The sequence below is a fragment of the Lissotriton vulgaris genome, chromosome 8 (genome assembly GCF_964263255.1).
Source record: "Lissotriton vulgaris chromosome 8, aLisVul1.2, whole genome shotgun sequence".
Classification (NCBI taxonomy): Eukaryota; Metazoa; Chordata; class Amphibia; order Caudata; family Salamandridae; genus Lissotriton; species Lissotriton vulgaris.
Window position 1 is genome coordinate 904,151,858 of NC_141696.1, and position 288,358 is coordinate 904,440,215.

The window sequence follows — 288,358 nt, forward strand, 5'->3', positions numbered from 1 at the left end:
TTTTTTACATAGGCACGTTAAATATTGTCTTTCCCTCCAGGTAATTAAAGCCTACGTTGCATATAATTTGATTTTAACCCGTTAAATGGCAAACAGTTGATAGCTTATAAATCAAACATTTAAATCCTAACTCTGCAGCTACGCCTGCAGGCTATCCATTTGTTGTAAGGGGTTTCCAAATGTTGGCATACCCATCAATACAGTGGTAGGTCAATATTTAAAAGTGTATTCATGGGGCATATTTAGTCCGCTCAAAATGTTAATAACTTTCCATTTATCAAAAACGAATACACTTTTAACGGCTTTTTACACAACCGATATGGCTAATACTAGTGGAATCGTACTTCACCCCCACCGGAACCCCCCTTCTAACACAAAGACATGTGGATTTATAATTTTACTTGTAATTCATCTGCTTAGATTTTAAGGACCTGCCACTGCCATGTGGAAAAAAAGAAATAAATAATTTACATCTCTTTTAATGCCTTTAGCAACATTATTGTGCATGCTCGTATTTTTATATAGCATGACTGATCTATGAACACGTTAGATCTACCTAATAAACTAATGGTTTCAAATATATGAAACAAAAATAATTTTTAATTTAACACATACAAAATTATTACAAACAAAGGCAATCTAGTGTATGGCGATATGTTCCTTCATTAATGGTCACTAACACTAAGAAAAGTCTAAAGGCAGTGAGTAGAAAAAATGTAGAATTGACAACTTGGTATAAAAAAAAGAATAGTATGTCTTTTTTTTAAATCAAATTTTGAAAAATTCCTTATATATACACGTGAAGAGATTTCCCATGCACCACACTATTGTTATAATATGCTGCCCACTTGGTGGCAGAATTGAGTTGCGAGTACGAGGAAAACAGAGATATGCATGAATAGAAAGATGAATTCCCCCCACTGCACAGGCTGCAAGTGCAAGCATAGAGAGATGAATATCTGCAATTACAAAGGCTGCAAGTGAGAAAAAAATGTTAAGGGCTTAATTACAAGAGGGTTGTGTCTCTAGGGTGTCAATTTTTTGGACTCTCCAGTGGTGCAGGCTTCTCAATCATATCTATGAGGCAATGTAAAGCCACCTTGCGTGACTTTCCAAGGCCTCACAGATATGGAGTAAGGCAAGTCAGCTAAAAATGCTGGGTTGCCTTACTCTGTGTCATGGAGGCGTTCCATGGGCGTTGCAGTGGGTGTTCCCATGCAACACCCATAAATGTTGATTCTTCCCCAGATTTACAAAATTACGTAAACCTGGGGAAGTGCCAAAGCCTTACACCTCCCCAGAGCAGGCGTAACTAGGTCATTTTGGCAGAATCCAGCATCCGTAGAATAAGGAAAAATGCCTCACAGGATTGTTTTTTTGCAGGAAGGTACCCTTTGCTGTAAAAAAATAATCCTGCCGACAAAGCAGACTCCCGTTCACTATGGCGCAAAGATGCCTGAGTTGACGCTAGGAAATTGTGCACCAGGGCTGGATGAAATGACAGGAATGCACCATATCTCATAAATGCTTACTTTTTTAATTCATACTTATACATTTTTGTTAATTATGTCCTTAGTTATTTAGTGAAACTTGCACATGGAATGTGTATTTACCACGGAATTTTTAATAGGTTAGAATATAAAAATGTACGTACCCTAGGAGTTTCAATGATGTATCATACATTTGTAATATCACGATGGCTCATATTGATACTGTCTAAAAATTGTGGAGGTTAGCAAAAATAGATTTGGTCCTGGAAAATCTCATATATATAAATGTAGCCAGACCCAACACGAGTTTGGCATTATTACCATTTGTAGTGAAGAAATGAGTATCACAAGTCCCAGAGTATTATCCCCCACAGTGAAAACATGCAAACTACCACACTGATTTCCATTCCCATAGCCTCCAAATCTGGAGTACTTTCTACCCAGAACAAAACTAACAATTATCCACACACTCATGTTAACATCAGGGAAGTAGTACACATGTTCACATTATTTCCTGTTTCTTAAGGAACATGATAGAAACCCAAGGCACCGGTGCATATCCTTATTATGGTTACTGGTGCATTTAACGGGCAGGTACTGTCCGGTACAGAGTGTCTGCACTTCTGAAATCTGAAGGGACAGTACCACATCTTCTCAGCTGGGGCATTTTAAAGGTTTGAGGGGCCTCGGCCACTCGTATTTTGGAGGCTCCTGTTCAAAATATCTTTGAATTTATGATGCAATTTCCACTTTTTATATCCTCTTTGGCTAGGTCACTGGCACTGCATAGGCACACAGGTCCACATTTTAAATGCGTTTTCAAACCAGCATTCAGGGATAGTGCTGTGTGTTTTCAATATTGTAATATAGCAGCAGCTCACTCATAGTATTGCAAATAATCTGTGTGAACCCCTGCCATTTCTCATATGTGAGGTTCTGTTTCAATCTAAAATGAACTAATGTTTATTATGGATGTTGCACGGTATTGTAAAACATAAGCACAGCATTTCTCTGCATAATGTCTGCAAAAGACTCCCACAGATCACAGAGAATAGAAACGGATCTGTCAGGGTGCTCCTTTAAAAGGCTAGGGCTCTTTCCCAGAGACCACTTTTCCCATGCCTTAAAACATCTATACTTTTCAGCACTGGTACAATACTTTTGATGAAAGAGTACTGGTACATTTTAAAAGGAAACAGGTACTCTAGACAGCGCGTACCTTCGCTTTTATATTCACATTTAGGTACTGACTGATTCTGACTGGAATGTAATACTTCCAGGTGTTTATTGTTTATTGAGGACAATACTACAATAACCACATGTTTGAATTATACCTGTAACAGAGATTACTGTGGCAAAGACAGAGACGTTGCCTACATAATGCAAAACTGTGAACTGAAAAATACAGGAAAACAGTCTTCACTTGATATAAGTCACAAAACCCATGACGAGAATTAAACTTGAAAGCAAAAAAGCATATCCCACACCATAGACTCTCCCTTCCTAGCATAGAATTGTGTTTTTGCACACTACTAGAGTCCTCCTACCGACTTCAGGATATATCCAAATCAACCTCAGAGGAACAGGAAATTCACTTGGGAGGAGACAGAAATTGTGGTTACCTTTAATGCAGAAGAAAACTGGGAACTACATGGTCTTTCTCCTTACAACAGAAGTAGACTGGTTAAAGCTACCATGTGGATGGAAGTGACAGACTCTAGGGTGAAAAACTGTGACTGTAAAAAGATGTGGTAGGACATGAGGAGGTGGGTGAAGGAGACGTTTGCAAGGATACATGTGTCTGAAGCTCTTTCATGAGACCGACCTGAATCAAAATCCTGCCCCATCCTCCTCAATTAATGTATCCTCTCACCATTAACGTTGACCTTCTACATGGTCTATCAGTTTTTGAAATTTCTAAAATCAGGCTAGGAAAGAACCTAATCCTTTTATCTTTACAGTACAATTCTTCATTAATGGCACACTTTCTTCACTCCTCACAAATAGGCACATATTTCACAGATCCCACTTGCAATCAGCTTTAACGCCCTATTTAGAGTGTAGATGCTTATACTAAACTTGAATCACTGTAACTTTTTTTTACAGTGTTTCCATGTCAAGTTTATTGTTAGGAAAAACTGGACCAAGATTTACCTCTACTACAGAAGGGCAACAACGAGAACCCATGTCTGAATATTTGACTACCACCCTCACAATATGGTACAATGATATCACTGTCACTAATACACTGTATGTTTCTATATCTTTTTTTGTAATGCCACACACTGACATTAAGATATCTTTATAAAATATGTTCAGAGAAAATGTACTCAACACATACTTAGTAAATAAATGAGACTCTAACATGCTCCACTCATATCATAACTTTTTTCTTTAATGTTGGAATTCCTGTGTAGGCTACTTATCTGCTGCAGGTCCAACACCGCCTCTTCTACTCCATTCAGTCAACTTATGTGGACCAGCCACAGACTCCAGGCGGATGGAAGGATGGATGTCACTTACATGTTACTCCCCAACATGATATAAGCCTCAGATTAAGCATGTGTAAAAAAGTACTGTGGATGTACTCATGTGTCTAACATAGCTTTTATGTTTTATAAACAATCAGTCATACACAACAACACACCAATTACCCATGGCTTTGTGACTTTACAAAGCAGAAAAAATATCCCCAGTTAAACAGACGGTATACATTGTGTAACCATTTTATGTCACGTTGTTCACACAGGAGAAAACGTGGAGGAACATACCTAACAGGCCTATGCAGATCAGGTGAAAGAAAGGTGGTTTCCACATTGCAGTCCACAACATGTAAGTCAATAGGCCTTTGATCCTACGACTGGGTCCCTCGAGACCTGGACTGGCAGTTCGGGCTGGACTGTTCCCATGGGGCGCAGCAGGGGCGGCTCTAGGCTCATGTTGGCCCTGGGCAGGGAGCGTAGGTAGAGGCCCGGCCGGGGCCCCGCACCATTTCTTAAGAGCCTCAGGGGCCCCGGCCGGGGCCCGCACCATTTCATAAGAGCCTCAGGGGCCCTGGTAGGGGACCTGCACCATTTTTAAGAGCCTCAGGGGCCCCAGCCAGGGCCCGTGCACCATTTATAAGTGCCTCAGGCCTGGCGTGGTGGCCCCTGGGGGTGCGGTGGCCCTGTGCAGGTGCACAGCTTGCACATGCCTAAGGCCTGCCCTGGGTGCAGGGTCAAGGCTGATTTGTATTTGGCTGGGTTCAAACTGGAATAGGATGGGGATCAAAAAAAAAGATTGATTTAGGCCCAGATCGATGTACTGGGGTGAATGTATGACATTGTTCTGCATTCTGTCCATCAATTGTTCTTTTTTCTGTCTGAAGAAGACAGGAGCAATACGATCCGCATATATATTGGGGATGAGATGTGGATGGTTTCAATAATGTGTAATTTTCAATCCCATCATAAGAAATCGCCATGTTTTCATCCATTGAGCAACACTAGGTATTCCAGCATGTCCCCAAGTCAAGGCCACCCTGCATTTGGCCAATAGGAGGGCCTTCACCGTCAGGTGCCAAACTCAGGATGGACTCTCTTTGACACATTCCATCAGGGCCATCAGTGGATATGCCTGTAGCGTGTCTTGCAATATGTCTAATATCATCCCCAGAACGTCGCTCCAGTATGTTAGAATCGGAGGGCATTACCAGGCCAGATTACAAAACTGGCATTGTCCTTTCTGTAGCACTGGCACCTGTGTGGAAATGTAGGATCAATTCTATGCAGTTTGTAGGGGGTGATAGATGCCCTTTGAAGGAATTTATATTGCAACAGCTTGTACCTGTAGTTCATAGATACTGTACCAGTCTGTTTACAGCATTACTTCCAGCACTCAGTATATATTGGCTTGCCTATCTCCCACTCCCTGGCCTCAGTCTTGGCAGGCTGGATTTGTGATACCAATCTGTTCAGCATTGTGATCTATCAGGAAGTGTCCATGGACATAAGAAACTAAGTGAAGGGTGAAACGTCAACATGTTCTTGAGGGAATTACTGGGTGCTGTAAGCTTTCATCTATGGAAATGTCTGGGGTGGTTGCATTCCCTCGGTAGCAGAATTGGCTTAGAGAGAGGAAATTGCCTTTAATGTTCAAGTGGTCAAGCTCCAACACAACCAAGTGTATGTTGCACTGTACGTTCAAGAGTAAGGGGGAGAAAAGAATTCAGAAACAGTTTTATGTCTGGGGAATACAGCTCAATCATACAGGCCTTGTAGCATAGTGCCTTTCATGCCCAGCAAGTGGTAGCCACTGTCTGTATTTCCCTATGATGCCAGCTGGATTCCGTCAGCCTGGGCTCCGTTTGGAGCCAAGTATGAGATATGCACGTGAGAGCTGTACCAGTATTTTGCAAACTGATATATACCAAATAGTGGACCCAGTGTCTGGAATCTTAAAGCTCCATGATCAAACGGTAAGACCAGTACATTCCAATATACTCTCAGTGGCTTATTCACCCAAAGAAGTCTGATCAATAGAACATGAACTGTAAGATAAAACTGTTTATTCAGTGATATAGGTATGTTTGTGAATTTGAAGCATAGTTTAGGGATGACCAGCATCTTAATTAGGGCTGCTCTGCCAGCCAGCGAGAGAGAAAGCTGGACCCACCAATCCACTTAGACCGCCAACCCATCCAGCACATTTCCACAATTAAGCCTGACTTCCGATTCCAGTAAGCAATGTAAATATATACCAAATATTTAACCCAGGTGGTGACCCAGATGACAGGGTAGATAAAAGTCACCTGGTCTGTCCCAACAGTAAGTGGGAAGAGGCCAGATTTTTGCCAATTGATGGAAATAAATTGGTAGGTGCTGAATCAGATAATCTCACAAATCAGTAGGTCCAAGTTAACCTCAATATTTTTCAAAAAACGCAGCACATTGTCAGCATAAATGAATAATAGCAAAACTCCGCCGATGAAAGGAAAGGCCTCTATATCTATGGTTATCCAGAAAATGTCTGGCTAAGGGGATCCTAGATAGTATTAATAATAATAATGGGGAAAGAGGACAACCCTCCCAGCTCCTGCACTCCGTCGGAAAGGGAAAGGACGTTCAGCTGTTAATCATAGGATGAGCCTCTGGGAATGCATATAACAGAAGGATCAGGCCAGGAATATTGTTGGGAATGCCATATCTTCAAAGGATTTCAAGAAGAAAAGGCCACTCAACAGATACGAATGCCTTTTCATCATCAAGTAATGGAGTCACTTCTTTAACCCTGGATCAAGCTGGCCGAGCCCCGCAAAGATTGTGAGTAGGTTCAATGCCGTGCATCAGTGAGGCACAAATCCAGATTCCACGGGAGCAAACATATATTCAAGAAGTTGTGAGAGTCTGGTGGCCACACTTTAGCTCAAATTGTATTATAACAGTTGATCAATGAGTGAGGCAATGCTTTGCATTGTGTGGGTCTTTTGCAGTATTAGGAAGTAGAGGAATCAGCGTCTCTCACATTGAAAGGGGCAGCTTACCATCGTGTAAAACCTCTGCATAAACCTCCACAAGTTGTGGGGCCAGCATTTACTAAAATGCTTGTAAATTTCAGCTGCAAGCCCAATGCATCCTGGATATATAAGTGCAGTGACGCATGTTTTAAGTCTCTCTCAGGGGAGGAGACAGGCCAGTATTCTGCCTGGGTGCTCTCCCTCCCCATAATGTCTGGTCCGTGCTTATTTCCCAAGGTGGCATACCTCTCTATCAGCCATCTCTAGAAACTACTGGGAGAGCTAACTTTGATCTTGCAGCTGGGCATCTTCGGCTTGAGTAATCTGCCTGCGGATTTCTTTCAACACCCAGCATACTTGAATATAACCTGTCCTCGTATGTATACCTGGAATGCCTCTCATAAGGTAGCATACTTTTGAATTGACTCAGTGTTAAGTTGAAAGTATTCTAGTATTGCAGTCCGGGTCTCATCCTTGAATATTGGATCCTGTAATGTGTGGGGCGGGAATGGCCTATGTGGCCAGCAGTATTATGAGGTCTGCATGGTTAGTTTAGAGATCACTGGTGAATGACCAGAGAGAGTGGGGTGCAGATGCATCACCTCTATCCCCAAGGGAGTGAGATTAGGGGTCAACAGCCAATAATATTGCATGGAAAAAGAATTATGCAGTGTAGAATAAAAAGTTAACTCCTTAACATGTGGAAAGGAATAGTGCTAGAAGCTGCACCTCATAATTTAGCTGTGATATCCAAGAATTCGGGATTGTCTACTTTTGAGGTGTAGGTGTTAATCAGTACTACAGAATTGTATTAACTTTGCCTTCTAGGATGAGGAATCGACCAGTAGGATTGGTATCCTGATGGTGAAGCAGGAAGGGGACATGTGGAAGCATAATTATGCATAATCCCCTTGAATATGTACTATAGGATGAGAAATAGTGATGCACGGCCCACTTAGAAGCAAGGGAGTTTGTGTGTGTGAGGAAAAAATTGTCTCCTGCAAAAAGGCTATGTCTACCCCATGGCGATCTGAATAGGCTAGCACCCTGCTGATCATTGAGACCATGCACATTCCAACTTTTCCATGTCAGGATTTTTATATGGTCACATGAATAAACAAAAACCTTACAATCAGGGACTAAGGTGGTTTCAAAATAAACCGGAGTAACAAACAGCCAACAATCTCTGGAAAGCATGACCAAGCAACAACAATAACACAGAATATTATTGAACTTACCTTAAAGCGAGGAAGCATATTGTTTTTAGCACTATGATTCGCTATTAGGCTAATCTATTCAGTTTAGAAATTGCATATCCCGTGATCTACAGGCTACATCTTTGTTGTTTGGATCTTATCTTATTCTTATAAATATTTCTTATTTTTCCAAACCTGTGTGGAGGTTTTTTGTGGTGTTTTTAGTGTTTTTATTGTGTTACTGTGTGTGCCTGGCTGTTCTGTGCCAAGCTACCAGAGTGTGAGCACAAGCTAGCCTAGGTGTGCATATAGCTTACCCTGACTAGATTGGTAGATTATGCTTGGTTTAGGTGCATAGCCTAACCAACCAGAAGCCCCATTTCAAACATTGGTGATCTGCGGTGAGGATAGTACATGTGTTTGTGCAATACTATATAGTAATTCAGTGATCACTGCAACTCTATATCTAGACCAATTCGAACCCAGTCCTCCTGATTGGCAACATGTTTGTCTGTCAGCCTTAATCAGCATTTTTCAGTTTAACATTTTTCCCTGATTTGTTTTTTGATTTATCTGTCAAAACATGTCTCAATCTGGAGAGCCTGGAGAGCCTGCACCTGCACCTAAAGTTGTGGAATTTGTTCTGGCCCACTTGGAGTCCTATACTGTGGCTCAGATGACATTCTTTTGCAAGCAATTTCATGGTTAAGGTTCACCAGTAAGGTGTACCTGCAGAAAGCCATAAGGGCCTAAGAAGAGACCCAGGTTCATGAGTGTATGAGCTGGAGCAGGGAATTCCTTAGGAGGATGAGTAACTAGACTGGATGTGACTGTGGATTTAGGACTGCCTTTGGAAGGAGCTAATGCCTTGCCAGCGGTAGTAGTTGTTTCCAGAGGAGAAGAAAGCAGTGTCTCATCCAGGAACTTGCCCCCAGCGGAACTGAAGAACAGAAAATTAGAGAGTAAATTGAAATTAAAACTTGCCAAAATAGAGAGGGAGCAAGCTCTAGAGCTAAAGAAGCTGAAGCAGGCCCTTGAGAACAAAAGGGGATAGGTCCGTGCACACGTAGTGGGGGCTAGACCCTATATTAAATTGCAAAAACACACAGTGCCCACACCACAATTACTCCATCAATGTTTTAAAAGGGTAAGAAACCAATTTATTGTAACCAACCTTAGACTGAATTATTCTGTGCCTATTATTTTATACTTTTTGTATTTTCAAAAAATTGTAACAGAACAAAGGACATTAAGTTCAAATATTTACAAGACTAAATACACTTTGTACATACATCAAAGACAAACATTATTTACACAATAAAGAAAATTTCTGCATCAAGCATTACAAAAAATTATATTTACATCACAAACAACAATTATTACAATCAAAACATGAGAAAAACTAAGTGTAAGGGGGAATATAAGCAACTTAATGACTTATAAGCACTTGAATACTGGGCCAGCCGGTCCTAGTATCTTAAAGATGGCAATTTATTCCACCCAAACAAAACTGCTGGCTCTTGAGCAGAAAAGGCTGGCCATGGAGGAGAGCAGGATGGCCCATAAGCTCATCCTGGGAGAGCTGGACATAAGAACCCTACAAGTGGGGCCTAGCAACAGCAGTAATGGTGGCAGCATACCTTCAGTGTTTTCACACAAGCCCAGAGTTCATATTCCAAAGGATGTGGTGCCCAATTTCATTGTGAGGGATGACATAGATAAGTGTTTGGCAGCCTATGAAGTGGCTTTAGGAGTGCATATGGTCCCAGGAGAGCTCTGGTAGTCTGGGGAGGAAGTCTGTCTTTGGTGGTACATGCTGCCTGTGTGGAGGGTACACTCCTTTTGCTAGAGGTGAGGGACCAGGAAAACTACCCTTCCATGAAGGCCATTTTACTCAGACAAGTACAGGCAACAGTTCAGGTTGTCTCAAACTCACAACACAAACGTGGGTAGATATTCTGTATTTTGGTAGTAAGGCACTGAAGGGCTCGGTGAGGGGCAGCACAGTTCATGATTTTGAAGGGTTGTACGATTTGTTCTTGAGGGAGCACATTCTTAATAATTGTTTTGCAAAGCTGTGCCAGCACCTGGTGGATATCAAGCTGACTGACTCCAGGAAGCCTGCTGAGGAGGCAGACATCTGAGTCAGCACTAGGGTGTCCAAAAAGGTATCTAGGGGGGCTCCATAAAGGGGATGATCATGGTCCCCAACAGAAGAAAGAGGGTGGAGATAAAAAAGACGGAGTTATTTAAAGGCCCTCTAAACTATTCCCAAGTAAAAGGGCCTGGGTTCTAGTCTCAATCTATCCACCAGAAGTCAACTTGCCCTAAAAAAAGTCAGCAGACTAAAATTCCCAAATTCTATGAGTGCAGTGTGCATGAACACTACAAAGGGAATCCCAAGTGTCCAAAAAGAACACACCCTCCCACTGGAGGTAAGAATTCATGGGTGGATAGCATGGGGGAGGAGTATGTCGCAGTTAATAAGGGGTCACACAGCTTACCTTGTGTGACAGATTACACTGGGTTTTTACTGTATGCTTATTTTTAAAATGATTATAACGAACACATTTTTTTGACTTTATGATTTATTTTGCAAAACGTTTTTGCTCTGGTTTTAATTAACTATGCATAATAAACTTTACCTTACCTTACCATGTGTGATAATGAGATGGATCCATGTGCCATCAAAAACTAAAAAATATAGGCAATGGGTCACCATCAACAGCCAAGGGGTGGAGGCAGTGAGTGACACCAGTGCCAGCATGACTATGGTAAACAATCAGCTGGTGTCTCCGGAGCAGGTAATTTCCATTGCAATCCACCAAGGTGTGGTATTGTAGTAACTGACAACAAGTAGGGCCACTACCCAATGGCTTATGGCCCATTTGAGTGGATGTGTTTCAAGTCTTCTAAATGATGTTGTGAGTCATGCCTGTGGACTTTCTCTTCAGTAATGACCTGGAGCACACTATCTGGAAAGAAGTAGAGATTAATGTGGAGATGCTGGGAATACCTGGGTGAGAATACAAGAATGCTAGGATTGGATAAACCATTCCCGGCAGATAGGCGCCCTCAGCTTTAAAACTGCAAAGATTTTCTTTTGAATCTCAAATTCCATGGCGGGAACGTGTTTAACTTACACCATTCACGTAAGCTTGCTTCCATGGTGGTTTAATCTTAAGTACTTCGGTTTGAGATCACAACATGTATTTATCTGTGACACAATATTGAAACTCGGCAGAGCTTGTTCCACTTTTACAGAGTGGGCTTGTTATTACCTGCCTGCAGTTCAAGGAGGACGCTTCCGTTTGAAGAGCACATCAAATGCAGGTTTTCTTTGATTCGCGTTTTTTGGGAATCTCTTAGGTTTATCTGCGTTAGTGTTATTAGAGCATGTTTTGAGCACATAGAGTACATCTCTTATAGGTTTCACCGTACACGTGCTGGTTTAGAATTTTTTGGACTCGTGTGCTTTTGGAGAGTTATGCACCTTCCATGTATGAAGGGGCATGTCTTTTTTGGTCGTAATACCTTTATCATTCCAAATATCACAGTACAAAAACATGCATGGATGGTATTTCACTATGACATTCGGTGTCTTTATAAATTGTCATTGATCTATACATCATTTTATGACTACCGAGGTCTGAATCGACCTATCTCTGTTTCATTTACAGACTGTCTTTAGAGACCCCTGATGGAGGGTTTCGGAGGACCCGAAAGGCATTGGGTTTTGAGATAATCGCAGTGCATATTGTGATATATACAATGAAGGATTTTGAATAAGTATGGGCGAATTTAGCGAATTTGCAATCCGCGAATTTGCGGATTTGCGAATTCGCAATCTGCAAATTTTGCGAGTTTGTGCGAATTTGCAGATTTTTTATTTTTGCGTGTTCGTGTTTTTTTTTTGCCTGATTCATCACTGCCACCCTCTCATTTTTTATGCCCTTCTGCCCTCTGTACCACTTGTTTTTGTGCCTTTCTGCCCTCTGCCCCACTCTTGTTTGTGCCATTTTGCCCTCTGCCCCACTGGTTTCTGTGCCCTTCAACCCTCTGCCTAACTCATGCCCTCTGCCCCACTTTGTGCCCTTCTGCCCTCAGCCATAAGTCAGCTTCAACAGGAAGCACTAATAGATAAAGTAAAGCAGGTGCTCGAGTTGAAGGTCAAATTAAGTTACACAGTCATTAATCACCCCAAGTTTGGGGTGATTACTGATTGTGTAACTGAATTTGAGCTTCAACTCTAGCACCTGCTTTACTTTATCTATTAGTGCTTCCTGTTGAAGCTGACTTTTGTAACTATTTTAGAGGCTCTGGCAGCTTGCCGGCGCCATTCTAAAATAGATACAAAAAGTCAGCTTGAACTTTTGACCCAATCCGTTCCTCTCATGGATTTTGCGGGAAATTCGTGAATCTCGCAGATTGCGAATTTACCGAAAATCCGCAAAATCTGCAAGCGGAAGGATTTTCCGCCCATGCTTAATTTTGAATGATAAAAATCATTCTTGTGAGTGAATTCAAAGCAAACATAAATGAAATATCACTTCTAATGTTTGGAGAAGATTTTATTGGCGAAGATCACCATAATCAATTTGAGATTCGGTAGAAAAACTTTGCAGTTTTAAAGCTAAGTGTGCCCTCCTGCTGGGAACGGTTTATCGAATTCTTGTATTGTCTATTATTGTAGCCCTTGCAGACATGCACTAACAACAGGTTTGCACATTGATAAAAATTGATTTAAAAGAGGACTACAGTGAAAAATAGAGTGCACTTAGGTACTATTTTGTGCGAATACTTGAGTGAGGTCTACTCCTTCAATTGGCTAGCATTTTGGATTCTTTAAAATACCTTGTTAGCTATAATTCCTGATTCGAAAGGAGTAGCTACTTCATGTATATTATCTTTGCAATGGTGATGATAAATCCTCTTGAGTGGTAAAGTTGGATTTGACATTACAATTCTATAAAAGCTACTTTTAGGAAGTGGACATTTTTGTGCTCCTAACTTATGTCTGTGTGCCTGTAGTCTGCCTCCAATGCATGTCTGGCCTGGCTGACAGCTTCACTTTGTGCATACTCTCTAGACAGCCACAACAGACTGAAGGCTGGGTGTGGCAGGGCTACATATGCATTCATCTGCATACTGATAATCTTCCTGAACAGGGAGAGGTAGTTTACAATTACATCTGAATAGGTTGTGTCTTGTGATTACACAAAGGGCTGGTTTATCCTCTTCTGGAAGTCTGGAGCCAGGATGGGCTCAAAGGGTCTTTATGTGCTTCTGAAGGCTCTTTTGATGTCAGCCCCCTACATCAAAGACACGTCGGTATATAAGTATTAGGGCTGTGGCCCTAGCAAAACAGTGCACAGCTGGACCTGGAAGAAACTCTTCTGGAGTAAAGGCGGCTGTGCTGGAGGATTGCCATTCTGCTGTTCCTGACTGCTCCAAGAAGCTGCTTCCCTGATTTGTTGAGCTGCCCTGCTGTCTGCTGAAATCTGCCCTGCTAGAAGACCATGGACTCAGCCCCAGAGTGACTCCAATTACTTGCTGTCTTGCTTCTATTTTCCTTGAGGTCTCAGCAACTTCAGAGATCTCACTATCTGCTTTTCACGTACTAAATTACTGCAAGAAACTGTCTGACAAGGAGCAGCGCTCCTGCACCTCTATGACACCAGCACATGTTGGGCGTTTTACCGCTTTTCTACCCCAGCGCGTGCAGAGAGAACATTTACCTCTAAGACACCAGGGCAAGTGGGGTGCCTAATTGCTTTTCTACCCCAGTGCATGTGTAGTGCTTCATAGGCTTCCGACCAGAGCACACGTGCAGAGCTTCATTACTATTCTGCCCCAGACCATGTGTAGTGCTTTATCTCGTTTCTAACCCAGCAAGTGTGGAGTTGTTTTGGAGTCTCTCCCTGACAAAGCTGCAGTGCTGAGGGTAGCTGGTCTGGGGAAGATGAAGGATTGCCTGGTAACTGGGAACCCTGGCAGAGCCAATTAAATCCAGACACTGTTTTCATGGTAGTGGTATCAATGCACCAGCCCTGGCTCGCCTTGTGTGTGCTGAACCACTGGGTACGGTGGTCTTTGCCGAGGCCTATGAACCCAAGTGCCCTTTCCTCAATCGCCAGTAAGAGCATTACCATACTTCTCTTAAATGGAGGACCAGCATTTTTTTAGCACTCTGTTTCTCTATGGGACTAACCTATTAACATAAACATTGCATCACTCTTGATCTGTTGATTAGATCTTTGTCGTTTTATCTTATTTCACACAATAATTTTAAATTATTTGTGTAAACCTGTGTGTAGTTTTTTTGTGGGGCTTTTATTGTGTTACTGTGTCTGTGTATTTTTGTGTTACACTAATACTTTATACATTGCCTCTTATAATAAGCCTGTTGGCTCTGTGTAAAGCTATTAGAGGGTGAGCAAATGTTATCCTAGGTGTGTATCTTGCTTACCCTGACTAGATTGGTGGGTACTCTCTGGCTTAGGTGCATACTCTAGTCCACCAGAAACCCCAGTTCTAACACCATCCAATACCATATAAAATCCCGGCAAACCTTCTAAACACCAAAGAACTTTGGTTAAAAAAATCCCAACCATTTTTTAAATGAAGAAATATTTCAACATTCACAATTCAAAAATAGAAATTTGTTTTCAATAAAAAAGGCTGTAAAAGAAAACCCATTAAAACACGTCTGCTAGACCAGGCACAATTGACGTGGGTCTCCCTTCCATTTTTTGCTATTGCCTCATGTTTTTGCTGGTTTTAGATGCCTTTGGGAGCTGTGCCACTGCTGTTCAATGCCACAGTGCAAGTGCTCCCTATGGTAAATTGATGTATGGATTAGTGACTCCATGATTGACTTGTTTAGTGTACTTGTCAGACCCTAGTACAGTTAACTGCGTGTGCCCAGGGCTTGTAAATCAAATGCTGCTGGTGGGCTTGCAGCACTGATTGTGCCACCCACCGGAGCAGCTTGTAAAGTGTGTCTCTGAACCTTCCCTTTTATACATATTAGTCACCCCTAAGGTAGTCCCAAGGGCAGGGTGCATTGTAGGTAAACGGTATGACATGCCCTGATGTGTGTGGCATGTCCTAATAGTGAATTACAGCCATTTTCGGTATTCACTATTGCAAGGCTACCTTCCCCATAGGCCAGAATGGGCAGTTTAATTATAACCTCCTATAACACCATCGCTGCTTGACATATTTTTCTTCTGCGCTGAGGACCAATATAAATGGGTGTGGTCATGACAAGCTCAGCTCGTCATGAGCACACAAAACGTGCCTCATGACGGGCTGAGCTCGTCATGAGCAAGGAAGGGGTTAATACTAACTGACTCAGGGAACTAGGTAGAAATTAGAGTTTAGTATGCCTGAACTCAGAATGATAAAATACCTCTTTTAGTGAAGTTGGTTTAAACATTCTGTGTTTGAAAATACCACTTTTAGAAAGTAGTTATTTTCTTGCCTAATTATCCAAGCCTGCCTCTGCTAGGTTGTGTATCCCTTGTCTCGAGTTTGAGTGACAGGGGCTTGGGGATTCCAGGAGACAGGGTGAGTCAGCACAGGGCTGAAAAGACCCATCTCCATGTAGAGTGAGTGGAGGCGAGCATCTGGGACCTGGATAGGGCTATGCCTGTTTCCACAATGCTGGCTTCACCACCTGTGGTTTGTCTGATGTCCCTGGCCTACACTGTCAAAGGAAGAGAAGGAGTCCTGTAAACAAAGTTCTCCAGGAATGACCAGTACTGGTTTGGGTTAGGTACAGACACTCTCTTCTTTCAGAGACAAAGGATTTGGGAGTATGAAAGAACTTTAGATCACTTCTGTGAATCAAGTTCAAGTTTAGTTCAAGTTTATTTTATTTGCATAGTTAATTAAAACCAAGGCAACACAGATATCAAAAATTCTTAAAACATCATTATAAAAACACTTAAAATAGGTCATGAATTAAGAAGAAACTCAGCAAAGCTGGATAGGGCACGTTTTTACACTATCTGCAGGAGAGTGCTGGTCTCTGTATTAAAAAGCTCTCGTCCTGTTCAGCCATATACTGTGTTTTCCCCATGGGCTCTGCTTGCTCCACGATGTCGCCCTGGTGCCAGACAGACATCTTCAGTAAGATGTAATTTGGTACTATTGTCCATCTGCTGATCGGCCTGCATCTGTAGTGTTTTCCACCAGTTTTGGCATTCCCTGTTCGGCCACTCTCAAGAATTTCACAAATCTGCAATTTAGTTGCGTATTTGATGGATTCAGGCAGCTTGCCTTCTGGTGCCAATCCCTCTTTGCCTAAATTGGTCTTTAAGAAGCAATTGGCGTGCTTGTTGCAGGTCTTTACATAGACAGGTTACATGAAGGATATCACCATTGTTGGAGTTACATAGCTTGCAGGTCTCATTGCCGTCTTTCCTCGGCCATGGTGGTAAGTGCCCTGTGCATGGCAAAATCCCCAGACTGTAATTTAAGAAGTTAATTTTTATGGCTTTGGGATACCCCAGGTGGAAGTATGTTTGTGGCATTAGTGATTTGTAGGAGTTTAAAGTCACCCATGCATGCAATCTTTTTGAGGATAAAGCCTTATCCTCCAATAAGGAGAGTGACTTGACATTTTTCCAGACTATTTTTTGAAGTTGCTAAGCCAAAGTTGTTTGTCCCAGAGCTCTGAGAGTTTGGTTACCTCCAAGGCTGACTGAAGGTAATTTCTTACCTCTGAAGCGTCCCTGCTTTGTATGCCACTCCATAGCAGAGAGTTTAGAGTGTTTGTGTTAGCACTTCTTGGTTTATGGCAGCAAATGATGTATGCTCCGTGCCTGTCTAGATCTTGTTTTTGTATGCCGAACTCAAATCTTATTTGAGCTGGAGATGTGTAAGTCGGGAGCGAGAACATTGTTCTGTAGGCCTTGACCTGTATACTGTCCAGGTCCTTGGAGTCCCTTCCCCGCATTGCCTCGCTGCCATAGGTGATCGAGGGAGCAGTTTTGCGTGGATTACCTTCAGAAACGGGGTCATGGTCGGACCCATCAGTTGGGTTGCCAGATTTTTCATCGTTAAGGCAATCAGTGAGCCTCTCCTTCTTATTTCCTGCTTCTGGTGCATGAATGAGCCTTCTTTATCAAATATGACTCCCAGGTATTTATATTTGCATGCTGGGTCAATTTTTATGCTACCGAGAAACCAGCTCGTCTGTGGTTTTTTGTTGGTGTTATTTGACATTGTGCGTGTCTTGCTGAGATTTATTTTTAAGTTGTTTTCCTTGGCATAATTTTGCATTTTATTGAGGAGTCGTTGAAGGCCAATGTAAGTGTGACTGAGTAGCACTACATTGTCTGCATACAAAAGTTTGCTCAAGGTTTTTCCACCTATCCTTGGGGAATGATAATTGCAGGCATCAAGCGCTTTTGATAGGTCCGCCATAAAAAGATTGAACAAGGTTGACGCTAGCACACACCCTTCTTTCAAGCCTTTAGTAGTTGGTACTTTTGAGGACAGGTGGGTGCCGTTTCCTAATTTCACCTGCACCTACGTGTCTGTGTGGAGGAGCATCAACATATTTAGGGTCGACTGTGGTAGGCCCCATTGCGCTAGTTTTCCCCAAAGTTTGCCTCTCTCGATGTTATCAAATGCGGCGTTAAGTCGATATAGCACAGATGTAAGGGAGTCTTAGAGGATTTTGCTGCATCGATAATTAATTACATGGCAAGAATGTTTGTTGATGTTCCAGTCTTTTTTCTAAAGCTTGTCTGATGAAGGGGTATTATCAGATTTGACTCAGCCCAAAGTGTAAGCTTCCCTAATATAGTGCCAGCAAAATATTTCGCCTCGTTGTCAATTAGGGCTACTAAGCGATAGTTGTTTGGTTCAGCCTTGTCTCCCTTTTTGTGAATTGGGACAATCGTCGAACCCTCTGGGTAAGTAGTGCGCTATATAAATGCAATGATTGATTGATTGATTGATTGTTTAGTAATCTGATTTCCAAAATTAGAGGTTGCATATTTTCAGACCAGTCTTTGTGCTTTGCTTTGTAGAGTGCAGGTGGTATGCCATTTGGGCCCGGGGCACCTTCTTTCCTGCCTTTTGCTATCTGTTTTTTGATTAAGTCTGACTGCTGGCCCCTCAATGTCTCTGACCAGATAATGTTTATGCCTGGGAAGGCCTGTCTCCGTGTCTCTAGCATACACGTTTTCCAATTTCTCTCTGGGATCTTACTAATCCCCATTTGAGCTCCTGGGTGCTCTGTGTCATCGTTGAAGTGGCTGGAGAGATATTTTATCCAGGTCTCTTCAGTGATATGAGATCCTATTCCTTTGTGCTGCAGTGGTTGCGTCATTGCCAAAGAAAGGAGAAAAGGAATGAGTATGCTTTTTATCAACTTGAAGAAGAATCTCCAAGGGCTTAAACTAGAGCTTCCCTTCTGCCTGAAGTCTCAGGGATACAAGACTTCACCAACAAGCCCCCCTGAATTCCCTTGCTGGTAATTGAAGTGCCTGCTGTAGTGCTGGGCCTTCTGAGAGACTGTGTGTTGCTGGGAGCGAGACGCAAAAACAAGAAGCGTGACGCCGCCGCAGCAGCTGTCATCGCATCGCCGAAGAAGCGAGCTACCGCTGCCACTGTCATCCTCGTAATGCCAAAGCACGGCGCATCACTGGAGAATTGTGCAGCCGCCGCAGAAGTCGCTGTCGCATCACCGGAGAAACGCGTCTCAGGGCCTTTCCGGATCCAAATAGCATTGATTCGCTGCACGCCCTTTGGGGGTGCATGCATTGCATCAACGCTGTCACAATGTAACCAAGACGCCATTTTGACGTATCGCACCGGATAAGAGTATCACATCGTTGTGCCATCTTGTCGCATCATACCCGAGAGCAGTAAGAAACCGATGCATCACCTCCCACACAGTAAAGAAGCGAGCATCAACTCCCCTGCACAGCAGTAAGGAACCAACACATTCATTCCCCTGAGTGTAAGGGACCGACACATCACCTTCCCTGCGACCCTTTTGTTTTCTTTGCTTTACGCATTCAAAGTACATTGAGAGTAAAGTGTTGCATTTACAACTGAGCTATTTTTTAACATTTTAGAGTCTGTTTTTGAGAACAATATTGTGGATTTTTGTTGTTTGGTCTTGTGTTAAGTCTATATAAAAATACTTATTTTTATAATACAACCTGTATGGTGTCCATCTGTAGTGTTTTCACTGTATTACTGTATGTGTTCCCAAATGCTTTACACATTGCCTCTGAGATAGTCCTGCCTGCTCATGCCAAGCTACCAAGGGAGTTAGCAGGTGTTATTTTAGGAGTGTAGCCCCTTACTCTGGTAAGACACAAGGTCCGTATTTGGTCAAAGGTACCTATCTCTGCCAACTAGAGACCCCCAAATCTAATAACACCATCTAAACAAACATACCCCAAGTAGAAAATAACACACAAGTCAGAATGCCAAACTAAGGGGCCCATTATGATCGCGGACGGACTTGAGTCCGTCCGCGATCACTGAGTAGGAGGGAACCTCCGCATGGTCTGCGGAGTTCCCTCTTGTGCAATTAGGATGTGACCGCCACCCTGACGGTCACATCCTCTATTTTTAACATTGCGGCAGGTGCGGCTTCAAGCTGCACCCGCCGCAATGTTAAAAATGCATACTTTGCATTTGTATGCAGAAAGCGGCAAGCACCACGCGGTGCCTGCCGATTTCTGCATACAAATGCAGGGGGGTACCATAGGTACCCCCCATGTGCACCCCTCACCCCCCCTTCACCCAGGGGGCCCGCTACGGGCCCCTGAAGTGAAAATCCATATGCTTTTCCATGGCAGAGAACCCGCCGTGGAACAGCATGCTTTGGCAGCCATCCTAATATGTCTGGCGGTGTCTGAGAGACACCGCCACCATATTAGGGCTTTTCCGCCGCAGTTGTAAGCCAACCGCGGCGGAAAAGCGGCGGACTGAAACCAAGACCCACCAGCCATCCTAATGTGGGGGTGGGTCTTTGGTGGGTCCACAGAGGATTTTCTGCATCCTCCGGGCCGGCGGTGGCTTCCGCCGGCCCGGAGGATGCGGAAAATCCTCCATCATAATCGGGCCCATAGTTACAAATACAAATTATTTTCCTAGAACAAAAAATACATAGAAACCACAATATTTCTTGGCTGTTATTTACCCCTCACTGCAGTCCTAACACTTTTTTTCCTTACTCCCAACTTAGATAGTAGGTTATACTGGCAGGACTGGCCTTGAAAGACATAATGGAGCAATTTGAGCACTATTATGAAAATCAGGGCGGGCAGCATGCTTACCCCCAGATTCCGGGCCAGTCTCTTCCTCTTCTGTGCTGATCCACAAAATCACACTCAATCGACAAACAGGAGCACACTATTCAAATGGCAGGTCTAGGATCATTAAATTATTGAAGCAACACCATGAACTTCACTTCCGAGATATTAGTGCCACAGCCACAGGTCATAAAAGAAGATGCAGCTGACAGGAACTCAGCTGCTTTCCTTTGAACAAAAAGACTGCCAAAGGAGAACTGCACTGCTACCGGAACCCCAATAGAAGTGGGCCTTCTTTTATAGCAGAGCCTCTTCCAAGATGGCCGCTGCTCGGACTAATGGGATTTGAAGTACCCAAATACAAACACAGGTTTGCACAACTAAAAGTGAGATTTACTATTCTCATACTCAAAATGTAACCACATTGGGAAAGTATAAGACTATGGGGGGTTAGATTTACTATTCACAATCCAAACTCAGCTATATTGGAGAAAGTGTTTGCTGTGTAGGAGTTAGTGTTTTAAGTCAACTGCAAACATGACTATATTGAGGAAAGTGTTGGACTTTGGGGAGGTTACATTTACTATCCTCACTCCAAATATAATCAAATTCAGCAAATTGTTTGCCTTGAGGGAGATTGATTTACTTCTATCTATCTAATTTTATTCACATTTGGCAAAATGTTGTAATTTGGGGAGGTTACATTTAATATTCCCACTCCAACCATAATCGCTTTGAAGAACATATTGGATTTTGGTGTGTAGGGGTGTTTAGATTTACTACTCCCACTCCAAACGTAGCCACTTGGAAACATTTCTGGGCTTTTGGAAGGTTACATTCAATATTCCCACTCCTGATTTAACCACATTGGGAAAGGTGTTGGCCTTGAGGGGGTGTGATATATTATTCTAAATCCAAACTTTGCCTCTTCAAATGTAACCACATTAGAGTAAGTGCTAGATTTTGGAAAAGTTACATTTACTATGCACACCCCAAATTAAGCACATTGGGAAGGTGTTACACTTTGGGGGGATTACATTTAATATTCCCACTCAAAATTTAACCACATTTTGGAAAGTGTTGGACTTAAGGTTGGGAGGTGAAATTTCTACTGCTACTCCATAACAAATCCACACTGGAGAAATTATTGGACTTTGGGAAGGTTACATTTACTATGTCCAGTCCAAACCTAACCACACTAAGGAAAGTGTTTAACTTTGGGTAAGTTACTGTAAGAAAATGGGCCATTAGTTGTGGAGGTCATGAGTCCTTCCAAAGTAATAAGTACATTAATATTGTAAGGTCAAACACACAGGGCCTGATTCACAAAGGTAAACTGAGATGAAAATCTAAATTCACGACTTTGAGTTGTTTAAATTTATGAGTCGTATTGTTATACTTTTGTCTATGTTTTCGTCTCAGTTAGACTTAAGACCAAAACCTAAGTTTAACTGAGACAAAAGTCTAACTTTACAACTCGTAAATGGCTTTTGTGAATACCGAAAGTCGTAAAGTTAGACTTTCGTCTCAATTTATTTTTGTGAATCAGACCCACAGCTTTACTACTTTAAACCTGGGCACAACCTCTGGTAGGCAATTATAGGGTTTAGAGAACCTCAAGGTTAGCACTTATGGCAGGATACAAATCAGTAGAGGCTACCAGAAAAGTGCAGTCCAATTGTAACTGGTTTCTATGAAAAAAACATTTTCAGTTTTTGATGTCCCTGAAGCCACACAAGATGGCAGCAAACTAACAGTTGGATTCCTTTTTTTAGACCTGTTACAAGGGAAGCAGATGTCTACACAGGTTACAGACAGCAGGTTCAGTCACCTTCTGCTCTGGCACAATTCGAGAAAGTGTTCTGAGGAGATGGAAAATAGGTGCTGCATTTCTTACATTCAGTCTTATTCAGGGATTAACTCCTTTTGATCGATTTTGGTGTACTGCCCTCCTAGACCGTCTTCTGTTTTTTGGAATCATGGGTCTAAGTACTGAGTACTACAGCCCTTAAATACTCCAACTTGTACTTAGTGATTTTAATCAGCATGTGGATGTGTTCATGGATAATGCAGGAAGGGCCTTGTTAGAAGCTTGTCAGGCTCTTAATCTATCCCAGTTTTCTAAGCTTTGTCCCCTTCAAAGCTGCCACATGCTTGACAATATATATTGTTATCTTTCTTTATGGCTTGAATCACCTCTCCACTTGTTATGGTCAGATCATTTCTTGATCCCCTTTCATTGGGAGATAGTGAGGAGGAAATCCAAATCTACCACCCAGGGCCTAACTGAAGTGAAGCTCTGCAGCAAAGTGAAGAAAGCCGATATGCGCTCAATTTGTGCATCTTTCCAACCGGTCTTTTCAAGGAACTTGGATGACAGAGAACACCATTTACTGCTCTTTCAGAGACCTGCCGAAATAGACATTGGAGAGTTTGGCTTAGCTTTGGCTTAAGTCTTCCTTGATTGGAGAACACAAGATTTCTGGCTCACACCCCACTCTTCATCGCAGAACAGGCTTGCTTTAGGAGTGGCACACGGTTCTTCCTTTTACCCCACCTGGTTTCACGTTAACATGGCCCTATGTGCCTCTCTAATTAAATCTCCTGGGGTGGAAACATATCATGTGCAGACGACACACAATTGCTTCTCACCTTTAATTATTTTGCCTTTGATAAAATCTCTCCTGTCTGATGGATGATTTGCAAAAGATAGAAAATAGTGTTCTCCAATGCAATGCAGAGAAAACTGGGATTATCTTGTTTGGTAAAGCAAGAGACCTCTGGTCCAATTATGACTGGCCTCAGGAAATCCATTCTCTACCCTCCCACAGCACCAACAGCTATGAATTTAGTAGTAAGAATTGATGAAAAGGTATCTGTGGACACCCAGATTAGCTCAGTAGCTGGTAGCTGTCTTGGTCTGCTACATTCTATTTGGAAATTCCTAGAATCTTTACTAGTTGAGTCCCACAGGACAGTAGTCCAAGTTATGATTACATCGAAGCTTGACTACTCTAATTGCCTGTACATTGGGGTGTATAAGAAAGTGTCCACTTTTTGCTTGGTTGCCCCCATTTTTTGCCAAACAGGCACCCAGGGCCTATGTTCTTTACCTAAAACTGAATTGAGACAAAACCCAATTGGCACTATTTCACCACAGGTCAGTCCCTTTTAAATGGTACCACAGGTACCAAGGGCACTGTTGCCAGGGAAGGCCTCTACGCACTGCAGTCTTATTGTGCCACCCTTGGAAGCCCTGGGCCTTTACACCCAGACATTGCCCTTGCAGGCTGAATGTTATGGTGCAGAGTCGGCATGGCACATCCCTGTGTGCCATGCCTACAACCCACTGCCCTGTCATAGGTCAGCCACCCCTCTAGCTAGGTGCACTATACCAGTGGTGAGGATACAGGTGCATGAGCCCTGAACCCCCACAGAGTCTAAACCAATTCTTAGACATTATAAGTGCAGTTGGGCCATTAAGAGTATATGTAGCTGGAAGTTTGTCATTTCAAACTCCACAACCCCATAATGAATTTACTGAAAACTAGGAAGTTTGGTATCAAACTTCTCAGCACATTAAACCCACACTGATGCCAGTGTAGGGTTTAATGAAAAATGTGCTCAGAGTGCATCTTAGAGATGCCCCCTGAAAAATGACCTTACACTAGTGTCCAGGCTGAGTGGCTGCTCGCCAGCTGCCACCACCAGACATGTTTCTGGACCCCTGGGCTGAGAGACTGCTGCTTTCGGGGTCTGAAACAATGCACATCCTGGGACGAGGTGCCATGCCTCTTTCCCCAGGATGGGCAGGGTCTATGAAGGGGAAGCTTCAAAGGCTTGCTGCCTTTGTGAGCTACCCCATGCCTTTGCGGCTTCCAGCATCTGACCCCCACTGGTTCTGACCCCCACTTTGGGCAGGAGAATCAGCTGGAAAACCAAGTGAGGAAGGGAGGTGTCCCCACCTTTGCCAAACCCACCCCTCAGGTGTGGGAGGTGAGGTAAAGCACAACTCTAAGTCCGTAACATCTCACAGATGGGGGACCCAGCCAACCAGAGTGAGTCATATGCCCCAATATCCCTGGAGGGTGGCATAATAGGGAGTGTACCCACCTCAAAGAACTGACCCATTGGTCTCAAACTTTAACTACCTGTAATGTGCCTGAATCTAGTATTTAGAGGCAACCCTGAACATTGCCTCTTCAGACAAGAATCAACAAGAACAAGAGAAGAAGGACTGAAGAAGCAATGCTGAAACTAAGAAGAGGAGGACGCCCAATGACTTGGCCCCATCCCTACCGACCTGTACCCACCTCGAACCTCCAGTGTATCCTGCAGCCAGCAACCTCAAGAACCCAGAGGACCTGAACTGCCTTGCAAGTCAAATACTTTGTCTTCTGTGAGCACTGGTTTTGCTCACCCACAGACTTTGGTTCTGGCCAAAACTGCTAGTCTGCACCACTCTGCACCCGACGCCCATGTCCCGATTACAAGCGGCCAACACCATGAAGAGGTCTCCCCAGTGATCCTGACCTGAGATCTGGTGTCGACTTGCCTCGAATCTCCAAACGATGCCTGCAGTCTCTTTCTGGAGTTTCCCCCCACAGCAAACGGTTCTGGAAAGAATAACCCGATGCCTAAAGACACCCCTGCACCCAACATCCCACCGCCTTGGTGGTCCAACTGATGGTGTCCTAGCATCCCCAGGCATTCTAACTTACATCTCTAACTGAGCCACCTCTGCACCGCTGTGGCTGTACTTTAGTTGCTAACTCAGATCCCCCTTTGCCCTGAGCCTAACACCAAGAGCTTTGATCCCACAATCCTGTGGTCTGCTCATGAGCAGACACCAAACATAGGCCCCCTATCCCATATTGGATAACATTGGGCCTCAGCACTCTGCACCTGGCCTCCCTAGTGCGCTGAGGGTGTTTCAGGACTGCATCTTTGACCCTGGGAGAAACTTAGTTCTAACCCCAGAATACCAACTAGAACAAACAAGCACTTACCTGAAACCATTAACTTAATTCTTCTCCCTAGGAATACATCAACTGTTTTTCCTTGAAAATTGTTCAAAGTGTGGAGTTGGTTTGTTTGAACACTGAAAATCTGCAAATGTACAAAAAACTGATGTACTTACCTTTTCTCTAGGAAATGTCTCAATGTGATATCTAGGAATATCACACCGAGTAGAAAAAGTAACTTAAAAAGTAATCTAAAAAAAAAATCTGAAAAGTAATTTTGAACCGTTGACTTACCTGTAATTCAACTGACTGCATTAGAACCTGCATTCAACTGTAAAACATTGCTTAAGATTTTGCAAAGCATTTATTTCACTTACCTGCACCAGGCTTGGCTTGGTTCTAGAAATAAAAAAACTAAATAATATTTATTATAAAAACAAATTGGTCTTTGAGTATCTGACATCATTTGCTGCCTGAGTGTGTACAACAAATGCTTAAACTACCCTCTAATAAAGCCTTACTGCTGGCCCACACTACCACAAATATAGAGTAAGGTGCTATCTACTTTTACCTCTGCCTGACTTTGGGGGTTCCCATGGACTCTGTGCACACTATACCTTATTTTGGTTTAGTATACACAGAGCCAGCTTCCTACAGGGTACCCGACCATAAGATCAGGAAACTTCAGGCAGTCTAAAATGCAGCAGCTTGGCTTATTGTGGGCCTAACGGGGAGTGTTTCAGTCTCTTCTTATTTGCAAGAACGGCACTGGTTACCCGTTAAGAAAAGGGGCTTTTTTTTAACACTTATAAAGCGCGCTAATACCAATCGTTGTCCTGGCGCTGAAGTGGTAATTCCCTGAGAATGAGCTTTCGGAAACTAGAGGGAGAAGAGCCATGTTTTCAGGTGTTTCCTGAATGCCAGCAGATTCTCGTTTTGTTTCAGGGTAAGGAGAAGGGAGTTCCACGCCATTGCTGCTCCCCTAACAAAACTCCTACCGCCCCACCGCGCATTCCTGATGCGGGCTGTTTTAACCAGCCCCAGACTGGCCGACCTAAGTTGTCTCCCTTGTCTGTACCATTGAAACTGATCCTGAAGGACCACAGGGCCAAGACCATGTAGCGCCTTAAAGACAATACAGAGGGCCTTGAACAGAATCCACTTCCGTACCGGGAGCCAATGCAACTTCTCCAGTTCTTTGGTAACTGAAGAGAACTTGGGCAATCCCCCTATAAGGTGGGCAGCCGCATTTTGGAGGACCTGAAGTTTGTTGAGCACCCCCTGTTGTGCCTCCAGAAAAAGACAATTACAATAGTCGAGGCGTGAAAGTACCAGGGCTGTCACCACCGTCTTTCTACTTCCCTCCGGTAGGAAGGGGAGAACCTTCCTAATAATTTTCAGGGTCCAGTGTATGGAGGAGGACAGCACCTTAACTTGGGGTTTAAAGGAGAGTTGGTTGTCAATAATGACACCGAGATTCTTCACCTTCAAAACCGGAGAGGGCAGGGGTCCCATGTCAGTGGGCCACCAGTTTGGGCTCCAAAGGTTGGTGTTTGACCCAAAAATAAGCACCTCAGTCTTGGAGGAATTCAATTTTAAACAGCTATTTGCCATCCAGGAACTAACTGCTAACATGCAGTCCTGGAACCTAGCTGCCACACCCACCTCTGTCCCTGGAAGCACCGAGACCAAAATCTGGGTGTCATCTGCGTAAGATGTTAATTCGAACCCAAAGGATCTGATCACCGGGGCAAGAGAGGATACATAGATATTAAATAAAGTGGGGCTTAAGGAGGATCCTGCGGGACTCCCCCTGGGAGTTCGAAAGATCTTGATTTGAACTCCCCCATAGCCCCCACTTGTACCCGGTCTGTTAAGAAGGCTTTCAAGATGTTAAGTGCTTGACCCTGGACCCCGCAGCCCTCCAACCGATCAACCAGCATAGCATGGTGGACCGTATTGAAGGCCGCCGAAAGGTCCAAAAGGATCAGCACTGCCTGGCCCCCTTCATCAAGCACCTTCCGGACCTCCTCTGTAGATTTAATAAGAGCGGTCTCGGTGCTGTGACCTTCCCTAAACCCATGTTGGGCTGGGTCTAGGCCCTTTGAGTTACTCAGAAAAGAACAGAGCTGGGAGTTCATGATTTTCTCCATTAGCTTAGCCAGCAACGGCAGCCTGGATATTGGCCTATAGCTGTTGGGGTCCGTGATATCCAGCGAGGGTTTTTTAAGAAGTGGGCAGATCGAAGCCCGCTTCCAGAGTTTGGAAAAGTCACCCTTCTCAAACATCAGATTAAATATGCGGGCCAAGGAATCTGCAATGGGAGTGGCTGCCAGCTTTGCAATTGATGCAGGGCAGGGATCTTGGGGTGAGCCTGATTTGGTTGCCATCAGAAGTTTTAACACATCCCCTGTATTGAAAGGCTCAAAGGTCAGGAATTTAGCCCCCGGGGGTCCAACCGGAGGATTCCCATGGGACTTCTCTGAGAGACTCTGGACAACCAGGGGTTCCAGTGAGGTAAAAATTAATTGAACTTAGTTCAAGAAAAAATTTGCTAGTGATTCACAAAGTTCAATATTAGGTGGCACAATCACAGATTTAGGGGAAGCCAGGCTGGCCACTGTCTCGAAAAGTTCCTTTGCTGAGTTATTGGCCTTCTCAATGCGATTCGTATAGTAGACACTCTTCGCTTTCCTAATACTGTCTTTACAAGCCCTCTGACTGACTTTCAATCTCACTTTATTAAGCTCGATGTAATTAGCTCGCCAGCTCCGTTCTAATTTTTTGCATGCTACTTTACCTTCTCTGAGCGCATCAGAGTACCATGGAGCTGATGGAGCCGACCTGGTGGGCCGACACCTCTTAAGAGGAGCCAGCTTATAGCAGGCCCTATCAATCCACTCCGTGTAATTGGGGGTAGCTGTGTTTACGTCTGCAGACAGGGCCGACCCTGAGGCCGTTAGCAACTCCTCCAAGGCTGTACCATCAATGTTTTTCCAAGCCCTACACATCCTAGTTGTTTGCCCCTCACACAGCGTTGTCTTAACCCGAGGGCTGAAGATGGAAAACATCACCACCCGGTGGTCTGTCCAGGGCAAGGGTTCGGCTTTAGAGAATACCAGATCAGGATTGCTGGAAAATATCCCATCTAAGGTGTGGCCAGCCTAGTGCATAAGCCCGCTGCAGACATCATATCAGCTAAGGCTATGGTGTCAGCATCAGATGTGTCTTCTAAATAAAAATTGAAATCCCCCCAGGATGGTGAAAGAGTTGGCACAAAGGGCTTCCTCCAAAATATTACCAACTGTATCAAGAAAAACGGACTTCGTCGAGAAGGTCTGTAAATGAGGCAACCCTTAAAGGATTGATGATTGGAAAGTACCAGTTTGAACCCCAAGGCCTCACATGCCACGGAGGTAACTGGAAAGAAAAGTCCTTGAATGGACGCCTGATAGATAATAGCCAGACCTCCGTCCTTCTTCCTTGGTCTGTCCAGGACATAGTTAAGATAATTCGATGGAGTGGCTTTTACCAGGTCGGGACCAGATGCAGCATCCGTCCAGGTCTCGGTGATAAAGGCTATTTGGGCGTTCATGTCAAGAATCAGCTCAGCACACTCCACGCTAGGCTCTACCAGAGATCTGGCATTAATCAAAATACAGTTGATAATTTGGTTTCCTCGTCTTTCCTTAATAGTAGGAGTACGAGTGAAGGGCTTAGTTTTACCCCCAATAATAGGGGGGAAGTTCATTTTACATGAGGGACAGCATTGCAGTCCTACCTGTAGTTCTTTCTCGGGAGCCATCCTTGGGCACCTAGTCCTCTCACATCCCCCCCCCCCCCCAGGTTCCACAGCTGAGCTCTGTTGTAAGTGCGCCTCCTAGGGAGCATTGGAGGAAACCGTCCAGGGATTGTGGCGCTGAGCGCGGGCCTGGCGCGGACGGGCACAGACGGGCTTGCCTTTGACGCGCCGCCGGCGCGCCCGCCCGCTGCGCGGACGAGGTCCTATAGCCATTTTATGGGATGGGAGGAGGGCGGGAGACTGCGACAACTAGTCCGCAGACCTTTCCCTATCTCCAAGATGGCTTGTTTAAAGCCTTAAATTTCTTCCATTGTTTGTGAAAATTGCTAAGGTTTATTTGCCTAGATCTGGTGTACAGCTTCTATTCAGTGTAGGCAGGCAAGTCATAGAACAAGCTTCCGCTCTCTTTACAAGCTATTCAGTGTGAAACTCACTTCTGGAAGGAACTAAAGACATTTCTCTTTTCAGGTAACCTTCTGTGAGTTGCTGTTAAGATTCGTGCAATCATTCATCCATTCACTAGCCAGGGAATGGGGTGACTTCTAGTTACTCCCTGATCTATTGGCAAAAGGTTACCTAGGAATAATTTTCACAATTTTCCACCACATTCAGCAAACTATCTCCCAGGTCACTATTTTTAACAGTATCCAACATGACATCTTTCTGCCCCTTAAGGGAGTTTGAGGCTATCCTAGGGGAATGTTTAAGGCGATGAGTAGTCCCATTCAAATCAACCACTCCAAACTGGTTCTGTCTCCATCTCAAGGATCAAAAGACCCTTCTTTTCCAGAATTCCTTAAAACTATACTCTAAAAATATGGGTTTCATCCAGTTCCTTTTACGTTTTTGAAGTTCCTAGGCACCCCTGAACTGCCCTGCTTGGATTAAGCTGGATCACAGTGCTCCCGCAAGTTATCCTGCCAAACCCAATCAATTGTCTTAATATCTTTCCTTTTTTCACATTTTCCCAAAGGAGCACTGGCCGGCCAGCTGCAGGCAAGCCAATTACAAGTAGATTGCAGGAACTTTAGTTAAGAAATATATACATTGTTACATTTTGTCGGTGATATATTTATCGAAGATCCCACTACAGCATTGCATTGGAATTTTAATAAATATTAGAAACAGTGGTTGGGCCATTTCTGTATCTTATTGTAAACTAAAGATACAGAATTAACACATTATTGGTACTTTTCTTCATGGAACTAGCAACAGCCTTAAAAGTGAGAATAGCTTTTGAAGCCTAGTCCCTGTAAATGCTTACTTGTTCTACTTTTAAATACACAGGCACCCTTCCTCTCGGGCTACTTAGGTTGCATTACTTAATATTAGGGTTTCTCTCCTGTCAAAAAGTTAGTTTTAAAAAGGTATGCATGCTGGTTTAAAAGCCATAGGAGTCAGGCTTTACATATAGGGAAAATGCAGTGTTTTTAGTATGGCCCAGGGGGTGCAGCAGTCCACAGGTGACACTGAACGTTCTTTGCCATTAGGCTATGTCCTTATACAATATACTACAGTCTTACTGAAAATGTAAACATTCCAACTGAGATTACCCAATTTTAATGAGTTTTAGGGGCTGGAAAACAAATACTAGGGCCTGCACATCAGGGCCCTAATATGCAGAGTTAAAAACAGAAGCATCAGTCCACAAAAAAGGAGGATGACCATGCACAAACGGGCCCTTTCTCACAACAATCATTTTACAATTGTATAAATAGCAAAACGGGGTGAAATCAGTGTGTCCATGTTATGCTCTGGTGCATATACCTTTATTTAGATTCTATTTTACACAACCTGCAATATCTGTGATATAACCAGTTTTCAATGAAAATCGTACTGCAAACAAGACTGTCCATATTTTTCTTAAACTATATAAGAAAAATAAATGCATTCGTCACAATCCCACCCATAAAATCAGGACATTCTCTTTGTAATAGCTAGCACTGCACTGCACTTTTTCTATCAACTTTAAAAACAACATTTTTTCTCGGTTAATACCAGCCGATCACATACAACTTTGATGTGTGAAATGGCTTTCTGAGTACGTGCCACCCTCCTAATGTTGATGATTAACAGTTGTCAACCATGCATAAATGTACCACGAGCTAATAGTTCATAAGGAGTTCTCATAATGAATACAAATAATATCAGAGCAGTGGTTACTTAGCTCATAAATTATGGAACGGTGCGTATTAGTGGCTACTTAAAACAGATCATTACGTGCACCATATGTTAATAATCAATCATTCCCAATGTTTCTAATTTTATGGAAATATCCATTAGTGAGTCAGTGAGCAGGGGAAATTACTCTGGTTCCTACATATTTGGTTATATTTTAAGCAAAGGTGCACATTAACTTTGTAAAAAGCTACAGTTAGGGGTAATTGAACGAATTCTTAGGTTTTACAGGAACTAATTTAGTTCAACCCCAGGACAGACTGACAGAGCCAGATAATTCTTACAAATTCCTGTCATCGGTAAGGGGAAAAAGTGCATTGGGGTCTGTGAAGAAAAAATAAGCTTGCAAAGTGCATGTTAAAACTTCGGTAACTATTAAGGTAAAGTCTCCAGAAGCTGTGAAAATAACAGCTCTGGCCTTGAGTGTATCTTAATGTCAGAATGCTGTTTTTGTACACCTCGTGATGGAAAGGCGCCTTCAACATACTTGCCTCCATGACCCCTGCTGCTTTCTTTGACTTTGCCTCTAATCACCCACTGGAGTTAATCTGTAGCTACCACTTATGCCCAAAAAGATACATCATTTTTTGATGAAAAGTGCACTCAGATGCTAAGGCGTACCAGTTAGGCTGATTACTCTCTTAAAGGTATACATGAGGATAGTCAGCTGTTCAGATATGTTTCAAGCTATTCACGTCAGTGATTTCTCATAACAAAGTCGATAGGCTTACATGTCCTCTGGCGACATTCAGGTCTGAATATTATATTGTGTAAATACAAGTATGTTTTTGGAAATGCTAAATTGCTACTGTTATCGACATATTTTGAAGGAGAAAGGTATGTTTTCCGAATCCTGATTCACACAGTGAACCCATTAAGGAAAGGTGTTCCCAGAAGTCCATATCATTATAACCCTACTCCGACAGAACGGTGTCGTTTTCTGTTTTTTTGTCATTCACCCACTGTCAATGTTTTCTTGTTGTTTTTCATGCTGCGGTCATTCTTGTTTTTTAAACCTTCCTCTTTAAGTAAGAAACATCTATTGACTTGCTAGCTTGGGCGGAGATGGCCTCATTTGTATGCCAATGAAGAAGAACTTCTTCATAAAAGTCAATTTCACTCATGTAAGAAGGACCCATTATTATGCCAAAGAATATATATTTTGGCACAGATAATCCTCTAATCAACTATTTAAGATTACATGCCTTTGTTCTTAGCCCCCTGTGGAAAAAATAAAGAAATTGCTTCACAAGAACTTTGTGAAGATTAGCATCTTTGTTCATATCCAAATTCTAGAGCATTTGCTAAGATGTTATATGGTCTGAAGTAGCCGACCTCTTCGATACTCTCATCTATTTGTATCTAACAATGTTTGTTGTTCCTCTGTCTCTCTACATCTATTGGAAAATCTTGAAAATACATGTTTTCAAATCTTTTTATTAAGATTTTGCAAACAATATGAGTATATCACAATTGCATCAAACATATTTGAGATAAGATATTAAAATATCTGGAGAATGAGTTATTTTGGAAATTCCTCGCTTCTTCCCAACATCCGTAAAAATAAAGAAAGAACTAAGGGGCATATTATCAAGAATGGCGTTAAAAATTATCGCCAGTTTAGCGGCAGAAAACTGCCGCTAAAGCATCGCTAATGGGCTTGATAATATGCCCTTGAGAATTCCAATAGAAGTCCATGTTCTGGTGTGAACCTGGGCTTCTATTGGAATTCTCCAGGGCATATTATCAAGCCCATAATCGCCGCTTTAGCTGCAGTTTTTCTGCCGCTAAACAGGTGAAAATTTTAACGCCGTTCTTGATAATATGCCCCCACGATTAAAAGAAAATTAGGTGAAAAAGAGAGAAGGGTGGGGTGCAGTTGTGTTGCTTGGATACTACTGTGCGAGTTTCTCTATTGTAAGGGCAATGAGTTTCCCAACTGAAGATTTAATATTAGAGATGTTATTTGATCGAGAAGACTGGGCCAGTATTATCGGAATTTGCCCTACTTGAGAGGCCAGAGTAGGAGAGGTCTCTCATAAGGATTGCAATGTAGACTAAGGATGGACAAAGGTAGGGTCTAATTAAAAGGGGCAATACCTGTATCCCGGTATTCACAGTTCAGTTGAATAGCTGCAGTGCTTGACGTCTCTGGGGTAGAAACAAAGTATTCTAGGTGGGACATAAAGTCTATCAGGGCTTGACATTTGCTAATATATTTCCTTTTAGAATGATTTAAATTATGTGTTATCTATACCATATGCTTTGCTTCTCTTAACCTATAGAACCAAATTAAGCTAGCTGGGAGTATTTTTGCCAGAAAAGGTAAACGGGTTGTTTACCCGTTCCCGTCATGTGTTGTATTAGATCCAATCAGTGCCAGCCATACCCATCATACCCAGTGGTCTTAATCTCAGAATCAGAATACCCGGGTTAGCAGGGATTGGGTAGTCCAGTGTCACCTTCATGTGGCCCAAAATTCCTTACAGAATATTTGGATAATTGTGCAGGACCACCACATGCACAGGAAGATGCCTGATTCTCCCTTGCATCTTACATCTTCAATATTGAGCCAAAAATCTCATAAATATTTTTTGTAGATGAGTTGTGTTCAGAATCTATATTGAAGTAGTTTGCAATGATCATTATCTACTGGCACTCAGAGATTCATAATTTCTATCTCTGGCAGAAGAAATGGTCCTGGTACATTAAAAAACTTGATTTGTTTCGCCTTTGATTAAGAAGGTAAACTTATTAGCATGATCCCCGACAATTATCTTCAGTTCTCCACAATTCTTTCCTGTAGCAGGAACCTGGAAAGAACAGTGGTCAGGCAGTTGTCCACCTCTCTGGATGGGTATAATATTCTTGAAAATTGTCTGCTAGTGTACTGTCCAAATATAGGTACTGCAATAATTCTAATTTTGTGTGATCCTGTCACATTTTTACCCCTATGGACCACTGCACACGTAAGTACGGCGAGGTGTAAATGGCAGGCACTGTATTTGCATGTTTCTTGTTCTTTTGAGTAAATCTCTCAGTTTCTAGCTCTTGCTCACTCTTTCAAAACGTTACAACTTCAAAGTCCAGTGTGGATTCACACAGTTCTCCTCGTACTCCCCTTTGTTTATTAATCCTTAAGTTAGGAGGCAAATACAATTTATTACTGGAAACAAGACCTTGAGATACATAAGAGAGAGGAAGGAGAAAGAGAGAAAGACGGAGAACAACAAGCTCCAAATTCAGCCTCACCATCAGACCACCAAGCTGTTTAAAAGTAAAACTCCAACAATCTCTAGACTTCTTTGACACCATGCGTTTTTGAGAAAGGCTTTCTTCTCTCCACAAGCATACAGGATGGACCTTATTGTACACTGGTAACTAACAAGGAGATTTTCCCCTCGCTCCCTCTTAGTTCTGCCTTCTTTCTAAGTGCCACTTTGCCTACCCTATTCATAAATGACTTTTTTTCTTTAAATCGGAGGATTTCTCATTCCTATAATATTTGTATTTGAATATTTTTGTTAAGGAAGCTTTTCAGACATCATACACATCCCATGCTTTTTAGTCGATGTTTACATGTTTGTTTGCTTTGCTATGTTTGCTCATTTTTATCCAGAGAACACAACAACAACATTCACAACCCAGGATGTTACAAGGGTCCTGTGTGAAAAGGAGTGTGATAGATTAAAAGTGTGATTGAGTGAAAAAAGACAATTGGTCAGTGAATGAATAGATAAGTCAATAGAGTTTCTGTGAATGTTCATGGATCTTCCACAAAGCTAAATGTGGCTCATTTGGTAGGCATTGCATTGTTTGATTTCCTATCAATGTGGGTTAATGGCTTGTTTGTTTTTTAAACTGCAATCACTTAATTGTTCATTGGTTTATTGCATACTGGCTTTCCCCAAATTGGAGGCGGAACATCATCATTTACTGCTCCATACATTTATACATAAATCATACTCAAACCATTTCTTTATAAAAATGCATTGCAAGTTTCAGGTACTTCTTTCCTCTGCAAGTGCGATATCGAGAAGTTCTTGTTAGTTAGAATGAAGCTTTTGTTGAGAATGATCAGATTAGTTAGTCTAATTGAAACATGGCCATTGACATGCAGTGCTTGGGGATGGGAAGGAGCCTCCTGTGCCAGGCAGAACAGACTGTTGGTAACTTCAAGGCCGCACAGCCGTACATTCCTTTGTTCGAGGTTGGGAACCTAGGGAATCCACCTGTTCCCAGAGAACATTGTCTTCTTGTTGAATTGTCCAGAGGCAGTTGGTGAGACAAAGCTTCCAGAACCTTCGATAGAGTTTTAATTGTGTGTTCTGTAGAATAGTTAAGCAGATCCTGTCCTGACTACCCTGAGAGTAGTCCTTTTCTGAGCTTTTCTGATTCTCCTTGCCCAGGGAGTCGAGCTTCATGCTTCACCACTCATGCCTTTCCCCTAAACCTTAATTTAGTTCCTCTAATGCTGACTCCTTGAACTTTTCTGGTCACTTTCAATGCTTTAATTATAAAAGGGAAACTGTTTTATGGAACCTGTTTATTTCTTATTCTGTGCCCTCTACATTGTCATATTTTGCATATTTTTCTTTATAACATACACATTTAGATTGCATAATTATATTGCTATAAATGCTTTTCTGGATAAATTGACTTATCAACTGAATGCTTTGTAACTTTTTTAAACCAAAGGGCCATGAGACTAACAAAGGATATTGTATGATGACTATACTTAAATAGTTAGGTACAGAGAGATCCGCTGGATCAGTTGGTATCATTAGGGGATGGTTTGTCACAGAGAGATCTGCTTAATCAACTTATTTTCAAACAGAAGTCCTCTTCAGTCAAATGTCTCTGGATATTCTTCTGCTGTAATTCAGTTCAAACCTAGGGGGATCCTTAATGCTTACAATATAATTTGTCCAGAATTGCAAGAGCATGATTATTGGGTAATAGTCCGATCCTATGGGTAATCTTTATACTCTAAGTCTTACTCCTTCTCAACACAGTTTATAAGGTGAACCACACCCCTATGATTAAAACAAAATCAAATGTTACCTTTCAGGAGTGTTAAGCATATGACAATGCTATGAATTAATACTTGACTGATCCTAATAGAAAAAAACGAAAAGTTAAATACTTAATTATTTCAAGGATGTTATGGAGGCATGGAACAGAAAATTGCACAACATTTGACACTTAGTGAGGAATAATAGATACGTAGAAAACAATGCATTTATTCCTTGCATGCTTTTGCCACATACATGGTTAGGGTATAATGCAATTGATGGGTCAATGCAAACTGTCTTGATAAAGCTGTATTGTCAATAGAGTGTTTGAAAGTTGAAATAATTTTAGATCAACGATGGTGCTACACTCCTCGTGGAAGGGGATATGTCTTTCCTAGTTTTTCAAGCCATCAGAAATAACTTAGAATCCTTAGGTGTCCCCATTATCGTAATGGATTGTTACGACTCGCATGAAGTTCAATAGGAATAGGGATCATGAAAAATGCTCGTAATTAAATAAGTACCAAATATGTTAATGTTCCTCATCTTACCCAAACTAATCTTGCTTTTGGCATAGAACTACCTCACAAGAAAAATAACCCAGAAAAAAAGTGCTCTAGACACCATGGGGCAGATTTACTATAACTGGCGCATCCCTGCATATTAGTAGGGATGGGCCAGTTAAGATGCAACACGCAAAAATACCATTGCATCACCACGGACGCCTCGCATTTACAATGCGGCGCACCCTGGCGCAAGGATAGGCAGATGCATGTCACATCTTGCGTCTTAAGTGCAGTGCATTGCTGGAGACGTGTCGCAAGCGAGATGCAACTCCAGCAATGCTCAGGGGCAGCCTATACTCATTATGCTGCATCACTCCTCATGCCTGCTTCACGCAGGTGTAGCAGGGATTCTGCTCCTACACAGAACTGTGCATAGAGACTTGGCATCTCAGTGAATTAGGGTGTGCCAAAACTCACCTGAGTAGCCAATATCCCCTACCAGACTAGCAATCAGTGTCTCATTGGTTCTTACATAACACCTATGATTAGACAACCCAGAACATGGAACGTAGAATACCTCAGGCAATGTGGAACACATGAACACTCTTTCGGTATACTCTCATACCAGTCCAAAACAGGGAGTAACTGGAGGCACATGCAAGTTTGAAATATTTATTTCCAATGCTGTGTGCTCATGCACAGTATTTTAGCTAATACAAGCAGACATATTATAAGCAACAAGATTATCAACATAGTTACTATTCCATAAAATACAAAGAGAGAAAGCATGTTACAATGCTAAATGGAAACAGGTTAGAATACACCGATATTTCACACTCCCTTGCTAGTACGTTATTTTATATCTACAGAAGGTCTCTGGTACTAGCAGAAATGGATCACATCAGATTCTGCACCAGCTCTCTGCATGCAAATGTTCTCCAAGTGTGTGTGATCATGCCTACGCAGTGCATTATTAAACGTGCCAAAATCAGAGGTGGCACAGCTGCATATAATGTATTGTCTAGAACGTGCGCTGATCAGTCCGAACAACAACCACTGTGTTGAAATAACCTTGCAGGCCTCAGCACTCACTGTTCAGACAAAGCTTACCAAGCACGGCTGCTAATATAGAAAAACATATTATTCTTGTGTGAAGCAAAACACCCTGCTAAATCTAAACATTTATAATAATGTGTGCCGTGTGCAAAGGCAGCAGAAAGGAAAAATGGCCATTAAACTTCTAATAAGCTCATGCCAACTTAACACAGTATAAATGCAAGGCTCATCCCCATGACACCCTCCCTGGATCTGACCACGGATAAGAAAGGGGAAAATTTGGAAAGCAGAGTTCAAGAACAACAGTCAGAACCAAGTTCAAATTGCTGCAGTGAAAAAAAGGGAGCAAAAACTCCATAAATTGAATGTACTTCAAATCAAGAATTTCACGCCACGAACATAGGGAAGTCAATGGGCCTGGGTAGAAAAAAATTAGGAAGAATAAAATAAAAAAATATCTGATGTCCAACATGTGACCTCGGTCATGGAAAAGAGATAAGCGATGGCACATCTCAATCCAACAATGTATATGCAAAATATGTAGCAATAGCCTCCAATAGGAAGTCACTGTTCTCATCTGAAAACATTTCCGCCATCCAATTCAGCACAGGAACACACATGTTCTTCAATTACCAGAGCCTCTAGCACCATCAGAGGGCAACTCGGTGTGTCTTCAATTAAGCTGCGTGCCAAGAAATCTTGCTGCGCTGCGAAAACATTCCAACGTCCCAGGACTCCATGCATCGCTGCAAAGGCCATAATCCCTCCGCCAGAACAAAACAATTCATTTTAAATTAATATTCATAGGGATTTCCCTGATTAAAATCAGTAAAATAAGTTAACCTCTTTAAAAGAGAAGTGGAACTGCCTTGTACAGGAGCGGGACAATGTTCCCTTTGTGTATAATTAACAGTATTCCTCCTGGTATTTGCTTTATGGAGGTAGTGATTGCCAAAGTGTTGATAACAAAACAAAGCACCATAATTTGCGGAATCTAGATACAAAGCTTCAGCATCAAAGGCAGCATAATATTTCAAATCAGAAAACAAAGCTTCTATGGCCTGAACATCCCAATCATCAGAAGGTATATTTTGTTTAATTACATCCCCCATAGAAACCCTTAGTACATTTGGGATATTTATAACCTCTGTGGGCCCGTGGATTTGAAATCTAATAGCATCCCACACAATCCCATCTAATACGGGCCAAGCAGTGATGTTAACAAAAGCCAGGTCCCTCTTCAATCTGTGTGATGAGGAATGGGGAGCCAATGTTACATTAATATGTCGAATGCATGTTATCCATTCAACATAGTGTTGGTTGACAAGGTGGAAAAAATACACCACAAATCCAATAGACATGAACATGAAAATCAAAAAAAGCACCAACCAAATATAGGCCTGAGGAGGAATCAAAAAATGTTTTTTAAACCATGTTGCAAAAACTGAAACTTTTGAAGGGGTCTTCGATGTGTGAGAGTCAGTGTCAAATGAAAATCTGGATTCTGTAGACAAACAGGTTTGCAAATCAGGCATCAAGAAGTCAGTGGGGTAAGTATATTTAGTCTCATCAAGGTGAGCATCAGGTGGAGAACTTAATAAAGGACTGGAAACTGCAGGCATCTCGAAGGCAACATCAGGCCTGGGGTTATGAGCCGGGGCCAAAACAGAATTTCTCAAAATCGATGGACATGAGACCGCAGGAGTCATACTAAGAAGAATCGGCCACTCTGTGTAGTTTGACATTGTCAATGGAGATGTACCTTTGTTCTTTACGACCTGGAAGTGGTGGTAAAATGACTGTTCTTGTGCCCTTCATGTCAAGCACTGGAACTGGAGCTCATTTCTTGTTTTCGATCTTCTCTCGAACCAGTTCTCCAACTTGAGGTAGCCAGCCAACTACCAGAATCTGCAGCACAGCTTCAGATGTGGAGGGCCAGTGTTCCTTTGCAAGACTGTCTCTCGTCTCTTGTAGATTCTGTAAAACATGACAATATTCATTTACGTCAAAGGGGGCAGCAACCGCCGCCTGTTCTAGACCGTCAAGGTCCGGGACGAACATTTTGATACCGAAGAGCATTTCGTATGGGGTCCGCCCATCCAGAGACCTTCTAGGGAGATTATTAAGGGCACACTGTACACTATTGAGATGGGCCAGCCAGTTCCTGCCAGTGCCTATAACTCGAGCTGTCAAAGACTGCTTTAAATCTCGGTTCATTTGTACCACAACACTATTACCTTCAGGTCTGTATGAAGACAAAAACTTGACTTGGACCCCCAACAAAGTCATGCCATCCTTGTACGCCTTAGAGGCGAAAGCAGGACCCTGATCCGAATGGAAGGTGCCACAGGCAAAAATCCCTACAAAGATACGCAAGTCTCTTATGACAGTTCGGAAATCAGCGCTCCTGTGTGGCCACACACATACAAAGCGCATGCAAGAATCAACTGCAACTAAGATCTACTTATACGCAGTATCAGAGGAAAGAGGACCGCAGTGATCTAAATAAACACAACCAAGTGGTCTATTAGAAATGCACAACTGTGTCTGGGGCGGACGCGTAGCAGTTGAAGGCTTAATCTGCTGGCAAATGTCACATTGAAGGACTGCGTTGGGAATCAATCTTTCACCAACGTCTGGTATTTTCACATAAGGAACTTTATCAGGACTTAAGTGATATGAATACTTTTGAGGGAACCCATTAGGATATTTACTTCCCTTCTCAGTAGCGGCAACTGCCGCCAGGTTGTCATCATCAACTTTACTTTTGGAGCGTGTAACTGCTGCAATCAAATATGGCAATACCGATGATTTTGCGGCCTCATCAGCCAAACTATTGCCAACAGCATGAACTCCCACGCGCTGATGACCGAGAGTGTGAATTACATACACGAGTGGCAACTGCTCTTTAAGCTCAGCCACTCGAACGCTGATCATTTTATGTTTTATCGTGCTACCCTTGGAATCACAAAAATCATTCTGAACTCAAAAGAACAGGTTTTCATTGTAAGACTGGACACAGTAGTAAGAATCACTAACAATAAGAGTCGTCACACTAGGATCAGCGTACTCCAATGCAAGTATCAGAGCACAGAACTCTGCCAATTGTGCGGTACAGTTCCCTTATGTCTGCGTATGCAGGACATCAGACTTGAACTCATCATTCACCATGGTACCTACCACAATGGTGCAAGCTGAGACGTATGCTTGCTTAGACCCATGCACAACTTGCGCTGAACCATCAGTGTAAATGATAGAATGGAAATCCTCCAAAGGTCACATAGTCAATGGCGCAGAATGAACAAACTCATGCTGCAAAAACTCAAAAATAATCGTGACATCCGGAGACGTCAATGATACTGCCCATTGTATCCACCGTGGGTGCAAAACCTTAACATTCGGTACACTGGCTTTCGTCTCTGCCTCCAGAGCAGGATACTGGGTAATTACCAACATGCGTTTTCCCTGCGACACTGCGCGTTCCTTAAGAATCGCCATTTGCACTGCTGTCAAAACTTTCTCCACAGTGGAAAACCACATTTCAGCCTAAGTGTACAAGAGTGACTTGTAAGCGATAGGCACTGTATCACCTTCGTTAAAAGTAAGGTAAGTGAAACCCACAGCCCCAGGGATGATTCTTATCACCAGGTTGGTGTGGTTATCACGAGTTAGTAGGAATTTAGATTCTAGAAGATCAGCCTGCAAAGATTGCAAAATGACTGAATGTTCAGGCAGCCAACATGATTTGGTAAAAGTAGGTTGTATCAAAGCATACAATGGCTTGATACGCTGGGCATATTCGGGAATGTAAGTACGCCCGAAATGAGAAAATAATTTTTTCAGTGTTGTAGGAGCGCAAAGTTGTGCGCATTTCCCCAAGAAGTGAGGAGCCAATCCATCGACCTTCATTATTGAGCTCATAGGCCAGGATCTTCACTGTGTACTCTGCAATGTGAGACTTTGCAAAGTTGAATTTGTAACCGTAGTTTGCAAAGTTACAAATAATGCGGTCAACGTGACACAGATGCGCCTAAATTTCGTCGTCTGTGAGATAGATGTCATCCACATACGAACATGCATCTGGGTCCTCTCTCTCCAAAAGAGAGACAATGCGGGCAGCAAACACACCTGGACTATTCGTATAACCCATAGCAAGGCATTTAAATTGGTGTTGTTTGCCACCACTGGTAAAACTGGTCCACTGGGAGCTCAGTCCTGACAAATTGTGAGCAAAAAAACTGTTGGATATTTCAAGTTTGGTTTTAAACCTTTTACACACAATACTATCTACTAAAGCGGAGCCGTGGGTATTCGGTACTTCACAGGTACGGCAATGCGAGTTTAAACGCCGGTAATCCAATACCAAACGGTACGAACCATCAGGCTTGGTCACAGTAAAAAGTGGGTTATTCATCGGTGACACACAAGTTTCAATCACTCCTTGATATTCTAATTGTACAAGGATTTCTGCCACGGAAGCCTTGGCTTCACGCCGTATAGGATATTGAGGTTGAAGCTGTGTAATAGACCGTAAGGGAACCTTGTGGTGCGGGGAAAATTTATCCCAACCACAGTGAGTACGGTACAGAGCCGGCGCAAGGGCTTTAGCCCACTCTTCTGCAAAATTCAGCGCATGCTCCTTTGAGACCGTGTGCGCGAAACTAGGGAGGAATACCTCCTCCCCTCTCGGAGCTGTGTAACAAAAGGTGGGGGCCAGTCAGCCTCTGCCAATAAAATGTCATAGGCAGTTGTAAGATTTTCCAAAAATACCCCTTTTATAGCACGTTGTATGTCACCTTCAATTAAAAGGACAATTTCAAAAAGCCTATCAGGGGGTGTTACTCTAATATCAGCTGTCTCTACAACAACATATTGGTCAGTCGCTGTCACCTTCAGTAGTGGACGCAGGGCCTCTCGCACTATGGTAATTTCCGCCACACTGTCCAACAATGTCAGCGCCCATATCTGATTCCGAAGCTGCATTCTCACTATCTGTGGCATATCTTGCTGTTAAAGCGGCAACTTTCTTTTTCTGAAACTGGGGTCTTTTCTGTGAAGAATCGTCCTGCTTGCCTTTTCTGTCTTTCAGGTGGGGCTGGTCGCGACTCTCCTTGCCACCCCTACCTCTTCCGCCGCTTCCACCACCGAACAAAGAGGTCAATGTGTCCTGTAAAGAACGAGGAGAGCGTTGATCAGGAACCTGAAACCTATCAGGCGACTTAATCGTGGTGCGGTCGCGCAAATCATAAACGCGCTCAGTAGACTCAGGCACTGGTGATGGGGATGGGACTCCTGTTTCTGTTGCTGTTTCCCCTGTTTTTTATTTCTGTTCCAATTTTTCTTTGGAGACGAGGCCTGAACGTCTTTTTCAGACTTCGCACCCTGAGTTTGTTTTTTATGTTTTGCAGAAAAGGGCTTGACACCTAAACTATTGCGGCCAATGGTTTTATAAGCAGCGGTAATAATTCTCGGTAACTGTCGGGGTTTGTCGCAACGGGGAAATCGCGTAAGGCATTAGCCACTTGAAAGTTCCCTGCATCTCCCTTTTTATTAGAAAAGATGAGATCGGAAACCACATCAAATGTGCCAACGAGTCTCATTCCCAATTCAACCGCAGCCTCAGGCCCGTGTTCATCTTGAACAAGTTTAATGACCGTTGGGAGGACAGCCATTGATGGAGTGCCGAAGCACCTCGTGTACACTGCTGCAAAAATCCTACCCCGTGACTCGCAGTAACTGGCTTCTGGTACCAAGTTCTTGGGTAAACTAATTGTAAGAATCCTGTGTTTTCCTACGGGAGTCGAATTAGAAAATTCCGCTTCCAGCTAGTCAAATTTCTCGGCAAGTTAAAAAGGCATATCATCCTTATCCTGGGGACGCTTGCCCATTCCTGCTTTGACCATGTTAGAAACGGAACCCATGGCTGGCCAGGGCTCGCGCCAAGTCAGTCAGAGATCACCATTCCTAAGTCAGGACAAGGGAGTTACACACCAAGATAACCCCTGCTCACCCTCTAGGTAACGTGATGCGAGCCGCAAGGCTAATCTTGGAGGCGATGTGTAAAGCGTTTGTGCACGCAACCAGCAACAATACCCAAGGCCCACCACAAAGGAAACTCCACTCAAGGCTATATAAAAAATAGCATTTGTATTATAGCAAAACACATTAGATAAAAACACACACTTTACAATGTGCTAACAGGCACGGGCATGATTTACAGGGGATTATGTACAGGACAGGACCACATGGACCACTGTCAGGGGTATGCACTTTTTAGAATTAGCACTTGTTGTAATTAGCACTTTGTAGGAATAATTATACTGGTAGGTACAATACTTAGCACATAGAATCTATCATAACTGTAGCTTCAAAATAGTACATGTAGCACACAAACAGTAATTACTGGTAAAGGTAAGTACCTCCGACGCAACCCTAACCACCTTAGGAAAATCACGCAGGGAACTAGGACCTTACTAGCAGGACCTATAGAAGGAAAAACAATCACCTAAGAATCATAGCAAACACATAGCAAACGGAAAGAAGCAAAACACATGAAGCATAAAAAACATTCAGAGGTGTAGGTAATAACAATTGCGCAGAAATCACATTAGCAAGTAAATCACAAATTGTGCACGGTGCACATAGGCACAACACTAGAACTGTCCCTCAGGCCAACTGGCCTCGCAAGGGCTGAAATGCCCTTAGTCCAAAATGTCAGGGCAGGCTGCGCAGGCAGCCAAGAACACAAACCTAAACGTGGCAACTGCCCACTAAGTTCTGGGCAGCTGAAAATACTGATGGGGCCAACGTTGGAGCCTTGTTGGCTCAAGAACAACAATGAGGCCAAACACAGCGTGGGAGCCTCGGGGCTCTAACCAACTGACTGTGTCCCCCAAGAGCCTCATGGCTCTAAATAAACAGAATGGCCCCCTGAGCCTCTCAGGGCTCAAACACGGTATGCCTGGAGCCTCTATGAGCTCCTCAACAACAGCTGTGATGCCTGAGCCTCTCGGGGCTCTAAATGACAAAATGCGGGCGTGGAGCCTCGTGGGCTTTGAGAACAAGAATGCGGCGCCTTGAGGGGAGTCCCTCCCTGGCGACTCGGGATGCACCAAATGACCCTGGGGGGGGCCTCGATAGGCTCTGACTGGCCAAATGCGCCCTGAGCCCTCATGGCTCGAAAGATAATTGGTGCCGTCGTTGGAGTCCCTCCTGGACTCAAAACAGTAACACAAATGCCCCCGGAGCCCTCTCAGGGCTCTAAAACAATATTGTCCTGCTGGAGTCTCTCAGTGCTCGGCAGAACTGTCCCGCATGTTGGAGCCTCAGGGCTTGAGAAAAATGCCCTGCACCGGTGGAGCCTCGACAGCCTCAGAATGAACAAACAACCCCTGCACTGTGAGATGGAGCCCCACTCACCATGGACAACTCCGGGGGACTCCGACGCCTCTCTTTACTGCCACGGTCACTCACCGTGTCTCGCAGCGGCTGCTCTGGCTTCTCTGGAGGTGTCAGGCGGGACTGGGCAGCAGGCGGGGCTCTACCGGGCACGGGAGCCCCGCGGACCTTACCTGCTCAGTCCCGGCCGCCTCTCTTCCTCTCGTGCTGCGGGGGCGGGACCTCCAGGTGGCACCTTCGGCTTCCGGATCGTGGCAGGCAGTGTGGCAGCCTGGACAGCAGCTGGAGGCACAATCCGGGGTAAATGCTGGGTGGGGTGGCACCGGCTCTTTTTAAATAAATATTAAATCAAGGTGGGCACTCGATCGGAGTAAAACCGGCAATTAAAAACGGATCAAATGCCGGGTAGGCACCAGCGAAGAGCAAGTGAAGTGCTCTCAAGCGCTAGGGACAAAGAAAAGTCCTCTCAGCGCTATAAGTAAAATAAAACGCTCCCAAGCACTAGGGGTAAGAATAAAGCGCTCCCAGCGCTACAAGCAAGATAGAGCTCCAGCCAAGGTCTGGAGGCAGACAAGGGGGGCAAGGCTGGGCCCAGAGCCAGCTCACTGGGCCTCCAGGCAGGGAGGCAGTCCAGGTGGCGGTCCTCCTGGTGCCCAGCAGCAGCAACAGCCCCCCTCAGACAGGATCCTGGAAGAGAACAAATTGTAAGGGGACACCGCCCCTTCTTATACTGTGAAATCCTTTGTCTGGCTTCAGGGTGAGGGGAAAAACCAGTCGCAGCTGGTTTGTGAGCCCTCTTGATGTGCTCAGCCCCTCACTCTATTCACTGGCAGGGCTAGGGTCATTAGACGCACCACAGGGGGCGGAGCAAGCATTGTGTGGGGAAAGGCCAGCCTATTCAGGACCCAGGTGCACCCCTCCCTCACATCACTCATGCTAATCTCTCTACTCACCACCGGGCAGACCCATCCAGACTCCTGGAGCCAGGCTCACCAGCCAGCTCCAGCCAATCACACGCCAGCACACTTACTGCGCACACATACCAATGTATAGAAGTGGCACTTCCACACTAGACACATACACTCTGCATACATCATTGCGCAGCATTCAATCTCACAAGTTCGCCCATACCAAACTCGAGCCTGCACTCCCCACACATCAGGAATTAACATGGACACACACATTCCCCAAGCATTCCTATGGGAGGGCAGGCCAGCCTCACTACACGCACGCACTTTACCCTGGGACACAGGAAAAAAGTGCGCAGAGACCAAAAATCACTAACACAGATCACATACTAAAAGCAAAAAGATTAGGGGTGAACCTGCCGGAGGGCCAAGTCCAACACAACCCCCTTCCAGCCAAAACACAGGGCAGACCAATCATCACCGTGATGGGCTTCCCTGCTTGGGGTGATAAAACACTGACGCGGGCCCGCAACTGCAGGGACACCCTCCTGTTCTACGCCACGGTGAACCCCTGGGGTTCCTTCTAAAACTACTGTAGGGACTAACTGGGCTACCCCACTGGTACTCCCCAGCGGTCCTCGGCCAGGACCAGGCCTAGGACACCCAGGTGCCACTGGTTCCTGCCTACTCACAGAGTGGGGGGTAGTAACCCCTGGCACATAGTAGCCACTCTCCACTCTTCCTGTCAGCAAGACAGGGCTAGACTGCCACTGGTTCTCCAGCCTAGGGTCTACAACCTCAGGCGGACCAGGAGTCTCAGGGAAGGCTCTCCTCCCCCTACCTCTTCTTCTAGGGTTCCTCCTCCTCCTGCGAAGGGTACCCTCAGAACGCCATTCTCCGAACCTAGGGTTTAACCCCTCAGGTCAGGCTGAACCTGAACCTGGCCTCCCAACCTCCGGTCTAAATCCTTTAGTGGAAAAGTTGCCTGGCACTCCAGGACTTCTGGGAACTCACATACTATTCCCCAATCACTCCATGCACTGGACTCCTGTACCCTCCCTACCGGAGCGGTACTACCAGACTCTAGAACCATAGAAGTTCCGCTTACAGATGCTTCAGGTCCTTTACACACCAGGAGATCTCCCTCAAGTGGACTAACAGGAAAGCCTAGGTCTCCAACCTGGTGTTCCCTAAAGAAACCATCCAGGCTCTGAGGCAAGGCTTCGGGCGTCTAGGGACTCTCGGTCACACACTCACTCCTGCTCCACTGAGACAGGTAGTAAGCCCCTACACCCTCCTCACTATACTGGGACCTAGCTGGGCTACTCTGACCCTCCACCACCATGCTGGGCTGGAGGACACCTGACCCACTATTGTTGGAATCACTCACTAATGACTCTAAAGAACCTCTCGCACTTTCCCAGCGGTCTGCTTCACCTGCAAGCTCACAAGGCTCATACAATCCACACCCTAACAGGTGTTGGTGCAATCCTGGTGAACAACAACTGAGCAGGTGCTCTTTGACAATCATATCGAACAACATGCCCCAATCAGATTTCGTGGGAACCCGTACCCAATCACACAGTGCCCCACAACAGTCATCCTCAAAATCTTCCCAAGACTGGTGAGACGGTTTCCTAAGGTTCCTGAACTTCAACCTGAACTCCTCTTCTGGGGAAACAGGTACCATACTTGGGGAACTGGGGGTAGGGCTTCTTACACTGAAATCTAGATAGCGGCCACCACTGGACTCATCCCTCCCTGGGGAATCCAGAAAATTAGAACTGTTTTCAGTAGATACCTACCCTCTAGGGTTATCTTCACCCTGAGCAAGGCTCTTTCAGCCTCTAGCTTGGCATGCTCTAACCTGAGCTGTTCCATCGCTAGCTGGTGCTTCTGCTCTTCCCTCCTATCTAACCACTCCTCTGGGGACAGGACAAGGGATGGGATGCTGCACCTGACACTGGACCCAGCAAGGGACACCCTATCTATGGGGTCCTCACTATCTGCTGGTGCCCATTCACTGTCATCTTCATCAACTTCATATTCTCCAGGGCTCCCCTCAGACTCACCACCCTCATGGCGTGTGGCCCGGGCCCTATCGTCCTCACTGCGCTTAAGATCCCATTGACCCTTTTGCCATTGGATCAGGCTGTCCCTAAGCTGGGAGTGAGTATCTGACTCACTCACCTCCATGCCTCCCTTTTCACAGAATCTGACCAGCTCTAACCTACTGTATCTAAAAAGACCACAGTGATCAAAAGCAGGCTCCATTTTGGCGGACGTCCTCGAGAAAAGTTTGACACAGGGAACCTAGGGGCCTGAACTAGAACAGGAGTACACAATTCACAAAAATTCAGCAAGCTCCCTAACTCAGGGAACTCACACTCACTTGTCCAGGGCAACACACCATTCATCCACACACACCCTCCCCTTGGACTGGTAAGGCAGTTTCTACCACCCCTGACTTCTCAACCTGACCATAAGCGACACAGGTACCAAACTCTGGGAGCAGGGCGGGGAACAAATGTACTAGACACAATCACAAAATGACACTCTTCAGGAGAAGAAATAATGGAACTTCACCAAAAAAAACAATAATCCCTAAAAATGTGGTTATCTAAAAATGCAGAGTTTTGTAGTGTGGCCTGTTGCCACTGCAGTACAGCGCAAACGCAAGTCTAAATCCTCACCGCTTGCCACCAATGTTAGAAACGGGACCCCTGGCTGGCCAGGGCTCACGCCAAAGTCAGTCAGAGATCACCTTACCGAAGACAGGGCAAGGGAGTTACAAACCAAGATAACCCCTGCTCACCCTCTAGGTAACTTGACGCGAGTAGCAAGGCTAATCTCGAAGGCGATGTGTAAAGCGTTTGATTGCGCACCCAGCAACAACACCCAACTCGAAACAGTAAACACAATGTTTTAGAGCCCTCTCAGGGCTCTAAAACAATAATATCCCACGGGCGCCTCTCAGGGTGCCTCTCAGGGCTCGGCAGAACTGTCCCACATGTTGGAGCCTCGGGGCTCGAGAAAAATGCCCTGCACCGGTGGAGCCTCGACAAGCTCAGAATGAACAAACACCCCCTGCACTGTGAGACGGAGCCCCACTCACCATGGACAACTCCTGGTGACTCCGACGCCTCTCTCTCCCGCCGCGTTCACTCACCGGGTCTCGCGGCGGCTGCTCTGGCTTCTCTGGCGGTGTCAAGCGGGACTGGGCAGTAGGTGGGGCTCTACCGGGTACGGTAGCCCCGCGGACCTCACCTGCTCAGTCCCGGCCGGCTCTCTTCTTCTCGTGCTGTGGGTGCGGGACTTCCGGGTGGCACCTTCGGCTTCCGGGTCGTCGCAGGCAGCACGGTGGCCCGGACAGCAGCTGGAGGCACAATCCAGGGCAAATGCCGGGTGGGGTGGGCACCGGCTCTTTTTAAATAAATAATAAATCAAGGTGGGCACTCGATCGGAGTAAAACCGGCAAAAAAAAATGGGTCAAATGCCGGGTGGGCACCAGCGAAGAGCAAGTGAAGCGCTCTCAAGCGCTAGGGACAAAGAAAAGTGCTCTCAGCGCTATAAGTAAAATAAAACGCTCCCAAGCGCTAGGGGTAAGAATAAAGCGCTCCCAGCACTTCAAGTAAGGTAGAGCTCCAGCCGGAGGCAGGCAGGGGGGGCAAGGCTGGGCCCAGAGCCAGCTCACTGGTCCTCCAGGCAGGGAGGCAGTCCAAGTGGCGGTCCTCCTGGTGCCCAGCAGCAGCAACAGCCCCCCTCAGACAGGATCCTGGAAGAGAACAAATTGTAAGAGGACACAGCACCCCCTTCTTATACTGTGAAATCCTTTGTCTCGCTTCAGGGTGAGGGGAAAAACCAGTTGCAGCTGCTTTGTGAGCACTCTTGATGTGCTCAGCCCCTCACTCTATTCATTGGCAGGGCTAGGGTCATTAGACGCACCACAGGTGGCAGAGCCAATATTGTGTGGGGAAAGCCCAGCCCTATTGAGGACCCAGGTGCACCCCTCCCTCACATCACTCATGCTAATCTCTCCACTCACCACCGGGCAGACCCATCCAGACTCCTGGAGCCAGGCTCACCAGCCAGCTCCAGCCAATCACACGCCAGCACACTTACTGTACACACATACCAATGTCTAGAAGTGGCAATTCCACACTAGACACATACACGCTGCATACATCATTGCGCAGCATTCAATCTCACGAGTTTGCACATACCAAACTCGAGCCGGCACTTCTCACACATCAGGAATTAACATGGATACACACATTCCCCATGCATTCCCATGGGAGGGCAGTCCAACCTCACTACACGCACGCACTTTACCCTGGGACACAGGAAAAAAGTGCGCAGAGACCAAAAATCACTAACACAGATCACATACTAAAAGCAAAAAGTTTAGGGGTGAACCTGCCAGAAGGGTTAAGTCCAACAGACCACCACGGGACTAAGCTTCATTCCGCTCGGTCTAGCTGGAAGAGCCACAACACCAGGGGCCCGCCCTGGAAATTGCAGGTAATATATTAAACTAGGGCCCGAATAACACTGATAGAAGAGTCATACAAGGTCCGTAATTCAGCATCGGGGACTTGCCCTGCACGAGGATGCGGGGTGAATCCAGCCAAAACTGGCCAAGAAGCACCTGGAATGGACAAAGGACCCAATCTAATCACTGTTACACTGTGGGGAAGGGGGCCATCAAACCAAAAACGGTGCTGTCATGCAGAAATCGGAATCTCCTGTGTCCTATATGGAACATATGCCACGGGCACGGCTGAGTGAGTGTAAGTGTGAAAAACCTGCGTAGCCGCATCCACTGCAGGAAATGTCACCCAAGAGTAGAAAATCTCAAACGGTTAAGGTACCTCAGCACTCACTACCAAAATCACTGCTATGCCCTCCAAACCAACATTATAAGTTGCAAATGATTGTGAACCGCAATGCGACTATGTTGCGGTATATCAATGTTAGCCATAGCGACACTTAGAAGAAAAAGTACAATGTAAAACGAAGTAGCACAACTGGGTAGTAATTCAAAAGGAAACCGTTTTGAAAGATTCAAGCTTGAAAAAACCTATGTAATTATAGGTAGATTTGTGCAACACCACTGATTATCAGCATAGAGTGGAGAAGTGTGGCTCAATGGTTAGAGCTGCAGGCCCCTGATGCAGAGATCTAGCCCGGGACCAGGGTTCAATTCCCCGCCTCGGCGGGTCTTGGGCTCAAAATTCCACAGACCTGATAATTCTCGCCTCGGTGCCTATTCCAATCATGGAGTCCCACTCTGCAAATCTGGGCAATAGCTTGCTTAATCTCCACAACGGCCCCCACAACGCTAAGGATGCCTGGCCTCCACCTTGGGGGTGCCCAGGAGTGGACGCCTCACAGGGAAAGACAGGATGGGTTCCACAGCGGTATTCGTACAAGCGCCTTGAGACCCTTGCGGGTGAGTAGTGCGCTATACAAGTATCAATTTACATTTACATAGTTACTATTCCATAAAATACAAAGGGAGAAAGCATGTTACAATGCTAAATAGAAACAAGTTAGAATACACCTATATCTCACCCTCCCTTGCTAGTAGGTTATTTTATATCTACAGAAGCTCTCTTGGGATTACAAGGGCGGCCCCATACCTCTGGTACTTGCAGAAATGGATCACATCAGATTCTGCACCAGCTCTCTGCATGCAAATGTTCTCCAAGTGTGTGTGATCATGCCTACGCAGTGCATTATTAAATGCGCCAAAATCAGAGGTGGCCACAGCTGCATATATGTTATGTCTAGAACGTGCACTGATCAGTCCGAACAACAACCACTGTGTTGAAATAACCTTGAGGACCTCGGCACTCACTGTTCAGACAAAGCTTACCAAGCAAGGCTGCTCATATAGAAAAACAGATTATTCTCATGTAAAGCAAAACACTCTGCTAACTCTAAACATTTATAATAATGTGTGCCGTGTGCAAAGGCAGCAGAAAGGAAAAATGGCGTTTAAACTTCTAATAAGCTCATGCCAACTTAACTCAGTATAAATGCAAGGCTCATCCCCATTACACAGGCGTAAGCTTTTGACGCAGCGGGGATGTAAAAGTCACCCCGTGAAATATTGTAGATTTCACTGCGTCACTTTTATGGAACTTCCTTGTGACGGAACGCCCACCCTGCATGTATATGTAGCGCAGGGCTATACAATAAGATGCATCTCACTAGATGCATTACGTTATCAATATGTCGCATAGTGGTTCATTGTTTACGATGCAGCTGAGTCACAGAAGTGACGCAACAGTGTTGTAAAGATGTCGCAAGGTGCTTGTAAATAGGCCGCCATTTACATTGTAATAACAAAATAACATTCAATTATGCTCTTGTGTCAACAGATTAACACCAAAATGAGCATTTCACAACCTACCTTCTGTATCCGCTAATTCCAGACAATGTTTGATATGTAGTTCATTCAGCTCCCATACAAAGATCTTCCAAATAATCCCCTCTCCGGAATTGTTGGTTTTTTTGCACAGTGGTATAAAAATTCATACACAGTGCTCCATGAAATATGGAAACTGTTTCTTGGATTTTCATGAATACAGATTTTATCATCAGAATAATAGCATCTTTAGCACTCTATTGAGGTTTTACATTGTCAGTGCTACTGTAATTTTCATCATGGGGGACCAAATTAGGCAGCAAGGGTATCTAAATTATGCAGCAAAAATGCAAATAATGCAACACATGTTCTCTCCGTTTTATTTTTATCCATTTGAAATGGAAGCAACTTATGGGGAAAATACAGTAAATCTATAATTATGCAGTAAACACTACAGGTACAGAATCACTGAAAATCCACTGAGCATCATCGATGACCCTTGTTTTATTAACAATTGATTTAAGAAAGGTGAGCAAACTTGAATGTCATAGAAGCTAGAAAAAGATTTTTAAAACCAATTAGAACTTAAGTGTAAAATAAGGGTAAAAATATAATACTTCCCATTTTAATTCCCATGGAAAGGTTTGAATTGTGCTACAGAAAATACAGCAGAACGGAATTACACGAAGCTTGGCATAAAAGCACAATTTTACTCAAGGAAGTGCCTTTTGGTTGGTTTGTGTAAATATGTTCAACCCTTTTTTGAAGATTTTAGCATTAGAAAAATGTGTTTTGTGGACCTCAAATTGAGTTGACCTGTCAATCAAGATATTGTATTGCAATTACATTATATAGAGCTTTTTACCCTTGATCACATTTTGAAGTCTCTTATGACAGGTAGCATGCTACTCCAGAACCAAATGCTAGTGGGCATTCCAATGGGTATTAGTTGTTGATGGTTGTTAGGATTAGTCCTCTGCTCTCAGGAAACTGTTTATGCTTTTCCATCAGTCTCATTCTGGTAATTAAGAAGGTGGAATTAATATATAGGCTACATGGAGGCAAATGTTGTTACGTTGCCAACAGATTTTTATATATATGGATTGTTTCTAATTTGTGAGGAGAAGAACAGCCTGTTTGGAGAAGTTATTAGAGATTGAGGGAGATGGGCATGCTGCAGAGTAGGCTACAGTCATATATAATAAGGAATGCTGGGGGAGAAAGTCAAGGAGAATATCATTTGATAGAAAGAAAAGAGAGTGAACAACCAATAGATATAGCTTAAAGTGAAATTTCATGCAAAGTTTTAGGACTAAGGGCCTGATTCACAGAACTAATTTAAGACAAAATCCTAAACTTACTACCATGTTCGTATTCACAGAAGGCACTTACACATTTTGGTATTCACCAAAAGTCTTAAAATTAGGATTTTTCTAAATTTAGTAGTAGTAAAGTTAGAACTCCTAACTTTAAGACTCCTAAATGCCTTCAGTGAATACTGAAAGTCTTATAATTAGGATTTCTCCCAGTTTCGGAGTCCTAACTTTACTACTACTACTAAATTTAGAAAACTCCTAATTTTAAGACTTTCGGTATTCACAGAAGGCATGTAGGAGTCCTAAAATTAGGACTCCTAACTTCTGTGAATACTGAAATGAGTAAGTGCGTTCTGTGAATACCAAAATCAGTAAGTGCCTTCTGTGAATACCAAAATGGTAGTAAGTTTAGGATTTTGTCTTAAATTAGTTCTGTGAATCGGGCCCTTTCATTTTAGACAGCATGCAATCTGAGGGTGTTTAAAGTGTAGAAAAAGTGGAGGATGGTTGTCTCCTGTGTGCATGGCTGTTGTTGGTATTGACCATTCTGTCTTTCAATAAGTTACAATAATAGTGAAGATTATTCCGATTCTTTTCAACTATGTAATTGCCTCCTTTTAATATGAGTCACTTCATTGTGTGGTACTTCCAGATAGCTGGTTCATTTGGTGGAATAAAAAGCATGGACTGTCTCTGCAATTTACAGGGACTGAGCTGCTTTGGTTCTGCCTTGATCTTAGAAAGTCCTGCAATGGCATCTGATGGTAGGCAAAAAGGCCAAATTGTGTAAGGGGACTCATTCTTGTGAATTAATTCTTATAGATTCTCTGATGTATCAATTTGGCAATACCCAGGTATTAATCACTCTGCGGAACATTAGGTCATTCGCTCTTTCTCAAGTCATCGGAATAGTGCCACCAGTGGTTTTCTTCAGTAAGCATGAATTATTAAATCTGGTGCCAGCCTTGAATGTGAATTCCTTGGCGCCAGTCATATCCCGATTCTAGTTGAGGAAATGTTGGTCCTTTACCAATTATCCCTCAGTGATACTCACACATTAATTCGAAGATATTCCAAATTATATGCATTATTTTTAGACAGCTCAAATGCAAAATATAGGTACTCAGCTCTGTGCTAAGCCAGCACAGCTCATTATGAGAGGGCCTCAGTAAAACAGCAAACTTCAGGCCCAGCTCCACCCTACCTTTCCACATTAGCAAAACAGTGGTTCTGCATAATAGAGAACTACTTAGCATCTGATACAAATGTCACAGTACTTCTTTGATACTTCTAGACACATCGGCTTCCTTTTGCACCATAGAAAATGCACTGAAGCATACCACCCAGGATCAACGTTATGACTCTAGGTTTATATACTGAAACACACTCGCTGATTGTTCATCAACAGAAAACAGTGTTTCAAGCTTGGACAATTACTATCCACAGAGAATCTTACCATCTCTGTTGTTCCCGCGGGATAGTCCCTTCCTACACTCCTCATAAACATCCATGGGCCATATTATCAAGAACGGCGAGAACAGTATCGCCGCTTTAGAGGCTGGAAACTGCAGCGACAGTGGCGATAAGGGGCTTGATATTATGCCCTTGTGAATTCCAATAGAAGCCCAGGTTTGATGTCCTGCACACCAGAACCTGGGCTTCTATGGGAATTCACAAGGGCATAAGATCAAGCCCCTTATTGCTGATTTTGATAATATGGCCCCATGTTCACTCTTTAGCTGGTTTTATGGCATCATAAAGCCTCAGATTGAAGAGGTTTGCCAACTAACAATCATATTGTATGAAGTCACACCATCCAACCAACCAACACAGCCATTGTGCCATGTTTTACAATCATCAAGTCCTATATGGTCAAAAATGTTTCATGTCTAAGTCAAATAAGGTCCTGATATTTGAATCATCCAACCTTTTGGAGATCCATTTCAACTGGCTACCCAATCTGGTACCTTGTACAACGCCCATTAAAGCAGCACACAATTGGCGAGCCTTATTTATTTTGGACAGCTACCTAAATGAAGTTTAGGTATTCGATGTGTCCTTTCAATTAACCCTGCACACACTAATATCAACACTTTTAAAGATACTTGAAAAACGTAATGCAGAAAGGGCCATGTATATATAGCAATTCTAACAAAAGTATGGCATCAAGCTTTTTATTAAAAGCACTGCTTGCGACCACATTCAACGCAAATATGCTGCAAATGCTAAATAATTCAGTCCTGACAGAAACAGAAAAAATATATTCAGAAGTTTATGTTTAAACTACTATGGAACGCTGCATACCTTATGCATAGATATATTTTATCGGTATGTCTTCATCACACCTTTGGAGCAGACAAGGTCCAATTTTAATGAGTTACTGTGGAAATGAAACATCAGTGTAATTACAGGTGTCAGAGATGTTAGCTCTCGATTATCCTGTGAATGAGTAATCTTGAATACAGTCAAATGCAAATAAACTGCACCCAGCTGCTTAACACAGAATGACTCACAACCACATCTCAAATTAATTTAATGGAAAATAAGCAATTTGAAATCTTTTGCTAAAGAAAAGCCTTCCTTCTTGTTTTTATTCTAATGGCCTCATTCTAAGTATCCCAGTTACTACTTCAGGAATCCTGCCCCCCAGAAGGGTGGTTCATGTGAGCCAGTGGTTTCCGGTGCTCAGCACAAGCACTTAATTGCTAACACCGGCACTTATGACAGTCTGCCACAAGGTGGCGCTGTTTGTCTACATTAAAGATGGGCACAACAACAGTTCTTTATTAATTCAATATACATTAAACATTTCTAATACCCACCACCCATGCCATTCTTATAGCTTTGAGGGCCTGGAATAGTCTGAATTTTCACACTTGTAGGAATTTGATAGTAGTTGTATTGGTACTGTCATTGGCAATGCGTGTAGGGGCAATGGGTGGTGCAAGGTGCAGTGGCCTGCTGACAAGGTCTCTGGCACTTATTTGTTTACTAATTAAGCAATACCCCAGAGTAACTAATACAGGGATATGGTAACTCTGGGGATGGTATTACTGGGGATTAGAAATTGAATCCTCCATTTCGTTGGGAACACTAATAATAACCAAACGTGTCAGCTCCAGTTCCGCTCCTATTTCCTCAATCTCCCTGAGAGTTTCAATTGAAGATGTTTCTATCAGTTTGCCAGTTCATGCTGCTGATCAACACTGAAAAACTGAGAAATCCATTGGTGCTAGTAACTCCATTTTACCGGCTGCCAAGGAAACTTGTAATGGAGTCCAAATGAATGCTTTAAAACCATAGGCATGATGTAGCTGCCATGTAACTCACTGCAATCACAATTCTTTGTGTCAGTTCTGTGGAGATGGACACTATCATAACAATTTAGGAGAGGACTTCATTTTACTGTTTGTTCATAATTTTACTGACTGCATGCAAAGCCCACTTCATTCCAGCTAATCTGTGATATTTGTTAACTTTTGTGGTGCTAAACTTGCTTTTCGGCTATTTTAGGTGCCAATAAAACAGCACTCCAGCTCCTATTACAGTCCGTGTAGAGATTACAGAACCTTGTAGTGGAGCATGAGTCCGCCTGCATTGGTGAGTTGGCTGATGGAGAAAATATTTTCGGTGACATTAATGACCAGCCCTGCAGTGAATAGGTCAGATCTGTTACAAGTGGAAGGTTTTCTAAACGACTGGCCTCTAGCAACCTGATAAGGTGCATTAAGTGCCATTGACTTAATGTCTTTGTAAGTGGTTCAGTCTACTTTTCTCTAAATTGGGGTACACATATGTTTGTTCCTGATTTTTGTGTATTCCAGACCCCTGTTTCTATCAACAGCAAGAGTTGTCTTTATTGTTATTGACCCCTAGGAGTAAGTACATTTTTATTATGGATGGATACTTCTATAAATGAAATCATAAAACTGATAGTGATTGTAGACAACTATACTGGATTGTTCTGAGTGGCACAATTTCAAAAGAGGTATGAATGTTCAAGCGTTCCTAAAATGGAAAATGCACACGTATGAGTTAGCAAGAGAAATACTGTTCACTCTACACTGATCTTCTAGATATAAATTCCATTCAGTTAGGCGTACACACAGAAATATGATAGACTGAATGAAGAGAGGAAGCAAATGCAAGTATCTCAAAGACAGATGAATTTTTTTTTTCTTGGATGGATAACTTAGTTGTCAGTAAGAAAAGCAATGCCTAGCGTTCCAGGAAATTAGAGTACAACCAGTTTGTAGAAGGCAGTCATTAAATTATTATAATTAAAATGAATGTCTGAAAACTTCCATTTTATCACCCGGAATAAGGGTTGGATGGCTTGTGGTCCACAACAGTCACACATTTTTATTCATCAAGAATCAGGAAAGTTATTTTGAGCACATTTTGAGTTATCATGTTAGGGGTAACATTTCTCACAAATATTGTGCCATAAATATTGTTTACAAAATATTGCACCAACAGTTACTGATACAAAATCTACCTAAATGGCATGATATTGTTATTAACAATATTTTGCTAAACAAACATTGCATATATCACACTTCGGATAACCATTTACCCTTAAATATTGTCTTACAGTTCATACTTTCTCAATAAAACTGTGCTTTTGTTGGACAACATAAATGATAAAACTGTGCGAGACTGAGTCCATGCGCACCTTTAGGATACGTTAGTTTCAGTCCTGGATAGCTCACAGTGGACCATCTGTACCCCTAACCTAGCAAGGTAACAGGGGATATATGAAACCTCAGAACATAACAATCCTGAATCCCCAAGAAAATGATTGAAACAGACCTAAAGCCCTTTTGTTTGGTAACTCCTGCATCCCTAAAGGGAAACTCAAGAAATACTCGAAGTTGCATTTCAATTTTTTTTTAAGCAATAAGACTACTGTGTTAAATATATGTGCTGTAATTATCAATAGAAGGAAACAAAACAGAGTAATCAGCATCACAAAAATGGTTAAGAAAATGAACAAATCAACCATTGTGCTGTTACAGAGAATGTATGCTATCATATGAGTATAGTTATTGTTATGCTCCTATGTAGCTCTACCTATACAAGTGTTTTAGGGTGGGAAAATCTGCCAGAATCCCTGAAGTGATCAAACTCCCCAGTTACCTATGGGTATGCTTTATCTTGGAGCCTTCTTAAGAGGCAAACAGGATTCAGCTAGGTTGGAATTCCTGCATGGGATGACCTCAACAGTGTCAGGGAAATGCTCCTCTAACTAAATAAAGAAGTGATGTTATTTAAATATTAAACTTGTTGCCATGCCGAAGTCCAAGTCAGGCTGCCAATATTGACTCTATCCTGATGGAGCTGTCACAAAGCGTACGATAAAAAACAACATTTTGCGCAGTGAACTTTAGCTTTCATACAGAATGCTCAAGGCTCTGATAATATACCTAAAAAGAAGAAGTGTTAATGTAGGCAAAGTTATTTCATGGAGCATTATCCCATACAAGCATGCATGCAAATGTGTCTCAAATGTCAACGTTCAAGAAAATGTGTCAACTTTAAACATGAGCATGTAAAATGCTGGTCTTCTTGCCAGGGCCTAATGTGACCAAATAGTATAAACTTGGCAATAATCTTTGTAGAGCCTTTGTACAGTGTTTTACTGGATTGGACTGTAAATCCCACACACAGATACATAAGAACATTCTGAGTGACAGGCACCTAATTGGGCCATGCCTTGTTGGCATACTAAAGACTCCAAAAATCAAAAATAGCAAGCAATAATTAGTTCCTCTTTGGGGGTTTTCCTTTCTTATAATGAGGGAGCAATGATTTATTTGGCACACTGCAATCCTGGAGTACATGAGCACATTAAGGGTCAATAAATATGAAACTTCAATGTCCAATCATGTCTAATAAGGGCATTGTTGTCAGAAAAGTTGGCCACAAATTTCCCAGGGAATCGTAGCAGCTGCTAGCTGTGAATCACATGCAGTGGCTGGAAGGCTTACAACAGGTCAAGGATTCGGGGTTCTGCAGGGCATGCAGGTTAAAATGGACAGGTATATCAGATTTAACTTTGCTACTGAGTGGGTTGTGCATAATCATCATATTAGAGTGACACATCTTTTTTGTACTGGTGGCATAGGCACCGGTATTTTCACTTCGGGGACTTTTATCCTACAAGCTTAAGAAATGTATAGGTCACATACTCTCTTTTTTAGCCATTGGTAAAAAAAAATGCAGTGGCAATTTTATTTCAAAAAATGTTTTATTACAAATCTTGGATAATCATTGAGATTTAGATGTTGAAGTTAAAAATGGTACTACTACATTGCAATTGAATAATATTTATTGCCCAACAGCTGATGACCTGACGTTTTTGGAATCACATTACTTCGGAAATTATTCATCTTGATAACGGTTGCCTTATTGTTGGTGGTGATTTAAATTTGATATGTGACCCCCATTAAGATAGGCTTTCCTCTACTGAATGTAAACCTCCAAAAGATTTTTATTCACTTACAACTATGTTTAAAAATACAAAACCTTTTGACATTTAGCAATTACATTTTTCAACTCATAAAGATTTTTTTCTCCAAAACACACAATTCTCAATAAATGTCTCGATTATTATCAATTTAGTAAAATCTATAACCCAACCTTCAATCAGAAATATTGAAATTTCATATCATGCAATGATTCCACTATGTATACAAGCAAGTCATTTTTCTGTTGCTCACTCTCAATGGCTTATGAATGTTGATACTGTCCTTCAAGATGGTAATAAGGCAAATTATTATATGGTATTGAATATTATTTTATTTCAACCCCGATTACATAACTTCTAATATCATACTATGGAATGCTTTTAAGCTATATGAGGAGGTAACAATTTCTATGATGGCAATAAAAATAGATCGTTTTGTGCAAAATTATTGGTAGACGGAACTGGCAGAGTTTGACTCCATGCAATTCCGTGGAGTTACCCAAAAACTCAGTGGTATTCCATTGAGTTTCGTGAGGGGCAGAATTCCGGTCCACAAGATCCACCATACACCAGTTAGTATATTTAAATCTATTGTCATTTCTGAGTTTGGAGATTTTATTGTGCCCAGAGTGAAGCTTAGGCCTCTTAATAACTCAAGGACACATGTATCCTGCTTGTGGAGGTTGTCAGACAAGTCCTGATACAGTCTTTGTGGGCCCATTTTTGCATACACATTACATACTGAATCATTTCTTCCAAAGAATTTAATAAAATGCATTTGCTTGCACAAATATAAGCAGAATACTGTGATATGATAAGGAAACCACCTAAAATTATTAGAGTGGTGATTTTGCCATTTTATTAACATCCAATCTCATTTGGCAGCCTGTGAGTGGGTTGACACTAAAACATTCAAACTTGAAACTAATCTAAACTTCATAAAGAAGCAGTGCCATTGTATTTATTTCATTCCTGACTGGAATGATTAACTGAATTCCTCCTACATGTACCTCCATTTTCATGGACAGGTTATGCTGCAAATTTCCCAGGAAAGTTTTTTTTCACACTGAAATCTGTATTACAGTGATACACAATTAATGGATGTTGCTTCATATTGCCAAGTACAGCTAGAGCTAGGGGCACCTTATTCAGTGCATCCAATCATATTGAAGGAAACATATTGAAGCTATGGTGGGGAACAGTGATGACCTTGGGTTGGTTGTGCACTGCAAACTCTTACCTCAGGATTGAATGTAGGATTTCTCAATATTAATTAGCCTGTAATGTGTCAGATGATAAAACGCTATAGTTGCCCTGATAATGAATGTGGTGTGGCTTAGCACAGAATTAATTTGCCCACCGGTCTTCCACATCGTGGTCGGTGGTAGGTTTCTGGAGTGGAATTGATGGTTTTGCCTGTTTTTCTAAACACATACATAGCAGCTTCACAGTGGGCCACAGGCAGTCTGACTTTGGTTTCCTGTTGTTGCATCTTGCAGCGACGCATCCATCACCTGGCGGCATGTCAGTCTCTCAGGCTTGTTTTGTTAATTGACGTAGGTGGCACCAATTAGTATGATGTCTTGCATGCAATGCAGCTAAGCAGCACCTGACTAACTTAAAGCTTGGCTGAAGAAAGCATGCCTTGAACACTTCTTCTGAGGGGCTTTCAATCAGCAATGTAATTTTAGCACGATGTATTGAGCTGCATCTAATTGAAAAACAGGATAAAATGGGAAGCTGGTGAATTAACGGTAAATCATCATATAAAATCATCAAGCTCAAACAGTGCCAATGCATATTTTTGCTTATTTTTTCAGTGTGAAGCTTAGGGAAGATCATTTCTTTATTAGCAATAGCCAGTAAACTCGAGTGGCAAAACTCCCCAAACTCCACAAGCTCAGCGGAGTTTACCGCTCACTCCTACTTTAGATAAACAAATTCCTAAATTTGAAAGTTTATTCATATCTTCTTACAATATGGATTTTAAAACTGCATTGCAAAAATTGAGTTATAAATAGAATCCAATACTAAGTAAAAGAGCTGGAGAACAAATTTCAAATCAAAAAGCTACATGTGTTACATTTTATTTATCGTTATATAGCAAACCAGGTTACATTGACACCCAAATGATAGACTTTTTTTTCAATCCACTAACCTTTCCCAACTCTCCCAATCAAACATGTCTAAGAGAAATGTACCTATAACTAATGAGGAACGTTTAACAGCTATTTTTTTACTCAAACCTTGAATATCACCAGAACCAGATTGCATCCCAGCGGAACCTTATAGAGCATTCTCTACAAACCTTACTCTCCATGTATGCCCCTTATTGACTGATTTTAGTAGCACTGGAATGGTTACTGGTTCTTCTACTGAAGCTTTGATAACAGTACTGATTAAACTAAACAAAGATCAGAATAAAGTCTTTAACTATCACCCTATCTCTCTCATAAATCAAGATTTTAAAATCTTTGCAAAAAATGTGACTATAGGTTATCTAACATTCTAGCATCACCCACATATAATATTAACTCTAGACTTTTGTTTCATGTAATATACACTATTCCAACCTTTACTTCACCCTCTGGACTTCCTGCTGTTGATTCTTAAAAAGCTTTTGATAAAGTTAACTGGTAATTTATATTTCAAGCATTATCTGCTTTGAATTTTGGAGATGTATCTTTTAAAATGATATCCACATTATATTGCTCCCCTTCAGCATAACCTTTTGTCAATAGTCAGTTCTCCAATTATTTTTTTCTTTGGAGAGTAATACAACAAGGATGTCAAGTATCACCCCTTTTGTTTTTTTGGCTAGCCATTGATCCTTTAGTTAGTAGTATCTGAAACTCTTATGAAATCACAGGACTCTAAATTGCAAACATTACACTTAAAATTTCGTCTTATGCCGATGATGTGGTATTACTCATTAGTAATCCACAAATGATATATCCACGGTACTCAATCTCATATGCAAATACTCCTATGTCTCAGGTTATACCTTAAACACTAAAAAACAGATTTTTTTCTGATGAGGATTCCCTGCACCCCTGATATGTTAGAAAATACTGATATCGGTCAAGAGACTCCCATGTTGGGGAGGAACATGGCGGCCGCCAGCTAATTGGCAGAGGCTCCGCTCCCCCTTGGGATGTTCCAATTAACTATGGGCTTGTGCTAAAAGAGTTTGTTTAAACTGTTTTTTCTCTTGTTTTCTGAAGTTATCATCCCCCCAGTACCTGTGGATATGCGTTCTGAGTTAGTTTTCCCTGACTCCGGGTGGCCCGGCGGACTTGCAGACGTTGGTAGTCGAGCGAGTGGAGCAGGCGGCATGGTTTGCAGTTGCAGTTGGCGCTGCGAGGAGGCAGCTCAGATTCGTCAAAGATGCAACTCTGCTTTCTTCCAGCTATGAGTCGCGGGTGGTAGAGTCAGCAACAGCACAGACATGCCCTTAACCCCCCGGGTTTGAATTAACCAGACAGTGGATTCAGGATTTCAGGTAGGGAGTCTACTTCTTTGTAGCTACACTTTGCTAGAGGGCGCTTTCCCTGGGAACTGTGACGAAGGTAAGAAGAGGTACTTCTTACCCTCGGGGGTATTAAAGACGAAGCTCCAACACCCTTTGAGTTCAACTTTTATGACCTGAAAAATACCAAGGAGGAAGAGTCCCAAGTTAAGGTGCAAGCTAAGTGCATGGAGATAAGGGAGGCTGGAAAGACAGGTGGGTTAGCTGCAGCGGATACCCCTTTACAAAAAATAAATAGATACGTCTTACGGGCAAGAGTGGCTCACACTTCAAACATTGACATCATTAAACACATCTTGCCTCCATGTATCTCCCCCACAATCTTAGAAGTAAAAACATGCACAAGACAGCACAAGCAGAGAGGGGGCACCACGGATAACCGTCCCGACGCAAAAGGCAAAGAGGCAGACATCGGCAAGAGAAAGGGAAGGGGCAAGAAGGTGTCTTCTTTAAAGGTCAAAGTCACCCCCTCATTGAAAACTTACTATAAAGTCATGTCTACCTCTACTGCTTTAGCGAGCAATTTTTTAAAGAGTGTGAGTCAAGTCAGTCCCCTGGAAGAAGCACCCAAACCCTCAAGTTCGTTAAAGGTGGGGTCGAGTAATACTTCGAATGCACTAGATGTGGCCTCCGACAGGGACAGAGACAGGGACGCCTGGGTGAACCTCAACCGGACTTTAATTACACATCCAGCAGTGAGCCTCTCAAATAGATTCTCCATGTTGGCTACAAATGAACCCCCGGAATCATCTCCGAAATCTTTTAAGGACTTCAACACCACAGACGATAACGCAACTATAGATTTATCAGCAGGTTTAACAACACACTCCTTGGCTGATACATTACTTGCCATGAAGGACTAAATGTCTTATAGATTCACTAGAACCGAGAAAAATCAAGCCGAAATGTCCAAAAGATTTCTAGTCTCCGAAGCAAACCAGGCAGCCATTCAAGCTTCCTGTGGAGTATTGGCTAAAGGGGAGCACTGACTTAATCATACCTGGTTTGGAGCACCGCCATCATTTTTGCCTGAGGAGGAGGAGGAGAAAAGCCTACGACTCGCCGCACCCGCTGCGCGGGTGCCACATCACACTTGGTTTCCGGGGAGGTGCTGGACACCAGAGAGCTGCCGTCGTTCTCCTTCCTGTCTTGGGGCTAGGGAGGGCTGTGCCTAACGCTGCAGGGACTCCGTTTACCAGGAGCCCCTGCTTCACCTCTTCCACCTGGTCCGCGTTGCCTGGACAGCCCCGCCCCCTGGACAGAGTGTGCACTTAAACCCTGCATATCTGTGCAACTAGTGGGAGCACTGACTTAATTGTACCTGGATTGGAGCACCGCCATCGTTTGTTGCCTGAGGAGGAGGAGGAGGAGAAAAGCCTATGACTCGCCGCACCCACTGCGCGGGTGCCGCATCGCACTTGGTTTCTGGGGAGGTGCTGGACACCAGAGAGCTGCCGTTGTTGTCCTTCCTGTCTTGGGGCCAAGGAGGGCTTCAGGAGGGCTGTGCCGAACGCTACAGGGACTCCGTTTACCAGGAGCCCCTGCTTCACCTCTTCCACTTGGTCTGCGTTGCCTGGACAGCCCCGCCCCCTGGACAGAACATGCAATATATATTAGTTCCGGGTTACCGCTGTGCTGGAGCGCATGGGAGCGTCCCGGGAGAAGCCCAGGACAAGGGCGGGACCGTTTGTGGCCGTTAGTGGCCGGGAGAGGCTGGGCTGGGCCACCCCTCTTGGTCCTATGGTCCTATGCCCCAGATACTGTACAGCTTGCTTTATGATCTTGTTGCCTGCTATTTGTAGGACTGAGAGCTGTTACTAGTTAAGGGCTGAAGCCATATAGAAACATCTGCTAGAAGATTCGTACTCCCGTAGGGTTCTAGCTCTCTGGCGAAGCGGGATACGCCTACTTAAGGCGTCTGCATTGGAGGGTTCTGCCCTGACAAGGTAACATTACCAGCATTATTCCAGCACTGCTGTGCTAGCGTGTATAATTTTAAAATCTCCCGTTTTTTATTTACTTTAGTATTCTTTCTATTTGCCCTGGTTTTTAATTGTGTGCTCGCGCTCCTCCCCGCCCACTTACCTGCATTATAACTTTGGTGAAATCACCGGCGTTTGAGCGGGTCAGGCTCCGGGGATTGTCATTTTCGCTCACCATCTTGGGAGCGAGGGGGTCATTCTTGGGGGCCATTTTTCGAGCATGCTAGAGCTCTGGCGAAGCGGGATACGCCTACTTAAGGCGCACTACTCAGAGCGCAGCGGTGACGCACAGCGGGGCGCCTTCCCTGCGCCTGAGTCGTGCCAGAGTCCTGCTCGTCTGCGCCCGTCAGCGCTAAGGAGGCGCGGGTCATGGCAGGACTCCAAGCTCTAGCCTTCTTGCCATGTCGTCACCTATTATTACCTACTTAAGGGAGGATCTCTTGCGTATCCGAGGTCGGACTACTAATTGCGACCACCCTCCTGTGGGTCCGTTATGTGGTCCTTACCGTTGTATATGTGGAGGATGGTCCTTGGACGCTCCTGCTCTTATTCGATCTCAGGAACTGCCAGTTTCACACAGAAGAACGGTAGGACGGCGTGATCTTAGCGTTTGGAACCTAAATGTTAGATCACTGGTTAAACATCATCCGGAGGTTTATGATCTCATCAAGGACGAGTCCCCTGACTTGTTCTTCCTGACTGAAACTTGGCTGCAGGACACGGATACCTCCATCCTTAACCTGGCCTTCCCCCTTGAATATTCCACCTTCACGCTTAATTGTGCTACTAGGGGGGGAGGCATTGCAATGGCCGTCAAGTCATGTTATCCATGCGAGTGGAAGGTCTTAAACCTCCCAGGATGTGAGAGTGTTCTTTTTAAAATTTCAATCAGCCATCATTTTACCTTCTCTGGCATGCTGATATATCGCCCACCAGGCTGTGACTCTGCGTTCAGGGCAGCTCTCCCAGACGTAATCAGCACTGAGGCACTGGGATGTGCTAATTTTAATATTCTTCGAGACCTCAATCTCCATTTTGACTGTCCGACCTCCCCTTCTATCAGCAGTATTTTGGCTGATTTAGAGGCCTTGCAACTTACCCATCTGGTCACATCTCCTACACATAGGGGTGGACATACTATTGATCCTTTTTTTACCAACTTAGAGGGAGCTAGAGCACTATCCCCTATTCAGATCGCTTGGACAGACCATATGCTGGTGAAAATGTTATGCCCCATACATGAGCCTCCTTTTATACCGAAGGATAGAATGGTACTTAAACGACACTGGAATAAACTGAGACTGGAGGAATTTTACCATCTGTTGGAAGAGGCTCCGTTGGACCTCTTCACTGATGTCGAACGCGGATATGATCTTTTCTGCGAGTGGATCATCCATGCTCCTGATTCTCTGATTCCCCTGGTACGGTCCAAGTGTCGCACGAAAGAGCCTAGTCCTTGGAATGACAGCTCTTTAGCACTTCTTAAAAAAGCCTGTAGACAGGCTGAGAGGGTGTGGCGAAAATCGTTCGATCCCAGAATGAAGGCCTCCTATCTAGCTAAAATCAAAATTTACCATAGGGCGGTCTGTGGAACACGAGCAGCATTTTATGCCCAAGAATTTCAGAACAGCGCGAACCCATCAAAACTTATTTTTAAAGTGCTAAAGGACCTGACGGCTAAGAGGGCAACCATGGTGGATATCTGCTCGGACTCCCATTGCGAGGAGTTGGCCTCTTTCTTTCTTACGAAAGTTCAAGCCATCTATCGCACATTTCCGATGGGCTCCTCTAGCCCGGAGCAGGTCAGCTGTGGCCTGGGAGGATGTGAGCCTCTGACTACTCTGCCTCCTCTGTCCACAGAGGCCTTTGATACCCTGAGCCTCAAAATTAAATCAGGATCTCCTGCAGACCCGATAAAAACGACTCAGCTCAGGATTTTGTCACCGCTATGCCGTACTCCGGTGCTTTCCTTGATTAACCTGTCTCTATCTTTAGCTGTAGTTCCTATTAGGTGGAAACAGGCTGTAGTTACACCTATCTTGAAGAAGGCTACCCTTGATCCCCTTAAAACCGAGAACTACCGCCCTGTCTCGTTGCTTCCTTGGGCAGCGAAAGTTGCCGAGGCCCATGTGAACGGAATCCTCTCTAACCATCTCACTAGGGCTAATATCCTTGACCCCACTCAGAACGGTTTCCATGCGGGCCATAGCACGGAGACGGCCCTACTTTCTATGGTCGAACATCCGCGTTCTGTGCTTGATATGGGTCGGACGGCGGCACTGTTGCTATTAGATCTTAGTGCCGACTTCGACACTATCTCGCACAGGATTCTGCTCCAGCGCCTAGAAGAAGTGGGTGTCACGGATTCAGCCCTCTGCTGGTTCCGTTCTTTTCTTGCCGAACGGTCTTTTAAGGTGGAGATCCCCCCGGTCAGTCTAATGCCTATCCATTGGATCTGGGGGTCCCACAAGACTCCTCGTTAAGTCCCACTCTATTCAACCTGTACGTGAGGCTGCTGGCTGCGGTCGTCAAGCAATGGGGCTTGACGATGGTATCATACGCAGACGATACGCAGTTGGCGGTCACGCTGAGTGGGGACTCTGATGTGGAGGCCCCCAGGTTCCGAGACGGGCTACGGGCAGTGGCTAACTGGATGAATTCCAACTGTCTCCAGTTAAACGCCAAAAAGACCGAGGTTATGGTGGTCGGCAAGCAGGCAGAGTTATGGGGTGACCGGTGGTGGCCTCCTGAATTGGGTGTGACCCCTTCTCCAGCAGCGTAGATAAAAAACCTAGGGATTTGGCTTGATCCGAACCTTAGTTTCATCTGCCATACCAAGAAGGTGGCGGCCACCTGTTACGGCATTATCAGAGGTTTAAGACCTATCCTCAAATTCTTCGACGCACCCACCAGGCAACTAGTGGATCAAGCGTCAGTGTTGTCCCGGCTGGATTATGCTAGCTTGCTTTTGGCGGGGATTAATCAGTCGGAACTCACCCGGCTGCAGCGAGTTCAAAATGCTGCAGCCAGAGTGGTGATAGGTCTGCCAAGGCAGTGCTCGGTTTCTAGCACACTGCGTTCTCTTCACTGGCTCCCTGTGAGCCAGAGGATCAAATTCAAGGTCCCATGCCTTGCCTTTAACATTCTCAAGGGCTTAGCCTCCCAAATATTGGAGAACTTGTTGGTACCATATGTACCCTCGCGAACCCTTAGATCTTTGGGCCAAAACCTGGCAGCTGTTCCGCGCTTCAGGTTGAGTAGAGCCGGTGGCCGCTCCTTTCGGGTGTTAGTGGCAAAATGGTGGAATTCTCTTCCCCCTCACTTACGGGCTCTGGAAGATCCCTTGCAGTTTAGACGTGCTATTAAGACAATTCTATTTGTCTAGCTTCGATCTTTGTATCCTGCTGCTCCCTTTCTCTGATTTTAATTAAGTTGTGTTTTTTGTGTACCTTGTTAAGCGCCAGGACGCCCCTTTGCTGGGGCAGCTGTGCGCGATGTAAGTGTGAATAACATAACATAACATAACATAACATTTAGGGAGGTTGTGGCAAGTGCTATTCGTACATCCAGCACCCAAATGTGTACTTTGTATCCAGCTTGCTTAAGAATGGGAAGACATAACACCTCAAGATCTGTCCCTGCACCCAAGCAAAATGCAGCCGCTAATCCTCATCTTCCTAGCTTGACGGCGATAGATCGCATGCTGCAAAAAACAATTGGCGTGGTGGCAAACGCAACAGAAAGTACAGAACGCCGTCTGTCACTGCCTGTGGGCTTTCTCCCTACCTTGCCCCCTCTAATGTATCAATGTTTACTACTAACTCCCAAGATTCAATCTTGGCACCTTCTTTTGTCTCTCTCCCAGGTATTCGTCAGGCCACGCCGGCCCAAGTTCTATCTCCTGTGAATAGCAATGTGCCCTATGTGATACTACCTTTATCCCCACAAGATAGGTTGTCCCAGACTCCGAACACCCCCTTTTCCCAGCCATATGACTCCAAAAATAGCGCGAACTGCGAAAGATCCATAAGTCCGACCTCAATTTCTGAGGGAGACCAAAGCGTAAATAGTCTGCGTGTAACTACCAGAGGACAGCTGGCTAGGCTTAGGTCTGAACTTTCTTCCAGGGAAAACTTTTCTTCGCAAAAGACTAAGGGGAGCGCAGGAGACATGGAAAAGGACACAAAAAGGGGCTGAAAAGCATAAAGCTCCACAGGAAAAGAATAATAGTAGCTATGTATCTGACCCTGTAATCACTATAGCTGAAACTGGAAGGCCAATAACTGGCGATCTCTTATTGCAAAGACTGGAGACCCTGTTGGGGAAACCTTCTGCCCAAACCAGCAGTGGAAATTCTAATATCAATACCATTCCCCTTTCTGGCAAAAGTCTAAACTTAGAAAGCTCACCAAGTCCTTCTAAAGATATCCCTCTCATTGCCCATATTGAACATATTATGAAGTCCCTTATACTGCCGGTACTTGAGAGGGTAAAGGCTCTCTCAAAAAGGCTTGATAGCTTTGAGCAAGGGACCCTTGATAACTTCTTCTCGCTAAAGGCACTAATCAAGCTACACTCAAAAAATAGCTTTGCTTTAGACGAGTAGAAGTTGCAAGATTCGCCGCAGCCATCCATTATTGCTTCTCCAAATCAAAAAGGTCTCCCTGGGACTATGGGTAGCAATGATCCCCCAGTACCAACTACAAAAAAGGGGAGTAAATTAAACAAACATCCGACAGCAAAAAGGGATAACTGGTGTAGAGGTAGAGAGCCCCCCCAACCCCAAGTAGACAAAAAATGAACCTAGTAATGTACCAACTATAGAATCCAAGGGAGGTAGTATTGCTGTACCAACGCAGACTCTGAAAGATAAAAATATCCCTAGTAACACAGCAAATGAGAGGACAAATCTGGCCCTCAGATCGGGCGAAATAGACAGCGATCGGCCTAGGTCTCTCCATATCGACTTGCCTCCGGCAAGTATGCCCTATGTATTTGTTTTAAGGAGTTCCTCAGCTACCGCCTGGCAAAATAGAATGATATTCTGAACTCAAAAACAAAACTACATATTGGTTAAACAATAACAGGCCTTTGTCGAGGCAAATAGATGGAAAGGTTCTGATCGCTAGAAGAGTTGGCTGGGTGGGCAGTAGAGTAAAGGATGTCCCAGGCGATTGTATCCTAGTTAATTTTAGGGATATGCGCGCCGGAAATTTCATTTTCAACCATCATAATGAGTCTGGTAACAGTTGAATAGGAGCATTTGGCTTGGGCCATTTCTACCCACAACAAGTGCCTCAAACCCAATGGCAGAACCATGGCTACCAATCCTGGGGAAGGTTTCCTAGTAACTACTGTATCCATCCTACTTTAAACCTTGGCAACAGGCAAGAATATTATGCCCCAGTCTTAGGGTACTGCTATACCGATTCCTCCATTTCTAATTTAGTAGACATCCCTATAAGTGACCCTCTGTCCCTAGTAGTGCAACCAAATGATCTGGGAGATGTCCTGGACTTAGGCTTATCTCCTCAGCCTACCCTGGCTATAGAGCCAGTCAGAACTGAATCTAACTCCCCTAGAATACGACTGGACTCCCAAATGAATCAAGCCTTAGATGCTACTGAATTACTTAAGGTTATCAACTGGAATATAGCAGGCATTCATAGGAAATTAGGCTCACCAGATTGGAATACCTTGGTGGAGGTGCACAAGATGTGCATCTTCCAGGAGACGTGGAGCCTGAAACCCATCCATAGAGTTAGTTATGTCACCTATTTTATACCCGCAGTATCCCCAATTACAGGGAAGGGCCGTCCTTCAGGGGGGCTTCTCATCTGGGTAAGCATTTCCCTGGGTTGCTATACTACACAAAAGCAGTGCAACTCCCCAGATATTCTTAGAATTTTGCTGAGTGGTCCCAATAGGGGGCGAACCCTTGAGCTATTTAACATTTACGCTAGGGGCACAAAAATGGCTCTCTGTCCCCAATAGTAACCACCCTTGAAAATAAGCTCAGAGACTGCAATGATGGTATACAAGTTCTGGTCGCAGGAGATTTTAATTGTACACTTGAGCCTCTTGCGACAGAGGACTTTTTGGACCTAGGTGAGGTTGATGTAAGGAGGGGCATACCCATATTAACTATTTAGCCAATAAGAAGATGGTCCCAAAGGGCGATTCAGTTGAACGCATTGACCATGGACTTTGGGCTAAGAGCTACTAATGGTTGAACGATTTCGGACTCCATGGGTGCTGTTACATTTAATAGGGTTAACCACATGACAAGGATTGATTATATCCTCCTTGATTTTACGCTTTGGAAGATTGCTCAGGATATGGTTGTCTTACCCACTGTAGATAGTGACCACAATTCACTTTTGCTAACCCTTAAGAGCTTGTGGCCCAGAATATCAAATGTAGTACCACCAAGTAAACTGGAGCTTGTCCCCAAAGTCTTTCCATCAAACTGTGGGAGGCACCTTACGTGGTGTAAAGAAGCCCTGGATGAAGCAAAGCTAGAGGCCATGGACATAGCATTAACATCCTCGCAAAGGGAGCTGGACACTATCTCTTTAGCCCACCCTGTTCTAGGTAGGGCAACGATCGTCTTCCAGGATACCATCAAGACTATAGTTAAAGTATTTTTGAAGCAAGTACGTGGGGGTAAGATGACAGGGTCCCAGAAGTTAAAGGGTGCGCATGACTGGTTCACTTCTACATGTAGGCACAAAAAGTCTGCCCTGATCAAGGCGCTAGGAAAGAGTATAAGCAGGCAATAAAAAATGCATAAAAGGAGTGGGAAGAGCAGTATTGGCAAATACTAAAAGATGCTAGCTCTAGCAAAGATGCTAGAAGCTTCTGGGATACGATACGAGCTAGACATAGACCAGATAGCGACCTCAACACATGCAATATTACTAGCCAAGCATGGTTTGACCACTTCTCAAAACTGTATACCTGCCAGCATGGGACTAGCGTTTTAGGTACATCTAATTTGTATGTTTTAGAGGATGCTTCTAACGAGTTCCCTTTTACAACTAAGGAAGTGGAGTATGCCATTAGCACTATCGTGCCACAAAAAGCAGCCGGCCCTGATGGCATCCCTGGGGACTTGCTACGATCAGATAAGCAGAAATGGGGGAAGTTCATACACTCTTTGCTTATGGCCATTGACAGAGGCACTGCCATCCCTGAGTCCTGGAAAGGAGCTGAGGTTGAGCCCATTTTTAAAAAGGGGCTGAGGGATGACCCTTCTAATTATCGGCCTATATATTCTTAGATTCAACTCAGAAGGTTGTTGGCAAGGTGCTGCTGGAGAGAATATTACAATGGATGACGAAAATGAGATTCTCTCCGATTTCCAAGCGGGGTTTAGGGCTGGTACGGGCACAATAGAGCAGGCTTTTAGATTAATGCTAATCTACTGGAAGGTGGTGGTCTTAGACAAAGGCAGTCTTTATCTCGCGTTCATCGACTTAAAGACTGCCTTTCACCTTGTACCTAGGGAGACTCTTTGGGGTGTACTCTCTGATATGGGGCTCCCATGTTACATCCTATCTATCTTGGTGAGGCTCCATGAAGGCAACTTTGCCCAAATAAGATGGGGCACAGAAGGCGAGAAAACAAACAGAATCCCGGTAGAGAGAGGGGTTCGCCAGGGATGTGTTCTTGCTCCGACACTTTTCTCACTATACGTGAATGGTGTGGTTGAGCATCTGCTAAAAGATCCTTCAGATGAACCATTCCTGGCGGGCGAGCGAATTCCTACCCTCCTATTTGCGGATGATACGCTCCTAATATCTAAGACCCCAATGAGCCTCCAAAACCTCCTCAATAACTTCCAGGTTTTTTGCATGCAGCCGGGTTTAGTAATCAATACTAATAAAACAAAGTATTTGGTGATCAATCCCCCAACAAAACTTGGCCGCCCCCTACACTGAATCTTGTGCCATTGCAAAGGGTCACTGTGTTTGATTATTTAGGCCTACGTATCTCGCATACCATGCAGTCGACCCCGCACCTCTGTAAAATGCTGCTAACTCATAAAAGGGTAGCCGGGGCACCGCTCAAGGAACAGCGTTCCTGTTCGATAAGGCCAATAGCACATGTGATTGACATCTATAAAGCCAAGGGAGTTAGCTCTGCTCTTTACGGGGCAGAGCTATGGGGCACCACTGGTATAGACGAACTGACAAGGTCCGAAAATAAATTCTATAGGGATCTTATATCACTTCCCCAGAGTACCCCAGTGATACCCTTATTGCTTGACTTAGGCTGTCACCCTATTTGCGATCTGGCAAAGCTCCTGCCGTTGCTCCTATGGGCCCGGTTGTGGCGAGTACTTGAATTGGCCAAATATGCTAAAGGGCTCTCCGAAGTAATGTCATTGCCTGGATGGCATAAAGTAAAGTGGTTAAAAGATGTAAAAGTTTTGCTTGGTGACTTGGGCCTTAGTGAGGCATGGGCTAGTAGGTCCTCTCCCCCGAAGGCCACCCTAAAGAGCCTCTATTGGAACTGGGTTGCGTCTAGAATTAGCACTGATCATGCTCTGGGCAGGCTCACGGATGACTTTTTAAAGTTTAAGGATCTACCGATCCGGGAACCTTATTTGGATATCATCTGGAAACCATTCGATAGGGCCCTCTACTTCAGGTTTAGGGTCTGGGCTCTCCCAGTGCTTGCCTTAACAGTTAGCTGGAAACCCCCGGCTCAAACGAAAGTATTCCACCCTATCTGTCTAACCAGACCAGAAACAATAGCACACTTCATGTTTGAATGCCCGGCGTATACGCACCCAAGAAATAGGTGTCTCAAACCTCTGTGTCGGTTGTTAAACACCAGGTCTCATATTGAGGTGCTGCGCATATTAATGGCAGATTCACGGCCATCCTATGCCTGGGGCCTCTCTAAATTCTTATCATGGGCATGGCATGTTAAAAGCAAAAAGCTTAAATGAAATGTTTAATCTGATTCTTAATTGATTGCTTAAAATGATGCTTTTTAACTTGTAAACATAGTGGTAAAAATGTGGTGCAAATAGATAATTTCTTGTTTTTAATTTCTTATATGTTTTTTAAAATTGTGAAGCTTTTATGATATGTTTTTATCGAAATAAAGACTTTTTGACTTTGAATCTGTATTGGCTAAAAGGTTAGATGAAGTCACATCAAGAACGGACACAATTGAATTGGAAATTCCGAAAATTAAGGACTCCATGCATACCACCTAAGTCCAGTTGGCTAAATTATCGTCCCAGAATAAAGAACTCAAAGACAATCTTGGGCGCTTGGAGAATCACTCCAGGAGGAATAATTTAAGGCTTTTGAATGTACCCGAAGCCCTGGAGGGGTCTATTATAAGGGGATTTGTGATATCCTTATTAAAAGGGACCGCATTAAAGAACTCACCAAAAGCGGACCTAGCATGTGAGATACAAAGGGTACACCGTGATCCCTTCAAAAGGAATCTTGCTAGACAAAAACCCAGGAAGATCTTGGTCAACTTTTTAACACTTTCAGTTAAGGAGTTGTTTTTACCATCTGCCCTTAAGGAAGACACTATAACCTTCAATGGCTCTAGCCCCTTCTCCTTTCAAATAAGATGAGACATAACAGTGGGAGCTGGGAAAAGGCTAGAGGAGTTGAATGCCATCGAGGCCAAGTCACAGTTGAAGTTCCCTGCACACCTTTGCGTAATGTGGGACAACCATATGCATCAGATACGATCTAGCAAGGAGACAGACGCCCTCATCGCAAAAATTAAAGCTGAGCGGAGGGGAGAGAAGGGGGTCATTGAGGTAAATGGATGGTTTCAGATATAATTGATAGCAAGACCCCAGACTTAAACTTAGTTCTTTATCCCAAGGGGGAGAGGGGGGCCGAATAGGCTTGCCTATTGGAATGGAGGGTTCCTCATGGGAAGGGGGGGGGCAGGGGGAGGAGGGAGGGCATGAGGGGCACTTTTGGTGGGGAGCAGTGGGTATAAATGAAAAAAATGAACCTCATCTCACTTTAAGGAAATTCCGTCATGGCGGTATAACAGACCTTCAAGTCATTGACAGGAAACCAAAACAAAAAGGATTGTAAGACCCTCTTTATCTCCTGGCATGTTAATGAGTTAAGGTGTCCCCGCAGGCAAAGGTTGTTTTTTTACAGGAGCCACATTTGAGCTTCTCGGAAAGTTGTTCCATCTTCTCAAGAGTGCTCTGGATAAAATGCTACTGTACATTGCAACAGACGATCCACAGTAGAGGTGCTGCAATTTTGAATAAACATGGTGCCCTTTGTTCTGCCAAAAATTAGCAGACGGACCAGACTGGGAGGTGGTTGGTAGCACAATTGGCCCTGGAGTATTCAGCTTTAGTCTGTGCCTCATTTTATGGCCCAAATGTAGATGACCCAACATATATCTGTAAATTGCAATCAATATTGATGATGGAAACTCCCCCTCTGATTATTGGTGGCGATTTTAATGTTCTTTTTGGACCCATCAAAGGACAGGTCCAATTTGAGTCACTATGTTGGAGCCCCCAGGGTACGTCGGGCTTTGTTAAATATGCTACACGATTTGGATTTGGTAGATGTGTGAAGGATAAAGAAGGGAGACTTACAGGGCTTTACGTTTTATAGCAAAAAGCACTGTCACTCTTCCAGCTTCAATTATATTTTAACAGATAAATCCACCATGGTCGGCCTGGAAGGGATCTCCGTCTTACCAAGTCACCTCTCAGACCATGCCCCAATTCAACTTTTTTTTATCAAAGTAAAAGGCTCTTGCTGCAAACAAGATGGACGCTTAATAGGGCCATGCTTTTGGATTCTGAAATTATCCAGGGTATCAAGCAATCCTCTTTACAAATTTTTCTCTTTGAACATGGGCTCCACAACCATGGATTTTGTATGGGATGCTTATAAGGCAAATTTGAGGGGCAGGCTCCATGGCCTTATATGTTCCAAGAATAGGGATGAGGCTAGGGCCCTAAATACAATCGAGGAGAACATACTCCAGCTAGAGAATGAGAGGAACAGACTAAATCATGGGGACTCAGGGCGGCTGTCATAAGTTTTGAGTGATGTAGACGGTGCAAGACTGGAATACAGGGGGAAGTTAAAGGCACAATGGCATGTGAAGAATATGCAAAACTTTGAATACGGGGAGAAAGCGGGAGGCCTACTGGCCTGGAAAGCAACAGCTGATCTCTCCAAGAAAAATATCAATGAATTGATAATAAACAGCGACGGGGAGAAGTCGAGCAGCATCGAAGAAATGCTTTCCCTTTTTTCAGACCTTTATAAAGAGGATCTGGCTCCGTCCACAAGTACTACACAATCATAGTTGTGGAGTAAATCCTTGCCTTCCCTGTCAGAGGAGGGTCGTAACAACTTAGATGCTCCCATCACCTTAAAGGAGATAACTAATTAAAAAATGGATGAATAAAAAGTCTGCAGGTATGGACTCTCTTCCGAATAAAGTTTACCAACTTGAAGCAGAGGAATTGACCCCTGTACTGGGTACCACCTTTAAATCAGTATACTGCCTCACTGGTAAAGTCCCCATGTCCCGGAAGGAAGCCACAATTGTCTTAATTCTAAAGCCAGGTAAAGACCTGTTAAAAGCAGACTCCTACCGTCGAACCTCTCTGCTGAATGCCGATCACAAGATCTTTATGGGTATTCTTGCATGGAGATTGGCTAAACTGGTCCCCAATCTGGTCCATATTGACCAGAAGGGCTTCGTCGCAGGAAGGTACATCTACGAACAGACACAATTGCTAATAGGCAATATCGATCTGGCCATTGAAAGATCTGATCCATTGGCCACAGTGGCCCTGGACACGCCCAAGGCCTTTGATAGGGTCTGCTGGGTGTACCTGTGGGAAGTACTGGCGGTAATGGGTTTCGGCCCCATTTTTATCCAAACCCTGAGGAATTGCTTTTGTGGAGCCTCTGTTCGGATTCTTCCGAATGGTTTGCTGACTTCCAGTTTTAATATCCATAGAGGAACCCAACAAGGTTGGCGATTTCCCCCCTCATGTTTAACATATATATAGAGCCACTGGCGCAGGCCATCAGATTAGACAACTTAATTTATCCCTTTAAGTCCCAACATTATAGCTGTAAGTTAGCTTTGTATGCTGACGATTTGATATTATACACCAATGATCCTGAGGTGGTTATCCCCCATGGGGAAGAGCTGTTGGAGGGGTTTGGCTCCCTGTCAGGTTGTTTAGCAAATACATCAAAGACCGATGTGAAGTGCTGGAACCTAGACCAATGGGAGGGAACAACCAGTTAAGATATTTAGGTATATGTATCATCAAGGACTTGGAAACAATTCCCCAGATTAACCTAAATAGAACTATCAAAGAAATAGACCGCCTTTTTAGCAGATGGAGGAACCTCCCCTTAACAATCTATTTGAAAGTAAATTTAGTAAAGATGGTTATTCTTCCCAAGCTGTCTTACCTGTTTAGTATAATACCCCTGGCCTTTCTAGGCAAGAGCATTTACAAGGTCCAGGGTAAGATAGGGAGTCTTATTTGGGGAGACAAGGGTGCAAGGCTATCCTGGAAGAAACTGAGACACAGACTCAATAAAGTGGGGCTGGCTCTTTCTGATATTAGTTGGTATGCGGTAGCATTTCATTTTAAAGGAGCTCGGATGCTACTTACAAAACCTGAAGAGTCGGCTTGGGGAAGGCAGTTGGGACAAATGGCAACAACGGAAGGAGGAGGAGGGGAGGCTTTCCTATATAAGTTTGGGGCCCCAAAATACTTCAAGCAAGTACGTTTGAAGGTTCTCAGGGCAGCCTTGGAAACATGGTACAAAGTCAGAATTAGATGGGGGATAGGATACTACTCACACCTAGCACCTATGGGATTCCCCTGGGATGCCTTTATGTCTTAGAGACAGTTTGGCAGGACCCATTAAGAGAGGGGGCATAAATATCTGGTCCGACTTGCTAGATACAGAGGGGATCCACCCTTGGGAACTATTGAGGGCCAGGATTGGCACAGGCTTTTCCAGATTCAGGTATCTGCAACTGGTATCCTGGTTCGATGCAAAAAAGGAGGATGTAAAAGGGAATTGGAACATTGAGTGTTTGTTTCAATCTGTACACCCAATAAAGAAAGAGATATCAATGTGGTATAACAAGCTATTAGAACCTGAAGATCTGGAAATCCCATACCTAACTCTGGTCTGGAATTAAACTCCTGTTGAACCCTCTATAGATGCCCTGTTCGAGCCTTCATTGAAATTACTATATAAATACATCAAACCTGCCAGTCTAAAAAAGAATCACCTTTTTGTCATCAATAGACTTTATTATACCCCAGCTAAGATTGCCAAGTTTACTCCATCACCAATGCCAAAATGCCCCAGGTGTAAGATGTCCATTGCCAATGACCTTCACATCTTTTTTGAGTGTCCCAAATTAAAAATCTTTTGGAAGGGGGTCGGTGACATTCTCCGAGATGTTTTTAAAGCCAACATTGAAGTCAATTTGTCACTAGCCTTTTTTGGGGATGATGGTTTATTCTGTCAGTATGCATCACAGATCCATCGTGGGTTAATATTATATTTAGTGCTACTTGCCCGGAGAGAGGTCTGTAAAAAGTGGAAATATCCCCTCCCCCCTAAGAGCAAGGACTTGCTTAAAGTCACTTTGGCTATGGCTCTTCTGGATCATGAAGGAGAAGGGGTCAGTTCGACAAACATCTGGCTGCCCCTTATGAGATGGGGACGTAACTTGAGATTAATATAGTTAGTCCTATGATTACACCAAGTTCCCCTACCAACGGGACCGGTCGAGTGACCTAAGCAAGTGTGGTTAGCCGGGTGACCGACAGATCGAAATATCGGCTTTATAAGACCTGAGGAAGCCTATTGGTGAGATGAGGACAAAAAAAATAGAAAATACTGATATCATTTTGCAAAAGGAGAAATTTACATTTTTGGTAATCCACTTTTCACACTCTAGTAAGCACTCAATTACATTAAATTGTGACTTTGTTTTCTAGGGTCTCAAATAAAATTCGTAACTGTTGTCATTTCTACCTTTCCTGGTGGGGAGAAATCGATCCATCAAAATGGTACAGGCTCCTCCTATTTTTACACTTTCTGTATGCTTTGCATACAGTTACCTCTCACATTCTATAAAAAACTGACCAGCATTTTTCTAAGTTCCTTTGGAACCATAAACCTCCATACATTAATGTGGGACTTAGCTTACCAGATCTTTTTAATTATCATAAAGCATGTTTTCTGAAACAAGGTTATTTATAGTTTACACTATTCATTCTTCAAAATGGCTCCAAGTGGAACAACATTTGGTTTCACCATTTCCTTTACTGACATTGTGAACTATGTCTAACTATAATAGGCTTACAAAATCATCTACCATTATCATGTCTACTAAAATAATACAAAAGAACTATTGATGGACAGAATGAAGAACAATGCCATACATTCACCCCAGTAGAGAATTCTGGGCCCCATCTCTTAGTGTTTGCTTTGCTTGCCCTAATTTGGCACGTATGCCCAGACATGGGTCCCTTACTCACGTTGCCACTGGATTCAAGATAGCATAGGTGTTACTCCCAAACCGGTCTCAGGATGCTTGTTTCCAGTTCAGGGAAGACCTGCCTTGGTAGTTCGGGCTGGACTGTTCCAATGAGGCACAGGGTCAAGACTGATTTGCATATGGTTGGGTCTGAACTGAGGCGGCGAAGTGAGCTAAAGAACAATGATGGTTTCAACCCAGATCTGTGACTGGGGGTGAGTGTCTGAAAAGTGTTAGCATTTGGTCCACCATCTCATTGTGTTTGCTGTGTCCGCCCTAAGTTGGCAGGGAATGCGCAGATGTGGGTCCCTTGCTCACTTTGCCACTAGATTCAAGTTAGCCTGGCTGATGAGGGCTGTTACCCCGAACGCGGTCCCAGGATGCTTGTTTCAGTTTCAGGGAAGACCTGACTTGGCAGTTCGGGCTGGTCTGTTCCCATGAGGCACAGGATCAAGACTGATTTCCATATGGCTGGGTCTGAACTGAGGTGCTGAAGTGAGCTAAAGAACGTTGATGAGTGTCTGAAATGTTTAAGCGCTCCGTCCATCATCTCTTTGTGTTTGCTTTACTAAAATAATTATGCATGATTTTGATTCTTCATTTCAATCACCTATTTCACAATATCCCAAACTTTCTCTAAGGAGTAGTCCTATGATAACATTTAATCACACCATGACATTTTCGAAATAATGCCTATATACTGGTATTTTTTACTTGGTGGATATCTCTGATAAAGGTGTTTTATGTTCTTTTCAGAACTACAAAGTAAGTTCTCTTTATCAGGGACCCATAAACACTTTATTCTCGATAATGCTACTCTTAACTCTCTTACAAATGCATTACCCCAAATTATAATTCCTGATTCGGAAATATGTGCCAGGCTTTTTCTGCCTCTCCACACACAGTTTCTTCATTTTACAAACTATTAAATAACTCATGTGAAGCTAACATAAAATGTCTCAGTAAATTCTGAAATGAAGACCATTCTTCAAATATCACTCTGAATACTTGGAGGAAAATATAGTTATTAAATATATCTGGATGGCTTTACAAACAGAACAAGGGCATTACAAACAGAACAAGGGTTTGTTAAAAAATGTTTTGCTTGAATGTACTATTGTTAATATAGAAAACGATAGTGTTTATTTGGAAACTAATACATTCATTTATGAAAATGAACTCAAGTAGCTGTTAACAAAATCCCCCATCGTGAACTCCACATCAGCCCCAACTCTCGCAAATACATAGTCAGGAAAGTTATGAGACCAAGGCCCTACGTTACTGATTGATAAGCAACAGGTAGGATGGAGCGTAGCTAGTAGATAACTGCACAAACAGGAAACCCTAGCTCAATCCCACAGATAGGCCCAGCGACATTACAATGGTCAAGAGAAAATGACCCCAATAAAGCACACATGGCCAAGGATGGTATGCCTGCTCAATATGCAGTAATATTCATGATGAATACTGATTGGCTGTCATTTTATTGTTGTTTACAGTGACCCCTGACGAAGGGCATTTTCCTGCCCAAAATGCATTGGGTTTTATCTAATAAACACTGCCACTAGACAAACTTTGCATCTGTCATGTTCTTTTGAAAGGTCCGGATGGGCACAATTGAACAGTAGAAACTCGGAAAATAGGCGAATGTTGTCCTGTGGGACATTAAACTACGAGTACATGAAAGAAGAGGAGTACAAGGATTGAAGAAGCAGTTTCAAGCGGTTTAAATGACATAACGTTTGCTAATGGAGCATACTTCGCAGTGCATTTGGTTTGGGGCGTAGTTACGCCCCTTTCTTTATTTACGTTTATTTTCAGGTGCCAAATGGGCAAGGCACCTTTGCCAATCTGCACGCTAATTAGATGATGTGATGTTAAAGTGGAACAAAATATGGTGAAACAAGGTGTGCATCCCTTTACCTGAACTGTCTGCTCTTGAAAAACACCTCAAAAGTCAGATGCCCCATGAGTTAGGAACACATAGTCAATCAGAACACAGCACAAGCATTGATCACATGTTCCCCATGCCGGACATCTGGACATTACAAAGCGGCCACATTGTGTCTACACAACAGAGACCCATCTGTAGTAACTATTTTACCATTAATTTATATCTCTAAGGCAGCAACCAACATTCCTCACCATATGTGATTCACCGGAGAACTTTACAGCCTGAAAATATTGCATTTCAGAATGATGCCAACTGAATGTAAAGTTAGGCAGTCCTCAGACCCTGTGCCTGTAACTATTCTCCCGGACAGTACGTTTAACCCTGTTTTGCCAACCACCTCTTGTCTCTTGTTTTTGAAGATATTTCATACTCAAGTAACAGTATGATTTTAAATTTTGAGAGAAATGTTTTGGATATTATACTGAAAATACTTCAACTTACTGATACACTTGCTTATGAACTGATTATCTGTAAGTCTACTGCATTATTCTTCGAAATATAGAACAATCTCAATAAGGTTTTTGACCTTCTGCTTTATACGGACACCAGATAATTTATGACTATTTGGAAAACAGCTGACTCATTATCTGTCCATATATAGTGGTCTTAGATTACATTTGCTAGGTGTAGAGCACAACTGTCTTTTACAGGCACTTATAAAAATGCTACTTTTCAAATGTTTTGGAAACCAGTTGATTATATTGGCATGTACATGTAACATGTATGTTGTTCATATAGCTTAATTTTCAAAGATATAGTTGAACACATGTGATGTAAGAAGTAGCTCTTACTTGTTCCTAATTTTAATTTTATTTTCTACTAAATACATGAAGATTAGTCTTGTTAGGTGGATGTATAATTCATTTGCTGTATTTTAGTATACTCTTATCATATATGCCATTACAGCACACTTTTTTGTATTGTGTTCTAATTGTGAAAATAAATAAAATATTTTGAACAGGAAGAGAAGGTTGCTCACTATGCAGGCATGCTGTTTGTCAGATTCACCATTCAATAGAAGTGTTTTTGGGCAATCTTAAAGAGATCAACAATGCGTTGTTTTTGTCTCAGGATCACAGCACCTCAATTGATTTTACTCCTCGATTTGTTACACTTGATGTTTGCTTGGACAACTAGTTTGGAATTGCCTGATCGTAGGCTTTGACAAAGGGAGCACTTTTTTAGTACCTTCGAGTGTCTTTGTCTTCGCTCATAGGGTCTACTAGTTTAGTCATCAACTATTTCACTAAGGTCACATAATTTTTCAATTCATCATAGAATGACTATTTGTTCAGTAACTTGCACAAATATTTAATTATTTAGTTTTTATGATGAGAAGCTACTTGTTAATTGGTTGTCTCCATTGTATGTACTTCTCATGTGTCAGCCCAAACTTACTGGCCGAAATGGACTTCATTTCAGTGTAAATGTAAATGTAAATGTATTTGAGCTTGTAAAGTGCACTGCTACCCGTAGGTTTCCTGGCGCTGTATAACGCTGGGGAACCCGTCCTGGCTTTCCCTGTGAGATGGTCCCTATTGGGCACCCCCAGGGTGAAGCCAGGCATCCCCGGTGTTGATGGGGCCATTTGTGGAGATTGAGCAACCTATTGCCCAGAGTTGCAGAGTGGAACCCATGGTTAGAGTGACACCGAGGCGAGATTTATCGAGCCCGCTGACATTGGCCCAAACACCCTGCCGCGTCGGGAATTGAACCCTGGTCCCGGGCCGTCCTCTGCTTCTGGGTCTGCCGCCTCTAACCAGTGAGCCACACTACTCCACTGTAGCATGCCTGCCCCTCACCTCTGGTGTAAGAATAGTGTCCCTCTCGACTGTGGGCATGTTCCTCCATAAATTACTAGCCCAGAACTCCTCTCGGGAACTTGTGCACTATTAAAATAAAGCCACTTCATAGGCAGGAAACCACTTGTTCACGTCATCCCCTACCACATACTAGGCACCAAATCCTTGGGTATTCTATGCTTCAGTTTCCTTTCTTCTCTCCTGTCTGCCAGCTCCTCTGGGGACAGGTTTCTGGAGGAGACACTGCTCCTTGCTGGTGCCCAGAGACAGGCTGTCAGGCACACAGAGCAGTGAGTGAACAGAAATGTTCACTTTTAAAAAGTGTCATTTCTAAAACAGTAAGGTTAAATTATACTTCACCAGTAGGGAGGAGTTATCGTTTCCAACACAAATATATGAAACAGGAAGAAGCAACTTCTCTATGATCATGAATTATCACTCAAAAAGTATAAGAGAATTCACAAGGCTAACCTAGTAGAGGGGTGGGCCTCACACTAGTGATAAACGAATTGAGCTGTTTGTCACTACTAGGCCAAGCACAACATAATAGTACATGTCCTTTCTTTTACTTACATAGCACTCTGCCCTTAGGGCTACCTAGGGCCTACATTAGGGGTGACTAATATGTAATAGAAAAGAGTGTTTAAAGCTTGTCAAGTAGTTTTAAATGTCAAGTTGAAGTTCCAGGAGAACTGCAAACATAGGCACTGCAGTGGTCGGCTTGAGACTGATTTGAATGGCTACTTCTGTGGGTGGCACAATCAGTGCTGTAGCCCACTAGTAACATTTAACTTACAAGCCTTAGGTATATGGTATATCTGTTTAGTAGAGACTTACAAGTAAATTAAATATGTCAATCATGTATGCACCAATTATACACAAGTTTAGGGAAGAAGCACATGCACTTTAGCCGTGGTAAAGCACTCAGAGTCCTATGGTCAACAAAAAGATACAGCAAAACATGGAGGTAAAAAGATTGGGAGAAGACAACCGTGAGGATGCCAGGTCGAAATGTAACATATAGAAGTACAGGAGGCAAGAACACGGTACTGTTTTTTGGTTTCTTCATGTAGGCAAATTTTGATATCCGAACGCAGCTGTGATAAAAAATAAATCATATGACAGATCATTTATTTTTGTTCACTAGGACCTATTAGTTATATCAATCGGAGGCCAACGTTTATTCGTAAACAGTATAGCTGTGCAGCATGCCTCCGAGAGTTTTTGTTTGCCCAGAAATGGAATAAAAAAGGCTCATGCCTCTTCTGGAACACCAATACCATCTTCATATGCACAGTCTGCGCAAATTATGTCCTCACAAAATCTAATAAAGCATGAGCTTACTCATTGAGAGTAGTGTCACAACCCTGTCTAGGCAGACAGAATTAATCAGCAACATGGTTAAACGAAGACTCAAAAGCAGGGAAATCACGTTTTGGTCTGCAGCACTCACTTAAAGCTCTGACAAAACAAATTAAACAGTCAACATGACAGGAGCTGACAACAGTGGGAACATTTCCCAATAGCAATGGCAAAGCCACTAGGTCTGCCCTTTTTTCAAGGAGTGTGTCTCATAATGCCTGGGTTACTGTGTATTTTACTCCCCTGATGTCGTACAAGAAAAATCCCACATTGGGCTACACCAATTTGGAAACTCTGTACAGCGTCCTCTGCCAAAGAGTTAGAAACGTGAAAATTTGTATCGCAAGTGTTGAACTTGAATGGTATGAACCAGAACATTTTGTAGAGCGGCATCTTTTAACAAAGTACCAGTATTTTTCTTGAATCTATAAAAATGCATATTTGCGAACACAGCTTCATTTTGTGAAAAAAATGGTGCAAATCAAAATGCATATTATTATGATTGTGTAGTACAACAAACGAATGCACAGTGATGATTGGCATAAAGCACTGTGTGTGCTTTAGCCTGTCATAAAGATAAACAGCATCATTTTCCTAAACAAAAGGGCAATGAACCAGTAAATGAAACGTTATATCAGTAAAGTAAAAACACACTTTGAATTAGAAGCTGCACATCATGTTGCATCTTCTGTCTCCCAAGAGGACTCTTTGTGCACCATCACAAAAAGCTAATTGGAACTCAAACGGGACGGTGTAACAAACCACACAATGACATGTTCAAGATGGACATCTCATGCACGCACTGGAAATCATAAAGAAAAATGGAAAACAATGGCTGATTGGGCTGAAGCTAAAAAATTCGAGAGACTGGTCTTCTAGACAGCTAAATGTCTCTGTAGCCACACAGTCTGTTAAAAATATTTATTTCAATTTCTTTATCATGAAGAAGCATTATTCTCTGGGATACCTTCCACGTATAACAAAATACCCGCCTATAATGTGTGACACGTTTAGTCGTTCATGAATTTAGGGCTACGACTTGTGCATTATTGATCTTTCATTACAAATGCTAAAAAATCTGAACAATTTGTGTCTTTTTTAGGTCGGGAGGAGGGGGACAGGTGTCAAACATGAAAAAGGGCCCTTTGGTAGCTATGAAAATAGAGTGAACTAAGAAGATAACCACATGTTACATAGATTAACATATACATGACCACACATAACGTAAGCATGTAAGCCGCTTTTGACATCCATGGGGCCTCATTTATGAGAAATGAAGCATCGCTGCGTGAAAGCCAGTGAGCCAGTGCGCACTGTTTCGCACTGTTTGCATCATGATTGATGCGTCATATTTATAATATGAAGCATCATTTCGCAGGGAGTTACAGATACATCAGTATATCTGACGTATCTGTAGGCGCAAAAGTGACGCATTGCTGAAGTGTGTCACAAAAGTGACGCGACTCCAGCAATGTGTACTTTCACATGGGCAAGTCCCATGTTGTTAGTGCCTGCGTCAGTCTTACGCCTGCCATGAAGCAGGCGTAAGATTTTGACGCATTAGCGGGCAAGAAATTATGCAGTGAAATCTTATAGATTTCACTGTGTCACTTCCATGACCCTTTCTTGCGTCAAAACGCCCCCCTTGCATATATTATACCTGGCGCAGGTATAGTGTGGCGCAGGGGTTTACAAAATGACGCATCTACCCAGATGCGTCACTTTGTAAATATGGCGCAACAAGGCACATTTTTTACGCCACTGGTGCGTCACAAAAAGTGACGCACCCGCGGCGTTAAAGTGAAGCACAGCCTCATAAATGAGGCCCATGGGCTTTAGAAGTATTTTTCCTGTAGCCTGCACCTTCTTCATGTGGTTACAAAACAGTTTGCTGACTTGCAATATCGTTTTAATGCATTGTTTAGTTCCTTATTCCAGGAGTAATGGCGGTGAGGGTAACATTCGGCTTGCCACATGAAACGTAGATGCTGACGAATAATAGTTTATTGGCACTCAATTATAATTTAATATATCAACTTCACCAGCACAGAGACTGCACATTCTCTCTCACTGACAGATAGAACGACCACTTGAGTAGGTCTATATAGGTAAATTTAGCAGGCCAGTTTGAGATTCTTACCAGACCAGCTATTGCAAAAGACACATAAGTCAAGGCTTTCTTCGTGTTTTGCCTACATTGTCAACGCACAATAAATGCAGAGTGTTTACAAGGTATATAGCACAAACCACCACAGTAAAGATGAGTGCTAAAGAGCATAAGTTGGAGGTTAATGGAAAAACATGCGTTCTTACAGTCTTCTGAAAGGTATGTTCGTAGACTGCTGTTGCTTTTTTTCAGCAGCAGCAAATTGTGGTCATATTGATTTTTGTAACTACAATTTTTTGATTGCGTTTTTTCTTCCTTTAAAAGTGTTTACCTTATTTTATCGAACTGTTTTGTTGCCAGCATGGTAATACGGTGCCTGGCAGGTGTCTGGCTGTGCTTTATATTACATTCACTGACTCAACAACCACTGGCTAAGCTAAGCTATCCAGATGTTTTTGTACAGACGGGTGTGCGATGATTGGAGATGAGATCAGAATGTGATTTTCTGTAAGAGCTATAACAAATGTGGTCCGTTTTTCCCCATCCATCAACTTGAAAAAAAAATCCACTCTCCAATTTAAAGATTACATTTGTATGTTTTTTCAGATATACTAAAATGAATCTAGTATTGGGCCATATTCCAATACTTAGAACTTATAAGCAAATAATTATTAGTTGTATGAAACATTTTATTGTTTCAGAAACAACCCATAATGTGGATTAAATGGCATTGAAAATTACCTTTTGACAGTCATATATTCCTAAGAATAGAGGGGCATATTACCAAGCAATAGCGATAATTATCGCTATTGCTTGGTTAGAGACAAAAATTTACAGCAGAGGTGCGGCGATTTTTACCGCAAATAAACCTTGGTATTACCAAGGTTTATCGCAAATGCGATCAAAATTGCCGCAATGCATGAATATCATGCATATCGCTGAAAAGTCAGCGATATTCATGCATTACCGATCTAATGCTCTTAGCCATGTTATCCACCTCCCATTGGATAACATGGCTAAGAAGTGCTCAGGGCAGGTGTTAGCTTTTGGAGATATTCGCGCTTAGCGCGAATATCTCCAAAAGTTGGTAATAGGAGATAGCGATGTTAGCCACTGTTTTCAGTCGCTAACATCTTGGCACGCCCACTTTGCATGTCATTAGTGATAAATATCACTGACATGCAAAGTGGGGCCCAAGATGGTCACTATCTCCTACTAGCTGTCGCTAACTGGTGTTAGCGACAGCTAGGTAATAGGGAGATAATTTTATCTCCGCTTTCTTGGCTTTTAAAGCCAAAAAAGCGGAGATAAACCCCCTTGATAATATGCCCCAGAGATTCTAAATGAAAGGAAACAAGGTATGAATATAGTGATGGCTAAATATGAATAATAAAAGGTACTAAGCTAGGCCTGCCTCTCCAATGTGCAGAGGTTATTAAGTAGTGCTAGAATATAGTTGCACGTTGCTTATTGTTTGTTTTTTACATGGTTTAAGCTAAAGAACTAGGGCATCATTGGAAATCTTATGGTGTTCCATTTTATTGAAGATTTCGAGCTCTGCTCTGCAGGAATTGTTCCTAGCCGGCCTCTGTTTGGCTGCACTGGTTGAAGTCAAATAGGCGGTTGCCATGAATGAGCCAGAAGCACACACAGCTCCAGCACGTGTTAGAGAGGCCTCTGTGCAGCTTTTCTGCAAACCCACTTCTCACAGGCATATCACTCAGGGACCTTGCCATTGTTAACAATGATCTGCAGATTGCACGGATTTGTCTTCTTTTATATCGGACAGTTATTTGCTATGCTCAGGATTGAGCAGTGCTTAATTTGTAAATGAAAGAGTGTAGGTGCCCAAAGGTCCTTCTCAGAAGTTGTGGCAGGTGCAAATAATGACGGCCTGCTTAGTTCCCTACCAGACACTCGTTTTGACTTCACCAGACTTCTGCACATGCCTCTTTTCATGACCGGTTTTTCATCTTTGTCTTCCTCCATCTTTCTGAATGGTGTGCTTGTCACTCTTTTGCTCTGGCGGGGAAAGGGGGAATATCTAATGCAGGAAAATATGTGCAGGTCCCCTAAAATGAGTGCCAGTGTCCCCACCAGCAACCACCGGCTTAAATTAAACACTTGCGTCCCTATTTGCAAGCTCTAGCACCACGTAAGAGCATGAGCAATGCTTAAGTTTATAAAGCCACACAAGGTCACTCTGAGTGGCTCCATACATCTGGAGTAAAATAACACAGCGCAAATCGCTGCACTGCCTTACTCTGCCCTGGGAAGGCGATCCATGGGCATTTCATGGTGCTTCAATGCAACTCCAATGCATTTTGATTCATTCCCAGATTTACAAGAGCTAGCATAAATGGGAATGCGAAAAAAATGCTTTTTCAGGGTAGGTGTAATGAGGAGAAATTTCTATATTTCTGCTGGAATGTTCCTATTCTGTTTGTGCTGCATTCTGCTGCACACGTATAAAGAGGAACATACCTCTCAGTTATTTAAGGTGGCCCTTCCTGCAGAAAAACAATCTTGCACGCAATAGAGGCACCTTGCACCATGCTGCAAGGGTGCCTGCATTGGTGTTAGGCTGTCAAGAGGATGTCAGCACAGGGGTAAAGGCAGGAATTTGCCGTATTGACTTAAATACGGCGCATTCCTGCCCTTTCCCTGTCACACAGCGCAGGACAGCAAGGTGACTTGCTACACTGCGTGACAAGTTTGTAAATAGGCCCTTTGGGTGGAGACAATGGTTGTCTGGCAGAAGAAGCTAGTGCGAGAGGAGCAGGTGGGATTTCTATTTCTGCATTCTTTTCAAACAGACTGTAAAGCATACAATTGACCAGGCAACTGCACCTCATCCTTATGCCAACCCTCAAATTATGCCCTTAATTTTTATTATCCTTAGGAGGTTAGATCTGCTGCAGTTGTAGTACACATTTCTGTCACTCTCACCGGACAGAGTTCAACCTGCACAGCAACTAAAGCAACAATGCTTTAATAAACAGCCAAGGATAGGATGATAGGGCACAGTTCACATCACAATGTGAGATTTGGCAATCTGTAGAGACAGACAGACTTTACAAAAAAAAAACACATGATGAAGTGCAACAATGGAGTTAAATAGCAAACTAAATTACACCAATCCATTGCAACGATGAATCATATTTTAGATAAAACTGATGAACAATAAAAGGCAGCCATGAAATCCAATCTAACCACACATTCAAGCCTGGCTACCCATCAAGAAACTAAAAATGTTAACCCACCGGGCTGATAATCAATGCAAAATCCATTGGCTTCATCCTCAGAACAGACCCTTTCTTCATAGTGCAATGTCAATAAACAAGACAGCACTTCATTAACACCCTCTCCTGAAAAGTGACACCCTACTTACATTATCACAAGTTCAGTGCAAGCCTTGCAGTAGTATCACTGGAATGGAAGATATTTCCTTCTCAATAGCCTCCCCAATACCACAATTGCACCCATAACAATCATCATAAATACTGTATCAAAACCATCAACATCACAAAGAAGCTTGGCCACAACACCCCAACACCAAAGGAACTACAGTGTTTCTTTGTTCAAACCTGTATCGCTTTCAAGATCAGCTACATCACCTATAAAAACATCAGAAACTGCATCCCTGATTACCTCAGCTGAGAACATTAATACCTTAAATGGATGGAGCAAAGCAAGGATTCAGGCACGGTCATAAATTAGCTAAAGAAATATACGATTAAAAAGTCCAGAAGGCAGACTTTTTTCATCTGCGCTCTCAGGCCCTGTAACAACATCCCCATAAACATCAAAATAGCTTCTACCATCATGCAACTGAGAACGCAACTGAAGGCCAATCTCTTGAGAGGGCACTACTGGCCCAACCAATAGGAATCTACAAATATTATGCCTCTTGTAAATAATCATTAATGGTATCCCAGTGCTCACACCCACTATTCTACACTCCATTGCTCTCCAGCTATGTTGTTACTTAGCAAATACACATTTTGGACAGAATAATGTGCATTTAGGAAGAACTTCCTAAGAAGAAATCCATCAGGACAAGCAGTGACACTGGATTATGAGCATTTCTGAAATCAAAAAATTGTTCGGAAGCACGAGTGATTTAAACAAAGGAGTGCCATATCTAGAGAGAAAAAAACAGGCAGAGTGGAAAAATCTAAAAAAAGATGCAAATTAATGATCTAGGGCCTCATCACGATGTGGGGTGGAAACTTTCTGCCCGACACCATCTCGGCATCCAGACAGACCGACTTGCGCTTGGCAGTTCTGCCTGAACGATTACGAGTCCCATTGTTTCCTATGGGAGCTTGTGTTCCGTCCAACAACATAGGCTCCAATGGTAAAATGGAGTGTGAGTGTACAACCCTGCACCGTGTTAAGAACACCTCACAGTGCCTGACATAGAGTACAGGGTTTTACAGGGGGATCCCTTAGGTAACCCCTCAGCACCCAACTGGAGGCCTCAGGATGAACGTGGCCCAGCTATAGGCCCCCAAAGTAAGCATGGGCGGAAAATCCGTTACGCTCGCGGATTTTGCGGATTTTCGGTAAATTCGCAATCCGCGAACGCTCGCGAATTTACCGAAAATCCGCAAATTCGCACGCAGCGGATTTTTTTTTCTTGGTGATACAATTTTGCGGCGTGCAGTGTAAGTTCGCAATTGCGAACATGTAGGTGCGGCGGGCAGCAACAATCTCGCACTCGCGAAATTACAAAAATTGCAATTCTGCACAAGAAATCCACTAGCAAGCAGCATAGACCTTCTGAAAATGATGATTTTTATCAGAATAACTCCTCAGGTTGACATTTGCCTGCACTTTTTGGGATTTGAGGCCTTTTGACTTTCTTTGGATCACTTTTGGATTAGAAATCGACTTTCACAAGTAAGCTTGTTTGGAGCATTACAGTTGCTGTAATGCTGTTCTGCAGAAAAACGAGTTTTGCAAAAGTGAAAGCATTCAGCAGGTGCAAAAGTTCAAACTCATCATTAGTAACCATTCCCCCTAGTGCTTCCTGACTGGGGCCCCTCCAGAGTTCAGTTGCTAGTTGCAACAATTGTATGACCCTGCTCTGACCCTCACAGCAGGCTCATAGAATAGCTACAAGTAGGCCACAAAGGTCCTGGAAAAAAAATTGCACTGCAACAGAAATCAAATTACAGAAAAGGAAGCAGGTGCCAGACTGGAATTTTAAAACAGTGACACATTAATAAATCAACCCCAAATTAATTCATGTCGGTTGAAGCAGGGCAGGTGTGCTTGCTTTTTCCCCCCATAATCTACAGTGATGATGAACCAGAGGGTGGCATTGATGTACCAGAGAGTGGCATGGGTGAAACAGAGGGTGGCAGGGGTGAAACAGAGGGTGCTGGGAACCTGTGATGATGAACCAGACGTAGAAACAACATAATCGCGACCGTTGCGAGCCGACATGTAAGTTCGCAATTGCGAACTGGTACAAAACCCTCGCGAACTGGCAGAAATCCTTGCGAACACAAAAAAAAATCCGCAAATTCCCAGTTCAGTTGCTAGTTGCAACAATTGTATGACCCTGCTCTGACCCTCACAGCAGGCTCATAGAATAGCTACAAGTAGGCCACAAAGGTCCTGGAAAAAAAAATTGCACTGCAACAGAAAGCAAATTACAGATAAGGAAGCAGGTGCCAGACTGGAATTTTAAAACAGTGACACATTAATAAATCAACCCCAAATTAATTCATGTCAGTTGAAGCAGGGCAGGTGTGCTTGCTTTTCCCCCCCCATAATCTACAGTGATGATGAACCAGAGGGTGGCATTGATGTACCAAAGGGTGGCATGGGTGAAACAGAGGGTGGCAGGGGTGAAACAGAGGGTGCTGGGAACCTGTGATGATGAACCAGACGTAGAAACAACATAATCGCGACCGTTGCGAGCCGACATGTAAGTTCGCAGTCGCGAACTGGCAAAAATCCTTGCAAACACAAAAAAAATCCGCAAATTCGCGAGAATTCACGGATTTTGCGGATTGCGAGTTCGCAAATTCGCAAAATTCACGAACGCCAGATTTGCAAAATTCGCCCATGCTTACCCCAAAGTCACCTTCAGACAGCCCTTCCATGTTGGACAGACCAACTGGAAAGGCTATTTGAAATTTGGTATCATAATCGGTCAGTCAAAAATGTTGTCCCTAGAGGTGTACGTTGAGGCTCCAACCGACATGAATTCTCTGAGATCGAGTCGGAACCGATTCGGAATTACCACACGGTTTACAATTCGACCGCAAACATTGTAATCGGTCAGGTGAATTGTAAACCGACCAAGTTGGTCCAACGGTTCTGACACGGTCAAAGAGATTTAGACTGTCGGGGGGAGGTTTTTATCCAAACTTCGTAATCGGCCCCTAAATTGGTACTTTATTGTAAATCTAACTGCAACTTCAAACTAAGGAGCCAATTACGATGCGGTCGGAAAAGGCTTTGACTGTTGGTTGGAGCGTTTCTGACCGCATCGTAATATGCCTGTCGGATTCCTTTCCCACCGTCTCATTACGATGGAGGTGGTCAGAAAGGAACCTGAATGGTCATTCCGACTGCCTTTTGATGGGCTCGGAGAGCCTGCCTGCCAGTGGTATTCGGCCAGTAATCCCAAGGTAGACTCTTTCTGCCCTTGGGATTATGATGTTGGGTTTCTGCAGCCTTTCCGTGCCAGCTAATACGAAACAGAAAGGTTGTCGGAACTCAAGTTTAGGGGTCCCATGCAGGGCCCCCTTGGATGCACGGCGTCTGGTTGGAGGCCGAGGGAGCACCGATGGTGCCCTGCTGTTGATCTCTGCATTACATGACAAGCACCTTGAGGTGCCTGTCACGGGGTGCAGGGATGAACTGCACTTCCTATTTTACAATGGGAGCATGCCTTCCAGCCTGTTTATTGCCAGAGTATATGCTTCAATTGTACAGCATAGGAATGCTACTGAATAGTGTTCGGTGGCATCCCAATTAGTCGTCAGGACCGCCATCTGGGTGTTGGTCGGTCACATGACCGAGACGATGTAGGGTTGAGGAAACTCCACCCCACATCATAATGAGCCCCTAAATAGTATGTATGAATAGATAACCCAGTACTTCATATTCATTATGTAAATATGCCTATTGTGAATCTGAAGAATTTTCATGCTCGTTCTAAAGGTATAATTATATTTTGTCATGACTATTTTAAGAAATGTGCTTAACCAAATGTGCTTTAAAATGCACTTCTGTGTTCCTTTTAACAACTTGTTTTGGATTTATTGTTTGGTCTGGTTAAATAAAAGTAGAACAGTGCTTGAAATGTATACTGCTACTGGGTTAATTGAAAATAATCTTCAATCTCTCACTTAATTGTGTTTAAATTCCAATATATTTAAAAAAATGACTTCAAGTGCTAAAAAAATAAGCGGTTTTGCTTCTAAAAAATTGCTATTAGGAGAACCTAAATACAGTTTATCTCAAATAAAATCTGCTTTAGCTAGTATATCAGCCAAAATAACATTACTTTTGTGCATTTCTTATTGTTCCACAGGGAAATATTTTAAAAAGAAGTTGTGCAATTCCAATTGGGAGCAGAGCAGGCAGGGAACTTTTTTGTGCTTGGCTGCATGTTACTAAACCTGCAGAACTCAAACTATACTAGTGAGATAAAAGCATATTGCCTCTCTTTTGTTTACTGTGACCTTGAGTCTCTTGGTTCTTGTGAAATGCTCATAATTTCATCCAACACATAAATTGGTCATAACTGATTTATTTGTGTTTTATGCAGTAAAGATAATATAGAGGTAGTCTAATGACTTTGCATAATACCATACATTAATCAAGCGCATGTTCGCTTTATATGTTCTCAATTGCCCATGATTTAGCTTGCAAATGCATCAATTTTCCAATTGTTTCTCACCTACAACAATGCTATTATTGCTTCACTTCTGAAAACAGCAACAGTGTAAGCAAATGATATGTCAATGCAGGGAGGTTCGAAACTTTCACTGTCAAATAGAACTCCAAGATCATGTGGAGACCTACAATATACGCTACGAATGGTAATCAAGGTTTCAGACTCCGAAAGTAACAGAAATATCAACGGCAAATAATACAAACAAATTCTTGTCATCCATGTTGATGGTGAGGTTAACTACTACTGTTCCGCCGAAACTTCCGGCAACTTCTAATATGGTACATCATTCAACCTAGCTGCATAATATGTGGCTATAGACAGAGTGGATAGATGCATCCTTGCCGTGGTTCCAATCCTGTCTGCCTAACAACATTCAAGTTTGGATGTGCTTCCAATAAGGTAACCTGCACAGTACGCCAGTACTGGTGCTGTCATTTCTACTTTTCAGATTATACCTATGTTGTTTCACTGATTTGTTTAGCTGTTCTGATGGTAGAACTAAATTTACCGAGATAATACAAGAAAGTGGAGGACTACGTCGAGTGCAAATGAAAATATATAATTTGGCAAGACAATTCTCATATATCACAAAAGCACACACTGAGTGGGAACCTCCACCTCCCACCTGGCTTAAAATCATGAAATAATTATTGTTAGCCCAAGGTATATCAGATGTAATTTATAGGGAGCCAATGTGAATGACCCCATCACATATTCCACAACATGTTCATGGCTCGATGCTCACAGACGCATAAAAATTGACCCCTATATGCATTCAAAATTCTTCAATTTGAGGCAATGCAGGGACATGGATTGGCAAGAATATGTTCCATAGTAAAGAGTGGGAAGAAGCTTGTATCCATGCCTTTGATCATTTAATGATTATCAATAGAAAGAAATTATTTTTCAAATTTAGAACTGATTTAAATGTAAGAGTGACTCATACCTGAAGATATAATCATGTACAGCTCTGTCATCATAAAACACGTGCAACAGACCCTCCATTTGAAGTGCATGCCTGTCTGTGAAATACATAACAGCATGGGGACAGTACAGGGGGAATATATCGGGATTGTGAAAAACCTTCATTGATCTCACCTTTTCTGAACCAACTGACATGTTAACACACCATGATAAGGGAATGAGAGTTGGGGAGTGAACTTTAACTATGATAAAATGACACCAGTCACCTAACAGACTGTATAAAGCACAAACTCATATTGTTGGATATGTGGGGACCTATTCACAAACTGCATTTTGTAGTAAGTTTCGTATTGCTGCTAAAGTACTATAAAATGTTAATCACAAACCTGCAAATGTAAATCTCCACCTCTTTCATCTTTTCTATTGGAAGAGCCTCACACCTGAAAGTTTACTGCCTATCATGCCACCTAGAACTGCTAATCAGGGTGCACCTAAGGTGTCTGCAAAGGTGTTCCCGCCTTTTGCTACTCACAAACCCACACATCCATTGACAAACTCACTCAAACACATACACAGCTACTCACACACCCACTCACAAACCCACACAGCAACTAACACTCCTGCTCACCGACTCTCAAATCCACACACGCACATCCACACAGCCACTCAAAAACTCACTAACAATATCTCAAAACTATTTACACACCCACTCGTATGCCAATATAGCCACTCACACCCACTCACACCTACTTACAGACCAATACAGCCAATCACACACCCACAAAACCACATACACACCCGCTCACTGACTCACAAATACACTTAAACACATAGTCACATTCTCTCAAAACTATTGGCACACCAAGTCATACACCCTTACAGACACCCACATACCCACTCACAAAGATTACAGATTACAGTTAGGAACTAAAAAGTAAAAAACCTTTGAAATTCACAAAAAAAAGAAATTGTTTCGGGACCTTACAGTTATGAAATACAATTAAAAAACCTTAGAAATTCAGTTAAAACACCAAAGGTTACAAGGACATTATAGTTAGGAAATAACAATACAGAACTGTGGAAATTCACAGAAAAAAACAAAAGGTACAGTAACTTTATAGTTAGGAAATAGAATTTACAAACTCTTAGCTATTTACAGAAAAACCAAGGTTACAGGGAAGTTATATTTAGGCTCAGATTTCACTTGCACAAAATCATAGAAACTCAGTTATAGTTATCTGAGCAAACTGTATTGTATGCCCCCATTAATACAAAGATCATGACCTCACATATTACATCACTCATGATGTGCTACTCGCTACTTTATATTTCACTATACTAATTCACCAGTAATCCGTTTATGGGTTCCGGAGTAGCGTGCTGCTCGACAAAAAAGTGCTTCAACACCCCATCAGGGGTAACAAGCGCTATATAAATACAAACCTTTTTTGCCTCTTCTATCCCTCCTGTAGCCTTCTTTTTTATTTTTTTTTATTTTTGGAGGACCTTTATTTAAAAAGGGGTGCACACACCTATTCAGCCAAACATCCCGGAGGCATGGCAGCAAAAAATAGAAAATCGGACTGTTTCGGCACACCCAGGAGAGCATCTCAGGATCAGAGAGGTCTATTTTTAAAAATAAAACAGGATATACACGGTAAATACGTAATACAGTTCCATTTGTTAACGAGATGGAAAGAGAGAAAAGAGAACAGGAGGGGGCCGGCTACGGGATCTAAAGTAGATACAATCACCGGGTGGGCAGGGAAGCATGTCCAACTGCAGGGACAACAACATTTTGAAGCGAACAATATAAGCAAGCATACATTTCGGAAAACTCCCGACCAATGCCCCACCCGATGAATCAAATGACAGGAGAGACTGAGCGGCCACAGTCCCAGCACCACCCAAAAAGTCCAAACAGTAACCCGATAAACTGACCCCCAACCCAGGGAGAGAGAAAAAAGGAAGTCCAGTCAAACTAAAAGAAGAGAAAAGGCCATAGAAACAGAGAACGGAAAAACAAAAATACCCCACCCCCTACCCCCCACCCTGCACCCCTGCAGATGGCTACGGGCTAGCCCCCTAGCAGCGTGCCTATCGCCCAGTGACCAAAAACCCGAAATATAGTAGAAAAGAGATTTATAAAGGAAGGAAACACAGAAAAAGAAAGAAAAGAAAAGTTAAAGAAGGAGGAGAACCACGCATCTCCGGTCGCACTACCCCCCTCCTGCGACGTACAGTCCTGGTCATTAAGCAATCAGCAGCAAAGCAAAGTAAATTCGGTAGAACCCAGGAAAGACGTCCTACACCGCCCGCCCCCTGATACAAGAAAACGGCGGATACCGGGTCCCTCACAAACCCCTGGCATCCGAGTCGAACACCAGTCTCACCCTTGACCTCTACGAGTGTTCACCATGAGTTCCGCACACTGCACCCGCATATTCACAGGATAAATCAAAAGTTCAGCCTGTCCACGAATCTGTGCGGCGAGTCCAACGGATATCCACCATCCACCACAATCCTCCGCCGCCATGACACTCGCCACGGTACGACCAGATCCCGACCGTTCCATACTCCACCACACTGCACAGCTCACACGATCGATAGATGTACGCTGTTTCCATCGGGTCACAGTTTCAATAAAGTCATAGGGGGACGAACACGTGAACACGACCACAGGTGGACTCGCCAACGTGGGCGGGCGATACACCATGGCGGTGGGTTCAGCCGCACACAGCGGTACAGACATTGCTATCCAGGCTTCGACACTAGATGGGCCTCGAGTCGTAGATTCCAGGATCATAGTGGGAGAAACGGCTCGCTTAGGGGGACCAGACAGATCAGAGTCCTTATGCGATCGGGCAGTTTCAGTGTCATCCACGATCGACTTATGTGAAAGAGCAACCATGTAGGAGCACAGACCCTTAATGGCGGCTATCACGGTTCACAATGATGGCTCTTCTTCACCCTGCACCGCCGCGAACTGATCGACTCCAGACATCAATGCGCCCTTTGGGTCACCCTGATTACCCCAGGGACCGAAGTGCGATGAGGGCAGGCTGGGGCAGGAGGCACACAGTCCAGCAACGATAGGGCCTCTCGGAAGGGGGCCCCACCCCGGCGGGAAGGGAACGCCGAGAAGGGGACCCCCGACCTCTCAGCCACTCACAGGATCATTACACCTCCACAATGCGGGTAGAACCGCAGGCTCTCCACCACTCCAGGGGCCGGTTGCTCTCCACTTCTATCGACCGGACCGTGTCTGGATCCCCCGGCCGACGTTGTTGCACTGCAACCCGGCAGGGTCAGTACTCGAGGTCCCGGCTCTCGGTCAGCGTTAGGCCTAGAACTTCCACTCGATGTAACTCCGGCAATCCGGGCCGTAAGTTTCCCAGGACCACACCGCCAGTATCAGCGAAAAGGCAGGATTTGTACCAGGATATTCAAGCAGCAGGAGGAGGTCGACGGAGCCGAGAGCTTATGCGGCCATCTTCGTTCGTCGCTAGGCTCCTCCAACTCCTGTAGCCTTCTTAATCCAAATAACTGACTAATATCCACTACTCAAATTGCTTTCATATTTCACTATACTAATTCACCACTAATTCTTTATGGGTTCCGGAGTAGCATGCTACTCGGCGAAAAAAGTGCTTCAACACCCCATCAGGTGTGAAAAGCTTTATATAAATGCAAACCTTTTTCCATCTTCTATCCCTCCGCTATCCTTCTCAATCCAAATAACTGACTACCACTCAACTTACTTTCATATTTCACTATACTATTTCAACACTAATCTTTTATGGATTCCGGAGTAGCATGCTACTCACCAAAAAAGCACTTTGACGCCTCATCAGGGGTAGTAAGTGCTGTAGAGATGCAATACAATACATGCCACTCGTCTGCATGTCTGTTCTGTGACCAGCAACAAGCTCCCTTCAGGGTTTATGTCAGGTGCTTTTTCGCTGGTTGGAAATTAAAGAGAACTTGTAGGTAGGATGCCTTCATGTGAAAATGTGGTCAATTTAGAAATAATTGATAGCCCCTTCTCCTGCACTTGTTGTAAAGGAAATTGCAACTAGCAAATGGGAACTTCCCTGGCACAACTCCGATCTTAAAGCCCCCGACTTTGTATCTCTTTCTGATGGGCTTATAAATGTGCACTCGCTTCCCAAACACTCTCAAGAGGTGTGGGATCTTATTAATGACAACCATCTTAATTTTCTGCTCATTAAAGAGTCTTGTTTTAAAGCTTAGTTCATTTCTGATATTGCTGCCGTGCTTCCTTCAGGCTACTCCTTTCTTCGATGTGCTAGATCTGAGGGACGAGCTATCATTTTCTGAAATACCTTACAGATGTATTCCTTTGAAGTGGTGAATATTAGTGGTGCTAATAGCTTGGGCTTCAGTTTTAAAGTGTGTCACTCTGGCTGTTTTGCAGGCATTTTAGTTCACCACCCGCCAGGCCCTTGCTCTGTTTTTCTGGAATATTTGGGAGACTTTATTGAGTGACAACAATTGTCATTTTGATGACTCAAACACTAAGATTCTGCAAGACGTTTTAAAGGTTTTATATCTTTCTCAAGTAGTGGTGAGCTGACTCATTCAGCTGGCTACACTTTGGGCCTGATTTGGACTAATTTCCCCTTTTTATTTGTGGGGGTGCCTGAAGTACAATCAGAACAGGCTATCCTCACCTGCAAATCTGTTTCACTGCAAGGCCTTTGCCTGCCTACCATCCTTCATAAGATTATTGAAGAGGTGAATCCGATCATTATTCATGCACCTCACTCTCTTCTGCAGAAGTTTCAGCCCCTTTGAAAAACGGCATACCCAAAAGTCTTTTTAGAAAACTTTGGCAAATTTTAGGCCTATCTTGCTTCATCTGTAAAACTACAGGAAACATTTGGTAAATAATCAATTGATGATATATTTAGACAGATCTAAAGTTCTTCACCCTTTTCAATCAGGTTTTAGTCCAAGACTCTCCACGGAATGCGCCTTCTTGGAGGTCTCTGAGACAATAACGTGAAGCTGGAGAGTGGTCATAATGCTGTTTTGATTCTTTTAGATTCTTCTCTGATCAAATCTTAAAATGATTTCTTGACTTTCTTCCATTGGCCACCAGGAAAACATTGGTTTATTGCTTATAACTTCAAGGGTGGACTACTGTATCAGTCTCTACTTAGGTATTTCCAAGCAGCATCTTCGCAGGCTACAGGTTGTTCAGAGTTCGGCAGCTAAGCTTGTGTTTGGACTTCCCAGGAAATGGACAATAAGGGAATTGCATTGGTCGGCAATTCTAATGAGAGTTCTCTTTAAAACGTTTGTCCTGGTTTTTAGGTCTTTTTATACCGCTGCCCTAAATACCTATGCATTTGTTTCTCTTGTTCTTCTCATACGAAAACATTTAGATCATCTCACTTTAATTTGTAAAATTCCTCTATCTTCAGACTAAAGTCAAAAGGAGCAAAATATTTTAATGATTTAGGATCTAAGGCCTGGTAAGAACTTATGGATCCTCTTCGACTTATGATTAATGAAGTTAACTTGGTTGTTCTCTGTTTTGGGTGACCTGTGCCAACACTTAACCTAACCTGCTCCCTTGTTTCACTTTCTTTGCAATTGTCTATGTAAATAATATCAGTGTGTGAGCTAGTACCAGCATGTTTGGATAGAGAGATCATGTGCTCTATAAGTTCCATTTTCATTCATTCATTCATTAAAGTTGGCTCTACTACCTTTTCACATTTCTGAGTAACTTTACACTCAGATTTTTGTGAATAGCCAAAGGTATAAAGGTACTCGAAAGTGCAAGAGAAAATTACACATGCAAATTACTCACAAATGTAAGTTACCTTTGAGAAAAGCCTCTGTGGAAAGATGGACAGAGACATCTCCCATATTTTATGGGCATGCCCCAATCTCCTGCAATATCGGGACTAGACAGGGTAAACTTTGAAAATAGTGAATAAATTAACTTTTGCAACAATAGAATCCCTGGAAATTTTACATGAGACAAACACATAAAAAGTGATGGAAGGTATGCTTCTAAATAGTGTTGGAAACACTCTCCTTCCAACCCTCTCCCAAATCTAATTACAGGGCCTCCTGTGTGTCTGGGGAGGAAGGATTTGAGGGTCAGCCTGTGCAAGACAAGTTTGGTTAACCCTCACCCCTTTATTGCCATCTGCTCTGCAGCTTATGTTTCTCTGCTCACAGGAAATCCATTGTCTTTCTAACAGGAGTTTTCACACTTCATTAGAGCAGCCTGGCCAGCCTGGACAGATGCTGGTCAATCAGGTGAGAGTAGCTGAAAGGCTGGATTTTGGCTCACAGAAAAGAAAGTTGTCTAACTTCTTTTCTGTCATAGTTATTATAAAAATAATAGTGGTCAGCTGTTAGATTTATCTTAACTATTAATTTGGTGGAGATCCGAGCGGACGCAGGTTGAGGAGCATATCAAAAATCCAATAAATTCCCCTACCCTTCCAGCCGCCACGAGCCGGTCCCGACGGCTCAGTCCGGAGGCAGGAATGAGGACCTAATGGAGTACAATTCTGAGACAAGAATTGAAAAGCTTGCCCCTCACCATACATTGGAGAAAAAGACAGAGCCGGGCACAACCTGGTAGCGGCTAGCTCTAATAGGGGGCACGTCATGGACAAGGACGATCCTGCTGGTCCCCCCTCCCGATGACAGGGGGGCCACCACATATCACATATCCCGCAGGCCCCTGCCCTAACGGGCGATGTGATTGGAGTGCAGTGATTAAGGCCCAGAACAGAGGAGTGGCACTAGGGCCTAGCACGACATGGGCCCCTCCTACTGAGGCAGGGGAGGAGAGATGGGAATGCCAAGGTTGACATGCTGCCGAAGTTACACTTACACAGAGCACAGGAGGTGTGCAATCAGCGGCTCTTGCTTTGAGTCATACCTAAATCCCCACACTGGGCCCTAATAGGTATCGGGCAGAAGAGGTCCCTGGACCGTGACATCTCGCTATGCCATCTCCAGACTGCTGATGCAGCCTGGCTGAGTCAACAAATGAGGAAGGTAACCGGGGGCGCCTCTTTGGGGACCGGACCTGCTGGGAGCCCTAGTACAAGATTAATTAAAAACTGTTGGAGACATCAACCCCCTGCCCTCCAACAATTACAGCACACACCACTGGTGCTGGATGGGGAGAGGAAGGCAGCCGGGCAGAGGCATCTGGGTGCAGCCACACCATTGCTGGACTGATGTTGGTGGTGAGATGGGAAAATCCATATGTGGGGGATAACAGGAATACCTTCCCCCTCAAAATATTTTTATAAAAGCGCACATGACCCTTCAGCCCACCCAGTGGACAGCATAACAGGGAAGGAGACCAAACCCACTAAAGATACGCTCTAAGGGGCTGGTGGGACCATCACAAGGCGGCCATAGGGGCAAAGAGCTTTATAAGACCATTGTCGACATGTGCTCCCGTCTAAACATCAGTTGAATTGCTACACATCTGTCCCTATGGGCACCTGGACAGACCCTGTGCCTGTACATAAGAGCCATAACATGGGCACAGATACACGCAAGACTGCCGATATAGAGAGACTGTCACTGGTGTTTGAGTAGTGCACAGTGAGAGGCCATTGCAGTGAACTGCATTGAATCATACTGGCATATACCTGGGGTGCTGCCTTTGGTGCAGGGCCCAACCCCTTGATGCAGGAGACCTCACAGACCGCTTTGCTACATCATGACAAATGATAATCGTCGGTGCCCACCCAGCCACTCAGAAAACATACCCATGGGTAAAGACAGGCCACAGAGAGGGTTGCAGCAAATGAAGTTTCAGCCCCTTTGAAAAATGGCATACCCAAAAGTCTTTTCAGAAAACTTTGGCAAATCTTAGGCCTATCTTGCTTCATCTGTACTTAGAAAACTACTGGAAAAATTTGGTAAATAACCAATTGATGATATATTTAGACAGATCTAAAGTTCTTCACCCTTTTTAATCAGGTTTTAGTTCAAGACTCTCCATGGAATTCACCTTCTTGGAGGTCTCTGAGACAATAACGTGAAGCTGGAGAGTGGTCATAATGCTCTTTTGATTCTTTTAGATTCTTCTCTGATCAAATCTTAAAATGATTTCTTGACTTTCTTCCATTGGCCACCAGGAAGACATTGATTTTTTGCATATAACTACAAGGCTGGACTACTGTAACAGTCTCTACTTAGGTATTTCCAAGCAGCATCTTCGCAGGCTACAGGTTGTTCAGAGTTCGGCAGCTAAGCTTGTGTTTGGACTTCCCAGGAAATGGACAATAAGGGAATTGCATTGGTCGGCAATTCTCAGGAGAGTTCTCTTTAAAACTTTTATCCTGGTTTTTAGGTCTTTCTATACCACTGCCCTAAATATCTATGCATTTGTTTCTCTTGTTCATCATACACGAGAACATTTAGATCATCTCACTTTAATTTGTAAAATTCCCCTATCTTCAGACTAAAGTCAAAAGGAGCAAAATATTTTAATGATTTAGGATCTAAGGCCTGGAAACAACGTATGGATCCTCTTCGACTTATGATTAATGAAGTTAGCTTGGTTGTTCTCTGTTTTGAGTGACCTGTGCCAATGCTTAACCTAACCTGCTCCCTTGTTTCACTTTCTTTGAAATTGTCTATGTAAATAATATCAGAGTGTGAGCTAGTACCAGCATGTTTGGATAGAGAGATCATGTGCTCTATAAGTTCCATTTTTATTCATTCATTCATTCATTAAAGTTGGCTCTACTACCTTTTTACATTTCTGAGTAACTTTACACTCAGATTTTTGTGAATAGCCAAATGTATGAAGGTACTCGAAAGTGCAAGAGCAAATTACACATGCAAATTACTCACAAATGTAAGTTACCTTTGAGAAAAGCCTCTGTGAAAGATGGACAGAGACATCTCCCATATTTTATGGGCATGCCCCAATCTCCTGCAATATTGGGACTAGACAGGGTAAACTTTGAAAATAGTGAGTAAATTAACTTTAGCAAAAATATCATCCCTGGAAATTTTACATGAGACAAACACATATAAAGTGATGGAAGGTATGCTTCTAAATAGTGTTGAAAACACTCTCCTTCCAACCCTCTCCCAAATATATTTACAGGGCCTCCTGTGTGTCTGGGGTGGAAGGATTTGAGGGTCAGTCTGTGCAAGACAAGTTTGGTTAACCCTCACCCCTTTATTGCCATCTGCTCTGCAGCTTATGCTTCTCTGCTCACAGGAAATCCATTGTCTCTCTAACAGGGGTTTTCATACTTCATTAGAGCAGCCTGGCCAGCCTGGACAGACGCTGGTCAATCAGGTGAGAGTAGCTGAAAGGCTGGATTTTGGCTCACAGAAAAGAAAGTTGTCTAACTTCTTTTCTGTCATATTTATTATAAAAATAATAGTGGTCAGCTGTTAGATTTATCTTAACTATTAATTTGATGGAGATCGGAGCGGACCTAGGTTGAGGAGCATATCAAAAATCCAATAAATTCCCCTACCCTTCCAGCCGCCACGTGCCGGTCCCGACGGCTCAGTCCGGAGGCAGGAATGAGGACCTAATGGAGTACAATTCTGAGACAAGAATTGAAAAGCTTGTCCCTCACCATACATTGGAGAAAAAGACAGAGCCGGGCACAACCTGGTAGCGGCTAGCTCTAAATCGGGGCACGTCATGGACAAGGACGATCCTGCTGGTCCCCCCTCCCGATGACAGGGGGGCCACCACATATCACATATCCCGCAGGCCCCTGCCCTAATGGGGGTTGTGATCGGCGTGCAGTGATTGAGGGCCGGCACAGAGGAGTGGCACCAGGGCCTAGCACGACAGGGGCCCCTCCTACAGAGGCAGGGGAGGAGAGGCGGGAATGCCAAGGTTGACATGCTGCCGAAGCTACACTTACACAGAGCACAGGAGGTGTTCAATCAGCGGCCCTTGCTTTGAGTCATACCTAAATCCCCAAACTGGGCCCTAATAGGTATTGGGGCAGAAGAGGTCCGTGGACCGTGTCATCTTGCTATGCCATCTCCAGACTGCTGACGCAGCCTGGCTGAGTCAACAAATGAGGAAGGTAACCGGGGGCGCCTCTTTGGGGACCGGACCTGCTGGGAGCCCTAGTACAAGATTAATTAAAAACTGTTGGAGACATCAACCCCCTGCCCTCCAACAATTACAGCACACACCACTGGTGCTGGATGGGGGGAGGAAGGCACCCGGGCAGAGGCATCTGGGTGCAGCCACACCATTGCTGGACTGATGTTGGTGGTGAGATGGGAAAATCCATATGTGGGGGATAACAGGAATACCTTCCCCCTCAAAATATTTTTATGAAAGCGCACATGACCTTCAGCCCACCCAGTGGACAGCATAACAGGGAAGGAGACCAAACCCACTAAAGATACGCTCTAAGGGGCTGGTGGGACCATCACAGGGTGGCCATAGGGGCAAAGAGCTTTATAAGACCATTGTCGACATGTGCTCCCGTCTAAACATCAAATGAATTGCTACACATCTGTCCCTATGGGCACCTGGACAGACCCTGTGCCTGTACATAAGAGCCATAACATGGGCACAGATAAACGCAAGACTGACGATATAGAGAGACAGTCACTGGTGTTTGAGTAGTGCACAGTGAGAGGCCATTGCAGTGAACTGCATTGAATCATACTGGCATATACCTGGGGTGCTGCCTTTGGTGCAGGGCCCAACCCCTTGATGCAGGAGACCTCACAGACCGCTTTGCTACATCGTGACAAATGATAATCGTCGGTGCCCACCCAGCCACTCATAAAACATACCCATGGGTAAAAACAGACCACAGAGAGGGTTGCAGAAAATGAAATTTCAGCCCCTTTGAAAAATGGCATACCCAAAAGTCTTTTTAGAAAACTTTGGCAAATCTTAGGCCTATCTTGCTTCATCTGTACTTAGAAAACTACTGGAAAAATTTGGTAAATAACCAATTGATGATATATTTAGACAGATCTAAAGTTCTTCACCCTTTTAAATCAGGTTTTAGTCCAAGACTCTCCACGGAATGCACCTTCTTGGAGGTCTCTGAGACAATAACGTGAAGCTGGAGAGTGGTCATAATGCTCTTTTGATTCTTTTAGATTCTTCTCTGATCAAATCTTAAAATGATTTCTTGACTTTCTTCCATTGGCCACCAGGAAGACATTGATTTTTTGCATATAAATACAAGGCTGGACTACTGTAACAGTCTCTACTTAGGTATTTTCAAGCAGCATCTTCGCAGGCTACAGGTTGTTCAGAGTTCGGCAGCTAAGCTTGTGTTTGGACTTCCCAGGAAATGGACAATAAGGGAATTGCATTGGTCGGCAATTCTCAGGAGAGTTCTCTTTAAAACTTTTATCCTGGTTTTTAGGTCTTTCTATACCACTGCCCTAAATACCTATGCATTTATTTCTCTTGTTCATCGCATACGAGAACATTTAGATCATCTCACTTTAATTTGTAAAATTCCCCTATCTTCAGACTAAAGTCAAAAGGAGCAAAATATTTTAATGATTTAGGATCTAAGGCCTGGAAACAACGTATGGATCCTCTTCGACTTATGATTAATGAAGTTAGCTTGGTTGTTCTCTGTTTTGAGTGACCTGTGCCAATGCTTAACCTAACCTGCTCCCTTGTTTCACTTTCTTTGCAATTGTCTATGTAAATAATATCAGAGTGTGAGCTAGTACCAGCATGTTTGGATAGAGAGATCATGTGCTCTATAATTTCCATTTTCATTCATTCATTCATTAAAGTTGGCTCTACTACCTTTTTACATTTCTGAGTAACTTACACTCAGATTTTTGTGAATAGCCAAAGGTATGAAGGTACTCGAAAGTGCAAGAGCAAATTACACATGCAAATTACTCACATATGTAAGTTACCTTTGAGAAAAGCCTCTGTGAAAGATGGACAGAGACATCTCCCATATTTTATGGGCATGCCCCAATCTCCTGCAACATTGGGACTAGACAGGGTAAACTTTGAAAATAGTGAGTAAATTAACCTTAGCAAAAATAGCATCCCTGGAAATTTTACATGAGACAAACACATAAAATGTGATGGAAGGTATGCTTCTAAATAGTGTTGGAAACACTCTCCTTCCAACCCTCTCCCTAATATATTTACAGGGCCTCCTGTGTGTCTGGGGTGGAAGGATTTGAGGGTCAGTCTGTGCAAGACAAGTTTGGTTAACCCTCACCCCTTTATTGCCATCTGCTCTGCAGATTATGCTTCTCTGCTCACAGGAAATCCATTGTCTCTCTAACAGGGGTTTTCATACTTCATTAGAGCAGCCTGGCCAGCCTGGACAGACGCTGGTCAATCAGGTGAGAGTAGCTGAAAGGCTGGATTTTGGCTCACAGTAAAGAACGTTGTCTAACTTCTTTTCTGTCATAGTTATTATAAAAATAATAATGGTCAGCTGTTAGATTTATCTTAACTATTAATTTGATGGAGATCGGAGCGGACCTAGGTTGAGGAGCATATCAAAAATCCAATAAATTCCCCTACCCTTCCAGCCGCCACGTGCCGGTCCCGACGGCTCAGTCCGGAGGCAGGAATGAGGACCTAATGGAGTACAATTCTGAGACAAGAATTGAAAAGCTTGTCCCTCACCATACATTGGAGAAAAAGACAGAGCCGGGCACAACCTGGTAGCGGCAAGCTCTAAATGGGGGCACGTCATGGACAAGGACGATCCTGCTGGTCCCCCCTCCCGATGACAGGGGGGCCACCACATATCACATATCCCGCAGGCCCCTGCCCTATTGGGGGGTGTGATCGGCGTGCAGTGATTGAGGGCCGGCACAGAGGAGTGGCACCTGGGCCTAGCACGACAGGGGCCCCTCCTACAGAGGCAGGGGAGGAGAGGCGGGAATGCCAAGGTTGACATGCTGCCGAAGTTACACTTACACAGAGCACAGGAGGTGTTCAATCAGCGGCCCTTGCTTTGAGTCATACCTAAATCCCCACACTGGGCCCTAATAGGTATTGGGGCAGAAGAGGTCCCTGGACCGTGTCATCTCGCTATGCCATCTCCAGACTGCTGACGCAGCCTGGCTGAGAAAACAAATGAGGAAGGTAACCGGGGGCGCCTCTTTGGGGACCGGACCTGCTGGGAGCCCTAGTACAAGGTTAATTTAAAAACTGTTGGAGACATCAACCCCATGCCCTCCAACAATTACAGCACACACCACTGGTGCTGGATGGGGAGAGGAAGGCAGAGGCATCTGAGTGCAGCCACACCATTGCTGGACTGATGTTGGTGGTGAGATGGGAAAATCCATATGTGGGGGATAACAGGAATACCTTCCCCCTCAAAATATTTTTATAAAAGCGCACATGACCCTTCAGCCCAACCAGTGGACAGCATAACAGGGGAGGAGACCAAATCCACTAAAGATACGCTCTAAGGGGCTTTTGGGACCATCACAGGGCGGCCATAGGGGCAAAGAGCTTTATAAGACCATTGTCGACATGTGCTCCCATCTAAACATCAGTTGAATTGCTTCACATCTGGCCCTATGGGCACCTGGACAGACCCTGTGCCTGTACATAAGAGCCATAAAATGGGCACAGATACACGCAAGACTGCCGATATAGAGAGACAGTCAATGGTGTTTGAGTAGTGCACAGTGAGAGGCCATTGCAGTGAACTGCATTGAATCATACTGGCATATACTTGGGGTGCTGCCTTGGGTGCAGGGCCCAACCCCTTGATGCAGGAGACCTCACAGACCGCTTTGCTACATCGTGACAAATGATAATCGTCTGTGCCCACCCAGCCACCCAGAAAACATACCCATGGGCAAAGACAGGCCACAGAGAGGGTTGCAGCAAATGGAGATGGATCAATACACTGTGTAGGGAGGCGCCTTGAAGTCAGATCCCTTATGAGAAATGCGCAGCTGGCCCCTACTGGTGCTGAAATCCTAGCAGCTATAGGGACCTCCATCGTGGCTGTACAGACCAAGATTGATGCAGCGTCCCTTGATATCAGATTATTACAAACTGACCTCCGTACTGTGGTGGAAAGATTCATGGCCACAGAGCAGAACATCACTAAACTGCAGAGTGAGCTCTTCACACTAAAGGTTCACTCACTGATTTAGCTGCTAAGTCATCAGCCTTAAAATACTGGGTCGGGGATGCAGTGGGACGCTCTCAAAGATGATATCTCTGATGTGTTGGATTTCCAGAGGGAGCTGAAGGGAGAACCTCGGAATTCTTTCTCTAAAAATGGATCAAAGAAACATTTCCCAAGGAGGGCACACCGGACTGTTGTTCTGCGGGCTCCTGCAGGTGCCTTCCCTTGAACTTCTTTGCAAATGTCCTAAATTACAGGAACCGTGACTGTATCCTAAAAGCTAAAACAACAATTGATGGACAGAGCATCGCGCGGTTCAGATATCCATGATAAAAGAAGGATGGACAGCAGACTTACTGTCTCCACTCAATGAGGGTGAGTGGACAAGCTTGATTGCGTAGGTTTGCGAGGTAACCAGTAATGCAAGGTTCAATCTTATTCAGTTCTACTGCCTACACTGTACTTACCTGATGCCTCATAGATTGGCACACTTCAATCCAGAACTCTCCTCACCATGCCCTAATGTGGTGCAGTCCCAGTGACATTCATATATATGATCTGGAACTGCATACGCCTGCAACCGTATTGTCAACAAGTGATCCAGGTGCTCCAAACAGCTACAGCTGTGCAAATAGGGTAATCAATTCAGCATTGTTAACCAGGAGTATGTCCAACACAAAAAAAGGGAACCCGCATAAGATACACATTTACACTCCTAGACTTTGTAATACATTGACTCATGAATGAATGAATGAATTAAATAGTTTTATAAAGTGCGCAATCACCCTGTTGTTGAGGATTATGTCACTAGGTTTGATAATTGAATTAGAACTAATACAGAGAAATTAGCATTGTCTCTTCTGAGCGAAATTAGTAGAAGGAAGACTTCAAACCCTTTGTTCTCTGACACTCTTAAAGAAGGGAAAAAATATTGCACGGTGCTAAAATGGAAATGGAGGAAAGATTATAATTTACTGGTTTTAGAGGCCTACACACTTGCCCTAAGTAAATACCATGCTTCAATAACAACAGCTAAACAAGTCCATTATGAAGAGAAGATTGCAAAGGCAAGCAATAAGTCGAGAGAAATCTTCTCAATTGTTGAGTTTTACGTCACCAGTCTCTGCAGAGTGGTGTGAACAGCTAGATAGGTTTTTTCATTGCAAAGATTTTAAGTATCCAAGCCAGGCTGTCATCAGGTATAAGATTAGATGAAGACTCATGGATTAACAGGATTAACAGCAAGCCAGTATGTTCCATTTTTCTAAGGCACAGCTGAGTAATCTAGAGCTTATTTTGCTGGGTTGCTCTCTGTTGGCTTCGAAAGCCATTAAATCTGGCTCTCCTGCAGATCCTTGTCCCACTAAGTTACTTGCATCAGGGCCGACATTATTAATCCTATGGCAAACTTGATCCTTTAATGCATCAATAAATACTGACACAGTTCCTAGTGTGTGGAAACAAGCAAAGATTATTCCACTAGCAAAAAAGCTTGCAGCGATCCAGCCATCTTAGCTAACAATAGGCCAACCTCCTTGCTTCCAGCCCTATCCAAAATACGAAAAAAACAGGTGAACAAACAGCTCTCCAGCTTTTTGGAAGTGAACAATCTGCTACACCCTAGCCAGTCAGGCTTTACTGCCCAATATTACACTGACACAGCATTGTTAGAGGCCTCAGAATATGTCAGAGGAATTCTTGATGCTGAGGGAAATGATGTATTGATCATGTTAGATCTATCAGCAGCATTTGACTCCACCCCCACTCTATGCTGCTGGACCATCTCCAGGCCATTTGGAGTAACAGGGCAGTCCTTGGTCTGGTTATCATCATTTCTCGCTAATAGTAGTTAACAAGTTTGGATTTCTCCCTGCTCAGTCAGCCTATTTGATGTACTGATATGAGTCCCTTAGGGCTCTGTACTAAGCCCTACGCTGTTTAAGTAATACCTCACCCCTCGTGTCCAACTAACAGAAATTCTGGAAGCCACAGTGATCTCCTATGTGGATGATAGGCAACTGCTATTTTCCTGGGGCAAGGGAGTAGAGTTGTGGAGCACCCAGATTAGAACCTGTTTTATAGCTGTCTTTCACCAGCTGGCAACTACTCAACTTAAATGTAATGAAGAGAAAACAAAAATGTCCTTCTTTGGCAATATTCCGCTAGATTTCTGGCTCACTTTCTGGCCAGATGATGCCTCTCCCCCAGGACGCCAGAAAGATTCAGTCAAAAATCTGGTGGTTACATTTGATAACAGCCTGTCCTTTAAGCCTCAGGTAAATGAGCTGGTAAGCACTTGTTTTGGAACTATGACGTCCATAAAGAAATGTCCTCTCTTAATCCTAATTGGTAATTCAGACTCTGATAATATCCAGAATTACCTATGGCAATAATTCAAAGTTAAAATCGAATTTATTTGATTTCCTATTTTGATCATCATAAAAGCATACATAGTTAAATGCATTTATCATGATTAATTATTCTGTTGTTAAAATCCACAATTAAAAAAACATACAGACAAGAAGATTTACATTATAAATACACAGTAGTATCAAAAAAGGAGATAAAACACAGTATGTATCGACATAGCTAATAATATTCATTCACCAGTTTGTCATTCAAAGTGAGACTTTTCTTTCTTTTATAGCCTCACCAATAAAAAGGGAAACAACATGGCAAAGATAGTCAGTCACAAAGCTACATAAAAACTTCTAGGTTTGCTGATACATTATACATTTCTTTGATAGGAAAACGGGAATCACATTTCCTAATTTCGATGTAAAAACAACAAAGCAATATAAAGTGCACTGAGGATTGTACTGACACTCTTTTTGGAATAGCTATAAAATGATGTGCAATACCTAATCTAAGCCTGGTGAAGTAAAATATTGTCTGAACATCTGTAGCCATCGCTGGATTCTTAATTTGGAGATCTGTGTCATTTTCCTTTATTAGCCTATTGACTTAAACCAGCCAATGGATTTTATTACAATGCTCAAGAACAAGCCAGTCATTGATTATTTCTCTTGAAAATGTCATGCCTGGTTCACTCCAAATGCTGTGCCTACCAGTTATCACACTCAAATCAAGTATGTCTTTCACAAAGGTTACACTTACTACTCTGCGAGTGATAAGGGTAGACATGGTACCCGGTACAGCAAGGAAAATAGCCAAAAATAATTGTTCCTGTTTTTGCAGAATGTTTTTCACCCACGACCCCCAGAGGATTAATCCATAAGTGGCTGAAGGGATGCATTTTCTCCTATCAAGTTGTAGCATTTCACAAATAGGTTTATAGCCAACTTTCGCTTGCAAAACTAAACTAAGCCATAATCGATCTGGCAAGTCATGACGTTGCTATATCTAAGTGGAGGCTCCAAGTGCCAGAGCTTGAGAAAATTAATTTATGTTCTCTAACAAATAGTGATTCATTTTGGGCTCTACCTCTTCTGTACACCATAGTGAATGTCTTGGCCAGATTTAGTATAAACTCTATGTGCTCTACATATGTGTGGAAGCCATCAATCACTTTTTGTAGACCATTTGTGATTCTAGACATTAACACTGCATCGTCGGCATATAGTAACACTGGGGTGAGTCGGGGTCCAAATGTTCGTGCATCATCATCTAGCTTCTGTAGCTCCTTATCATTCCCATACACATAGAGGGAGAAGAGGGTGGGAGCTATAACACACCCAACACACCCTTGTCTTATCCCTCTTATAACACAGACACTTGGAGTATATTTACAACAAAGTAGAAGAGCGTGGCATTCGCCTCCTTTTCTTAATGCCATGCTCTGCCACTTCAGAAACTTGGGGCTGCACCATGTATACAACATTATGGTGTAGTCCTGCATTTTCCCCTGCGCTTGTGCTAAATTTAGCAGCCTAGCTCCAACGCAGCCCCCCTTGCACCATAGTGCAATGGTGTCTGCATTGATGAGAAGATTGTTTATGTGCAGGAAGGTCTCCTTTCCTGCATATAAACAATCTTTAGTAGGCAGTTTGTAATTTTTATATGTGCTACTTAATACTGCACACATAGAAGTTGCAAAACGCTCCTTTTTTATTGTTGACATGCAGGAAGGTGAACCTGCAATGAAACATTAGCAATGAAATGGCAATTTGTTGTTTCTATGTGTGCTGCACAATGCAGCACCAATGGAAACATAAATAACGAAGAGAAACAAAACATTGCTCCTTGTTTAGCCTATTTAAGAGTAGGTTTTCCCTGGTCTTAATTTTGGTGCTGCCTCCTACTTACGTCACCCTTATGAATTAGGGGCAGCGTCAAAATCAATGGGTGTTGTGGTGGAATGCCCCCCAAAACTTCTATTGCTCTCCCCTTTCACGCTAAGTAGAGCGTGAAAGGGTGCCTTATTTACAAAGCAGAGTTAGGCCATGTTAAGTGGCTTAACAATGAGTTGTAAATAAAGTGAAGCTCCTATCGCCACCACAACTTCAATAAAAGTGAAGTTGTGGTGGCAATAGGGGTTGTAAATATGCCCCTAGGTGGGCACTGTCCCCTGAACCCAAATCTTACACTTGAGGTGATTGAAGAGTATATCTGGGATAAATGAGTGACAATATCCATGGGGTCATCCATATCAATCAAGGTTTTCCTTAGGGTTGAATAATTAACTAAATCGTAGGCACTGGAGCAATCTGCAAACCAGAGATAAAGATAACCCTGCTTCGCTAGTGTGTATTTACTAACTATTAGACAGAGATTTATCTATTGTTCCATGGTCCCTACATCCTTACTGAGACCATATTGGATGGCAGTCAACCCATGGTTCTCCACCTTCCAATCATCTAATCGGTCTAAGACAATCCACCACACAATTTTAGCTGAGGAGTCCAGGAGGGATATCGGACAATAACACCTCAGATTCCCCTGTCTCCTTTTTGAAATATAGGGACGATGATAGAATCGGTCCAGGTTTGAGGAATGGTTTCCATGGCCAACTGCAGTAAAGATATTTGTAAGGAGTGGTGCCCAGAAATCGATAACAGATTTGAAAATGTCAACTGGGACCTCTTTCGGGCTAGGAGCTTTGAAAGAAGTAGACTTCCCTATGGCTGCAACTACTTCCTCCACTGTAATCAAATTTAAGGGAGATAAATTAAGACCTCTTATGTCACTCTGGGGTGCTGCCAAAGAGTCCATACAAGGATTAAAAATGCCTTCAAAATGTTCAACCCAAGTAGATGGGGCAAATAAAATTTCTATTCTGAGGTCTACACTGTCTGACTAAAAAGGGGAGTTTATAATTTTCAAAAAGAGCCCCCTGTCTTTTGTGTGTGCTGCCTGTTCTAAGCGTGCCCAATCTTGATCCCTCATCTCAGACTTACAGTTTAACAACCAAAAATTACAAAAGTTCCCTTGAGTCAAAGTAAATACAGGTTTATATAAACATACCTCCAAATACAAAGAGTACAATCATGAATTATACTAGGAGTAGCGTTGACGCGTTTCGGTGGATTCTAGTGATAATTGCCACCTTCATCAAGACTTTCTGTCACACCAAGGGGGTCAGTCTGATATCCCCTTGTTTACCGGGTAGCTAGTGTTCTAGATATCAAACTCTGCAGCTCTTATTATCAAGTGGTCTGGTGAGAGTCGCAGAAACTGTGCAATCAGTTCTCTTTCCTGTTTTAGGACTGTGAACAAATATTTATTGCGCTGTTCCAAGTTAAAACCAGTTTTCATTTAAAAAGGGTTTTTCATGATACGACTAGTGTTCATATCCCTGTTGACCTGTGGCGATATCTGTTTGGGATCGGCTTCACCCGGTTATCGAATATGGCTGTGGGTAAATGCCATCTCGCTCGCTGTCAGGGTTATTGCTGCTGCCTATAGAGCACTGGCTGCACCGGCGTGTTCTGGGGTTCCGTAATGAATACCTAGTATAATTCAAGACTCTGACATCGATGATTCTGTAGTAGCATAATATTGATGGAAATATAATGGAGTCCGAATGTACAACCTGTATTTAACAATTTTTATGTTTTACTTCTTCTGTCTCTAGTTTCAATTGTGCTTTTATTGTCTATAATAAATGATCTTTTAACTTTCAATTTTTGGTGTAATAGATGATTGTACTATTTGTATTTGGAGGTATGTTTATGTAAACCTGTATTTACTTTGACTCAAGGGAACTTTTGTAATTTTTGGTTGTAGAACCTCATTTCCCTTGACTAGTTTAAGGGGTACCTCTCACTTTCATACACTGCTTGTAGTTTATGCTGAGGAGCTTATTTTCCACTCACTTGCTTAGGCTTAGTGGAGAAGTGTGGCTCAATGGTTAGAGCGGCAGACCCTGATGCAGAGGTCTGGTCCGGGACCAGGGTTCAATTCCCCCACCTCGGCGGGTCTTGGGTTCAAAAATTCCACTGACCTGATAGTTCTCGCCTCGGTGCCTATTCCAATCATGGAGTCCAACTCTGGGCAATAGCTTGCTTAATCTCCACAACGGCCCCCACAATGCTAAGGATGCCTGGCCTCCACCTTGGGGGTGCCCGGGAGTGGACGCCTCACAGGGAAAGCCAGGATGGGTTCCACAGCGGTATTTGTACAAGCGCCTTGAGACCCTTGCGGGTGAGTAGTGCGCTATACAAGTATCAATTTTTTTTTGTGGAAAGCCTTTCTTAATGTATGAATAGCCTGGGTACAATGTCGGTCAAACCACCTAGTTGATCACACTTGTTTGTTAAATTGTTCTTCTTTAAACTCTCTGCCAAGGCTGAAGTGATCCTACTGAAAGCTGAAACACTTTCATCTGTTGGAGGTTTAATTTGCATACAGACAACAATTTTGTTTTACAAACTTTTCTAAACACACTGGTTCATTAACTCCTGAACACTTCAGACTAAACCCATGTTTTTATAATTTATTGCAACTTAAGTAGACATCCAAAACACTTCTTGATTCTAGATTGGTAGTACTATTGTGAGTGTAAGTGGAAAGTGGTCGCTATAGCAAGAGGTGTCAATGGATAGTTTACTGGATAGATTAGCACTATTTGCTGGCATTAGGCTATGATCAATACATGAAGTTCCACTATTTCCACAAAAAGTCAGCAGGAGGTCCCTTCTCTTTGAGTCAAGAGTTCTAGATTGAAACAACATGTGTAGGTCTTCCCTATATGTATTATGGGGAAAATGCTTGAAATTATTACCTTTGGTGTCATTATGTGCACAAATATGAATGTATGTCAGTACAACGTGATCTTTTAGATCGCAGTACTTTACAACTCGGTTATTACAACGCAAGTCGTTACAACGACTTGCGTTGGAGGGCGCGGATTGAGGAATATTATAATTTTATATTCCAACCCCAGTCCACGTAACAGTAGGGAAGGTGTTGGAATATAAAATTACAATATTCCTTAACCAACAGCGCCATCCAGCGCAAGTCGTAGTAACGACTTGCGTTGTAATGGCAGTGCAGTAAAGGTCGTGCGGTGTAAACACCGCATTGTAAATGACGTTTACCCACAAATATCAGTAAATGAATGTACACAAAGGTCAATATTGAAATCTCCTGCCCAAATGAGTTCCCAGTCTCTGACAATATCCTTTATGAAAGAATCCAGTTCTTTCTCAAGCGATCTTACAACCTCACAATATTTGTTACTAAACACTCTGTTGCAAAAAATAATCAAAGCAATAGATAGTCTAGTGATTGCCTTAAATAAACAAATAGGAAAAAGGGTGAAGTGGTAAAAATCTTTTTAACAGTCACCAGGGTGTAGTTGAAACCAGAAAAGACAAACTACTCTTGGCTCGCCCGTGTTCTGATAGTATTGCAGGACTAATTATAACAGTGTACCCAATAAAAGAGTTGGTTCTAGTAGGCCAAGTTTTGTGGAAACACAATAAATCTGCTGTACAAATGTAATTACACCCTTAAGTGTTGGCCAACTTGCTTTTCACACCCGCATTTTTTAAAGATGTTAAAAAAAAAAGGCTTCATGGCAGTATCAACTAGTGAATTTGCCTTCTCATAATTTTTGACAGCATTATAAGGAAGACCTCCAATGCCACTCTCTGGCTCATTTCGGCGTCAATCTTGGTCATCAAGAGTCAATAGAGGAGCAAATCTATTGATAGATATCATTTTATTAATTACTCTAGAGGTGTTTTGTGTAACTGCGGGTCTCTGCACCTAGGATCTCTGCAGGGGCTCTATGGGCTTATAGAAATAAGCAAGGGGAATGGCTACCGTCCTTTTACCTTGACAGCCTTGATACTTCTGGCATTGTTGCAAAGTAAATGTACCAGGAGGGATTGTGGAAATTGACTATAACAAAATTGTTGCTTTCTCGTTTATCTCTATGACACACCCAGTTAATCCTCTTTACCATAATATTCTCTGTGTGTACGAGGGTTGCATTGAGTTTTTATTTGACAGCCAGTGCACCACCTTTTTTTAGGCAGACCCAAGTTTCTTTAGTCCCAGACTCTAGCTCAGTTACACCCATTACACAATGACGTAGGGTGAGCATTGGGGGTAGATGAAGAATTACGCCATCACCCCGTTCAGTGTGGTGATGAAATGCCCCATCCTCCATGTGCTCCAATATGGGGGCATTAGCAATGGGCTCACTGTTGGCTCTGCCATAGGAGTCAGACCGTCATTGTTATAATGAATTTCTTGGGATGTCTGAGGGAATAGGTACTGAGGGACCAGGTATTGCTGGCTTACTTATGTTAGTGTGTAAAGCCTGGTTTGTCAACCCAGAATTTTAACTTGAAAATAATCGGGGTAACATTACAATGCCTTTTAAGGCAGCAACCTTTTCTTCAATGTTGTATAAATCCTGCTGTATGTTGACGTTTACACAATGATGTAGGGTGTAGCATTGAGGGTAGATGGAGAATGACTCTATCACCCCATTCAGTGTGGTGATAAAATGCCCCATCCTCCATGGGCTCTAATATGGGGGCGTTGGCGATGGTCTCACTATTGGCTCTGCCACAGGAGTCAGACCGTCATTGTGATGATGAATTTCTTGGGTTGTCTGAGAGAATAGGTACTGAGGGAACAGGTAGTGCTGGCTTACTTATGTTAATGTGTGAAGTCTAGTTTGTCACCCCAGAATTTTTACTTGAAAAAAATCAGGGTAACATCATAATGCCTTTTAGAGCAGCAACCCTTTTTCAATCTCGTAAAAATCCTGCAGTAATTTTTGTTCCATAGAAACTAGTTTAGAGAATATTTTTTCCACCAATGATTCCTGCTGCTTTTTTAGGTCATCATTTTCCCTAATTTTAAGCAATGGGGTCTTGTTGTTTTAGACAATATTTTTGTTGGATTTTCAGTGGTAGGAGCCTTACCACAAGACTTAATCCTTTTAAGTGGTGGCGGTGAGGTCGGCTCTAAGGTATCAATGATCTCCACTCGGACACATTGGTTGTTAGCTGACTTTGCATGATTCACATTTGCATTACCTGCTGATGAGTTTAGACTGGGTCTTGTATTACTCGCACCGCTTGAATAGTCTGCTCCTCCTGGCCCTTCCTGGCAGCGCTCAAAAGGGTTGTATGTCATGACAACGCGTGGTATTACCACACGTGCCATTACAACGCAGGATTACAACGAAAGTCGTTACAACGACTTTTGCTGGAGGGCGCTGGATAGTGGAATAGTTACATTTTCTATTCCAACTCCAGCCCACGTTGACAGTAGGGAAGGTGTTGGATATAAAATTAAACTATTCCCTAACCAACAGCGCCCTCCAGCGAAAGTCGTTGTAACTACTTTCGTTGTAAACCCTGAGTTGTAATGGCAGCGCGGGGTAATCCCCGCGTTGTCATGGCTGTTCCCCCTCAAAAGATCACACACTGCGGGAGACCGCAAATGATTTTATGCACCTCTGGATGCAACGGTGATGCGGTAGCACCAGGGCAGTCTGGGACTTGTAGGCCTCGCCTTGCTCGAAAAGCCTGCTCTTCCTGGACCTTCCTGGCAGCGCTCAAACAATCCCCCTTAAAATTCATGTTACCAGAGCACCTTTTGTACAGACTACAAGTGATCCAAAATAGGGCTGCTCGACTTCTGTTAAATGTGCCAGAGAAAACACTGATTTCACCTTACTTACAGACACTATATTTGCTGCCTATTAGGCAAAGAGTAAATTCTAAGGCTCTTGTTCTAGTTCACGGGGGCCTCTTACCACAGAGCCAGATTTGTATTCTATAATCCTTCTAGACAGTTGAGATCCGCCAACAAATTGTTGGCAGAGATTCTCAGAATTCAGCATGTCAGAGCGGGAGAAAGGTCCTTGACGTATCCGGTATTGGTAGCTTGTAATCATCTTCTTCCAGAGTTGTAGGCAATGAGTAATGTTGCAGTGCTTAATAAAAAAACGGAAACCCTGGCTTTTTGTGCAGAGTTAATCCTCTGCTGCTCATCTACTGATCTATGCTGTCTCGCGCCCCAACACTCCTTTGAACAGTTGTGCCTTCTTCAAATTGCTATCATCATCACCTGCAGAGATAGCTAGCAACAACACTCTCAGTGGCCAAGTTATGTATTTTGAGATCATGGAAGATGTCAGCAGTAGCCATACATGCCAACTAGTACATGGAAATAATGAAGGTGGCTGAAAATATTCTTTTCTTTGTACTTACATTATATTTATACTTAATTATCATAATGGACTTTATTTTGATCATCATAGATCATAAAAGAATAACAACAAGACGACCACAATACCCAAACATAGAACAATATATACATAATAAATATCATGACTAAAGATTTTCAGTTAAACAAAAACAACAATATAAAAACACCAAATTTATGTTACAGCCAATATCTAAAAGGTCACAAAATCTAAAACCACAGATAAAAAAATACAACATAGAAGGGGTCCCACCAGGAAATTTCTTTGGGGGTTAACAATTCATATCAAGGATCAGTGGCAAGCTTTAGCAGGTTGGCTCGCTTTATCCAAAATGCCTTTAAGAACATAGCCACCCAAAATACTACAATCTGGCTGGTATCATTATGTAATATCCTAAAGGTTTCCTTGTGCTCCCTACATTTCAATTTCATACATAGTGTTAGAATCAATTTAGCACGTATACATGTTTAAAAGGAACAGAAATACAAAACATGAATATGCGTTCCCAACCCTCCTTGACAACCTACACACAATTCATTTAGTGAGCCTCTATCTACCTGCTATTTGCATGTAAATGATTTTATGAGTAGAGAGCTGTATCTAAATTGGAGATAGAGTTTCCTTGCCAATGGGGGGACAATTTCATCAATGTGCCTATTGATTTCCGATCAATAAACACCACTGTCAGGGAACCCTTGCACTCTGTAACAATGTCTAATGCCACAAGTTCCCATAATATGACCTTAAGATCAGTCTTACCAAACTGACAAATACACTCTGGTGAAGTCCAGTATTCATCCAGTGTCAACTTCAGTGATACAGCTTTGAACGCACAGAGCCACAGTATTTTTCTGCCTACTGTGGAACAAAATGATCTTTGATACCATAGCAGTAGGACTCCAAAGCAGTGGTTGTCCATAACCTATGCCAATAAATTAGCATTCTGCATTCGATCTTATGGACAATTTTCTTTTGCGCCATATCTAAATATAAAGGAGTCAATGGTGTACTAACAGGAAGATTAAATAGGGTTCTAAGGAACCTTTGTTCCACCACTGAAAAACATTCTGAATCTTCTCTGACCCTGGTGGCTAGCTTGGGAACATTATCAAGGAATATCATGGCTGGCTGACTCCCCACATTGTCCCGGGTGTAAATACTGTTTCGGACTTTCCCTCTTGGCCAACATCTCCTTGCTCTGGCAGAAATCTGAATGTAGTCATAAGTCAAGGGTTGCTGCCACTGGGTCAGTGTAAATGGTTTCCATTCGAGTGAGTGGGTTGGGGCCAACCTGTCCTGGTGGCCAAACACACCTTTTCCTGACCTACATCTGGCTGTGAAACAGTAGTATTTATCAAAACTGAGGGGGCATCTAAACAGGAACAAAACTTAGTGGGCATCCTTTTATTTACTATAGACCCCCCCCCCCCCCGAGCCCCTACAGGGGTAGACATCTGATTGATTAGTTTCTTCTCTTCAAGGCTCTCAACCGTCCTCTGAAGTGTTTTAATGTGGTCCCTTACATCCCCAATTGCACCTATCACATTTTGCCTCATATGTTTTAATAGTACAACAGTCTGACAATTAGTAGGGCATTGGACATCTACTTTTATGTTCTCATCTGGTACAGCAGCATCCTCAATAAGGAGGGGCAGGAACCGATTGCTGCACTCAATTTTTGATCCAATAGATAATGAATTTGACTGAATGAAACTAGAGTTGTGTGAGACTTGGCTAGGACAGGGTTGGGATTTGGGTTTAGCTTTTTCAAATATTTTATGTGCCCGTTTAGCAGGTGCTACATCATTTTTAATTGGGCTCGGCATTGAGGAATGCACTTGATTATCACTCGGGAGTCTTTACTACTGTATGGGGGCAATTTCTTAAAAACCCTGGGCCTCATTTATGAAAAGTGACGCATCGCTGCGTGAAAACAGCGATGCGTCACTTTTCACTGCGCACTCCTTGCGACACCAATAATGCGTCATATTTAATGTATGACGCATCATGTCGCAAGGACTTACAGATACGTCAGAATTTCTGACGCATCTGTAAGCGCAAAAGTGACGCATTGCTGGAGTGTGTCACAAAAGTGACGCAACTCCAGCAATGCGTCCTTTCACATGGGGAAAGCCCCATGTGAAAGGGCTTGCGTCAGTCTTACGTTTGCTGTAAGGCAGGCGCAAGATTTTGACGCAACAGCATCCTAAAAGTAACGCAGTGAAATCTCATAGATTTCACTGCGTCACTATTACGAGGCTTTTTGCGGGGGAACGCCCCCTCTGCATACATTATACCTGACGCAGGTATAATGTGGCGCAGGGGTTTAAAAAGTGACGCATCTACCTAGATGCGTCACTTTTTAAATATGGCGCAACAAGGCGCATTTTGTACGTCGCGGGTGCGTCACAAAAAGTGATGCACCGGCGGCGCAAAACTGATGCAAGGCCTCATAAATAAGGGCCCCTGAGTCATATGTTAAGACTTATTCATCTCTGGGAAAGATGTTGATGAATGGCTGGATTTTTAAAGATTTCAAATGCATGTCGAAGAGAGAGAGTATATGATGGTATTGAGTTCCTCTGGTACTGTCATGTGCTAAACGTGAAACATTTAATAAAGAATCGAACTACAAAAAGTACATCTTCTAATTGTTATGTCTTGGAACCAATCCATGGATGTACAAAGGAGGTCAGGGAGGCCGGGAGACATGTAGGATTTTGCATGATATTCATACATGATATATTTAACATAAAATTAATTAGAAAGAACTTCAGTTACTTAGTAGCATCCTCCAACTTTGGCGTCGATCACTGCCTGGACCTCTGAAGTAAAGAAGCGGAGGAACACTGAACTTTAAAAAACAAATAGGTTAAGTGACAAGAGTGAAATAATTTAGGGTAATTATGATGTTTTCAGTAGACTTGAACAGCATAATATTCACACAAATTTAAAAATACTCCTGTTAATTATAATTCGGATAAGCATTGAATTGCTAGCCATAGACTATCAACTCTTCCACGAGGTTCTATATACAGTGACGATATTCTTGAGGACATACAATAAACTTTTTGCATGCGTAGTGGGTCACAGTTTGCAAATGGTCTCCTACTATACGTCTTAGCTGCTCAGTTATTAAAGCAGCTTCGTATTTTTAAAGCACTCGGCTTTAATATCCTGCCTTTTATATGTTCCATCATATCCTCTTTAAATGAAAGGAAAAGTATCTGAAATTAATCTTTCAAAATTATTAGTAATTTTCTACACCAGCCTTTATCTGCTGCCTCGTATACAAACATCCGTTTATGCAGTTTTCATTTCCAAATAAATCATTTACATTGTGGAAGATAAGGCTCGGCATGCTGTACAGCAACTGCCTCAATTTGTTTTCAAAATGGCATTGAATTCAACAGGCTATTCAAATACGGCCCTGGGTTATCATGTTAGGATAAGGAATATTTATGTTTGAATGTGCTTTAGAGAGAGCAACACTTTATTTATGCATCCAAATAAGGTGACCTGTTCCCTTCAGGTCATTAAAATAAATGGCTTGAGGCCTGTACTTTTTATTTGTATCCCAATACATTCTGTGTTTGTTCTTGTTTTGTTTCACTTCTATTAAATTAACTAAAGTAACACACCTAAAATCAATGATCTGAAGGTGAAGGGTTTCAGAATGCAGATTGTGTCTGGAATTAACCTAAATGAGGTGGTCACAATGCTTCCAAATATTAGTGTACGCACTTAACTCGATTTTCTTCAATTAAATACCATGTCATGCGCATCAATTAGAGGTAGCGAGTGTTGCAGCTGCTCCCCTGGATTGGTATCCATGCTCTTGTAACCCCAGCCCCAGAAGTCAGCAGGTCAGCTGTGAGAAGTTACATTAAAAAACATATATTTTAGAGCCCTCACTATTTTCTGTAGTTTCCAAGCTTATCCCTCATCCTAATCCTTTAACAGCAAATTTGAAGTTGTTGGAGTCTGAGGTCCTCATTTACAAGGCCCTTGTGATGTGACTTTATGTGACGGTCTGGCGGCGCAGCCTACAGGGCTATATCTGCAAAGCCACGTAAAGCCACCCTGAGTGGCTTGTCAAGGCCTGGTAGATATGGACTGAGGCAACTGAGATGTCTCTTACTGCACAAAAACAATCACCCCTCAAACACAGACACCCTTGCACCATAGCGCATGACGGACTGCATTGGCGCATGGCAGCCATTTGTGCACCAGCATAGGGGGAAAGGACAGGAATGTTCCTTATCTGATAGATGCAGTGCATTCTAGCCCTTTTCATGGGACAGCACAGTAGGAAGGCTTGCGTCACTGCCCTAAGCCAAAAGATTGTAAATGAGGCCCTAAGGTACGGGCAACTGGTTAACACTGTCATGTTTGCAGTGGTCCTAATGTGCTTAATATCACTTCTGCTGCCTCTGGTGCAGTGCTTAATTTGTAAAAAAAAGAAGTGCAGGTGCTGAAAATTTTGCCAAGGAGGCCACTGCACACGTCTTCCTCTGGTGAACCCCACTTTCAACACTCTCACTGCCTCAGTCTCTATCTTCTAACCTTGATATGTTGTCTGTCCCCTAAGTCTTTGCTCTATGAGTCTATCCTCTCACCTCTCTAATTCTTTTCTATCACCTTCGTCACACCCTGTATTTCTGATTTGCCCTCTATTCATTTTAGCCCTGCCCTTTTTTCTCCTCACTTTTATCCATGCTCTGCTCTCTCCCCTCGATCTTGGCTCTTTACTTTCAAACTCTAGCAGTGATTAGCTGTCTCTCCATTTTATCATTTGTCTGCTTTTGTTCCTCTGTCCTGTCCTCCAAATCCTTTCATTCTATCTTCTCTCTTCTTAATGTTCTCTTCTTCACATCATGGCTCCTTTCTCTTCGTATCTGATTTGCTCTCCTCCTTTTCTTCGACTTTGCCCTGTTTTATCTCTCTCCTTTCTTGTTGTTTCTTCTCCTCTGTACTCTTGCTGTCTCTCATCTCTAACACTGCTGCTGCCTGTGACCCCTGTCATCAGCCTGTACATGTCCCTGCTATTTTGAACTCTGCGTTTTCCTGTTGTCATTCCTCAAGAAGCGGAAGACGTTTTACTTTCTTACCTACACTGCAGAAACAAAATGTACACCAAATGAAAATGTTTTTTTTGCATATATTAATCAGTGTGGTATGACTGAGTTTATTGCCGAACAGGCGGCTGCTTGAGCACAGCAGGTCATGTCACCGCTAGTGCTGCCTGCAATAGTAGGTCCAGGGATGGCGACGGCATCGGCATCCACTGCTTAGATTGCTGTGATCCTGCCTGCTACAGCACAGGCATTTCCCCCAGTAGTAATGCTACCTATGCTGTTAAGTAAGGCTGTGGTGCCTACTGGACTCACTCACCCTCTGCAATTACCATACTGGGGTTCAGCGCACAGATTCTACTGGTGATGCCATTGCAGCACAAAAGTTGTGTTGGGCCACAGCCACATTGAGCACATTGAGGATAGCAGGAATGCAGGGCTGCCGGATATGCTACTCTGGCCTACGCAACAAGTAGAAAGTCCACACTTACTTTCATTTATTCTTCCTCAAGAGCCCTCACTCTCAAGTTCCAAATGCGGTCTTGCAGCTTCCTTGCCTCAACTCTGTCATGAGCCAGCCAGTGCTTAATTTGAGTCAGTGGTTGCAGGTGGGGCCCACCAGTACTCATTTTTGAGCATGGCATCTATTTTCCTCATCATACTTTCACACAGAACAAGCTAAAGAAAAACACAAAAGGGGGAAAGAAAGAAAGAGGAAGAGAAAAACAGAAAAAAGTAACATTGTAGGCAGAGGCTCTATTTGTGAGCATATGTTATGGACATATACAAAGAAGCTAGAAATTACCCCCTGGTCCCTTATGTCCTTGTGCCATTCATTACTAAGTGACGATAACCATCTCCCGACAGAAAAAAAGATCAGAAGAATGCTGGGACAATAACCCCGCCCCTCCCACCGGGAGTACATAAGGGGAACTTACCCAGCATTCCGCCTGTTCTTTTTTCTGTCTGTCGACAGTCTTGATTGTGGATGCTGGTGCTGCTCCTGCTGGGCTTGAGTGGCTTCTGTTCCTGTTTTACCCCTCCGGCTGCCTGGCTGTGCGGTTGGGGTATCTGGTTCCTTGCCTCCCGGCCTGCTGGGCTTGCTGGGAGGCTTGGTTTCTCGGACGGCTCTTTGATTCCCATGTGTGTGGTTTCTGGTGGCCCTTTGCAGCTAATGAGCCCGCCTCCAGAAAGGATCCTTCCGGGTTACTGGAGGCTCGTTTTCCTGGGGCTTGGCCAAGTGGATTTTGAGTCAGTTTCCTGTTTCCCCTGGCTCCTGCCGGAGCTTTGCTGCCTTTGGTGTCTGGCGGAGGCTTCCTGGATCCTGGATGGTGCTAAGGGAGGGGGGGCTGTGGCTTTTTGCGGCCCCCCCTCCGGGTGAGTCCCGCATGGCGGTATTTTTTTCTTCTTTGCAGTTTCCCCTCCTGTCTGTGCTGCTGGTGTGTTTGCCTGTGCGCTGGCGGTGGGTGCCTTGTTGTCTGGTGGCCCCTGCTTCCGCTTGGTTACGTGTGCTGCTTGTGGCACGCAGCATTGGGAAGGCACGCTGTGCTCCGTGAGCTGTGAATCCTTTGCTGCTGTTTGCCCGGGCCCCTCCGTCGGGCTGGCCTGTTCTCTCTCCCATTGCCTGGGCGCGCGGACCTGTGCGAGGTACAGGTACTGGCTACGGCGGGGCCTGGATTTCCGGTGCTCCGCTGGTCACGCGCCCGTGCATGAGGTGCCCAATATGACCCCTCAGTGGGGTTGTGGGGGAAATATGTGAATGTCCCTCACTATGGTAATAGTAATGCGGAGGCTCCGCCTGGGTGGATGCTTTGATGTGTCGCTCGTGGCTTGCTCCTGTTTGGTGGCAGGATTGTGGTGGGCTACGGTCTGCCTGTGCTGCACGCATGTTGTTGTCCTTTTGTACATGGCTCCTACTACAGCCTATTGGGGCTCAGGGGGGGCTGGTTGCCATTGTGCCTCCTGGTGCCCGCCGGTTGTGGGTTGCCCGGTGCCTGTGTTCTGCTTCACCGTGGCTGTGACCTGGCTGGGTCTTCACCCTCATGTGCTTCCGGCGTCGGTGTCTGGGTTTCTGTTCCTTTGGGTCCTGCCTCCCTCCGTTGCCGGTTCTGTTAGCCAGAGGGGTTACATGCAGCGCGCTGTCTCGCCCCCCCCCCTGGCCTCCGGCGGTGTTGGTGCCTTTCTCTGGGTAGTGTGTTTCTTCTGATTGCAGTGGTTAGGGGTGTGCTGCTACCTGCCATGGCACGCGGTTGTTCGTTCTGGCATGGAAGGTTCATCTTTCAGCGCCACTTCCTCTTGTTGACCGTGTTTGTTTGTGATTGTCGCTCGATCTCCCAAGTGGTGTGCTGCGCTCCATTGCTTTGTGTCTCGTGCTTGCTTCTCCTGCATTTTTGGTGACGGGGCTGCTGAATTTTTCCTGCATTTGGTAGGATTGTTCAGGCGGGGCTGGGGCATTTGTTGGGATTTCCTCCGTTCCTGTGATATACCACCGTTGTGCCTCTGACGCCAGCAGTGTTGCTACCTCTCCTTTGGTTTTCTGCGGTCCTTGTCTGGTGTTTCCTTTTTAAGGGGTCTTTTTTTGTGGTGGATTTTTCGGCCCTGGCCTGGACTTGGCATTCCCTGTGTCTCTGGGGTGGTGCTCTGGGCGTCGGTGCCTCTGTGGGTCTCTGCCCAATGCTTCTCCTGGAGGATGTGCCTGTGGCTACGGTGTCAGGTTATTGTCTTTGTCCTCCTGCTGCTGTTCTGCCTCTCGTGGTTCCTTTCCATGTTGCCTTTGCCAGAACCTCCGCGTGGTTCTTCCTGACACACTTGTTTGTGTTGCCTTTTGCCCTGATTGTCTGCTGGCCCTGTCTTTTGGCAAAACTCAAAAGATGATGGACGGAATGTTGCACAATGGCACAACATTCACCTCCAGTCACAGATCTGGGTTTAATCCATTGTTATTTTGCTCACCAAGCCACCCCAGTTCAGACATGGACATATGTCTTTCGGGCTTGGTGCTGGAGCTCCTTGGCGGTGTCCTGGGACTGGTTCTTGCTGTCCGAGCGTCCAGGGTTTTTGCCTGTGGTCTTTCCTCCCTGGGGTTGGCTTCTCTCCTGGGTGGGGTCACCCACTTGGGTTTCTGGATGTGGTTGGTTTCCTTTTTTTCTGCTTCTCCGGGCTGCTGGTTTTTGGCGGGCGCTGTGGTGCTGGTCTGGCCTACTTTGGGGGTCAGTTTCCCTTGCCGGTGTGCTTGGGATGCCCTGGTTGATCCTTGCTGCTGCGTGGCGTTCTGGGCACCTCGTCTGCTCTGGTACCTCAGTGGATTTTGGCTTTCCCTGGGGAATCTTGTGCTCGGCCTGTTGGCTGTGCTTCTTTCTTCGGCCTTTCCTCCCTACATCTTCTGGTCTCGTCTGGTATCAGTGGTGCTGCTGGGTGGCCGCTGTTTGATGCCTGGATGGATTCCCCGTTTGCTGTTGGCCTCCGCTGGGTCTCCTATGGCCTGCGGTGTTCTTCTCCAGTTTGGTTCCCTTAAGGGGGGGGGTTGTCCCTCCCCTTTCTGGTGGTTCTTTTTGCCCGAGTTGCGCCTCAGCTTTTTCCTGTACTCGTGTTGTTCCGGGGGCCGTGTTTCAGTCACTCTTGTTCTGCAGGCTTGCAGTTGCTTCTGCTTTGCCTTTGGCGATGGCTGCTTGTTGTTGCATGATGCCGTCGGCCTTCGTCCCTGTTGGATCCTGTTCTTGGCTGGTGTGCTGGTTTCTGTTTGGTACATCCTGCTCAGGGTTGCCTGGTTGCAGTCTTGCTGTAGTCCTGGACTGCATGTTGGGGCTATGTTGGAGGTTCGTGGGTGTTAAGTTTTAACTGGGTTAACCCATCAAACCACCCGACCTGGGTCAAGATAGCAGTACGTTCAAGAAATGGTTGGGGTATAAGCATGGGCGGAAAATCCGTTACGCTCGTGGATTTTGCGGATTTTTGGGAAATTCGCAATCCGCGAGATTCGTGAATTTCCCGCAAAATCCGCAAATTCGCACGCAGCGGATTTTTTGGGCGGCGCGCGGCGTTGGTGATACAATTTTTGCGGCGCGCGGCGTTTATCATCGTTTGCCGAGTTGTTTTTCTCGATATTTTGCGAGTGCTGCGCCATTTTGGATATTGCTGTGTGATCCCGCGGGAATTTGGCGAGCGCGATTACGTCATCGCGGCTTGCCAACTTGCACAGCGAGAGTTTGTCAACGCGAGTACGGCGAGATCACGTCTCGCGGTACTTCGCAATTGCGAGATTTGAGATGCGGCGAGCGAAAATATAAATTTGCAATTCTGCACAAGAAATCCACCAGCAAGCAGCATAAACCTTCTAGAAATGATGATTTTTATCTGAATAACTCCTTAGTTTGACATTTGCCTGCACTTTTTTAGCGAGGAGTCCATTTTGGGGAGGGGGGCAGGGGGGTGGGAGGAAGGAAGTGCCCCACAGTCTTCAACTTCCTGTTCCTGTTCAGCAGGCTCCTCCCAGTGCTTTGTCCATCTCCTGGTCACTTTTCATTTGGGTCTGGAGCTGGAAGGATTACTTTTTGTGGATGCTGCTGGATATTTGGATTTGAGGCCTTTTTGACTTTCTTTGGATCACTGTTGGATTAGAAATTTTACAAGTAAGTTTGTTTGGGGCATTACAGTTGCTGCAATTAAAATTTTGGAATTTTCGATTTTTGGGCTGTTTTGGGGCCTTTTGCCCAGGGGTACTCAGTGGTGGGTGGACTGAGTCTTTCTGTGGGTTGTCTTGAACTTAAACATCATGGAGGCCATGGATGAATTGGGATTGTGCTGATTTTTCTGTGTTTTTCGATTTTCTGACCTGTTGTTGGGGCCTTGACCAGGGGTAGTGAGTGGTGCATGGGCCTAGTCTTTCTGTGGGCTGTCTTGAACTTAAACATCATGGAGGGCATGGATGGAATGGGATTGTGCTGATTTTTCTGTGTTTTTCGATTTTTGACCTGTTGTTGGGGCCTTGACCAGGGGTAGTGAGTGGTGCATGGGCCTAGTCTTTCTGTGGGGTGTCTTGAATTTAAACATCATGGAGGGCATGGATGCCATGGGGATTGTGCAGATTTTTCTGTGTTTTTCGAATTTTTGGATTGCTCATGGGGACAGGCCATGTGGGTGGGGGCCATTTTGAGTGCTGGTACAGGCAGGCCCTGGCCATGTGCTAGGAGGCAAGTGGCCATTTTGAATGCAGGCTTTGTTGTTAGGCCTCCAACCATTTTGCCTACTTTTCAACCTTTATTTATGCCCAGGGGTAGTGAGTCTTGCATGGGCCTAGTCTTTCTGTGGGTTGTCTTGAATTTAAACATCATGGAGGCCATGGATGGAATGGGATTGTGCTGATTTTGCAGTGTTTTTCGATTTTTGGGGGTGTTCATTGGGAGGGACATGCCATGTGGCTGGTGGCCATTTTGAGTGCAGCTACAGGCACTGGCCATGTGCTGGCAGGCAAGTGGCCATTTTGAATGCAGGCTTTGTTGTTAGGCCTCCAACCATTTTGCCTACTTTTCAACCTTTATTTATGCCCAGGGGTAGTGAGTCTTGCATGGGCCTAGTCTTTCTGTGGGTTGTCTTGAATTTAAACATCATGGAGGCCATGGATGGAATGGGATTGTGCTGATTTTTCAGTGATTTTCGTTTTTTTGGGCCTGTACTTGTGGCCTTTTCACCAGGGGTATTTGAGTCTAGCATGGGCCTAGTCTTTCTGTGGGCTGTCTTGAACTTAAACATCATGGAGGGCATGGATGGAATGGGATTGTGCTGATTTTTCTGTGTTTTTCGATTTTTGACCTGTTGTTGGGGCCTTGACCAGGGGTAGTGAGTGGTGCATGGGCCTAGTCTTTCTGTGGGGTGTCTTGAATTTAAACATCATGGAGGGCATGGATGGAATGGGATTGTGCTGATTTTGCAGTGTTTTTCGATTTTTGACCTGTTGTTGGGGCCTTGACCAGGGGTAGTGAGTGGTGCATGGGCCTAGTCTTTCTGTGGGGTGTCTTGAATTTAAACATCATGGAGGGCATGGATGGAATGGGATTGTGCTGATTTTGCAGTGTTTTTCGATTTTTGGGGGTGTTCATGGGGACAGGCCATGTGGGTGGGGGCCATTTTGAGTGCTGGTACAGGCAGGCCCTGGCCATGTGCTAGGAGGCAAGTGGCCATTTTGAATGCAGGCTTTGTTGTTAGGCCTCCAACCATTTTGCCTACTTTTCAACCTTTATTTATGCCCAGGGGTAGTGAGTCTTGCATGGGCCTAGTCTTTCTGTGGGTTGTCTTGAATTTAAACATCATGGAGGCCATGGATGGAATGGGATTGTGCTGATTTTGCAGTGTTTTTCGATTTTTGGGGGTGTTCATGGGGAGGGACATGCCATGTGGCTGGTGGCCATTTTGAGTGCAGCTACAGGCACTGGCCCTGTGCTGGCAGGCAAGTGGCCATTTTGAATGCAGGCTTTGTTGTTAGGCCTCCAACCATTTTGCCTACTTTTCAACCTTTATTTATGCCCAGGGGTAGTGAGTCTTGCATGGGCCTAGTCTTTCTGTGGGTTGTCTTGAATTTAAACATCATGGAGGCCATGGATGGAATGGGATTGTGCTGATTTTTCAGTGATTTTCGTTTTTTGGGCCTGTACTTGTGGCCTTTTCACCAGGGGTATTTGAGTCTAGCATGGGCCTAGTCTTTCTGTGGGCTGTCTTGAACTTAAACATCATGGCGGGCATGGATGGAATGGGATTGTGCTGATTTTTCTGTGTTTTTCGATTTTTGACCTGTTGTTGGGGCCTTTTGACCAGGGGTAGTGAGTGGTGCATGGGCCTAGTCTTTCTGTGGGGTGTCTTGAGTTTAAACATCATGGAGGGCATGGATGGCATGGGGATTGTGCTGATTTTTCTGTGTTTTTCGATTTTTTGGATTGTTCATGGGGACAGGCCATGTGGGTGGGGGCCATTTTGAGTGCTGGTACAGGCAGGCCCTGGCCATGTGCTAGGAGGCAAGTGGCCATTTTGAATGCAGGCTTTGTTGTTAGGCCTCCAACCATTTTGCCTACTTTTCAACCTTTATTTATGCCCAGGGGTAGTGAGTCTTGCATGGGCCTAGTCTTTCTGTGGGTTGTCTTGAATTTAAACATTATGGAGGGCACGGATGGATTGGGATTGTGCTGATTTTGCAGTGTTTTTCGATTTTTTTGTGCTCTATAACTGAACTGATGTTCCTCTGTCTTCCATTTTTTTTAGGTGCACAAGACTCAAGAGAGCCACCAGTGCCAGGAAGAAGTCCTGCAGCGGTGTGTGTGTGCAGCATAACGTCACGCGACGTCACGTCTGGCCTCAGACAACTCTACAATTCGTGCAACTGCGGCCTGCTGTCTGACCTGCTCTGAAGAAGATGGCCCCAAAGAAAGGTCTCCGTAGCTCCTCTAGCAAGAAAGTTGCTAGTAAGGAGCAGAAGAAGCAAGTTACCAAGGAGGCTGGTGTGCCACCCGCCACGTTTTTTGGGAGAAAAAAAAAAAGTACGCCTGCAGCAGCAGGATCTGCTGGGCACCAAGCTGGGAGCAGCACCCCTGCTCCATTGGGTTCAGTGCCTCCACCACCACGCCAACTTAAGTCAAAGCCCTTGAGTGCTTCAGAGGCAGTCAGTGTACTTCTCCAATCACCATCGACCAGTGATGTTGGCTCATCGCAAGAAAGTAGCAGCAATGTCCCTGAATCAACACAGGTTGTTGTAACTCATCTGACAAGTATTGAACAACCACAGCCGCAACAACAACACCATGTGCAAGTACACGCCCAAGTACATGTGGAAGGAGAGGCAGCAAAAGGAGATGCGCAAGCAAAGGTGCATGGAGGTTCACAAGTGCCCACAATAGTTGTTCCTCCCGAAGTAGGTGCACATCAGGAAATCGACAATGAAGCCGAGGTATCATTGGAAGCCACTCCTCCTGATGATCATTCACTGTCTTCCATATCCCCAGCAAGGAAAAGATCAAGGGGGGTGTCTACATCTTCTTCAAGCCCACCTCCTACTGATGATCTGGATGACGAATGGGTACCACCACGGCAGCCTGAGAGTGAGGCACACCATGATCTGACAAAGGTACCTAAGCGTAAAAGGAAGGTCGTCGAAAAACTCATAGCTATGGAGTGTGATGAGGCTCAACAAGAAGTGACAGATACTGCTGGTGATGAAGCCTCTCACGATGACGACGAGCCAGTCATCACAAAGGTCACTGCAGCCCCACCGGGCATGCAGCAAAGAGACATTTTGACCCTATCCCGAGAAGCTGCTGAGCGTGATGATGATGTCGGCGAGGAGGCAATGGAAATGGAATCATTAGATTTGGAGTTAAGTAGTACACCAAAACCTACCGCTTCCATATTTCTTCCTCGCAAGAAGGTACCCACCTCGTCCTCGACCTCAATTCGTGGTGGTGAAAGTGCAAAACGTACTGAAGTTCGGCAATCCACATCCTCCACTTCATCTGGCATTAGCAGCAGGACCACCACCACCAGTATCGCCGCCTCCTCCGGCCCCCGAAGACATTTCAAGTCTCCAGTTTGGGACTTCTTTAGTGTTTGCCCAAAAAAGGAAAACGTAGCCATTTGTAGCATTTGTAAGCTTCGAGTTAGTCGTGGTAAGTTGGGTTCCAACTATGGTACCGGAGGCCAGAGAGGTCATCTTAGGAGAACGCACGATGTCCAATGGTTTGCGCACCTACACTCGATCAAGGAAGCCCGAATTGCACGCAATGAAAACGTTGATTTTTCATCTGATGATGACGAGGAGGAAGAAGACGATTCGAACACTTCACTTACACCCAGTTCCCCTGTCAGCAGCACACCCCATGGGAGCCACACTAAGAGTGTGGGAGAGAGTGAGACATCAATGCGGAAAAGTTCATCAGCGAGCGTAACTGGGTAGAAGAGATCATCATCATCCCGTAAATCCTTGGTCCAGGGCAACATTAAAAAGATGTTGTTTACAGAAGCTCAATATGAACGCAACCACCCAATGACCCGTCTGTATAACACTAAGCTGGCTAAAATGCTAGCTCTGGACCTTCTCCCTTTTTCTTTTGTAGAAGGGGTTGGTTTTCTAGAATTAGTGGCAGCGCTCTGCCCTAAATGGAAGGTTCCTAGCCGGTTCTATTTTGCCCGAGTTGCGGTTCCAGCACTACATGAAGATGTTCTGAAGGTGATTGGGGCAGCTTTGCAGAAGAGTACTGTTCACACTATACATCTGACAACAGACATGTGGACCAGTGGCGCAGGCGCTGATTACATGTGCATCACTGCACACTGGGTCTCTTTTTCAGGGGCTAAAGCAAAGCTAAACGCAGGTGTTGACACGAACATTGTTTTTAAAGGTGCTCGGAAACATGCAACACTAGCCATGTTTGGTTTGGAGAAACGTCACACAGCAGAAAACATTTTGGATGTCTTTAACACAAAGGTCCTTAACTGGCTGTCCCCACTAAAACGCAAGGTTGGTTATGTTTCCACGGACAATGGCGCCAATATAGTTAAGGCCATGAGGGACGGTTACTATTTCAGAGTGCCGTGTTTGGCGCACTGTATAAACCTGGTTGTCCAAAAATTCTTGGGTAATAAAGGCAGTGCAGCGTACAGTGTATTGGAGACCTGCCGAAAAATGTGCAAGCATTTCAGCCATTCTTTTAAGGCCCGGAAGCAGCTGAGGAGCCTGCTATATCAACGTCAAATGCCAGTGAAAGCACTCATCCAGGAGGTGGTAACACGTTGGAACTCAACCTTCTACATGCTTGAGCGTCTGTATGAGCAGTATACGGAACTCGATCAATATTTCCTTAAAGAGGGTACAGAGGAGCTGAGGATGGGTGGGCCGCAATGGAACATAGTTGAAAGCCTGACACGCATGCTTCGTCCTTTTGAGTTCTTCACGCGTGCAGTCAGCAAGGAGGACTCTAATTTGGGAAAAGCTATCCCATTGTTGTACATGCTGGAGGACCAACTGAAGGAGGTGTGTTCTGTGTTTGGAAAAGATGACAAAAACCAAGACTCTTTGCTTCTGGCTGAGCAATTATTAGAGCTCCTACAAGGTGATGAACGTCTTAAAAAGATCCACTCAGAACAGCATTACATTTGTGCTACTATTCTGGATCCACGCTACAAAAAGGCGCTGGCAGGCCAAGCATTCTTTCCTTTTGATGATGAACATGTTCCAAAGTACAAACGTTGGCTAGCCTTGTCAGCCAAGAGGTTTGAAACAGAACGGCTGGAAATTGAAGGAAATGGCAGTACATCAGCAGGCCATCCCCAGTCAAAACAATCCACTTCTGCACCTGTGGCTGTGGCACAAGTGACCTCTCAGCCGTTAAAGACACCGGCAACCGGATCATCTGCACGAAACACAACAGAAACATTGGAGGCTGAAGAGGATTGGCTAGCTCTGCGTGGGTTTGGTTCTCAAAAGGTCAGAGGCACAGCAAGAGCTAAGCAAAGTGGAGGAACCTTGGATGAGGACCTTGAGTCGATGGTGAAGGACTATCTGAATGACTCAACAGAGGTCTATGTTAATTCTGACCCATTGGCGTATTGGCATGGGAAAAAAGAATTGTGGCCACAGCTCACCAACCTGGCTTTAAACTACTTGTCTTGCCCACTCGCAAGCGTGTCTTCTGAACGGGTTTTCAGTGCGGCTGGTGGGATTGTAACTCCCAAACGGAGCCGCCTCTCGCCCAAAAATGTGGAGAGGTTAACAATGATCAAGATGAATCAGCACCTCATACCACCAGATTTCAGAGTACGAGAGAGCGTGCCGGATGAAGAGGAGGTGGCCAGCAGCATAGATGAGGGAATTTCTACTCTGTCAGGTGACACTGAGCTCACCCTGCCTGAATTCGCAGAGTATGATGACGAAGCCTTATTCTCATTCCTGGACCGTGATACCGAGCCCTGAAAATGAGACAACGAATCAATAACTTTCTTTTTCGTCCCTATTCACTTTTATTCCTGTGTGTCTGTCTTTCTTTGTTGTGCACAGTTAATATATTTCAAACTTTAATCAGATAATCACAAAATCAAGCCCATCAGCAGAACTGTCTTCGCTGGTTTGCTAATTGATTTGAAGTTGCCGCAGTCTGCATTCCTCAGGTTCACAAGTTCAGAAGAACATGCTCCTCTATCCTCCTCCTCCAGACTCCTATTTCCATCAAACCAGAGGGCTGGTTTACGCCCAATGAAGAAAGACTCAGCACTTGTGGGGGTGTTGTTGTACCTCTTTGCAGGTGAGTTGACGGCTCTGGGACCATTGTTGGGAAGCTCTAATACCGGATAAAAGTGGTTTGGACCAAATCCCAGGAAGAAATTTTTTTGTGTTTTTGATGACTTGCTTGCCTTTTAGGTGCTCTTAGGGGGGGTTCCGTCTGTTTGTGGGTGAGTTTCGTGGTCTGGGAGCATTGCTGGGACACTCTAATCTTGATTGCATTTGCTTTTCAGGAAATTCGTCGTGCCAACCCCGACTTATGGCCTAGCTACGCAGCGCGTTTGGACCGAAGGCCCAGAAATATTGCAAGTATGAGATTTTGCTTTTGGCCTGTTTGGGGGTGTTATGCTTCTTGGCGGGTGGTTTGGCGGGTCTTGGGGCATTCCTGGGAAGGTCGAATACCGGGTAGAAGTGGTTGGGACAAAATCCAGGCCGATTTTTTTTTGGCTATTTCTGACATTTTGCTCTATGTAGCGTTTTCGGGGGCCTGTTTGGGGGGCTTCCTGGTGTTTGTGGGTGAGTTTCGTGGTCTGGGAGCATTGCTGGGACACTCTAATCTTGATTGCATTTGCTTTTCAGGAAATCCGTCGTGCCACCCCCGACTTATGGCCTAGCTACGCAGCGCGTTTGGACCGAAGGCCCAGAAATATTGCAAGTATGAGATTTTGCTTTTGGCCTGTTTGGGGGTGTTATGCTTCTTGGCGGGTGGTTTGGCGGGTCTTGGGGAATTCCTGGGAAGGTCTAATACCGGGTAGAAGTGGTTGGGACAAAATCCAGGCCGATTTTTTTTTGGCTATTTCTGACATTTTGCTCTATGTAGCGTTTTCGGGGGCCTGTTTGGGGGGCTTCCTGGTGTTTGTGGGTGAGTTTTGTGGTCTGGGAGCATTGCTGGGACACTCTAATCTTGATTGCATTTGCTTTTCAGGAAATCCGTCGTGCCAACCCCGACTTATGGCCTAGCTACGCAGCGCGTTTGGACCGAAGGCCCAGAAATATTGCAAGTATGAGATTTTGCTTTTGGCCTGTTTGGGGGTGTTATGCTTCTTGGCGGGTGGTTTGGCGGGTCTTGGGGCATTCCTGGGAAGGTCGAATACCGGGTAGAAGTGGTTGGGACAAAATCCAGGCCGATTTTTTTTGGCTATTTCTGACATTTTGCTCTATGTAGCGTTTTCGGGGGCCTGTTTGGGGGGCTTCCTGGTGTTTGTGGGTGAGTTTCGTGGTCTGGGAGCATTGCTGGGACACTCTAATCTTGATTGCATTTGCTTTTCAGGAAATCCGTCGTGCCAACCCCGACTTATGGCCTAGCTACGCAGCGCGTTTGGACCGAAGGCCCAGAAATATTGCAAGTATGAGATTTTGCTTTTGGCCTGTTTGGGGGTGTTATGCTTCTTGGCGGGTGGTTTGGCGGGTCTTGGGGCATTCCTGGGAAGGTCTAATACCGGGTAGAAGTGGTTGGGACAAAATCCAGGCCGATTTTTTTTTGGCTATTTCTGACATTTTGCTCTATGTAGCGTTTTCGGGGGCCTGTTTGGGGGGCTTCCTGGTGTTTGTGGGTGAGTTTCGTGGTCTGGGAGCACTGCTGGCTATATATACTTTACTTTGCAAGAGGTTTCAAGCAAATCCATGGTGGCAGAGGGGAGTTAGGGCCTAGCTGCAGAGCGCGCGCGGAGTGATTTGGGAAATTTGTGAAAAATTGACTAAGTCCCCATTTTTGTACTTTTGCTCTTTGGCTGTTTGGGGGTCTTCTACTCGTTTTCTCCTGGGTTGACGGCTCTGGGGCCATTGCTGGGAAGCTCTAATACCGGATAAAAGTGTTTTGGACCAAATCCCAGGCGGAAATTTTTTTGTGTTTTTGATGACTTGCTTGCCTTTGAGGTGCTCTTAGGGGGGGTTCCGTCTGTTTGTGGGTGAGTTTCGTGGTCTGGGAGCACTGCTGGGACACTCTAATCTTGATTGCATTTGCTTTTCAGGAAATCCGTCGTGGCAACCCCGACTTATGGCCTAGCTACGCAGCGCGTTTGGACCGAAGGCCCAGAAATATTGCAAGTATGAGATTTTGCTTTTGGCCTGTTTGGGGGTGTTATGCTTCTTGGCGGGTGGTTTGGCGGGTCTTGGGGCATTCCTGGGAAGGTCTAATACCGGGTAGAAGTGGTTGGGACAAAATCCAGGCCGATTTTTTTTTGGCTATTTCTGACATTTTGCTCTATGTAGCGTTTTCGGGGGCCTGTTTGGGGGGCTTCCTGGTGTTTGTGGGTGAGTTTCGTGGTCTGGGAGCACTGCTGGCTATATATACTTTACTTTGCAAGAGGTTTCAAGCAAATCCATGGTGGCAGAGGGGAGTTAGGGCCTAGCTGCAGAGCGCGCGCGGAGTGATTTGGGAAATTTGGGAAAAATTGACTAAGTCCCCATTTTTGTACTTTTGCTCTTTGGCTGTTTGGGGGTCTTCTACTCGTTTTCTCCTGGGTTGACGGCTCTGGGGCCATTGCTGGGAAGCTCTAATACCGGATAAAAGTGTTTTGGACCAAATCCCAGGCGGAAATTTTTTTGTGTTTTTGATGACTTGCTTGCCTTTGAGGTGCTCTTAGGGGGGTTCCGTCTGTTTGTGGGTGAGTTTCGTGGTCTGGGAGCACTGCTGGGACACTCTAATCTTGATTGCATTTGCTTTTCAGGAAATCCGTCGTGGCAACCCCGACTTATGGCCTAGCTACGCAGCGCGTTTGGACCGAAGGCCCAGAAATATTGCAAGTATGAGATTTTGCTTTTGGCCTGTTTGGGGGTGTTATGCTTCTTGGCGGGTGGTTTGGCGGGTCTTGGGGCATTCCTGGGAAGGTCTAATACCGGGTAGAAGTGGTTGGGACAAAATCCAGGCCGATTTTATTTTGGCTATTTCTGACATTTTGCTCTATGTAGCGTTTTCGGGGGCCTGTTTGGGGGGCTTCCTGGTGTTTGTGGGTGAGTTTCGTGGTCTGGGAGCATTGCTGGGACACTCTAATCTTGATTGCATTTGCTTTTCAGGAAATCCGTCGTGCCAACCCCGACTTATGGCCTAGCTACGCAGCGCGTTTGGACCGAAGGCCCAGAAATATTGCAAGTATGAGATTTTGCTTTTGGCCTTGTTGGGGGTGTTATGCTTCTTGGCGGGTGGTTTGGCGGGTCTTGGGGCATTCCTGGGAAGGTCTAATACCGGGTAGAAGTGGTTGGGACAAAATCCTCGCGGAAAAGCCTTTTGGCACTTTTTGTAACTTAGGGTTCGTTAGGGTTAGCCCTAGCAGCAGGATTGCATGTGTTTCGGGGTGTTCTAGATTTTTCCAACTGAGTTCTGGGGTCTTAGAGCACTCGTGAGAATGTGTAATTTTGGTTGCAAGTCATTTGAAGAAAATCCATGGTGGGAAAGGGGGGATTTGGCATAGTTAAAGAAAGCCTTTGCCACTATTCTTAACTTAGGGTTCGTTAGGGTTAGCAGTATTTCTATTGCATGTGTTTGAGTGGGGGGGATTTCGAGTCTTGGAGCGATGCTGGCTATGGCTACTTTTGCTTGGTTGCTTGCAAGTGGTTTGAATGCAATCCACGGTGGGTAATGGGTAATTAGGAAGGGGGTACTTCGGCCTACTTTTACTTTCAAAGTAAGTTTTGTCACCAGTTTTCTGCTAGGCCTCGTTTTTTGAGATTTGATTGGGGGTCTTCTACATTTTTGCGACTGGCTTTAGTAAGGGTCTGGGTGGGAGCACTGCTAGGAAGATCTAATTTTGTTCTAAAACACAGTTTACAGTACACCTAGCTTGAGGGGCAAGATCCCCTACATTAATTTGCCCATACTTATTTATCCTTCAAAAGGTGACTCAGAGTACGCACTTTCAAAAATATTGTACTGTCTACTAGGAAAATCAAATTGTGACTTTTTGCACTCCACAGCCTACATACCTTATATTTATTTATCAGTGGTGTTGTAATATTATATCACTTCCTGTTTTTCGTTGAATAATTACAGGCCGGGTTTCAGTCTCTGCAATGGGGAAAAAAGGATGGAGTCAGGCTTCACAGTAGCGAGCCACAATTCAGCATCAGGCAGGCAGTGGACAGGGTGTCTTCTGGTGACCAACATCGATGGACGAAGCGTCGGCTGCAATGGAGGAGTGCCGCTAATAGGAGGATTTTTTTTCTGCAGGCAACTTACTTACCACTTCCAACAGGACCACTACAACCACATAGATACAGTATCCCTTGCCTTTTTCTCTGACTGTGACTGCATTTCTTGGATCTCTCTCTGCTTCTAAATTGATCCCTTAACACATCACTTAGTCCACTCCACTATCACATCTGCACCACACATAGTCATTTGTAAGTGCTCCTACGTAATTCGCAAGTCGCAGCACGCCCCAGGCCGTAGAGGACTGGGATGGCCCCAATGATGAAGCATGTCACCAAGGGGCAACCCTGGTGAGTGAGGGGACACCTAGAAAACAAGCAATTTCTCCTTTTCTATCTACTATACCTTCCAGACCAACCCCACTGAGTGTTGTTGTGAATGGATTTATAGTGACCAGCAAGGCTCTCCGGTATCTGGCTAAGTACAGAGACCTTATGTTGAATATCGTTATCAATAATTCCACACAGGCCCTGTACTGTCGCATTCTTTCTTCCACAGTTGTCGAATGTACTACTTACTTTTCACTGACATGCATGCAGTAGTGCATGCACTTTCAAAGATTGATGGATAGGTTTGTACCCAAAGAATTGTTTATGTTCCATTGTTTGTCTATGCTGTGCTTTTTTTACAGGGTGTCTTCTGGTGACCAACATCGATGGACGAAGCGGCGGCTGCAATGGAGGAGTGCCGCTAAAAGGAGGATTTTTTTTCTGCAGGCAACTTACTTACCACTTCCAACAGGACCACTACAACCACATAGATACAGTATCCCTTGCCTTTTTCTCTGACTGTGACTGCATTTCTTGGATCTCTCTCTGCTTCTAAATTGATCCCTTAACACATCACTTAGTCCACTCCACTATCACATCTGCACCACACATAATCATTTGTAAGTGCTCCTACGTAATTCGCAAGTCGCAGCACGCCCCAGGCCGTAGAGGACTGGGATGGCCCCAATGATGAAGCATGTCACCAAGGGGCAACCCTGGTGAGTGAGGGGACACCTAGAAAACAAGCAATTTCTCCTTTTCTATCTACTATACCTTCCAGACCAACCCCACTGAGTGTTGTTGTGAATGGATTTATAGTGACCAGCAAGGCTCTCCGGTATCTGGCTAAGTACAGAGACCTTATGTTGAATATCGTTATCAATAATTCCACACAGGCCCTGTACTGTCGCATTCTTTCTTCCACAGTTGTCGAATGTACTACTTACTTTTCACTGACATGCATGCAGTAGTGCATGCACTTTCAAAGATTGATGGATAGGTTTGTACCCAAAGAATTGTTTATGTTCCATTGTTTGTCTATGCTGTGCTTTTTTTTACAGGGTGTCTTCTGGTGACCAACATCGATGGACGAAGCGGCGGCTGCAATGGAGGAGTGCCGCTAAAAGGAGGATTTTTTTTCTGCAGGCAACTTACTTACCACTTCCAACAGGACCACTACAACCACATAGATACAGTATCCCTTGCCTTTTTCTCTGACTGTGACTGCATTTCTTGGATCTCTCTCTGCTTCTAAATTGATCCCTTAACACATCACTTAGTCCACTCCACTATCACATCTGCACCACACATAGTCATTTGTAAGTGCTCCTACGTAATTCGCAAGTCGCAGCACGCCCCAGGCCGTAGAGGACTGGGATGGCCCCAATGATGAAGCATGTCACCAAGGGGCAACCCTGGTGAGTGAGGGGACACCTAGAAAACAAGCAATTTCTCCTTTTCTATCTACTATACCTTCCAGACCAACCCCACTGAGTGTTGTTGTGAATGGATTTATAGTGACCAGCAAGGCTCTCGGGTATCTGGCTAAGTACAGAGACCTTATGTTGAATATCGTTATCAATAATTCCACACAGGCCCTGTACTGTCGCATTCTTTCTTCCACAGTTGTCGAATGTACTACTTACTTTTCACTGACATGCATGCAGTAGTGCATGCACTTTCAAAGATTGATGGATAGGTTTGTACCCAAAGAATTGTTTATGTTCCATTGTTTGTCTATGCTGTGCTTTTTTTTACAGGGTGTCTTCTGGTGACCAACATCGATGGACGAAGCGGCGGCTGCAATGGAGGAGTGCCGCTAAAAGGAGGATTTTTTTTCTGCAGGCAACTTACTTACCACTTCCAACAGGACCACTACAACCACATAGATACAGTATCCCTTGCCTTTTTCTCTGACTGTGACTGCATTTCTTGGATCTCTCTCTGCTTCTAAATTGATCCCTTAACACATCACTTAGTCCACTCCACTATCACATCTGCACCACACATAATCATTTGTAAGTGCTCCTACGTAATTCGCAAGTCGCAGCACGCCCCAGGCCGTAGAGGACTGGGATGGCCCCAATGATGAAGCATGTCACCAAGGGGCAACCCTGGTGAGTGAGGGGACACCTAGAAAACAAGCAATTTCTCCTTTTCTATCTACTATACCTTCCAGACCAACCCCACTGAGTGTTGTTGTGAATGGATTTATAGTGACCAGCAAGGCATTCGGGTATCTGGCTAAGTACAGAGACCTTATGTTGAATATCGTTATCAATAATTCCACACAGGCCCTGTACTGTCGCATTCTTTCTTCCACAGTTGTCGAATGTACTACTTACTTTTCACTGACATGCATGCAGTAGTGCATGCACTTTCAAAGATTGATGGATAGGTTTGTACCCAAAGAATTGTTTATGTTCCATTGTTTGTCTATGCTGTGCTTTTTTTTACAGGGTGTCTTCTGGTGACCAACATCGATGGACGAAGCGGCGGCTGCAATGGAGGAGTGCCGCTAAAAGGAGGATTTTTTTTCTGCAGGCAACTTACTTACCACTTCCAACAGGACCACTACAACCACATAGATACAGTATCCCTTGCCTTTTTCTCTGACTGTGACTGCATTTCTTGGATCTCTCTCTGCTTCTAAATTGATCCCTTAACACATCACTTAGTCCACTCCACTATCACAACTGCACCACACATAGTCATTTGTAAGTGCTCCTACGTAATTCGCAAGTCGCAGCATGCCCCAGCCCTTAGAGGACTGGGATGGCCCCAATGATGAAGCATGTCACCAAGGGGCAACCCTGGTGAGTGAGGGGACACCTAGAAAAAAAGCAATTTCTCCTTTTCTATCTACTATACCTTCCAGACCAACCCCATTGAGTGTTGTTGTGAATGGATTTATAGTGACCAGCAAGGCTCTCAGGTATCTGGCTACAGAGACCTTATGTTGAATATAGTTATCAATATTTCCACCCACGCCCTGTACTGTCGCATTCTTTCTTCCACAGTTGTCGAAAGTACTACTTACTTTTAACTGACATGCATGCAGTAGTGTATGCACTTTCAAAGATTGATGGATAGGTTTGTACCCAAAGATTTGTTTATGTTCACATGTGTTTGTCCATGCTGTGCTACTTTTTCTTGTCTCCCAAAACCTTTCCCAAAACCCCCCGTACCCATCCATTTTTCAAACCCTAACCCTCTTCCCCCGGGCTGTGTGGTTTTGATTGATGTGTGACTAAATTACAGCAATAAATCCACACACTTGCTGGGGAGGATAAGGTGATAGCAACAGGCTGGTGAAGAAATCCGAGGATATATTCTTACTCTGCTTGACAAAGACCCATGGCTAATGTCAAAGAACTTCAACCGAATTAATTATACTTTAACATTTGTTAGGCTACAATGTGGCACTGTTCTAGTGTACTTCTGTCACCTGCTATATTCTGTATTGTACCTTTGTATTGCTCAGGAGGACAAACCAGATTTCATTTTCTTTTTTTTCATAGGCAAGCAACTGCCACTGTGTCACACCACTAGTACCACCGCTATGAGGAAATTTTATCCGCCCAGGATTGCCAACCTTATTTGCTGTTTCCCGTGGAGCCAGCCCTGGGCCTAGCCCTACTTGCAAACAGAAATTACAGGTAAGATAGGCGTTTGGTTGGAGGTAGTATAATGGAGTATTAGGAGAGACGAGAGATTTGATTGACGGTAGTACTACTAAAGTCCTAGGACTATTCAGGAAAACAAACTTACTGTTATGTTAAACCCCCACCCACCAGACTCAAAAGCAGTAAAAAACAGGTATGGTCAGATAAAGTTTCAAAAAGTATATTTTTATAGCCCTAACAAAAGAATCTCCCGCAAGACCCTCCCTAACCCCAACGATTGTCCTTCAAAAGTCCCCAAAAATCACAACTCCCAATTCCCACCCCCCAAAAGTCTCTAAAAAAGGGGCAAGGGACACTATGGCAGGGTGCTCTTGGAATTAGCAGCCAGGGCATCATGCTCCTTGCGGAGGGTGGCAAGTTCGAAGCGGAGGCCCTCCACCACGTTCTTATAATTATGGACCTCCTGCTCCAGGTAGGACAGTCTGAGGGATAAGCGGCGCCGGTGTGCCTTGCAAATCCTGTGAGGGGCAGCTGCTTTCTTTGCTGCTGGGCGGTGGCGTTTGGCTTTGGTAGCCCGGCTCCGTACCGCTGGAGCACTGCGCTGGCTGGCAGCACGCACGGAGGAGGATGCAGCTGTCCCAGTGGACGTTGTTGTTGTACCAGACTGCGTCTCCTCCTCCTCCAGGGCCACCAGCCGCCGATATTCAGCAACAGTGGCATCCAGCCTCCGTTGCCGGGCCATTCGAGCCAGCTCCTTCCTCCTTGATGGTGTCTTGGATTTGGAAGGAGCAACTACATGAAAAAAGAAAGACATAGTCTGTAACCAATGCTCCTTAAGATTAACACAAAATGATTGAGCAGAAAGTTGTCACAGTACAAGTAGCAAATTGAAAGCACAGTGCATAACTATTTAGGACAGTATCTATGTAACCTCCGACTTCTTCATCCTTGCTCTAACATTAGTGGGAGTTTAAGGAACAAATTCTACGAGCACTATGGACTTCTATTACAGTCGACTATGACAGTACACCACTCTTATTCTTCTTCTTCTCTCTTGTTTAGGAAAATTGGTACGTTATCTTATGCAAGCCGGCATAATGCCAGCGCAGTGAACTTGCACCCGAGAAAAACAGACGCACACCATGGTGAGTGAGACAGACTTGCGTTACTGTACCGGTCCAGTACATGCAGGTGGTGAAGCTCTTACTTTTCTATTACGGGTGGCACTGAGAATACTCTGTTAAAAGGGCTACTGCTTAATTAATTTAGCTTTCACCCTACAGTGCAAATGAGTATTAGAAAAGGAAAATGAAGAAGCTAAATTATCGGATTATCTATCACTTCACATGGGATGTATTTGATGACATATGGGATGACTTTAGGTGCTTTGCTTATTATTGAGTGAACAGTGATACCCCCACACATGAATGACGTACTACTACTAAACTAAAGTTATTAAGGGAGGTAGGGAGTGTCCACCGTAATAACTGGATATATGCTGTGCTTGCAGTTGCAATACAAACTACTGCTACTATTCATGGTAGTCTTTGGACAACGTTACAACTTCTTTTCCTTCCCTTTCCTACACTGGAACGGACGTGCGGGTGCGGTGTTACATGCTCTTCAAAGTAACACTTAGTTCATCCAGTGACCGTCTACTCTCTCTAGATTCACATATGCTATCTAAGAGTCAGATAGTACCATGAATGATCCAGGCATCCATCCATTCAAAGTATATTGCACACATACAGTTTCTGTCTCACCCACCCAGGCTGTTCTCCTTCCACCCATCCTTGCTTCATCATTCACCCAGCCATGCACCATACCATTTTCTTACCTTCCCAGCCACCTCGGGGACCAAGCAAACACATATCATTCTTCTTTGCCAGTCATCATTACATTTCTCGTGCTTCCACACTTACACCCTTCTTTCGCTTTTCGTTCATCCCATCCATCAAGTTCACCTCAGATCTGATTGGGATTCTTCTCGCCAAAAACTTCACAGCTAAGTCGAAGTACATTTAGAGGAGGCTACTACCTGCTTTTTTTTATAATACACCCGTGCAGAAAGCACACTATGCAGTCTTCAATCCCAATGACTAAGGAATGTATAGCTTACCTCTGCCCGCGACCACCGTGTGAACCCTCACAGGCATGTCCTTGTCCGGCACTTGCACCGCCTCCTCCCCAGAGTTGTCCTCCTCGTCCAATGCCACCACCACCTCCGCGCTGGCCCCGTCTCCAGATGTTCCACCTACAAAGTACATTTAATAATGTTAGAATACACCACTCACTACTATATAATATTTGGTCTAGGAGGAAGAAAGAAATGTGAAAAAAAGTGTACAATTTAATAATTTTTGACTGTGTACTCTAGAGTAAAAATGTCCCTTTTTCCAGGGAAGGCTGTTGTCTTGCTGCACTTTTTGGCACAACTGATGAATGTTTGCTTTTTACTTTTTAACACGCACCACTTTTTCTCCTAACAGACAGAACCTTGACTTCTAAGAACACGAGCAGGATCAAGTTCAAACCAGGTGAGAGCTCGGCTCGACCACAAGAAATGTGTCCAATTAATCGTCAGCACTAAGCACTTTTCCATTTTCAGTTACACGTTCACTTTTATGACAAACTTGAATTTAATAAATGTGTTTACTTTTAATAAAGCTTTTAAACTTAAATAGACTCTGTGGTTTTTGGTCCTCCAGACTAGAGTGGATGAGCTAAAGGTTTTCGAATTTTTGCAAGCATGAGTCCGTGCCTCTGCCATCGGTGACTTTGGGAGCTAAATGACTCTGCCACACTATCTAGTCAGTAAGGAGATTGGGGGTTCAACTACAAAGTCTGTTATCACTGAGGTATGTGGAAAGTCTAACAGTTACAGCACCTATTATAATTGATAAGCTAAGCGATGCATTATTTAGTGTCCATAGTTCTGTTTGTGCAAATTTGTCCCTGCAACAGTAGTAGAATGGATTGTCCTCCTATCGAAACCAAAAGTAAAGTAGTATCTTATTATTTCTTGGTGGTGGTCATTCACCTTTTTATTGTTGGCAATGGTCAAAGCATAAACATTTAGAATACTTGAAAAGACATTATGGACAATCCCACAGGACTACACTCAGTGCATAGAGCTATTGCTGACTAGAATGGGAGTCCAATGGAAATGCCAAATGTGCAATCTTAGTTAGCTACACAGACAGACTAATAAGAATAATCTAGTAATACCACACAGAGTCATAGTCGAGGCAGGATAAGAAATTAGATCCTGTATACAAGAAGATCAAAGACGATTTAGAAAAAATCGAATGAGGAACGCTAGGAAAAAATAAGTACTCTATATTAAAATTAAAACTTACTGGGGCCAGCAAAGGAGCCCTCGACTGCCCGGTCCTGGCCTGCATCGACAACAGCACCCTCCTCCTCCTCCTCCTGTGTCCTCCTCTTGCCCCTGGGGGAAGCTGATGTACAACATGAAAGAAAGAAAAACAGAAAACATGGATGATATTTCTCAACCAAATCAAACATTTAAAAAAGAACTAACAAAGTAACAAAATATTTTTGCGAAATAGCAAATAGGGAACGACTCCACGGGATATATTATTGACCAATCTCATGTGGTCGACTACGTCATTACTTTAGTATTGCTTGATTTGAGGACCGTCGAATTGGAAACTACCCTATGTAACTCACTAAACAAAGTACTAAAAAGGTTTGCCTAGGATTGGCAGGCAGCAGTCCGCAGCACGCAAAGTGACAGCCAAAGTCCATTGTGATTGAAGATCAGCGACAACACTAAAGTTTCCTACTACATTCACCAGTCATTAAAATACTCAAACTATTAATCCACCACCACTATTTCTTCTTATCGCCATGTGTACAAAGGAAGGACTGGACTTGAGTCTGTAGGGGCTGATTTAGAAGGCCCTTCCGGCTCTTTTGCTCCATTGTTGCGTGACTTTTGTGACGCAGCGACAGCACAAAAGAGGCGCAATGGTGCGGCGTATATTAACAACGTGACGCATCTGGGAGATGCATCACGTTGTAAAGCCCTGCGCCAATAGGGGTGTTCCGGCGCAAGGGAGGGCGTTCCTGCGCAGGAACGCATCCTAAAACTGGCTGAGGGAAATCTACAAGATTTCAATCAGTCACTTTGAGGACAATGATGCGTGACTCAAACCCTGCGCCTGCTTGAAGCAGACGTACGGCTTGACGCAGCATTGGGGAGATAGGGCACCCCAGAGCATTGATGGAGCTGCACCATCGTTGTGACGCAACTCCAGCAATGCGCCGCCTTTACGGCACAGATGCGTAACGCTTTGGTGACGTTTTGGGCCCATGGCGCGCCGCATTGTAAATACGGCGCACCATGGGTGATGGTGGCGTGACGCACAATTACTGGCGCATCCCTGCAACTTTGCAGGGATGCGCCGGTAATTAAAAATCTGAACCTTAGTGTGTAGCATTACGCAGTTCTTTCAACTACACTCATACATAATTTCACAGGCCAATGAAATGAACACAAAATCTAAAACAAATAAGCATAGTAGCAACACTACTGAGAAGAAGGAGAGCAGTGTACCTGAAATGCACAGAAGATTTTGAAATAAAATTTACCTACAATGTAATGAGCAGCATTATTGCTCTTGGTAAAAAACAAAAATTTGCAATATAATAACACAGCAGGAGAAAACATAGTAGTAAAGACATAGCTACTACTACTCACCAAGCCCGGGGATCTCAAGGCCAAGGAGGTCGAGCAGATCTCGCTCACGGGTCAGGACATCCGTCCAGCGGTGGGTGGCCTGGTTGTAGGTGCGCCAGACCCGAGAGTGGTGGTAAATGGCCTGGCACACCTTCTCCCACCGCTTCCGGCGCTCCCGGGCCCCGTACCCGGCACTGATCTTGCCGCCTCCCATGATGGTCCTGGGGAGGCGGCGCTGAACATAAAAAATGAGTTGGGCCACCTCCTCCGGGGTAAAGATCTCCCGTGGCATCACTAGCTCCCCCCTCAAACGCCCGCACGGGAGCCGGACACGGGGTGTGGGACCCTTCCCCTTCTCGGGATGCTTCCCGGCTCCCTTCACCATGGTCTGGGCGGAAAGGAATAAAGAAAATAGAATAGGGAAGAGAAGAAAAGAAAAGAGTTTACAAAAGTAGTTTAAAATTAACCAAAAGTAGCAGTAAACACAAAAATATAGGGCTAGAAAAATAGAGGGATAGATAATAAGTAAAATAGATCAAAAAAAACTTCAAACAAGCAAAGGATGGCAGAGATTGACAGAGGATACAAAGACCATGCCCAGAACCATAGCAATGAATGAGAAACAAGATGGCCGCGCCCGTTCACGACCGCGCGGGTAAGTTCGCGCGAGATTTTCCTTGCGAACACGCGCGAGACTGTACTGGCAAGCCGCGGACTTTGCGAGATTACACTTCGCGCCCGGAAACGGAAATACGTCAGGCAAACAAGATGGCTGCACCCTTGAACGACCGCGAGGGTAACTTCGCGTCTTGCGCTACGAGCGGCTCGCAAAAACGCACAAAACCTTGCCAACTAGCACGCCGCAAAAAAAACAAATTGCATATTCGCACGACTTTGCTGCTTCCGAATCCGATCTCGCGCGTGTTCGCACCCCGCGAACCCCGCGAAATTGCAGAAAAACGAGTTTTTCAAAACTGAAAGCACTCTGCAGGGGCAAGAGTTCAAACTCATCATTAGTAACAATTCCCGGTAGTGCTTCCTGACTGGGGCCCCTCCAGAATTCAGTTGCTAGTTGCAACAATTGTATGACCCTGCTCTGACCCTCACAGCAGGCTCATACAATAGCTACAAGTAGGCCACAAAGAAGGTCCTGGAGAAAAAAAATGCACTGCAACAGAAAGCAAAATTACAGATAAGGAAGCAGGTGCCAGACTGGAATTTTAAAACAGTGACACATTAATAAACTAACCCCAAATTAATTCATCTCAGTTGAAGCAGGGCTGGTGTGCTTGCTTTTCCCCCCCATAATCTACAGTAATGATGAACCAGAGGGTGGCATTGATGTAACAGAGGGTTGCAGTGGTGAAACAGAGGGTGCTGGGAACCTGTGATGATGAACCAGACGTAGAAACAACATAATTCGCGACCGTTGCGCGACGAAATGTAAGTTCACAATTGCGAACTGGTACGAACCCCTCGCGAACTGGCAGAAATCCTTGCGAACACAAAAAAAAAAAAAAATCCGCAAATTCGCAAGAATTCGCGAATTTTGCGGATTGCGAGTTCGCAAATCCGCAAAATTCGCGAACGCGAGATTCGCAAAATTCGCCCATGCTTATTGGGGTAGTACTTTCAAATTTTGACATGTGAGGAAAAACAATTCACCACGAAACAACTCTCATTCTATTCAACCGAAAAGAGGATTTTAATTTCATAAGGGAAACATTTGTTATATGCTCTTATGATTCAAGCATTAATGTTACTTCATGTATCAACTTAGATATGCTCTTAGTACATGTGATATTTACAGTGCTCACAGTGTGATAGAGAAGAGGACATTTTTCAGGATATGGGGGTGAGTAGATAAGTGAGGGACAGGGTAAAGGTATAGTGACATAGACACAGTTGCATTTATATACAGTGAGAATTTTACAGCCTAGTTTTGGTTCATAGTTCCCCTATGATCATAAACCATAGGTACATATTAATTTGCTTGTTCAGTTCCTATGGGTTTGAGGGTGTATGGTAGTCTACGTTTCGACCCCTGTTTGAAGGAGGGTGGTTTGGTCCTCAATGTGGGGTCTATCGGCTGGTGCTGGCCCTTTCCTCCTTGGGTCTTTTGTGTGGTTCCGGAGGTTTGTCCTCTGGTCTCTCTGGGGTTGGGATGTTTGCTTCCCTTCTCTTCTGGTTTGGTCCTGCCCTTGGTGGGCTTCTCAACCTTTTTTTCCAGGGGCGATTTTGGTTGTTTTTGGTTGCGACTTCGGGTTTCTCTGGCTCCCTTGTCCCCTGGGTTTTTTTTTTCTTCCCAGGGCATGGGTTCCACAGGTATGGGTCCTCTGTGCCTGGGTTTGACTCGTTTGCCCGGTTCTGGCTTGCTGGGCTGGTGGCTCTTGGCTTTTCTCTTTGGGTAGCCTCCTCGCTGTTGTTTTCTTCTTGCCTTGGTTGGCTTGTGTGTCCCTGCTCTCCCCTTCTCTGGTTGGCCTCTGTGGTTGTCGGACTGGTGATCTGGATGTTCTCGCGTTGTTTTGTTGGGTGCGTCCTGGATTGGTGGGGCTCCCTCTTGTCGGGGGCTCTGCCAAGGGTTTCGCTGGTTCTGCCCTTTCCTTCCTGCAGTTGCTGCCTTGGTGTGGTTTCCTGGGTTGGCTTCTGTTTTGCTTAGGAAGGCCGGCTTTTCTGCTTTGGCATTCTCCACTTAGTAATGAATGGAACGAGGACAAAGGGGACCAGGGGGTAATGCTCTATTACTTACCGGTAATCTTCATTACTCCGGGTCCCGTTGTCCTCGTCCGATTCATACGCCCGCCCTCCCTCCCGGATGGCCGGTCTTCCGGTTGTGGGCTTGGTTTTTCAGGCAGAATGCTGGGTAAGTACCCCTTATGTACTCCAGGTGGGAGGGGTGGGGTTAGTGTTCCAGCATTCTTCTGATCTTTTTTTCTGTCGGGAGATGGTTATCTGACAACAAAAAGAGAAATAGGGAGAGTTATGGAACACTCCTATTCCCCGGTTAAGTCTATCAAACAAGAAAAAAGTGTCCTATGGTATTCATAAAGCCACAAAAAAGAGCAACAGAAAAAGGACACTGGCCACACTTAGGTCAGTTAATAAAGCCCTCACTCACCAACCTGGTGGTGACATGCTTCATCATCGGGCCCCACTAAAGAGGCAGAGTGCCTCTTTAGTGTGCTTCGACGCCAGGTCTACTGCGGAGCGGGTTTTCTTGTGAGTTCAGGCGTGCAGTGAGGATAAATTAAATGGTGGTGAAGGATTAAAAATGTCTTCAGTGTATCCAACATTTTTTTATTATTTGATTACTGGGACATAGATTTAAAAGTTAGTATAGGAAATTAGTCCACAATTAGTTGTGTGGTTGTTTCCAAAATTATTTACTGTCAGTCAACATGTTTCTGCCTTCAAAACGGTGTTAATTTACCAGGCATTCGTCAGGACTAATAAAGTGTACTAAACCCTGGCGGTATGAGCGCGCTAAGGCCCACCCTTACCTAGGGACGTGAATAGTGAAAAAAATGAGTGACAAAAAAGTGCAAAAGGGAAGAGGGATTTCTTCCCATTTACTCCTGGTTTAGGAGACTTACCAAATTAGGTTTTTTGCACCTGTGGAGAGAAACGGACATAGACATACACATAGGACAGGACAAACAATTAGAAATTGGTCCTATTCGCATAGGTAAATCCATGGTGCTCCATTGTTCTGGGTGAACAGTGTGCGGCGCTTTAACAGTATGTTTAACACCAACCTCTATCCCTTGGCAGATAAACACTATTTTAAGGGAGTGTCGTGGGCTACATTTGAACTAGTGAAATGCGGTAGCCGTGGATTAAAAAGAAAGCGCCTGTTCCTTGTCAGGATCAATGGACCAAGGGTCTGTGATCCTGTGCTCAGGAAATAAAAAATGAAAATGTCTCACTTGTTCAGTGTAATCAGTGTACACCATGGGTCACGGGAGGGGGGTGGTAGTGTAATTGGCACACCCTTAGCGTGGGAAAAGAAACATAGAAACATAGTGGAGTCAGGAATAGGCAGAATGTTACTTAGCTTAGCGATGCTGCTGCCAGGATGTGATCCACCCAAAAGCCGATTGCTCACTTACGCCCTCAACGCCAGGCACCCTCAGTAAACCTGTGGCACCATCTACCGGACCCCAAAGATAACGAGCCAGACCAGCGTTGCTGTTTACAAGTACTTTGGCAAGTAACGCGGCTCGCTTCCGGGGGTTGTGTCCGCATGGTAAGTAGGTTGAGTCACAGAGTGTGGAACCAATCGGAGCGCTAGGCGGGTCATGACGCCTGTGATCACATGTAGCCCGTGTCAGAACGGGGCCGGACCAGCGCGTCAAACCTGATGTTGAGACGGCGATGTCATGACGACCCAGGTCATGTGGTACAGAGACGCTCACAAGCATAAAGCGTTGTCTTGCTGCCTAAGGATTAGAGTGCAATATTCAAAACGCTTAACTTTATTAGGCTAGAGGTGTAAGCGCATTCACATAAAAAAGCAAAGTGATAGGCTCGAGGAATAAGCGCAATAACAAAGGACACAGCCCAGACCGCAATATATCTTTAAGATAAAGTCTGTAATTCATACTTGCACAAAGATTAAACTCGCCCAGAGATGTATGTCAGTTGTGATAACAAAGATGTTTTCTTGTTGGCACAAAAAAGTTGTGATGGTGGTCACTGTACAATACATATTAGCTGGACAGCCCGGGTATAAAAAGGGGGTAACTTCCGGGGAGAGGTGGTATGGTTCAGGAATAAACCACCTTGCGTCTAACCTTTGGATATGTATCGTTACGGTGAATGAGCATATTCACTGTTCAAAATGCGGCGTCAACCGGCTGGGTTTGGGGTATGGAGAGGCAACCAGGATGCAGGCGCTCGGGGTTATGATAAGTAGAGGCCACCCAGATGGAGTGAACCCTGGCGTTGGCAGAGTCTACGTCAGTCAGTTGATAAATATAGGTGTAGAATGATTGTGAAGTCTATATCAGACTGCCTACTGCACTGATACCGTTATTAGGAGGGTCATTTCAAAACAGAGTTCCACGGGATTTCGTCATTGAGTCCAGCGAGGTGGGTCCCTAGTCTATACACCCACCTCTGCTCTTTTTCAAAAAGACGGTTAGTAATATTGTTACCAGTGTTCAATTGTTCTATCACAGTCCACCGCATGCCGTTGGTGGTGTAGTTGTTCTCAAGGAAGTGCCTGCTTATTTTCGTGGTAGCTTTTTTACACCTGATGTTACTCCTATGCTCGCAGATTCTCTGCTTGACCTTCCTAGTAGTCATACCTACATAGCGGAGGTTGCAAGGGCAGGTGATAAGATATATGACATTAGACAAATTACAGTTAGTATGTCCACTTTGCGTCCATATTTTCCCATCTTCCAGTGATAAGGATTTAGATGGTGTGGTGAGGTGGCAAACGCTAAGTTTGAGCACGGAAAGTGCCCTGTCACTCTTGGTAGACCCCATGAGTCTGTCACAGAGCGTACTCCGACTGGTGCGTTCTCCCTAGGGCGTGTGTGGACCAGTGCGTCTTTTAGACTGCGCCCCTTCTTAAATGAGAACAATGGTTTGTCCCAATCTTTATTGATGCTTGATATTATCCTCCAGTTCTTATTAATAGACTTCTTCATGGTGTTCGAGAGGCTGCTGTATGTGGTCACACAGGTGAGTGGAATGACCTCGCTTTTGTTGATCTTGTCCTCACAGAGGGCTTCTCGGGGTTGGTTGCGTGCCCTTTACTCAGAGTTGTTGTTTGATAGCCTCTGGACTTTAATTTCTCAGTTAGGCCAAATGATTGTGACTTGAAGTCTTGTACATTGGTGTAATTGCGCCTAATTCTTAGGTACTGGCCATACGGTAGGTTCTCTTTAAGCGGCTGGGGGTGAAAGCTCGTGAACTCGAGCAGATTGTTTTTGGCGGTTGGCTTGTAGTGTGTTTTCCATTGATCCTGACAAGGAACACATGCTTCCTTTTTAATCCACGACTACCGCATTTCACTAGTTTACTTGTAGCCCATGACACTCCCTTAAAATAGTGTTTATCTGCCAAGGGATAGAGGTTGGTGTTAAACATACTGTTAAAGCGCCGCCCACTGTCCACCCACAACAATGGAGCACCATGGATTTACCTATGCGAATAGGACCAATTTCGAATTGTTTGTCCTGTCCTATGTGTATGTCTATGTCCGTTTCTCTCCACAGGTGCAGAAACCTAATTTGGTAAGCCTCCTAAACCAGGAGTAAATGGGAAGAAATCCATCTTCCCTTTTGCACTTTTTTGTCACTCCTTTTTTTCACTGTTCACGTCCCTAGGTCAGGGTGGGCCTTAGCGTGCTCATACCGCCAGAGTTTAGTACACTTTATTAGTCCTGACGAATGCCTGGTAAATTAACACCGTTTTGTAGGCAGAAACATGTTGACTGACAGTAAATAATTTTGGAAACAACCACACAACTAATTGTGGACTAATTTCCTATACTAACTTTTAAATCTATGTCCCAGTAATCAAATATTAAAAATGGTTTGGATACACTGAAGACATTTTTAATCTTTCACCACCATTTAATTTATCCTCACTGCACGCCTGAACTCACAAGAAAACCCGCTCCGCAGTAGACCTGTCGTCCAAGCACACTAAAGAGGCACTCGGCCTCTTTAGTGGGGCCCGATGATGAAGCATGTCACCACCAGGTTGGTGAGTGAGAGATTTCTTAACTGACCTAAGGGAGATGGTTATCTCCACTTAGTAAGGAATGGGACGAGGACAACGGGACCCGGAGTAATGAAGAGCATTCATACATAAGATTGGAAGGGGTAATTTGAAAAACATCACATCTCAGGATGTAAAAACGCTAATGTATTGTCTTCAGAATGAGCATGTGTACATTTTAAATAGGAAAACTGAAGCACATTTGCAATTTCTTACAGATCCATCGGTAAGTTGTGACTCATCAAGTCTGTGGGCTACTGACATGCAACAAATGAATCAATTGCGCAGTAACAAAAAGGTAAACATTAATTAATTGCTCGGTAACAAAAAGGTAAATATTGATATTTAAACCTGTTGCATTCCCATCTGAAAACTATGACCAAATGGCTGACTGGATGGAAAAATACTTGGTAAACACATTTTATCACTTCCTACAACATTTTGGAAAACGCCCTTGTAATTCAACACAGTTGCTGTGCTTAATATTCTGTGAAGGCCACTGTGTAATGTTAAAGCTTTTGCAAATGTTGAAAGGGCAATTGTAATAAAAAACTCAATTTTACAACGTCACCTAGGCTAGTCCTGGAAAGGTCTCATTTTATTATTATGTGGTTTAAGTTGTTGGCGTAAAATACCATCCCTAATAACAGGACAGAATTTGTCTCTAAAATACCAAGGCTGTTAAAGAATCGGTGAATGCAATCATTCAGTTTACAAATCAATGCAAGGAGTAGGGTTTATTACGGCCCGCTGTTCCTAATTAGTCCTTGTTACACGTTGTGAAGCAAACAGGGAATATAAATGTATTAAAGACAACATGAACAGCAGAATGAATGACCTAAGCATTTTATGATAAAATTAGAGGCTCCACTCACACTTATCATACTGATATATTGAAAATACGTGTTGATCTTATACTGACACATGATTGCCAACAATAGGATGTAGAAGCTCAAGCCAAGATTGAAGGAGAAACCTATAGCTAAGAAAATCTTCTTCACCTATCACAGATGCCAGCTGCCATACATTTCAGTCTACTTCCCTTTAAATGACTTACAGCACTTTCTGCTAACGCTGCCTCAGAAACACATGCCAGTCCGCAGATACACTGGGGCTTATTTACAAGCCCCTTGCTCCGCCAGTACCTCACTTTTTCATATATCAAAAGTGACGCACCTGCGGCGCAAGGGGCTTGTAAATAAGACCCTCTCATTTTTCCATTGATCTCTTCAAGTTCCCATCATTTTTTATGCACCATTTGAGGTTTGTAGCAGAGTGTTGGTTTGGGAAGATTCTAAATAGGTGTCATTTGAATCTGGCATCTTGTGGCACGGGTGCCAAGAAAGGTTTGAATAGTTCTCTTCTCATTTGTACTTTTTATTAGGCCTCTATCAATAGATTAGGTATGCCCCAAACCATGCCTTAAAAGTGACTAACATAAAATAGGCACCCCAAACCACATTACAGATTTGACTTTTTCAGCAGAATTACATGTAGGCTACATTTATATTGTCTATTATGTTTATAAATCCTAAGTTACAAATTAACGAGGTAGGTAATATTTTATTGAAATGTAACAGTGTGTCGGCAGGAAAAGATGCCATTTGCTCAGTACGTCAATCAGCTGGCTGGTTAGGGGAATGCTGTGGACTTAATTTATTGTGAAAAAGAAAATAAGTAAAACAAGTGAAACTGTAATAGGATGTTCGTGCCTTCCACCAGTTATAGTTTAACATACAGAAGGGTGATGGAATGTCTGCTATTTTTCCATTAGTACAGAAGGGTTTAAGTTATGAGAAAATAAGGTATGCACCCTGTACAGATCACTGACATTGATCCATTAATTATCAAAACACAAAAATATTGGAAATTTAGGGGCAGATTACGATGTTGAGCAGACCGTCACTAACAGGCCGTCGGTGACTGTCCCCCGACAGAAATTACAGTGCAGGTGGTTGGACCTCAGCAGTCAGGGGAAAGACCGTCGCCTCCGACAGAATCCTCTGATACCAGCAGTGCAGCTGTCGGAATCGTACTACCAACAAGAGGCTGTGCTGAGCGTGGCTCCCCCATCGGGATTACGATGTCCCTTTCCAACAGCCTTTTCATGGTGATATGACCACCATGAAAAGGCTTTCGGAAAGGGACTTTGGGTGCCCCAAACAAGGCCCGTCCCTCGTGGGACACAGTAAAGGGGCCCAGTGCACACATATAGTGACCCCACACACATCAATGCATCGCGTGCCATGTACCACATGGTGCATGGCACACAGTGCATGGCTGTGCACAAAGTGCTCATTTACACTGCAGCTTGTGCTACAGGCCTTTTCCTGGACCGCAAAACAAGCTGCATTGTAAATTAGCACTTTCCGACTGCCACCATGGCGGTCATATCGTCATTGGGTGGTCAGACCACTGACTGCTTGTTGGGTGGTCTCCTGATCGATGCAACAGTGGATAGCAGTCCGACAACCCAATATTGTAATCGGGACCCTAATATTGATAGAAAAAATATCCGCTCCACATATTTAACTATAAAAAACGCATATATCGAAAACAAAAATATCGGAAACAAAAATATTGTTACCTTTAAATCAACAGATAATATGTCAAAAATATTGATTCATACAACATCAACAACAATATTATCCCCAACATAATTAAATAATCATTAATAAAATGTAAATAAAACACTTCACATAAAACAAAAACTTCAAATTAACCCAGAACGTGTTATACACATATCTAAATTAAAACAAAATACTGTACATAATAAAACTATAAACACATTTAACCAATAAAATCAAACAAACAATTAAAGCAGCAATATAAAATGCACACTATTTTAACCAACTAAAAACTCAAAAATGACAAACCCTCAAAGACAAGGAAACTCTGCTAGATTCTTGCAAAAAACCTTTAAAGAAGAAATATATAGATCAATAGCTACATAACCTAATATGTAAATACTTATATTTAAACTGAAACATAACTGTTATGAAACATAAAAATGTACAATTGCAAATAAATATTAATTCACTCTCTAACTTTTATCTTCTAACATAGCCTTCCTAAAAGAATAAATGTTCAACTTGAAAACTGATAAACTGCCAAAAAATAACAACTTTCACAAACCAGCAAAAAGACATAGGGAAGTAAGTAAACATAAATAAATAACAAATTAAAAACTCACCCACATAACAAACACAAAAAAACCTTCATCTTCTATAAACTATCAACAAAGTACCATTTAATATGTAGTGTATGTTATTTTTTCATTCAATATAAAAGAAAGCACCTTCTCCAGATTAGAACACCCACAACAGAAAATCTCAACAGAACATTCATGTAAGTGTACAAAATAAAAGTAATTGCACTTTGCATTTTTTACCATATTAATACAGACCTTGCAAAACTTAAAATATCATATATATTTATACAATTACACTACTTACAGATACAATGACAGAGGCTACCAAATGTATCACTTTACAGAAAAGAAAGCAGTTACTACATCACATGACGTACACCTATATCCAAGAAAGTGCATCATCAGAATCTATAAAACTGGAAATGTACTGAATATTATTCTAATGCAATCTATGGGAGGGCAACGACAAAATATGATGTAATTCATGTAGGAGAGGACAACCATCCCCCAAATGTGACAGAATAGAAGTGAAAGGTATATTGCAAGATATAAGACATGCATGCACTGGGAACGTGGCCTGATCAGCCAAGATAGTGGAAGCGCTTTTAAAGAGCTCCGCCACTAACCCCAATAATCTGTCAAAATCCTGCTGTGCATCACACCACCAGACTGGCTGGATCTCCGATGTGTTCTGCACATGGTTGCGGCGTGCTCGACGGTCCCGGGAACTGTCCCCGGCCCCACCTCATGAGTGCCGCAATGAATAATGCAGGGCCAGACCTGCCGTTATGGGGTGAGCTCTGCCTGGCCTAGTGATGAAACTCCACAGAAAGAAGCCCTCAAAGGCAGTGTGAGGAGCTGTCAAGGTGGCTCCAGAAGTGCCTGCATAGAAATGACCTCTGTGATGAGGTTTGTGGGTCCTCTGAGAGAATGCTGGAGGCAGGGGAGGGTGTACCCTGCTCTGCTGTGCTGGTAGTGAGGCTGCCTGGGGTGGCCCATAGCCTCAGCAGCCTGCCAGATGGGGGCTGCCTGCCTGACCTGAGAGAGAACTGTGGTGTGCTGAAGGCCATTAATGCCCAGCCTTTTAACTACAGAGACAGGGATGCAATATTGCAGCAGGTGCGAGTGAAGGGCCAGCTGAACTTTGAGGGCCACTTGGATATCTGTGTTCCTTGACTACTCCCTTAAGGTTCAAGAGCAGTGGTGAAAATTCTTGGCAGTTATGGGGAGGCTCCACAACCTTAATCTACGCTACAGTCTGATATCCTGGGGAAGGTCCGGGTGGTTTACTTGGGAAAGGTATACTTCTTCTTCTCAGCTGCTGAGACAGATGAGGCGAAACATGAGGAATACACAATCTGGCTCACAAGCCAGGCAGGGGCACAAAGAGTTTTGCTCTGATGGAACATTGCATGATATTGATGCCCTGCAGGCAATGCCAAAATCCTGTCTGGACCGACAGAGTGGCCCTGAGTACTGCACGGACAGTACAGATGATGGCCAATCATGGTTTTATCCCTCTTAGGTACGCTGTGTGTGCAGGACAGATGCAAGGGCAGGTGGTGACTTGGCTGAGAGTCCCTGTGGGGACTCGAAGGGGGGATCCCATCCAATAAACTTCTGTCCTTTGGAAATTGTCCATCTGCCTTTTAATGTTGCAGGAGTAGGGGGAAAATGGTGACCCGGGACTCTGCCTGTCGTTTCTCAGCTCCAATTATTATATACATGTAAATGTAAATGTAAATGTAAATGTATTTGAGCTTATATAGCGCACAGCTACCCACAAAGGGTTTCCCGGCGCTTGCTTAGGGAACCCGTCCTGGTATTCCCCTGTGAGATAACCCTGGCAGGGTATCCACAAGGTGAAAGCCAGGCATCCCGCCGCGAGGGGCCGTTGTGGAGATTAAGCAAGCTATTGCCCAGAGTCGCAGAGTGTGAACCCGTGAGTTGAGAAGGCACCGGAGCGAGAATTATCAAGTCCGTGGAATTTTTTGAGCTCAAGACCCGCCGAGGCGGGGAATTGAACCCTGGTCCAGGGCCGATCTCAGCTTCCGGGTCTGCCGCCTCTAACCCCTGAGCCACACTTCTCCATACATGTGGGGGAACTGACAGAGGCTTCATCTATACAAGATACAGAGGTGTACAGTCTCAACATGTAGGGACCAGGGGTCATCTGGCTGCAGTGTCGTAGTGGGAGGGGGAGTTTTTCCTTTCCTACTGCTGGTCGTGGTGCACCGACCTAGCATTGCATAACAGTTATCTCAAGCTCTAGTTTGCTTTGATCATGAGCATAATGTTGAGTGTGGGGTGGGACCTGCAGCTTCTAGTGTCACTCATTGTAAGGCGGGATGAGTTGGTAGTACTACCCATGAGGTTGGGGAGTTGCCGGTTTGGGGAGTTTTTCTCTTGTTTCATTCAGTGGGGTAGGTGTCAGCTCAGGTGGATGGGTGTAAGCGGATACAAGGGGATGGTGTTTGGAGCTCTGGGTGTTGGATTGATCTTGTCACTTAGTTGGGATGGTTGAAATGACATTTAAATTCATGACATGGAATGGCAGGGGACTGTCCTGACCGGAGAAGCGTCAAAGACTGCATGCATATCTTAGGCGGTATAACATTTCTGTTGCTTTATTATAGGAGACACATGTATAGGGGTATTGCCTCCCTTCCCTGCATAAACAATGTAGGGCTCAATTATACTCCACATCGTATTCAGGGTTTGCACGGGGTACCTTGACCTGGGTAGCTCCCGGGCGCCGTTTCAGCATAGAGGTCATGTTGTAGAAACAGAGGGCTGTTCATGATCCTTTCTTGATGCCTGGATGGGTGGGATCTCTGCCTTATTAATGTATTTGCACTGAATGTAGACACTTCACAGTTTTTTTACAGAGTGGGTGACAGCAGCAGCCCCGTACCTTAATAATGACCTATTGCTCGCTGGTGACTGTACTTGTGTATTAGATGCAACACTAGACTGCGAAGCTCCAAAAGCAAACACAAAACTTTACATGACATCACAACAACATTCACTGATGCTGCCTTATCCGTTATTGGACATATTGAGGGAAAAACCTCCGAACTCTAGAATATTCTCCTGTTATACGCCGACCATGGGTACATATAGCAGACTAGATTACTGTCTCTTGACCTCGGGCCTTGCAGTCCTGACTCGTGAGGTGACATATCTGGTGAGGTATTGCTCTGACAATTCCCCCGTTTGATTCCACTGGCAAGAGGACGACTGCGTCCCGTGGTGCCTTTATGGTGCCTGTGGGCAGAGGCACTTACAGACACACCATTTCTGGACACGGTCCAGGAGGCTCTTGACCATTATTTCCAAGAGAACTGGGGAAGTTCTAACAGCGGTACTCACAACTGGAAAGCAATAAAAGTGGTACTTAGGGGAGTGTGTATGAATGCATTATATGGTGTGCAGCGCAGTTGATGCAAGACTCAGAACGAGACAAATCCAAACTGTCAGACGTGGAACAGGCACTCCAGACACAACCCTTTCAACTAGAAGAGTGGCGCTGCATATGCAGTGAGGTACTTGAAGATTGGCATAGACTGGAAAAATACACTTACACAGCCCACAGACAGAGATGCCACGCTGAGGTGGAAAAGATGGGAGAGTTGCTGTTGAGACTGGTGAGGTAACAAGACCCCTGAGAACCCATTTTGGCACTGTGGGACCCAGTGGGCACATTAGTTACATCACAAGCAGGTATAAACAATACACTATGACTCCATCTTACAGAAGTATACGTTGAAAGGTTGATGGCGACGGGCCTTAGTGGGACAGATATTTTTAACATGCATGGAATTACCCTGCCTAGGACCGAAAGATAGGGCCACACTTAAGGTGGATCTGAGTAGAGAAGAGATTCTTGCCTTGCTGGAAAACCAGAAATCTGCTAAAACACCAGGAGTCAATGGCTTCTCTGAAGAATGTTATCATAAATACGCAGATCTAATTGTCGATAGACTACTGGAGGTATATGGTGAGGCATACCGATTGGGTCACCTCCCTGGCACTATACATGAGGCACTTGTGCTGTTGGTGCCCTACCGGGCAAGGCTTTTTTATGACGTGAAGTCTTACAGGCCACTTTCGATGCTGAATGATGACACAAAAATACTGAGTGGCCTGTTGGTGTCCGAATGCTTCCCTACCTACCTACTCTCATACGCCAAGATCAGTGTGGGTTCATACCCAAGAGCCGTAGCAGTCAGTGGTGGAAGTAGCTGCTGGGCGGTGATGTGGGGAGGGGGAGGGGCAAAGTGGGGGGTAGTAAACTATGGATTACGGACGATTACAGGTAAGTACACATATAAATAAATAAAATGAATTTCGTTGCGCGTACTGCATCCCTAAATGCGATGCAGTGCACACAACAAAATTTGTTTTATTTTTTTATGCTTACTTACCTGTAATACTCCGTAATCCATAGTTTACTACCCCCAACCTGCCCCTCCTCCTCCCCACATCAATGGATTTTGGGCCTAAATTCATCGAGCAGCATAAGTTATTGAATAGTGCACCAACCCCCAGAGTTCGAACTGGGGCCTTGTCTCTGAGTCCTTCACATTGTGCCAGGGCATGAGGCACAGTTGCCCCCTATCACTGCTACTCTTCATGGTGGCAATGAAACAGCTGGTGGGGCTGCTGCAGTGCAGGCTTGCACCTTTAAGGGATTAAGGTGGGGGCACCATGCACACGTTCTCACTCTAGGTGGACGATACCCTGGTGTATCTGCGGGAAGCGACTGAGGCACTACCAGTGCTGATATCGGCACTGTCGTAATTTGTGGAATTATCTTGCCTCTTGATGAACACACAGATGTCACAGGTTCTACCGCTTGGAACACTGGCGATCATGGACCCTGCGCTGTTCCCAAAGCTTGCGCTGCTGTGATGTCTGTGGGGGTGCGCTACCTAGGTATCGGGATAGCCACTGAGAAACTAAGATTCCTGGATCTGAACATAGGGAGGGTGCTTACTGCACTACATGCATCTGCCTGACTCTGGAAAAACCTCCCTATAACATTGATGGGGAAGACAGCCCTAGTCAAGATGGAAGTTCGGCCTTGCTGCCTATATGTCCTGCATGGTGCTCTACATGAGATCCCTTGGTGATACTATCAAGAGTTGTACGGTATCCTATTCGATCTATTGTTGTCCAAAAAGCGCAAATGAATCAGACTGCACATGTTGCAGCAAACCTGGGAAAGAGGGGGAATTGAACTCCCCAAACTAGAGTACTATTATGTAGTAGCCCATCTCCAACATGCTGTCCAATGGTTTGACAAGGGGGATATTTGGGAAAAGAGGTTGCTGGGCGGACTGGATGGACATTGAAAGCTCCCGGATCTCCTCATGTGTGGAGCACGAATCGAGGACACTTACCCTTACTGAGTTAGGCGATGGGCTGAATCTGGGAACGGATGGTCACAAAAACCCTATGCAGGGCCCCATATGAAGGAGATATGCCGATATGGGCACTAAAACCCTTCACAGACATAGAGAACATCATGTCTGGAAAAAAATGGAAAGAAGGGGGGTGCGAAGTGCTGGGTGATCTATACTTGAGGGGTCAATTATTTCCCAGGAGGATGCAACAGACTCATTTGCACTGGGCACAAGACAATACTTGCAGTATAGTAAGATGTTTGCCACTGCCCCCGTGCACTGGGCTAGCTCCCCAGATGAAACTGTATCCTCTCAGACACTGAATGGGTTACTAGATATGATATGGGGCTGGAGAGTCATCACAGACCTGTACAAAGTGATTCGGGAAGCTGCCCGAGGGATCACCCCGGAGGCACATGCCAGATGACCGGAAGGACAGGGGAGGACCTGACACCACAAGACTAGCACAAGGTACACAAACAGACGCGCACAGTTAGCTCCAACGCTTGAATTAAACTTATACAATGCATTTATGTTCACCTCAGGACCTTGCATGCTGTCTACTCTATGCGGTCGGATGGGTTGCCTCACTGAACGACGCTCGAGGCCGATTTTTTGCATATGGTATGACACTGCACAGACATTATACCCTTTTGGAGGGAGGTCCTGCTGACCCTAAAACAAGCTACTGGCTGGGAGTTTGAGGGCTCCCCCATGAAGTGTTGCTGGGCCTTCTCCCTGCCCCTATAAAAAGAAAACTTAGCTGCAGATTCTTAACCATGGGGCAGTGCTTGCCAATAGGTGGATTGCTATTAGATGGATGAATGCACTAACTGTATAAATCGATGCAACCTCATCTGATGCATATGTTTTATTCAGCAATAGATTTTGTATATTAGCACTCCTGAGCTACACCCGGGGGGACTTGGGAGAGGGAACTGAGTTTGTATTAAATGTTCAGGATATGCCAGCACATCTAGTTCATGATGTATAATGTAGAAGATCCTTGATGCTGTATAATTGATAAAACATTTTTTTTAAAGAGAGGCAAGCACTAGCTCCTAGGAACCTGCAAGCGAAATACTGAATGATATGCTACCAAGAGTCCCCAAACAGATAACAGGGCAACTACTTCTGATGCACTTTGACAGATCTCTGGGCTGTGGGTTATCCAAAAATATTGGAATAGATGCCTCACTCACTTATCGTGGCATGAATCATAGTAGGCGACTTTCCACACCCAGGTAAGATGGTACTACTGGGGGGACTCAACCAGATGAGTGATCATAAAAATACCTTCAGGTATATCCAAACGGTATGTTTATTAGGAGGGTACCTGGGGTATGGATAAAAACGTACACAATTTGGGGTTATAATGACTATAATTTGTTTAGTTGTACCCCATTAAAGGTGCCAACATGTTTTGGCCCATGCTCTGATCCCACATGGGTCTGGGGCCTTCATCAGGGATAGTTTTCCACTTTTAAAGGTCCCTGCTTGTCAGAGGTGCACAAATGATCTGCCCTATAGTGAGGCCTAATGCATTCACCTGTCTTCACTTTGTCCTTCATTAGATGTTCTACTGGATATTTCTTATTTGGCTATATGCAGATCACGTGGTTGGTGCTGTCTAGTAGTCAGACTTTTGTCAAAGATCGAGCACCACCTGAGTATCTCACTGTGACCACCACCAACGGTCACAGTGAGATATTGAGGTACAACTTCAAATATATTAAAAATATTAGTATGATAAAATGCATTTTAAAATTCGAAGTTATTAATTAGCATATCATTAAAATTGGTACCTTACCATTTAAATTTCAAACTTAAATTTTAAAAAAATGTACCCACCTGTATCCCCTTAGAGCCCAATTTTTTTAATCACAATATTATTTTCCCGATATTATGTCCAAACACCTCTTGTACCAATATCCCAAATTGTATAAGGGAAAGAAAAGACAAGAAATCCCGAAAATATTTACTCAGCTCAGTTCAATGTAATTATGTGCCAATGAAGGCGTGCCATTGTCCTTGCACAGTATTTCCAATTCAAACACAGAGTCTATCAGGTATGCTGGAGTCACCCTAACTGTGTGCCACCTAGAAAGGGGTGAATAGTGATTGAACACCCCCTGGGTTCCCTTTAATGGAGACTACAGGAGACACAGGAACTTCAACTTAACACTGCATCCATTTGCAGGGAAAAGCTTGCCTCGCCTTTAAAATATGGGCGTATTTAGTCCAACAGGAATATGACACCGTAAACAATGGGTTGTCATGTGTTCCAAATTAGGGGCCACAGTTGCCACCATTATGGTTGATGAGGTGGAATGTGCCACACCTGTTGTCAATGAAGCAGAAGAATGGGAAGCAGCTTACTTCTCACACAGCATCCTGTGGCATGTTTTCTCATGGATTGTCTTATCATGTTTCCACATGGAAGAGGTGCATTGACTGTAATTAATTGCTGTTCCTCGAGAAACGTCTTTGCTACAGACATTGCATTTGACAATTTTAGCAGAAACTTTGTTTTTGCCTGATGGTATACTGAAGAATCACCACATGTCGCGTTACTTCCTCTAAGGTGCTGCACATTCTTCATCCTCCTCATTTTCCAGCAGAACAGGATCTTCAGCAGGAGCAGGTGTTGATGCTGCAGGAATTGTAAATAGTTGTTGACTGTTACAGTAAAACACCAGATTCTCCAAGGTATGTCCTTATTTCTCTGTTCCCTAATAAAGTATCAAGTTTTGGGTGGGGTTTAATGGGGGAAAAAGGTGTGGTCCCTATGTGTCCAATGAAATGAGGGGATTGTGCTGGGTTTCCGAGCGAATCCGCAGTGCCGATCAGTAGATTCACAGTGCCGTAAAACAGCAGATTGAGTGAATTTCACTTAAAAATTAATATATTATCGTACATTGTGCACTTGTAATATGTTTACCCTATTGACTAAATCTGAAGTGAGTTCAGCAGTGCGCAGGCAAGCCGCAAGTGGTTTTAGTGTTGGTGGATGTGGCTTCCGCCAGTCGGTCCATGTCTGCAGCATCTGTTTGTATCATCACCTAGCTCAGATTGGACCTCAGGGGCTGCGGAGAAGCAAGCAAGCATGATGAAGCAATAGCCAACCCGTGGTAGCTGACCCCCGCCTGCATTGCATTACACCGCTACTGCCATCATCACCGCCATGGTGCAAGCATGCCTTTACAGCAGAGGGCAAAGGAGTGCAGCTGAGAGATCAGCAGCCGCGGAAGCAGCACCTCAGGCACAGTGGGGCTAAACAGGAGCAGATCGAAGCCCACAGCAGAGATAGCTCATTGCAGGAGGCTGGGGGGGCGCTAAGTGAGTGCCTTTTGAGGGGGCATATTAAAAGCAGCACTGTGACTGTGGCATTGTAACTTTGTGACTCTGTCAGCAAGATTTTGGCTGTTTTGGCCATCTTGGATATCCTGCCCTCATTGGGGAGTGAGTGCCTGCCGGCCAGCTGCTATAACCCCCAGACCCCCGCTAGTGCCTCTCTGTGACAGAGCACTTAGCACAGGATGGGGGCCCAGGGCTGGGGGGAGGTTGAGTTGGGCTGGTAACAAAAAAGGATCAAAGGAAGAAATAAAGCAGCTCAAGGCTGAGTGGAGGCAGTTGGAAGCCTCGGAGCATTAGAACTGTAGTCCCCTTGCCCGTTCACCCCCTGGCTCTGCATTTCTTCTGTATTGTCAGGCTTCCAGTGTGTTTAAGCTTGTTTAAGGTGGCTTAAGCCCACAGGGGATATAGAATACATTGAAGGAACACCGTGGTATTTCAACTAGAGAGTCTTCCATAGCGGTTGGAAGCAATTGTGTTTAATTGAGTCTGCTGCTTGGATATTGTCAGAGCAGAAAATCATCAGGGATGGTGTGTTGCGCAAAAAGCCACCTTTTGATATTCCCAAGCCAGAATAGCCTTGATTGCACAGGTCAGTGGGGGAATCAAGTGAGGGAAGAATAGGAAGGGAACAGCGGGGAGGGTGACCTGAAATGACACTGGAACTCATAAATAACTCTACTCCAATCATAGAGTATGTATTTCACAATACATCAAAGAACCATGTAAGGCAACCCTATATACCTGTAACAATAAATACATATGCAGCTGTATAGAAACATAAATCACTTCATCAAGTTTGCTGTGTAAGAATATATAAAAGAACATTCATAGAACATTGAGACACCACATATATCTATATACTCTAAGTAATGGTTATCACAAAAGAAACCACTGTATTGCTGCATACGATGGCATACCCTTTCTAGACTCCACAAGATGCCACAGGGTTTGAGTGTAGTGTAGTCCAATACCACTCTTGAACCACCCCTGTTAAATAGAGCCAAATCAACAGCAAATATATAAATATAAATCCCTTTCCAAGTTAGTAGGATATAACACTGTACCACAAAATACTCGAGTAATTAACATGTCACAATGTTCTTGCTGGTTATTTATCCCCAACAAATCATAATACCATAAGCGGAAGTTAATAAGTGTCTTACTATCCACTTGTTGCGAACGATAATGTTCCCGCCGCATGAACTACAGGCAGTGGCTCGCCAACAGAGGAAATCACAGAGAATTTACCAGCCGTGCGAGTGTGGAAGATCGGTAACCCTTCTTTCCACATGAGCAGAGCAGCTCGCCAACGCAAGAGAGGTAGGTTTTCCCACCCCGCATGCACAGACCGCGAGTCCACGGTGCAGAGCACCATTACCTGACCACCGGGGAACAGCAATCCATCCAGAATTTCCGACGCTGCAGCGCTGTCCATAATTTCCGTTATGGGCAGTTCTAGTTTATGCAGTGCATCGGAGCATACTGAATCAGGGGATAGTAGTCCAAGTCTTCTTCTGGGTTGTTTCCTCCGCTGAATGGCAAGGATTGCTAGCGCACGATTAAGTTACGTTCCCGGTTGACCAAACTAGCGCACTCGAGGCAGTGCCCTCATGACAGATATTACGGGCCCGATTCACAGAACTAACTTAAGACAAAATCCTAAATGTACTACTTTTAGTATTCAACAAAGACATTTAGTAGTAGTAAAGTTAGGATTTTGTCTTAAGTTTGTCTTAAGTCTGTCCTAAGTTATGGGGAAAATAGTACATCAACAATTAATATGGTGAGTGGCATGTGCAAGGGGATGATTACCCCTGTGAAAATGAATGATTCCGGTCTTGATTTGAATACTATTTTAGAATGTGTAAGTTGTAATCATTTAGTAACTCTGCTGCGTGGGCTTTGCACTACGGGTGCACTGGTTCCTAACGGACTGCCTAATGCCTTGTTTCGTGCCAATGCAGGCTGATATTCTATACCAATTGTTTAATGAAGTACTGACATTGGAAATTGTGCCAGCATCATGACAAGGTAGTATATAGCAGCCTATTTATAAATGTGGTTCGGTTGTCAATCCAGCTAACTATCATTTAATCTCGTTAATGGATGTTGATGCTAAGGTTTTTGCCTCTAGACTATTGAGCGAATTGGAAAAATGGGCTGGGCAGGAAGATATCATTCAATTCAACCAAACTGGCTTTCGGAAGGGCCAGTCTACCACTACCAACCTGTTGGCACTGACTGTACTTACAGAGCGGGCTGTCTTAAAAAGACTAAATGTGCTTATAGCCTTTATTGATCTTAAGGCAGCTTTTGATTCAGTGCCTCAGAATCAGTTATGGGAAAAATTGCTTGGCTGGGGTACCCCAGGGAAGGGGTTGAGGGCTATTATTCTTCTGTTTACAGATACCTGAGTCAAGGTCAGGCTGGGTGACTGTAGTTCTTTATCAAGGGAAATTAGTACATATAATGGCCTAAAGCAAGGATGTGTTCTTGCCCCCTACCTTTTTAAACTTTTTTTATCAGATCTTGCCCAGCATTTAGACTTTGTAAATGCTCACGCGCCAAGGTTGGGGGAAGTGCAAACTAGCTACCTCCAATATGGTGATGATACTATTCTTCTGAGCCACACACCTGTTGGTCTCCACAACTTATAAATGCTTTTGATGACTATATACAAACAAATTGCCTCAAATTGAATGTTAAAAAGACCAAAATCATGACAATTGACCTACTAAACAGCGGATTCATATATGGAGAGCCAAAGCAGGACCAATTGAAGTTGTTAAAACATACAGATATTTAGGGGTGGTGTTTGATAACAGAGTCTCTTTTACATTTAATTTTAAAGACCTAAGGGAAAAAACAGTGGTTCTAATTCATGCTTTTAAAAGTTTAAAATAATTGTTGATTTGGCAATCTTACGATTATATCCTTAAAGGTTTGAAAGCCAACCTAGAGCCAACTCTTGTACACGGCTAACCCATTACCAGGGGGAAAGATGCAAAGCGTCTAGATTTACTGGTGGTCAAGGCTTTTAAATCAATGCTTGGGAATCCCAGATCAGTAGGGAAAGCAGGAATAAGACTAGAGTTTGTTCTCGAAAGGCAGAGCTTGGTGTCAGTCTGAGCTTTTTTGAAATACATGCTCTCTATGTTTTCTTCTGCCCCTGCCTCCCTAGGGAACTATTGCTGGATTGAAATAAATCAGTCTGCTTATACTGTTAGATGGAGATCTCAAATTTCAACATGCCTAAGGGATATTGGTATGTAAATAACACTTCAGGAATTTATTATGCCCAATTATAACTTGATCTTAAAAAAATTAATTAAAGTTGAATCCCTTAACTTGGATAAAACCGCATTAGCAGGGAAAAAGCATGCATGGTATGAGATTAACTCATACCAGTTGTTACATATTCAGCCCTATCTGATGGCACATTTCTCGGCTAAAATAAAAAATAGCTTTCTAAATCTACAAATGGGAATTAATCCAACAAAAGTGTGTATGCAGCCCTGGGTTGAGCAGTGGCCAGATACTAATTGCAGATTATGTGGATAGCCACAAGAATCATTAGTTCATATAGTATGTGTGTGTCCTAAATTGATTACCATTTGGCGTTTTTTTTAAACGAAACCCTATTTTTGAAGATTGGGTTTATATCAGTACACCAGGCAAAAGTTTGTAAAAACAAAAAAAAAATGAATAATAAGAAAATTAAAAATTAAAAAACCTTAGAAAAGGGGGCGTGGCTTTGAGGGCGACGATGGCGGACGCGGCTCCGTAGAGCTCCCGCCGGCCCAAACTTTATCCTGTTGAATTATCCTTCCCCAAACCCGCAATCGCCTTAATTACGACGGCGGAGACTGCTGGAGATTAGGGGCACCGGAGGTGCTTCCGAGACACCCGGTCACCAGCTGGAGATGTTATCTGCGGTGATGCCCGCCGGGCCTACCAGCCGCGTGTGACGCCGGGGCCTCGATTTCTGCGTGACCCCGGCTGCTGGCGCTGGACCTTGGGCGACTGGATCGTCGGCGGGCCCGTGGGGCTCCAGGAGGCACATTTTTGGAGGTCGGAGCACAGACGGCGAAATCTCCTGCCAGGTGCTGATTTGTGGACACTGCTGGGGGCCATACGGAGGGGGCGCTGGAGGAGGGCCCTGTGGACCCAGGGACCGGCCGGATCCATCTAGGCTGCCGATGACGGTGCGGCGGCGATACAAGTGCCTCCGCACCGGCACGGAGGGGGCACGTCCTGCTGCTGTGGACCCCGTGTTGGGAGCTGTGAGGTGGTCGGCCCGGAGCCTTGATCCGCGCCATTATTGGGGGCGCCTCGTCTTCCCGCCTTGCGGGCGGTACAGTCCGTGGAATTTCGGCGTCTGTCTTGCCCCCCCCCGGCGCTGTGCACAGATTGGGTGGCCAGGGTGGCCCAGAGGAGCAGCATTGCCCGGCCGCCCCGGTCCTGGCGCCTGGTTGTGCTCACCACCCACGGCGGCGGAGTGCTCATTGCACACGAGACACCGGAGGAGCCCTGTGAAGGTGAGGAGCCGAGCCGGCTGCCCCGTTTGCTATTGGGGGCCCTGGACACTGCTGGAGGCCGTTGACTGTTGACGCGGGCACCGTGACCATGCTCTGTGGTGGTGGGCAGGTGTGGCGAGGCGCCCAGCGGAATTCCGGGTCCCGGGCCTTACCCCGGGTGGCGGCTGATCTTGGGCGACGGTGTGAGGAGCGACTGCCAGGACACCGAGCGGCCCATTACAACTATCCGGACAATGACCAGAGGTGGAGGCGGCACGAGCTCCGCCAAGCAGGGGCCAATCGACAATTCACCGGCCCCAGTGGGGGATCGGGGGCTGCCGGAGGAGGCCAGAACACCGGGCCAGACAACGCGGCGCTGATGGCGGCCATCACGCAGTCCAGAGACATGTTAGACGCCAAAATTGGTGCGGTAGGGGCCGATGTCATGCTATTGCGCCAAGACCTCCGCAACGCTGTTGCCCGCTTCACGGAGACCGAGACCAGGATCACGGGAGTGGAGGGAGATGTTGGCGAGCTGAAACGGAAGGTAGTGGAGATGGGGAGCATCCAGAAGGGGCTGGCTCTTCGTGTGGAGGACGCGGAGGGGTGAGCGCGAAGGAATAACCTGCGCTTCGTAGGCTTTCCGGAAGATTGCGAGAAAGGGCCCATGGACGCCTTCCTGACGAGGTGGCTGGAAAGCGGCTCCGCCCGGACGCTTTGTCGCGCTGCTTCGTGGTGGAGCGCGCACATAGAGCATTGACACAGAAACCGCCGGTGGGGGAACGGCCTCGGCCGGTCATAGCAAAAATCCTAAACTTCCACGACAGGGACACCATACTCCGGGAAGCGAGGGCTAAAGAGACTTTGCTGTTCGACAACCACAGGATCATGATCTTCCCAGACTACACCAGGCAGGTGCAGCAGCAGCGGCACTCCTTTCTGGCTGCGAAGGCCAAACTGAGCGGCCTAAAGATCCAATACTCATTGCTTTATCCAGCCCGCCTTCGGGTGGTCTTCAACTCCAAGACTCATTTCTTCGACTCCCCGGAGGACGTTTTCAAGTGGACGGATGAGACGGTCAGGCTCCGCCCGAATGCCCAGCCGGGTCTGGGCTCTGGACCATCGCGTGGATCATCCCAGGAGCGGAGCGACTCCGCCGGCAAGGGTAAACGACATCGGAAGTCCCGTTCGCGACGGCGTTCTCTGTCCTGAGAGGGCCTGCTGAGCGAGACGCAGCCTGATACTGACCAATCGGGAAAAGAAAACTGAGCATGGTGTGAATTCCATTCTCATTACTTCGCCCGGCTCCATCGGTGGACCCTGCGGAGGGCCTTGTTCGGAGGCTCGAGTGGCGGAGCAGACGACGACTGGTGCAGTATGACCTGGGCCATGGTGGGACTTGGGGGCCTTCCGATGGGTGGCACCTGACTGCTACGCTCTCCATGTGATCTGGATACTTGGTACAATGGGGGTTTGGGGTACTTTCTGATGGGCCGCCTGATCCTCCCGTGGCTGGGGGGTGGCCCTGAGGGAACGGCTCTATTAGTTGGGGGGAAAAGTTGGGATCCATTGGTATGGTGGGTTTTAGGCGCTCTGTTTTGGGCCTGAAACTCCCCATGCCGCGACAGGTACTTCAATGTTCTCTGAGGTATAGGGGTGGGGGGTGGGAGGTGGGTTGTTGGGGGAACGGGGCGGGCGGGCCGGGACTGGGGGGGTGGGGAGTGGTCTGAAGGGGGTGCACGTGACTTTTGCTGATTTGGCTTGTATGGTGTGGGTGGCCTGGGTCGGGCTCTGGAGGCCTCGGAGACTTGTTAATTGTGACTATGGCTGACACCTCAGAGCGAGAACCTCCTAATGACTCTATGCAAATAGTGAGCTGGAATGTCCGGGGGATGTTGGACAAAATCAAGCGCGGGGCGGTACTGCGCTGGGGTAAAAGGCACACGGCTGATGTGATGCTCCTTCAAGAAACACACATGTTAGGCACAAAGACACTGAGTTTGCAGCGATTTGGTTTCCACCAGGTTTTCCATGCCGGGTTTTCCAGGTGTTCGAGGGGGGTAGCTATTCTCATCCACAAGCGGCTGTCCTATACCCACGAGCGTCACTGGCTTGATCCTCAGGGTCAGTATGTGTTTGTGAAAGGGACGATTGGCTCGGAACCAGTGGTGTTTGGTTGTGTATATGCCCCCCCCGCTGCAGTGGTCCTTGGCTGAGAAACTATTTGACCTATGGGCTGAGATCCCCGACTCCCTGCCTGTGATCAGTGGCGACTGGAATGACGTGGTGGATGTGGGCCTGGACAGGCGGAGTGCGTGGGGGGTCGCGGCAGCAGCCTCCCCTACGATGGGCTGGGCTGGGCGGATGCCTGGAGACACTTGCATGCCAGGGCGCGTGAGTACACGTATGTGTCGGCTGTACACGGCTCCTTCTCGCGGCTGGATTGTGTGTTTGTGCCGGGGGCCTTCCTCGACAGGGTGAAATGGGCTCCAATTAGGCCTCGGGGGCTGTCTGATCACTCCCCTGTTACGGTCCAGATCGACTTGCGCAAATCCCGCCGGCCGTTTCGGTGGAGGATGTCCTCGTGGCACCTACAGCGAGCGGACTACACACAGCATATGCGTAGTGCGATAGCCCATTATTGGCAGGAGAATTTAGCGGAAGGGATTGACGCTGTGACTGTGTGGGAAGCCATGAAACCCACTATGAGAAGCATCGACATTGCTTGGTGCGCGGCTGCCCGTCGCACTCATCAGGAAACCATTGCTGCTGCTGCTGCTGAGCGGGTGGAAGTACTGGAGGGACGATGCCGGGGAGAGAGGGATGACCTGGCGTTACGACTACTTCTGCAGGCGCAACACTCCTACGCCTCGGTGCTACTAGACGAAGCTCGTCAAGCGTGGCTGGCCACGCGGAGCAGGGTCTACCAATGGGGTGATAAATCCTGCACCATGCTCCATAGGCTCTGCCAACAAACATTACAACCGATCACCTTACCAGGCCTCACCGATGGGGAGGGGACCGCGATAACTGACCCTGTGACCTTGGCGGCGAGCTTTGCGCAATATTATGCAGAGCAGTATGCACCTCGAGAGTGTCTCCAACCGGAGGCGATCGCTGGGTTCCTCGCGGAGGTTCCCCCACTGGCAGTCTCGGACGAGGTGCGGGAGGCCCTCGACCTCCCCCTGACGGCGGAGGAACTGGGAGATGCGCTGGGCCAGCTTAATTTAGGCAAGGCACCGGGACCGAGTGGGTTCCCCAGCGAATTTTATAGGAAATTCCACTTGCAGCTTGGGCCACACTATAGACGGGCATTGGAATTGGCGCGGGAGCAAGGTAGCATGCCGTCGGACTGGCGTCAGGCCGAAATTGTGGTTTTTCAGAAACCAGGTAGGCCCCCGGATCGACACGAGTCCTATCGCCCCATATCCCTGATCAACTTCGAGGCCAAATTACTAGCCAAGGCTCTGGCAAACCGTCTCCTCCCATATATTGCAGATCTGGTCCACCCGGATCAGGCAGGCTTCATGCCGCACCGGGCGACGCGACACAATATTAGGCGTGCACAGGCGGCGGTAGACGCTGTGGGGGCGACCGGGGATCGGGCCGCGTTGCTACTGGCGGACATAGATAGGGCATTCGACTCGGTCAGCTGGACCTACCTCTTTGCCCTTCTGCCGCTCCTCAACTTGGGACCGGTATTCATCTCCTACGTGAGGCTGCTGTACACAGACATTACCGCCTCTGTGCGCATCTCTGGAGCGATCTCAGAGAAGTTCCCAATTGCTAGGGGAACCCGACAGGGATGCCCCCTCTCCCCCTACCTTTTCGCTCTGGCCATGGAACCGTTGGCCACACAGGTACGTCTAGATGCACAATATCATGGCTTTGTGTGGGGAGCGGAACTCATGGATAGAATCGCATTATATGCGGATGATGTCCTTTTCTTTATGACTGACCTTCCCCGCTCTGGCTCTCGCATACTGGATATGATGCAAGTGTTTGGCGAGGTTTCGGGACTCTTTCTTAATCCACGTAAATCGACCCTATGGGTACTGGGCGACGAGCCGGAGACATACCCTTGGGCCTCGGCGTTACAAGTAGCGGTCGGTGGTCTAAAATACCTGGGTGTCTTCCTGTCGGAGTCTGCCGCGGTCGCGTGGGAGCGTAACGTGCTGCCGGTGTGGGATAAAGTCCAATCGGACGTCGAGGCCTGGTCTCGCATGCCCCTCAATATATATGGCAGATCTGCCATTTTCAAGATGGTTGCCCTGCCACGGCTTCTCTACCAACTACAGAACCACCCGTACAGGATTGACCCGCAGTGGTTCCGTCGCGTGAACTCAACACTTGGCCAGTTTCTGTGGGCCGGGGGTGCCTCTAGAGTGGCACTGCGGACCTGCTTTCTATCCACGTACTGCGGAGGTCTGGCTACCTCTGACCTCCTGTCTTACTACCAGGCCTCCCATCTGCTGGTTCTAAATGAGTGGTGGTATGGCGACCACAGCGACCCGGCGTATGCGTTGGAACACTTTTTAATGGGCGATGCCACGCTGCACACGCTATTGTATTCGGCCAGGCGGAGGAGGATGCTGCCGCGGGTCACCCAGGTGGTCTTTGTGATTTGGAGGCAGGCACTGCGCCGTATGGGTTAGTGGGGCAGGCTGACAGCCAAAACTCCGCTGTGGCATAACGGTCGGCTTCCGGCGCTGGCCTCCCTGTCGGGGTTTGGTGGCTGGGACGCCATTGGGATTTCCTCCCTCGGCCATGTTTTCACAGGGACCACCCTCAAATCCTTTCAGGATCTCAGCTCCGAATTCAATATGCCCAAGACCCAATATTTCAAATATCTACAATTTCGCCATGCACTCACGCCGAGTCTGGTGGGGCTGGACCAGCTTCCTGAATTCAGCCCGGTGGAGGCCAAGCTCTTCATGGGGGACCTGGGAGATAAGAAAGTTTCCAAAATTTACCAAACGCTGGTTACTCACTGCTCTTCCTCTCTCCTGTCCTTGAAGGCCTCCTGGGAGACGGATGTTGGCCCGTTGGATGAGGATGACTGGAGGGAGGCACTTGAATCCCCCCGCGGGGCTGCCATTGCTGTGCGACTCAGGTTCATACAATTTAAATACCTGCATAGAGCATACTACACTAGGGAGAGACTGTGGAGGGCAGGCCTCATTGCCGCTCCAGAATGTTTGCGCTGTGGAACTGAAAGAGGAACGCTGCTGCATACGGTGTGGTCTTGTGTGGGTCTGACTCGCTTTTGGAATGGGGTGTGGAATTGTCTGTCGGAGGTGCTGGGGTGGGATCTCCCCCGTATACCCAGGCTGGGCCTCCTCCATGTTCTGGAAAATGTTGGAGGCAACATCTATAAACGCCACCTACTGTTACTAGGTTTTGGTTGTAGCTAAGCGAGATCTGGCGAGAGCCTGGAAGAGTGATCGTGCCCCCCCGCTTACCGCCTGGAAAGCGGGCTTAGACTTTCTTATGGGCTTAGAATTACCTGTATTTGAGGCCAGGGGGTGCCCCCGGAAACATTATAAGATCTGGAAGCGGTGGGCAGACTACAGAGGACTGGATTTGGAGCCCCCAGCTGATATAGATGATGTGCCGCCTCCGGATGGGGACATTGGGCCCTAGGTCGTTACCTGATACCTACATTGCCTTGCCTGTATATTTGGTGAAATGTAGACACGTGCACAGGGTTAGGGTGGGATAAGGGGTGGGTAGCCGGGGAAGGGAGTTGGGGTGTGTTCTTGGGGGTGGGTGGGACGTGGGACGGGGAGGGGGGTCATTTCAAATTTAGGCTTCTGTTCATCCTGCTATTTGTTTAATGTGGACGGTATCCTCCTGATTGTGGAGAACTGTACCTATGCTCTGCCTAACAATTCAATAAAGACGGTTGTGAAAAAAAAACCTTAGAAAATCACTGAAAAAAAACAAAGCTTAGAGGGACGTTACCGTTAAAAAATAGAATTAAAAAAAACTTACACATTCACTTAAAAAAACTAAGTCTACAGGAGTCGATAGAGTCAGGCTCACATTTAACTCATAGAAGAACCAGAGTAATTCTGCAGATAACTTAAATAGTCCTCATTTTTATGGTTGAAAAATATTGACGTAAATCTATTTCCACGTAAGAAGCAATCATTCTTGAAGAGTTTGTTGGTGAAGTGGCGTTTGAGGACATTAGTATATATTGCTGGTAGATGAAAAAGATAACTTTAAACATACATTTCTGGTGAAATAAATATATTCATTAACTAAAAGTGAATGTTTTTTTACAACAGAAGTAGAATATATGTACAATGTGTGAAGTACCAGACTTTGTTTAAACCAAGCCTCAACACTAAATAATGTTGATCCAAGTAGGGACCGCTCCACCCGTGACCACCAACACCACATCCCCCATCACCACGGAGGCAACACAGGAGAAGCAAATGGACATACCAGCAGAATATTATCCTCCTTGACCTCAGGGAAGAAAAGGTCATCACCTGTTAGAGGCTCAGGAGGGGGTCCATTGTCCTGCTCTTGTACAAGATTGCACCAAGGATGCAGAAAACATCCAAGAGATGCACCAACATCCCTCTGCAGGCCAAACTGATGGCAGCACTACACAAGTCTGCAATTTCCAACTTTTCACAACCAGATTGGCAGGTATATCCCAGGCATACTTTTCAGCATGTATTCCTACCCTCTGTACAGGAAGCCATCATAAGCTCATACCTCATGTCTCCCAGCAATTGTTGGCGGCAACGGGCTTCACACTTGGGCAACTTGTGCCACCTGTGGCTACAACCCACATGTACTGCATTAGGAAGCACACATATGTCTTCAACGTGCAGAGAATAGTGGACCACCTGGGGATGTTCATCAATGTGCTGGCAAAGTACCATGAGAGTGCTTATGTTGCACACATCTTTACACATTGCATCATAAAAGAGTGCTTACAGAATGGGACATATGGGAATGGCCTACTGGTTGGTAAGTACATCTCAAGTACATGACTGAACTCATGACACTAAATTATTTAGAATAAAATAGCCATATTTGTGTTGGGTGAATAAGTAGCAGGTGTGGTCCTCATACTTGCACCATACTACATAGCACATGTGCAATACAACCCTCCCAATCCTTTGCGGTTACTCCCCCACCACAGGGCTCCTTACCCCTACATACCCCCCTCCCAAGTCACCTTGTTCACCTTCGCCCCCTCCAGACTCTGCTCTTCTCCCGTACTCCGCCACCCCTCAGCCCAAAAATAACGCACCCTAGCTTTACTTCTGCCCAGTTACTGAATGAGAAGTCCTTAACATCATCTCTAAACTTAAACCCTCCTCTCATACCTTTGACCTGCTCCCCGCCAACCTCGTCCAAGATTTAAAGTATATAATCTCTCCTTATTGGACCTCAATCATCAACTCCTCCTTGGCCTCCGGCTGTGTCCCTGTTTCCCTCCAACTTGGCCAAATCTCTCCCATCCTCAAAAATGCTACTGCCGACCCTAACGACCTTAACAATTTGCGCCCGATTTCCAACCTGCCTCTTCTTTCCAAGGCCCTAGAAAAATGCATCCTACGACAACTGGACAAACATATCGACGCATTCAATCTTTTTGATACATTACAGTCAGGCTCCCGAAACCGCAATGCTCAACATTGTTGACGATATCCGTCATTCCCTCGACAAGGGGGAGGCTTCCCTTCTCATCCTCCTGGACCTCTCCGCTGCTTTTGATACTGTCAGCCACCCTACCTTACTCAACACCCTCAAAGATCGATTTGGCTTCAATGGTCCTGTTCTCGAATGGTTTTACTCCTTCTTTCAGCACAAAACCCAACAAATTAAAATCAGCAATTGCCTCTCTAAACCTATGCCTGTCTCCCTGGGTGGTCCTCAGGGGTCTATTCTCTATCCTCCTCTATTTTACCTTTTCATGGAGCCCCTCACTCTCATTCTAAAAAATGCAGGTATCAACTACCACCTCTATGCTGATGATACCCAACTTTACTATAAAATCAAATCTCATCCTCCCCATCCTTCACTGGCTCTCCGACCTCAAAGCTCTCAACTGCTCCTTGGCCTCCCCGAGCTCAGTTAAATCTCTCGGAATTAGCATTGACCAAAACATCTGCCTTTCTCCCCACTTAAAAAACACAGCTAAAGGCGCCCTCTTTTCCCTACATCACCTCAAGCAAATCAAACCCTTCATTCCTGTGGACGACTTTAAATCTGTTGTTTAATCATTAGTTCTCTCCAGATTAGACTTTGGTAACGCCTTGCTCTTCGGAACACCCAAAGTACCTAGCCCCTATCAAATCTGTCCTTAACCTCGCGGCCAGTCTTATTTCCGATTGCAAGAGATCCAATCACATCTCCCCGGTCTTCAAAGATCTCCAATGGCTTCCCATCGACGGCAGATCCAGCTACAAGACCACGTGCATTTCACATAAAGCCTTACATCTTCAAACCCCACTGTATCTCTCACAAAGACTTCACAAAGTGGGCTGCTCTAGAGAATTGAGGAGCAACAAGGCTCTTTTACTGGTTCCTCCTTTGGTTAACAAGAAATCTACCCAATTACGCCCTTTCTCCAGTAATGCATCTACAATCTGGAACTCTCTCCCCAAAGATCTACGTTGCAACCCCTCGTACTTCAGCTTCAAAAGAGATCTCAAGCGACACCTTCTCCTCAAATACTGCGGTCCTTAATGCTGTCACCTTACAGTTTTCTCACATTCTGCCCATTAGTACGTTATGTTTCTCACTGCCTTATCCCTGACCGCTACCCCCTCCTCTCTTCTTCACACATACCTCCATCCTCCTTTGTCCAGCTCTCATATTTTCGCTGCATACTCCTCCATGCAACCTCCTCCCCCTTCTCTCTCCCTGGCTCCACCCCATCACTATACCTCTCCACTCCCCCTGATAAACCACACTGGCTCTGATATCCAGTGAATACTGATGGACTAAATGTTACCTTTTATTTCCTTGTCTTTTTATTTATTGTTCTGTACATTTTGCTCATATATTTTGCTTTTCCATTGTTTGTACTAATGTAATACTGCATAGTGAGTTCACTCACATCCCCTGTAAAGTGCTGTGATACCCTTGTGTCTAGCCAGCGCTATATAAAACCGTTTAAATAAATAAACAAACAAACAAATAAATAAATAAATAAACGTACAAGAGGCCGGTGCTGCTGGAGCGTAAATTTACATGATGCTCTGATGGAGCAGTTCTCTCAATCATATCTATGAGGCAACGCTTAGTCACCCTGTGTGCCCTGGTATGGCGTCATAAATATGGACTAATGCAAGGCAGTGTAAACTGCTGTGTTGCCTTACTTGCAACACTAATGTGATTTAAAACATTCAGAGAATTACAAAGACCTGGAAAACAGGAAATGTGTCCACAATGTTTGCCTCCTCAGGGGATGTATAACACAGAGAAAAAACTTCATTTATCCTTGTTATTTACTCCTTCTATGTGTGCTGCATTTAAAAGCACAAATACAGAGAGGTAAAACCCCTCCATTGTTTGTTTTTGTGCAGGAAGATGTCCCTTACGGCATCAAAACAATTAAGTCCACTACAGACATACACACCTGCAGCATGGTGTAAGAGTGCATGTGTTGGTGCTAGTTACCAATCTGTGAACTTGCTCATGCAGAAGGAACACCAGGGTTCCATATGTCATTAATATGGTACATTCCTACCCTTTTTTGTTGGTGCAGGCTAGTGTACCAAAGTGACTCCCTATGCTGGCCTGTGGCATCAGCCGGTAAATGAGGCCCTGTCTAGGTTTCAAAATGGTGGAAAGATCCTGAGCAATGCAACACTATGTAACATGCTGGGTCACAATTCCGTTTTGAAGGAAGGACCTCAATTTCTGTTGTCTGTCTGTTGGCAGGTTTCTTCCATGGTCAATAGGCATGTCTTGTGTGCAAAACCTGTTAAAAGGAAAATTGGTACAACAATGTGACCATCTCGGTCATGTGTATCATGGAAAATTACAATAGTCATCAAATATATACACCTGCCATTCAATGTGTGCTCGGCTTTGTGCCACAAAAACCTATACTATCAGTCCTCCACGGGTTCTGACTGTGCAGCAAGGTAGACCCTCATGCACAAAATGCAGCTCACAGGACACCACAGCCACGCCTTCACCATACATATAATGTGTCCATCTTGTTGTAATGCTGCCCATTGTCTGCCAGTGCAGGCTGCAATTCCAGGACACTGTATCATGTTGAAAAATACGTCTTGCAATGTCCTCAATCAGTGAGAAAGGACTGTCCTGAGCGTTTACCAGTTGCACTGTACAGAACAAGACTCCCACATATCTTTCCCCTTGTGCACTGTCACAAGAGCAGACATAGTGCACTGCCGTGTGTAGATTATCATGTCCCACAATTACATGTACTCACTAATCTCTCAATCGCTATAGCCAATGAAAAACAGTGTCTAATACTGTTACATCTAAATATATGTGAATGAATGAGACATCCTCATCTGCCCTAACTTAATTTGGTAAAGTCTGACACGTATTACTTCAGAAATGCCAATAGTAGTCCCAAATAAGCATACAAGAAGTGTCTCCAGAATGGCGAACTGACGCTCCATACTAGGAAAGATCTGCCACATTCATGGCACTTGTAACTTAAGTATTAGATTTGGTAAGTGTATTACACAGGCCAGTATAGTTGTATGAGTAGTACAGTGTCAGGCATCCAAAAAATGAAAATGAGTGTTTGCCAAACAATATCAGGACATGTCTCATACTGTTTGCAAAGAGTAGGAGTCTGTCAGGACACATTATAGAATGTACATGAAGGTGGGCATATCAACCATCATGACCATTGGCTAATTGTTCCCCCCTATTTACTTAGCTGGCCAAGGATAACGTCTGCAGCCATGGGTCATGAAACCCCACAGGGAAGAGGTGTGGCGCAGCGCCCAGGACAACTGACGCTGGAATCTGGGGCTCACGGTTCGATCCCTGGCACCGGCAGCAGGTCAGCGCAAAAGCATGTAACTCTGGGCAATAGCTTGCTTAATCTTCCCGAAGGCCCCCAGCTTTGGGTAACTATTCACTCTTTACAAATACTGGATTTACATTTACATGCTCATCTCCAGACTAATACCTAGCGTAGCTACAACCAGGCACTTAGCAGGACCCGGTCCATAGTAGAGCAAACTTTTTGAGTCCTGAATTCATGTTTTATGTCTCTCGACTAGTCCGGGGGAGATTATTGTACTCTTCCCCTATGGTTTGTGAAATCATACTAGTGTGTTGCATTCTGCACTATATATGTGTAAGGACAAATGTACCATGGGGTGAGGGAAATGAAGTCCATGAAGGTCCATGGGAGGATGATGGGGAAGATGAGGACCAACTCAAAAATGCACCCTCACTTGCTGGGACATGGCGGGGAGACCGAAAAAGGTGTAAATAATAGACAAATCATTTATGAACACTGCCATTGTGTATATAATCTTACTTCATAATTACTGTAAACATCAAAACACTCACATCACACATGGTATTAATTGGTATGCAACAAAGGTATGTAGCAATGGGCAACAACCAGCCATGGACAATGTCAATTTAAAATTTGTGTATGCCAGCAACCTGTGCCAAATGCAGGTCCAAAGACAGACTCAAACAAAGATTGTAGTTTGGCACAGTTTGGACAGGTTATGAGAATGTGTTTAGTTGCAATGTAATAACCGCCAAACTATCAAAATGGTGTGGCATAGTAAATAGTCTGCAATGGCTGTATGTGTGTCCCATGGAGCTAGCCATTATGAAAGCCTCATACTTGTGGTGTATAGTAGAGTTAACTCTTCGCCTGATGACTGTGAATTGAGGCACATATTATGTACATGGGAACACAGCCCAACCCCTACAGTGTCCATATGCCACATCATTGTCTGCAGGTACATATTAAATCCATTTTGACATCACACATATAATTGCAAAATACTCAACGGTGCCAGTGTAAGAGTGGCTACATAGTACCAATACTGCCAAACTTGACCCACTAGGCAAAGATACAACTGGAACAAGCAGGTATGTATCCTACCATGTTGACATGTTGCACTCAGACGCAAACAATGGGTTCACTCCTACAAGTAAATTTTTCTGTGTTCGTAAAAACACAACACAAAGAGTTAGAATATGAAACATTTGTCCAGAACAATGACTACATGCAGGGTGAATCCAGCCAATATAACATGCACTGATGCATTCCAAGTCATAGTGCTAGATTGGGTCAAAAAAATACCAAGCTGACCATATTGTGTGACTCAATTTGGCTACACAAGCTGGCCTCATGATCACCAAAATATAGAGAAAGATGTGAAATAAATAGAATGTGCATTGGCACTGCACACTTTCCACACATTTCCTTCTAGACCCAAGCCCAAACAGTAGATGTTTGTGTATCACAGCATGATATGTTGGTTGTTTGTAATGACTCTCTGGTAACTGTTGGAATGTACATATCAACATGTGTAATATATGCCTAGACACATCCATTGAAAATATATACAATCTGTCCCCTGCATGCCACATTCACTGTAGACTGGCCAATCCGACCAGTGTATGTCACTCCTTGAGTGGGTAATGCATCCACAAGACATCCTAGGATAGCAAGGTATACTGATTTAGGCCTGGGTAACATAGGCTGGTGCCACTGGTGTACCTCTACTCTTGGAGCTCTGGTGGCACAAGCTTCTCAACCATATCCATGAGGCAATGCTAAGTCGCCCTGTGTGACTCATCCTGGCCTTATGTCTTTGGAATACTACATACACATCCACAGAGGGACAAAGGTCCTAGGGATCGTTTAATGACCAATGGCGGTTAAAAGAAAGACAAAGCACAACAAATGGTTAAATACCTCACTACCACTGTGTAGCATCCGAAACCAAAGAAAGCTTTTTAAGTAAGACTAACAACTGAGGCGGAGACTCTTTACGAAACAGTGAGATTTCCATCAACTGCAGAGAGTGGCCAGGGTCATCATTTAGAGATTATTACTAACTGCCACTTGCCCTCTTACACACAGAGAGAGATCATGTAGTTCTAGTTCCCTTCTAATTATCCTTACCCGCTGTCCTAAAGATCTTACCTTCTTAACAAAAAGACCTACTTTAAACTTGATTTCCTCCTTCTTTTTTCTTTAGTGTGAAATCAAGGGTCACTCCATTGGGCTTTTATAAATTAGCTGCCCACTCTAGAAGTCACACCAGGAGCTGCTTTGTAGAAATGCTGGGGGGGGCACAATGGTATGCCAGCAGGGATTGCACTCCAGCCATGGTCCATGCAGGTAACAGCTGTGGAGCAGTGGGGTTGGGGGGACTTCAAGGGACAATGCAGAGAGAAAATTAAATAAATATTTATTTTCCCTCTGCATTGTACCTCGAAATCCCCCCTAACCCGGCCCCACCGCTGTTACCTGCAAGGGCCTCTAGAGGGGAAGACATCTGCTTACTGGTGGCTGCACTTACTTGCAAATGGATCTGAAATCTCCCATGTATTCGAAGACAGCTTGCCACCTGCACTGTGCAACACGGTGCAGATTTCCAAAAGCCATTCATCTTACAATTGGATTCGCTGCCCCTAGGGCAGTGCCAGTATTTGGCAGCGCTGAGCTCGTCCTGAGCATGGGTGGGGTTAAAGGAATACATAAAGAATGTGGTGTTTCACATGATGATGCCAAAAGCCGAAACCGCCTTTGTTTGAAAGTAGGAAGATAAAAACATGTAAATATCATAAACTCGAACAAGGTAATGTACACTAATAAATAAGGGCAGGACACAAAACCACATTAGAATTAATACATACCCCGGGCTCAGTGAGGTATTCATGTGTGATTTACCCGAGTGATAAACATGTGGCATAACGTGCGCAAACATGGTTTACCCATGTGTTGCTTGTGTTAGTGTCCATTGCAAACCTCAGTGCTTCGGGAGATATCAAAAGCTAAAAGCTGATTGTTGGTGCTCAGTCAAAATAGGGCTTAGTGCAATTTGTCAAGAATACCCAATAGAAGCAAGTACTATCATGGACAGTAATTCTTGTTGCACCCTTTTTGGCATTTACTCTGTGTTGTAAATGACCCTGTAATTTCATGTTTGTGGGAAGAATGAAACATGGTAATATTTACCATTGCCTTCTACAGTGATGATACTAGCTTGCTCCATGTACACCATGCACCTGTGGTCCTGAGGTTTAATAACAAATAATTGCATTCTCACAGTTGCAGTCTTTACCCAAAATTGTATCCCTCGTATACAGTGCTTTAAATGGGTCGGTACTCACTGGTACTAAATGCCGGCACTTCTAAATTTTCTGCGCTTGAGTACTGGAACTTCTTCTTGTCCAAAAAGAGTACCGGTACTCATGGGGCAGCAAGCCAACTCAGTGCAATTTGGCATTTAAAAAAAGAAGCGTGACACACAGCTGACGAGTCCGTCCGTTTTTGTGAAGCACTCGAGTGCTAATCTTCCTTTACGCCCCTCACCCCGTCGCACTCCTTAGCCCGTGCTGCTGCAACCTCCTGGACTCCCTGGATTCTTTCAGCAGACCTTCACGCTGGGCTATTGTGCTCTGTTGGCCATCCAAACACCTTTAAAAGGTGGAGGAAGCTCTGTTTTTATTTTTACATTTCTTGTTGTATCCCCTGCAATCGAGTCCTCTTCAACCCATTTGAAAGGCGTGTAAGACTTGGTGGGGGGACAGATGAAAGGCTCAATTTGCATCTCACTCCTCTCCCTACTAAGAAATACACTGCAGCCGGACCTTGTTAGAGCTTAACTTATAAAAATGAGAAATTATATACAAACCATTCCTTTAAAATGTAATTGAACAAGAAAGTTACTGATATTGTATTATGTATGTTTGATTTCTATTGCACTTCCTCAATGCTTGTGAGGCCCAAGGCGCTATTACAATGGAAACTATTTAAGAAGGGATTTACATTCATGAAAAAGTAAAATATTTATGACGGAAAATAAATGTTAGTGGTTTTCACACAGCGGAATGACGGGGACTGCAGAGATCCACGCCTCTGCGTAGTCTCCCGTGACTAACGACCCATGGCCCCGCCTTCAGGAATGGCGATCGAGCTTCAGAGACGCTAGCTGCTTCCCGCTGCTCTCACAGTCTGCTTCTGCGCTGGCCGCCGCGAAGCAAGGAAAATGAGCGTTGGAGCGTGAACGAAGCATCGGAATCGCATCGGAATCGCATCAGAATCGCGGCTGAAAATCTCTGAGGATTGAAAGCAGAGGAGCCGTTTAAAACTTTGCCCGCAAGTCCGGTTCAACTGTCAATTACCGCGTCACTATACTCGCTACGTTCCTGGACTGTCAGCGGAGAGTGCATTCCAAGAATGCCCGAGGTGAGCACTCCCTCAGTGATACCAGCACCGAGACAACTGTGAGATTTAAGGACTGGGGCTAGGGATAGGTTGGCAAAAGTGGAGGGGGAAAATGAAAAAATGTCAATCTGACCCTCTCATTAGCAGAAGCTGAATAAAGCGTCTTACACATTATACAATCATTTCGTGAAAATCGGCTGTAAAGTATCAGCGGTGTTTCTCAACTCCAGGGCCTTATAAAGACTGCCAAGCTGTAATTGTGAGGAAAAAAAATCAAATTAAAAAAAAAAAAAACTCTTGATGGTCACGCAATTGTACAGTTAAAGTCTCAAAAGCTTCATAAGTTCTTTGCAAAAAAAAAAATATATATATAAAGGAGAGGTTGCACTTCTAAGAATGGGCAAACCGCAGAAAGAGTGTGAGGATGCAGTCAAACTCAGCAAAGTGGAAGCGGCTGCCCGACAGAAGGCTAAAACTCGCCTTGCTCTGGCTAGAAAGGCGGCACGCAAGGCTGCTAAGGATAAAAAAGAGGATGGCAACAGGGAGGAAAGCCCTGTGCCTGAAGATACAACACCCGAGTCTTCAGGTGATGATGAACTGCCTCTCCCCTCCACCCCCCAACAGCATGAAGAACAGTGTAAAGCAGTAATCAAGGAGGGCAACATGGTTGACCTTAATACTGTAGTTCCTTCTCTTCAGTTAGAGGTGGTAGTTCATCCTCAACCCCCAAATTCTTCTCCAACTCCGGCTATACCAGCGGCCCAGACAGAAGAAGGGGGTGGAAAGAGTGGAACCAGAGGAAAGGAAGTGAAGGATTTTCCACTTTTTGCGAAAAAAACAACTCCAAAATTGATCCTCCCCTCCTCTTCACAGGATACACCTGCCCAAAGTGCCTTATCTAAAGGCCCCGACAAGACAGTATCTGCACCTCAAACCCAGCTTCCAACAGCAAATGAGGAAGTAAGGGATGGGGAAATCATACAAGCGATAACCCCCAGGAATGAAGAAGCAACAGGGCTCGACTTAAGTATACTGGACTCTGAAGGGAGATCTGAAGCGAAATTCCAGCTAGACATTCGTGAGATGCTCAATTTAATTCTCGACGAAATTCGTGAGATTAAAAATAATCAACGAACTGAGCTAGCTGCCATCCATGCCAGAATAGATAAGCTGGAGGAAATAACATTAGCACTCCCTATAAGGGTTCAGGAAGCTGAGTCAAGGATAGGAAGCTTTGAAGATCAAATGAATAGGGCCTCAGGAGCAACCAAGGAGGCTGTAAAGAAGAGGATCTCTATGGAAAATAAACTTGAGGAGTTGGAGAACCATTCTCGTAGATCAAACCTGAGAATTGTGGGGGTTCCTGAAGGAACAGAAGGCCCAGACACGATACAATGGGTTAATTCTTTCATCCAGAAAGTAGTCCTACCAGACTTTGAGGGAGACTTAACAATAACAAGGGCCCACAGAGTACCGGCTCAGCGTTTCCCAAATTCTCCATTTCCAAGAACAATCTTACTGAATTTTGCGGACTTCAGGGTTAAGGAGCGGATTCTTTCAAAGGCCTATCAACAACGTCAGTTTGCTATTTCAGAAACTATTAAATGTAGGATATTCTCAGACATGACTGCGGCCGCGGCCAAAAGAAGGAAAGAATTCGTAAAATTGTTACAACTGTTCAAAGCTAATGGCGCCCAGGCCTCGATTGCTCAGCAATCAAAGCTGAAGGTTCTTGTAAAGGGAAAATTCTTTTTGTTTACCGATATTGAAGAGGCCCAGACTCTTCTCAATGAAATATCCACAAAGGCTTAGGTTTAAAGGCTCAAAAGCTTAAAAAACTTAAAAAGCGATTACATTTAAGAAATCCGAGTATTCTGTTAGCAAAAAAAAAAATATATATATATATATATATTTATATAAAAGTAAATAAAAAAGAGGGAAACAACCAAGGCGGCGCCTGGGTTAGTGGGTCACACCAGGTGTAACAAGAAGACACCTGAAGAAGCTATGGGGGGGGGAGATGTGGGCTGCGTGGACGGAGGGGGGGCTCCCACGTCACTGGGGGGGTGTAGGGTGGGGGGGGTAAATGCAGTAAAAAAATACAAGCACAGTAGGTCTGTTATTCTAGAAATTAGTTGGCACAGAATATGTTCAAGATTTTTTTCTATAGATGGGATTTGATCCATGCAAAATCCTGTCCTTAAATGCAAATGGGCTGCTCAACAAACAGAAATATGGTGCCCTTTTAAAATGGATTACAGCCCTTAAACCCCAGGTGGTCTTCCTCCAGGAGACACACCTGAAAACACATTATCCAAAATTGTTTCTGCCAAGATATTTCTCCCATGGGTTCTTCTCCTCAGCAGGGGTGGCACAGAGGGGTGTCGCAATCTACTTCTCAAGAAACCTACCTTGGGAAATTGTGCAGGTGCAAAGAGATCCTAAAGGTAGATGGCTTTGGGTGGTAGTAAAACTGCTGGGAAAAACATTCAACCTTGTAAATTACTATGGCCCAATCTTAGATGACACCACGGCCCTGACTGAAATTAGTGAAACGTTAAGGGGTACTCCGGGGCAAATTATAATAGGGGGTGATTTTAATTACATTCAGGATTTAAAGAAGGATACCTCTAACAAGAATAAGAAACAATTAAAACCAAAAACTAAAAGGGTGCTAGAGGCCTTTATGGCAGAATACCAACTGCGGGACTCTTGGCGCTCACTGAATCCCAACATTGAGTATTACACATGTTATTCTAATAGATTTCAGACAGCCTCCAGAATAGACTTATTTCTATCCTCCAGATCGTTGCAAATCTCCAACGCATTGATAGGTTGTAATCCGTTTTCAGATCACGGGAGGATTGAAATTGAATTGATTCTGGAGGGTATGGAGGGGGTGCGTCCCAGGTGGCAGCTGGATCGTACCCTCTTACAGAATACATTATGGGTAGAGAGCTTCAGAGAATGGATAAAAGAGTTTTTTGTGGTTAATAAGGATTCAGCAGAGCCTTTTGCAGTATGGGGCGCATTTAAAGCTGCAGCCCGAGGACAGATTATAGCATATTCCAGCAACAAGGCAAATGTCCGTAAGGGAAAAATATCTACCCTTCAGTGTATCGCTGAGAAAGAGTACGCATTAAAACTGCATCAAATGCCTAATAAATGGGAACAAGCCAAAGCATCGCTCAGGGACTTCTTTATTTTGGAAGAGACAAACAGCTCAAAGGCCTTCCAGCAAAAACTATATGAAGATAGTCAACTGATGGGGAAGCTTTTGGCTAACTCGATCCGAAAAAAACAAGAGTCCTCTGTTATTTTGAAAATTCAGGATCCCCTCGGTGGTACAGAGACTCGGAGTGAGGGGATCGCGAAAATATTCCTAGATCATTACAAGAGAATCTATTCTCCTGCTATTCAAGTGGAAGAAACACTAATCAGGGAATATTTTGACAATCTGGATATACCCAAAATTTCTGTCTCCAGGCATAATCAAATAAATAGCGAAATAAGTTCCCTAGAAATACAAAATGGTATAAAGGAAACAGCGGGAGCGAAAGCCTCAGGTATAGATGGGTTCCCAATTGAGTTTTATAAGGTGTTTTTGAAGGAACTAGAAGACCCCTTGAAAAATCTATTTAATTATATTCGAATTGGCGGGACGGTTCCTTTAGAGTTCAAAGAGTCCACAATTATTAGTTTCGTGAAGAAAGATAAGAACCCCGAGGATGTGAATTCCTTTAGACCAATTAGTCTGTTGAACTCGGACTATAAGATCTTTATGAAAATCTGGGCTCAAAGATTTGTGTTCGCAGCCCAGGAGGTAATACATCAAGACCAGACGGGGTTTATAGCCGGTCGTTATATGGCTGCTAATACAGAATATTTGATACAGGCGTTAGATTTTTTTAATATTAACTCAATCCCTGCATGCATCTTAATGATTGATGCAGAAAAAGCGTTTGATTTAGTTAACTGGTCAGTTTTATTTACTTCCCTGGGTTATTTTGGGTTCCCTGCTCTAATTATTAATATGCTACAGAATATTTATGAAGGGGCATCAGCCCAGGTTATAATTAATGCTAGGCAAGCAGGGAAGATAAAAATAAATCGAGGCACTAGACAGGGGTGCCCCTTATCCCCCTTGCTTTTCACTTTTTTTATTGAACCTCTAGTAATAAAATTAAGGAATAATGTAGCAATATCTCCCCCAATCGTTGGAATGTCAAAACTAAAATTATTCGCAGACGATATTATCTTATATATGGCTCCCGATAAAGAAAATATTCTTCATCTTATGAAAGATCTTAAGGAATACGAAAAGATTGGGGGTTATAAGATCAATGAGAAAAAAACAGAAGTTCTTGTTTTATGCTCAAATTCAGATTTTCTTCCGCTAGAACTTCAGCCCCAAGCAGAAAAACGGGATCCAATAAGATACCTAGGGATCTATGTAACCAGGGAGTATCAAGAACTTTTTCGTTTAAATTATTTAAAAACGAAGAACAAAATCAAGAGCTTACTTGAACAATGGGACCTGTTGCCTTTGTCTTTGATTGGCAGAGTGGCTTTGGTAAAGATGAACGTACTGCCTTTGCTTTTATTCTTGTTTAGCAATATCCCAATTAAAGTTAACATGGCCTTTTTTAATGAACTTGAATCCATGATGAGAAGATTTATTTGGAATAAAAAGGCCTCAAGAGCCAAGCTCTCGGTGGTACAACTTTCAGTAAACCTAGGTGGACTCGCTCTGCCCCATTTTAAAACATATTATGAAGCAGCTTTTTTTGACATAGTGGCGGGATTATTAAGGAATAGACAGACAAGAGACAATTTTTTTTTGGATAAAATGCTTGAGGAATCAGGCTCTCAAATTTTTTTCTTTTTAAAAACTGCAAAGCTTCCTAAGAAAACCAGATATAAGACACTGATAGGATATGCATCAAGATTACGGCTCTTATTTAAAAAATATGGTTCAGATGGATCTATTCATTTGAAACTGATAGAATGTGCTAAGATGGGTCTTCAGATATCATTGAATCACCTGCTAGAATGGGAATCCGCTGGATTTGGGGAAATAAGGCACCTACTCATCCAAAATTCTGTAATTGGCTGGCAAACGGTAATAGATAGAGCACATCCTAGACGTATTAGGTTCTTCGAATATATACAACTGGTCAATTTTATAAAAAAAGAAATAGGAGGGCTAGATACAACACCCAATGTTTTGTTAACAGCTCTATATGGGGAGAAACATACAGGTATTGGATTCTGGTATAAAAAGCTCTTCCCCTCTGGACCATCTCCTATAACTGCTTGTCACTTAGAAAAAATAAGCCTTATGACTCAGTGTGTTTTTACAGATAAAGATTGGGAAGTTATATGTCATTTAGGAAACAAAGCACTCCGAGCAGCTAATTATAAACGTATGTCCTTTTTTTCTCGTTGGTTGTTATATTATACCCCTGAGGCTTTGCAGAGAATATTCCCTGCATACGAGAACAAATGTTTCAGATGTAAAACTAGGGGTCAGGGTGGCTGGCATCATATCTTCTTCTCCTGTCCTAAGTTAGAATCCTTTTGGAAGGGGATTTTTACAGACTTGGAGATGGCAATTGGGAAAATTCTACTACCAGAGGTAGAGATAGCCCTTTTCGGTATCTGTAAAGATAGGAACAGGTTTAACAAATCAGAAGAAGTGTTTATTTTTATCTCTACGGCGGTAGCATGATCTTTAATCTTACATAATTGGAAATCTATGATAGCCCCATGCCAATTAAAATGGATTAATAAAATGAGAAGAACATGTAACTTTGAGAGAGCCTATGCAGGTAGAGTGGGAGCGATTGCTAGGTTTGAAAGGAACTGGAAATATTTTGAGATGCTTGAATCGATAAAAGGAAGTTAATAGTCTTATTTAAGTCAAATTTTTAGAATGTATTGCTTCTACATTTTTAAGAATTTCAACTACATATTTAATCTGCTATATTATACCAGTCGTTTGTGTATTCCATCATAGATATATTTATTTGTTAACGTTGTGCGATTTTGCATTTGTACTTTAAAGAAATAGGATAATACTCCTCCTGATATATATTGTCGGTCCACCCACTTTAACGCTCTAGTCTCTTTATATATGCCAACTTTACATGTTACTGCACTAGCACTTTAAAAAAAAATTTACAATAATATTCTTGCTGTTTTAAATTAGCGGCTTCCATACCACATTGCACTAGCACTTTATCAATCCGTATTGCAATCTTGATGTTTGTTCCATACCAATAGTTTTTATATTTTCAATCTGACTACGTCTTTGTTTTAGCACTTTATGAAAGGAAAAACGTTTAGTCGTACGTTATTGCAGTTTGTGTAGTTTTGTCTCTTGTATATTGTCTGGAAATTTTTGTCTAATTATGAAGTAATTAATGTACCAATGTTTATCCTACGGCTTGTTTAATAAAAAAAAAACTTAAAAAAAAAAAAAAGGAAAATAAATGTTAGTGAACTTTTTTCTTAGTGCCTTCGAAAAGCGCCAATTAAACAACATCTTCAATGAAGAGTTGCATTCGGTCATGAGGTTTTATCAATGATTTTAATTAATGGCCAGCCCTCCACGTTCATCTGCTCGTTCCACGTAATTGTTGCTTTTAGTACATTTTATTGTGGGTGCATATGAACTAAATACCCTATCTGCATGCACAAGTGCTTCATTGCCCCTGTGTGTGTTCTTGTATGAGTGAGTGTTGTCTGCAGTGTGCATATCTGCACACCAATTAAATCTCAATCAAATTAACCGTGTGCCTCAAGCCCGGTCCCTTAGCACTATCAGTAGCCCCGCCCCATAGCTTCACCCCCATAACCATTTCCATTTAAAGCACTGCTTGTATCTATCTATATAGAGTGGTCTCGCAAACATAACTTTGCCTTATCTTTGCATTGAAAATGTTAGAGTATTGTTTTGCATGAACGCATATACATGATTGTAGCAAATAGGCCAAGTAGTGAATGGGCACAAAGAGACTATGTTTATATCAGCAGGTGATCAGCAGTTGATCGTTCCAATGAAAGCAGAGCTTGAATGTGCTTGGTGTATGACATATTTCATACCCTCAAACAACTGATTTCTTCAAAACACTACCACTAATGAGTAGGCGAAACGGCATCCAGCGTGCCAGTTTGCACGATCCTCTCTCCCACATATGTACCACCAGGCATTACCATTGATATCTATCTTTACCATTAACTACCGCTTATCACTTGTGGCATTAGCTCCTCTATCCCTTCACTCATACTCGATCAGTATCCTGAGGGCGCATGCACGAATATCTGGCTGCTGCATATACGGTCATGGCTTAGTTGGTCTGTCTCATATATCTTTGGATGCAGATCTATCTTACCATCTCGTGACTGTGGGTTGAGCCATAGAGGCATCTTCGTATTCCAAATCATCAGATTTAGGTCATCGCCCCAAAGCACTTTGGAGGTGATTCTTTGGTACAGGTACCATACAAGTGTTCCTAGTGGCTTTCCTGAAGAAGGCGCCCAGTGCCGAAACGTGCGTAGATGCCAAATTTATATTTTATTGTCAAGCCACAGACTATTCTTTTGCCTACATAAATGCATTTTATCATCTGTCCTTATGGACCATTAGTGTATTGCAAGCATTAAGCACAATCTGCAGTACTTTCCGTGATATAATTTTTTATGCTATTCTTTGTGTGCCTTGTTTTTATGCCGTGGTTGAATTGAGTGTGAATGTAGATAAGACTGGATTTTGGATGTGAATCAATATGTAACACATTTTGTTCTATCCAGATTTTATGAATGATTTGAATACATTTATGGATTTGCTTTCATAATCATGTTGTTGCCCTCATATGTTTGTGTAAGTTTGAATATGCTTTAGGTGAACCATTGTGAGTTGCCCTAGGTTGTGTATGCTTCCTGGTCTACAGTTTGACAGACAGGGACCTCTGTCTCAAACATGACGCCAGCTCTCTCCTGGTGGGGGCCAACCAAGCAGAAATTACTCGCCTGCAGCGCGTTCAAAATGCTGCAGCCAGAGCGGTAGTTGGCCTGCCCAGGTTCTTCTCCGTCTCTAACACCCTACGATCCTTGCACTGGCTGCCGGTCAAGATGAGAATTCACTTCAAGGTCTTATGTCTGGCCTTCAAAATCTTGAAAGGTTCTGCTCCCCAGATCCTTACCAACCTCTTGTCTTTGTATGTCCCGACATGCTCTCTTAGATCCTTGGGCCAAGCTCTCGCTGTGGTCCCCCGGTTCAAGCTCAGCTGAGCTGGGGGACGATCTTTTCGTGTGAGAGCTGCGGCTCTCTGAAACTCCCTTCCGGTAGAGATCCGTATGTTGGAGGACCTCCTGCTGTTCCGTAAGGCCATCAAAACGTTCTTATTTTAAATCTTGCCCCCACAGCTGTTCCCCTTTTCTGTCTTTGCATTTAGCCGTGTTTTATATTCTACCTTGTCGTGCGCCAGGACTCTCCTTTGCTGGAGCATCTGTGCGCATTATAAGTGCCCATAACATAACATAACATAACATAACATAACCCTGTCCCAAAACCTTCTTCCCTCTGCATCATTAGGAGATGGTAGACCTTATGTTTTCTGTTGAAGTCTTCATTGGCTCCCTACATGGAAAACTTCCTCCAATGGCCTGATGGAGGAGGGGCTATTAGAGGATAGACATACACCACCCCCTCTGTTCATGGTGAACAGAGTAATGGCTTTTATTTCCGTATCCGTCACCGCCAGGAGAAAGCTGGCAGTGAAAGGCAAACTAAACGTGGGACAATACTTAATTAGTCATTCGTTTTTTAAAATATTCTGTCCTGAAACAAACTTCCTCTTTGAGGAGTTTGTCTCAGAAAAACAATTTTTGACAAAAATTCAGCAAGCGGCCGTCAAAACCGAAAACGGCGTCCTTCCTACTTTATGGACATTGTAAGGAACCACTGTGAGGGCCGTTCTATTCTGGGTACAGAAAAGACTGTAGTCTGGCAGGATGGTGGAGGTCCACCCTGATTGATGGTGTACCTTCTATCAAAAGCTAAACTAAGCTCTATGCCATTAACCATGTGGAATTTGTGTCTGTGCGTGCACCATACATAACCCATACATATTTCGTTGACAGATGCATGTTGGTAATTTAGAGCTTGGTTTATGAATCGCGCACAGTAATAAACTTACCTGGAGTGCTGCACAAGGGTCCACGAACGCCGCCACCGCCCGAGAGTCATTCTACGCATTCCATCGCGCCACCGCTCCGGGACCACAGTTCCCGGAAGCCTCAGCGGCGGCGCGCACCTCTGACCTCGCGCCAGCGCCCGGAGGCGCTTTAAATCGGCGCTGAGGTCGGCGGAGCCTGGGGACAGTAATAAACTTACCTGGAGTGCTGCACAAGGGTCCACGAACGCCGCCACCGCCCGAGAGTCATTCTACGCATTCCATCACGCCGCCGCTCCGGGACCACAGTTCCGGGAAGCCTCAGTGGCGGCGCGCACCTCTGACCTCGCGCCAGCGCCCGGAGGCGCTTTAAATCGGCGCTGAGGTCGGCGGAGCCTGGGGACAGTAATAAACTTACCTGGAGTGCTGCACAAGGGTCCACGAACGCCGCCACCGCCCGAGAGTCATTCTACGCATTCCATCGCGCCGCCGCTCCGGGACCTCAGTTCCCGGAAGCCTCAGCGGCGGCGCGCACCTCTGACCTCGCGCCAGCGCCCGGAGGCGCTTTAAATCGGCGCTGAGGTCCGCTCCGCGGGACGCCCGGGGCTAAGCCCGGGCAAAGGGCGGGCCCTCTGTGGCCCTCAGAGGCCCGAGGAGCCTGGCCTGGGCCATAAACCCTGCCTGACTTTCATTAGCTCGTGGACTGTGGGACATCAGAACTGTAAGTTGGCTATTCATCCATGTTACCTTCTACTGTGAGCCACTAGGTTTTTGACATTTCGAGATTGCCTGTGTTCATTTGCCAACACTTTCTTCAGCTTTACTGTTGGGTATTTTATTGGGCCTGTCATGAATTGCCCAGAGACCAGAAGCATGGCAGCTGCAGGAGTAAAGAAGCTGACTGGTACCCTAGACGATTTTATCGTTCACACCCATGCCCTAATTGATGAAGGGATTATACTCATGGACAGAAGGGTGTCTCAAGATCTAGCCTTGGCTAGGCGCTCTTCTTTAGGACTTATCGCGCAAGCCTGCACTCCTAATAGTGTATCTGTTCCGAACGCTCTTGTACTGGTACATAAGGAGGGGGACTATAACGTTCTAGGTTCCCAGGAAGGCCTGGAGGCAACCCCTAATCTCTCTTTGCTAGTGGATAGTGGCCCAGCTGAAAATGAGACTGAAAACCTATCCATAGCTAGCGTTTTAAACCAAAGGGGTATGAAAGAGGGGGCAATTCCTAAACAGAAGACTAATAAACAAAAGCCCATCGAATCTACCATTCGCAAAGGGAAAAAAGCCCATATTAGCAAGAATCAAGATCCAACTAATTTAGATCCGGCGCCCTTGATTGTGAGCAGCAACCCAGTTGCACATACTAGTGACATTAGGGGAGGGCACCAGGCCAATGTTGGCCTACCATTAAGTCTCCCAGACGAAACTGTTTTAGATAGCAGCTTGGAGGACATTTTGGAACTAAGTGGTGTAGTAAACAACCAAGTTAGAGGTAGTGAGGACAGTATTAGCCTGAGCATGGTTAATAATAACATTTTTGAGATGCTAAAATTTCTTCTCGAACCCATTGAGGCCAGGTTACGCTGTTTGGAAACAATACTGAAAAATATACATAAAGATATAAGTGCCCCTAGCTTTAACTTAAATAATAAAGTTCCACAGGTTAAAACTATAACGAACAAGCCACCCGTAGCTGCTAAAAGTGTCCCTACTACTAATCAACCGCCAAAAACTATACCAACACTTAAAACTCCCGCCCCAACGGATAAAATAGTGTCAGTCCCACAAACTTCTAAACCACAACCGGTTAAAGATAACCCAGTAAAAAGGGAGGTGCGTAGAAATATACACTTACCCCCAAAAGCTGCACCATATGTTGTGGTTCTTACTGGAGTCCCTCAACTAGATGTAAAATCAAACGCAAATAATGGGGGACTTGTAAATAAAATTATCCACTGGCTGAATGATAACTACCCTCTCCCGCCAGCTATCAGAAGTAATATCCTGATGGTTGAAAGGGCTCCATGGATTGGGTATAATAAAAAAAGGGTACACGGCGATTGTGTGGTGATAACATTTGAGAACCCACACACTGCCGAATATATCACAACGAGGCCCCCAAGAAACCATGGTTTGTGTATTGTGGCCAGGGCACTATCCTATTTTTACCCTGAGGGTGAACACCCGGATAATAGGTGGAGTTGGACTAGGGACAATCGACACCAAGGAGATAATAATGGCCAGGTTTTTGATAGCAACCATTATAACACACAGTGGGAAGGGAGGAATGAAGATGGTTGGAATGTAGTGAAACATAGAGGGAGGCCTCCTTACTTTCACCCACAAAGTTATGACCCAGGATGGTCTGGCAATCTGCAATTTCCTCCGATCTTTATAACCGGTTTGATTGCTTGGAAGCGGTGGATTGACTCCCCAGGACAAAAGAAGAGGTTTCTAAGACAACTAAACCTGTAGACTTGGGGTTGATAAACCTTTCGGGGTGTGAGGAGACACTTGAAATCCCAGTGGTGGACGAGATTACACAAGGGAGCCAGGGTAGACAAGCGGGGCTTATTGCAGAAGCTTTACCCATAGAAGAACATTGCAAGGTGCTCTTTTGGAATGTGGCAGGTTTAAAACAGAAAATTTCCAATCCATCCTGGGATGATGTTATTACTGACGTGGGCATACTAGCTCTACAAGAAACTTGGGCCACCGCACCGATACACCTCAATGGCTATAAAACTTATTTTACCCCTGCGGTGGGGGGTGCACATGGAAGACCCAAGGAAGGATTGACTGTGTATATTTCTAACCTGCTAGTTTATGATAAAATCTCCTTTTCCCCTGGATCCAGTTACTATCAGAAAATAGTGATTGACACAAGGAAGGGTCCAAAGATTGTTCTTTTGAATTTTTACAATAACTGTTCAAGTAGCATGATTAAGGATGTACTTGTCACTATAACTGCAGACATACAGTATGAATTGGATATAAAAAAAAGGGGTGAAGTTATGGTATTATGGGGGGGTGATTTTAATTGTACTCTGTGTAAAAAGGGTCAGAAGGGTATTTGCGGCCTGATGTTGGAACAGGATATTAATTTGACGCATTTTGAACATACCCTCTTAGGGGACTCATTAAATGAGATGATTTTTAATTTTGATTTTGGGTTTACAAATGAGTTAGCCCACCACACAATGCCATTTGTTCCAACCTTTGTGGGGCGGGGGGCTTCGTCTACTATTGATTTTAGTTTGTGCACACATAGCTCTGCGGGTAGATTGCTTAGCTCTAGTATTATGGACTTACCACTGAGTGACCACTACCCACAGGTAGTAAAAATGGAGAACCTATTTGCTGCACCCGATCATATAGCAGGTTCTAAGCATATGGTACAGGATGTGAAGCTAGGTACCCAAAATGGTTATAGCCTTAAATGGAGTAGAGTGGTCCCGGTTGATTTTTTGTCTAAAATACTGAATAAGTGTATGAGTAGCTTTTTGATCTGTTTGAATGAACATGCCGAGAGTAATGAAATCTTAACCCATTCTAAAATTATCTCTACCACAATTAAGGAGGCGTTGTGGGTTGCAAGGAAAAACTCCCTAAAGTCTAATAGGAAATGGTTCGACAAGACGTGTACTAAAGCCTTAACAAAGCTAAGACAGGCGATTCACAAAAGACCACGGGATGTTACCCTATTTAGAAATTTGAGGAGGGATTATAACATAGTACTGAAGGACAGGAAGGTCTCGATAAAAAGGGAGGCTTGGGACGAATTATGTGCAGCGTCACAATCAAAGGATCCGGCTGCTTTTTGGAGGGTTATTAACACCCCCCTCCTATATGAAAAAAAGGCACGCATGGAGGTCGCCGTTCCAGAAGATGAGTGGGTGTCTCACTTTTCCTCCCTTTATAGGGCTGTGGAACCAGTCCTTGATACAGGCCAGGACCCTATGTTGTTAAATTTAGATACATCTAAAGTCTTGGTTGTAACCCTTCCTGAAGTTCTTGCGAGTTTGAAGGCAACTAAAGGGGGTAAGGCGGCTGGACCAGATGGTATACCAGCAGATCTCTATAAGGCTAACACCGAATTATGGGGGCCATTGCTAGTCCAGCTTTTTAATGTTGCTTTGGCAAAAGGTCTAATTCCCACTTGGTTTACTTCGATTATTGTCCCAATCTTCAAGAAAGGTGACAGGCAGAATTGCACGTGCTACAGGCCAATTTCTTTATTGGACTCTTCTATAAAAATTTTGGGGAGAGTGGTTTTAGTTAAGTTGCAAAGCTGGGCAGAAGACAATGGGGTGTTAAGTGATTTTCAATTTGGGTTCCTATGGGGTTTAGGGACTATAGAGCAAGGATTGAATCTGTTTATCCTGCAACAGAAGTATATAAGGGTTAAAAAACAACGTCTATACCTCACTTTTGTTGACTTATCGTCAGCTTTTGACTGTGTGTCACACAGTAAATTGTGGGCGATTATGGCCGAACTGGGGGTAGACAATGGTATTATATGCTTCTTGAGAGATCTATATTCCGGGGCCACTGCAAGTGTCCGATATGGGAAAGATGGAGAATGCAGTAGACAATTTGGGATTGGTCGGGGTGTACGCCAAGGGTGCGTTTTAGCCCCCTTTTTATTTTTGTTATACATAAATGGTCTGGAGAATTGCCTCATGCAGGAGGGTAGGGACATGCCTATGGTGGGTGGGAGGCCTGTCCCTGCCCTGATGTATGCTGACAATGCTGTTCTGATGGCACGCACCCCAATGGCACTACAAACTTTGGTTACATCTTTTAACAGTTTCATGCTTGGCTTAGACTTGAAAAATAATTGTTCCAAAACTTTGTCTATGTATTGTGGGTCAAGAACAAGCAAGCATCTGAAGCCAATTTTTATAAATTCCAATCCCTTAGAAAAGACCTCCACCTTCCCATATCTGGGAATTTTGTTCCATGAAAGCGGCTCATGGACTACAGCAATCTATGCTAGATCTCTGTTATTTTCCAAAACTATAATGGCCCTACAATGTTTTATGAAAAAATTAGGAAAAAAACCCATAAAGGAAATTTTAACTATTTATAAGGCGACTTGTTTAGCTGTAGCCACCTATGGATCGGGTTTGTGGGGTTACTCAAATATTAGTTCAATTCAGACTATGGAAAACAAGTTTTTACGCCCCATTTTGTCCGTGCCTGAAAGTACTGCGACTATGATATGCCACGCTGAATTAGGAATGCTTTAGGTTACCGATACGATTAAGATTCAGCCAATCATTCTTTGGCACAGGGTTTGGACAAATGATGAATGTGTGGTTAACCGGGCCATTTTAAAGGACATTTTAGTATTGGACAACATTAATGACTTTAAATGGATATGCTATGTCAGAAACTTCCTCGAAGAATTAAGCTGTCCCCAATACTTTGAGGATCCATTATCAATGGCATACATATCAAGAACAGACCTGAAAAATTTGTGTATTGCCTATCTCAGGGACAAAAGATATTTAGAGGAGGCGAGGAAAAAGACTGTTTCTGCCCACCAGGATATTTTATGGGGAGAGAAATTACAGCCATATCTATCATTGTATATGTCCAATCATGAACGTTTCCTTTTAACCCGGTTTAGACTTAACATTGTTTTTAGGTTATTATCTTTTCCTGTGATGAATTGTTGGTCAAAAGATTTATGTTTTTGCCCATGTGATGATGTGTCCCCACAATCTGATATACATATTTTATTCTTTTGTAAATTTTATACTTTTTTCCGAAAGAAACTTATCATCCCTATTCTTAAAGATTTAAATGTATACAGATGTCGCTTAGCGTTTTTAGAGTGCCAGAAAATGGAAACTGTTTTTATGGTAGCTTCACTCGCTGAATTTTTTAAATCAGCTTTTAAGTGTCGTAAATCGATTCAAATGAATTAATTTTTATGTTGCTGTATATATGTACTTAATTTTGGTGCTTTTTTCTGTGTGATTTTATATAATGACTACTTGACCCCTTTGTAAATTGTACCTTTTCATGCTACTTTAATGGTTATTATTTGCTTTTTAACCGAATAAAGTATTTTGAATCTGAATCTGAATCGCGCATAAGAAAGAAAACTTACCGTGAAGTGATTGCAGCAGCCAAACTTCCTTATGATCTGAAAGGAAACACCTGCTTTATCATACAGTTACTGAAACACCTTTCGAACAACCTTTCTAACAATTTACTGAATGTTGCACAATTGTCTCTTCTGTCGTCAAATATTTTATCCCACCGTTCTTTCCCTCCTACCCTCCCATTAACATTTATAAATGACTGCTGCTTCCACCTGACTTGTGGTAAAAAAGAATTATCTTCTTTTGCAAGTTTTAGGAGAGTGGCACGTACTCTCCATTATTCTCTTCATCTCAGTGAGGTGACCAACTTTCCTTCTTCCATCAATAAATTGCATTATTTAAAGTTCAGTTTTCTTGAAAGTTAACTTTGACAGGTTATGGACAATGGCATATTCAACTCCGCCAAGCTGTTCCCAAGCTAAGAGATAAGTGTCTTTATTTGTTAACCCTTTCTCTCTTTAGTGGCACAGTGCTTTAACTTCCAAGTCAGGGTCAAAACGCATTAAGTCCTGCGAGGATTCATCTACTATATCTGGAACCTTTTTTGTGAGCCGATTTAAAGTAGGTCGCCGCAGAATACTTCTCTTTGTACTATCAATCAGTGGGGTTTTGGAAGCTGCAGGGTGAAAGTTAGTTCCCTATAGATGAGGGGCCTGAAAATCTGCAGAGAATAGTCTGATCCTAATGAACTCACCCTTTCTTCATACTCAAATCCCCTGAGAAGTAGTTTGAGCTTCAGAAAAGAATGGAACAAACCGGAGAAGCAAAGCACATTACTGAAAAAAAGAGAGAAACGCTCATTATACTTCTGTGAAGGCAACATTTTTGCACGATGCGGAGTATTCATATTTTCACTTTGTTATGATTTATTTCATAGATTTTTTTTCCTGCTCTTAATGCTCTCTGAATAGATGTTTATTGCTTAACATTATAAGTACCATTAGGAAAGTGGTCTAAAGTATAAACATTTGGGATGAATGTAGTAAAAGCGATTTTTCATTCAATTTAACATAATTCAATATTTACAGAAAAGTGCTGTTTGTGCTTCAAGATTTGAAGTAATACAAATGGAGTTTATTGCATCGATCAAGAAGATTCTTTTTTATAGTAAAGTGGTACTATAGCATCTAATACTGCAGTAATATCCAATCAGTATAAGGACAATCAGTTCAATTTAATACCAGAAAAAATGTTAGTATTAAAGATCTAATGAGTGCCCTAATACCAAGCCCAGGGGCATATTTATGTGAGCCTTGTATCACATATAACCTCGCAAAGTGGTACATGCATGACACCAGGCTCTGAGTCAGATTTATGAAGCCACGCAAAGTCACAACGCAAGCTTAATTGGCCTCATAAGTCTTGAGTGAGGCAATGCAGCGCAATCGTTGCGTTGCCTTACTCTGTGCTAGGGAGACATTCCATGAGCATTGTGGTGGGTGTTTCCATGCAACTCCCACGGGTTTTGATGCATTCCCAGATTTACAAGGACTTGTAAATCTGGGAATACATCCAAATCTTAACCCCTTCGATGCTCATGACGAGCTCAGCTCGTCATGCAGTACACTGCTCGTGTGCTCATGACGAGCTCGTCATGAACAATGGGAGTAAAGGATCTGCAGCACAGAGGGGGAATTGCTGCAGCACTGATGGTGTTAAACTTCCTGCGGTGAGGTGTAACAAGGAGAAATATCTCTATGTTTTTTCCTCTTTCAGCCCTCTGCATCAAACATGGAAAGAGGAAAACACCTCTCAGGATTGTTTTTGTGCTGGAAGGTGCCCTTTCCACACACAAAAAAAATCCTGCTGACAAAACAGGCACGCATGCACCATGATGCAAGGGTGGCTGCATTGGAGCTCGGCTGCCAAAACGCCACTAGTGCAGGGTGAAAGGACAAGAATGCATCGTATTGGATACATACATTGCATTCCTGCCCTTTCATTTTGGCATAGGGCAGCGCAGCAAATTAACTTGCTTCACTGCCCAATGCCAAATCCAGATAAATGAGGGTCTGGTTATCTGCTCCACCTAAAGTTACCAATAGTGGTGGCATTGTTAATTCCAGACTGGTGGGTACCCGATATTTGCAAGTGTTTTCTGAAGGTTCCCTCATGATTAAAGGATGAATGGCGATTAGGAATGTCACAGACTTGTTCTCATTTCCTCCCAGATTTTGACTCAAACGTTCTGACTGCTTTCATTAGACAATGTCTTGGGGAAACGCACGGGATCTGCAGCTTAACTATAGATTGATATTTTTAATGGGTATCTTACCTAGTGGTACCACACATATGCAAATTAAGTAACCCCTCACCATGAGTGCTTAACAATGTACCTTCAAATGAGTAAAAACCTGTGAAACCATTGCTGTTACGTGTTACTCTCCCAGTTTGTGGTAATGTCACAATTATTGGCTGATTTATATATTGGAGTGAAAAAGTAGGTTATTAGTAGGTGAAGATGTGTATTCTTCTCAAGTAATACATCCACAATCTTCACTCTACTGAGAACTAAGGGCCTCATTTATGAAAAGTGACGCATCGCTGCGTGAAAACAGCGATGCGTCACTTTTCACAGCGCTCTCCCTGCGACACTAACGATACGTCATATTTACAGTATGACGCATCATGTCGCAAGGAGTTACAGATACGTCAGTATTTATGACGTATCTGTTGGCACAAAAGTGACGCATTGCTGGAGTGTGTCACAAAAGTGACGCAACTCCAGCAATGTCATGGCAGGCATAAGATTTTGACGCATTAGCGGCCAAGAAATGGCGCAGTGAAATCTTATAGATTTCACTGCGTCACTTCTATCACTCTTTTTTGCATCAAAACGCCCCCCCCTTACATACATTATACCCTGCGCAGGTATAATGTAGCGCAGGGGTTTACAAAGTGACGCATCTACTTAGATGCGTCACTTTGTAAATATGGTGCAACAAGGCGCATATTTTTACGCCACTGGTGTGTCACAAAAAGTGACGCACCGGTGGCGTAAAAATGATGCACAGCCTCATAAATGAGGCCCTAAGTACTTAGAGGAGGTGGAGAATGCTGAAGCCTCTGGCCTTGGGAATAAATGCAACTTTCTCTCCCCCTGCACAAGATACTGGAGACTCACGTTGAAGCCTTAAAGTGCAATCTAGCCTGGCAGGTGGAGGAGGCGGAATCCTCTGTCCAGGCGCATAAAGCACAACTTTCTCTCCCTCTGCACAGGACGTATGCATGCTGAGGTTGGGAGAAGCCCGTCTTCGTTGGCAATCCCCATGAAGAGTCTGGGCTTGCCTATCCCCGTTGGTTCTTGTGAAGTACATTGTAATTTAGTTTCTTTCATTTCTATTCTACCACTCTCTGTCATTCTTAAAGCATGGGTCACTGTCTGGGGCTTCCTTCTATTTGAGTGATTAATAAGCTGTTGAACGTTTTGAATTATGGTCAGTTCCTGCTCTTCATCAGAGTCAAACTATTTCAAAAGTCAAGGTAGTATTTTGTGGATCAGTAATCCTTCAGCCGGGAAGTGGAAGGTAAGCTTTGCTCAACCTCAGTCGAATAGTCACACAATTTATTGCTTTTTTGTGTGGTCAGTAGGGGTTATCTCAAATCTATCACTTGCTTAACACTTCCTGCAGAAGGTAAAGGCAGACTTCCAGTTATGCCTTAGCAGAGCTCACTAGTGGCTGAGGAGCATGTCACCCCCACTAACGATACTGCCTCTGTATTGTTAATAGGGGAAGTGTCGCAGCTGGTTAACAAGGGGCTGGATGTCTCAGAAGTAAACAAAAAGCCCATTTCATTGATTTTATATGCAGACAATGTAATTTTGCTTGCAACAACTGCAAATGGTTGTAAGTAAGTTGCTGCATGTTTTTGTAGACTACATTAAGGGCCAGATGTATCAAGGCTTTTGCGACTCGCAAAGGCTGAAAATCGCAGATTTTCGGCCTTTGCGACTCGCAAACGGCCGTTTTGCGATATTTCACATGTATGAAATAATCGCAATTTATTTAATCGCAATTATTTGCGATTCCTTCTTTTGCATAGCATTTAAGGAATCGCAAATTTTGCGATTCCTTAAATGATATGTATGACACATTTTTGGTGTGCGAATTTGTGTAAAAAAATCGCATTTTACCATCAACTTGTAGTTGGTGGTAAATTGCGATTTTTTACAAAAAAGCCCTAATTGGCATTTGTAAGGGTGGCATGTGACACTCATACATGCCCATAGGGCATGTATGTGTGCCACATGCACACACATGTAGATTTGAGGGGTGCAGCAGGGTGTCTTTGAGACACCCCTGCACCCTTGAAATAATTCTCAAATTGCGATTAGCAAATTGCGAATTCGCAATTTGAGAATTACTGCACAATCATTCCTATGGGCCTCCTGGCCCATAGAAATGAATGGGAAAATTATTCCTTAATTGCGATTAGCAATTTGCTAATCGCAATTAAGGAATTTTAAGGAATCGCTAAAAAATAGCAAAATTCTACATACATACCATTTTGCACTTCTCAAATAGCGATTCCTTAACAATCGCTATTAGAGAAGTGCAAAATGGTTTCTTGATACATCTGCCCCTAAGTGCTTATATTTGGAGACTAACTAATCTAAAACCTTTATTATGGTCTGAGGTCCAAAAAACAATAAAAGTCACTGTATGAACATCAAGGATAGATCAATTGTGAGAGTGAACCAGTTCCCATACTTGGGGATAAGGTTTCATAAGACCTGTATTGGGACCCATGTATTATGAACAGGAAAACAAACTTTCTGAAATTGGTTGGCACTATTTTTTCACGTATCTCTACCATAGGAAAAAAGCACAGTAGACTCTTGCATGAATTCTATAAGAGAATATGTATTGCCATTTCAACATATGGTGTGGGCATTTTGTGGATATAAGGACTTATTGCATCCAAATAGAAGTGAATAGGGTGTGTTGTCGTGTCCTTGGTGTCCATTGAGCAGTGTGCATTTCGGGTCTCATCTAGAATTGTGACTGGATTGTGTGAGGACCTCATTAAACTAGTCCTTCTGCAACTGTGGTGCTCAATATCGAGCAACAAGCAGGCCTCCCTAAATAAAGATATAATAACAGGTTGTCTTTCATGTGACTATGGCATTAGAATACCTTGGCTTCACTATATTACAAGTGCCTTAGGTTGTCCACTTGTCTTTGAGAACCACAGTAACATAAAAAAGATGGATAAAGGGTTTCTCACAGAACGTTTTTTGTTTGATAGGAAGGCTGAGATGGAAGCAAAGGAACCACTAAAATTATCTATAAGGAAATACTGTTATGTTCTGCTATGTTGCTTTGTATAGAAAACGAAGTATCTGAGAATGTATCCAGGCACTTGGGCAAGGTGTATAGGTGAATGGTCCCAAGGAGCTTATATGAAGAGCCAGGTCTTAAGTTTCTTGTGGAACTCAAGATTTGAGGAGGGGGCTCTGATGTGTTGAGGGAGGTTGGTCCATGTCTTTGGTGTCATTTAGGAGAATGAGCGACCTACAGTTTTGCTTTTGTGGATGTAGGCAGTGTGCAGGAGTGAGGCAGAGCATAGGTGTTAAGTGGGTTGGTGAAAGTGTATTTGGCAGTTCAGGTATTCTGGTACTGTGTCAAGTAGGGCTTTCTTAGTATGCAAAAGAAGTTTGAATTGGCTTTGTTTGTGAATGGGGAGCCAGTGAACCTTCGTGAGATATAGAGTGATGTGGGTGCAGTATGGGAGGTCAAGTATGAGTCTTGCTGCTGAGTTCTGGATGGTCTGGAGTCTGTGTAAGAGTTGTTTGTAGAATACAGCATAGATCGTGTTGCAGTCCAGCCTGCTGGTATAGAGTACTTGCATGACGGTCGGTCTGGTCTTCTGAGGCAACAATTTGAGGATTTTTCCCAGCATGCATCGGATGTGGAAGCAGGAGGTGCCCACTACATCGACTTTAGCCATCATGTTGACCTTATGTTCAAGGATGAACCATAGATTCCTTTAGGGTCTGTAGGTGTGTGTGTTGGTCCTAGCTTTGATGGCTACCAGGTAAAATCCCATTGTGAGGTCTTGTTGCCAAAGACTAGTAATTCAGTCTTGTTGGAGTTGAGCTACAGGCAGCACATCTACTCTTCTACCATGGTCATGCAGTTGGTGAAGTTGGTGAAATTGGTTCTGGTGGTGTTTGTCTTGTCCGGCAGGGGAGAGGACGAGTTGGTTGTCATCGGTGTAGGAGATAAGAGTGATTTCTTGTGATCAGCTGATGTTGGCATGCTGAGTTGTGAATACGTTGAAAAGAGTGTGATTGACAGACGATCCCTGTGGGACACCATATATCTGTTTCATGGTCTCTGATGTGAAAAGTGGGAGCCTGACACGGAGAGAAGTGCCCTCAACGGCCACAATTTTCCATACAAGTACACATCACATAATTTATATTAAAGGTGACAGATACACAACAGACTTTTTATTTTATTCAAAAAATATATTGAAATTTTTATTTTTCTGTTTTTAGCATTGCTTTCAAGTTTATATATGTTCATTTGAGTTAGAATTCATGAAAAACATGTAATCACAATATACAAATTTCAGGTAATATTTTCATGGTTCATACAGAAAAGAGAAAATAAAGTGACAATAACTATATGTGAAAAAAACAATTTATAACAATACATATGTCCCTGATAACACACAACCAAACACAGCAACCTTACACATTCATACTCTCATTTCATACACATCCACAACGTCTGAAAAAGGAATCTGGGTATTAATCAGCAGGGGAAACCCTGCCAACTACGAGTCTCAAAGCTGAGTGTGAGACCCCGCACTATGGTCGACGCGCGTTTCGGCGGCTCATGGCCACCTTCCTCAGGACCTCTTCCAGGCAGTCAAAACCCACATGTACAGGGGACCTAAAAAGTGTAGTGAGAAAATATATACACTGTCACCATAGATATACTAAAAACAAGGAAGAAAAACCAAGCTAATATACAAAAAGTATTTACATTGTTAAAAAACAATTTTTTGACACTTGAGCTCAACATGTGACACAACACAACCCGAATCCTAGGTGGAAGTACCTGAACCCTAATCAGTGCGGAACTTAAAAGAAGACATTAGAAAAGTACTCAATACAAACACTAATGCATCTTTTTCCCTGGTCTAGTAGTATAACATACATTTCAGAAAATTACAGATGAAAGGGGTCAAGAGACCAAGCAAGTTCTTTAGCAGTTGACATTCATGAAGATACATAATAGATGTCCAGTTACTTACACTTAAAACCATTAATACTGCTTGATTCCCAAAGAACTGGGTCACTGGCATGAACCACGTAGAGAGGTAATTCAGAAGTTTATCAATATCTAAAAAGGAATGGCGTCCTCAATAAGCTGATCTATGGGATGAGTGGATGTGCAAGTTATGTTTGCAAAGGATATGCATGTCTTACCTATAATTATACTGTGGGAGTCTCTATAAATATCCAACAAAATGATAGAAAGACGGTGTCGCAAATCCAAAAGAGTAACTTGTAATCTGTTATTCGACTGAAATGATAAATAGCAACAAGAAAAAGAAAACATAATAAAAACCATGTGTATCCTCTAAGTACCATATAGTCCTAATTATATGTTATTTATACGAGGGACCCACCTTGAGATCAAGTATGTTATTCTGTTCTATGTCCTCGTATAACTACTTTCGGTTGTTTTGTATTGTTGAGCAGGGTAAAGGTGGGCTGCAAATCATAACATCAGACAGCCTAGAAAAAAAGGGCAAGCTGAAATCACAGTCTATCTTTGTACCGGCAAATGTTTCTACAGGTCAAAGTGCACAAGGGACTGGTCCACTTACAAAGAAGATTATGAAAGCAAGACATTAGATACACAGGCAGTATCAATGCCTTCCGAGCGTGCAGATACAAACAGTAAGCGGCTACCTCCGTAAGTCTATACTCATCGAGCATACTCTATGTATGTTTGCACATGAGTAAATAGACAATGCTTGTACATACATTATCCTAGATGTACACGGATAATAAGAATAAAATTTAAGCAGGCGAGGAAGCGTGAAGCAAGAAAACATTTGTTACAACGCGGCAAAGTTAGCAAATATAGGGCGTGCGGGTACAGTCAAAAAAAGTGGCTGCCTACATGAGTTGATCGGTATCAGATTTTCTATGCATGTAAACGCCTATAAGATGGAATAAAATTAATCACTGCACTAATACGTGGATATAATCAGCTAGCAAAATGTTAAACATGCAAACATGTGGACAAGCGCAGCACAGTGCAATATGTAAAGCAAAAAAACTGAACGCGTGAAGGGAGTGGGAGAAGGCATACATATATATATACAAAGTATACCCAAAGTGTACAACTACTCACACCAGCCTCGCACGAAGTGCGGATCATAGTCGACTCCCACAGGACCGTGTGGTTCCAAACGCCGTTAAGCGCAACTGGACATGTTTTTAAGCAGAGAAAGACGGTAGAAGTCTCGCGATATTTTGACACATTGTCAAATGTTAAGTAATGAAGGTAAAGAGAGGACAACCGAGTATAATGTTTATAAGCAACCACGAGTCTCCTGGATATGTTTTTAAGCAAGAGAAGACGGCGGCAGTCTCGCAATATTATAACTAATTATCATATGTTAAAAGACTGAAAATAAGGAGAGGACTCACGAATGCCCTGTTTTCACGAATCTACTGTTTTAAAGGTGCAAAGAGGTTTAAAAACAGGTGCCATGCTAGAGAGATATAATCAACGCCCAGGCAACGAATAATACATCCTGATAAAAGTACAAATGAATATGGAAATACAGCTACAACCTTACCCTGCCATTAAGTTCTCATATATATTGATCGCAAATCGAAAGTGGGTAGGGGAATAGACTATATTGTCAAGAGATGCCAATACGTCAAAAAAATGACGAAATGCGAGGTATGGCTATTTGATAGAAAAAAGTAGTGATAAGGTAAGGTAAGAATAAAAAATGAAAATATAATAACATTACTGCATTAATTATGCAGCAAGTTCCTCATCAGTTGGTGTCTCACTAAAGACAAATAAGTTCTGGTGCTGCAGACAGACACCTATGGAAAACGCGGGCACAAGCCGGAGCAGGGCATAATGGTCCTAAATAAATACACAGTATCAAAGCTGGAATCAGAGAAAGTCACTGTGCGGTGTAAGTTGGACGCTATTTCGTAATATACCATGAAATTTCCTCATTAAGACCACGTTTGACGCAGTCCAAGTGGTATATCCAAAAAGTTTCACGTTTCTTACGTGTTATTTCTATGCGTTGACCTGATCTTGATTGCACTTTCTCTAGAGTAGACCATTTAATGTCTTGCTCATTGTGGTTCATCTTCAAAAAATGCTCAACTAGCGGTGCCAACAATCTCTTCGTTCTGATAGCTGATTTATGTTCGCTGAATCGTATGCGAAATTCACGGCTAGTTTCACCTACATATGCCAGCCCACATCCACAGAATAGAATATAAATTATATTGCTGCTACGGCAGTTTGTCAGATGACGAAGTTTGATTTCCTTGTCGTTATATGTAATGGTCTCAGATGTAATAGCTGAGTCACAAGCATGGCACGAGCCACATCTATGGTTTCCCAAAATGACAGGAAGTCCAGTAATAGAGCGTTGGCCATCTGAAGGAGGCCTTTTGGTCTGGCGAGTATGCACCAGCATATCCCGCAAGTTCTTGTTTCTTCTATATGCTAAGGGGAGAGGCATAGCGGGAACCTGTTCATTGGCATTCAGAATTCTCCAGTTTTTATTTATAATGTTCCTGATCTTAAAATTCAGGGTTGAATGATTTATAACACAGGTAATCTGATTGTTTTTCGAGCGATTGGACCCTTGTAGTAAGGCTACTCTTTCATATTACTTAGCTCTTTTAAAAGCGTGTCGTACTAGACGGTGTGGATATCCTCTCTTGAGTAGTCTGTCTTTAAGCTCATCTCCATGTTTATGGAAGGCAGCCATATCCGTAAAATTACGGCGAATCCGTAAAAATTCCCCAAATGGGATGGATTCCCTCTGACAGTTTGGGTGGTAACTGTCAAATTTTAAGATGGTATTTTTGGCTGTCGATTTCCAGGAAAGGGTAACTTTCTATTGTCCACTGATGTCCAAAAAGTCAACCTTGTTGTTGTTATGATTTACTGTGAACTGAGATTTGGGTCACTGGCATTTAGCCAGAGAACAAACGCTTCCAACATGTCAACTGATCCACTCCAAATAAAGAAAATATCATCTATAAAGCATTTCCAAATAGATATATTTTCGAAAAATGGGGCCAATTCATTGTAGATGTTGTGCAGTTTCCACTCACCCATAAACGCATTAGCAACGCTGGGGGCACAAGAAGCTCCCATTGAAGTGCCCTTAGTTTGTTTATAAAGAGAGCCATTATACTCAAAGAAGTTATTCAGGAGAACAACTTCGAGGCATTGTAAGATAAAGACATCTGGGCGATTGTCAGGGAACCTGTGAAGGAGAGCTGATACTGCCTGAAACGCCCGGCACTGAGGGATATTGGTGTATAACGCCTCAATGTCGAGCGTCACAAGGATGTCAGTCCCAGGATTAAATGGAAGTCCTTCAATTTTTTTGATAATATCGCCAGTGTCACGGATATACGAAGCATACTTGTGCGTGAGGGGGCACAAAAAGGTGTCCACGTATTTGGATAAGGGCTCAGTACATGAACCTATGGTAGATATTATAGGTCGCATGGGGGGATTAGTTTCGGACTTATGGGTCTTTGGTAGACCGTAGAGTACAGAGATTGTAGGGCATGATTTGTTGAGGAAGACAAGTTTGTTCTCACAGATAAATCCATCTCTAAATGCCGCTTGGGTCATTTCCTGAATATGAACATTTAGTCTTTCTAGTTCTCTTTTTGTGCTGGTCTGTAGTGGTCTGTCACTGCCAGCATCTCAGTCATTTTCTCATCATAAGTGTTTTTGTCAAATACAGTAACCCCTCCACCTTTATCGCAAGGTTTAATTACGGTTGTGGGATCTGTTTTAAGTCTATTAAGCAATGTGATTTCTGATTTGGACAAGTTAAATTTAGGTTTCTGGGGGTTCTTAATCACATGTTCGATGTCCCGAAGGACATTCTGTTCGAATATGCGTACCTCAGCACCCACCATATCCAACGTTGGGGTAAATGTAGATGGAGGCTTACATCTAGATAGGTTGTTATCCTCATCATTTATGGGTCTATCCATGAAGAATTTGTTCAATCTGACCTTCCTAAAGAAGGCGAATAAGTCCTCGTGTAATTTGAATTTGTTCAAACACACACTAGGTACAAAGGACAGGCCTCTACTCACTATCTGTATATCTTCGGGTGCAAGATTACCTGTAGAAAGATTGTAGATAGGTAAATTTTCACTAGTAGAGCCGGATACATTTGATGTACTGCCTACCACCAATATTGCTGGTTGCGGGTCCTGACATACTGCTCAGGATGTTTAGGGCTCATTTGCTGTTGTGCTCCTTGGTCCTGCCACCGGACATTCCTCCCTCGGTATTGGCCCCGGGGTAAAAAACCTCGTCCATGAAATGGCCGTTGATTAGTTCTTCCTCTAAACGGTCTTGCGTTGTATTGACCTGTACCCAGATCTTGATAATTATCACCATCAGACCCAGAGGAACCCGAGTCTGAGAAATTAGTGTATCTCCTATGTTGGTAACCATTGAAATTTGGATTAAAATTACCTGGTGTTCACTCCTGATAATGATTCGGATTTAGATAAGGGTAAATTTTTTCTTTTGTAAACCATCTCACATCCTTACGTAGTTTCTCTGTCTTTTTATTTGTGAGATAGATGTCAAAATCCTTCATTCCAGTTTGGATCTTATCTAGACAGGTCTTAGCTTCCTCCACAGCCGTAGATGTTTTAAGTTTCGCTTCTAGGTCATCAATTTCTTTCTGAAGGGTAGATGCTATCTCCTTCGCTGTTTCTATGATGAGCATCTTCCAGTCCCTGGGGCAGCGGTTAGAAATGAGTGACCACCGCTCCAGGAACTTTCTGATCTCAACAAATAGAGCGGGGGAATTGCGTACTCTCAACCCCGACTGAATTGGGAGCCTGACCCTTTGGGTCCTTCCTGTGAGGAAAGAACAGATTCATTTGAGAGCGGATCCTTGTATGCCAATTTTGTGGAGTTTTTTTATGAGGTTTTTGAGGGAGGCAGTGTCGAAGACCACAGAGAGGTGAAGCTGAATGAGGGCAGCTATTTCTCCTCAGTCCAGGATGTTTCAAATGTTGTTGTTGGCGTGCTGAGTTGTGTATACGTTGAAAAGAGTGTGATTGACAGACGATCCCTGTGGGACACCATACATCTGTTTCATGGTCTCTGATGTGAAAGGTGGCGCAATGAGTGGTTTTATGGTGCTGCGATTCTTTTTTAATCCTGATTGTGTTGTCTAGAAGATGGTGAAATTTAAGGTGGGTTTTGAAGGATGAGGGCTGCTGTTTCTCCTCAGTCCAGGATGTTTCAAATGTCGTTGGTGGCCGCAATGAGTACTATTAGGATGCTGTGGTTCTTTCTGAATCCTGATTTTGTTGTGTGGGGGATGGTGAAGTTCAAGGTGGGTTGGGAATTACTTGCTTGTGGCCTTCGCAATCACTTTGGCTGGATAGAGGAGCAGGGAAATTGGTCAGAAGTTGCTCCATTGATTTGAGTCGATTGACGGCTTCTTGAGGCGGATGTTGATTTCTGTGAGTTTTCATTCATCCAGCAAAGTGGTGGACAGACGGAGGTATTGATGATGTGTGTCAGATTGGTGCTGATTGATGATGTTCCCAGGTTGTAGATGTGGTGGGGACAATTGTCTGTTAGAGCCTCTGAGTAGATGGTCCTCATGATTGATGCTGTGTCGTTTCTGGTGAGGGTTGTCCATTTGGTTATGTGGCCATTTTGGCTGGTAGTGGTTAGGTTAGCTATGGTTTCTCTGGGGTTGGACTGGTGTGCGAAGTTGCTGTAGATGTTTGTGATTTTGCTGTGGATGAAGTTAGATAGGTTGTCAGAAATGTATAGGGAGGCAACAATGTTGTTGACAGGGGTTGAGGGTTGAGTGAAATCCTTGATGATGGAGAAGATCTCCTTCCAGCTGTTGGAGATTCCTTCAATGAGGGCCACTAGTGCTGTTTTCTTAGTGTCTTTAATTTTCCGGTGAGAGCGTCTGAGTGCAGCCTTGTAGGTAGCTCTGTCAGTGGTATTGTCGCTAGCGCTCTATTTCCTTTCGAATGTTTACAGTGTTGTTTGGTGTCTTCTGTGTACCAGCGGCCTGCTTGTTTGATCTACTTTGCTTGTTGGGTTTAATGGGTACGAATAAGTCCTCGCATCTCAAGAAATTGTTGATGTCCTTGTCAAGGTTGTCTGTGAGACTGGGCTGATCAGTGCTGAGGGCGCTGATCAACTGTCTGCTTCTGTGATCTTGACCCAGCTGTGGCTTGGATTGCTGAACCTGCTAGGTTTGTTGACTTGAGGTGTGTTGATTTGAAAGTGGATGATGGAGTGATCAGTTCATGTGACCTGTGTTGTAGAGTTGTATGTGATGCTGTCGCTTGAGGTGAAGATGGGGTCTAGTGTGTGTCCTTTGTGTTTGTTCTATGATGAACTGGGTGAGTCTGATGTTACTCAAGCTTTTGACGAGTGCTGTGGAGCAGGTGTTGTCTAAGTCTTCTAGGTGAAGGTTGAGGTCAACAAGGAGAATGTAAGCTCTGGAGTTGATGGTGAGCGGAGCAACAAAGTCGGTAATGAGGTTGTGAAAAGTGACTTTGGTCCAGGTGGTCAATAGGTTTAGTTCAGGGTGAAGTTTTCAGAGATTTGCATCTTGAGGTGCAGGTGTCCCATGAATAGGGAGGAGTCGTCGAGTATCGAGTGATCTTGTAGCCTGCTGGGTTTGGTGTAGCAATGCCAGGAGTGACAAGTCATTGAGCCAGGTCTCTGTGGTGAAGAGGATGTTGGGTGCATCGCTGGTCAGAAAGTCTCATGTTTTGGTTGCATGTTTGCTGAGTGAAAATGTGTTGAGCAGCTTTCATGCGAGTGGGTGTTGACATGCAAGTTTGCAGCGGCGTGTAGTGTAGGGTGGGACTGTAGGCTTTGTTGGTGCTTGTGTGGTGTGTGTGTTGGGAGGGGATGATGAGGGCAGTGTTAGTATTGGTGTAAGGGTTGTGGATGACTAGCTTCTGGAAAATTGACACTGGGTGCAGGTGAAAGCTCCTACTGTGGTGTGAGGTGCAGTACAGCATCAGTTGGGGGAATGGTGCCCAAGGTCTAGAGACCTAAGGAGTGCTGCAGAGTATCACTGGATGGTGATTGGACTAGTGTTCCTGGTGCAGGGCACAGCACGGTCAAGGCTTGGTTGGGCCCCATGTGTGGTTGTGTTGCAGCTGTCATTAAGTAGGTCCTGGAAGGGGTAAGGCGTCCAGGGTTCCATGATTTCATTTCCTGCACAGATGGGAGATGGATGACTGCTTGATTCAAACCACAATGGGGCTGGAGGCTGGGGCCTTATATGAATGTAATCACTGACTCCTGGGAACAGATGCTGATGACTAGGTTCAAAATGGGTTCAATTAGATGAATATTCTGTTTCCCCCCCCCCCGGAGACAAAATTATACAGCTAGTATATTTATTTGTCTGTGTATCAGGGCTTCTTCTCAGACATTATTGCACTTTTCCTTTTTTTGTAAATGTTATCAGCCCTGCACAATAGATTTTTACTGCCTCTTGTTAGCAGGCTTAAATTTTTCAGGAGTGGAATGGCGGTGGTATAGTTACAATAACTGGGTTGCCCTGAGGTATGTTCAGCTATAGGTTCATTTGTAAAATCTGCTGGACATCGCCACAGATCCATTCATTTTTTACATGCAGATTAATTCTGTATGAGTCAAATGTTATTACCTGATTTTTATTCATCAATATTAACATCCATTTTTGGTATTTCTTGCATTCTTTCCTGGTATTGTCTTTGAGTATTGCATTTTAACGTTGGCCAGAGGATGATAAACGTGTTATATTTATAGGTTTCAATTTCGTATTTGTATTTGTGAAATAGTTATAATCCAAAGAAAAACTTAATCATAGTGAAGTAGAAAGTGTAGTTTAATCTCTACAAGAAGTCCTATCCATCCAGGTTAAGTCCTAGTCAGTAACTGCCTCACAGTATACTGACAATCCTTCACATGAGGTTCTGTCACCATGGTGCTGTTTAAGAATACACATCCACAATAACTAAAGACACTAAGCATTGATAAAACCGAGTATGCTACACATCTTCCCCGTTATAAAAAACATTAACAAACATAGGACTACAACAAGAATTACTAAATCATATCAAAAAATATAATAAGAAATATTGAATCATTACAAACAACTAATAAAAAATCATTTCAAAACAAAGTCTTTGAAGTGTGATGGTTGTCTCAGATTTCTCCTTAGAGCATAACGAGAAGAGCTTGCTTTCATATCTTTAGGCTGTTCCTGAGAGGGGGAAAACTTAGACAAGAAATCATTTCACCGTGCTCAACAAAGCTCTGATTTAAGTGAGCTTTTACAACTACCACTCTATTGAGATTCCGGATCCTAGAATCATCTTTTTCAACCGCATTTGTGAAGACTTTAATTATTTATGGGGTTTCTTAAAGATGTCTGAACTTTTTCTCCTACAGGGAGATCTTATCATAACCCAATCACCAACATGAACAGGTGTAACTGTTACAGATTTTCTATGATCAAAGTTGACTTTCCTGAACAGGATTTTATCAGCTTATTTGACTTTCCATTATTCATCAAGGAATACCAAACCCTTCTGAGTTTTACCATCATTGACCCAATTAGGAGCAACCAAAGTGTTGAGTAACCTGTTTCTAAACAACTTAAATGGTGTCTTACCCGTGATGGAGTGTGAAGTGACCCCATACAATTCCACCTTCTTAGTGATTTCACTTTTCCAATCAAGATTATCTTGTTTAGCCATGGCACATGTTTCTTTGATAACCCTGTTAAAAAGTTCTATCATGCCATTAGTCTCGGGATGATAAAATGAACATTCCTCGTGCTTTATGGAGAATTTGGCTAAGAAGTTCTCCCTCTCCTTAAGACAAGTTGTACACCATTATCTGTAAGAAGGAAAATCTTCCCTTCCAAAAACTTCTTTCAAAAATTCTATAACATGTTTACTTTCAATACCCCTACAAATCTTAAGTTCGGGCCATCTTGAAAACATATCCATAATGACAAGGACATAAGCCTCCACACCATTACCTTGAACAGGTCCCAAAATATCAAAAGCAACTTCCCATGGTTTACTTTGATGATTTCCAACAACCATGGGCTGTACCTTGGGTTTAACACTCTTTTCACTGAAAGCACAGGGAACACATTCTCTGATTAAACGTTAAACCAGTAAGTCCATACCAGGCCACCAATATGTCAACCTAAGTCTCTCTTTTGTTTTGGACATACCTTGATGCCCATCATGAGCTAAGACCAATAATTATTCTCTCAAAGAAACCGGGGGAAAATATCTCATGCCTCTGAAAAGACGTCCATTACTTTCAGAGAGTTCATTCCTGACATTCCAAAATTTTCTTCCGACACCCTGGACTTTAAAATGCCAACCTTTACCAAGGAGTCTAAAGATCTCTTGTAACTCCTCATCCTTGTCAGACTCAACACTACACACCCAGTCAGTGAGTCAAATTCACTTAATTTTATTAATTAAAATCATAAACGCATACTAAAATGATAAGGAAATACACAGTAATAATATTTCTTTGGTATTACAATATCATATACATCACAAGATGTCAAGGACAGGATCTAATTCATGATAAGAAAAAAATAAACATTTCATACAATTTCTTACAGGGGTACTAATTTTCCTTTCCTCCTTAGTCTAACAGCTGCGATTAAAAAACTAGCTATATTAAAAGTTTCCCAGACATTGTTAAGCATTTGTCAATACAAAAAAGCCAGTCTGGCCTGAGTAAAACCTTTGCCTTTTAAAATAGGTAATATAAATCCTTTTCAAATATGCAAAAAGTGGTCACAAAATAAGACAAGGTGAATCGAATCTGAGATGGACAAATTGTTGCATGTACATACTGCCTTATCCTCCAGCTTTTTCCATCCCCTAGATTCAGAATAAATTAAGTGCAACGGGTTCAATCTGAATCGGACCAGGAGAAAACGATGATGCTGATTAGTTACAATAGTGAGATATGGCTTAATCCTTTGTGATGTTCATAGCAATTGATGAGCATGCACAAGGGGTGTATTTAATTCCGTAGCCTCTCTTTCACTTTGTGATATAATAAGATAAGTATTTTTAACCCAAACCATATCAGCTTTTAGGAGATTTTCTGGGGCAGTAAATAGTTCGGGTCGCCCCAAATAGATTAAACACCCATTCATTCCAATCATCATCAACATGGTCTTCATCACCAACAGACATCTCAACCAATCTAGGGAGGGTCTCAGCTATGGTGTTCTTAACACCAGGTAAGTATTTTATTTCAAAGTTGTACTCCTGCAATGAAACTACCCATTTCGAAATCCTACCAGAGACAGCGTCAATACCTTTATTTTCAAGTATTTCACATAGGGGTTTGTGATCAGTACGGACTTCAAACTTAGAACCCCAAAGCACGTCTTTTTAGTTTCTTAATAGCCCAGTGTACTGCTGAGGGCTTCTCCCTCAATTACAGAATAACGAAGTTCAGCACCTCTGAGACTACGGGAGAGAAACAAAATCACATTTTCCGTACCATCAGCACCTTCCTGTTGTAAGACAGCACCTAAGCCCTTCATACTAGCGTCAGTGGTGAGAACTGAACTTGCAGAAGGATCAAAACTGCTTAATTTAGGAGTATTTTTTAACAAATCTTTTATATTTTTGAATTCCATCTCACATTCCGCAGACCAGCAAAACTCCACACCTTTGCGTAACAATAATCTCATATTAATGCACTTTTCAGCAAACCCTCTCACAAACTTACTGTAATACTCGGCCATGCCGAGAAACTTCATTAGTTCTTCTTTGCTTGTCAAGGAAGCTAGATTTTGAATTACATTTGCTAAATCACTCTTAAGTGCCACTCCTTCACCAGAAATAGTGTGTCCTAAATAAACAATCGAAGATTTCTTAAACCTGCACTCATCTAATCTGACAGTAAGATTACATTTTTCGAACTTTCCCAAAACCTCTTTTACTCTCAAGTCATGTTCCAAATCATCTTGTCCAAAAATTAACACATCGTCTTGATAAATCTTTACCCCTTCTTGACCTTTCAAAACATTCTCTAGAGCCCTTTGAAAAACTGACGCCGCAGACACCAGACCAAATGGAAGCCTAATAAATCTAAAAGTTCTAAATGGGGTAATGAACGCCGTGAGATCCCTAGACTCTTCATCAAGCATGATCTGGTGGTACGCAGATTTGAGATTCACCATAGAAAAAACGTTAGCTCCCTTGAGTAGCATAAGCATATCAGAAATCCTAGGGAGGGTCAATAATGCTGAAACTCAGAAGGGTCTGGTATTCTATGATGAAGAATGGAAAGTCAAAGAAGCTGAGAAAATCCAGCATGCTACAGTATTTTTCATGTATCAGTAATCTTTTATGATTAACTTTTAAGAGATTGAATAAAGAATATTGATTGACTGATTGATTGATTGATTGATTGATTGATTGACTCACTGTTAACTTGTCTTTGTAGACCTTAATTGAAAAACAGGTACTAATTCACAGTTAACTTCAATTTTCTTTAAACTGTGTGCATGAGTCTTTCTTGGACTTTTGAACATGTTGCAACATAGCCTTAAAAACCTCCAACAAGAATTCCTGCATCTAGAGTCTTTTGTACAAAAGCTCAAACTCCAGGAGAGCTTAAAAACAGTTGAAGGATCCTCCCAGAGTCTCCAATACAGCCCCCTTGAAGGCTTAGGGTACCCTGGTCAAACACTACACTGAGGTTCTAGAGGGCTGCTGTACTCTTGCAGCTCCCAGTGCACTTTTTAAACTTGCCAAGTGGTGCCACAGAGCTCATTTGTTTTAATTTGGCCTTGGTTGTTTGCATCTTCTTGATAGGCCAAGCTGGTGCATGGAGGTCCCCGGGACATTTCTGTATGTCATGAGGGGACGACCACACATACTCTGTAGGCCATATTTCTATCAAGGGCAATGGCCCTTCACAGGCAGGTTTTGGAATCTTAGGTAGCAGGATGACATGTATGCTCAGTCTAGGCGCATACCCTAAGGTACCAGGATTCTTTCTTAATTTTCATGGGCAGAATTAGGCTCCCCACAACACAACCAGAATGCCCCAGCACCTGGTGATGCCACGCTTCGTTGGAGGAGAAGCCGAGGAGCCGAGGAGGACTCGCAGCTACAGCCGTAGCCGCCCGTTGTAGCTGCCAGCCGCCCGTCACAGAACTTCACCCGCAGAGTTCATCCGCGACCCGCAGCCCGCAAGCTATCATAATCGTGGGCCTCCTTCTTCCAGAGAACTGCAGATGTTTGTCGGGAGCAGCTGAAGGCCGTCATTACCTTTGCCGCTGTTGCTTCCGGCGGCCGGCAGCCAGCAGTTTGAAAGCCCAGACCCCTGTAGCTGCCTGTAGCTGCCGGTTTGCAGAGTAAGAAAAGTGTGGTAAGTGCGGCTGGCGGTCTATGGCAGGATGTGGCGTGCTGTGGGTAAGGAGCACACATAATTCAAACTTCACCAGATTATTTCATTAACCCATCTTTTATCACTTTTAAGCACTTAATGGGACTTAAGTGAACTGATAATTTGACGGCTTTAAAACCTGCAGAGCTGTAAACAAAGTCAAGTCAAGTCATAGCTGGACTGAAAAGACTAGACAAGCCCTGGGTTTGGCCTTTGTGTCTGACCTGTTTGTTTTTTGCATTAGACCAGTAGGGACATGGCTCTGCACCTATAGACTTGGTGGATGTGTATCCGGTCCAGGCTCTTGGTGGCGGCTTTGCAGTTTGTAAGCTGGCAGAGGAGCACGGGAAAGTCACCTGTGGGCCAGGAAATAGCAAAGCAAAGTGCGCCCTTTTTTCAACCAGGAGGACTGAGGAGAGAATTGCAATCCTCATAGTACTTTCCACCTACCCTCTACCTACCCCACCTTACTACTAATTGCATAACCCAACCAATTGCAGTACCAACTCCTGCACCTCCACAAAACTGAATAAATTGAGTTGAACCTGCTGGTCTGCATAGCCCACATCTCCAGCGCTGTTGGAACCTGTCCCAAAGTGCTACCCCTAGCAATCTAGCGATCTCTGCAATTCCACCTGCCACAGCGACTGTATATATTGATTGTATTGGCTCTGTGTCGATTCCGTGTTTTTTGGCAAACCTGCGAGTTGGAGAGTGGAAATCCTGCGTCTGGTCTTTAGTGTTGCATGAGCGGTGCATCTTTGGTCTGGCGCATTGGATTTATATCTCTCTAAGTGGTCGGCTTGCCTAAAGGTCTTCTATTTTCAAGATCTAAGTAATGACTGCAAAAAAATTGCGCTCGGGTAGATTGGTGTACTCTGGGGCATGTAAAAAAAACAAAGCTAATCCTTTAAGGAACAATTCAATGCAAATAAATATTCTGAAGAGTTTTAATACCATTCCATCCTTTTTTTTAAAAAAAAGGAATAAGTCTTAAATCAGCAGAGATGCAGGGATCTCTTCAAAAAGATATTGTAGTTCACGTAGGAGCTATTGATTCCATTGGAAAACCACTGCCAGAAGTAATCACTAATTTACTGTCCGAAAACATGGGCCCACGACCTATAGATCTTCAGCCCTTAGAATTTGGGGAGGGTGATTCCTTGCTGGCTAATTTAACTATTCATTCTTTATTAAAAGGAACTGTTGAAGCCGAACGGGGGTATCAGGTTAAATCAGTCCCCTAAGCTGTCCTAAGTTTCTAACTTGGAATAATCTAGGATAATTATTCCTGCTACTTCTCTTTCTGTCAAGCATTGCCCAGCCAAAATGCGTCTGTTCAGCAGTACACCTAGTGAATCGGGATCAATAGATTCAGAGGCCTCCCTAACTCCTGTTTTGTCCCAGAGTTGTTTTGCCTCAATCAGCTATCCAGAGTCATAAATACCTATGTCGGAATCACTATTTCATTTGGAAAGAGTGTTGTCTTCTATTCTACCTTTTTTGGATAGATCAGTAGGTAACTCCGACCTTATTTTTGACTCTGTTTTGTCCTTGACAAAGTTTATAGCCTCTGAACAAAAATCTTTGCCAAATAAAGCTGGCAAATCTCCCTCTCTCATCCCCAACACAGGGAAGAGTGCATCTATTCCTCCACTTATAGAGGTTAACTTAGTCAAGTCAAACTCTACTTTATCTGCCTCTATCTCAAATGGTAAAAGCCGGGACTTTGGCACCCAGGCTGGGAAGCCATTTTTTAGGGGGAAAAATAAAATCAAAGGGAAACAAAACTCGGATCCCGTAGATAATTTACACATATCCTTCTTGCAGCAGTATTTTGATCCTGAGCCTTTAGTCACAATGGCTGCACCATTGTCCTGTCCACAAGTTAAGTAGGAAAAAATAAACACAAGTATATCTCGAAAGATGTTTCCCATTTTTCTCAAAACAATCAAAAAGTCTATGGATATAAGCAATATTGACTGTAAAAAAAGAAGAAAAAAAAAGAGAAAAACGCCAAAGGATTAGCAAAAAAAGGACAAAACAGCTACGCGTTGATCCCAACCCTACTCAAAAAATGCCTATGAAGCTGGATTCAAATGTTTTGAAGGAGGAGGATGACCATTCAGGAAGTAGCCAATTGGGGCACTGTTCCTCTCTTCCAAATGTAAGGGTACCAAATGAACCGCTACAAGAATCAGTTTTGATAGACTTAAATGTTTCCCCTACTGTCCAGAATACTCTGAATCCCAAAACCTCTTTTTTTGTTTCTTCCTTAGGTAATGATGCCATTTATAACCCACACAAACATTTTAACGAGGTGACCAGTTTTGTTGATACCACGCAACATCTCGCCCCCAACATTTATTTTTGACCTTGAACCACATGGGTCCTTTTAGCTGGGGTGCTTTGCTGTCATTACAGGCCTTCAAGTTATTGAGAGTAATGATATCCCCTTGGTTGAGATCCAAAAATATAATCATAATATCAGGGGTGCAAGAGTAACATTCAAATCCAAAGCTATTTCATATTTGATTCTGGCACATAGTGATAAATTACGATCTAGTGGTATTGATGTTTTAATCCCAGATGTGGAGCAAGCTTCAAACAAAGTGGCACCACGTAAGCTGCTTCACTTTGATTTAGAATCCTCCAATAGGGTAAACCTTTGTTAGAGAGAGAAAGTACATTACAGGTCGTTCTCAGTAAAGAAGGTAGGGGGTTTCCCTACACATAGAGAAAAATACTGAGCATGTGCCCCCGTAGAGGAGGAAAATAAGAAATGGAGCTGACTAGCAGGTGCTCTTAACACAAGTAGATCCCAAAGCCTAAAAGGTAGGAATCCTTCCTAGCAAGGACATTAGTGTGTTATCCTGGAACGCTGCCGGCTTAAGCACCAGGAAAAACAAACTCTTGTTTTTAAAAGAGCAGCACGCCGATATTATTTGTCTCCAAGAGACATGGATCACAAAGAATTGATTCACTGAAGATTATATAGTACTAAGCCGGTCTGCGTTTCCAGTGAATAGAGGTCACGCTAAAGGAGGTATTGCCGTTTTGTTAAGCACAAGCCTCAATTGGTCATATAAAGAAATTCACCATGCCTCCAACCTAATTCAAGCAATTAAGCTAAACCACAAGTATGACCAAAGCAATCTGGATTCTTTGCTGATCGTAAAAATGCATATCTACCTCCTGATAGATCTTATTCCTTCCTATTGAATGATTTATTTGCTATTATTTCCTCTACGTTGGAGAGGGAAAACTGTAGGTCCCTTACATTAGTGGGAGATTCGAATGCTAAAGTCTCATCTTACAGTATAAAGATATTTGCTAATTCTGAAAAAAATGAGGCCCTAAATATCCCCAAGGCTCAATTTCCAATTCAATGCAGGACTGACAAGAGAGGAACCCAATTACTTGAAGGTATGAGAAGCCTAGATCTCATATTTTTTAATGGGAGGCTAGAAAAGGATATTCCAGCAAATTATACTCACAAGGCGCCATCTGGAAGATCTGTCATAGACTATTTAATTACTTCAGCAGATTTGTTCTGTAAACTTAGAAATATGGAGGTCATGGGAAATGCTCTTAATGATCATATGTTGATTTGCCTTGAATTTGAATTTGTTGCGCTAAGGTAGATCCCTGGAACTTCAAAGGTAGTACAGTAGGGTTCAATGCGTCTAATGGTAGAATCCACTGTTATACTCAAGCTACCATTACATTGAAAGCAGACTTAACGGTTCTAATAAGAGACTAACAGCAATTATTGATGGGTGAGTGCGATCCTTTTCAATTGGATTTATTTGAAGTCCATTCCCACAATATAGGTTACTTGGCCAAATCTTGTAAATTACCGCAAGCTTCAACTAAATGAAGAATACATTTTAATCCATTATTAAAATTAAATAGGGAAATAAATAAACTAGTGGGAGCCCAGTTTTTGAATTTTTCTCATGAATGAATTTATTAAATTTACTCAAGAGGAAGAGACAAAGGAAAAAACGCTCTTTAAAATGAATAAAAGAAGATGGAGTATGGGTGCAATTAAAAGAGGCTGCATCTAAAAATCATGCCAAAAGATATGGGGAAATAATCGCCAATTGCTGTGGCACAAGAGGGAATTCGCTTCCTATCCCCATTAAAGAAGAGGATTGGAGAGTTCATGTATTAGAACTGTACTCTGCTAATCCTAATTCTACTAATTCTACCCCTGTGACATCCAGTCAGCTTATAACTCCTGAATCTAATTATGTATACGCAATCTATTATGTAGTCGGAACAATCAAAAAAATGAGATCCTCTGGAGCAATGGGTCCCGATGAAATCCCCATGACAGTAATTAAGAATGAACCACTTCTGTGGGCTACCTATCTAACTCCCCTGTTTAATCAGTGGGAAAGACTCCTCCATCTTGGTCCGGAAGTATTCTAGTCCGCTTATATGACTGAGTCGGTTCAGACGCTGGCTACAGAGCACCGACGGACAGAGCGGTGCTTCACTCTTCTCCTGAGCCACTGCCAGGTGGGGTGAGGTCGTCATATCTTACAGACTCTGTGAACAACACTAGCTGTAGTTTCACGACGAAATATTACACTTTGGAAACTGCAGGTGACATTTGCACTTGTTTGTTTTACACTATTTCTTTGTTGTCACTTTTCATTTTCACTATCTTGCAGTAGCATTATTTTTGTTTATATGGTCCTGATGAAAGCAAGGACGCAAGTGTCCTGAATTGCTGAAACATGTCGACCTGGTTCCACCTTAGACAGCCCATTTAATCTAACTGTCTTTGACATAAATTTTAATCTTGGTCAAGTGAGCATCATTTGAATAAAGTTAGTTCTATGCTCCCTTATCCAATTTTACAACACATTGTTTATGTTTCTTTTTCACATTTATTTGCACTGCACTCCCTAGTCACACCATATTTTACCACTCATTAGGTTCTACAGAGTGGTAGACCATACTGTTGTTGGTACAGCGAAGGAGACCTATTTACCATCTGGTCTCCGTATGCCTGTGATAACATATACTCACACGGATGGTCTGGACAAATCCCAAATGATGAAGGGCGGATCCGAGTGGTGACTGATGGGTAATTTTCCTCATCCATTGAGATGTCATTGCACACCACGCTCATGTTCAATCAGTCAAAGGGTTTTGTATTGTTGGTCTGGTGTCTGTCATCTATAAACTCTTCCCTTTTCTAGACCCTCTGATACTTTTTTGTAGTTGTTCCATACTCATTTGGGACCAATAGAAGTGGGCAACAAGCCTAGTGGAGGTCTTGTCCTCCCCTAGATGTACTGCCAGAGGTATGTCATGTGTCAAACCCAGTAGGAAGGTTCTGTAGCACTGGGGGACTACCAGCACACTGATTGCCCCAGACCCAGGAGCCTTAGCCTCGCAATATTGGAAGTCATTCTCCCAATTGATCAAGTGATCTCAAGAGGTGTTATCTGTTGTCTGGACCTCATCTTGCCACCTCAAACCTTCTATAGTGGGCTCCCTTTATGCTTCTTGCAGAATTCCTTCCTTATGGGCCCACCTTCAACTTGCCTACCAGCAAGTTCAGGCAGGTTACGCAGGGTAGCACTGTCCTTTGCTGTAAGCTCTCCGGAATCCTGCCAGGTACCCTGTCAAACACAACTGTGAAAATTCCGAGGCAGGTTTCTCATGTCACGCCCCCTTCTCCTCCTTGGCAGCTGTCTGGGCCATTGTTCAAAGCTCTGGATGAACTTGACTCCTTTCCTGGGCAGCCATGGACCTTGTGGTCATACAGACACATTCAGGCAATCCTCCAAGTGTGACTTGAGCTTCAACTCCCTCCAGATAGCATACACTATCTCGTTCCCCAACACACAATCTACAGGCATGTCAGGGCTCACAAATGCTTAGAGAGAACCAGAGACCCCCCACTCAAAGGGAAACAAAGCCACTGGTAGATGGTTCTCATGATTGTCGGCGACTCTGACTTGGTGGAATGTGTTAGGGAGGACTTACTCTGAGGACACCAGCTGACACCTTACAGCAGTCATGCTGGCTTCTGTATCCTCAGATCCTCTACCTGTTTCCCATTGATGGTTATCCACTTCCTGTACTTAGACGTTTTGGCAGGCATATTGGCCTTTTACACCATCCCCTTATCCCTTCAGGGAAACTAGAGTCACCTCAGTGTGTTCCCCAAAGATAACTGAGTCTATCTCCTCCCTGAACGCTTTGCTCGCCAGCCTAGTTATTTGCCCACCAGTGGAGGACTGTGCCCTCTGGGACATTTACATTTGCCCTTGGAGTGCCCATACTTAAAGCACTAGCTGCATTGGGGTACCAACTTCCCTGTACACTTGTCAAAGTACCCCTTCTTCTTAGGCTCATTATGGGACTGGTTACAACTACTCCTTTGGGAATTATGTTCGGGGCCTTTTCAGAACTCTTTATGTTTACATTTTTCTACTCTCCCTTTCTTCTCGTGAGTTCCTCAACCAGATTTGTGGGAGTCTACCCCATATCCGTTTTTGGACATTCTGGTGCTAGCCCAGAGGTCAACCTCCTCAGCTAGCTTACCGGGTCAGTCAACTGGCTCTCAACTAGGTGCTGGTGCAGCTCTGGAAAACAAATGCTGAGCATATGCTCTCTCAAAATCAGATTGTACAACCCATTATAATTATTAACTTTTCTGCTATGCACCCAACCAGTCAGTGCCTTGATCGAGTAGTCCACAAAATCTACCCATGATTGATTGGGGATCTTCTGGCTGTCCCTAAACCTTTGGTGGTACTTTTCAGGGGTAAACCCAAACTTAGCTATCAAGATAGCTTTCATAGGAGAGTGTCTGGTTTGGTCCCCAACTTCTAAAGTAAGAAGGGCGTCCCTCCCTACTGTAGACATATGTTTCCACAAACCACCCCCAGTGCTCTTCTGGGATCTTGGGAACCTTCAGGGCTTCCTCATTTGTCAATATCATCCCTCACCACATAACTGGGCACCAGTTCCTTGGGGATGCAGTCTTTTGTGTCCCCTTTAGACACTGCAGGTATGCTGCCACCATCACTGCTGGACTCTGCTAGTCTGGCCTTGACGGCCAGCTCCTTAAGACTCAGTTTGTGAGCCAGCAACAACTTTTTCATACCCCTAAACTTTCCACCAGATACTGGGAGCTAGTTTACTCTGCCAATCCTTTTCCAAATACTGAAATATTTATTTCCAGAATTCCTGTATAGGGGAACAGCGAGCAAATACATGCATTCAATTTGCAACAGCCCATGAATTTCATGGAAAGCAATGACCCGACCACCTATGGTTGAGTTTTGCAAGAAATTGCAGGGTTCTGTAGAGAAGCCACTGATTACAAAATAACATTCTGTGCTAATTGGCTTTTTTCAGAACACTAACATTTAGTGAATTCATTTTATACCGCATCTTTTTTGTTAATTCTAGCTCTTCTTTCTTTCCCCTTTTTTTGATTGCTTTTTGGCAAAGATCTGGGCCCTTCATGGAGGCAAGCAATATTTTCCTTTCACCGCAGCGCTTATGGTCAAAAGCTTTAACTATAGCAGTTACCGTTTTTTGACAGCATCTAAGCTGTCCAGTCTCTAAATTATTAAATGCTCTATTCAATATTCTAAGACAGCCAAGAAGCAGAAAGTCACCTTGAAGTAATTCACGGACTTCAGACATGCATATCCACCTCTCACCTCTTAAAAAGTCTGCTAGGTTCTTAAACCCCACTTTCCCCCAGTTTTGCACTATATCAGGTTCCAAATTAATGCCAGAATCCATATCTTGTTCTGACAATGGTGTGCCAGCATTAATAAGGAGAATGGCATATCTCCTATAGAGGTCCATATGGCTGCGTTACAGACCCGTGACTTATCACCAGGTGATGCTCCTCCCCTCCACATCAGGACACCATTCTGCTGTTGCACGGCTGTTCCACTGCTGCGGCTTGTGATGGCAGTTAGAGGATGCCGTGGCATGCACTGCTGCACTCGTATGCGTCTCCATTTTTGATGTTCGATGTGACTGATATTTTCACAGGCTAAGGCCTCTAGCGGGGGCATGCTACACATGCGGACGAGGCTAGAGGCAGGCAGTGTGTTCCGGCTGACTTTGCTGCCTTCTTTTTGGAGTCCTTTTTTTATGACTGCACCTCTTCCACGCAGCCTGGTGAGAGTGACCTGCTGTAGAGAATTAATACGACGTGGGGCGACTGAGCTCAGGCCACCCAGTTTTCCGCCGGGTATAAGTGTCCCGCTCTGCTGCAGTAAAGATAGGGTGTGTTTTCGCAACCTGATTGGGTCACTGGGTGGACTGTATCTCATTTTCGTGCCAGAGCCCTGTAACACTGAAGAACTGTACTGAAGTACAGTTTGTTAAGGCTCTCGAAAATGGCTCTGATTTATAATCAAGGGCCAGGTACTGTGTAAAGTTTGCAAAGTTGATCAAAAGCACCAGGCACTACAGACAACTTGGACACTACAATTTTGACTCAAAGGGTGAAAAGTGATTGGGGCAGGTTGCTGCTTGTGCAAACCATACTATTTCACTGCATCACGATCCCGCAATGACCACCAATATAGAAATCCATGAATGTAATGTGAATGCTCCATAGCATTCTCAAATCTCAGAAGTAGATCTGAAAGAGACAAATATTATTCATTCACCGGAGCAGCTTTACCTAAGCAAGCGTCTGTGGGAAATTTAGTGGAGCCCTCTATGGAGTCTGAAGCAAGCCTGTCTAAAATCAAGGAATATCCTCTATTTTTGCAAAACGAAACAGGTACCGGTGCTGGGGCTGACTCGTCGAGGGCTTTCAGTTTGTAGCTTTACATTCCCCCTTCTAATTTCTGCTATGCCAGCCAGAAGTGAAGCTGGCACCTGTCAATTATTGTCACCTGCTTCACAGATCTCTCTGCCACTGTCCCTACCTGTTGTCACTGAGTGGGCCAACTTGGGAAGTGAGAGGGAGCAAAGCGAATTAGTGTGGGAACAGTTGCATGAAGATGCACAGCAGGGGGCAAGACACTGCTTATGCAATGGGATGCTAAAAATATGCTTAACCCCTTCCCTGCAGGGTGTTTTTTCCTGCTGTGCAGGGGGAGGGGGGCCGCGTGCGGCTCCGCCGTGCTCATGACGAGCTGAGCTCGTCATGAGGCGCAGTGGAGCTGCACTCATGACGAGCTGAACTCGTCACGGCCACACCCGTTTTGGAACGTTCAGCACAGCGGCGAAATTATCACTGCGTGCGAACGTTCCGACGGCCGTGACGAGCTCAGCTCGTCATGAGTGCAGCTCAACCGTGCCTCATGACCACGAGCTGAGCTCGTCATTAGCCCGCAACGGGTTAATGTTATTTTGGATGAGATTAGAGTACTCAAAGTCTCTCAAACTATAGAAATTGTCGCTCTGCATGCCAGGCTCTCCATGATCGAGGGATACCATGGCTAAGATTCCGGAGGGGTTGAAAGAAGCAGAGTTCAGGATTTCAGAAATTGAGGACCAGGTCACCATAATGCAGAAAGAGGTTAAAACGTTTCATAAGCAAAAGCTCAGGTTGGAAAATAAGTTAGAGAAATTGGTAAATCATTCTTGGCACACATATCTCCACATAGTAGGGGCCACGGAGGCATGTGTAGGTCAACAACTTCTTTAATGGGTCGATTCATTTTAAAAACCCCACATCCTTCTGGAACACTCCAGTGACTTGACACTAACTAGAGCTCATCATGTGCTGGCACAGTTGCCCCTAACTCAAAACTTACATGTACAATATTGTTACATTTTGGGGACTATCGAATTAAAGAGCAAGTGTTAACAAAGGCAATTAGACAGAGACAGTTCACTATGCCAGAAGTAGCTCTTTGTTTTTCAAGACATATCAGCCTCTGTAGCTAGGCGACAGAAAGAATTTGTGAAAATGCTTTATTTATTCAAAGCTTAGGGTTCTCAGGCAATGATCGTACATCAATCCAAATTGAAGGTGCTGGTAAAATGGCAATTCCATTTATTTTGTAATGTTTCAGAGGCACAAGAGCTCTTAGATAGTCATAGATACGTTGTCTAATGACTAGGGGCCATTTTTAGTAGTATGTAGACATTAATATTTTGCTGATCAGCTGTTTGCTTTTTGTCGTTAAGTGGATGTGCACAATATTAATGTCTTGTGTCATATATAAGATGACACTTGCGATTTTTTCTTTTTTCTTGCATGTAGAGGGGGACTAGAGGATGGGGTTGACACGTTTTGACACAGTGTCCTGGTGCCAGTATTCTCAGGGGTGGGTAAGCATGTTAGGTGTGGGTGGAAAGGTTGCTCAACCACCGCTGCTTGGGGTGGGGGATGTGGGGAAAGGTGGTGGATCAGGGGAAGGAGGGTGTAATAAACTTGACAAAAAGAGATCTGAACTTGCAATTTGTAGGAGCATGCACCAGTTCGGAAGGCTCAGAATGTTGAATATTAAAGAAGGGGGATGCCAATGCTAGGAAGATTCCATCATTGTATTACAAAAGTTTAATCTTTGGGATGGATGGTCTGTGAAAAGAAAAGGCCAGGTACACAGGTACCTTGAATCAGGAATCAATTGCAAGATGGTGAGGTATTTTAGTAAGTGTGCATCTGTGGGCAATAGCTGGGCAGGCTAGCTATGCATGCTTTTTATTTGAGGTAGGTTATTGAATGTAATGGTATTTGACTATTTGGGTAACACGTTATTGATTCTTTTTGAGACACTAAGTACATTGCACACTGTTTGTGGTTCTTTTTATGTACCTAATGGATTCCCTGGGAAAAGAAAGTCGAGACAGTGATGAATAATATTTTAAAGATGGCCTTTTTTAATGTTAACAGTCTTAATAATAATAACCAATTCTGATCAATAGAAGCCTGAATTAAAGCTGAGAATCCTTCAGTTGTTTTATTGCAGGAAATGCATATCCCGGTAGGGAAGCTTTCTGAATTTTCAGGGCTCATTTATGAGGTTTTACAATAGGGCAGCATCACAGGCCTCCCTGCTGCACTGCCCTTAGGTAAAAGAAAAGGGCAGGAATGCGCCGTAACTATGAGATACGGCACATTTCTGCTCTTTTCCCCAGCGTCGGTGCACAATGGACTGCCGTGCGCCAAAGCAGGCACCTTTGCACAGTGGCGGCAGGTGGCATTTGAAATAGGCGGGGCGTAAAATTGGCGGTGGAGAAAAGTCCATACAGGAACAACTCAAAGGGCCTACTCGCAGTCAGAGTGTTCCGATTTTATAATGAAAATTATGCTTCTCGTGGGTCAAACTCAAACACCAGTGTGCAAGTGTAAAACAGCACAATTGAAATATATTTTACGATTCCACGCTCTGTGGGGGGTACATTCACATTTGGACTGTTTTTCCCAGCTGACTGTACCACATCTCGCAGTCAGAGTTAGTATCGCGCATTGCCATGCACTTGATTTAAATTATGGGTTTTAAAAAATACTCTTCAAAAACTTCAAAAGAAGCAGCAGTCTGCAGCACCTCATTGGCAAGGGACGCTGCTTCTAATTGGACAATAATAACAGACTCAGACTGACTGACTCATAATAATAAAATAAATGTAATAAAACTTACCTTGGCTTGGCTTCCCGCTCTGACTCTCGACTCGAGTCCTGTCCCGAGACTGCAGACTCCCGCGCGCCATCCTGGATTTTTTTGAATGCCTCGTCACCAGAGTCATCACTGAAGGCTGCAGGCAGCCTCCCTCCCCTCCATGGCAGCCGGCGCTGATTGGTTCGGCCGGCTGCCCTAAACACGTCATTTCTCCTAGTCTGCATGCTGCAGAACGGAGAGTGGGAGGTGGCAGGGGGGAGCGGCTTGCCCACTGTTGCTAATACTGTCTGTTTGGACAGCCTCTCAGGCTGTCCAAACAGTCCGTATTCACAACAGTGGGCAAGCCACTCCCCCAAGCCACTCCCCCCTGCCCTGAGGTTCGAGTAAACAGGAAGTTTGCTGACTGCTTTATCACCGTGCGAGAAGGGCAGGGAGAAGCAAATGGTAGTTATAAATAAATAACTACCATTTGTTTCTGCCTTCTTCTCGCACGGCGAGAAAGCAGGGGGGGCGGCGCCCAAACGCCCCCATGGTAAAACCGCCACTGCCTTTGCACCATGGTGCAAGGGTGCCTGCCTTGAGGGGATGATTGTTTTTGTGCAGGAAGGGAAGCTTCCTGTATAAAAACAATTACAAGATGCTTTTTCCTTTATCTATGAGTGCTGCAAAATGCAACACACATACAAAAAGGAAAAATAAGGAGAACATTAGATATTTCTCCTTGTTTTGCCTTCAGGCGTACATTTTTGGTGCCGCTTCAGATTCATGATTGCTTGTAACTCAGTAGTAGTGTCAAAATGCCATGGGTGTTGCTGGGAACACCCTCAGCAACACCCATTGCACGTCCCTTTAACTCAGAAAACTGCGTTAAAGGGGACAATATTTACAAGGATGCATTAAGCCAAAAAACAGGGGCTTAGTGCTGCCTTGTAAATATGGAGCATGGTCCTGTCCCATGGAACGTCATAAAAAGTACTGTTCCGACAGCGCAAGGGGCCTCATAAATGAGGCTCTCAATGTTTAAAAACTGGGCGAATTACAGGGTTTTTTTCTCTTCTTTTGGCCAAGAGGCTAGGTGAAGAAGTGGATGACCTTCTGTGACAAATGTGTACATTGATGCTGGGTGAGTTATCTGGTGCTGTCCATGTGACTCACGTTTGTGAGTTGTTCTGTCCCAGTGTAAGATAACGCTGTGCCCTATGAGGAGCTCCTTTAATCACTGTTACAAGTCCCAGGGTAAAATATTTTTGGAGGTGACTTTAACTTCTTGCAGAATCCAAGATCAGATTCCTCTGATAAATTAGAGAGGCAGTTAATGCACAAAACCGAGAATCTTTTACAAAACTTTCAAAGAAAACTGGTACTTATTGAACCATGGATGGCTTTTGTGGTCCAGCAGACACTACCTAATGGTTTTTCAGATCACGCAATGATTTTCTTAGAGATATTGGTAGAGAAAGGTACAGAGAGGTCCAATCGATGGGTTTTTAACAAACAGTATTTACAGGAGGAAGGCTGGTACCGGATTTGCAAAGAGGAGATGAAGGAATTTTTGGTTATGAATCATGGGTCCTCTTTCCCAAGTGTTACTGTGGCATGTGGCTAACTCCCCAGCAGAAATTCTGTTGAGCTACCTCCATTCAAGTATGCTGCCCGCCACCTCTAATCTTCCTTGGTAGATCTGGCACCACTGCAGGCGCTCCCTTGTTTGGCAGGGTCAGGATGCTCACAGAACCTTGCAACAAAATGCTGTCAGAGTGGTCATGGCTGAGGCCTGCATTTTGCTTTCTCCTGTTAGCATTGCAGCCAAACTAGACACTATAGTTGCATCATTGGAGCACCTTTTTGCCAAATAGGGTGTTTGCTGTTCTCAGTGAGCAGCGGGCATTCCCTCTTGATCTCTTCTGCCTATAGAAGTGCATGATGATGCAGGATAGAGAATGGGTGGCTGGTAGCATTTGGTCAGTAAATGCTGTTGGCCATCTTGTTGCCCACACCCCCAAATATTTTCAGTTTGAAGCTGCAGAAACCATTAGTGATAAGTGAAGTGTTTCAGAAAAAGTTTTTCACATCTCAATAATCTGTTGGACACCAAAGAGATTGTGATACTAAATCTAAAGTAGATCTGATGCCTCTGTGTCCAGACATTATAGACATGATACATTTGAAGTACTCCTCTCTTCAATTTGCTAGCAGAGATTTTTTTTTACAAACATACCTTCCCAGGATGAGTTGTGTTCTACAAATATATAACATAAGATAACATAACATAACACAACAAGACATAACATACCTTAACATAACAAAAGTTGTTCGGAAAAACTGTTTTCCACTCGTCTTCCTTCTTCATCAGCAACACATGATAATCCCCTTGGAGATTCAACTTTGCTGGCTCTCTACCAACTTCTAAAATATCCTTAATCAAAGGTAAAGGATATTGATCTTTAATAGTGACTTTGTTTAGTTCTTGGTAATCAATACAAAGCTACATCTGGAGATGTTGATTTAGCAATTAAGCTATCTTGAAAATGTTCTACTATATATTGCTTAAATACTTCCTTTTCTGGAATTGTAGAGCTGGAAAAGTTAACTAACTGTGAGGAGGCAGTATCAATACTGTTTCAGAAAGACATCAATAAACGGTATTTTCAGGTGTTAAAGAAAGAAGACAATCCACTGTAGAAAGGTAGTCATTGAAACTCATATTATATGAGTCGTCGTGTTAATATAAAGAGTATGCCTTATCAACAAAGGTAGCCCCAGGATAATTGCATAGTTTGGGGATGAAATGAAATCAAATGATAAAACTTCTCAATGTGAACCTATTGCCATAGTCAAGACAGGTGTCATGGTGGAGACCAAACCAGAGGATAAACCTGACCCATCAACTGCCTCTCTATTTTTCTAAATTGGTGTGTGGTTTTTCTTGTGTTGTATTTTCAATTTATTACTGTTTCTTTGCCCCATAATTACTGAACACAGCATGTATAAGTTAAGCCTGACTGTTTTTGTGCCAAGCTACCAGAGGGTTAGGCACAGGGTAATTTAGTGACTTTTGTGGTTCGATCTGAATGAATGAATGAATGAAATTAAATTTATAAACGCGCAACTAAGCCCGAAGGCATCAAGGCCCCTAACCAAAGGAAATCATAAAAAAGGCAAATTCAGAGCTAAGGGTAGGCTTTGGCAAATAGCCACGTCTTGAGAGCCCTCCTAAAGGCTTGCTTTGAGGGAAGGGATTTAATCTCAGTCGGCAGAGTATTCCACAACCTTGGAGTCAAAGTTGAAAAAGCTCTGCCACCCCACTTAGCTTTACGAACACGGGGGATTGATAGCAAGGATTTATTGGCAGAGCGCAGAGATCTGGAAGGGGTATAAGGAATCAACAGATCCCTCAGGCCTCTCGATCTATTTGTGGCCAAAGCCCCATAGATCAGACAAAGGGATTTAAAGGAGATCCTGGCCTCAATCGGAAGCCAATGCAATGCTTTTCTGGCAGCCGTGGCAGAGGCCCGCTTAGGTAGATCCAGTACAAACTTCGCGGCGGCATTCTGCACCATTTGAAGTCGCATTATCAGACCCTTGTTAATGCCTAAATATAAGGCATTACAATAGTCAAGTCTTGAGCCTATTAATGCTATTACAATTTGCTTTCTGGCTTGAGGGGACAGGTAATGTTTTATCTTCCTCAAGATGTTTATTATGCCCCAGCATGTGGAGATAGTCCTGTTTACTTGCTGACCCATCCCCAGAGTAGGGTCAATCATGACTCCTAAGTTCCTGGCTAGGGCAGTGGGTGTCGGGCACACGCCCAGGGATGAAGGCCACCATTCCGCCGACCAAATGTCCTCCTTTCCTCCGAACACCAGAATTTGTGTCTTCTCGCCATTAAGCTTCAATGAATTGCAGATCATCCATTGAGCAACTGCCTCCATGCAGTGTCTAAAATTGGAGGCAGCCGAGATGACAGTTTGGGCGAGAGACATCAATATCTGCGTGTCATCGGCGTAGGAGACTACCTCCATCCCATAAGATCTAATGAGCCTGGCAAGTGGGGTCACATAGATGTTAAAAAGGGTCGGACTTAATGCCGACCCCTGAGGGACCCCACAATGCACAGGAAGGGATGGAGATAGGAACTCCCCCAGCTTGACTCTCTGTTCCCGCCGAGGAAAGAGGCCAGCAAACTGAGTGTGGGCCCCTCAACCCCTATCTCCCTCAGTCGATATGTTAACACTGAGGGAGACAGGGCATCAAACGCAGCCGTGAGATCTAGCAAGATGAGGAGGGTGGTCTGGCCCTTATCCACTCTAGTGCGGATGTTGTCGAGCACAATGGTAAGGGCCGACTCCGTACTATGCTCTGTCCGAAATCCATGCTGTGAGTGATCTAAAAGGCCAGAAGTTTCCGGAAAGGCTGCAAGATGCTGGTTGAGATGGGTTTCCAGCATCTTTGCCGGGGCTGGGAGCAGCGAAATGGGGCGGACGTTTTTGAGAACCCCTGGGTCCAATGTGGGCTTTTTTAACAGTGGTTTAACCACCGCTCTTTTCCATTGTAGGGGAAAGTTCCCATCCCTCATTGCCCTGTTCATAATCTCTAATAACAGAGGCAGGAGAGTCTCCTTGCATTGTTTAAGGAGTTTCAAGGGGCAAGGGTCTAGGGGAGACCCCGACCTAGTCTTGAGCAGGAGGACTTCAAGTTCCTGGAGGGAAAGGAGTGGAAAGCTGGACAAACACCCTGAAAACACCTCCTCGGAAGATGTTAGCGAGGGGACAGGAAAGCACGGAGAGGTAGTTAGTGCCGACCTCTGAGACTCTAAAGCTGAATATATATCCACAATTTTAGATTGAAAGAATTGTGCAACATCATTGCAGAGCTGCTGTGAACTGACAGCAGGGTCAAAGATTGTGGCTGATGCTTCAGTAGGGTTTACACCCCAATCAATCAAAAACCTGATTTCTTACAATGAGTAGCACTATTGAAGTGACTAACATACTACAAAATGTAATTTTTGAACATTCCCTTTGACTTGAATACTTTGCATTATAACAATAAGGACCAATTTTAAACATCAGTGATTATCCTCTTGTTTCTTGTGAGAACTGTGGGGCACTAAGGGGCATATCTACTACAAACTGCAATAAACATCGCAGTGGGCGCTTAGTGTGAATTTGTTTAACGCTGGCTATCGCCGGATGTAATCGGCGAGATAACGCGTTATTATCCACGCACATCTCTACAGCGATAAAAAATATGGCGATAACAGGCAAATGTGCAATTATCTCTGGAAATCCAGCGATAAAAGCACAGCGCAAAGGCAAACCTTGTTAATAGGGCAGGGTGTGCTTATCCAAAGACTCCACCTCTCATGGAACATAATGGCTAGGTAAGATTAAAAGCTGGCGTAATGAAACCTGCGATAAGCGCGGTTAGTGCTACTTTTATCATTGCTATGCAGGTTAGCGAGCAGATTGCTGATAGGAGAAATGTCTGTTTGTGACATTATCAACGTTATTTTGCTGAGGTACGCCACTTTGCATATCATTAGAGATGCAAACCTGGGTGTTAAGGGAAAGGGCTCAGAGGCATGGAAACAGGCGCTAGCGTGTCCTTGCTGATAGTGCAATGTAATTGTCGCCGCTTTTCGCCCGAAAACGGATGCTAAAGCGGCGATAATTATATCGCCAGCCCTTGATAATATGCCCCTAAGCTACTTCATATTTTCCTCAAGTAGGGCTATGTACTTCCGCTTGACGCCTGTTTCCCACTTACCATCATTGAGGTAATCATATCTGGGTTGCAATGGCGCTGTATTTTTATCTACATCTTTCCCATCTTTAAGATGCCTTAGATGTGTTTTTATGAAACACTTTAAAAGCCCAGTTGCTGTATCGATACAAACAGTAAATACCAATATAAATGCATTACACTGGGGAAACATCACATAAAATGCCAGCAACACTGTAGTTGTACCTAATTAGAAATACTCAAAAAGATTAACCTTTGATCAGATTTCGTTATGTGAACCTGCAATGAAACATTAGTAGCATGCATGCATACCAAACGACTGTTATCAGGTCCCAACTGCTTTTAGTGTTTACCATAGTTATTTTATGTTATGCAAAAATATGTACTGCATAATTGTATTATGCTGTCAAATAGGCAATGTTTTCTCTGTCGGTGAGCTTCTCATTTCAGCTTGTTCAGCAGTGCTGATTTCACTGCAAAATGTCTTGGGCACTAGAGAGATATTTTTGCAATGCGAACAGAATAGCCAAATGTCCTAAGGGACAGGTGTACAAACAAATAGGATTTAAATTGTCGTACCTATAATACCCCCTGCTGCTAAAATTGCCACATGAAATGGAAATGAGAGCTTAGTCTTGATTAATGGAAAGTAATCACCCAGTGTACATTGTCACAGTATCAGTCCATCATTATGAAATGTTATTGTTAATTGTGAGCATGGTCTGTTTATAATAGCTGACACATTAGCACAGAAATGCTTCTTTTTGTCGTTAGTGTGTTACCGAAGCTGTTTAAGACTTGTTTGCTTATACATAATGGCAGGAAATGAATCCATAATTACTGACAAGGGACTACATACATACCATCTGCTGAGCAATAGAAATGGTCCCATCTAAACTTATTAGAGCAGAAAGTATTATCCTGGCAAAGCAGTAATGATGAAAGCTAACATCTTATTTACAATGGAGTTACATTAGTTAAATAAATTAGTCGTGCGGGCAATAATAAACACCCTCTGTGTGAATCCAGTCCCAATAGAACAGACGTATTGTCAGAAAATAAACACAGAAGAGACCATTTCCAAGCAGATTTGTGGTTCTGAAAGTGCTGGTTCATTGGGTTAAAGTTCAAAGGATATTCACAAAATACAATTTAAAATATATTAAGTTTCTCAACGGAAGTGCGCGCACACGCACAGACACACACACAACCTATCGGGTAAATTCACTACAGAATTAAGTCGTTTTGGAAGATAGTACATACGCCAAAACGAAATCGTCGGACGATTTTCCGTGACAGCAATTTGAACAATTTTGGGGATTGTTAAGACTCCCTCCCCTTTTGGCAACCCTCAAGAAACAGAGGTTCATTAAACCTTCTGGTTTGTAATCTATGTATGTATAGGCATTTATATAGCGCACTACTTACCCATAGGGTCCCAAGGCGCTTTGACCGCTGCGAAACCCTTCCTGGCTTCCCTGAGAGATGGTCCCTTAATGGGTATCTCCAGGGTGAGACCAGGCATCCCCGGCGGTCTGGTGGGGCCGTTAGTGAAGATGAGGCAAGCTAATGCCCAGAGTTGCCGAGTGTGAACGCTGATCAGAGTGGGCACCGAGGCGAGAGAATTATCGAGTCCGCTGACCCTGGTCCAGAAACCTGCCGCGCCGGGAATCGAACCCTGGTCCCGGGCCGTCCTCTGCTCTCGGGTCTGCCGCCTCTAACCAGTGAGCCACACTACTTCACTATCACGTCGGCCTACGTTTCACATGGTACTTCATGCGTCTGAGGACTGGCACACAACATGCCTTGGCTACACTTGTTCATGAGACCCAGAATATGACCTCTATATATGGTATAACAAACATTTATCATGATTATGAAGCTTTTAAAAAGTGGGTGCGCAGTTTTCGTGTAATACTCTGAAATGTAAATAAATGTAGATGACATATTCCAGTTTGCCCACTGCCATGGTCACATGATCAGCCTACAGTAGCAGCTGCTACCGATCGGGAGTGGTGGGGCTGGGGTGGAAGGTGGGTGGGAGCAAAATGAAAACAAAAAAAACTCTTGCCTGGGCCCGCCAGCCGCCGCCTCTCCTCCGTCCTTTTCTTCCTGCCCCGGCAGCAGAAAGCTCCTGGCTCCCCATAGCCAATCCCAACACTGCAATCCAGTGTTGTGATTGGTCTGAGTGCCAGGGTTCAGCGCTCAGACGGGGACTAGGAGGCTTTGCAAGTTCCTCCCCAGTCTATGTCAAGCAAGCCTGGTGGGGAAGATGCAAAGTGCGCAGGACTCTTTGGCCAGCCCGAGAGGACCGGCCAAGCAGTCATGTGCACTTAAGGAATGCAAACCCCTCCTCTCACAGCACTGGCCAGCCCCAACCTTGCACCGAGAGCCAATGACTTCATAAGTTATTATAATTTTCTTTTGAGCAGTGGGGGCGACGCGCCTCTGCCTTAGTGGAGGAGCTGCCACTTCCAGCCTAGTATGCTGATCGAAGGTACATGGCCTCATATATACAAGTGTGCGGCAGGGAGTTTGCTGTGACTTGTAAATGTATGTCAACAAGATGACATGGCAAACATAAGATGATGGACGTAGCGCTGAAACCTCTTAGACACTCACCCCCAGTCACAGATCTGGGTTGAATCCATCATCATTCTTTGCAAATCACTCTTGACACTATTCCTCATGGGAATAATCTGGCCCGAACTGCCAATCCAGGTCTTCCCTGGACCAAAAATAAGAATCCTGGGACCGATTTTGGGGTAACACCCCTCATCAGCCAGGCTAGCTTGACTCCAGTGTGCAGAGTGAGCAAGGGACCCACGTCTGGACATACTCTGCCAACTTAGGACAAACAAAGCCAACACAAGGAGATGATGGACGGAGTGCTGAAACTTTCGAGACACTCACCCCCAGTCACAGATCTGGGTTGAATCCATCATCGTTATTTAGCTCACTTTGCCACCACAGTTCACACCTAGACATATGCAAATCAGTCTTGACCCTATTCCTCATGGGAATAGTCCAGCCTGAACTGCAAAGCCAGGTCTTCCATGGACCGGAAACAAGCATCCTGGGTGACATGACATGCACATACTGGCTCCAAATGTGTCAAATTCCACACAGCCTAGAAAAACGTGTAACAGCTGTCAGAGTCTTTGTTAAAGCAAGCTGATTACCCCTAGAGCTTGTGGGCACTGCCTGATGTTCAGTATACATAATGGTGGTAGTTGAAGGACTGATATGAACAAAAGGCGTATCTTTTGATTGCTTGGCTCAGAGAATGTCTTAATGGATGAGTGAATTAGCTGAGTGCTTAGCTGAGGAAATCCTCAGGTAAGGCTAGTAGTTTCTACCAACATTTGAGATGAAACTGATTCATTCAGCACTATATCATGACCAGAAGCAGTGCACAATTTGCATTGTTTGGTGTGGACTGATAATAATCATTGCCTTAGATTTCGAGCCTCATTCTATTAAGAAGTGGCAGGAAGGTACTAAGGTGACCCTCCAAAGTTGAATCTTGAAACACGTTTTCAAGCAGAAAAAAGGAGACAAATGATTACAATGAAATAAGAGCTAACACAAACATTGCACCATAAAGTTAATTCAAACTTATGTTGAAGATAGAATGCAACAAACAGTTCACAAACACAGAGAGGCACAACTTCACCATGATCACACCTGGTGACCTCGTAGACAATAGAGCCAGGACAGACGCTTACCTCCACTACCCAATCCAAGAACTTCGGGATCATCATCAACAGCAAACTCGACATGACTGTCTAAATAAACACTGTCACTGGCTCATGCCTCTATACCACGACGATGCTGAGGAAGATTTTCAAATGGCTCCAAATCAGCACCTGGAAAACCATCACAAAGGCCCTCATCAAAAGCATGCTGGACTACGGTAACACCCTGTATGCTGGGATCAACAAACAACTCACCAGATGGCTACAGGCCATTCAGAATTTAGTGGCCAGAATCACTCTCGACCTCCCATGCCACATAAACATCACACCATGCCTGAAGCAGCCCCACTGGCTCCCTGTGCACAAACAAACACAATTCAGACACCTCTCCCACACTCTCAAGGCACCATATAGCACTGGCCCAGGATATCTCAACAAATGTATCTTCTTTCACAAGCATTCCAGACACCTCTGCTTGTTGGGATTCCTACATGCGCACACCCAAAGCATTCAGAAAACCAGATCCAATGGTGAGTTCTGCAAGAAGCTGAAGACCTTTCCTAACATAACATAACATAACATAACATAACATAACATAACATAACATAACATAACATAAAGTAACGTAACGTAGCCTAACATCACATCACAAAACATAACATACCATACCATACCATACCATACCATACCGTAACATAACATAACATAACATAACATAACATAACATAACATAACATAACATAACATAACATAACATAACATAACATAACATAACAGAAAAGGAAGGCTTTATAATATACACACAGTCTTTATGTTATCAGGGCTGTAAAAGCACACCCAAAAGAGTATTTCTAAATGCTTTGAACAAATGACTGAGGTGCGCACATTCAATCTGAAAATACAATGTTATATTGTAGTAGGTCACACTAGCTGCTTGCCAGAGGGCTACTTGCAATAGAAGTTACACCTGCCCCATACATGCTAACAGTGGAGATGGTAGTTAATGAAAACAAATTATTACTTTTTTATAGTACTAAGACAATGAATACAAAAACGTTGAGCTTTCAGCATTTTGCAGACTCCATCTTTCTCATCTAATATATCTAAAGCTAATCAATCTTGCAAGACCATTGATCTAAAATCCACTGATTCTGTGTTAAGCACTAGTAAGGCACCAGATGTGCTTGTAGCTAGTTTATCTACTACTGTTGATAACTTTCTAATTTTCTCATTACTTAAGACTACTCCTACAGGGGATATGATTTCTCCAAATGTCTCCTACTAATTGTGACCCATCATTAGTACTACGAGTATCCCATCATTGATATTACATGTATATCTGTGGGGTAGTGCAATTGTTGAAGCATCTATGCTAGTTACTTGGTACATCTTAGAATTCAACAAAGCTAAATAGCAAACACCCACCCAATCAGCAGGCAACTGATAATAGGCATCCTGTTCACACGCAAAATAGACTCTTGTGTACAGTTACAGGGCTGAACACAGTGGTTGTCTCCCAAGGGCAGCTCGCACAATTGTGCAAATGTTTGTGCTCATGTGTTCACATGTAACCAGCAAAGTGTCACTTAGTTTGGCTGCATCGCATCAACCTTATTTTAAAAGGTGGACACCGACGGTAAACACACACAGTCCATTTACCATCATTACTGTTGGTGAGACACATGTAGCTTGACTTCCCAAGAGTAAAAGGTCCAAAGTACATGTCCAAAAGGCAAAACACTGCACATAATAAATGGGAAGAATCTTCAAATCTTAATATTAATACACATTTGCAGAACACTCCACAGAGTGATGAATGAGTTCACCAGGGGTTGCTGGGAGAGAGGATCTAATTACATCATGGTGACAGTTGACATGACATTTGTAAATTTTGCACGTGACAAAAGTCTTCTATGGACACTGAAAAACAGTGCAAACATTCAGGAATGTATTCTAAGGTAGTAACAAACACTCATCTTGCATTTTGGACTACAATGTGGATGACCCATACACTTATATTGTTCTCTTCCCTTGTTACATCAATTTGCTCCACTTAAGGGCCAATTGGAAAAATGCAAGATGAGGGGTTAACTCCACAGAAAGGCATAGGCTGTTTATTTCACCAATATAATTAAGTCCTTTATCCAGTTCAAGACAGATTTTGGCTTTACTGAAAGAGAGAGAATTAGATACTGTCCGCAGTGGCAATTGGTGTCAAAAGTCAAACAGGGGCTATTAATCTGTTTATGTCCAAGGAAGAGGACTAGCTGCCGTCAGTCCAAGGTTGTAGGGAATGAGCCGTGCCATGATAAAGGGGTAATCAATCATGTGTTTCTTTTAATTACTTTATTTCTGGAAGGAGTCAAGAAAAGGTTGTTTGTGTTCTTCCTAAAACACCATTGGATTGCAGACATAAATATGAACCCTGTGTCTTTAATATAATTGGGATTGTTCAGCAATAAAGCTCGGGGAAATCTTGATTTTCCAAGATATGCTAATACCTCAGAGCCTGATAAATGTACAGTAAATGCACATTAGAGGAGGCCCTCAAAAACAGATCAATAGGGATAATGAGATATTGAAGCACACTTTCTAAGGAACCCATATAAGGTCACCTTAGCTTAATTGGGTTTACCTTGAAGGTTGTCCAGCTCATGTATGTATTTATTTCAATGAAAGCAACAAAATGTTGTCAGAGATCATTTCCACCCTAACCTTATCTTAATAAGGTCCCAATGAGGAACAAACCTCTATCAGTGTCATATTCTTTATCAGCATCTATTAATTTGAAACAGCATTTAGAAGCAAGCATAATTTCCTTCACAAGGGTAAGGTGTACTTTATATGACAGATATGTATGTGAAATTAGATAAGGGGAATTGCTACTGTGCCATTCCTTTGGAACTACTATTCACATGTCCGTATTAAAAAATGTGAGAAAAACAATGCTGTCCTGTGTTGGCCTGATTATTATTATTATTATTATTATTATTATTTAGCACTAATTAAGCGCATGGCTACCCAGAGGTATCCCAGTGCTGACGGCAAATAACAGGCATAGGGAAGTGACTACCAGTTAATCTTCTGGAATAGCCAAGTTTTAAGGCCCTTCCAAAATGTGATGTGGGATGTCTCTGATCGCAGATTCAGGGGAAGGGAAATCCATGCCCTAGCTGTGTTGTATGAGAAGGAGCGACTCCAGCTATGCATCTTTTGAATTTTAGGGATGGTGGCTAAATTTCAGTTCGCCGGGCAGAGTAGATTCCTTAGCTGGTTTGCCTTAATGAGTGACTGGTTGATTCAGGGACCTGTACCCATGAGGGTCTTATGGGGTATGCATAAGGCTTTGAATGTAATCCTCTCCTCTATGAGCAGCCAATGTAGGGTCCTTAAACTGGGCATGGCTGACTGCGCTCTGAATAAACCCTGACAAAAGTCGTACGGCACAGTTCTGCGCCACCAGAAGCTTCCTCAAGGTAGCTTTCGTAGCTCCTAGGTACAACAAGTTGCCGTAGTCGAGGAGTGAGAGGACTAAGACCTGGACCATAGTTCTCCTTGCCCCTGTGGGGAGTAGGGGAAAGGATTTCCGCAGCATTCTACTGATGCCATGACTGAGCCCTGACACAGCCACTGCTTGCTGGTTAAATATAAGTGACTTATCAAGCCTCACACCAAAGCTCTTTATTTTAGATTTCGGGACCGGGGGGGGCCAAAATATGTAGACCTTGGTAGTCGAGCTCCTTACTGGATGTGTTATCTAGATACATGATCTCAGTTTTGTCTCCATTAGGTCTGGGACACGAATGTTGCATCCAGGTAGTTACCTTCGCCAGGCAGGATTCAAGGTCAGATGGAGCGGGTGATTTAGAGATACCACCAACTGAGTCATCTGTGTAAGTGACAACTTTGACCCCATATGGCTGGATGATCTCAGCCAGTGGCCTCATATACAGATTAAAAAGCATGGGACTCTGGGAGGATTCCTGAGGAACTCCATAGCTGGGAGGTAGAGTTCTAGAGGTGGATTACCCCGCAAAAACAATTGAGGAAATTTGGAATCCAAGAGATGGCTCCTCCCGCCACCCGACCCTCCTCAGCCTTTCAATGAGGATGTCAAAGGTAACTGTGTAAAAAGCAGCACTAAGATCAAGGAGGATAATGGCTGCTTCTCTTCCCTGATCAATTATCTTTTTGGCTTCTTCCACCACGGCAATCAAATATCTTTCAGTGCCATGTAGGGGGAGAAAGCCCGTCTGAGAGTGGTGTAAGAGCTCATGAGTATCTAGGAAGGATGACAATGCCGATTTTATATCCTTTTCCAAGCTCTTGCTAAGCTAAGCTGATATTGCTATTTTGCTGGGAAAGGCACCCAGAAATTAGTGTGAGGAATTAATTTTAAATGCAAAGAAACCATGGTGGAGGGCACTTACACATAAATGAATTTGCTTGCTATGCTATTAACAAACGACTTCTTTCATGTGCAACAATTACATGACACATTATTGTTACCAGGGCCCACAGACACCGGACCCATTGTTTGCAGCAAGTGAAGCTGCTAGAACAAAAGAAATAACCAGCGATTAAACTCCATGTACTATGAACATCCTTTGTCCAATTTACAGAAATTTTGCTGTGAGTAGGGTAGACTAACTGGTCCTAGCTTACTCCTTAACTTCACACCAACTCCAGAGGTACTGCTGTCTTACTACTAGAATTCAGAACTAAGCCAGAAGTACTGCAAGGTCACAGAAAATTCAGACCTGCTCACTATGCCCAAGCAGCCAACCAAGACTGGATGCACTGCATTACCTGTACAAGTGAGGGTTGTGTCATGGTTTGCAGAGAAACATATCACTGAGTGGGTGTTATCAAACAAAAATAACATAGAATAGCAGTGCATGTGCTAATGGGCCGAAACTCAGATTAGTGGCTCGCATTGTTCTGGGGGTCAGGCTAATACTAATAGGGGTGCCGAAGGCTGGAACAAGGATAAATGTAGGCTGAAACTGAACGGACTATAAGGAGGCCAATATGTGCTCACCTCTGGGGATGGGGTGGAGTGTGACCTTGCACATATATTAGCAGCCTGGCCCCTCTTGCACTAGATGTGCCTGTTAGACAATGTTCCTCTCTGAAGGGTATCCCAAACATTTTGCCTTCCTCTCCTCTTTTTCTAACCTAATGTTTGTTGGCCTTAGGACTCTGTGCACACTAAATCTACTGACCAGTGCTAAAGTGCACGTGCTTCCCCCTAAACATGGTTAAATGGTTTATTGACAATTGGGAGTTTTAATATATTTGTAAATACCTAGTAAAGTGCACTGCCTTTGCCCATAACCTGTACATGAAATTCCACTAGCGGGTCTGCAGCAGTGATTGTGGCACCCACACACGTAGTACTTTAAACATGTCTAAGCACTGCCGCTCTAGAGCATACACATGTTACTGACCTGCCACTGCAGAGCATGTGTGCGCAATTTACACTGCTTCTTCAAATTGCCATTTAAAACCCCTTGCCAAGCCTTAAACCTCGTTTTTATTACATATAAGTCACTCCTACGGTAGGCCCTAGGTAGCACATAGGGCAGGGTGTTATGAAACTAAAAGGAAGGAAATGTACATTTACTTTTTGCAAGTCCTGATAGTGTGAGGATTATTTCTCTCATAGGTTAACATTGAGAACTCCTTATTCCACTTCTAAACTGTAATGCGTGATTGAGAAGGAGTAGCTCAGCCATGTTTTATATCATTGGAAGGGTAATGATAAATTATCTTTACTGGTAAAGTTAGATTTAACATTACTATTTTCAAAAAGCCATTTTTAGTAAGATGACGCTTGTCTGCTTTTAAAGCTCTGTGTGCTTGCAGCCTACCTTCAATACAGGTCAGGATTGGGTGACATCTGGATTTTGTGCATTCCCTCTACACAGCAACACACAAAGGAATACTAGGTGTGTCTAAGTGCCCATCTGCATCCTGATGCTTCATCCTGGGGAGGGAGGTGTAGTGTAGTTTCTATGTCCCTGATAGGCTCTGCACAATCAAATAATGTACACTATAGATTTGACATTGGACTGAGGTTAGTATGTCTCTATCGAGTACATTAAACTTAATTACTTGTGTGTGCCAGCTAACTCAGAGGTCACTAGAAACTTATCGAATAAACAAGAAGGGATTAGCTTCTGACTACCGGATAAACATGACAATTTGGTTTCCCTTAGAAACGGAACTGTCTCAGAATCGTGGAAACAATAGATAACAGTTTCCCTCAGTCAATCGTGCCTGCTTCATTTCTACAGAGTTTACACAGAAATAGATAGACGGGCGTTTCAATGAAAAGAGGGTTTAATGAACAGTCTTATTTCTCGTGCAAGAGATTTGAACTTCTACAATCATAAGACAGAATGCGAAGTATAATACGTACAGCATTAGCAGTAAGATAAAATAATACTGCAATAGCATGGTTCGTAGCTATGACATATATTCATAGAAATACATACATAAATACCAAAGGCTACAATGTGAATACTCATCTGATGTTTCTAGTTAGTTCTATCCCAGTGTACCTAACCCGAGTGAAGTATGAGGTAAGAAGTAGGTGCTGTTTTCCAAAGTATACCTAGCTATTGTTTAGTTTTGCCAGAGTTGCCAAGAGTCCCTCTAGGTTCTAGTCTGCTCCATACCTTAGAATGAGAGAGGTTGGAATCTCTTTCCAGATCTCAATCTCTAACACCACGCAAGGGGAGTCAGAAACACTGAAGCTGGATTCTCTGCGAGGAGGATGACAGCATCTGGTCAGTGCGTCAGGCGGGGTCTTGACTTCCTTCCGAACTTGCCATGGTGAGCCGCGTCATGCAAGTAGGCAGCTGAACCGACATTTGCCATGGCAAGTGAAGGTATATTTATACCTCGAAGGTGTTTAGGAATACCAGTATTGATGTAAAAGTCAGGCAGAAGAACATCATGAATGAACCCCTAAGGAATAGATGTTCATGCAAAATAAATGAGTTCTTGGAGAAATCAAAAATCCAAGCAAGGGGAAGTCCTAAAGGCTTAAGAGTCTGGTTTCCAAGAACTCGTTGTGACGTTGATGGACGGATGGAGGTGGCCATGCCTGTATTTGGTTAGCATGGATAATGCCTAAATAAGGGTAGGATTTCTATGCCTAATATGGGCAATGCGATTTGTGGCCGTATAAGGGCATACATCGGGAAACCTATATACAGTATCTAAATCGACACACAACAATGCAAGGTAGGATATGACACTTACACCAGAATAGGCAGTGTCCTGTCACCACACAAAGGGTTCTTCACCCCCTTAGTGAGTATGCAGCCAGAGTTAGGATGAAAGGACCTCTGAGAAGTTCAAAGACCATTCTTTGAAGTCATCCCACTTCAAGAGCACACCTGGGAATAAGTATTGGGTCTTTGACCACACCAACTCAGGACGCTTCTGGACCTGTAATTGTAATTGTAATTGTAATTTATATAGCGCATTATCACCAACGGTCTCTAAGCGCTTGCTTTGGGAACCTGTTCTGGTTTTTCCCTGTGAGATAACCCGTACTGGGCACCCCCAAGGTGAAAGCCAGGCATCCCGCCGCAGGAGGCCATAGTGGAGATTAAGCAAGCTATTGCCCGGAGTTGCAGAGTGTGAACCCGTGATTCGAGCAGGCACCAAAGCGAGAATTATCGAGTCCGTGGACATTTGGGCTCAAGACCCTGCCGCGTCAGGAATTGAACCCTGGTCCTGGGTCTGACCTCTGCTTCATGGCCTGCCTCTTCTAACCATTGAGCCACACTTCTGTAAAGAAACTCTGTCAGGAAGAAGGACTGCTGTGTCTGCTGGACTGCTGTTCTGGAAGAACTGCTTTTCTGCTGTGCTGCCTGCTTGCCTCTGGCCCTGCTGAGGAAGAACCGGACCTTGCTCGACTTCAGTGGTATCTCCAAACACTTGTTGGTTTGCCTCCTGGTATTGAGGCTCACGGATATCAAATTCTCATCGCCTGCTCCTGTGCCTTGACTTGGCATACATGTGCACCTCCCCTTGCAAACTGGTCTTCAGGCTCTATGCCACCACATTAGCTGCATCCTCACTATCTGCTGATCGTGCCCGGATTGCCTGGAGCGAGGATCTTGGTATCGATCTTTCTCAGGAGGACTGGCTGTATTGTTGTAAGCAGACCAAACACCTATCTCCCAAAAACCGCCTAGGCCTCATACATTTTAAATACTTGCACAGGCTGTACTGCTCCCCCGATCAGCTGTACAGAATTTGCCTTGCCTCCAGTGATGGATGTCTCCGGTGCTCGTCCCCTGCGGTGGACTTTTCTCATCTTGCCTGGCTGTGCCCCTTGGTTTCTGCCTACTGGCGCGACGTGTGTACCATCATTACTGAGATTACATCCTCGCCTGTCCCCACAGATCCATTGACCAGTCTACTCGTCTTGGTTAAGCACTGCCCTTATCACTCTCGTCGGCTCATGGCTATGCTGCTTGTTCTCGCGTGCCACAGAGTTGCTATACATTGGGGTCGGAGGCCGGCACCCAAAGCCAGTGCTTGGCTCGAGGAAGCTGAGCGTTGTCAGACACTCCTGTCAGAATTTTGGGAACTAACGCCAGTTACGGGTCTGATGCGTGATATCTGGGACCATCTCATTTTGTATCCCCTGCCTTGGATTGCCTCTCCCTCTGCAACCTCTCCCACACTCCCTGCCGGCTCTCTGCCGTAGAACTCCACCCTCCTCTCCATGCTCTCTGCTGTTCCCCTGTGCCCCTACTGCTGGCACCCCACCCTGTCTGATGCCCCTCTCTGCCCTTTCATGCTCCATATCCTGCCACTCCTCCTTACACTTAATGGTGTGCCGCAGTTTTACAACTGTCTTTATGATGTTTACAACTGATGTGGTTTTTCTACTTTCTCTTGCTTTCTGTAGAAGCACTGCTTGATTGCCTTGTAACCTGATGTGCACACATTTCAATAAATGCCTTTGAATTATTCTTTTTTTTTAAATGTACAGGCTGTGCCCCACAGTGGAGGACGTGCGTGGGCTGCACCAGGGTGAAGTCCAGGCCAACGGCAGGCCACTCCGCACCTGTTAGATCCTGGAAGAGGCCGGGCTGGGCCGCCCCTCGAAGTCTTTCACGCCTGGAACCAAGGACTTACAGGTACTGTTTGAAGCATATTGTTGAGCCCTACATGTTGTGTCTTTTAGAAATAGGAATCTCTTGTTTAACTGAGTATTTTGTTTACCAATAACAGATAAATGGTCAAATGAAAAGCAACTGAGGGTGGAGGGGTGGGAACAACCAGGAGAGGTAAAAAAAGCAGCAGCAAAAAACTTCTGGCAGTAATTGCGTACTCGACCACATCTACAATCTCTTGGTAGAATGCAATGTCATTCTAGAACCCTACGTTGTTGCCTCCCTGCCTACCACAAGCCGCCCCATGTTAACCCGTTGGCTGCGCTGAACATTCCGAGCCAGTGCGGAACATTCTAAGAAACAGGCAGGGCAGCGTCGGCCAACGGACCTGTGCAGCACTACCGAGGTAGTGCTCACGATGTCCGTTGGCCGACAGCAGCAACCAACGGGTTAAATATGAATACAAGTCCCAGCATTATGCCAGTCATTCCTAAAATGTTCAGAAAGCTCACATCTAAGAGGCCGTTTCAAGCCCCAAAACAGTAAAAAATCCTAACAAGGGTGTGATATCTGCATTGCTTGAGCAAGACCCTTCAAGCGTACATACAGCAGACGTCCCTTGTGGAAATAGGTCCTCCCCTGTCATATATATTTCCAGTACCCCCCAAGACACCTTTGTGCCCCCATCTACAGTGGCCCCAGGTACATCTACAATAGTTCTGCAGTCATCTGGAAACCACAATGACCAGATCATTCCAAGCTTAGGTCGGAGGTGGGGGGCCCTGAGATCTATGACAGATGAACTAACAGGGATAGTGCAACAGCTTCTGGAAGTTAGCTGTAGCTCTTGTAAAAACAATGCAAGCAACTCAAGCCAGTTTAACAAATTAGCTGATAGGCCACAGATTAGACAGCCATCCCTTAAATCCGATTGCCACCCCCGACACTTACCAGACTAGAGCCTCTTTATGGAAGCCAGGGCCAGAAACAGGGGTTAGCCGGCATGGGATGTTTTAAAGAAAAACTTACACCGACGCCAAGATTAGGTCAGGATTCCCCTGGGGTGTATAACTGCAATCACTGGAAGGGGGATGTATCAAATAAGACAGTAAGTTATCTCTCCATACAAAAGGAGAACCCAAAGAACATTCTACACAATACATTCTTTATGGCAAATATACCTAAACCAGTAAGCCCAATTAGGTTTGAGGGTGAGGAATCTTTAATAAATAAAGCAATATACTGGATAAGATATGTGAGAGGGTGCCGATCACTTATAAGAGATGACATTCTAAGGGCAAGGCGACACAAGTCTCATGACTTCCCTTTCAATAGCATAAACATTTCACTAAAAAGTGTAGACTTGGTCTAAAATTTGATATCTCTTGACATCGGAACTTGCCTACCTGGTACATCTACTATCAAATTTAAGCGACGCATGCCGATGGGTCAGGCAATAGCAATTCATTCACACACAATCGACTGTCACAGCCTAGACACTACCTTAGGAGCAATTGACTGACTACCAAACATGACCCCAGCTACTGTTGGCTATCTCTAGATTGAGTCTTTATCTCCTACAAATTGCCCACATATTGAGGACAGCTTGCTCTTATGGAATGGTGGTGGGTTAAGTGGGGGTCAAGTGGAAACTAACAACAGAGGGATAACAAAATGTAAGGGGCTAGCTCTGGCAGCTCCTGATGAGCAGTGGGGCCTATTATTAGAAATATAGAAAGCCTGAATAAGGCGACTCATGTCTGCCCAGGCCAAGGTGTGATCTTAAGGCTTGTTTCCTAGAATGAGGCAGGTTTAAGTAAAAAATGAACCCTCCCTCATTATAACAACTTTATGAAAGTCCATGATATGTGTCTTTTGCCAAAAAGATGGTGCTTAGCTCCCACATACAAGGTAGGATAAGTTAGCTACTATTACTGAGCAGTCTCAATGGGGAAAGGTAGCCCAGCAAGGGTGTTGCTAATCCGGGTTAAAATATCCCTGGGCTGTAAAATCACACTCCTCCATTCAGATAGCCCAGACATAATTGGGATTTGCTTGAAGGGCAACGAAGGCAAATCCATAGACGTTTGCAATATATATGCTAAAGGAATACTAGGGGTAGTCCATCTGCTAAAATCAAACAACCAGAAGAACGGCTGGACCAAGTACATTCATAATCCATTGCTGATTGCAGGTGACTTGAATGTTGCATTCAAACCCTTAGACAGATGTGACGTGACAAAGTCAAATGAGGAAGATGCCTAGTGGTCTATCCCCACACTTAATCTCCCTCATATTAAGAAATGGTCCCAAGTAGCACTTCAAGTAAAAGCCTTAACTTTAGAGTTCGGGCTAAGGGCAGCTAATGGAAGGACAAGTTCTGATAGAATATGTGGTCACACCTTTAACATGATAAATAGCCTGAGCCAAGTTGATTACATCATGATTGACCTGAAGCTTTGGGGTGAAGTCATTGATATGTCAGTGGAAGAAACCATAGATTGTGACCATAATCCACTCACTTTTTGTATGAGAGTGACCTGGGGGGGATCTAGTACACAGATCATGGTCCACTAATTAACAAAGGAAGTCCAGCCATCCAATGACCAACACCACCTAAATTGGCGAAAGATAATTCTCCATCAAAACAAACTCTCTGGGATGCATGAAGACATGCTGGAAGGCTTGACCAAATTAGAGCTGTTACATGAGAAAACAGGAGTGGCAGCTGAGATAATCAGTGCCCATAAGGAACTCTTTAAGCAATTAGCCTCACACTTTTTTGTAGAAAGGCACCGGCCGGCACCTGGGAACAGCAAAAGGCATCCCACATCTTGGTTTATTAAAGAGTGTAGAACCTCTCAATTCCAACTACCGAAGGCAATTAAATCCGAAGATAGAGGAGATATTAGGATTGCGAGGATGAAATACAAGTCATCACTACAAAAAGCCAAAAAGAGTGGGGTGATTTATGCTGGCAGCAAATTAAGGGAGCCTACGAAGAAAGAGACTCAAATACGTTTTGGGCATTAATTGTGTGGGGCGATGAAGCAGGAGCACCATCTACTCCTAACTATATTTCGACATCTGTCTGGTATTACCACTTTTACCAACTCTATCAAGTCACTATCGTACCACTTCTACCCAGGGAGGTTTTTAAAACAGCTGAATCATCAGGCCTCTTTTCCATTACGGATATCAAAGTCCACATTGGTCGAAAAGTCCAATCAAAAGCCCAGGTCCCGCTGGCATGCAAAGGTGCATTTTTCTATCAGACAGTTCGACTTGGGCACGTTACATTTTTACTGCTCTCGAACGCCATTTCAAAAGGCAACCCAATCCCGAGCTCATGGTGAGGGGCCGAGGTGGGGAGAGATACCTGCCCTGTAACTATAGGCAAATTAACCTAATTGGTGCAATCCAATATGTATTTTGACGGGCTCTTTCACAGAAAATACTGATGTGGGCTAAAGAAAATGCCATTTTAACCCCTTTCCAAACTGACTTTACTGAAAATACTGGGACGGTTGATCAGCTGTTCCGCCTTCTCCTCCTTTACTGGAAAACGGTGGTTATCGGTAAGGCTAGTCTATACATAGCCTTCATCGGTTTGAAGACAGCGCTCAACCTAGACCCAAGACAGAAGTTACTTGTGGCAGGTACTCAAAGATATTTGTTGAATTCCAAATGAAATTCTAAACTTAGTTATAAAGCTCCCCAAAGACAATTTCGCAAGAGTGAGATTTGCTACTCAGGGGCAACTCACAGATCCAATTCCTGTTGGTAGGGGAAAACGGCAAGGAGGTGTACTAGTGTCCACAGCCTTCTCCTTATACAAGAATGACATAGTACGATTTCTTTCCCCAAAGCCTGCTGATGCTCCAACTTTAGGCAGGGATAAGATTGTGAACCTCCTTTTTGCAGATGATACTCTGTTGGTATCCATATCCCCAGGTGGGCTCCAGTTACTTCTAGAAAGATTCAAAGGATTTTGTGACATACAGGGCCTAACGATAATCACCACCAAAACCAAACTTATGACCTTAAACCCCCATAAATATTATAGGGGTAGACCATCATTAGGAGGACGCTGCTCGAAAGAGTGGATATGTTTGAATATCTAGGTATGAAACTGTCTGAGAAAGTGTCCTGGAGCTTCCACATCTAAAAGATGACATTGAAACATAAACAAATAATAGGGGTATTAGGGAAGGAACACAATTGTCTGCAAGCAAACCAGTAGCTGCATCCCTACAAGTGTATGGCGCGTACTTGGGAATGGGAGCAAAGCGAGGACCAGGGAGAGGGGGAAAGGACGGGAGGCACAGGAAAAAAAAAAAAATTAAAAAAAAAAAGTATGATGCAAAGGCAGTCAATTCTGCCCTGTATGGGATAGAACTGTTTGGTTTTGACAAGCTAGATAATCTCACTAGATCAGAGCACAAGTCTCTTAGGAAATTGGCACTGCTACCCCAGAGCACTCCACTTCATCCTCTAATGTTGGATATGGGCTGGGACCGATTAATGATATTGCTAAGCTCTGCCCATTGATGTTTTGGGTTAGAATGAGAGCAGTGCCAGAGCTCTCTCCTTATGCAAACAACCTGGCAGAAGTAACCTGCTTTTATAAAAACAATGAGATCAGTTGACTGCGCAATATAAGGAGGCTCCTAACAGATATAGGGCTAAAGGAAGCATGGGACAATTCCAGCATATCTCTGTCACTAGGAAATAAAATCAAACGTCACTACTGGGATTGGGTCACACAGCTAGCCTGCTAGAAAACCTCTTGGTGAGGTTAACAGGAGAATTTAGGCTCCATAAGCAAGCTAGGCTTTTGGAACCTTACCCAGACCTAATCCTAATACTGCTTGATAGAAAGCTTTATATTCAGTTCAGATTTGATTCCTTTCCCTTACACGTTTTTCGAAGCAGATTGCATAGCAACACACCAGCTACAAGAAATTGTCCTGGGTATAACTTTCACACAGATGAAGGGCTTGTGGAGTAATCTACCTTCAATGTGTATTGTATTACATGCTCCCACTATTTCATTCCCATTCCCATAGTGATAGAATGTTTATGTTTGAATATTCACCTTCTCCTCTTTGTTGGCAGTTTCCTGTGAGCTGTTGAGACTAATGGTCATTAAAATACATCTAACCTATCACTTGTGTACTTGTGGATATTACTTCAAATTGGAGATGAGGACTGACCATTAGTCTACTTCCTCACGTGTGCTTATGCTTCTTTGGTGCCATGAACATATTTTGGACAAGTGAGATCGAAATATTGTTGGCACATAACGCTGATGGGATCGTGGATCTCAGCGTTTATTGAAAGCATAGTGAAGCATTGTGGAGTTCAACATATTTGAAGCAGTTGGAAACTCGGTTATGGTTTGAATATACGTTATTGATTTATTTCTACTGGATGAAAGAAAATCCAAGTCAGATACAAGATATCTGCAGGAGCATTCAATCAGCGTTTAAGCAGCGAATCCCTTTTGGAGGAGTGATCAACTGAGCTTCTACTAGATTTACAGTCTGTGAGTTATTTGTGGGATGAATGTGTTTTCATCTAATCCGACTGTCAGTGTGACTCACCAGACTGTAGACATGAGCGCTTGGTTATCCCTTGATGGAGTTCACTCCTGTCAGGCTACAGCGTGAATGATGACGCAATCGACTGCTGTACAGTCTTGGTGATTGTGCGTGCCATCAAAAAAGAATCTGGCCAAGCATTCGTGAAGGATGTGGTTCCGGCTCTGAACTTACATCTTCAACGTCACGTCGTCGGAGTCACATTAGCGTGGAGTTTGTTTTCCATTTCTATGCCCAGGAAAGACTGCAGCAAAGACTGTGTCATTTTCATCACGTCGGCGTCTGTGAAACACCATAAGCATTCAGTGTTTCTCTTTAACACATCAGTGTTTACGATGCAATGTCAGCTGTCTCAGCTGTTATCTATGATTGATTCTAGCTTTGTGTTCCGGCTGTGAATTTCTCCGTTCATGTCATGGAATGAGAGGAACGGCGTCTGATCAACTTTTAATGGTAACGGCTGAGCTTCAAATTATTTAATGGTTCCTGATACATCATATTTCACTGGATTTCCTTTATGTGTTGAAGGTCACAAGTTTTCCAAAACGTTTTGCTTCAGAGTCATTATTGTATTTTCATGCGAGAAATACAGTATATAATAACTTTTTGACTGCAATGTTTTAAACATATTGTGACAGTTTATCACGAACAAACTATGGTAAGACAGCGGTGAAATAACTGTGTTCCTGGTCACAAGTAAAGTTTTTTTTTACTCATTATCATATCTGGTTGAAGGTAACCAATAGAGGTAATCTGTGTTATATTTATGTAACACAAGATATATATATATATATATATATATATATATATATATATATATATATAGAAGAAAAGGTTGCCACCTAGGTGGGAATGCACTTACAGGGAGGAATTAATGCCAGCGCAAGGGCGCGAGCTGCGAACAGAGTCCCTTTCCTGCCAGACGCGTTTCGGGCCAACGCCCTCTTCAGTGGCAGCACATGTGACATGACGGCAGCTGTAGGCACCAGTAAATACCCTCAGTGATTATGCACAGGTGTAAAACCTGAAGCAATGCTTTCTGGGACTGGTGGTTCGATAAAACCCAAGTGGGTCGCCGCCGCCATTCGCATGCAAAAAAAGTTTTAAAGGGATTGCCAATGTCCCCGCAAGCACCCCGCAAGTAAAGGCACCTCCTGTACCACAAAAAGCTGCCCAAATGAGGCAGCCGTGGACCCGCAGTTTGTCCGCGGATGTGCAAACCCGCGACCGTGGCCGGCCGCTAACAAATGGAAGAAAAGGTTGCCACCTAGGTGGGAATGCACTTACAGGGAGGAATTAATGCCAGCGCAAGGGCGCGAGCTGCGAACAGAGTCCCTTTCCTGCCAGACGCGTTTTGGGCCAACACCCTCTTCAGTGGCAGCACATGTGACATGACGGCAGCTGTAGGCACCAGTAAATACCCTCAGTGATTATGCACAGGTGTAAAACCTGAAGCAATGCTTTCTGGGACTGGTGGTTCGATAAAACCCAAGTGGGTCGCCGCCGCCATTCGCATGCAAAAAAAGTTTTAAAGGGATTGCCAATGTCCCCGCAAGCACCCCGCAAGTAAAGGCACCTCCTGTACCACAAAAAGCTGCCCAAATGAGGCAGCCGTGGACCCGCAGTTTGTCCGCGGATGTGCAAACCCGCGACCGTGGCCGGCCGCTAACAAATGGAAGAAAAGGTTGCCACCTAGGTGGGAATGCACTTACAGGGAGGAATTAATGCCAGCGCAAGGGCGCGAGCTGCGTACAGAGTCCCTTTCCTGCCAGACGCGTTTCGGGCCAACGCCCTCTTCAGTGGCAGCACATGTGACATGACGGCAGCTGTAGGCACCAGTAAATACCCTCAGTGATTATGCACAGGTGTAAAACCTGAAGCAATGCTTTCTGGGACTGGTGGTTCGATAAAACCCAAGTGGGTCGCCGCCGCCATTCGCATGCAAAAAAAGTTTTAAAGGGATTGCCAATGTCCCCGCAAGCACCCCGCAAGTAAAGGCACCTCCTGTACCACAAAAAGCTGCCCAAATGAGGCAGCCGTGGACCCGCAGTTTGTCGGCGGATGTGCAAACCCGCGACCGTGGCCGGCCGCTAACAAATGGAAGAAAAGGTTGCCACCTAGGTGGGAATGCACTTACAGGGAGGAATTAATGCCAGCGCAAGGGCGCGAGCTGCGAACAGATTCCCTTTCCTGCCAGACGCGTTTCGGGCCAACGCCCTCTTCAGTGGCAGCACATGTGACATGACGGCAGCTGTAGCACCAGTAAATACCCTCAGTGATTATGCACAGGTGTAAAACCTGAAGCAATGCTTTCTGGGACTGGTGGTTCGATAAAACTTTTTTTGCATGCGAATGGCGACCCACTTGGGCTTTATCGAAGTGTGAGTTTGAACATTTCACATCACAACCTATTCGTGATCAGATAGTTGTCCATACCAATGATGGGAAAGTACAAGAGAAGTTGCTTACTCTCAAAAATCATTCATTAGATGAAACAATATCTATTGTGAAAAGTATTGAACTCTCTCAAAAGTCTAAGAAGAAGTTAAAACCAGATAGGAACACGGTTAGTGTTATCAAAGAGAGTGAAGAGAAAATTTTTAAAGTTCAAGCTCCGTCAGTTAAGTCACGCACTGAAGTTAAAGGTTCAAAGTATATGCCTAACAAGTTTGAGAAAAGGAATGTTATTTCTAAGAATATGTGTACAAAATGTGGGTTTGCAGCTAATTTTCCAAATTCGAAGATATGTCCAGCAAAGAATGCATCATGTCACAAGTGTGGAAAACAAAGTCATTTTGCAAAAGTGTGTAATTACAAAGGAAGTGTGAGTGTGGTTTATGAAGGACAGGAAAGGACGGTTGAAAGTGATTCAGAGGTTGTAAGTTCATTATCTGATCTGGTGGTTGTTGTAAAGGATGAATCTGAAGATTTTGTTGACATCTTAGTAGATAATAAACCCCTTAATTTGTTAGCTGATTCGGGGGCATGGATGACAATTATTACTGATGAACTATTTGAGAAAACTTGGGATGATAAATTACTTAATCCACCTGACAGGAGTCCAGTTTCTTATGAGGGAAGGAAAATTGAATTATCTGGATTTCTTTTAAACCCCCCTAGTTTTTATTCACAAACACATTCAGGGTAAAGTGTATGTGGCAAAAAAAGGACTTAATATTTTAGGATGGTACCATCAAGGATTATTTGGCATGACACTTAGGCCGGGTACTAAAGAACAGGTTTCGGTGGTGGAAGACTACAGTGTTGAGGGAACATCAGTGTCAAAGAGAGTGCTGTTCCTATTAAGCCCAAGTTACATCATGTACCGTTTAGTGTTAGAGATGATCTGTCAGCGGAACTAAAAAAAAATGAGTGAATCCGGAGTAATTGAACCTATTGAATCGTCTCTTTGGTTGTCTCCCTTGATAGTTAGGCGTAAACAAAATCGAAGTCTTAGGGTCTGCATTGACCTTCGCAGTGTCAACAGTAACATTTGGGTAGATTCTCATCCCCTTCCTCACATTGATGACATCTTGTCTAAATTTGCTGGTGCCAAGTTTTTTTCAAAAATTGACATGGCATCAGCCTATCACCAAGTCCAATTAGACCCCTCATGTAAACATGTTACAGCATTTGTTTCACCCATAGGTATGTTTCAGTTAGAAGGATGCCGTTCGGGCTAGCTTCCGCTGTGTCTGTTTTTGAGCGCATAATGGAAAGGGTTTTGGAGGGTGTTGCTGATACAGTTGTATACCAGGATGATATTCTTGTGGCAGGTGACACAAAATAATAACATGATCAGAATTTGTCCAATGTGTTGAAAACGTTAGAAACAAATGAAATTGTGGCAAATAAACTTAAATGTATTTTTGGTGTGAAATCCATTGAATATCTGGGACATCAGATTTCAGGTGAAGGAATAGTACTTAGGGAAGGTCTTATTCAGGCAACTGTTGTGGCTCCTAGTCCAGCATCAAAGGAAATGGTATTGTCATTCTTAGGAATGTCTGAATTTTATTCAAAGTTTATTTCAAACTTTTCAATGAAAACTGTACATGTGAGAGATTTACTCAAGAAGAGAGCTATTTTCAAATGGGATAAAATCTGCCAAAATAAATACACTAGTTTGAAAAAGGAATTGGGATCTTGCAACATTCTTACTCCATTTGATCCTAATTTAAAATGTACCTTGTCAGTTGATGCTAGTTTATATGGCTTAGGGGTATGATTTCTCAGTTTAGACAAGGAAAGGAACATACTGTGGGATTTGCATCACTGGCTTTACGTCCAAGTGAGAAAAATTACTCTGTAATAGAGCAGGAGTTACTTGCATGCTGCTGAGCCATTGAAAGATGTAAATGGTTTTTGTGGGGAAGAAGTTTTAACTTACTCACAGATCATAAACTTTTGGTTCCAATTCTTCAAGGAAAAGTGGTGAAAGATCATACTCCACGGATTGCCAGGCTTAGCTCGAAGCTATTACAATATAGTTTTCAGGTTGCACATATATCAGGTGGTAAAAATACATGTGCTGATTTTTTATCTAGATTTCCTATTCCTCTGCTCATGATTTGAAAGAAAACATTGATGAAGATTGTCTGATTGCTGCAGTTGATTCTTGTTCAGTGGGGTGTTTTACAGAACATGAATTGTTTTTTAGCCATGGATGCTGATTCAATTCTTAAAGATGTTAAGAATGATATTGTCTAAGGATGGCCTAAAGAGAAACACCTTGAAAATCATTTACATCCATTTGCAAAAATTGCTGATGAACTTACTTTGGAGGAGGGTGAAATGATCATGAGAGGTGATAAGTTTGTCCCACCTGAGGCATTGAGGAATCGTATTATTAGTTTTGGACATGAGGGACACCTTGGACAAACTAATACCAAAAAGAGAACTCGAAAATTTTATTGGTGGCCTTCTATGGATCGTCAAATTAATTCTGTAGTTCAGGATTGTTTGACTTGTAATGCTAGTGATAAGGTGGTAAAAATTGTGTCACCTCCCACACAAGATGTTGTGATGACTGATGGTCCTTGGTTAAAATTAGCAGTGGATTTTGTAGGACCATTTAATATTTTGCCAAGCAAATATAAATTTGCCCTTGTTGTTGCTGAATATTTCAGTAAATGGTGGGAGGTTCATTTCATGTCTGATCCAAACTCTATGGAAGGTATTACATTTTTTCAAAGTTGATTTGCAAGAGAAGGATTCCCCAAAGAGATTGTTTCGGACAACGGAGTGCAGTTCACTTCAAAAGAAATGTCTGATTTTTTGTCTCAATCAGGAATTATTCCCAAGAGAGTGGCCTTATATCACCCACAGGCAAATAGTTTGTCCCAAAATGCATTGGAATTTGCTAAGCAAAATGTAAAAAGTATTTATGCTTCAACGTGTGACGATTTAACACAACAAACAAGAAATATGAAATATCGAATAAATGATGAATTTCATTTCAAAATCAAGATGATATGAGTGAACACTAATTATGGGATGTAATTATTCAGGAGTGCCAAGTGGGGACATTGTTCTTGTTCAAGACAACCCAGATTGTGTGTTTACGAATTTCATGCCCTTGGTCAGAGGGTGGTACCCACCTGCACCCTATGCCAGATCTACTCAGAGGAAAAGGATCATAACACGTTAACAACAGGATGCCACTAATTTAAGCATTACACTTTAAAGCAAAACAAGATCAGAATCATGGAATGGGATTGTCAGTATTCTTTTGAGTGGCTTCTGGATTGATCCTGGATGCTTATTGTTCAATCTCCTCACAGAAGATATTAAACGATTAACCAGTTTGGTTGAAGCATCATCAGTACAGGGTGATTTGTATACTTTCTGAAAAGGCCATAGGACCATGTACTAGAGTTTCTTGTGCATTTCACTACTTATATCTTTAGCACCTGTCAAGGCTTGCCATACCTTCTTAAGCATTCGTTACGAGACTTATGAGAGGATATCCACTATTAGTACCACATTATCCATCCTGTGGGTCGCTGTGCTATGAGGAGTTCATTGCAATAGTGTGACTTTTTTAAAATTGTTCTTAAATTAACACTGTCTGTCCGATGTAGAGCGTTCAAAAGAATACTAGCCAATACCACTTGGGATTTCTAAGAACAGTAGATTTACTGCCACATATTTCAGCAGTTTCACCACTGCTTATTAGCCAGGTTAGTATGTAAGAGTAATCACTTGTAAGAATAGCTATAAATTTGAGATGATATCACCGTAGTTGAAATTACTTTAAGTAAAGAAAAGGGTTTTCCCAGTGGGAGATACAATAATCTCAGAACCAAACGGAATTCAAAGACCTGTCTCACTCAGTTCTCATCACTCATTCGACTGTCAGCCTTGAGCTCGGGGAGCACTCACCAGAAAGGAACAGAACAATGTCTATATCAAAAATACATTTTATTATGAATAAAAAACATATATGAATATTCTATGCAATACTAATTAAAAACACCTTCAATGTATAAATAAAAACCACCTAATGTGGACATGGAGAAATCGTGGGACAAGACATTTGTATTTGTCTTAATCTTTGTCAATTCGGACCCTTGTTTGACAACACTGGGAAGGATTATTTCCTTTTAACCAATTGGATTGTTGACAACACCGAATGTAACACTTTAAAATTGCGTTGACGCGTTTCGGAAGCCTTGTATGATTATAGCCTCCTTCCTCAGGACGCTATCTATAGTTTTTCTCCAAAATCAGTATCTGTTTATCACCCATGCAATCGCATCTGTGATGATATGTATGAATAATTTTTGTCTGGGGATCGTTTTTTACAATTTCACAATTTCCCGATTTCCTCAATGTTTCAATACCATGATGCAAAACAATGGAGGGTTTCAAAATATGGAATGGTTCACGTTTGTACACTCGTATTTGATTTTGGAACCTCAAGATTTTCTTATAAGGTGAGCATCTTGTGTAAAGAAACGGAAATCCTTCCTGCTTCTAGATCTGATTTCTATGGCAGGTATGTGTTGCTTGGTCGTCTATGTGCACCCGGGTAGTAAACACTCGTAGCTTAATTTTTAAAATGGCACGTATACCCGGGCGCTTCTTGGGCGTCAGCCGGATCACCATTAAAACTCGAGCTCGAGTTTTAATGGTGATCCGGCTGACGCCCAAGAAGCGCCCGGGAATACGTGCCATTTTAAAAATTAAGCTACGAGTGTTTACTACCCGGGTGCACATAGACGACCAAGCAACACATACCTGCCATAGAAATCAGATCTAGAAGCAGGAAGGATTTCCGTTTCTTTACACAAGATGCTCACCTTATAAGAAAATCTTGAGGTTCCAAAATCAAATACGAGTGTACAAACGTGAACCATTCCATATTTTGAAACCCTCCATTGTTTTGCATCATGGTATTGAAACATTGAGGAAATCGGGAAATTGTGAAATTGTAAAAAATGATCCCCAGACAAAAATTATTCATACATATCATCACAGATGCGATTGCATGGGTGATAAACAGATACTGATTTTGGAGAAAAACTATAGATAGCGTCCTGAGGAAGGAGGCTATAATCATACAAGGCTTCCGAAACGCGTCAACGCAATTTTAAAGTGTTACATTCGGTGTTGTCAACAATCCAATTGGTTAAAAGGAAATAATCCTTCCCAGTGTTGTCAAACAAGGGTCCGAATTGACAAAGATTAAGACAAATACAAATGTCTTGTCCCACGATTTCTCCATGTCCACATTAGGTGGTTTTTATTTATACATTGAAGGTGTTTTTAATTAGTATTGCATAGAATATTCATATATGTTTTTTATTCATAATAAAATGTATTTTTGATATAGACATTGTTCTGTTCCTTTCTGGTGAGTGCTCCCCGAGCTCAAGGCTGACAGTCGAATGAGTGATGAGAACTGAGTGAGACAAAACCCTTTTCTTTACTTAATGGTATACTGGTGCTCGATTTCCCTTTGGGTTACAACGAGCCTCTCTCTTTGATTCCCGTTGAAATTACTTTAACCTACAACTGTGGGGTAGATTTTAAGCTGCAAACTTCCATTTCAAACAATTCTTTTCCGACTCAACGTCAAGCACCAAAAGAACACGTCTTTCTGGCCCCAAGCCAATGGTGTATTTGAATAATTCATATGTAGCCTCAGAGAGTCATTCAACAAGCGCACCTGGAGGGAATTGACCTGAAACCATCCTTGTACCAGGCCCGAGTCTATCAATAAAGTCCTCACTCGAGCACCGGTGAGAGCCTAGCCACCTTGCTTTCTGGGAGAGCTATCAGAACAAAACTGCCACAATGGACCTCAGATTGGTCTGTCAACACTGACCAAGTTTGACATTGACAAGACTTGGAAAAGAAAAATGAAGACCTATGACGACCAGCGTCGCCATGTCCAGGAAACAGTCTTTGATGAAGGAGACTGGGTACTGGTTGAAAAAAAATTAAAATGCGAAACAGACACTCCTTTTGCAGCCGATCCTCTACAGGTTTTAGAGCACAAAGGACATTTGGTGACAGAACACCATCTTGGACAGACCATCATTAGGGACACATCACATTTTAAACACCTATTGAGAAATCTGTCGAGTCCTGAAACCACATGTGAGGTGACCCCGCCAGTAGGTCAAGCCAAGTGTCTAAGCCTAAGTCACAGTTGCTCTATCAAGGAGGTCCAGATCATCTCGGATCACCCTAGCAAGTAGAGCAGTGGTAGCCCTTCCCAGACTAATTGAAGAGATGCGATTTCTAATTATGTCTGTCACATTTTTATTTAACAAAGTGAAAGGTGTAGGATATTGGCATTATACGCACTAGCACTCTCATGGTTCTTGGGCAGACTCTAGACAGGCGCTGCATAATATGCTGGGAGGTGTCAGGGTGTGGTTATCTGAAAAGTGTTATGTAATGAACTATGCATGACTGTATGCTGAGGAATAAAGAAGTGTTTAACTAAAGGGCCCATGTGGTGTACTTCATCTGCATGCTAGGGGGCAGAGGAAGATGCTACATAATGCAACTGACTATTGGACTAAGTGATAAAAATGGATCTATGGTAGACTGCTTTTTCAAAAGAGTTCATTATCCGGTCTAGACAACAGGCAGCTAGACTGTTTACAAAGTACAACATAGACTGAAAGATGTGTTAACTTTACTTCCTCCTCTTGGAATGGCCCATCCCCTGGCACATAGAATCGTTACCATTTGTTTACTGGAAGTCCTGTATCCTGCCATGGCTGACTTTCAGGGAACTATTCATTTATTTTTATTTTTAGCACTCCATAGGAGTGCATATGTTTTCTTGCTTTCTTTATTGTGTGGTGCATCCCCTTCGTTTTCCTACTCATGCAGTAAGGTGACATCTGATGTGATGCATCTGTTTTGTGAAGGCTACATATTCTTGTTATTTAATTCAAACGACGTGAACATTGTTTTCAACATTTTAGTTCTTCTCAGGCCGAGCTGAATAGCAAGGAATCCCAGTTCCTCTGCCACCCTTTGACTCTCTTTTTTTCTTTTTTTTAAAATATTTTTTTATTGATAACACAAGCAGTCAATAGTTACAAAAGTAGATCAGTGGCCATTAGTAGAAAGTAAACATAAAGATCAAAATTCGAGAGGTACAGAGACCAAATCATATGACAAAATAGCAGAAAAATCACACATTACCGAAGTAAGTCAGCATCCATTGCTAAAAAAAACAAAAGAATAACATACAAAAATCATTTCATAAAACTATAACAATCATGGAAACAAGGTTCCCCAGATTTTATCAACTTTCTTGAGTGATCGAACACCTCTGATTCTAGCTAAAGAGAATTCCATATCTTATATTTCATTCACTAGAACCCACTATTCAGTTACATGGGGTGGTTTGTCCGAAATGCATGCCCTTGCGATGATCAGTCTAGCACATGATATTAAAATAAGGAGCAAATCCTTAGAAGCAGCAGTAGTTGGCTGCATACCTAGTAGTATCATCTCAGCTGATAATGGGTCATATATCAATTGCTTCTGTTTCAGAATATTTTCCACATTATCCCAAAATATACACAGTACTGGGCATGAGACGATTATATGCTCTAGGTCGGCAGCCAGCAAGTCGCATTTCGGACATTTGGTGCGATCATAAGAGACATTGTTACCCGACCACTTAGAAATTTGGAGCTGAGTATAATATAACTGACATACAGTCTTGTAGGTTTGAAGTTTTAAGCTTGATGAGAGAACTAAGTTATTAATATTATGTAAAAATGTAGAAATAGTATTCGATAATATGCCCATCCCCAATTTGGAGGCCCATTTATGCGCCAGTTTAAAGCAATCATCAGTTTTGAATTGACTAAAGCATTTATATCCGAGGCTAATTATAGCTTTATTTTTTTCCTATAAACACATGTCCATATTTCTGAATCTGAAATTTCCTTAAGCTTCATTTTACCAATAAAATAATCACAAATCAGTATATATTTAAATTGCATGTATTCAGGAAGTTCGTAGAGTAATCTAAAGGTTTCGAATTCTAAAAAGCCTGTTGAGCCATATAGATCAGCCAGCTTGGTTATGCCTAAATTAGTCCATGCTCTCCCCACTGAGTCGCTAAAAATATCTGGCAAACCCGGGTTATTCCAGATAATTAAGTTAGGGTGAAAAAACAAAGTTCCATCAATAGCCATTATCATATTCCAAATGCGAATCACATCTTTAGCAATCTTAAACCTTACTCTCTTAAAATAATTTGGATCGTTGCTTCTGGCTAGAAATTGTGTAGAATTAGGTCCCAGCATAAATTGATGAAAGAAGTACAAATTGCTAGAATTAAAGATGCTACGGATTCGACCCAAGAAAGAGGCGTAAAAGTACATTTTAAAGTCTGGGAAGTTAAGATCTCCTTTAATAAATGGTAACTTCAAAGAGGAAAGTGCTCTGCGATTTTTTTTAAAACCCCAAATGAAGTTACCTAAAATGCCATCTAATTTTTTTAAGAATAAGTTGTTAATAAGCATAGGAATCAACCTGAATAAATACAAAAATTTGGGTAGGATATTCATTTTAATAAGGTTTATTTGTCCAAACATATTAAGGGGTATCTTATGCCTTTTTTAAGGAGAGCTGTTGTATCCCGTAGTAAAGTATCATAATTTAGTACCTTATATCCCTAATATTGGAAGTTATTTTAATGCCTAAGTAAGTAGCTGTGTGGCAGATGGCAGTGACCGGGACCATCATTTCTGTTTCCTTTTCTAGTACCCAGTTCTTTCTTATGTATCTCTGTAAGATATCTTCCGTAGGAGAGTGTTCAGGAGTATAGAGTTTGCTGTAGTATGTAACAAACTGTTGTAATATTTGTCCTGGCTGGTTGTAGTTAACTCCCTCAGCCCCTTCTATGCTTTTAATTAGAGAGCTAGCTCTATTTTCCGCTACTTTATAGGCAAGGATCTTGCCAATTCTATCCCCGCTCTCATATTGTGCTATTTTATATTTATGAAGTTTAGAACTTATTCTCTCTCTTAAAATTTTTTTAGTTTTAGAACGTAAAGTAATCAATTTAAAGTCTAGTTGAGATTTATTTTGTGTGATAGGTACTCCTATATTCTCTTGTCTAAAAGTTTCTGCTAAATGTTTCTCCAATAAGCGAATATTCGAAGTCATTTCCCATATCTCATTTTTCCGTTCTGCATTTTGCCTAATTATAAATTGCTGGGCAACCCCTCTAATACTCGCTTTGCAAGCGTCCCACACATAAATAAGTTGAGCGGAGTCTATATTAAACTCCAGGAAGTCTTTTATGTGATTTTTCAACTGAATAACAAATGATGTGTCTGTCAACAAATATCTGGGAAATTAAAATAACCTAACTTCTTGTTTCTTAGATAGAATATTAAACCGTAAAAGGATGGGGTTGTGGTCCGACGTTACTCTAGGACACATCTCCATTTTACAACCTTCCAAAATATTATCAGAGGCCCATGCCATATCAATGCGAGAACACATTTTGTGGGGTGCTGAATAGTATGTATATCCTGCTAGCATAGGGTAGAGATTCCTCCATATATCTTTTAAATTATGAATACGGGAGAGTTCGAGAATAGCTGCTCTCGTCTTCCGCATACGTTTAGATGGGTTAAGCTTCGTAGTATCTATTGCGTAGTTCATGACGCAGTTGAAATCGCCCATAAGTATGAGCTCCGCTTCCCAATCTAATAGTTCTATATTTAGTCGGTCAAAAACCCCCGCATCATCAGTATTTGATCCGTACAGGGCACATAATACATATTTGGAATTTGTTAAATTAAATTGTATAATTGCCCATTGACCAGCTTTATCGGAGACTGCTTTAAGAATTTCTACCTTAAATGCTTTCTTCTTAAGTATAGCCACTCCCCGTATTGATGCGTTCAAGATAGTGCATGTTTTTATTTCGTACCCCCCCCTGTTCCATCATTTTACGGTCCTGAAAACGAATATGAGTCTCATTTAGCAGTGCAAAATGAGGATTGTACATTTTAATTTCTTCGAAGACTAATTGTCTTTTACTTCTATTATTGAGACCTGAAACGTTCCAGGCTAGACAATTCATCTGATACATATCTTACATCAAATATGTTCTGATTTTCCAACTTAAACTAACAAAAAATAATTTTTCTCAGTCATTCCTCAACTTTTCTCTGCTTGTGTCATCTATTTTCCCCCTTTGCCTCCCCACCCCCCCACCTCTCCCTCTACCCTCCAGTCCTTGAAGCACCCCCCCATAGTACCTACCCGGAATCCTCCTTCTATCAACTGCTGCCGTTGGTGGGCAGCCAACCAGAGAGGTCTCCCGAAGATTCCCCGTCCCTCCGTATTAAACTCATACGAAAAATAAACAAAAGAAGGTGCCCTAATTGTTTACAGGTAAACATAAGAGATTAACATTAAGTATTTCAAGTAGTTGAGTCCATCTTTGCAAGTAATTGCTCAGCCTCTTTAACATCATTGAAGAAGTAAGTATGCCCTGATTTCATAACTTTGAGACGAGCAGGCTCTTGAAGATATACCATTGCCCCTCGGGATTTAAAAGGGTCTATCAATTTGCGCAATCCCCATCGTTTATCCATGGTAATCTTGCTAAGGTCAGACTTCACAAAAAAGGTTACATTCTCAAATGTCACAGGGGTATTTGGTCTGGCTTTAATTGAAACAGCTTGTCTTAGTAAATAGTTGCCAAGGTAAATCAAGATAGGCCGTGGATATTTACTTTCCTTGTTTCAGGGAATAATGGGCAATCTGTGAACCCGCTGGAGTTGAGAATCCCAGTCCCAGTCAGATAGATCGGGAAATGCCCTCTGGGACAGCTTATCCAAATAAGCCCTGGAATCTGAGCCCTCCAATGCCACCCTTTGATTCTCACTGGATTTCTACTGTTTAGTTTGTGTGTTTTGGAAGCAGTGTCTCCCTGTGTGTTGTCTTCAGAGGGTTTATTTGCTTAATGTCTACATTTGCTAATTTTTCTGAAGCCACAGTTTTTATTGTTCGTTTTAAAAAGCCCCAGCATCCTTTTCAAAATGTCGCCTCCTTCTGTTTGTTCCTGTGTGGCCCTTTGAGCCTTATAGGAGCCTTCGTTCAGCAAACGAGATTGGTGTTACCTTGGCCTCCTGCCTGCTGAGCGTTACATCTTGGCTTCAGTGATCAAAGGAACTCCTGAGGACACCCACCAGCTCACACTGTTTCTCTTATGGATGATCACTGCAAAGGTGCTGCTGAATCGTTTCAGTGCTACAAATAGCCAGAAATCTGCCCTATTTTACAGATATTCTCCAATCTGCGATCTGTCTTCTTCTTAAGTGGCCTGAAATGCTTTTTTATATTCTGTAGGAGGGATGTTTGTTAATGTCATCCTCCTCACTCCTTAAATAATTGTAGTGATGATGTGATCTTGGAGCCCTTTGCTTGATTTCGCAGGCGCAGGTGGTTCTTTTAGGCAGGGGTGGAAAAGTACACTTTTCAGAAGGAGGAGGGAAACATTGTACATTATTGGTAATATGTCAGGAACAGTAGAGTAGGAAAGATGCCAAGGTCCTTGGTGCAACCGAAGAATATGCCCCTTTGACTGTTATTGGAGAGTAAAACAAAAAAAATGGTAGCTAAGCCTCTGGCCAGAGCACTATAATATTAAAATCAAGTATTTTGCCATTATGGTGCGGGGAAACCAGAGGAGGTAGAAGGGGAAAAGCACAAAAATGCAAGGAAAAATGCACTGTAAACTTCTGCAGTGTGTTAGTACTTGCTTAAGCACTTATTTTCTTTGAATTGGAAACATCAGTTCCTGGAAATGATGTCGCTTTTCATCTGGAGAAAAATAAAGGTTTTCCTTTCATTTCCACAAGAAAATACTGCTTTACAATGCCCTGAATATGCAGAACAGTAACAACCCTAAAAATAAATGGAGAGCACAAATACGTTATTGTGTGAATGTTTTCTTCTTTATCGAGCTTTTCTTGAATTGGTATATGCATTAAATAAATTCCATATGCACATTTTGTTTTCTGATCAAGTAAGGGAGAGTGACATTAGAAACAAGAAGTTATCACTTGAAAAAATGATACCGAAACTGGAGCTATTAAAACTTTTTAGGTTATAGCGATTCTCCAAATCAGCAGAGAAAGCAGACATTTTGTGAAAAGCTTCCACTTTGTTTAAACCAAATTCCCCTTGAAAATTACAAAATGCAGATCTCTCTGCTGAAATGGTTCCTTTTGGGAGCTGAAAAGTACAATTAATGCAAATTGTAAGAAAAACAAAATAATGTGCTACAAAACTGCCATTTTTTTGCTGCAAATGATGCTAATTCATGCTGTATTATTTTTTTTTTTTTGCGGGTTGGGGGAGGCGGGGAGAAGCAGAGCAATGTATTATCTTCCAAGTTGCTGCAGCAAAAGCATCGTTTCCCATACACAGAATTCCTTTGTGATTGTGCTCAGGTATGTTTTATTTTTTCTGTTTTTTAAGGAAGGCACAGGATTCTCTCTTAACACACATGCACGTGTTTTCATTATGTCAGAAATTATTGTGAATTCTGTACCAGTGTTTGAACCAAGCACTGGGTAGAATGAATATATCTAGCAATTTCAGGCTAGCGCGATTGGTTTATTTTGTTTTATTTATTATTGCAAGCATATGGAACAAAATAATACAAATCAGAAAGATCAAGAAAGCATGATGTCACCTAAATTTGAGAGCCATATGTTTGCAATACATATTTCCATATCAGTAACAATCACATACAATTCTAATAAACAGAATAGGTTATTTCTTGAGAATCAATTTTTAATTGTAATCACATCACAGAAAAAATATGATTGTATTGGCACTGGACACGTTTTTATTTGGTGCAATCTGAAGACGTATGCTAAACACAAAAGAATGACTAAAAAATGATAAAGCTAAAGAATGATAATTAAAAAAAAAACAGTGGTACACACACACCAGATATGCAAAGTTGACACAATCAAAACGCCATTTGTCACAGTGAGGTAAGGCAACGTCTGAAGTGGGCTGCCTAATTGCCCTATGATTTAAGCTGTGGTGAGCCTAAGCAAAACGTAAAAGAGAGTACTGCATACCAATGATGAAGCAGGCTGACTGAAAACCCCTCTAAATATGTATGCATATCATATACGTATTTTTAAACATTGTTGGGGGAAACCAAAGGTCTTGGCTAACCCCAAAGTTAAAAAAATCTTGCTTTGTGATCATAGCAAGGAGATCTTGAAATCAGAGAACAGCAGTGGCTGCCATAAACAAAGGGTGGTGGGGAGGGTGGTATGGCGTGGGAGAGGTCGCACAGGGGAGGGGGGGGGGTGTTAGAAATACATTATATAAAATAAATGTTAAAACATACCTTTGCCATCCGCCACATCCAGCGTCGCATTCTGTTCTCCACCTCACGTTTTCCTGGGCCCAGCAGCCCCTGGGACCCAAATTCCCATCCATTCCCTTTGCTGCTGACCAGCGCAGGGATTGGTCTGAGCAGGGAGGTAAGATGCCCTTCTCAGACCAGGGAGTCTGTGGGTTAGTGCAAACCAAAGTGCACATGTGTGTTTTCGTCAGCCTGAGATGGCCAGCCAAAACACATATGCTCACTTAGGGAGTGGAGTGCATGTAGCACTCCTCCTCCCATACCTAGGCCCCAACCCCTCCAACACCCTGGCTAAGAACCGGCAAATTAAAAATAAAACGATCAAAGAACATCGTTTTATTTTACATTTGCTAGTTCTTTGCCAGGCAGTGGGGCGATGCTCCTCTGCCATTGCTAAGGAGCAACCACTGTCAGAGAACATGTACGAGTGCACAGCCTTGAAGGCCGGGTCTGTCCCAGACAGAGCTGAAGCAAACTTTGTTTGTGTGGGGAGTGTTTGCACAGCTTTGTTCAGCCTCCTGAATCTGTTAAAGTCAGGCTGGGGACTTCGAACCTTTGGGGCATATTAGCAAGGGTGTTATCACCTCTTTAGAGGTACTTTTTGTCGATGAGGCAGCGATTTTTTTATTGCCCAATTACCAAGCTGTCGCTAACAGCAGTTAGCGACAGCTTCCAGGCAATAGAGACCGGTTCTGGGCCTGCTTTGCATGCCAGCGATTTTTATCGCTAATGACATGCAAAGTGGGAGTACCCAAACTGGTAGCGACTGAAAGCAGTGGCTAACACAGCTATCCCCTATTAGCAATACCCGCAACGCGATGAAAAACGCGCGCTAACCACAATTAGCGCCAGGATTTTACACCTGGTAAAAACCTGACTTATCCATAATTGTCAATGGGAGGTGGATTCTACTGCTAAGTCCCCACCTGTCTATTAGCGAGATTTTCCTTAGCGATAGGATTTTTATCACTGGAAATCTCGCGTTATAGATGGTATTCAATGCTATCGCTGGATTTTTTTATCGCTGTGGAGATAAACATTGTTAATACTGCGTTAACTTCGCGATACAATCCAGCGATAGGAGGCGATAAAAAAAAAAAGCTTCAGGTGGTTTGCGATAATTATCGCAAGTTGTTGCTAATATGCCCCCTTGTCCTTTCATGATTACAACAAGCTCCCTAAAATACTCATCTCAGGGTCCCTGGGTATGCTATGTTGTTGATTGTCCACTTGGTACGGAAAAAGCTACCTTTCCCGATTATGTTATATATGTGCTCTGCCTCCTACAGCTGTTAAAAGTCATCAAATGTACACAGCGTGATGGGGGTTTTAACATCGCCCTTTCACCAACAAGCTATCTCACAGTCTTCAAAATGTACCCCTCTACCCTCGTGTTTTTCTGCCAACACCTTTATTAGGCAGAAACCATCCGGTCACCAAAACCCCTGGGCTTAGACTGATTTAAGGGTTTATTTCTGTGAAATGTTGACATTTTACCAGTAAGTCCAGCTTTTTTGTATCTTGGTTTTAATGGGTGTATTTTTGATACACTAAAGAAAGTGTGCTATGGAACATGTATGCAGTTTCTTTGAGGGTTCTCAAAGGATTGTAGTCATGTTCAGTATTTATTAATTTATTTATTGTGTTTGTGTTTATCCTTTGCATTTTAGTGTAAACCACAAAGTTTCGCTTTCCATAACAAAATGCGCTCAATTCTACAGCCAAACAATCACAACATTAAGGCACATAGAAGAGCCACAGCTAAAACAGTCAATGTAAAGTGAATTAGAAAGTAATCATTTTCTGTGACCACCTACAGACCACACAGTCTTGAATTGCTCATTATGAAGTAATTTCACTTCAAAATAGGCTGGTGCTGTTGGTGGTAACAGTTCCATAATTACAGTGAAAATAAGATTTTAGTATAAATAAACACAGTTCTTAAAATTTCCGGATGTGAGTCACTTTCACCCAATAATCAGCCATATATCGGGTGAAAAAAATCTCTCATTGTTGAAAATTATTGACATATGGTCTCTTGAGTTTCTGTGAAAAGAAGGGGTGTGTCTTCCCTGCAGAAATGCGAGAGAAAGCGAGCTCTCAGTAGAAATTTAAGATATATTTTTTTATCCTTATTACATCAGAATCTCAGTGAGTGTCTTGCAGCATTACCTCATCGTCCGTCTTCCTCGCCACAGTAAACACCATTGAGCCTCCGGCTCCCACAGAAACTCCAAGTCAAGTTCTCATTCTAGTCTTCCTCTCCCTCTCCCAATATGACCTCCGGTGGTGACAGCCAATCCCATAAAGGGATACTGAAACAGCAAAACGCCCTGTATTTTTTTGTTTCTGCACTACTCCGAGTGCTGTGTGCCTGCGATGCAGGTGAATGGTGCTGGGTCCGGCGTTGGCTGGACTCTGGTCCCTGTGGTGTTTGGTGTCGGGAATGTTGGTTATGTTTTGTGTTTTGTTTATTTCTGTTCCCCTCATCTGCCACTTCTTCGGATCTTGTTCTAGCGGACTCAGAATTTCGGGGGCATTGGTTCGCTTGGGAGCCGGCCTCTGTTACGGGGTAGCGCGAGTCTTTAACCTGCTTTAGCGGTCTTTTTGAATCGCGCTGCTTTTCTCTAGACGCGCGTCCTGCACAGCAGACATTGTGCGGTAATGTAATTTGTTTTTCTTCCCCCGTTGGTAGGTGGTGTTGCTGAGCTTCTTCGCTTTACCTGTTTGTTGGTCCTCCGCTGCATGTTTCTTTGTCGGAGGGGTCTGACGGCTTCATTGGGGAGGCACGCCGGACTTCCTCCACTTTTGTACTTGTATTGGGGGCGTGCAGTGGGAGGGTTTGTTGGTTGCCTGGCAACTTGGGGCCTTTTTCTACCGATCATGTTTGTAGTTTGCTGCCTGTCTAGAATCATTTGGATTTCATGGAGGGTGGTTCGTCTACTGGAGCTGCTCCTGGCTCCTTGGATGTGACTTCTGGTTCTGGCATGTCACTTCCTTCTTTGGATATATTACAAAGGATGATTTATTCTGCGGTGACTGCTGCTTTGCGGGACAAGGTAGCTGTTCCTCCTGCTAAAAAGGAAAAGGCTGATGATGTTCCTGCTCTTGACTCTGAGACGGAGGAGGATGTTGACGTCAAGGGACGTTTTGTGCACAGTGCCGACCTTAAGGTGGTGCTTGGTCACATTCGCAAAAATTTGGTTTTTCCTGATTCTGTTGTGACTTTGGAGGATGATTTAATTGCGCAATATCAGTGTCCTGAGCCTGAATCTTTGCCCCTTCACGCTTCTGTTTTGAACGTTTTGGAGACGGAGTGGAAGGAGGTGGACATAGGCTCTTTTCCAAATTTTTTGAATAAACGTTATCCTTTGCAAGACTTTTCTGTGAAGTTTCCTTCCTCAGTTAAGGTTGATTCCTTGATGGCTAGTATGTTGTCTCATGGGACGGTTGTTTCTGAGGATTCCTCTCCTGCTGACGAGGTGGATCGTAAGGTTGATGGTGCGGTGAAGCGCACTTTTGCTGCTGCTAATTTTTCCATTCGGGCGGTGGCCTATTCTTCTTACGCCATCCAATCTTTACTTAAGGACTTTCAGTCGTTGGCTGAATTGATGGACCAGGGGGAAGATGTGTCTTCTACGCTGGCTATGATGGAGCAGCAGGTTTGTCTGCTTTCTGATGTATCATTTGATTCCTTGGGGGCAGCTGCTTCTGTGGCCGGGTCTTCTGTCGCTGCGAGGAGGCAGTTGTGGCTCCGCTCCTCGAAGACTGATGCTATGCAGAAGGGTCTGTTGATGAAAATCCCCTTTACTGTTATTAAGCTGTTTGGTTCCCCGTTGGATGATATGGTTAAGAAAATGGTGGAAGACCGTAAGCTGCTTGCTCCTGACCGGGCTGGTCGATACGGGGCTATTGGATCACTGAGGGCTTTTGGTCTCTCACGGAGGGGCCATGCGAGTCAGCCCTTTCATGGGAGGGGGCGTGGCCGGGCTGCTCCTTCCTTTGACAAATCCCGGTTCTCCGGCGCTTCTGCCTCCTCCTCTTCTGCTTCAAAATCATAACTGGGTTACTCATGGAGTGGGTCCGGTTGGGGGTCACCTAAGTTTCTTCCGGGACTCTTGGAGCGAGACTGTTTCGGATCAGTGGGTCCTTCAGGTGGTTTCCGAGGGTTTTCATCTTGGATTTACCGGTACTCCCCCAGACTGTTTCAGGTCCACTCCTTGTCCCACAGACGCCCTGTAGAAGGTGGCGCTTTTGGAAGGCATCGAATCCCTAGTGCGAAAGAGAGCGGTGGTTCCCATGCCAAGGGATCAATTGGGGTTGGGCGTTTATTCTTTTCTGTTCCTGGTGTCCAAACGCACAGGGGATCTCAGACCTGTGATGGATTTGAAATGGGTGAATTTGTTTGTTCCTCATCAAAAATTCTAGATGGTTTCTCTCTAGGTGATCCTTCCTCTTGTTTCTCAGGGGGATTTTCTGGCATCGCTAGACTTACAGGATGCATATCTCCATGTGCCTGTACACCCCGACTCTCAGAGGTTTCTGAGGTTCTGCGTCCTGGGTCGACACTATCAGTTCCAGGTATTGCCTTTTGGGCTCTGCTCTTCGCCCAGGGTTTTAAATAAGGTTCTGGCTCCTCTTGTTGGACATTTGCATGGGGAGGGCATTAGTGTGTTTCCTTATCTGGACGATATTTTGATTTCTGCTTCTTCTCTTTCTAAGGCGGAGTTGCATGTTCGGAGGGTGTGTCAGGTCCTGGAAAATCACAGATTCCTGGTGAATGTCCCGAAGTCCTCCCTGGTTCCTGGACAGGAATTGACTTACATTGGCGCACTTTTCAAGACTCAGTTGGGAATGGTGTTCCTGCCCCCTGCTCGGATTCTGTCTCTGATCTCTGCTGTTCGATCCCTGTTGTTGGGGCCTTCTCATTCTGTGAGCCTGTGGTTGAGTGTGCAGGGTCTTATGTCAGCATCTTTGTTAATGGTACAGTGGGCTCGCCTTCAAATGTATCCGGTGGTGTCCCACATTTTATTGCATTGGGTCCCCTGTTCCCGCGATATGAATGTTTTGATCCCTGTGTCATCCGGGGTTTGGGTGGTCCTGAGTTGGTGGTTGGACGAGGTTCATCTGTCTCAGGATCTCCCATTTCTGATTCTTCCATCTCGGATTCTCACTACAGATGCTATCCTGCTGGGCTGGGGTGCTACTCTGGGGGATTCAACGACACAAGGGGTTTGGTCTCAATCTGTGATGTCCTGTTCGTCCAACTACAAGGAACTGAAAGCGGTTCAATTGGGCCTGTTGGCCTTCTCGGATCTTCTTTTGGGTCACCATGTGCAGGTCCGGACGAACAATCAGGCGGTGATGTCATATATCAACCATCAGGGGGGTTGCAGGGTTCTTTCCCTCAGTTGCCTCAGTCGTCGGATTTGTTCTTGGGCGGAGTTACACCTGGCGTCCCTGTCTGCAATTGATCTGCCTGGTCTGGAGAACACTGTGGCGGACTGTCTGAGCTGTGTGTTTCCCTCCATGGGTTTGTTGTCCCTGACGCACTTGATGTTCAGGAGATTGAGGCGGATGTTTGGGTCTCCGGTTGTAGACTTTTTTGCGTACCAGTCCAATACCATGGTCCGCTGTTTTTGCACAATTATGCCTTGCTGGGATGCTTGGAGAGGGAATCCCTGATCCGTGGTGGTTGTTCGATGGCTGTTGCTGGTGTTATTCAGCAGTTCCGGAGGCCTTCTACGTTAAAATCCTATGCTAAGCATTGGGACAACTTTGCTTCTTGGAGTCTTCGCCACGATCTGTCTGTGGCTTATTTGGACCCGGCTCGCAATCTTGATTTCCTGAATGAAGCTTTTGAGTTGGGTTTAGCCATTTCTACTATTCGTGCTCATTGGGCCGCCATTCGGGCGTTTCATGTCCTTCCTTTGGTTTTGGTGGCTACTTTGGTGGCGCGGCTTTTTAAGTCTCTGTCTTTCCAGCGGCCCCGTCCTATCCTGTGTCATCCTCCTTGAGACCTTCCTTTGGTATTGCGTTTGTTGCAATCTGCTCCTTTCGAGCCTTTGGAAACGGTTGATTTGAAGTTTTTGACGCTTAAGGTGGTCTTTCTTGTAGCTATTGCTTCTGCCATGCGTATTGGGAAGTTGGGAGCTTTCCTGCGGTCTGCTCCATTTTTGGTTGCTTGGATGGATCGTGTGGTCTTGCGCCCTCATCCTACGTTTGTGCCGAAGGTTGATTCCTTCTTTCATTGGTCTACTGAGGTGGTCCTTCCTGTTCTTTGCCCGGATCCTTCCTTGGATGAGGAGTGTCATTTACATCTGTTGGATGTTCGACGTGCCTTGTTGGTTTATCTATTCTGCACGTCTTCCTTCAGTAAGGTGGGCAATTTATTTGTCAATTTTGGTTTGTCCCGACAGGGCTTGAAGCCTTCCCTTTCCATGGGCAGTCGTTGGATTAAGGAGACTATTTTGTTGACGTATGGTTCTGTTTCCGAGGTTCCCTCTCTTCCTATTCAGGGATGTTCCACCAGGTCTGTTGCTGTCTCTTGGGCAGCATCTAAGAGGGTCTCCATGGAGGATGTTTGCCGGGCTGCCACTTGGTCATCCCCTCATACCTTCATGTCCCATTACCGCCTTCAGGTTAGGGGCTGGGGCTCGGTTTCCTTTGCCTCTTCTGTGCTGACTGCTGGTGGTCCTTGAGGGTATTTATTTTGTTTATCTGCCTCTTGTTAATAAACTTGTTGTTTAGCTGCCTTCCTGGTGTGGACAGTTTTTTCTTTTATGAATCTGATGTGCTTTGGTATCGGCTCAATTGTGTTTACTGTGGCAAGGAAGATGGACGAGGAGGTAATGCCCCAGTTACCTAATGGTAATCTTCATTACTCCAAGTCCTTGTCTTTCTCGCCACAGTATAGTTTACCTTCCCTCCCAGCCCTCTTGGTGGCTTAATGCCTGTGGCTTGGTTTTCAGGGCGTTTTGCTGTTTCTGTATCCCTTTATGGGATTGGCTGTCACCACTGGAGGCCATATTGTGAGAGGGAGAGGGAGACTAGAATGAGAACTTGACTTGGAGTTTCTGTGGGAGCCGAAGGCTCAATGGTGTTTACTGTGGCAAGGAAGACAAGGAATGTAAAACAGAAAGGGAGGTCTCCTCTTAAAATCCAATCCAGGGACGAGGAGAGAAGGGAACAAAAGAAAACAAGATGGTCCCTCTTACTTGCTCAAGAAAAGAGGATAGCACTTGTTTGTATGATGCCACTGTAACTCACGAGATCTTAACAATTATAGCCATTCATAACTGTTTATAGTAAATTATAAAAATCAACAATTCAAGTTAAAAAATCTTAGTATTTTATTAAAAGAATTTTTTACAATTTCAAACATCAGATAACTGTGCCACAATAGTATTAAAAAAGAGTGTCAACATCATACAAAAATAATGTACATCTCTCACGAATACATAATGCAAAATATTAAAAACAACGATTGTTAAAAAAAAAAACCAAGTTGTCGACGCAGCGTTTCGGTTCTTAAGTAGACACCTTCATCAGGACAGGGTTCTATACAATAGAGAAACAACGAATTAACACCACATATTTCTTTTACTAATCCTAAACTCTATACATTAACCAAACCATTGCTATTTTTTTCAGCGTATCTAGTTCTTGAACAAACATCATCTATTATTATAGCAAGGGGGCAACTCTCTCTTAAATACATTTCATTTCTAATGAGCGGTGGTTTTAGGAACATATTTTGGGACAACAATCGAAAAACAATGTGACACAGACAACAATGGCTAGTAGATCTCATGAGCTACATGGACGATTCTCGTGATAGCTGCACCGTGCCACATTCGGTATCTAATTGAAATGCAGCAGTGGAAGTGGTCTAAAGCTATTCTAATCACCAGGATGATTATGCAGCTTAGGGTGTTCTATGAACTTACTTTTTATTAGAAGAAACGGACTCGTGTTGTCATCCTCTAGTTCAATTTGTAGGAGACAATTCTTAGTTCATGGCTGAGCATCACATGAAGTTCAAACGACTTAAATTATGATTGTAAAACGGACTCCTTATATCTGAAAACACATAATACCTCCCATTAAAACAATAGGTGCACATTTGGTGCCAGTATGTGTGCATAACCCATTATGTACGAAAATTACCTTGATAATTTAAAGGAGTTTTCATTCAATGGAGGAAAAAGGAGCCACCGATATATTGGACAATTTGTTTCCCAGATTTCCCTTGGGGAATACAAGAGACAGGGGATTTGAATTAGGTCCCTAAAAAATATGATACTAAAACGATTTACCAATGTCACAATCATTGAAACAGCCAAATAAAAAAACTCACCCCTTTCAATGAGGTACCAACGAGAAATGAAGCACGTGACTGGATAACGTCAGGCTATTTTCGTTTTGGAGGGTTTACTTCCTTATCAGTGTTCTTGGGGTGTTTTTTTCACATTCACCACCCTGAAAATATATACAACATTCAAGCGTTTATCAATCAGCCGCCACATTCAAGTCTCTGCATTATTACCAGAAACTATAGTGGACTATCTGAATCTATAGTAGGTTTGCCATTATCTTTGCCGAGTCGGATTAATGTCAAAGAAATACCGGGTAAGATTCAAGGTATAGGTATTCTTTAAAAATACCGATGTTTGTGCGTGACTAATCGCTGGTATCAGAAATATGCTGTAAGTCAGCCGAATTTGAGTTTTTAGGTCAATACAGATAGTCTATTGTTACGCACGTTTCATTACTTAGTTTATTCAATTGCTAAATAGTGTAGACTGTCTAACTGCCTAGGCTTAAAACGCAGATAACGGGTGTAATCCTTCCCCTTATTACGTATGGACTATTATCACTTTGTCAGGCCGTGACTTAGATCGGCACGCAACCCTCGCTATAGGCAGCGGCGAATCATCTGCGGTATCTGGGTTGTCCTGGCAGGGGATCACGCTTACCTTATGTCCGCGATTCGGCCTCCCTGCTCCTTTTTACTCCAGTCGGTTTAAGAAAACAAGGGAACCCAGTAAGGCCTTCGGACCGTGGGTTAAGTAACTTATTTCAAGAAACAAGGGTCCTAAGGATTTAAATATAGCAATAGAATAATAATATAGACTTCAATCAGTACTATATGGTTTCAACACCCAGCCTGCCGTGAATTTATTTAAGGAATGATGTAAAATCTTGTTGGACCAAAAAGGACCAAAATCAGTGGTGAGATAGGGTACAGTCCTGTACCTATCCCAAAAGATTAGAAAGAACAGAACAAGGTTTAGGATAGAAGAAGGGAGAAGGTTTTTTCAGGCAGGAAACAATTTTGAGCCAGAGGGTGACTTGCAAATACAATAGAAATTTTTCAACAAATTCACCCTGCAGTGTAAACAATTACAAGTATACATATTATATCATATGTTACACTGCATAGCGCGTCTAGTTGACTAGAAGGATAATATTCCCTTCGGGCAATTTTTAAGATTAAAACGTAACTGCAGCAATATGAAGGACTTTGAGAAACATGCAGCTGTGTTAACCAAGAAATTTGTTGAAAGGGGCTACCCTAAGCGCATGATCAAGCATGCCCACAAGCGAGCCAAGTATTACAATAGGGAAAACCTGTTCTCAAAGAAAGAAAAAGCACAAGAAGAAAAACGCTTAGTCTTCGTGACTAACTATAGCAGCATCAGCAATAAAATTAAAAATATAATAAATCGGAACTGGAGGCTGGTCAACAAACCAAATAAAGAGAGAGTAGCCAAACCGATGTTTGCATTTAGACGCAACCCTACCATAAAGAACAGCTTGGTTCACACTTATAGAGAGTTACCAAACACCACACAATCAAGCATAAATAATGCACCTCTCCCCACGGGAACATTTCCGTGTGGAAAATGCTGTAATTGTGACAACATCATAAAGGGAGACTGCATAGAACATAATAAGATAAAACACAAAATTAACTCATTTATCAACTGCAGGTCGAAAAATCTCATCTATTTGATTAGATGCCCATGCAAGTTAATATATGTAGGAGAAACCAGTCGTGAAATACGACTTAGAATAACTGAACACAAATCAGCGATTCATACTAAAAAACGAGGAGCCCCCCTTACTGAACATTGGCAGGAAGCCAACCACACAATTAATGATATTGCATGGTGTGGATTAGAAAGTATCCAAATGAACCTGAGAGGAGGCGACATAGACCTTAAGAGAAAAAAACGGGAACAATTCTTCATGTCCCGCTTCAACACTGTAAGAACCGGATTAAATAGCAAAGAGGACTGGGAGCGCATTTTATTATAGTAATGATCATATCCTTCATGATTGCATGTGGTTGTACTGGTGCTTGTTCAAATATGGTTTATATAAATTCCCTAAATAGTTTGGTAAATAAACTGTTCGGTTAACAGTACTTTCTAAAAAAAGCATAACCTAGAAAAAGTAGAACCTTAGTACAGAGAAAGTGTCTAAGCCTATCCATACTAATCTATGAAAATTGTGGGGGCTTTGGGTAATTATAATAATATGATATACCCATTAAAAGAGGCAATAGCAATTTAACACAGGAATAGATCCAGATGCGTTTAGATAGTAGCCCAAAGCAATATTGATAAAGAAAAGACTATTGCCGGAAAGATAGCAAGAAACAGGCAGATACTGACAATATATGTCAGCTGCGAGTCCGAAAGATAATTGATGTATAAACTACCCCATCAGTCAACTATATAAAATCGTATCTCTTAACTAAATAAACGCCGCATCCAAAAAACCACTATTCCAAAAAAAAGGTTGCGTTTAATAAAGAACTACTCCGGTGGTTCACTAGAGTAGGCGGATTGTATGACACGTAAATGACACGTAGAAAATGCAGCCAGAAGAATGCGGGAATTAACAACAAACTACCAGAGTAGTTCCCCAAAAGGTCGCAGCCGCAAAGAACTACTCCAGTAGTTTTGCATTCGGAACTCAAAGAAAAGGCCACAACTAACAAAAAAACTACTCCAGTAGTTCAGTAAAATTCGTCGCATCTAATGACGCGCAAAAAACTATCGTGTTCCCGCGAGGTTTCCAGAAGATGGCGCGAAACTCTAGCCTTTAAATAAACAATGATGCTCACATAAGGAGCGAATACCGGATGATACTGGAGTAAAAAGGAGCAGGGAGGCCGAATCGCGGACATAAGGTAAGCGTGATCCCCTGCCAGGACAACCCAGATACCGCAGATGATTCGCCGCTGCCTATAGCGAGGGTTGCGTGCCGATCTAAGTCACGGCCTGACAAAGTGATAATAGTCCATACGTAATAAGGGGAAGGATTACACCCGTTATCTGCGTTTTAAGCCTAGGCAGTTAGACAGTCTACACTATTTAGCAATTGAATAAACTAAGTAATGAAACGTGCGTAACAATAGACTATCTGTATTGACCTAAAAACTCAAATTCGGCTGACTTACAGCATATTTCTGATACCAGCGATTAGTCACGCACAAACATCGGTATTTTTAAAGAATACCTATACCTTGAATCTTACCCGGTATTTCTTTGACATTAATCCGACTCGGCAAAGATAATGGCAAACCTACTATAGATTCAGATAGTCCACTATAGTTTCTGGTAATAATGCAGAGACTTGAATGTGGCGGCTGATTGATAAACGCTTGAATGTTGTATATATTTTCAGGGTGGTGAATGTGAAAAAAACACCCCAAGAACACTGATAAGGAAGTAAACCCTCCAAAACGAAAATAGCCTGACGTTATCCAGTCACGTGCTTCATTTCTCGTTGGTACCTCATTGAAAGGGGTGAGTTTTTTTATTTGGCTGTTTCAATGATTGTGACATTGGTAAATCGTTTTAGTATCATATTTTTTAGGGACCTAATTCAAATCCCCTGTCTCTTGTATTCCCCAAGGGAAATCTGGGAAACAAATTGTCCAATATATCGGTGGCTCCTTTTTCCTCCATTGAATGAAAACTCCTTTAAATTATCAAGGTAATTTTCGTACATAATGGGTTATGCACACATACTGGCACCAAATGTGCACCTATTGTTTTAATGGGAGGTATTATGTGTTTTCAGATATAAGGAGTCCGTTTTACAATCATAATTTAAGTCGTTTGAACTTCATGTGATGCTCAGCCATGAACTAAGAATTGTCTCCTACAAATTGAACTAGAGGATGACAACACGAGTCCGTTTCTTCTAATAAAAAGTAAGTTCATAGAACACCCTAAGCTGCATAATCATCCTGGTGATTAGAATAGCTTTAGACCACTTCCACTGCTGCATTTCAATTAGATACCGAATGTGGCACGGTGCAGCTATCACGAGAATCGTCCATGTAGCTCATGAGATCTACTAGCCATTGTTGTCTGTGTCACATTGTTTTTCGATTGTTGTCCCAAAATATGTTCCTAAAACCACCGCTCATTAGAAATGAAATGTATTTAAGAGAGAGTTGCCCCCTTGCTATAATAATAGATGATGTTTGTTCAAGAACTAGATACGCTGAAAAAAATAGCAATGGTTTGGTTAATGTATAGAGTTTAGGATTAGTAAAAGAAATATGTGGTGTTAATTCGTTGTTTCTCTATTGTATAGAACCCTGTCCTGATGAAGGTGTCTACTTAAGAACCGAAACGCTGC